General features: G+C 43.4%; 2 protein-coding genes across 5 annotated transcripts; both read left to right on the top strand.

The window, feature by feature from the left end:
* Positions 1-106123: 106123 nt before the first annotated feature.
* Positions 106124-252723, top strand: NECTIN1 (nectin cell adhesion molecule 1). Of its 4 annotated transcripts, none has more exons than XM_072155617.1 (10): positions 106124-106726; positions 162389-162739; positions 167470-167772; positions 169099-169216; positions 173906-174057; positions 229218-229365; positions 231813-231900; positions 232087-232197; positions 247082-247191; positions 252132-252323. In XM_072155617.1, exons 1-10 carry the CDS (start codon positions 106633-106635, stop codon positions 252178-252180), a joined length of 1524 nt encoding a protein of 507 aa, XP_072011718.1. In that variant the 5' UTR covers positions 106124-106632; the 3' UTR covers positions 252181-252323. The 4 variants fall into 4 exon arrangements, with proteins under 4 accessions (XP_072011718.1, XP_072011716.1, XP_072011717.1 ...); XM_072155618.1 differs by having other exon boundaries at positions 106125-106726; positions 247082-247260; positions 252132-252270; XM_072155615.1 differs by lacking the exon at positions 247082-247191 and having other exon boundaries at positions 252132-252723.
* A 20231-nt stretch (positions 252724-272954) lies between these two features.
* Positions 272955-284957, top strand: THY1 (Thy-1 cell surface antigen). Its single transcript, XM_072155614.1, has 4 exons — positions 272955-273089; positions 277438-277492; positions 278647-278994; positions 280395-284957. The coding sequence occupies exons 2-4, from the start codon at positions 277456-277458 to the stop codon at positions 280499-280501; spliced, it is 492 nt and encodes a 163-aa protein (XP_072011715.1). The 5' UTR covers positions 272955-273089; positions 277438-277455; the 3' UTR covers positions 280502-284957.
* The last annotated feature ends 3401 nt before the right edge of the window (positions 284958-288358 follow it).

The following is a 288358-nucleotide window of genomic DNA, read 5'->3' as shown; positions in this document are numbered from 1 at the left end:
AGAATAAAATAAAAGAAAGTATTTTGACTTCTAGTTTCAGCTTCACGCCCCACTTCAGGCAGGAGGAGGAGGGAGTCATGTTACTAATTACAGCCAATCAGTGCCAGGCTTGGACCACTTTTGGCCTCAATGGAAGTAACATCTTATGGTACGAAGAGGCCAAAGAAATGCCATAGTGGGTCAAGGACGGAGGTGCAGAAGACTGGAAGTACTAGGGTGGCGCAGAGCCAGAGAAAGGTAAGTGGACTTTCTTTTTCACAGGTAAGTGGACTTTCCTGGAAAATTCATTTAAGTATGACGACTTTAGCATAGACACCCGACTAATGTATGAGTGTAGAGGCCCACTGACTACCAAATTGTACATACCAAGAATTATCTTTCACATAGCCAGACACCTTTATTCCCCTCACCTCACTAAAAAGTGTTGAGGGTATATGGGGTATCAGAGAATTTGTATATTTACAGTAAAAGCCATTAAATTTTTTTTTTTTTTTTTTTTAGGAGAAAACGGATAGTCGGGGGATATTTCCTCCTTTATGGATACAGTGCTAATTAAAAACAGAAATTGGTCCAAAGAATAATGTGCCTCACATGAGTATCCAGTGCAGTATAACATTATATAATATCCGACCCCTCCGCTCTGATATTATCAGCACTCTCATCCATATGTCTTGTCTATTCCAGCTCTAGTTCACGCATTGCACTGACAATGAGTTGCAATTCCAGTGGATCCAATTAGGATCCACTCACTAAGAAGAGCCAGCTCTTCTGGCTCCTGAACGACTCCCTATTACATGTATAATAGGAAGCCGAAGTTCAGCCGGTCACCCCATTCCACATCACTTTTAACCCAATTGAATCAGGTTATAGGGACATAGTAAGTCGGTTAGGCGGGGTTAAGTGAGCCAGCTCTCAAAAATGAGCGACACATCACTACTACCTGTTGAATGACAGCAAGAAAAGATCTTGAAATCCGTAAAAAATTGATACAGAAATTATATTGGAGAATTGTATGGGGTGCCACAAGCTGTCAACCAGCTGCCTAAAGGATCTTAGTGACTGTTATTTTAATGAACAATCATGCAGTTTATGCTCAGGGTATTAAGTGTAGACAACTCGTAGCAAACTCTAGGAAAATAGAATAAGTATCAGGTCCCATCAGCAATAAAAAGAAATCTGTTCATACAGTCCATTAAAGCATAACTACACAACCGAGCTCATACACCACGTAACCAAGTAAGGGAAAATACATTACTTTATTGCTGGCCATTTAGCATTATTAAAAACTATAAACATGCAATCCCCCACGTATACATATTAAAGCTGATATTCACCTCGGGGGCCCCTTTATGGCTCGGAAGTCTAAACAATACTGGATGTATCATAGAAAATTAGGACCGTACATCTAGCTTCCAATTACTAACATACTGTACATACTGCTATAATGGCTACACACAGATTGGGTAGGGTTGTAATTCAGTGCTGTTCTTCTCCATATGGGGCTGAATAGATTGTGCTGAGATATCCACAGGGTGCTAATGAATATGGGTTATATCATTTCACATTAAGTTAAAGGGTTTTTCCAAGATTTTCCTACTTAGTTCCCTGTAGAGCCCCACCTTGACTTCAGGTTGTGTGTGGTATTGCAACCTAACTCCCTTCATTTCAAAAAAGTTCTACACAATACTACACAAAATACATGGACAGGTGTGAAGCAGCCATGAGTGTATCATTCTATATAATGCCTTTAAAGGGGTTGTTCAACTCAAATAAAGGGGAGCTTTCATGCAGCTTTTTGGAAACTAGGAACCCTTTAACTAACTTACCTGGTGTAATATCAAAGCCATCATTTCTTCTGAGCGCAGTATGTGACTGAGAAGGTGTTGGTTTGCTTCTATATTGGGACTATTGAACCACAACCAACTCGTCGACAACTCAGCTCAGTTAACTTGAGTGATGGCCGATCCTGTCAGCCGCTGGAGGCGGCGTCCAAGAACTATTTTTTATATTCTGCCCAGTTCTTGGGAAGAGACTCATACCCACCCGAATGCTGATACTCATAACCCTCCATTCAGCGTTCGGAGGGGTATGTGTAATGTCCATGCCTAAATGTCGCTCTATCCTCAGTTTGCAGAATATACGGCGTTAATTTGTGTGTGAACTGTGGCTTAGTTATTGTGTTTGGATTAACTGAGACACACCCTGCTCCTTGCATTTTAGTCCTGCCCAGCAAGGGTTACTAGCCTGATGGACAGTTCCCCCAGTGTGTTGCTGGAGGCGTGTCCAGGAACTGCCTTATATACCTGCCTATTCCCATCATACCTGGCTGGTTATTTTTAGTCTTGTCTTATCTGTGTATGTAGTTCAAGTCTTACCTGTGTATCTAGTGCCCTTGCTATCTTGTTTGCTATTCTGTGTTTTGTATCCGATTCTGTACCATCCAACCAGCCATTTTGGTTTTGACCCAGTTTGTTTGTCTCCGCTTGTCTGCCTGTATCTGAACCTGACCTGTATATTACCCATTTCATCGACCTGACCTGTATATAACCCCCTTGATCTTGACTTTACCTGTGTATATCCCGCCTGTGGTCCTGTGTTTTCCTGCTTTCCGTGTCGCAAACCTGTGTTAGTATTCTGTGCACCAGTGTGAACACTGGTCTATACCTGTATTCCGGTTACCTGTCCGTTCCACCATCCAGCACCTGCCAGAGGAAGTAAGCCTTCCTGTCATCTTGTAAGGTCACTCAGGGACTGTCAGTTAGGTTCCTGATAGTGGGTTCGCCCTTGTCAGGGCGGTTTATCTGTTTTAGGCAGGACCTTAGCGGGGTGAGTTCACCACCACTTACCTAGTCTGACAGCTAGCGCCAAGGCTTGTTGTGGTTGCACGGTTTGCTGGACAGGTACTGACAGTATGAGTCTCTTCCCAAGGTCAAGCTATGTGAGTGTGTCCATTCATGAACTTTGAATTACGCTAGATTACTAGCGATTTATTAAACTAACTATTTGGAATTCCTATACTCACATTGCATGTGATCAGACAATTAAGGAACATCCCTGAAATGGTAACACCCACTTGTCAACTTAAGTTATTTTAAGTTAGTTGGAATAACAGTGAAACGGCACAATGTAGAGTCTTAAGAAAAGAATCACGTACTGTATAACAGTTTTGATTCTTCAAACTTACGTCTCAGATTGTAGCAATAGCAAGGGATGATGGGGGCAAGAACTACACTAAAATGTGTTTCACTGCGCTTAGAGCTAGAATCCGGGAACATGAACTTGGCTCTGACCCTCGTCCTCTCCATTTCTTATTTACCAGGCCGAATAATGATGTCTAAACCTCCAGACCCACACACAACCATTATGAATTCTGGCATTCTGTCAGGTATATAAAAGTTTTGAAGATGGTCAGAAGGTGAGGAGATGGAGCCGTCCGAAGGAGTAACCGTTCGGTTTCTCGGTGCACATCTAGAAGCTCAGCAAGTTATGTTGTACTGTTCACAGAATCATTGATTGACACATTGGATATTGAACTGTGTGGGTTTTGAAGCAAACTTTATGTGAACCAAGACCACAGGGAACTGGTACCAGCATACCATTTGCATCTTGTTAAAATATCCAAGAGATGTCCATGTGCCTGAAGCCTTTCAGAATTTGTTTTTGAGTTATCTAAATTCTACATTTTCAAAGGTGAAAACCTCTTACACCAGCCAAAAAAATCTAAATGATGTGGACATTTTCATTGATGAGAATACCCTCTAATTTCCTTAAAGGGAACCTGCTAGCAGAAATTGACCAAATAAACCACTACCAGTATGTTGTCAAGCAGATTAATACCTTTTAGATCATGTTTCATGACCAGGGGTTGTGGCAACATTTGGAAAATAAACGTTAAAGTCACGGAGGCGGAGACATAATAACTGAAGTCAAGCTCTCTTAAGAAATTTAACGTGGAAGTAACCACATTCTATATAGATGAAGCATGGGCCCAGGCATCTGAACAAACCACAACTTCACCTAAAGGGAACTATAGCTCCTGTGTTTTGCCACTCTACTTCAAACTTTGGAAGGTTCCATACCTTTTTTTGCTCCCACATGTATTTGTCTTCAAACCAGATAACCTTCTTTCTTGGCCTGTTGATCCTGTTTTAGATTACTTTATTGCTTCTTCAATCCTTATTCTCCAATCATTAACTATTCTGGAGACTCAAACCTGGGGACCCTTTTAAAATTAAAAATCCTGTAACTTCATAGCCCTCTTCAAGACAGCACCAAACCACTTGTATCTCCACTCTTATGGTAAAAAATATAACACTGTGACTGTATTATGTCTTTGTTGTGCTAAAACCTTCATCATTTGTTGAATAAATGCAGTGGAGCACAACATTGGGGCTCATTTACTAAGGGCTCCGCGGGCGCACTTTCGATTGGGTTTTTCCATTTTGCGCCGAATTCCGCTGGGATTTGGGCGCACGCGATCGGATTTTGCCCAATCGCGCTGGCTTTCACCCGACGGAAATCGGGAGGGGGGGTGTTTCGGACAACCCGGCAGATTCGGAAAAACCAAGGAATTTAAAAAACGAAATGTGTCGCAAGATCAAGCACTTAAATGCACCAAGAAGAAGCAGGTGAACTCCGGCGGACCTCCGTGCAGCAGCGACACCTACTGGATATCGGGCGCACGACCTTAGTGAATCCCGGCAGAACCCGAATCCATGTCGGACAATGCGCCACGGGACCGCGACTGGACCGGGTAAGTAAATGTGCGCCATTGTCTATTATTCTATTTGTGAAGATGCTACCACAAAGCTGCTTACAAGTATTCCATACTGAGTATTGCGGATTCCAGTCCCCCAACCCAGACTTTAACCACAAGTTCAGGTTGGGTTTTTGGCTCAAATCCCTCTCCCACTTCCCCCTGCTGTTAACACTTGCCGACGGTGCTAAGATTTTCCGAGTGGAGGAGGTGAGCTTTCTGGCTTGGCTGATCCTGAACTTGAACTAGTCCACTCAAATCTACTTACAAGGATACATATACTAAAGGCATATGGCTTTAAAGGGCATCAACCACCAGGATGAAGGACTGTATGCAAATGAGCCCGAGGGACTCCAGGCTGCATAGGTGTTAATGGAGCCTGGAGCCCATCAGGCTCATTTGCATACAGTCTTTCATCCTGGTGGTAGATGTCCTTTAATTTGAAGGATTAAAAGTTGTCCATCATTTTCTGGTAAGTGTGGTGCTATTTTTAAAGGAATACAGCCATGTCTTTCTACTGGACTACCATGTGGACTATGCACATGGAACCCGCGATCCTGTGGTGTATTTCTTTTGGATTGATGCTTCAAAATGTTTCTAATTCTCGATGAAATATCATATAATAGACTAAAGCGCAAACAGCTAAAAACAGGTCTGTAAACATACTATAGTAATATATTCATATTTCCACAATGTATACCTATAAAATTTTATACATAATAAATCAATCAAACTCCATACATAAAATCAGATTACAAAGACAGCAAAACAGAGAACACTGGCCAATAAATATCCAGAAAATTGCTTACATCTCGCATGAGAATAAACAGAAATTAATAGAGCATAGAGAAACTAAATTATTCCCCTAAATTGTAAATCAATAATAAAGTGCTGCAGAGCTTCATCTATAACCTGGGAATCAATCCGCAATATAAAGCTTAGCATGGCGGAGGAAAGTTATCCGAAGGCAAAAGCCGGATGAGATGAAGGTGAAGGGAAGGATTGCCAAGTCCTATCCCAAGCTCGGAGGTGCTCTGCTTAGTTATAGTTATGATTAGCATAATATTTAATAGAAATTATGATTTATTTTTATATATTCTTATTGAGATACCTACCTACAGTAAATGTTTTCTTAGAAGCCTCGTGGTTGCCCTAAAAGAGTTGAATGTCCTTTTATTACTGAATAAATGTATCTCCCTCAGCTGTCAAGTAGTTAATAGCATTTATGCAGTATTACCCCTACAATCAGCCTTTTGAAGGGCAACCACAAAACTGAACATATTGTTAAATAACCAGAAACACCGTCAACACAAGTATTATGCCTCTATAATAGTCACCCTGCTTCCACATGGTAGCCAGAAGTCCCAGCACCCCCACAGGGTAGCCAGTATGAACAATACACCACATGGTTGCCAGTAGTCAAAGCACTCCCACGCAATAGCCAATATTCACAGCACCATCTCACAGTATTCAGTTGTCACAGCGCCCCCACATGGTATCCAGTAATCTAAGTGCCATCACAAGGTAGCTAGTAGCCACAGTGCCCCCACACGATAGCCAGTAGTCACAGCACTCTCACGCAATAGCCAGTAGTCACAGAGCCGCCACACAGTATTCAGTTGTCACGGTGCCCTGATATAGTATCCAGTAGTCATAGTGCCTGCACACGGTTGCCAGTAGACACAGCATTCCCACATGGTAACCAGTAGTCACAGTGCCCCCACAAAATAGCCAGTAGTCACCGTGCCCCCAAACCATAGCCAGTAGTGACAGTGCCCCCACATGGTAGCCGGTAATCTCAGTGCCCACACAAGGTAGCTAGTACCCATAGTGCCCCCACACGGTAGTCTGTGGCCACAGTACCTCCACACAATAGCCAGTAATTACAGGGCCATCACTGTCCCCCCTCCTGCCCCCCTTCCCTTATGCGTCAAGGAACCCTAGCTCCCCATGTTGCTCTTCCAACTATCGCAACTAAAGTCCGGATGACACAAGGTCACGAGTTGGATTTGACCTGAAAAGGTGCTTTAGCATTATAGGTTCTTAGCTTGACAGTTCCGCTGTGTGTACTTTGTTTCTGCCACTGGCTTTGTTATACAACTTGGAAATAATGATTATATTGATTTGATATTGATATTGATTTTATTACAGAGCAACTGGGAAAGTAGGAGGTGAGAGCCACAATATGGGGGGCAACAATGTGAGGTGGAGCTGGGGGCACGCTATCGGGGGGCCACAATATAAGGGTGAGCTTAGGGAGGCAGAATGTAAGGGGGTCACAGTGTAAGGGGCAGCAAGCAAAGCACAACATGGGAGGAAAATGTGGGCTTACTTTCCAAATCCTGAAAGTTTACTTTTTTGCCATCACCAACGTTCAGGAACCAAGGTTAGAAGATCCAAAGGAGCATTTGTGTTTCCTGAAATCCTCTTTCAAAGACACTTAGCTAAATAGAAGCTGAAAAATATATTCTGTGTCAGTGTCACTCATTTGTTCACAAAATATTGATGCATCCTTTAGAGCCGATGATATTTTTAGACATGATGTTTGAGGGAGCGGCGGCCTGACATCCCTGTCACTTTTAGTTGATTAATGTAAGTACTGAGTAGTTTCTGAACCATGGCTTTGTGCAGAAGGAAACTTTTAGCAAAGCTTTGGTGGTGAGAGATTACTAAAATATTCTGTATATATTCTAGTTTTGAACAGGGTTCATGTTGGAAGCCAAGACTTTTGCATAGACTTTCTGTACATGGAGGTCCTGGGGTAAGGTGCAGCCATGTTCTTCAATGAGGTGAAGAAAGAACAATGAAATTCAACATTCTTCCTTCTGTCACTGATGAGGCCACTAAACGGCCCAGGGGTCATGTGACCAGCACATCTGTAGGTGTCAACAATACACCAGACCTCCCAGTGGAAGGAACAGGGGCTGTGGGAGGTTTTTTCACCTCCCTATTTCTGACGCTCAGGCATTTTAGACCATGACCTGAGGAATTCATTGATGGAGCATAAACTTTAGGATTTTGGCCAAAACTTTTTCACTAAATATAGTCAAGACCAGCAGTGAAGGAGGAAAATTACAAAGGGGGCCATGTTGGTACATAAGCATGAGAGAGAAGCCATAATAAAAAAAAAAAAATCCATGATGGGTAACAGGAATGAGAGGAGGAGCTATGCTGGAGTCCTGGATTGAGATGAGAAGCCATGCTGGAGACCAGGAATAAGATAAGGATCCATGCTGAAGGACCAAAATTTAGAGCGATACTAACCTGGGAACCAGGAATAATGTAGGAAACCATGCTACAGACTAAAAACAAAGGGAAAGTCATGCTGAGGACCATCCTTCTGAACTAGGAACTCGACAGCTCAGAATGATGGCTAAGCAAGAGTAGTGTGTACTAAAACCCACATAACATACATTATTTAGGGCCTTTGGGGCTCAAATGTCAGCATTGTAATGCTGTATAAAACTATGCAACTGGACAAGGAAATACCATAGACTCTATATGGAGATGTCCAAGTGGGCCAGTTGGGTCGTGTACCACTTGGGTGTTCAGTGAGCCATAGACTCCATATGGAGACGTCCCAGTGAGCCACTCGTGATAAAAATTTACCCAAATTACCAATGTATTTATTCTGCTGTATTGAACACTTGTGACCAGAAAGAACAGAAGAAAAGAAGACACCACATCTAGGACTTTTATGACCTACATCCAACCTACCACAGCATACCAAGGAGGACACGGCTGGGACCATGTCACAGTGGTACATAGTCTACCATAGATTGGACCACTGTTTCCATTGACTCTCTGCAGTGGTACGAAATGGAATCTATTGAGTGTCAGGTCTACAACGATCACAAATATTCTGTGTGTACCACAAATATTAACTACAGGTTTTTTTACAGAAGAAAAAAATTAAGAAAATCGGAATCTGCCCAACATTTGCTGAACCTGACTGCTTCAGGGCCATGTAGACCTGCTTTTAATTCTCAATACATCCCATCATGTAACAAGGATATCATTCATTGGCACTTCAGAGATCTGTATCACAGGGATATGTAAAGAAAGAATAGAACAGCCCTACGTTGGGTCTTTTCATTACTGCACATGTTGATGTTTTTGTAACATCGCTTTCCCCATCTGCAGTCAGATCCTGGAGTCAGTCACATCCCATTGTATATTATGACTGGCATATTCATTGGTCTTTTTCCAGTGAAAGGGTAAAAGGCTCATGAAATCATCTAAGAATGCACTGAAAACATAGAACTTCTATCAATCATTCCACGGCTTCTCTGTGTGTAGGTGTAGAAAGCTCATTGAACTTATCAAAAGGAGAGCTCTTCTCTCTACTCCCTAAGAAACACTGGACTTAAAGAGAAAGTACCATCTGAATGTTTTACTTATCGAAATCAGATGCGGATGCAGGCATTTTTATTTTAATTTTTTTTAAATTGTTCCTTCTGCTTTAGTACAAAATTAGAGAGAACCTTTTGCCATCTAATTTCCCCAACTAAATTGATAGTGGGGCAGATTTACTTACCCGGTCCATTCGCGATCCAGCGGCGCGCTCTCTGCGGTGGATTCGGGTCTTCCGGCAGTTCCCCCGACGTCCACCAGGTGTCGCTGCTGCGCTGAAGTCCGACGAGGTCCGCCGGAGTTCACGATCCTACTCTTGGTGAAGGTAAGTGTGTGACCAGCGACACTTTTTATTTTAAAATGCGGTGGTTTTTCCGAATCCGTCGGGTTTTCGTTCGGCCACGTCCCCCGATTTCCGTCGCGTGCATGCCGGCGCCACAATCCGATCGTGTGCGCCAAAATCCCGGGGCAATACAGGGAAAATCGTCGCAAAACAGAAAAATTTGCGTAACCCGCCGGAAAACACAAATCGGGCCCTTAGTAAATGACCCTCAGTATCTCCCAATTCTGACATCAGGACTTACACTTCAATACTTGGGTGTAAGGTGTCTTTTTTGTGAGATAAGCTAACATTTTCATTGATACCTTTTTGATCACTTATTATTCAAATTTTTATGGCTGGAAAAGTGGTAAAAAAAATCAATGTTTTAGGCATTTTGTTCAATTACGCCAATCACATGGGACTCTTTTTTATGTTTTGTTAGATTGGGCATTGTGGGATTTAGCTATAGTTAACATTTTCATGAATTTATTAGTTCAATAATTGATATTATTCTAAGGAAATGTCGATTATTTACATTTTTGTGCTTTTTAATTTTTTTTTATTTTTTAAGCATTTTTGGATTTTTTTTCACTACTTTTTAGGCCCACTAGGATGTTTGAAACCCTGGGGGTCTGATTACTAATACAGTGGGGCTCATTTACTAAGGGTTCACGGTCCGCACTATGGTCGGAATACCCGACAATTTCCGATGTGGGCCGCATTTAGAAGAGGTTTTTGGTGCGCGCGATCAGATTTTGGCGCCAACGTTCATGCGACAGCCATGCACTCCCATACACCGGGAAGAAGATGGTGAACTCCGTCGGGCCTGAGCGTGGAAGCGACACATGCAGGAAATTGGACGCACGATCTTAGTGACTTGCGGCAGCTCCGAATCCTTGTCGGACAACGCACCTCGGGGATCGCTACGGGACGGGTAAGTAAATGTAACTGAATACAGGCAGTCCCTGGGTTACGTACAGGATAGGTTCTGTAGGTTTGTTCTTAAGTTGAATTTGTAAGTCGGATTATGTATATTTAATAAGTGTAAATCCAGACAAAATGTTTATTGGTCCCTGTGACAATTAGATTTAAAAAAATTGGGGGTAACAAGGGAGCAAGGATTAACAATAAAGCTTTGTTGCAGACACCGTGGATTCCAAATAACTTTTCCAAAAATTCCAAATGACTTTGCAGGGAGCCTTTAAGAAGCTCCTGGTAGTCGTTACAATTGATGATTGATGAATCGTTACAATAGGCACCTCCCTATGATGTCACGAGTCCGATCATGGCAACTAACAGGTTAACTACAGCAATTGATGCCAACCAGAGAAAGTTAACGGGCCGTTCATTTCCTCTATGATTCCTCTAGACAATTATGAATACATTAACAATTTTCTAGAACAAGGGAGGATGTGGATGGATCATGTCTGATGGGAAACGTTCAAAAAAATCAATGGTAACACCCCCTTGTCAAATTATTCATACATATTTTAGCGGAATCCAAGATCACAGTCATCAGAACACAGTTATAAGAAACCATGTTACCAAATACTGTAGTTATTTCATAACATGTCATTATAGGTGATAGATCCTCCTTATTGGGCGGTTCCTTGTAAGGTCCATGGATGTGTATTTGATGTACAAAATATATAAAGTCTAAAGTAGGAAAGCAGATTGGTGGGAGTCTGACGTCTTCCACCGTCACTTAGGATTCTTCTTATTCACCAGTAACATTGCTTAATTGCAGCAAGGGAATTGGGCGGCAATACCAAGCACAGCCACAATAAAATGTATGGCACTGTACTAGATGAGAAGTAAAGACTCGTCTGAAGGCTTCTGTCTATTGAAATAGCTGATCAATATTGGTACCAAGTGTCTGACCTCAACCAATCTGAATTTGAATTGGTCATCAATATCCATGTCCTGGAAAATCCCTTTAAACAATTTATATTATATGGATCTACGAGAAAGGGGAAAACAAACAGTGCAAGAAAATCTTAATATTTCATCTATCGATTGTGGTTTAGCTGAAGTATTGAGCAGCTTGTACTGTGTGCTGGTGACTCAGTATAATGTCTCTGTATTTTATCACTTATTGTATGGAGACTTGGCCGCTCTCCCTTAGGAGCGTATGGATGTTCCGTTTATCCTTTCCACACTGCGCTTCCATTTCCATTTCTCTCACAGGGAGATATATTCCTTTGAACATAATCAGGTTGGATATTGTCTTTGCTCGGCACCTGAGAGAAATGAAGCCTAATAGCAAAAATCAGTAACTAGGAGATGGCCACAAGTCAGTTATGAGGAAATATGAGGCAATATGACCCAAGCGACATCTCAGCTGCCGGGAGGACGTGAAGCTTCCGAGGAAATCAATGCACAATAATATCCATCTCTAACACAAAAGCTGTGTCCATGGAAGTTTGAAAACATGAGCATAGACAATTCTCCTGCATCTCCATATCAGCGAGGTACCAAATGTCAAACGGGGTTCACCATAGACCCAAAAGGCATTCAAATTTATAAAAAGGATGGCTACTGTGCCCAAAAATAGTGCCCTAATTTTAGAATTACACATTCATTTCTGTGCAGAAAATCATTTGTGTAAGGTCCCGTTCACATTTTGCTTTTTGGTAGCAGACTCTCTTTTGGCTACAAAGAGTTGGTCTCCCATTCATTTCAATGGGAAGCAGAGTGAGATAGCTAGTTTTTTTCCAAATTTGTTACTGCATTTTTCTAATGTCTTGTTGTGTCTTTAGGAGCATGAATTCTTATAAACCCTCCACCGCAATCACTTCAACAAACTAGGGAGGATCTATTAACACATTGGGGCTTATGATTGCACTTTCACTATGTTTTCGGGATTTGCTAGGCTTTGACAGGTATTTAACAGGTGTCTGCACTGGGATTGTGTTGCACGCGATTGGTTTTTGGCGCAGCTGCGCTGGCTTCCATGCAACACAAATTGGGGGGGGGGGGCGTTCGGTCGGACGATCCGTCTGGTTCGGACTGAGTGCTGGATTTAACATACAAAGACAATGCACTTACATGCACCAGGAAGAAGATGGTGAACTATGTCGAATCTGAGCGGGGAAGGGACACATGCAGGATATCAGGCGCACAATCTCGGACAATGCACTTTCTCCGCGGACCTTAGTAAATGTGCCCCATTGTCTGGTTTAATTTACTATTTTTTGAGATGTGTCTTGTGAGATGTGTCCTGAGACTGGGACAAATAATTCTCAAATGGAACAAATAAATCTCAACTGAGACAAATATTTATCATCTGGGACAAATATTTCTCAACTGGGACAACTAATATTCAAGTGGGACAAATACGTCTCATCTGGGACAAATATTTTTCAACCGCGACAAATATGTCTCAACTGGGATAAATATGTCTCAACTGGGACAAATATGTCTGAAGGAGGCTCCAGCCTCCTGATGAATCCCAGAGGGCAGCTGTGATGCACTGCTTTGGCAGGGCACTTCTATGCCAAGTCTGACCTGAGGTAAAATTGTGCCCTAGGGTCCACCGTCGGCTGCACCTCCCTTTACACTCTAGTGGGTGTTGAGGGGGCGTAAAGGGGGAAATAGGCATAATTTGTGGCTGTGCAGACCTGTTGAATTAAAACAGTTGTCCGGGTGGGTGCTGGCGGATGTTAAATGTTTAAATTCCACTGAGAATGATGTCATTGGGAAAGGATGATGCTCCCCAAAATAACAGCTTCCTGTGCCACCAGCATGTCGTTTCCCTTCATGAATCATTTAAATTCACATTCTCTTCTGTGCACTCTTATGGACCAATAAAGTGTTTTACATTCACATGTGAGGTGTCTCCATACTCGTAAGAAATGGCACAAAAAAAATCTAAAATGTGTTTTCTCTTTTTATCTGACACGAGAGTCTATATTTTAGAGCTAAATAAACATTTTATTGTCAAAATTTAAACATTCCCTATAGCACCTCCATTTTGTCTTTTTTCCATGTGAGATGATTAAAGGGTTAACTAGCTTACCAAAGGTTATTTTTGAATAGTCGTTGGGGCACAATTTTAAAATGGGGTCATTTGTTGGAAGGTTCTTATAACTAGAACTTTTAAAATTCCTTTAAATGTGTCCTCTAAAATAATTGAATCTGAAATTTCCTTGAAAATGTGAAGAATCGCTCTTCAATTTTTAAGCCTCTTAATGTCCTAATAAAAAAAATTTTTGTCAGCCTAAAGCAAACATATGGTGAATGTTAATCAGTAACCAATTAGGGTGGTTAGACTAATTGTTTGACAAGCAGAAGATTTTGAAATGAGAAAACTGCATTTTTATCAAAATGTTCAACACATTTCCATTTTTTATAAATAAGTGCAAAACTTTGTGCTCTTAGGAACCTTCAGTGCTGCAGAAAATGTTTTGTAACCTAGGCCAGATCTGTGCCTTGCCACAATTTTTTCTCTGGGCTCCCTGGGCAGTTTCTTAGACCTCATGATTCTTGCGTTCCCTGACATGCACTGTGAGGTCTTATATAGATAGGTGTATGCCTTTCCTAATCAAGTACAATCAGCTTAATTAAACACAAGGGAGCTCCAATGAAGGAGTAGAACCATCTCAAGGAGGATCAGAAAGAAATGGAAAGCATGTGACTTACCGGTAAATAGGAATGTCACATCAAAAGGGGCTAAATATTTTTGACCATGTAATCTTTTAGTTTTACTTGTTTAATAGATTAACAAAAATATCAGGTTTTTTTTTCTGCCATGATGTGATGCAGAGTGCACATTAATGAGCAAAAAAGATAACTTTTTTGATTTTACCAATCGGCTGCAATGAGACAAAGAGTGAAAAATTTAAAGTGGTCTTAATGCTTTCTGTACACACTGTACGTTCCACTGTAAACACACATTACAAAAACACATGAGGTAAAGTGGCCAACCCCTTTAAATAACCCACTTTTTAAGAATTTGAGTGGTACCAACCACTGAATCCCCCTCAGTGATGAAATAATATGTGGAAAACTATTCTTTGATCATTTCTGTGATTTATTCTCTCTTAAAGGTACAATGCAGAATTATTATTCAACTCTATTAAATTAGCCATTTTTCATATTACAAAGGGTGAAATCTCGTTTATTTACCAATTACATCTAAAAGAGAAATAACAATGTAGCTAAATGTTACTAGTTCACAAAACAAAACGTGGTGACACTATGAACAAATGTATCTAAATAGAACATTGAAAATTAAACAAAGAACCTAAAAGTAACAAAGTAGCATGAGAGCAGATGGGGAACCCTGGAGCATCAACTAATTATTAGGTGTGAAAAATATTTTGGATGCATCAATAGGAATATCTTTACATTTTCCTATAATTAGAGTCAGAACTAATGACGCCTTGTATTCACGGAGGGAGCAGATTTGTTCTATAATAATGTGGATGTTACAAGATGCGGAACCTTTGTTGTCCCCTCGCCGCTAATTATCCGTTGCCCTCCGCGTCTCTGTTCTTCAGCTATTTTCTGGCTTGTCACCATGTTTGTGTCTAGGAGGCTGCGCTCTCCTATGTAATCTTCACAATAAGCTGCGGCAGGCAGACACTGGTCATCACCAATCAGACTAGAGGACATTTATGTGCAGATATTTCCCCACAGGCAGACTCTATTATGTGATTAAGGCAGTTATTCATGCTCTATACGGCGCTTGCTGAGTGATGGAAAACTGGTCTGGCCCGGTACAGTATCATCCGAGAGCTACTTAAAGGTGTGGAAATAGAAACCTTTCTAATTGACTGAAAATTCGGTGTACTATGGATCTGTTGTGACTGGCCTCTCATCCCCGCGCTGAAATACATTTGGCAACCTGATTCCTTCTCGCGGTGCGATAATCATCTACTTCTGCTTACTTCCCTACCGCCGCGATCAGCACTGATTTAATTAACTAGAATTAGAGATATGTTTTCATATTAGCTAAACAGCACATCCTATGCCATTGGAGAAGGTAAACAGAAGCAAAAATGGTATCATTAACAAAGCCCACAGCCAGCCACGCACTTCTATTCTTTGTTAGAGATGAGCGGACCCGAACCCGGCCTTCGCGTCCACTCATCGCTATTTGATTGTCATCACATTGGGGGCATGTATAAAGACTAGACGTGAGTAGTGATGAGTAGACCCATCAGTATTCATGCCTTGTAGGTTTGTGGACCCAAATCCAAACAACCATGATCGGTGCTAACCATTAAAATGTGTAGGCTCACCCATGGGTAACACAAGCAATTGGTACCGATTGTGGGTTTTGTCCTTTACATGTGCAGCCTATGACACGTAATTGCCGGTAATCTTGTCGTTGCGCATGACGTCACGAAGAGCTAATATCCTCAGGAAAATGGTGCCACACAGGTACGGCTGCCAATTACAGGCTTTGCATGGGGTATGTAAAGGATAACATCAGTATCGGTGCCAACATCATTCACAGGTTTAATGGGTGGGAGGGTGAACCAAACCCCGACTTATGACTGAAGTCCGGGTTCAGGTTCTGCAGTCCCAATGTTCGGTACAATCCTGAATATTGTGGTTTAGGTCCACTCATCACTAGAGATGAGTCAATCATCCAAGATTCACTTCAACAAAGCTTCGACAAATTCTTGATTAACCGGCCCCACAAATCCTGAATCTGGTTCCCGCTGTAATCCTGTCCTGTGGTAATAAAAAGATGCTGAGTACTGAGAAGTGATCCTCACAGAACAGGAAGTATGATGACGTTAAGATGATCAATGGCAAGAGGTAAAGATTTCAGTTTCAAAAGTATAAACAGCAACAGCAACAATAACAAAATATTTACCATCATTTTTTTACCAAAAAAATCGATGCAAACAATTGGTCATTTTGTAATGTTACATTCCCAAACAAGACTGGTCTGTGGTTTATTTTCCATGGATTTTCCCGAATTCAACCATGGGAAATAAATTGCAAACATAGAATGGTTTTTACATTGGCTAAGCCTTAGACATGGTAAGAGGTAGACCTTCACAGCATAAGCTGATCCACGCTGGCTTGAAAACTGAAGAAAAGATCTCGGTTTGACCACATCTCATCTGTGGTACATTGCTGCACATTCAATGCCGCAGTGGCTAATCCATTACAGGAATGTGCCACAAGCACCTGGCCTAAGGTTATATCTGGTTGTCTTTTTATGGTGATTATGTTATGTATGGGACAAATTTTTCCAAGGTGCTGTGCACCAGTTATCTGTCGGACTTTGCACTTTCTTTTCCAGTGCAAACTGCTGGCACAGGTATTTAAGAAGTGTCCGCGCCACAATTTTGTTGCACGCGAACCCTTTTGTGGCGTGGCTGCACTGGGCATCATGCGACACACATTTCTGCACAGAAGGAGGCGTTCCAGTGCTCCATCAGACCTTGCGCTAGATTAAACATGCACGGTCCGACAGAAAAGTGTTGCACGCCCAATGTTAAAGATGACCCCAAAAAAGTGGTTCCCTCTGTTGGATCAGTGCACGGGGTGCCAGTTTCAGGAAGAACGGGAGCCAGAAATCCTGAATACGCAGTGCAGTTTGCACTGTTGTTAGCAGATGGGCCCCTATGTGTGTGATTTAACTCCAAAGACTCCGAAACAGGACACCCCTATAGTCATTTACCTGCTGCTATTAGTGTGTGGCTGCTCTATGATAACAGATACATTGGGGGTTATTTATCATTGTTATTTTGGCATACAAAAAGTCTCAAAAAAGTCGTATTGAGGTTTTTTGGGACTTTTCACTGAGAAAAAGTCTCACAGGGCTGTGAGACAGAACCACTGCTAGTGCAATGCCAGATTCATGACTTTTGCAACAGGTCTCATAAAAAGTCTCTTAGTCACTCTAGACCCCTGCTGATAGTTTTTATGCATTTTGAGACATTTTTGGGATTTTCTGAAAAAAAATCCCATACAGAAAGTAGACCGTAAGAACTTTTATTAAAAAGCCAAAGCCACTTGATGAGCAGCAGAGCTCCAAAACTAGACATAGAACTGTCCCAAGGAGCCGCCTAATGATAAATAACCCCCATTGTTTCTAAGTCGAATTAGGGCAGATAAAAGACGATGATTACTCCATCACTAGTCATTGCTCATAAATCCCACACATCAGTACGTCCAATCTCATCGTATGACATCTACATCTCGCTGATTTAAGGCGTCATAAATAAAGCAGCGATGCAACGGATGGTATAAAATCCGGTATTTCTATTCTTTCTTGTTTTAGAATGAAATCACATTCCAGAATTTGATTCTTTTCTGTTTGTTTTACGGTATTGAATTCCATCTCGGTCTCCGTGTGATTGGGTGCCCTCGCCAGTCTTTGTATGATATAGGAGGGCGCGCTCGTATATCTCTGACAGTCTTTGTTAAGTATACCTTGGCAAAGGTTCAGGTGAAATGAAGGAGAAAGGCATTATTTGCCTTCCCTATAAATATCAGCAGAGCCTTTAAAATATGACTCTGTGACATGTATTTTGTTACTTGCCGGAGTATCTGCAGCTTCCTTACGCCCCGCACTGTCAGCCCGGGATAACTTATTGTCTGCCTGCCATTTTACCCGCACTTCCCAATTATTCCTTCTGCTTTCTCCTTTCATTCATTTCTTTGGGTGATTTAGGGCCTGTGTGTTCCACTAAGCGAAGTGAAGAAAGTGGAGACTATAGGATAAAGCAAAAAAGGATCTGAACAGAGGGAACCTTGACATTGTGATTTATCTCTTCCCATAATGGCTTGGTAGTGGAGACATTGAGCAGGAGATACATGAATCACAAAGTGCAAACTCCCTCCCGGTCCCTCCTTTTCTTTTCGTTAAATGGGATTTTGCTCTTGCACTTTCTTTCATATCTTAAGATTTTCCTTTAGGTCCAAGGTTGATTTAATGGCGGTAATTTATGGCTAGTATACATTGTGCATTGTGAATGGCTGCTAAGCTTTACCTCTGTTGTTTTCCATGACCTTGCGATTGTCATGCTTTGGAGTGCCTTTAATTGTATGGCTATATATAGTGATGTCAACATATAGTCTACTGAAAACAATGGAAATGGATGTTACTTGGAATTGGGTCTTTGGCGTCTAATGGGGCACATTCATGTACCACGTAGACACCATTATTATCAATGATACATGTGAGGTTGTCCCGTTTGATTTGGTCAATAGCTTCTACTGCCCCTTTGTCAGGCAGTTTTTATTGTGTTTTCCAGGCTCCTTTAGCACCAACGACTTTAATATGAACATGATAGGCCATTGGTAGATATAAATGAGCCTATTTGGGTTGCAAATTCGGCTTTGGCTGCGTTACCCAGACATATTGCCGGAATGGTGGCAGAATAGCCAATCCGGCAAATTGACTTCCCTAACAACTAGCCGTGGCTATGTTTGGCCAAGGGGACAGCTTTCTCAACAATCACAGACATGATTAGTTGCTAGGGGTGTCAATTTTCCAGATTTGGCTGTTTGTTACCGAGTTACCAATATGCTGACATCAGGTGGCTGAACCTGAATGCCTAACACGACCATCAACTCATCTCAACGCAACTCATCTCTAGTCATTAGTTGTTGAATGATGGGTGTACGATACCCAGAAACTCACTGACCAGGAAGAGGATAGCATAATCCTAGTTAATTGGCTGGACACTGGATACTCTACAGATGTGGTCCGACCATAGTGTGTAACCAATGATATGCATGGTTGACAGGTGACAAGTCAACGACCCTTAAACTGCTAATGATCTATCCTAGGATTGGTCATAAGTGGTATAGGAGATGACCAAAGGTCCACTTTAAATCAGCACTGTTTAGTTGGATTTAGTTTTACTGGTTCTGATAATGAAGATCTATTGGGTGTTGGAAGTCCCACAAGCAATTCATCTTGTGGGGAAACTATGTAAAGAGCTCTCCTCTAGAATGTGGACTACCTAGACATCCCATCATGTTGAAGGAGAGCTGAATTGTAAACTACCCCTTTAAATGGTTTGACAATTCCAAAGTAAAAGGATTTCCATGTTTTACCACTGTTACCCCAATCATGAGACCTACATGTTCCTCACTTACCTGAACAACATCTTTTCTAATAACCGCTAGTCATAAAGTGGAGGTCACCTCAGGCAGTAGGAGACACATCCCAGTATTACATGCAGGAGGACACTCCATTATTGTATTACAATCCACTATAATGGACCATGACATGTACATCTTTGTGAATAGAAAAAGATGTCCCGAGAAAAATCAATAAATACTTTTTAGGCATTTTAACTTTATGAACATCCTCAGTATTTTGTAGCTCGTGACGTCAATGGTAAAACATCTCGCCTGCATATTCCTATTAGATTCTACTCTGACATGTATTATTGTGGTTAATGGATTTTCTAGACTTTTATTTATTTCCATTTTGGTAACAATAGTGTTCTGTTGTGCTTTTTGTAAGAGTACCTGGCTCCAAATTTCCACATTTTTCGAGTTTGGCTAAGGAACAGTACCAAACACAGAATCTGCTTTTATGGTCACTTATGGTGTTTGACATAGACCGTTTCTGTGGCCGCTGAGCTTGACAGACGTAGGGCTCCGGTAATTGAAGTTTGGGATAGAAGCCTATTTCTCATATTTCCCAAAATTATGTGTGATACAGACATTAGCTTTTATTTTTAGAAGAAAAGGCTGTTGGAGTAATGCAAGCGTTATTATGTTTCATATTGAGGAGTTGGAGTTGTAGCTCCCGGTGTTGCCCGGGATAGTAAGTAAAAAAAAAAATTATATGTATCTATCGCTCTCTGTGTCTGTGTCTCTTTATCTCCAACTGTCTCAGTGTGTGTGTGTCTCTCTCTCTGTCTCAGTGTGTGTGTCTCTCTCTCTGTCTGTGTGTATGTGACTCTCTAACTGTCTCTGAGTGTCTTTCACTATCTTTGATTGTCTCTGTGTGTGTGTCTCTCTCTCTGACAGTCCCTATGTGTGCCTCTCTCTGACAGTCTCAGTGTGTGTCTTTCTCTGACAGTCGCTGTGTCTCTCTCTCTGACTGTCTCTGTGTCTCTCTCTTACTGTCTCTGTGTGTTTTTCTCTCTCCGACAGTCTGTGTGTTTCTTTCTCTTACAGTCTCTGTGTGTCTCTCTCTGACAGTCTCTGTGTGTCTCTCTGTCTGACAGTCTGTGTGTGTGTGTGTGTGTCTCTCTCTCTGACAGTCTCTGTATGTCTCTATCTCTTACAGTCTCTGTATGTCTCTCTCTCTTACAGTCTGTGTGTGTGTCTCTCTGACAGTCTGTTTCTCTCTCTATCAGTCTCTATGTGTCTCTCTCTGACAGTCTTTATGTGTGTCTTTCTCTCTCTGACAGTCTCTGTGTGTGTGTCTCTCTCTAACTGTATCTGTGCCTCTCTCTGACTGTCTCTGTGTCTCTTTCTCTCTGACTATCACTATGTCTCTCTCTCTGACACTCTTTGTGTGTGTGTCTCTCTCTCTGACAGTCTCTGTGTCTATCGGAAGATTCTATCAGAAGTGTCTCAGAGCTAAACTGTTCTAGTTGCCCATGACCATTTGTAGAACAGCAACCAACCACGGCTCAGCTGCTAACTGTCACGTAAGCAGACAATGGCTCCTGTACACGGTGGGTGATAAGTGGATTTTGGAAAGCACTGGGTGAAAATCTCGTCTCAAAACCGGGTCTATGATGTTCCCTGAGTCACTGCGCCAGTTTTCTATCCGACTTTGCATGTTCTTTTCAGTGCAAACTGCTTGTACATGTATTTATGAAGTTTCTATGATACATTTGCACCGCAGCTGTACTGTACTGTACCCGACATGACACAAAATTCTACACTGAATGGGGCGTCCCGGTGCTCAGTCAGAAGGTGTGCCACATTTATCATGCAAAGTCCATGTTGAAGGTGCACCAAAAAAATGTTGGTGCACTTTTTTGGAGCAGTGCAGGGGGTGCCGGATTTATGCAGAATGGGCGCCACAATTCATGAATATGCTGCACCGTGCACACTACACAGGCAAACTGCACCTCGTACAGTTTGCACTTTTTTGATTTAATGTGGGGCATCATTTTCCACACATTGGCCCACATTTATCAAACACAGTGCAAACGGTACTAGGTGCAGTTTGTGTACAGTGCAACTGATTCATGAATTGCGGTGCACGGTCTTCCTTAAAGGACATCTACCACCAAGATGAAGGATTGTAAACCAAGCACACTGACATACTGGTGTGTGCCCCCTCTGGCAAGATCTGCTCTTCTTTTAACTTCTTATGCCCTGGTTTTTCCAAAAAAAGAGCTATTACACTTATGCAAATAAGCCTAAGGGGCTCCAGGCTTCATAGGAGTTAATGGAGTCTGGAGCCCCTCAGGCTCATTTGCGTAATTTTTAAAGCCCCCTTTTCTTAAAAACAAGGGCATAAGAAGTTAAAAGAAGAGCAGATCCTGCCAGAGGGGGCACACACCAGTATGTCAGTGTGCTTGGTTTACAATCCTTCATCTGCTGATAGATGTCCTTTAATCTGGCGCCCCCTGTACTGCTCTGGAAGTGCGCACCAATTTTGTTGGTCACTTTGTTCATGCTGTAGAATTGTTGTGCACGTCAGTAATAAATGTGACGCAAACTCCGACTAAGCACTAACTCTCCCCTTTAAGGTACACATTTTTTCTGTCTTGTCGGACACAGTGCAGCCACGACAGAAAATTGGCGCAGACACTTTATAAATACATGTTCTTTCTGCTGCAAAGTAAGACAGAAAAGTGGCACAAACGCTTTAATAAATGTGGCCCAATGGTGTCTCCCTTAAGGGGTTTTTTTTTGCCTTAAAAAAGTTACAAAAAATGAAGTGTGCAAAAAAAAGACACAAAGGAGTTGCAGGTATTCCATGATAAGGGTTAAGCCTAATACTGTATAATACTAACATCAGCAGTGGAAACGTGAAATTCCCTGAACAGTGAGAATAATTAAGAATCTCAATTATAAAGGGTCGTCATCATTTCTAATTTGGTCCCAACTGAGTCCTAGAATATTCCAGTGTATCGCTACTTGTTTCTTTATTATATAGTCAGTTCTTCCGGGGCCTTGCCGGCGAAACCCTGGGTCGGGCGGATAGAAAGCTAGCATCCCGTTATGTGAATTTGTATGTGTGAGTATGATGAATTGGAATAAATTTTAACCTTGTTGGAACGTACCACACCATCTGCCTACATATTTTCTTCCAGTTACAATACAATTAAAGGAGGAGAATGAGAGTGCGATGGTGCTAGTCTGAATGGTGACATACTTTCAGCAGGAGAAACTGAAGATTGGTGCTGTTCATCGAAGTTTTAAGATAGAATAAAAGGGAGAAGAAGAATTTTTGCAGCTCCGGTCATAGTGAAAATATTTTCTCTATTTCTGTGGACTTTTTCAAAGACTGTGTGGACCGGTCTTATACCGTGAGTAGCTCCTTAAGGGGCAAACTGTGCACCACAACTGTGTTTTTGTGCTACCTCTACACAGTGACTGAATGATACCGCCATACTGATCCTGCATAATACCGCCATACCATGACCTGCCGAAAATGACGTTTTGCGCCACAAAAATGTCTAAATTGCTTTCCGACAAATTTATGAAGGCTTTTGGTCCATTTTTTTTGCAGTTTTCTAACTTGGAAGTTAACTCATGCGCCAAAAAATCACAGAGGTTGCACCAAAATATGGCGCATAGTTTAGACCAGCTAAAAGCAGGTCTAAAAGTAGAACTCAACAATAATGGATCTGGTGGAGCACAAGACAAGTGGCGCCCAGCTCTGCACCATCCGAGCCAGAGACACATTGGGGGTCATTTACTAAGGGCCCGATTCGTGTTTTCCCGACATGTTACCCGAATATTTCCGATTGGCGCCGATTTTCCCTGTATTGGCCCGTGTTTTTGGCGCACGCGATCGGATTGTGGCGCATCGGTGCCGGCATGCACACGACGGAAATCGGGGGACGTGGCCGAACGATGACGGATTCAGAGAAACTGGAAAAACAGAGAGAAAAGCGATACACAATGCAGGCCAATATATGAAACAGCAGAATATAATCCAACAATAATATCTTTATTAATGAAAAAACGGACAAAAATACCATATACAAACGTCTAAAAACATTTAAAACACAAATATACAAAGAATGACCAATGTGGAATTCCCGGTCTGGATCATCCACAAGAAACCTCCAAGTCCAGACACTCAGTATGGTCTATAAACCTCTGCCCAGTAAAGATGAATGTGTGGTAAGTATAGCATACAATGCTCCTAAATAACTGGAGATGAATGGTGGGCAATGAACAGCCCCAAGGTAATACTAGAGTCAGAGTAAAACAACCTCTAAAGTGCAAGTGCTACCAATATGACAACTATATCTACCCTGCTGATGGATAGAAACATCTAGAAAAAGTGTGAACAGACTTATAAAAAGTGCTAAGTGCAAGTGCAATCAGGTAAAGTAGTCTTACAATAGGTAAGGTAGAGAAAGGCACTCCTAAGAAATGAGTGGAGCATTGGGAGCGAGGCAGGACTGGAGATGGATGGCTCCCCACGCGTATCGTCGTCCAAAGGACGACTTCCTCAGGGGTAGGTAACCATGGTCATACAGCGCTCATCTTAAATAAGCCCTCCACTAACCTGTCCAGGTGGCACCAGCACAGCATCAGTCAATCCACATGGAACCGGAAATGATGTATCAAAACCAGAAGTGGGACTAGCGACAAAGTAGTGCGCATGCGCATCCCGGCCGGGATATCAAATAAAGTAACCAAGGCAACCAAAAAACAAAAAAGAAGAAGTAAATGTAGCCGAATGGCTAATTGATCTAGGTTTGTTTTAGCGAGCCCCAATGATGAGCCACAGCATCCCCCACGGTATGTCCAAAAGAAGCGACGAAATGGTAGCACGCCCACAAGATGAACTATGTATCAAACTTATAGTGTCGTGGTCATATTGGCACTTGCCAATCGATGCATTAGGACAAACTACCTTGTAAATATTGTATATATTCTTATACTTGTGTTGTGAACTAAACGCTCATCTTTTCTTTTTTGCCCTCCACTGCTGTGTCCGGTGTGATAGTATATGACATAGTGGGTGCTATATCTGGTGTAATAGTATATGATTTAGCGGGTCAGTAACCAGTGACCCCTCATTATACTATCTACCTGTGCGCAGATCCGCATATACCTCACCTTTTATGCAACTCGTACACATTTGGAACACATAGGTTGTTATATACCAGACCAGGGACATGAGTTAGTTATTATTTTACCTTTTATCCAATACTCTTGCATTGCCTTGACTTTATATTCTTATACAGTATGTATTCGATATGGACTTATTTGCGCCGTGCCTCTGGTTGAGTGTTGCACTCTTCCTCCCCTGTATACGCCTGACAAACCAGATCATACTTTCTATGCGCCGACTAAGCCGTACTGTACTATACATGCGCCGTAAAATACTAGACCATAAGCTATATATGAGCCGAAAATATATGCGCCGAAAATTATATCACATGCACCGAATAAGTTAGATGATATTATATATGCGCCGATTAAGTTAGATCTTATTATAGCTTACTGGCCTATAGTAGACATAGAATCTTACCATACTTTTACAGTGCATGCCATTATATATACGTTGGTGTGTCAAGACACTTTTTATGTACTTTACTTCTATCATCACGCCGCATGGTTTTTACATGCCTGATGCTTAACGCCGTACGTCACGACACTATAAGTTTGATACATAGTTCATCTTGTGGGCGTGCTACCATTTCGTCGCTTCTTTTGGACATACCGTGGGGGATGCTGTGGCTCATCATTGGGGCTCGCTAAAACAAACCTAGATCAATTAGCCATTCGGCTACATTTACTTCTTCTTTTTTGTTTTTTGGTTGCCTTGGTTACTTTATTTGATATCCCGGCCGGGATGCGCATGCGCACTACTTTGTCGCTAGTCCCACTTCTGGTTTTGATACATCATTTCCGGTTCCATGTGGATTGACTGATGCTGTGCTGGTGCCACCTGGACAGGTTAGTGGAGGGCTTATTTAAGATGAGCGCTGTATGACCATGGTTACCTACCCCTGAGGAAGTCGTCCTTTGGACGACGATACGCGTGGGGAGCCATCCATCTCCAGTCCTGCCTCGCTCCCAATGCTCCACTCATTTCTTAGGAGTGCCTTTCTCTGCACTTGCACTTAGCACTTTTTATAAGTCTGTTCACACTTTTTCTAGATGTTTCTATCCATCAGCAGGGTAGATATAGTTGTCATATTGGTAGCACTTGCACTTTAGAGGTTGTTTTACTCTGACTCTAGTATTACCTTGGGGCTGTTCATTGCCCACCATTCATCTCCAGTTATTTAGGAGCATTGTATGCTATACTTACCACACATTCATCTTTACTGGGCAGAGGTTTATAGACCATACTGAGTGTCTGGACTTGGAGGTTTCTTGTGGATGATCCAGACCGGGAATTCCACATTGGTCATTCTTTGTATATTTGTGTTTTAAATGTTTTTAGACGTTTGTATATGGTATTTTTGTCCGTTTTTTCATTAATAAAGATATTATTGTTGGATTATATTCTGCTGTTTCATATATTGGCCTGCATTGTGTATCGCTTTTCTCTCTGTTTTTCCATGTCCATGCATGGTACACAAGGCCAGCTTTACATTGGATTTGGTTGTGCTAACCAGTTCTTTCTCTTCTGGGATTCAGAGAAACTGCCACATTTAAAAAAAAAAAAGTGGCACGGGACACGCGCTTACCTTAATCCAGGATGGTGAACTCCAGTGCGTTCCGATGCTCTTCAGCGCAGCAGCGACACCTAGTGGACGTCGGAGGAACTGCCTTAGTGAGTCGCCGGAAGACCCGAATCCACCGCAGAGAACGCGCCGCTGGATTGCAAATGAGCCGGGTAAGTATATCTGCCCCATTGATGAATCCCCCTCCATTGTGTTTGCATGGATATACCATTTCGAAAGGAGGATAGAGGCATCCATCCAAAATGTTCACAATAGAAAACAGTGTGAATGCCTGTTTACCAATAGACTTTGGTCTACCATGAGCTCTACACAGTGACTGATTAATACCAACAAGCCATAACTACCACCATTACCTCTACATAATGACTAAAAAATACCAACAATCCATAACTACTACCATTACTGCTGCATAATGACTGAATAATGCCGCCATACTAAAAAAATGAATACACATTTTAAAAAATGAAATTAAAGACTAATTCTGCCCTCACACTCTACAATTATATCTGATCACTTACATTTTGCTGTGTTTTTTAAATTTCTGCCCACATGATACTGTAACCTGTATAGCGCCCCCTCTAGTATGGCATCTCTAGAAGCATAGCAACGGTTCTTCTCCATCAGAGGACTCCTCCTACTGCAGAATTCACCACCAGATGTCTTTGGTTTTTGAAGTTCATCTCCACACTGCGTCCCTAAAGAAACCATAGTTACAGTATAATGTCACCCATATATATATATATATATATATATATATATATATATATATATATATATATATATATTTAGTATATATATATATATATATTTAGACAGAACCTACTATTAGAATAGAGGGCCTCTGCTATAGATTGCTGGTGCAAAAGTTTTCTATTGCCTTCCTAGTATGTCAAACATCCATAAAGCGGTGGTGATTTGCTGTAAAGCTGGTGGTGAAAGAATTAAAGGGTGCACCAGCACACATGACCACGTCATGTTTTCGGGAATACCTCTTTAAGGTACCGCATTGCACCCCAGAAGATTTCCTAGGGGCTCTTGTTTATTGGCTCAGAGTAATGATATTTTCATTCTTCCCCGGTGATAATACAGAGCGATGATCATCCGATTAATTTCACAAAGCAGCTGTGACATTTCCAAATGCCATTGCATTTAAATCTCATTTTAAAAAGTGGATTGGTATGTGGTAAGTCAAATATTCAAGATGTGCGCCCCCCCCCCCCCCTCGAAATTCACACGCCTGTCGGGTCAGGTGACATTTTACTTATTACGACCAGGGAACTATTGATACAGCATCAATCAGAGTTTACACAGTTATTAACCTTGCCGAGGGGGGAGGGGGGGTGCACTTGTGGCTGGTGCGCCTCCGGCTGGAGTATTGTTCTGTTTACATTACAAGTAAGTTGGGAGAATGACCTGTATTGAGCCGATACGCTGAATCCGAACAGCCGTGGCCGTTTTACCGCTAGGATATGTTACTAGAAAGGCCTTGCGCGGTTTCGATGTCATTTCAAGGTTAACATAGATTTGCAACAAGGCTGTACAGCCTATATATAGATGCAAAGGAAAACTGGATCACGCAGCGCTGAATTTTTATGAGTCACTGAGGACAAACTTATTGATTTGGAAAGTGGGGATGGTGGTCGGCATAGGAAGTAATTCCAGTATTGAATATTATACATATAGAGAGAGATACAACATTATAAAACATGGATCATCAGGTAAATGCTCATATAGTGCTAATACTGCCAAATAATACAGATTTTAATAAGGTAAAATTGAAGGGGGTTACAAAATGAAAAAAAAGGAAGCGCTTCCCACTTTCTGCACCGGATCCAGTTCAGCATGATTTCAAAGATGACCCGCCTCCTCTACTGATTGGTTGAGACATTGGACATTTTCAGCCATTTCCTGCAAGCTGCAGGAAGGGGAGGGCAGTGGGTTATAAGGCAGAAAATTAGACCAGGGATCAGTAGAGACTATGAGCTCATTTGTTTTGTTTAAAGGAAATCTACCGTTTGTTTTTATGCATTGTGAACCAAAACATACCTTGAGAATGCTGTGGTGACACTGATGCAGAAACATATCTTGTTTAATCCCCGAGCTGGGTGGTTTGGCTCAAAAAACTATTATGAAATTCAGGACCTTCGGAAAGCTGGATGCTTTGACTGCCATACATGAACAGAATACTTCCACATCCATAGGAACTGGCTGAACTGTCCAGACAAGACTAATCAACCTGAGCTGGATGACTCATACACAGCAGCTGGGGGGGGGTGCAGCGATTGATTACTTCTGCCTGTCAGAAACAACATGGGGAATATAGCGTTTCCTGGCGCAGTGCATAATTAGGTTAAGAGGAGAAATGCCGGGGCAGCCACAGGTGCGACAGAGCCTCATTATCATAATGTTATAATTATTTTTACAGCAAGACCACTCAGTTCAAGGATTAAACAAGATATGTTTTTGCATCAGTGCAGCTACAACATTCCCAAGGTATGTTTGCTTCATAATGCATAAAAGCAAATGGTAGATTTCCTTTAAGTTATCCTTTGGATTGTAAATTATTTAAGTGGGAAAGCAGGACCGGCTGTATTGGTTGTACAAAATCACAGCTGAAATTCCTTTAACTGGGTTTGCAGCCAGATCCTGTTGCAGTGAGCTCTGCAGATTTTTGTGGCAGATAACCTTTAAAAGAAGCATCACAAAAGCGAGTGTGTGAGCTTGGCGGCGAGTGTGCATTGATCTGAAGTGTGTGCACTGTCTTAAGTGTGACTTAGGTTTAAGGGACTTAAGTTTGAGGGGCTTTAACAAGTAACTGCTGTGTTTTGTGTTACTCTGACTGTAGATTCTTCTTTCTGTGCATATTTCTATTGTAATCCCCATTAGAACAATGGACTCCATAAGTGGCATTGCTACACAGTGTGCATCCTGTGCCATGTATGCTTTCCTTGAACAGCCGTTCGAGGGGGAATACTGCTGTGTGGGGTGTGTGAAAATTGCTCATCTGGAAGCCCAGATTCTGGATCTAAATGAGCAAGTTTCAAGGCTGCGGGCAATTGATAATATGGAACGAAGTTTGCTGCTCCTGGAGCACAAACTCTCTGGGGAAGATGGTTGTGGGGAGGGAAGTATGGAGGTGCAGAGTGAGGGGGCAGCTAGTTGGGTAACATGTAGAAGGCGGGGTAGAGGGAAGAGTTGCAGGGAGTCTAGTCCTGATCTGGTGCACCCCAATAAGTTTGCCAGGCTGGCGGATGAGGGGGATATCAGCTCTGGGGTAGCAATGCTGCAGCAAGACATGGCCGATAGCAACCAGGGGAATGTCTGCTCCAGTAAGAAGGGTAATGGGAGCACAGGCAAGATCAGACAGGTGCTGGTAGTGGGAGATTCGATTATTAGGGGAACACACAGGGCAATCTGTCACAAAGACCGTGCATACCGAACAGTGTGTTGTTTGCCGGGTGCTCGGGTTCGGCATGTTGCGGATCGGGTTGACGGATTACTGGGAGGGGCTGGTGAGGAACCAGCGGTCATGGTCCACATTGGCACTAATGACAAAGTAACAGGTAGGTGAAAGGTCCTTAAAAATGATTTCAGAGATTTAGGCCATAAGCTCAGGGCAAGGACCTCAAAGGTAATTTTCTCCGAAATACTGCCTGTACCACGTGCCACACCAGAAAGGCAGCGGGAGATCAAGGAGGTAAATAAGTGGCTCAAAAGTTGGTGTAGGAAGGAGGGTTTTGGGTTCATGGAGAACTTGACTAACTTTTCTGTCGGCTACAGGCTCTACAGTAGGGATGGGCTGCACCTCAATGGGGAGGGGGCCGCTGTTTTAGGGGAAAAAATGGCTAGAAGGTTGGAGGAGTGTTTAAACTAGAGACCTGGGGGGAGGGCAACTACACTTGTGCAGGGCAAATAGACAGTGTACATAGAGAGCTGGGAAGAGTCATAGTCCATGGGGGAGGAAGGGGGGCTGGAATGGGATTGGGGAATAAGAACAAAAGGAATACGGACAGGGAAAACCATATAAAGTGCATGTACACAAATGCCAGAAGCCTCACAAACAAAATGGAGGAACTGGAACTCTTGATGTTGGAGCGGAAATATGATATAGTGGGTATCAGCGAGACATGGCTGGACTGTTGCTATAGATGGTTATAGTCTTTTTAGAAAGGATCATATAAATAAAAAAGGGGGAGGGGTTTGTTTATATGTGAATTCTTGCCTCAAGCCCGTCCTGCGAGATGACATCAGTAACGCAAATGTGGAGTCCCTATGGGTGGAGATAAGAGGAGGGAAAAAGAATAATAAAATATTACTAGGGGTTTGTTATAAGGCTCCAAATATAATGGAGGCAGCAGAGGAAATGCTGATAAGTGAAATGGATGCGGCTTCAAAGCATGGTGAAGTACTTATCATGGGGGACTTCAATTACCCAGATATTGACTGGGGGGCAGAAACCTGCAGGTCCTTCAAAGGCAGCAGGTTCTTGTCAACAACAAAAGACAATTACCTGTCGCAACTAGTCCTGGAGCCAACAAGAGGGGGGGCACTGCTGGACCTTATCCTTACCAACAGACCTGATAGGGTATCAAAACTACAGGTTGGGGGGAACCTGGGGAATAGTGATCATAATATTATTGATTTTGTATTATTCTTTACTAAGAGCGTTAGTGAAGGGGCAACCAACACTCTAAACTTCAGGAGGGCAAATTTTCAGCAACTAAGGGAAGACCTTAAAGGCATAGACTGGGATAATGTTCTCAAAGACAAAAGTACACCCCAAAAATGGGACTTTTTCTTATATATTCTGAAAAAGTCCTGTGAGAAACACATACCTTATGGGAAAAAGCATAAAAGGAACAAGAAAAACCCTATGTGGCTAACTAGTCTTGTAAGGAAAGCAATAAGCGAGAAAGATAAAGCGTTTAAGGTGCTAAAACGTGAAGGTAGCGATGAGGCATTACAGGATTATAGAGAGAAAAATAAATCCTGTAAAAAGCAGATAAAGGCCGCAAAAATAGAGACTGAGAGAAATATTGCCAGGGAGAGCAAAAATAATCCCAAATTATTTTTCAAGTATATAAATGATAAGAAACTAAAAACAGAGAGTGTGGGTCCCCTTAGAAATAACATGGGGGTCATGGTGGAAGGAGATGAGGAAAGGGCCAATCTACTGAATGTCGCCTTCTCAACTGTCTTTACCCAGGAAAATCCCCTGGTGGAAGACACAATGAGGAATAATGTTAATTCTTTTTATAATGTCAACAGTTTAACCCAGGAAGAGGTACGGCGCCGCCTCGCAACCACTAAGATAGATAAATCACCTGGGCCAGATGGCATACACCCCCGGGTTCTGCATGAATTATGTACGGTGATAGACAAACCGTTATTTTTAATATTTGAAGATTCACTGAGGACTGGTTATGTTCCACAGGACTGGCGCATAGCAAATGTGGTACCAATATACAAAAAAGGATCAAATAGTGATCCTGGAAACTACAGACCCGTGAGTCTAACTGCTGTGGTGGGGAAAATATTTGAGGGGTTTATTAGAGATGCTATCCTGGAGTATCTCACTGTGCACAACCTTATAACCCAGCGTCAGCATGGGTTTATGACAGATCGCTCCTGTCAGACTAATCTGATTGGTTTCTACGAGGAGGTAAGTTCAAGACTGGATCTGGGGGACGCTGTGGATGTTGTATATCTGGACTTTTCAAAGGCATTTGACACCGTGCCACATAAAAGGTTGGTATATAAAATGAGACTGCTGGGAATAGGAGAAAATCTGTGTATTTGGGTAAGTAATTGGCTTAGTGATAGAAAACAGAGGGTGGTCATTAATGGCACATTCTCAGATTGGGTTGATGTTACCAGTGGAGTGCCACAGGGGTCAGTATTGGGGCCACTTCTTTTTAATATTTTTATTAATGACCTTGTAGTGGGTTTACACAGTCAAGTTTCAATATTTGCAGATGATACTAAGCTGTGTAAAGTAATTAATACTGAGGTCGATAGTTTAGCATTACAGAGGGATTTGTGGAAGCTTGAGGGATGGGCAGAGAAATGGTTGATGAGGTTTAATGTAGATAAATGTAAAATTATGCACTTGGGCCATGGAAACAAAAAGTATAATTATGTTCTAAACGGTCAATTACTTAGTAAAACTGAAGCTGAAAAGGACTTGGGGGTATTGGTGGATGGTAAACTTAATTTTAGTGACCAGAGCCAGGCGGCTGCTGCTAAAGCAAATAAAATAATGGGATGTATCAAGAGAGGAATAGATTCTCATGATAAAGACATAGTTTTGCCCTTATACAAATCCCTGGTCAGATCTCACATGGAATATTGTGGACAGTTTTGGGCACCAGTGTATAAAAAGGATATAGTAGAGCTGGAACGGGTGCAGAGGAGAGCAACCAGGATTATTAGGGGAATGGGGGAACTAGAATACACTGACAGATTTAAAAATTTGGGATTATTCAGTTTAGAAAAAAGACGACTGAGGGGAGACCTCATTACAATGTACAAATACCTGAACGGCCAGTACAAGGATCTCTCCAAAGATCTTTTTATACCTCGGCCTGTGACCAGGACAAGGCGGCATCCTCTACGCCTAGAGGAGAGGCGATTTTACCATCAACATAGACAAAGGTTCTTTACTGTAAGAGCAGTGAGACTGTGGAACTCTCTGCCGCAGGAGGTTGTTATGGCGGACTCTATGTACATGTTCAAGAGAGGCCTGGATGACTTTCTGGAGAGAAAAAATATCACGGGTTACGGGGATAAAACATTTATTTAATTCTTAAAGGTTGGACTTGATGGACTTGCGTCTCCTTCCAGCCTTATATACTATGACTATGACTAACCCCTTTCTCACTTGTTAGTGGGGTGTTTTTTTGTTTTTTTTTAAAAAGCCCCCATTCAGGAACTAAGAAGTTTTTTTATTACATTTTTATATATTATTAATACTACATCCAAAAACATTCTTTGTATTCCAGGTATAGCTCTTTATGCAGAGGTACTAAATATTTTTTTCATGCCCCTATCACTCTCATTGGGGCACATTTACTCACACGGTCCCTGCGTGATCCCCAATCAGGACTATCCAACGAGGATGAACTCTTCCGCGCTTCATGAAGATTGTGTGCCCGATTTCCTGCATGTGTCGCTTCCCTGCTCAGGTCCGACAGAGTTCACCTTCTTCTTCCCGGTGTATATAAGCGTTTGGCTTGCGACACAATTTTTAAGTTAAATCCCGCGGTTTGTCCGAATCCGTCGGATCGTCCAACAGCCCGCCCCCAATTTGTGTCACATGAAAGCCGGCGATATTGCGCAAAAACCTGATCGTGTGTGCCAAAAACCCCTGTTAAATCCCTATTCCAGCAGCACAAAACGGAAATCGTCGGGATGTCTGACGAAAGTGCCACGGGGCCCTTTGTAAATGAGCCCCACTGAGTAAGGTTGGATGCTTCACGATGCTTAAACCGAGATAGGTCAAAAGATAAAGGGTCTAGACTGGCTTCTCCTACTCTAGAGCAGTGATTTTCAACCTGTGTGCCGCGGCACACTAGTGTGCCGCGACACAAGGTTGAGTGTGCCGCGGGGGAAAGTTGCCCGAACTAGGCTGCCCCGGTGTCGAGCTGCCGCCGCGCCCCCGTCTTTCTGCCCCATACTTACCTCCAAGTCCCGCGTCGGCGGTCCGCCCGTCTTCTGTAGCTCCTGTACCGCGCGGCCCATGTCACGTGACTGACGCGACCTGACGTCAGGTCGCGTAAGTCACGTGACCAGAGGCGCGCGGTGCAGGAGCTACAGAAGGTGAGCGGATCGCCATTAGGAGTGAAGGTACGCAGAAGAAGACATCAAGGGTAAGTATATAAGGTTATTATTTGTATAAGGAAGGTAGCTAGGGGTTTTTTTTTTTATTAGTAAAGGTAGGCTGGGGCTTTTTATTTGTTAAGGGGGGCCTCTAGGGCCTTTTACTTAGTAAAGGGGGGCCTCTAGGGCCTTTTAATTAGTAAAGGGGGGCCTCTAGGGCCTTTTAATTAGTAAAGGGGGGCCTCTAGGGCCTTTTAATTAGTAAAGGGGGGCCTCTAGGGCCTTTTAATTAGTAAAGGGGGGCCTCTAGGGCCTTTTAATTAGTAAAGGGGGGGCTCTAGGGCCTTTTAATTAGTAAAGGGGGGCTCTAGGGCCTTTTAAATAGTAAAGGGGGGCCTCTAGGGCCTATTAATTAGTAAAGAGAGGCCGCTACGGGCTCTTAATTTGTAAAGGGAGGCCGCTACGGGCTCTTAATTTGTAATGGGAGACTGCTAGGGCCTTTTTATTAGTAAAGGGAGGCTGCTAGGGGCTCTTGATTAGTAAAGGGAGGCCGCCAGGGGCTTTTTATTAGTAAAGGGAGGCAGCTAGGGGCTTTTTATTAGTAAAGGGAGGCCGCCAGGGGCTTTTTATTAGTAAAGGGAGGCCACCAGGGGCTTTTTATTAGTAAAGGGAGGCAGCTAGGGCCTTTTTATTAGTAAAGGGAGGCTGCTAGGGCCTTTTTATTAGTAAAGGGAGGCCGCCAGGGGCTTTTTATTGGTAAAGGGAGGCAGCTAGGGCCTTTTTATTAGTAAAGGGAGGCAGCTAGGGGCTTTTTATTAGTAAAGGGAGGCAGCTAGGGGCTTTTTATTAGTAAAGGGAGGCAGCTAGGGGCTTTTTATTAGTAAAGGGAGGCCGCCAGGGGCTTTTTATTAGTAAAGGGAGGCCGCCAGGGGCTTTTTATTAGTAAAGGGAGGCCGCCAGGGGCTTTTTATTAGTAAAGGGAGGCAGCTAGGGGCTTTTTATTAGTAAAGGGAGGAAGCTAGGGCCTTTTTATTAGTAAAGGGAGGCAGCTAGGGCCTTTTTATTAGTAAAGGGAGGCAGCTAGGGCCTTTTTATTAGTAAAGGGAGGCATCTAGGGGCTTTTTATTAGTAAAGGGAGGCATCTAGGGGCTTTTTATTAGTAAAGGGAGGCATCTAGGGGCTTTTTATTAGTAAAGGGAGGCAGCTAGGGCCTTTTTATTAGTAAAGGGAGGCCGCCAGGGGCTTTTTATTAGTAAAGGGAGGCCGCCAGGGCCTTTTTATTAGTAAAGGGAGGCATCTAGGGGCTTTTTATTAGTAAAGGGAGGCAGCTAGGGGCTTTTTATTAGTAAAGGGAGGCAGCTAGGGGCTTTTTATTAGTAAAGGGAGGCCGCCAGGGGCTTTTTATTAGTAAAGGGAGGCAGCTAGGGCCTTTTTATTAGTAAAGGGAGGCATCTAGGGGCTTTTTATTAGTAAAGGGAGGCAGCCAGGGGCTTTTTATTAGTAAAGGGAGGCAGCCAGGGGCTTTTTATTAGTAAAGGGAGGCAGCTAGGGCCTTTTTATTAGTAAAGGGAGGCCGCCAGGGGCTTTTTATTAGTAAAGGGAGGCAGCCAGGGGCTTTTTATTAGTAAAGGGAGGCAGCTAGGGGCTTTTTATTAGTAAAGGGAGGCCGCCAGGGGCTTTTTATTAGTAAAGGGAGGCCGCCAGGGGCTTTTTATTAGTAAAGGGAGGCCGCCAGGGGCTTTTTTATTAGTAAAGGGAGGCAGCTAGGGCCTTTTTATTAGTAAAGGGAGGCAGCTAGGGCCTTTTTATTAGTAAAGGGAGGCAGCTAGGGCCTTTTTATTAGTAAAGGGAGGCATCTAGGGGCTTTTTATTAGTAAAGGGAGGCAGCTAGGGGCTTTTTATTAGTAAAGGGAGGCCGCCAGGGGCTTTTTATTAGTAAAGGGAGGCTGCCAGGGGCTTTTTATTAGTAAAGGGAGGCAGCCAGGGGCTTTTTATTAGTAAAGGGAGGCAGCCAGGGGCTTTTTATTAGTAAAGGGAGGCAGCTAGGGCCTTTTTATTAGTAAAGGGAGGCCGCCAGGAGCTTTTTATTAGTAAAGGGAGGCAGCCAGGGGCTTTTTATTAGTAAAGGGAGGCAGCTAGGGCCTTTTTATTAGTAAAGGGAGGCCTTTTATGACTGTTTTAGTGTCATTTTGTGCTATTTTGGTTGGTGGTGTGCCCCAGGATTTTCTAAGTATAAAAAGTGTGCCGCGGCTCAAAAAAGGTTGAAAATCACTGCTCTAGAGCATACTGCCTGCAGATAGGACACTATAGGGGAAATTCATAATATGGCTTATACCGTATAGATCTCCCTGTCCGGTCAGTTTCTGCTTGCAGATAGGACACTATGTACAATCCACTCAACTCCTCCTGCTCTATAACATGCTGCCTGCACATAGGAAACTATGTACAATCTACTCAGCTCATCCTGCTCTATAACATTCTGCCTACAGATAGGACACTATGTACTATCTGCTCATCTCCTCCTGCTCTATAACATGCTGCCTGCAGATAGGACATTATGTACAATCTGCTCAGCTCCTCCTGCTCTATAACGTGCCGCCTGCAGATAGGACACTATATACAATCTGCTCAGCTCCTGCTGCTCTATAACATGCTGCCTGCAGAAAGGACACTATGTACTATCTGCTCATCTCCTCCTGCTCTATAACATACTGACTGCGAATAGGACACCATGTACAATCTGCCCAGCTCCTCCTGCTCTATAACATGCTGCCTGCAGATAGGACCCTATGTACAATCTGCTCAGCTCCTCCTGCTCTATAACATGCTGCCTGCTGCTGTTTGAATCTGTGCAGCTCAATCTAAAGTTGCCAAAGTCTCGAAGCCACAACAAAGTTCTATTCCAATGTAAATTGCCTCTTTAATATGACAAAGATACAAGATAGAACAAGATTGACTGAACTATTCACTTGTGTCTTCATTCATCTCGCATTATCCTTCTGAACCCTGAATGCTTACAGGAGGATTGATCATGGTTTTATCATGAATGATTTGTTTCCATGGCTCTGGGGCATCATTAAAGGCTAATTACAGGTTGTGATGAGGCTCCTCTTCATCTCCGATAGGTGAACTTCTCCCTTCATGTAAATCTTTACCTTTTGTGAACTACAAGAATATATTATGGGATCTTGTTATTAGCAGAATTACTACCTTTACTACAAGAGTCTTTCAGGAAAAGCACTTTGCGGGGTTCTTCATAGTGAATATCATTGCCCATTGCCCTCTGAGACCATTAGAGAAGATTCCTTATTGTTCTAAAGACATTCAAGCAACTTATCATTTTTCATATCCGAACATCAAATTTTAGCTTATTGTTATATTATATTTTCACATAATATTCCATACCTCATATCAGTGGTGCTGGAGTCTTGCAAATTTCTCCAAATCCCCCATTAAAAAGATTTGACCCCTGGAAATGTATGTGAATTAGCCCAAACCAGGCAATGGGGTGGGGGGGGGGGGGTTAACCTTGTATTTTCCCTGGGGGTGTGTCTCTGTTGGCTCTTTGAAAAAAAAAGTCACCACCCTCTTGGCTTAGTTTGCATATAATTTGCATATAAACCTCCAGGGGAGATATAATTGAATGGGTATTAACCAAAACTTTTTTTTGTAAAAAGACTTAACTTTCTATTCAATTAAAGGGGGATTACATATTCCGGCTCCGTGACTCTTTTCCATAATTCTGTATGAGTGGGTAATTCCTGAGAACATTTTCATATGGCCTGATGATCAACCAAGCCATTTCTAGCAGTACCGGATGTACTATACAGGTATCACCTCAATGTTATGGTCAGGATCAGAAGTAACTTAATTCCTGACCATTAAAACCCCTTAGATGCCTTGACTAAGGCTGACTGGCAGCTAAGTGTTTGGATGAAGATAGAACGCTCCCCTCTCCTGTGACATGACTGGAGGACACAGATTTGTGTGGATGCCTCTGCCCACATGTAATTATAGGAAACTCTTTTCGGGAGATGACTCTGAATCATATGGGAAAGTGTTGTGGGCATGCTCTTTGACCTGTGCAACAGTTACTGTGCACGGAGGGGTAGGAAATGCTGTATTAAATATGGATCCTAAGAACGTTCACACAATGGGGCAGATATACTTACCCGGTCCTGTCGCGATCCCCACTGTGCGTTGTCCAATGAGGATTCGGGTCAGCCGCGATTCACTAAGGTCGTGCGTCCAATTTCCTGCATGTGTCGCATCCCCACTGAGGTCCCCGGAGTTCACCTTCTTCTTCCCGGTGCATGTGAGTGCTGATCTTGCGACACAATTTAGTTTTTAAATTCCGTGGTTTGTCCGAATCTGTGGGGTTGTCCGACGGCCACGGCCCCCAATTTCTGTCGCATGGAAGCCGGCGCCGATGCGCCACAATCTGATCGCGTGCCAAAAAACCCGGGGTAATTCATCGCAAAAATGAAATATTCGGGAAACCCGACAGAATCGAGGTCCGCAGACCCTTAGTAAATGTGCCCCATAGGGTTGAGTTGAGCCGAATCGCAAAGTTCAGCCCCTACCAAACTTCACAGCTTTCTGTTAGCAGGACTTGTCCAAGTTCTGCTCTACTACTGCACCATTAACGCCTGTGATTGGTAGTGGTGATCTGATGCTGCAGGGCGACGCCATTTCGAGGAGATGGCCACTCCCCATAAAGGTTGCCGTGCAACTTTGCCAACAGCATTAAAACAGTTAACACTCTCAATTGGTGCCAGCACCCATCAGGGGTGTTACTGGTAGTGGTTTGAACCTGAAATTTAAGGTTTACTCTTCACTATTCACACATATCAGTTGTGTACAGCCAGCAGTTTCTTACCGAAGCCAACTCACCTTATGACCTATTAAATTGCCCAATGCAACTATGGGGGACCTATGGAGAATATAGCTAGGTTTTAACAAGCTTCTGTATAAATTCCATGTATTTTGCCACTGGGGCCGGCGCCAGAACTGGGCATACCTGGGCAAGTGCCAGGGCCCAGAGCTGCTGGTGGGGGGACCACTTAAGGCTGTACATGAGGAATCCATGGTGGTGAGGGGGCTGTATCTAATAAATCCATAGAGTGTGAGGGGGCTTTTATAAAATAACCATGAGGGGGCTGTTTGGTATGATAAAATAGGGAACAGGAGTTTTGTAATACCAATTTGTAATGGTATCACACGGGTTCACTGCAAAAAGGTCTACTGAGGCTCTGTCGCCAAGGGGCCTACTGAAACCTGGAGATGACCCTGGCTGTCACTGTTGATGCAACAATATAGGCAACACTACTGATGCAGCTGATCTCATATACAGGAAACCTTCCAGGACCTTTTAAAGGTCCTATAAAGTTCCTTTTACTGTAGCAGGGAATTGGAGGGAAGCCAGAGGACCCATTTTTTCTCTATGAAGTACACTTGCTCCTGGTATCTGTCACAATCTCAGGGGAAATAGTCCCTTAGGACTAAGTAAGTGGACTCCCTGGACCACCGCGGGAGATAACAACCGTAGCCACACCCGGGAGCGGAGTCTAAGTGAACTCCTGGTCTTCGCCAGAGCCCGCCGCAAAGCGGGGTGGACTTGCTGCGGCGGGGAGTCACCAGGTCGCTCCACGGGTGCGACTAGGCCCACGGTGGCAGCCAAGGTAGGGACAAGGGGACCACGGATGGCAGGCAGGACCACGGGAAGGCAGGCAGGAAGGACCAGGGGAAGGCAGGCAGGCAGGACCACGGGAAGGCAGGCAGGACCACGGGAAGGCAGGCAGACAGGACCACGGGAAGGCAGGCAGGTAGGACCATGGGAAGGCAGGCAGGACCACGGGAAGGCAGGCAGGCAGGACCACGCGAAGGCAGGCAGGCAGGACCACGGGAAGGCAGGCAGGCAGGACCACGGGAAGGCAGGCAGGCAGGACCACGGGAAGGCAGGCAGGCAGGACCACGGGAAGGCAGGCAGGCAGGACCACAGGAAGGCAGGCAGGAGTACCGGAGTGCCACAGGATACCAGGACCGCCACAGGATGCCAGGACCGCCACAGGAACCACAGAACAGGGGAACAACACGGAACACAGGAAACCGGGAACACGGGAACTCAGAGGCGTCTGGAAACGCTCAAGAAGGCTTTCTCCTCAGAAGAATGAACTGAAGATCCGGCAGGGGATGCAGGGAGTCGCCAGGCTATATAGCCGAGCCTGGAATGCCAGAGCCAATAAGAAGGACGCTGGCCCTTTAAGGCTGGGAAAAGTCCGCGCGCGCTCCCTCTAGTGGCAGGAGCACGCGACTGCATGGAAGAAGCATGCGGCCTACACGCTGGGAGCAAGAGTGCAGGCCGGAGCCTGGAGAGGTAAGTGAGGGCTGGGGGAGCGGGGACCGCGGCAGCAGGCACGGGTACACCCTCAATCCGTACCGAGGATCGCGGGTGTAACCGTGACAGTACCCCCCCCCCCTTAGGGCCCCTCTTCTCTTCTTCTTCAGCCCGCTGTTCTTCTTTCTTCGCCTCCTCCAATTCTTCTTGGTGATGAGACACCTTAGGAGAAGAGAAGGCACCGGGAAGACTTGGGAAGCAGACTGGGTCGGCTCTAGGCACACCGGAGCAGCCTCAGGGGAGGCCAGAGCAGCCGTGGCAAGCTGCGGAGTCTCTGGAGCAGCCGTGGCAAGCTGCGGAGACTGGGGCGCCACTGGAGCAGCCGTGGCAAGCTGCGGAGACTGGGGCGCCACTGGAGCAGCCGTGGCAAGCTGCGGAGACTGGGGCGCCACTGGAGCAGCCGTGGCAAGCTGCGGAGTCTGGGGCGCCTCTGGAGCAGCATTGGCGAGCTGGAGAGTCTCTGGAGCAGCTGCGGGGAGCTGGAGAGTATCTGGAGCAGCTGCGGGGAGCTGCGGAGCCACTGGAGCAGCTGCGGGGAGCTGCGGAGCCACTGGAGCAGCTGCGGGGAGCTGCGGAGCCACTGGAGCAGCTGCGGGGAGCTGCGGAGCCACTGGAGCAGCTGCGGGGAGCTGCGGAGCCACTGGAGCAGCTGCGGGGAGCTGCGGAGCCACGGGACCAGCTGCGGGGAGCTGCGGAGCCACGGGAGCAGCTCTGGGAAGCTGCGGAGCCACGGGAGCAGCTCTGGGAAGCTGCGGAGCCACGGGAGCAGCTGTGGGGAGCTGCGGAGCCCTGGGAGCAGCTCTGGAAAGCTGCAGAGTCACGGGAGCAGCCCTGGGAAGCTGCAGAGTCACGGGAGCAGCTGCGGGGAGCTGCGGAGCCACGGGAGCAGCTCTGAGAAGCTGCGTAGTCACGGGAGCAGCCCTGGGAAGCTGCGGAGTCACGGGAGCAGCTGCGGGGAGCTGCGGAGCCACTGGAGCAGCTGCGGGGAGCTGCGGAGCCACTGGAGCAGCTGCGGGGAGCTGCAGAGCCACGGGAGCAGCTCTGGGAAGCTGCGGAGCCACGGGAGCAGCTCTGGGAAGCTGCGGAGTCACGGGAGCAGCTCTGGGAAGCTGCGGAGCCACGGGAGCAGCTCTGGGAAGCTGTGGAGCCACAGGAGCAGCTCTGGGAAGCTGCGGAGCCATGGGCGCCGCTGGAGCAGCTCTGGGAAGCTGCGGAGGCTTGGGCGCCGCTGGTGCAGCTCTGGGAAGCTGCGGAGGCTTGGGCGCCGCTGGAGCAGCTCTGGGCAGCTGCGGAAGCTTGGGCGCCGCTTGTGCAGCTCTGGGAAGCTCCGGAGACACTGGAGACCCTGGAACCATGCAGGACAGATGAGGTGATTCAAATCTGGACTGGATTTTTGCCAGGAACTTGGTATGAGTAACCATGTCCAGGTCACCACTATCCCATAGAGGAGTAGCCCAGTCCAGCGCCTCTCCAGTGAGCAAAGAAAAAACACATGCCAACTTAGTGCGTTCGGGGGTGGACTGGGAGGACGTCAGCTTGATGTATAACGAGCACTGGACGACAAAACTCCTGCAAAAATTGGGGTTGCCATCAAATTTGTTTGGCATCAAAAAATCTGATCCAGAGTTCGCTGCCGAAAAACATGGCTGTGGGACAGAAACAACAGGAGGAGTCACATGAGCCTGCTGCTGGGAGGTAATAAACCGCAGGGTGGCAGCGAGTTTATCCAAGAGTTCTTTTTGCGTAGCAATCTCTTGGGCCTGCTGGGCAATAGTGCTGGGAAAGTCACCCAGAAGCTGGTACGGATCCTCGACACAGTCCAAGGCTTTTGCAGGATACAAGACCTTGGTGGAGTCCATGGCCGGATCTTACTGTCACAATCTCAGGGGAAATAGTCTCTTAGGACTAAGTAAGTGGACTCCCTGGACCACCGCGGGAGATAACAACCGTAGCCACACCCGGGAGCGGAGTCTAAGTGAACTCCTGGTCTTCGCCAGAGCCCGCCGCAAAGCGGGATGGACTTGCTGCGGCGGGGAGTCACCAGGTCGCTCCACGGGTGCGACTAGGCCCACGGTGGCAGCCAAGGTAGGGACAAGGGGACCACGGATGGCAGGCAGGACCACGGGAAGGCAGGCAGGAAGGACCAGGGGAAGGCAGGCAGGCAGGACCACAGGAAGGCAGGCAGGACCACGGGAAGGCAGGCAGGCAGGACCACGGGAAGGCAGGCAGGCAGGACCACGGGAAGGCAGGCAGGACCACGGGAAGGCAGGCAGGCAGGACCACGGGAAGGCAGGCAGTCAGGACCACAGGCAGGCAGGAGTACCGGAGTGCCACAGGATACCAGGAACGCCACAGGATGCCAGGACCGCCACAGGAACCACAGAACAGGGGAACAACACGGAACACAGGAAACCGGGAACACGGGAACTCAGAGGCGTCTGGAAACGCTCAAGAAGGCTTTCTCCTCAGAAGAATGAACTGAAGATCCGGCAGGGGATGCAGGGAGTCGCCAGGCTATATAGCCGAGCCTGGAATGCCAGAGCCAATAAGAAGGACGCTGGCCCTTTAAGGCTGGGAAAAGTCCGCGCGCGCTCCCTCTAGTGGCAGGAGCACACGACTGCTTGTAAGAAGCATGCGGCCTACACACTGGGAGCAAGAGTGCAGGCCGGAGCCTGGAGAGGTAAGTGAGAGCTGGGGGAGCGGGGACCGCGGCAGCAGGCACGGGTACACCCTCAATCCGTACCGAGGATCGCGGGTGTAACCGTGACAGTATCCTGGTACTAGTGGGAACGAGGCACAATTTTCATGCTGCCCTGGACCTATTCTAGTCTTAGAAACTTGTTTCCTGCATTCACAGGATTTCCCAGAACAGACTTCTAATCATTGGACTGAACTGACTTGCTTTATCCAAGTGCACGGTGCAAGTGTCCGGACTCGCTCTTGAACAACTGGCCTTATTCTGCCCCTAGTTCTGGGATGGGTTTCCCTCTAGAATTTATCACCCACAACGAAGAGAATCTCAAACCAGGAACATACATATGTGAATGTACCCATACCTGTCATTGCAATCCTGCCTGTGATTATCATAAGATGACTGCTGAAAAGTGATCTCTACAGAACAGGAAGTGGCGAATTATCATTAGGGTAAATAAGTCATTACAACAAAAAGTGCAGGAGTTAATAGTTTGTTTGTTTTATTCTAAATAATGACACAGAAAATGTAAAAATAAATCTGCAATATACATTAAAAGCTTGGACATACCTTGACATAGATAATAGATTGCTTTCCCTTTAGAGAAAATGTCATTTATTTGGTGGGAGGTCATGATCATCAAGGATAAGGAAAGAGAAGGTTATCTGCTTATGTCCCCTAAAAAGAACTGGAAAGATAATGATATCATAGTATCTTTACCTTTATCCGCTATTATTCTTCAATCCACAAAGGATTTATAGCAACAAGCCGGAGTAATACAGCAGATCCGTGCAGAGATTCAGCCGTGTCCTTGGCACAGAACATGCAGGACGCTATTGACGGCTTCGCTTAAAGGCCTAAGGTATAAAAAGAATTCATAGTGCACATCACATAAATGTAAACCGAGCATTCACTTCCAAAGGAAACATTTATATCTAAATTCTTACCTAAAAGCACTTACCAACAACTAATATAGCACTTATTATGGTTTCCAGGCTTGGGGATGAATCACCATGTAGTTCATGATTATAAAAGTCCAAAAACGTCTAAAAAAAAAAATTAGAACAGGAACTTATGTATTCTGCGTCATCTTAAAGAGAACAGGTCAAATTACTGTATTAGTAGATACAGTATGTAATTGAGCATTGTGGTGCACCAGGAGGCATGGTCATAAGGTCCTGAAGTTACTGTCAATCAAGGCAAAGTATTTCTTCTTAAAGGGGTTTTCCAGGCTAAAATTATTGGTGACCCAACCAAGCATAGGTCATCAAGATCGGTGGAGATCCGACACCCAGCACCCCCATAGATCAGATGTTCTTAGCAGCCTGAGACTAAGAATGGAACAATAAGAAGACAACTCCACCGAAGGTTTAGCTTCCTACAGTCTCTACAGATTAGCTCCTATTTAAATGAATGAGAGCAAATCTACAGTAACCCAACTTGATCACTACGCAGGAAACGGTTTTGTCCGCTTCCTGTAAATAGATGGTTAGAGATGAAGCACCCTCAGGCCTGCTGGATTCACTATAGCAGAAAGCTCTGCAAGTTAAAGGAAATCTACCATTTGATTTGATGCATTATGAACAAAGCATACCTTGATAATGCTGTAGCTACACTGATGCAGAAACATATCTTGTTTAATCCCTGAGCTGAGTGGTTTTGCCGAAAAAACTATTATAAAATTATAGTAATGAAGCTATTGCACTCCTTTGCCTGGCTCAGCGCTTCTCCTCTTTCATTGGTTATGTACTGCACCAGAGAATTATGTAATCACTGTGTTATCCCTGAGAGGCAGTAGTAATCAATCGCTACACCATCCCCCAGCTGCTGTGTATGAGTGATCCCGCTCAGTTTGATTAGTCCTGTCTAGACTGTTCAGAAAGCTCTGTGTAATGTGTTTACCAATAGCAGGCTGAAACAATCCAGCTTCCCCAAGGTCCTAAATGTTATAATTGTTTTTTTCAGCAAAAGCACTCAGCACAGGCATTAAACAAGATATATTTCTGCATCAGTGTAGCTACAGCATTCTCAAGGTATGTTTAGTTCATAATGCATAAAATCAAATGGTAGATTATCTTTAAGACCTGGTCTTAGGTTTGACCTGGCAGAGATTGTACATGCGCTTCTTAGCTGGAGCTCCTTAGTAGATACAGGCACCAGAGCAACGGCAGTGGGAATTTTAAGACTGTGGTCTACAACTGCAATCTTAAGAATTTACCCCCAACTTGTCTAATGCTGGAGGAAGAAGCAAAAGCTTCACAATGGATCAAGACAGGACACCCTCAAAATAAAAACAAGCTCCGGAACATTGGAGCAGCAGAGACCTCTATAGTTTCCATCTGTATTTTTGTGTTATTTTATGTTAGCTCCTGTTTAAAGGATACTCAATAATACAAAGAAGTCTAAAGAAGTTAGGGGCTGACTTGCTGATCTGTGGGGGACTCCCATGCATCACAAAAATGGGGGGCCATTGCACTCCGAGATGCAGAGAGAAGCTAGTAGCACATGCACGGGCTGCTCCATTTATCTCTATGGCACTGACAGAGATAGCTGAGATACTTGTCAATCTCTGTCAGAACCATAGAGGCGAATAGAGAAGCCGGCACATGTGCAAACGCCTGCTCTCTGCATCTTGGCGTACAATGGACCCCCATTCTGGAGACCCATGGTAGTTCCATCACTGAGACCAAACACTTATCAGGTAGATTATTAGATCGGGTGCAAACTCCACCAGTTTGTACATAAGACCAGGTCTGAATAGTCTTCGCTTCATTCCCAAAAAACTGGAGAGAAGAGATGAATCCCCCCAATTATCTGTGGCTTGACTTGAAAACTGCTGTTCACAAACATTCTCCGACCAATCCGATTGAGCTAAAGCCATGCCGCAAGGAGGAATTGATAAAACTTCCAGACTCTAGATTGGTTAAACTGGTAGAGACTTCCCCCAATAGACTGCAATTATAGGTGGTCCTACATAGTTGTGACTCAGGTGCACACAACACTTTTCAGCATTTTAATTTGCACAAATTTGCAGAATAATCTATATATTTTTAATACTTTCGAAACCCACTGTATATGTGACCCGAGAGAAAACAGGTTCCCTTCAAAAAAATAAATAAATGATGGCTTCTTAAGGCAAAACCAACAATTTTATTGGTCCTTGAAGCCAACTATGGGGTTAAGAAGTGTAATTATTCTAATGGTATTTGCTGCTTCTCCTGTGTTAACATTTGATGTTTGATCTCTACGAGACATTGTTGGTGGTGGTTACGGTCAGATGAAAGAGACAACGGGCGACAAATGACTCTTACAGGGTTAATACGAAGACACAACTTGATGACACAAACCTGAGAAGACATAGAAGAAAACAAATTTACAATATTACAGGAGAGGTAATTAGACACTGAGGTAAATGAGAGATTAAAGCTCTCGGTGCTCACAAGTGCTGTCTGGTAGATGAATAAGTAGGGGAGATGTGTATATTACACGCACGCCGACCTGTACTTTAGAGACCACTGCTTCCAGAATATAAAAGTAATTAGAGACACGGGGGCAGAAGTGCTACTCGCTACTAATTCTACCCTGGACCTCACATGTAGCGCTATAGGAACACTTCAAAACCTTCCTTGATCCTTGGATGATGCTGGAGCAAGGTTCTGCAGATCGGACTCCTGACTGAGAACTACAAATGGCTGTATTTTCTTTGGAAGGCACAGAATATGTGTGCACATAATAATAATAATTCTTAATAATAATTCTTTATTTATATAGCGCACACAGATTACGCAGCGCTGCACAAGCATGTCAAATTGGTCGGGGCACATTTACTTACCCGGAGTTCCCGAAAGTGCATTGTATGTCTGGAATACACCCTACCCTTAGATCGTGCGCCCGATTTCCTTCATCTGTCGCTCCCCCTCTCAGGTTCACAGCAGTACACCTTCCTCCACTCGGTGCATGTAAGTGCTTGGCTTGCGACACAATTTTGAAGTTAAATCCAGCAGTTTGCCTGAATACGTCGGATTGTCCGCCTCCCCCCCCTGCCCCCATTTGTTTTGCAAGAAAGCCGGCGCGATTGAGCCAAAATCCGATCGCGTGTGCCAAAAACCCCTTTAAATCCCTGTCCCAGCGGCGCAAATCAGAAACCCAGACGAAAGTGCAGTCCGCGGGGCCCTTAGTAAATGAGCCCCATTTATGGCAGTTCTGGAGTGATGCACAGCTAGCTTCTGGAGTGATTCTGATCACTCTATACAGGGCACCCAGACCCTAGAGTCCCAGTATTCCCCCTGGATAACTTCTACCATGGTGGGTTCTCACCAGGAAGCACCCGGGTCCCAGTCTGGATCACACCTCTTCGTTTTAGCAGTGCAAAACGGGAGCCTTTAGCTTCTTACTTCACTGCTTTACATTCTGAAGGATTCACCAAGTACCATGAGGCCTATGGCCAGAGCTGTTCAGGAGCTGAGGACGCGTCATCACTCAGTGCCTGTGCTGCAGCTCTTTCATGCTACAGCGGAAGATGGTGGCAAGAAGAAAAGGTAGATTAAGATGAGTTTAAGTATGGGGATATTGTTACTATTGGGGGGAGGGAGTTATTTTAACAAAAGGTTTGACTTAACTACTAAGTGGGAGGGCTGTGAATTTGGCTACTATGGGGGCACTATGACTTGACTATTATGTTGGAGGAGCATTGTGACTTAGTGACTATCAATGTGACTTGACTGCTGTGGGGGCAACTGTGGTTTGGCTACTGTGAGGGATACTGTGACTTTTCTACTATGCGGGCAACTGTGACTTAACTTTTGCGAGGGGAATTGTTACTAGCGCCATAGTCTGTGCCAGAACACTGCACCTCCTCCTCCATGCCTAACTAGCGTAGTGGGGGGAAAGGGTGCAATTTCCAGCCTCTGTGCAGGAAATCACAGCTGTAATGCCTGTTTTCAGGTGAACAAGTTGTGATAAATGTGGCCCTATATGTTTTCACCATTGGGCCACAGCCACAATCTTCCTATGGACTTAAAGAGAACCTGGAGTTATCACTTAAGATATTATACTTCCAGTCTGTAGCAGTCCAGGTCTCTCGCTCTAACACTGTGTTGGCTGTCACCCCTGACAGGGTAGTGTAATGAAGGTGCCACCTGTATCTAGATGGCAGACATTGAAACTTTTTGGAACTGATATTTCTTCAGATTAAACAATCATCTCTTCTGGTGGTCTCACAATGGCCAGTTTTTTTGTTTAGTTGCAAAAAAAAAGCATCTTTGGAGCTTGCACATGTATTTATTAGGTGTTTGCACTACTATTGTGCTGTGGTTGCATTTTGTCCGACACCTTCGAAAACGGTGCTCCGAAGGGGCGAGGTAGTTTGTGCTCTTAGTGTGCACCACATTTATTACCGCACTTTGCATTAAAAAAAGCTGCAACTCTGTCACATCCTGAAAACTGACCAGAACGTGCAACACTATTAAATAATGTGCCGCAAAGTACACGTTAGCGAGACAAACTGCCTCACCAGTTTTCATATATCTGGGCCAATGTGTGTGCCATCATTTATCCAATAGTAAAAAGCCAATTCTATTGTTCATTGATCTGCTACATGACCTCATTCCCATTGGTAAAATTTGGCAGCGAGATTCCAACTTTCACCTAAAAGATAGACCCCCCTCACCCATTTGCTGGGGTATTCAGATAATTCATGTTACCCCTTGTCTCTGATTTTAAAGCAGGGTCAGTGTTAGGGGGCGTCAAACTAGGTATTTGCCAAGAGCCCCATGTCCTAAATGGGCCCCCAGCATGTGGGCAGAGGATGTATTGCTCTATTAATACCCCTTGGTTGAATGTCCTGGGGAAGATGCTTATCATCTATCTCCTGTTTATAAATCTATCATAGGGTGGCATGGTGGCTTAGTGGGTAGCACTTCTGCCTTGCAGCACTGGGGTCCTGGGTTCAAATCCCACCCAGGTCAACATCTGCAAAGAGTTTGTATGTTCTCTCTGTGTTTGCGTGGGTTTCCTCTGGGTCCTCCGGTTTCCTCCCACACTCCAAAACATACTGGTAGGTTGATTAGATGGTGAGCCCCATTGGGGACAGGGACCGATTTGACAAGATCTGTGCAGCACTGCGTAATCTGTGTGCGCTATATAAATAAAGAATTATTATCTGTCTAGTTATATATCTCCTATAATTTGTCTACTTTCCTTCTATATATCTGTTTATCTAACTTGAGAAAGGTGGTAATACACTAAAACGTTGCCAGTTTTGGAATAAACTCTTCTTCACTTTTACCTGCTTGGATTTGGAGTGCTGCTTCATTTTTTGGATTTCATTTATCTATCTATCTATCTATCTATCTATCTAATATCTATCTATCTATCTATCTATCTCATATCTATCTATCTATCTATTTATCTATCTATCTATCTATCTATCTATCTATCTATCTATCTATCTATCTATCTAATATCTATCTATCTATCTATCTATCTATCTATCTCATATCTATCTCCTATCTATCTATCTATCTATCTATCTGGATTTGGAGTGCTGCTTCATTTTTTGGATTTCATTTATCTATCTATCTATCTATCTATCTATCTATCTAATATCTATCTATCTATCTATCTCATATCTATCTATCTATCTATCTATCTATCTATCTATCTATCTAATATCTATCTATCTACCCATCTATCTATCTATCTCATATCTATCTATCTATCTATCTATCTATCTATCTATCTATCTCATATCTATCTCCTATCTATCTATCTATCTATCTATCTATCTATCTATCTATCTATCTATCTATCTAATATCTATCTATCTATCTATCTATCTATCTATCTATCTCATATCTATCTCCTATCTATCTATCTATCTATCTATCTATCTATCTATCTATCTATCTATCTCCTATCTATCTAATATCTATCTCCTATCTATCTCCTATCTATCTCCTATCTATCTATCTATCTATCTATCTATCTATCTATCTATCTATCTATCTATCTAATATCTATCTCCTATCTATCTCCTATCTATCTCCTATCTATCTATCTATCTATCTATCTATCTAATATCTATCTATCTATCTATCTATCTATCTCATATCTATCTATCTATCTATCTATCTATCTATCTATCTATCTATCTATCTATCTATCTCCTATCTACCTTCTATATTTATTATCTATCCATATATCTATCAATCAATCTTCTATATATCTTCTACTGTATCTCTCTCATATCTATCTATCTTCTATCATCTATCTGTATATAACTACTTTATATTTCTGCATCTATAAATCTCTATCATCTTTCATATTTATCTTCTATCCTCCCTCTCCCTATTATCTGTCTCTCCTATAACATTCCCCTGCCGTCCCATATGACAGATACTTACCTACTACTGTGTGTAACTACAAGGTGTTATTACTGTGCAGGGCTAAAGGAGCCTCTTACTGACTGTGACTGGTCATAACATAGTTTTATTTTGGGGCCCCACTTCTAGTTTTTCCCAGGGCCCCACTTTGTCTAAGACCGTCCCTGTATAAAAAGTCTTGAGATTGAATAGAGAGGATGGCAATAGATTCTGGCTTCTGAGAAATAAAGGAGACAAATCGGATATCGCATGGACTTCTGTGTAAATATTGAAATCAGCATTTTTTTGTTTATTGCAGTGAAGACATTTTTAATATGCCGCCTTGTTTTGGAGTGAAGAAAGTCACGGAAGAATAGATTTTATGCCCTGGGAAAATAGACCGTGAAATGGACATACAAGGTCACAAAAATTACAAGTTTAGTTTATAGTGAGTTCTGTGGGGGGAATTTATTAGGTGCAGTCTTTTTTTTTTTTGCAGTATTTTCTGGAGGTAATCCTTCATTTATTTGCAAAAAAATTACCAAAATATCACTTTTTTTTCTTACATTTTCAGCACCTTACTTAACTCAGTGACCTGAGGTAGCTTGATGCACCCAACATTGGCTGTGACACCCATTTAAGACATTTAACAACAGTCGCAACAGAATGAGTGCGCTGTCTCCGTTTTCCCATCAACACCTCCATGACTTGATCACAGAGGGTTAAAGGTTTTTTTTACGGCAGCTAGAGGCCTCATTAAAACACCCAGGCCTTCGATGATAGCTTTTTACTGGTAATTATATTACACTAAGTATCCCAAAGTTTATCAGTGATCAAATAATTGCTTTTTGATGTCCTATAGTGTGACTAATTCCAAAAAGTCTTTCACAAAAATATAGTATTCAAAAATTTTAAAGAAATGCAAATATGTATGGTAAAAAGAAATAAAAGTTAAAGGGAACCGATCACCAGTGATACCCCCCACAAACCACACACAGTGGGGGTCATTTACTAAGGGCCCGATTCGCGGTTTCCCGACGTGCTACCCGAATATTTCTGATTTGCGTCGATTTCCCCTGTATTGCCCCGGGAGTTTGGCGCACGCGATCGGATTGTGGCACATTGGCGCCGGCATGCGCGCAACAGAAATTGGGGGGCGTGGCCGAACGAAAACCCGACGTATTCGGAAAAAACCGCCGCATTTAAAAACCGAAAATGTGTTGCGAAGCTTGCGCTTACCTTCACTCAGCCGGCCTCGGTGAATTCTAGCGCGTTCAGATGCTTTTCAGCGCAGCAGCGCCACCTGGTGGACAGCGGAGGAACTACCTTCATAAATCTCGGCCGGACCCGAATCCAGCGCAGAGAACGCGCCGCTGGATCGCGAATGGGCCGGGTAAGTAAATCTGCCCCAGTATCTTATACATGTTTCACTGACGCATCTATCCATGGAATTTGAACCACCATTCTTTTAAAAAAAAGTATTATATTGATGGATCCAGTCATGGAGGAGGGCCGAGCTCCAGAATACAGTCAGATTACCCCACCTCCTAACTGACTCCGACACTGCTAACCCAGCAGGAATCAGGGAGGGGGATGAGGGAGTGGAGAGAGACATTGGATGTGTGTGACTCACTGATGAGAATTCCTGAGGGAGAGGTGAATGAGGGAGCTGATTGCTCTTCAGATACTCTTCAGCATCTCTCTCCCAACCCCTTCATTTACCTTTCCCTCTGGAATTCTCTTCATTAAGACACATACAGCCAATGTATCTCTCAATTATCTTTTTCCTAATGGGGGCTGGGTTGTCAGTATTAGCATCAGTTATGAGGTGGGGTAGCTTGTGCTCATGTATAAAAAGCATGAATAGAAACTCTAAAAGGTACTGTGTTTGGTTTGTGGGGGAAGGGGGTCACTGGTAAGAGTTTCGCTTTAAAGGAAAGCTATCATCTTATTAGGGGAATAAATACAGGGGTAAAAGCCAAACCAGCTGCTACAGAGCCTGCAGTGTTAGGGAGCCCGGCTTCCCCTGTGGTCTTCACTGGTATCCTGTGTTTGGGTCAATGCAAGCGCACATGAGCATTCCTCCGGTGAGGTCAGTAATGTGCGTTCCTTGGTTTGTGTTACCCCCCCCCCCCCATTGGCCCCGCTACATTGAAGGCTACCACCCAACCTTCCAGGTAGGGAGAATGGCTAATGGTGTCCTGGTTGGCGTATGGTCTTGGTCCTGGGTGTTACTACTAGAGCTATGACCGGCCCTCTGAGTCCGACATGCCCCCGGTACTCTGGTGTGATACCGATATGCCACAGTATCCTCAAAGCACGTGTCGCATTCAGGGACTGGAGTGGTGTGGTGTAAATCATGGAACCTATAGGGGACAATCAAAACTGGCAAATAGGGGGAAATGAGAGAGATGTACGGAGCCGAGGTACAGGCAGTTGCCTATCATGGCACCATCTTGAATGAAAATGACATGTTGCCGTGATGTATTGATACCACTGAGGTCACTTCTGTAGTCAGTGACTGGAGCAAGAACATCACATCAACGGAGCAGATTGGTAAAGAAAGGATCCATTTTTTATGTTATGCACTTTTTTTTAGTTTATTATTTGGATAGACAACCCCTTAATTATTTCAAGCAGGTCAAGATTAAAACGTCTCCCCGGTGAAAGCTTCTGCTCTGTTCTATGAAAAGACCTCCCAGACCCTCATTATTGGTAATCAGCATTGTCCTATTTATTGACACGTACTCTTTAAGGTCCTAACACTAGCAATTTTGTAATTATGATTTTGTCAGTTAAAATCATAACTAGAATGAACTGTGCAACTTTTCCATAAATATCCATAGTAACAGCCGGGTGGATGTCGTCCAATCCATTTTAATATAGTGAAAGTCACCGGCTGCTGCCAGGAGCGCGGTGCGAGGCCTCAACTCATTACAACAACTCAATAACAAAAGCCAATCAAATATTCTATCACAAAGGGACATTGACTACTATAATTATACAGAGATAAGGATGTCACCCGGCATTGAAATTAGCCCCTTTTACAACCGGTCTAATAACAGACAACTGACATCTTCTTAAAGAGGACTCGGCACTGTCATCTCTACTAAAAATTACTATTCAATGTAACATATAAAATTACAATCGTGTTGTTATTGAGCCTGTTCCATTCCCCTGTTATAATTTGACAGCTGAGGGTTACCATTCTATTAGTCAAAGAGGTGTTCCACCGCAAATGGTAACACCCAGGTAACAATTTTTAGGAGAAAAAAAATAACTAATGCTAGTTATACTTATGTCCCCCAATATATGTTGTCAGATAAGAATCGGGAGGGCTATACACGTTTGCGTATTTCCCAACTTTGTTGAATTTTCTAGAAAAATCCTAGCAAATTTCCCAGTAATTTCAGGTATATCTTTGTCTACAATGGAAGTGAGGCTTAGAAAAATCAAATCCGGAAAATGGTCAATCCCTCATAATTAGGGTTGAGAAAAATGGTAGGAGCGAGACTGCTTTTTAAGTTCGGATCCAGGGTTCGGGTGCGTCCTGCGTGACCCAGATATATTCCCAGATTGGAAGGTGTGTGGGACACACCTGATCCCCAGACCTGTACTTAAAGTTTGGGTCCGATCTCCTGCAACAAGGCTTCTTTATTATAAGAACTGTGAATGTGTGGAATAGCCGAGCTCATGAGCTGATCACAGCAGGGACAACAGAGAGCTGCAAAAACTGCACAAATACTTCATACAGCAAAAAAAAAAAAAATTGATGCTTAATAAATTATAGATAATTCTTACACCTCTTACTCTCAGCCTTGTCCCTTGTCTTCCTTACAAATGATAGACATATACCTTTCTTCAAAAGAACTATGTAAATGGTCAATGGAGGTGGCTCGAGGGATTGGATCTAGCAGATTGGATCTAGATGGTTTTGCTTTTATTTTAAAGTTATTTTGACTTGTCCTTCTCCCTTGAACCTCAATGTAATTTAACTACTCAGTGAGATTCTGTTGTTCTGCTAGCAAGTTGAAATTCAGAAGAGATTTCCAAGTAAAAGATAAGAGCCAAGTAAATGGAGAAAGAAGCACTTTCCATTATATTATAACGTTTTAGACATAAGAAATTATATAATGGATTTATGTAAAATTTGTTACAAAGTTATTGACAATTTAACAAAGTATTTATTATATGGCCTGCAAAAACCTGATAGGGATCTTATGTTTATGTCCAGCCTTCTAGTTACGATAAGAAGGAGACATACATCAGAATGATACATCATTGCAGATACCCTGGTTCTCAAATAGTCTCACAGGATATATAGTATGCATCATATGCACGTAGTGTAAAAGATCAGCAGAGCCTGTAGAGTATAATATTCATCCATTGATTGTGTGGATTAATCATCTCCCAGCACTAGTGGAAGGGACGCTGAATAACAAGAGATAAGTATACCGAGGCACAAATGAATTGATAGAAAATTGCATTCAGTAAATGGAATTCATAGAAAATGCCTAGGCAGCAATCGGCGAAGAAGGCGTCCGACCTGACCCTTCCCAGGTCCCTCCTTAGGCCAATGAAAAGCAAAGAATCCATCAAGTGATTGAGATCTATCTGAACTTCATGCAACTTTAACAGAGCGCCGGGGTGAGATTCCCATGACACATCCTTATCTCCGGGCCCAAGAACAGTTAACTCCGACTTTCACAAAGGAAGTTGACCTCTAAATTATACATAAAAAAAACATCCTGAAATTGCTAGCAGAACATCCAGATGTGACCCTGGAACAGCTGTCAGAGGGCAAACTAACCACTGTTACATGTCATTTATAGAAGATGAGCAATGTATAGCTGAGGGGAACACGTCTGGAACATGAGATTTTCCCAACTCTTAGTATAATACATAACGTGTTCTGAAATAAAGAATAGGATTTCCAAATTTTAAATGGTTTGACACACAAAATAATCAACTGTGATATGAGCTTCCCTGAACTAGTAGATAGACAAGATCCAAAACAATAAGGGGGGACCCGAGTGTGACTGTGATGTAACCACGAAAATCTTGACCTTCCGTCTCAATGTTAAATATTACAATTTTTGGTGCGCAAGTATTGTCATTCGCCAAATAAATTATGCCGGTGCGCCACATTTATCTATTATAGTGTAGGAGCCGGCAGCTAGTCGGAAACATCAGCCAAGACTAAGGGTAGTAAGACCTGAAACGCGTAGGAAGAGCCTTAGGGCTATTTTAAAAATGTATGAAAGTAATAAGAGTGTTATTTCATTTTGGATGGTGCTGTAAGTTTTTTTTTTTCTTTGGAAGCTACTCGGAAAGGCCAAAGTTGTATCCTACGACACAGTTAATAAATTCCCCTCAATATGTTTTTCCTGACCAGATTAACTAAAAAAGACTTCAGATTGACTACAAAAATCTAGACTCGGGACCACATCGCCTTCAAAGTTGAAGATCCGAGTTCTGACCCTTTGAAATATAAACTCCAGACCTCAAAAAAAGACAGATACTTGAATAAAATTGTTGCAAATACAGACCCAGGCAACAAAGAAAAAACTAAAAAATTTAGACTTCACCAGCCAAAAATATAGCCCTTCTAAAAATGGAGACTCCAGACTCACTAGTGATGCCAGAACATATCCAGTCCTGTTTGCAGACTCTAGTGAAGACCTCAAATTACACTGCTCAGGTGTTACACAGATCAGGTGTTCAACTCACCAAAAGGCGGTAAATGTAAATGTTCTTCTGGCACCAGGGACGGCTCAAATCAGTTGACTGCAGGGGCTGACAGATGTGGGTCCCCCTTGGATAGGTCTTCAAGTTGTTAAAAAAAAAAGAGCACCTGCACATTGGGACACATTTACTTACCCGATCCTGCGGAGTTCACGAAGTACGGAGTGTCCGACAATAATACTCTCTGGCGTGATTCATGAAGATTGTGCACCCGATATCCTGCATGTGTCACTTTCCCGCTCAGGTCCGCTGGAGTTCACCTTCCTCTTCTTGTCGCTTGATCTTGCGACACAATTTGAAAGTTAAATCCCGCGCTTAGTCCGAATCAGGCTGATCGTCCGACGGCCCACCCCCGGATTTCTGTTGCATGAAAGCCAGCAGAGCTGCGCCTCAATTCCATCAAATGTGGCCCAATCCCAGCGCAAACCCCTGTTAAATACCTGTCTTCGATGCGCAAATCCCGAAAGTCAGATCCGACGAAAGTGCGATCCGCAACCCTTAGTAAATAAGCCCCATTATCTTTACCTCTGTGGCTTTCCATGGCACAATTTACCATTGTAGTTAAACTTTTCTAAGTGAGTAGCCAGACTACTAGTCCCTGGCCCAAACAGCTGTTGAATCAAAAGCTCTTCACTAATAGGTAGTTCCCTCCATACACCCGTCCAATGAGCCGGTTATGCAGTTGCTCAAGAAGAGAAACAAACTGCCAATAGACACCTTTTTTGAGCAATCGATTGATCAAGTCCAACTTCAACATGTCCAATCCTTTTTACCACATATACATGGCCCTAAATTGATCGCTCCAATATGTATGGCCAACTTTTGTATCTAATTTGATATTGCCTTTTTTCCCCACCTTTCTCTTGCATAAAGTCCTTGGTTCTAAATATTGTTCTAGTAAACGTTTACTAGGAACATTCTATAAAATATCGGACGTCAGATAAATCCTTTATGCATTTACTTATAACATTAATGTACATGTATCTAGGTATTGATTCTTATATATGTTGATGCATCAGCGTCTACTGTAATAGCTATTGATGGATGATGCCCTACAGTTGTGTCCAGTGACCTTTGCATAGTTTTGTCACATCATGTTTGTTTTCTTCCTTGTTTCACGCAATTTTTTTTGCGTAAGTTTTTTAAAAATTTATTTTAAGATATTTGAAGTTAGCACCCATGTCATGAATCCGGGCAAAACCAGGAAACTATCTCCAAGGGCACTTGTGACCAGTCCAATTGCATGGACTCACGGATGTCGTCTTTAGAGCAACCAAAAAAAAGGACAACTCTCTAGCAAGACTGATAGCTTCATCATCTGAAGGAAACTAAGACAAAGCAGAATCATCATCAGGAACCAACTGGAACACAGTTGACCATCAGTGTTGCTGATGGACAGATGGAAACAATTTTGGTGGACCAACTAGACCAGTGATGGCGAACCTTTTAGAGACCGAGTGCCCAAACTGCAAACCAAAACCTAATTACTTATCGCAAAGTGCCAGTACGGCAATTTAACCTGAAAACTGACGGTTTAGTTTAGAATCAATAAAATGATACATTCCCAATCAGAGGTCGCTTCCCTCCCATTGCGTTTTATTTGCATTTCAAAACTCCTATACTTGTTTCATACATTGAGGAAGAGGCAGCAGTCCTATACACACGGAAACGCCACTTTTACACCATTTTACATCACATAAAATAGTAATAAAAAGTTATCAAAAGGTCACACAGTCTTCAAAATGGTAGCAATGAAAACAACGGCTCATTAAGCAAAAAATCACACCTCCCCAGCTCCGTGCACTAAAGTTATTAGCGTCACAAAGCGGCGAAACTATTTTCTTTTTCGTACACTGTTTTAATTATTGAAAAAGTATTAAAACACAATAAAACCTACAAATCTAGTATCACTGTGAGTTTACCGAACCAAAGAATAAAGGAGACAAATGATTTGGAGCGCACAGCGAAAGTATTAAAATCTAATCCCACAAGACAGCGATGCAAATGCTTTTTTCCGCCATTTTCTTTCCAGCTTCCTAGTACACAACATGGAATAATAAATAACGAAAAAATAAGCCCTCACACAGCTATATATAAATGCACATATAAATATACAATATGTATATACATAAATACATATATTACTTGCTCTTTGGTTGTCCAAGGCGGCAGCCGTGGCGGGCAAAAGTTCAGGTGTCTGGTGTTCTGGAGGGGGGGGGGGGGGGTAGGATAGATGAGCAGAGGGTGGTTGGCCAGAGTTAGGGCTGCGGGGGGGGAGGGGGGTGTTAATCCGGCATCTGGAGATCTGGGCAGTGGGTTTACGAGGCATGAGTTCCAGGGGAGGGGGTGATGGGGGGGGTGCAGTGACCGGAGTTGGAGTGGGTAGGGGGGGGGGGGGTCAGCGAGAGCGGGCGGAGTTCGGGCGGGCGAATTACAATAGTGGGCGGAGTCCAGGCGGGGGGGTGTCTTGCGGGCGGAATGCGGGCGGAGTCCGGGCGGGGGGGGCGTTTGGTAGCGCTCGGAGTCGGTTGCGGGGGAGGTTTGGGCCGAGGTGGGGTTTGTGGTAGCAGGCAGGGTGGTTCGCAATAGTGGGTTTGCGATAGCGGGCTGGGGTCCGGGCGGGGGGGAAGGGCTTGTGGTTGCAGGCGCAGTTTGTGCTGCTTGCAGGCGGAGTTTTAGAGGAGGGGTGGGAGCAAGCAGGAAATCATCCCTCCTGCTGGTATATTATGCCCTGAATAAAAAAAAATAAACTTACCTCAGACTCCGCGTTCCTCCGGCTTCTTCTGTTCTGTACACAGAGTAAGGTGCCCAGCGCTGGCAGCGTAATGACATCATTACGCTGCCAGCGCTGGGACGCTTACCATCCTGTGCGCTGCAGTAATCAGACAGAGCAGGCAGTGTCAGCTCCCTGATCTGTCATGGCTTTTAGCAGTATCGGAGCGTGGCTCCGATACTGCTTAAAGCTGAGTTAAATTCAAAGGACCCGCGTGCCAGAAGTGAGGGCTCTGCATGCCCTCTCTGGCACGCGTGCCATAGGTTCGCCACCGCTGAACTAGACCATACCCCCAATCTGATATGCATCTGTGCTATAAATGTTTTCATATGTTTCTTCACATTTGATGTAAAACCCCAAGTTTAAGTTTTGCTCAAATTGAGTTTTTGACCAAAACGGGACTGGGGCAGGGAAAATTTGACAACTTTCCTCCCAAGGAACGCACTATCATTGAGTCCTCTACAAGGTTCGCTCTTCTCCATAAAGTTGGTGAATGCTACAGAGTGGAAACGAGCTATCAAGGACGGCATGAAAAATGGTGGTCTTGATAAATACCTACCAGTGAACTTACCTCTATGGAGAACCCTGTTCCTGTGTCAATCAAATACCTTCATTCTTGCACGGGTTGGTACGGGACTTGCTTGTGGCAATCAGTTGCTAACTCATTACATGGGACTTTGCTTGTCACATAAGAGGAAGTGACCTCCAATGATTGAAAGAGGCCGCTAACTGGCTGTGACCCCAACTGGGCATAGTTGCCAAACACCAGAAGTCTTTTTTGGAATCCCTGCCCCTTTAGAATTTTCTAGAACATGTAGAAAACCCCTTTAAGCTTCACCTTTTCAGCTTCATCTTTTTAGCTTAGTGTGAACACTGGTCTAATTGCACAACGCTCTCAGTCCTCGTCCATCCATCACGATCCATAAACAGTACTCCGACCATACATATATTCAATACTCCTTTTATATAGCTCTATTCAAAGACATAACGGCATAAATACATCACCAAACTTCGGCTAGGTATGCCATAGTCCAGTGGCGGCCAACCTATGGCACGGGTGCCAAAAGCAGCACTCAGGACCCTTTCTGTGGGTACCCAGGCCATTGCCCCAGGACAGAGTTCACCAGACAGGACTCAAAAGATTTTCCTGTATACCAAGGAAACTAAAGAGATCCTGTTCCCAGCACTATTTAAAAGCGACACATGCTTGGCTGTTTGTGACTGCAGAAAGAGTAAGAAAGTGTGGGCAGAGCTGGGTTATCTCTGGAGGTCCTGCTTGGCCCCTTCCTTTACAAAGAGACCCTGGAGAAAAGCTAGAATGATTTGCCATCATTCTTTCAACTGTATTGGTGGTCTCAGGGGGGTGAAACTTTTGGAAGAACATGGAGCAATAAGTTACTGCTTAAATTGCAATATTGGTACTTTGTGATGATGAAGTGGGTTTTGATTTTAGTTTGGGCACTCAGTCTCTAAAAGGTTTGCCATCACTGCCATAGTCCAGAGTCCACACTAAACATCCATGGCTTCCACTGAGACGCTGAACGCCCGGTGTGTCCTGTGACGTTTCAGAGGAGGTTCCTCCTTCCTCGGACATGAACAGTAATGTTGCTAGTATGTAAACTACTCAGGATACTGCTAACGGGCGAGCTGTTGCCTCTTAGTTTTTGAGTGTTGTCATTTTTATAATGTGCCTTCCCTACTGTACCATCTCAAACCTCAAGCCCTTCACATTGGGCAGAAGCTTGTAGAAGCACAAGGATTCATAGAAAGTCTATGGTCCATGAACCTGGTCAGCAGTGAGTGTTATTAGTAGCTGAGATAAAATCGTTAGCCCTATGGATCCCGTAAACATCACAGGATTTACCGTTTTTGTATTTTCCATCATGAAACAGTTATTCAATTTGTTCCTAAAATATGAATATTTTTTTTTTCTATTTTAAACAAATTTGATCAATACAAAGAAGATTAAAAAGTATGAAAAAAAGTCTATTGATTGCTGGCATTAAATCTGGTCTTATCTTGGGATTTCTGTAGGAGATTAGGGATTGCTGTCAGCTAATCCCTGATATATATTGTATAAATATCAACATTTTCATGGGCTAAAACACAATGTTAGAGATACATGGCGTCCTAGCCATAAAAGCTTTTAACACCTTCCTATTTGTAGAGACATTTCTACACTTCAAAAACACTCAGGACCAAACCACAAAGACAAACTCAGCAGATTCCCAATTATCACATTACTGTACATAGAATATTATATTACAAAATACAGATATTAATCTACTACCGCCTGACCCTTGCACATCATAATCTGGGGGAGTGGAGCTGCCTATACACTTTAGATCGCTGTCAGCCTAATCCATGGATTTGGCAGGACTAGATGACAATGGTGGATTATATTATAGGTCCACAGCTCTGATGGGGGAAGGGGGTTTAGCTTCTCAAACTGCTTCTCAAAATTGATACTGCTCTTAAAGGGAACCTGTCAGCAGAAATTGACCTAATAATCCACTACTAGCATGATACCAAGCAGCTGAACACCTTCCAGATCGTGTTTCTTTCATCAAACATGAGTGTGGTGGCCTCATCCAGAAAATCTACTTAGAAGTGAGATGTATATAGTCAAGGAGGCAAAGATTTTAACACTGAAGTCAAGCTCTCTCTTCCTTAGAAAGCCACTGTAATTGATGGTCCTGCATCAAGAGACATCACTAACCAGATCTCCTAAAGTCGGCTGCATGATGTCAATCACAGAGGAGGAGGCGTTCAGAGTTCCTCACCTTGACTTCAGTGTTAAACTCTCCACCTCCATGACTTTACAACCAATTTACATCTCACTTCAAAGTTGATTTTCTGGATGATACCATTACACTGGACCATGAAAGAAACATAAGCTAGAAGGTGTTACACTGCCTGACAGAATACTAGTAGACTAGTAGGTTTATTAGGCCCCCTTTTTTGGCAGTGATAAACTGCCTCATAGTACAATAGGAACGCTGGACCAAGCTCACAGCAGTCCGGTGTATTCATGACGAGGCGGGACTAGGAGGCGATGACTGCAGAATGAAGCTCGGCAGTCACTGCCAGCCTTGGAGGTGCAGTCCGGGGGTAAGCAGAGCCCCGGACTGCCCCCTCATGAATACGCCGGAACACTGTGAGCTTGGTCCGGTGTTCCTATTGTGCAGCACCGCAGTGTCTACTAGCTTTATCAGAGGGTTCCGATAAAAAAATAACGTTAATATGTACGTTATCCCCCCAACAGGCGGAAATTATTCTGACTCTAGCTGCCCATGTGCTGAGGCATCATGGAATTGATAGCAGGCAATGCAGAGACATAGGGGGTCATTTACTAAGGGCCCGATTCGCGTTTTCCGATTTGCGCCAATTTTCCCTGAATTGTCCCGGGATTTTGGCGCACGCAATCGGATTTTAGCATGCATGCGATGGAAATGGGGGGCGTGGCCGAACGAAAACCCGACGGATTCGGAAAAACCGCTGCATTTAAAAAACAAAAAGTGTCGCGGAGCTTGCACTTACCTTCACCCGGAATAGGCCAGTGTACTTGAGTGCGTTCCGGTGCTCTACAGCGCAGCAGCGCACCCTGGTGGACGTTGGAGGAACTACCTTAGTGAATCCCGGCTAGACCCAAATTCACCGCAGAGAACGCGCCGCTGGATCGCGAATGGACCGGGTAAGGCCCCTTTCACACTTGCGTTTTTCACGCACGTTTTCTGAGCGTGCTTTTGACGCGCAGAACTTGCATTGCACTCTGACCCATTGTAACCAATGGGTTTTTTCAGACTTGCATTTTTTTTAACGCGCGTTTAAATCTCGACATACTCTACTTTTGCAAGTCACGCGCGTGAAAAACGCACCATACAAGTCTATGGAGATGCATCAAAAACGCATTGCACTCTGAGACACATGCAAGTGCAATGCGTTTTTCACGCATCAATTGCCATAGAAAAGATAGAGCTCAGTCCTGAGTCCATTTCACGTGCATTTTCTGCGTGTGAAAAATGCATTGAAATTGCATTAAAAACGTTTTTCACTGACCAAACCCTGATCGCACCCTGATCAAACTCTGACGTGATCTGCAACGCAAGTGTGGAAGGGGCCTTAGTAAATCTGCCCCATAGTCTAAACGGGGGCTGCAGGAAATTCTTCTGATATGTATATGTAAGGAGTAGAGTGGCTCTCTAAAGGAACACTCCAGTCCTAGTTGATTCATTGAATATTACATGATGTAGGGCCTAAAGGGAGGAGCAGGAATAATTTTCATTGTATTCCTAGAACCCGGAGTCCTGCTCCACCCTTCAGGCCCTGAACAAAGTATAATTCAATGAATCAGCTGTGACTGGACTGTTCCTTTAAGTCACATGATCTCCCCTGTTGTACCTTGTATTACTACACGTTCTCTGCATTTACGGGCAAAATAATAGAAACTAGGATATGTAGCTTCTCATACTTTGTAGGACAGGGGGTGCATGTCCTTGGCTGTCAGGGTCACTGCTATCTCCAGCCTCTATATTACATTTCCTTTAATAAAATTATCAGAAATCACATGAAGTGTTAAAAAAAACTGCATTGCAGGCACACGTCATCCGGCTTCTAGGAGCGTTACTGCAGGCAAAATGAATATTAGATTTTTCTAATTTAGGGTCTGCTCATTGCCGATACTTGTCATGTATGCCGGCAATGTTCTCTCGGTGAGTTTCTGTTACAGTGGGGCATGACTTTCACTATGGAAGGCAGGGTCACGGATGAAAAATGGGAGCTGTGGCAGGAAAAGAAGGGAGTTGAGGGATGCAGTGTGCTCCGGCTCTCGTACTATGTACTCCCATGAGTTATTACTCAGGTGTATAAATACCAGCCTCATATATTGTGCTTATTGCCAGTAAATCTGTCCTAGGGACACAAGGAACGTGCATGCTTTGCCAACACACAACCACCGGACACGTACAAGAAGATCGGAATATTGCTACGATGTGCCATCACTTAAAGGGGTTGTCCAGGATTTTAAAATATTTGGCAGGAAAGTTTCACCTGTGGCATCCTCTGCTGTATTATATTTCCTTGCTGGCCCTTGTCTACTTGCGTTGATGACATCACGTACATCCACATGACTGCAGCAGCCAATCGCTGACCTCGGCAGGCTGGTGTCCTATAAATCTACATACATTATCAAATCATAACCACTTAGGTCACTGATTGGCTGCAGTGGTCACATGAGGACCACCAGGTGACCAGACATTACAGAATAGGAAATTTCAAGTGTTTTTTTTTTCTACAACTCTACAACTTTTTAAAATTTTGTAAAACATCTCTAAGTAGGGCCACGGGGTCACAAAACCAGGTCCTGGTGGTGCCAGACTATGATGAGATAGTAAATTGTTTTTTCATGTCCTTGTCCCTAGACTGGCTTCCAGAAAACTCAGGAACATAAGTTCTCCAGGGATCCTGGGAATCCTTCTCCCTGCACCGCAGACCTACTGGACAGTTAGGATTGAGGGGCCCCAAAGGACCCCTATAAGACATTCTATCTATCTATCTATCTATCTATCTATCTATCTATCTATCTATCTATCTATCTATCTCATATCTATCTATCTCATATCTATCTATCTCATATCTATCTATCTCATATCTATCTATCTATCTATCTATCTATCTATCTATCTATCTATCTATCTATCTATCTCATATCTATCTATCTCATATCTATCTATCTATCTCATATCTATCTATCTCATATCTATCTATCTATCTCATATCTATCTATCTATCTATCTATCTCATATCTATCTATCTATCTATCTATCTATCTATCTCATATCTATCTATCTATCTATCTATCTATCTATTTAAATAAAATAAATAATTCTATATTTTTATTGATGCTCACAGATTCCGCAGCGCTGCACAGAGCTTGATCTATCAACTATCAATCCATTATCTATTTATCTTCCCATCTGCATGAGGGTTTCTTTTGCTTTTATCTATAGGACTTGACCTGCACATATTGTAGAAAGAGAACGGATGAAGTTTTAATGGGAAATGATTTACAGTGAAATATTCTACCCCAGTCATCTACTTACAGAAGATGAGAAAATATGTCCTACAATCCCGTCCTACAATGAAGAATGGATTGTTACAACACAGAGTTTTCGGCTGACAATATGTTATTCTGGAAATAGTGGTGGGACCCCCTCCCCGCAGTATTTTCCAGCATTCTGCTGCAGCGGCGGGATAATCTGCAGAGTCCTGCTGCTACCAGCATTCACTTTACATTTTTCTACTCGGCGAGATTCTCTGTAGAGCGATGAGGAGTAAGTCAATCCGCTTTTGTCAGCATTATTTACAGAGGAGACTGACAGAAGAGAAGACAGGACAATACTGAAGCAAACAATGGAGGCGGCCGGCTCCTGCCAGACAATGGGATGTCATATGATGTAATCACATCGATGAGAACCAGACTGGGTGAGCAAAAATTGTACAAAAGAGAAGAATATCTATGCATGAAAATACATAAAACAAAAAAAAAAAATTCTGATACTGACCTTCTGCCTCTCACATGTCTATGTTTTCCTGGATTCCTGGCAGATTTTGAGACAATTGTAGAAGAGAAAAGGAAAATGTTTTCCCTGGTGAAAAATGTAAATTTTCTAATTCAATCCATTAAAAATCCATATGCTCCACAGAATACATATTTATCCAATGCATTTTGGGCAAACAAAACTACACCAATAGTCTTAGCACCCTTAGCTCTTAGCGCTATGACTATTGGCTTAGTTTTGTTTACTCAAAATGCATCAGATAGATATGTATTCTACGGAGTGTGAATTCTTCGTTTTTTAACAGTTTTTAAGTGCCATCAATGTGATTGGCTGTAGTGGTCACATGTTGAAAAAACATGTGATTGAAGGAACAAAAAAAATTATTTTAACAGCTTTACAGAGGAAAAAATAATTGTAACTTACATCCCCCCCCCCCCACCAGTCACATGACTCCTCAGCCTGTCAGGCTGTCAGGGCAGCAGAGCCGGAGATGTCACTGTTAAATCTTACCCCTATTTGTTTGTGACCCCTAAAAAAACTGACTGGCCATAGTGAGGTGCATCACATCAAGCCCTTCCAGGCCAGAGTTATAGAGGGCCTGATAATGAACTTACAGTTCAATGAAAAACCTTGCTGATTTATTTGTATTATTTAAGGGGCATTACTACATCCGGGCACCATGACTGGGGTAATATCCTTATATTTGTTATCCATGTCCTACTTCCTTCTAAAATCAACTTTTAAAATTATGCTAATGAGCCAGAAGAGATCTTGGTTGCCCCTCAGGGCTGCAAATTTATAGTCTGTTACAATGATCTGAACATGTATCACCCAACCCCCTTCTCTCTCCCTCCTCCCTCGATCTGTGTAATTTAGCAGCAGCAGGAAGTGCAGGGTGAAAAGGAGACCTGTTCTGCTCATTGTAACCTCTGTAGCTACAGGGGCTCTGGTAACACCCTTGGAGCCATTCTGGCTTTTTAACATCATTTAATAAGTTGGAGAAAAAGGGAAGAGGGAAAAAGTGAAGGGAGGTCTTTTGGTTCCTGATATCCGTTCATATTATAGGACTTCCCAGATTAAGAATATACTGGGGCTTATTTACTAAGGGTCCGTGGATCGCACTTTCGTCAGATTTTCCGACGTTTGCAGGGAATGTGCCACTGTGACAGGTATTTAACTGAGGATTGTGTCGCAGGCTATCGGATTTTGGAGCAGCTGCATTGGCTTTCATGCTACATAAATTGGCTGGCGAGCCGTCGGCTGATCCGACTGATTCGGACTGACCGTGGGATTTAACTTTCATTTTGTGTCGCAAGAACTAGCACTTACATACAATAGGAAGAAAAAGGTGAACTCCGGCGGACCTGAGCGGGAACTCGACACATGCAGGATATCGGGCGCACGATCTTAGTGAATCGCGACACAGTGCATTCCGATCGGACAATGCACTTCTGGTGGAACTCAGCGGCCAGGTAAGTAATTGTGACCAACTGTGTTACATTGGAACAGATAGTAGAAAGTATGCAAAAAAGGATGAATATAAGAATTCCTGGATGTAATGTTCTTACAGTTTCGGAATCGGGCGTCTGTAAAAAAGATGCAGGAAAGTCTGTGTTGGCATTCATTGCATATGATACATGATATATGGGAAGAAATAATAAGAAGTTGGGGAATTAATGGGCCCTTAAGAAATACCCCACTTTGGGGGAAATAGAAAGTTAGAAGGTATAGATAAAATTCCTAATTAAAAACGCATACAAAGAGGCAAACTTTTGTTAAGTCATTTAGTTTAGTGAATGTAAAACCTTTGATGAATTGAAAAGAGAGTTTGATATCTTGGATACTATTCTATTCTCATATTAGACATCAGATAAAAGGCCTAATAAACCTGATATCAAAAATGAAAGAGGAGATTTTATAAAATGATGATGACATTAAAACCAGCGAAAATCCATCAATAGTGGACGTTATGGAGCAAGGATTAATTAGTGAATGTGATATCAAGCACTTCTACAAGCCCCTGTTAGATAAGAAACTAAGATCTATAGCAGTGATGGCGAACCTTTTAGAGCCCGAGTGCCCAAACTGCAACCCTTATCCACTTACTTATTTAAAAAGTGCCAACACAGCAATTCTGAGGACACCAATATTGTTGACAGAAGGAGGGAAAATTTGGATTGCCATTGGAGCTTCCCTTGGCAACCCACTGAACATGAAGAATTGTGGGGCCAAGAGCAGGAGCTTCAATGGCTCCAATGAAAATCTGGCCATGTCCACATCTATTCTTCCTGCAGTCTAACTTTAATATAACACTGAGTGTTTCACGTCATGGGCCTGCAGGAGGATCTCTTAAATCCTGTTTGATGAATTCTGTGCTGGGGCAACAGCCTGAGTGCCCACTGAGAGGGCTCAGAGTGCCACCTTTGGCACCCGTGCCATAGGTTCGCCACCACTGATCTATAGAATAAAACTGGCAGTAAAAAATGGGAGAGACAAGTTGGAATCTTGAACAGTAGCAAAAGAAAAGGTGTAATAAAGGACTTTATTATTTGCACCAAAAATAAAACAAAAAGAGTTATACAACATTATATAATGAACCGCCTGTACTATTCACCTAAAAAAAATTAGAAAACTTTCTGGGTTAAAGAAATAAGCTGTGTTTCATGATCAGTGGTAGTGGATGCTCTGGACCACCGCGGACAATGACGTAAACCGGGTGGGAGTCTAAGTGGCACCCGTTTTTTGGTAGAGCCCGTCGCAAAGCAGGTTGGACTTGCTGCAGCCATCGTTCCACAGGCACGACTTTGTCCGCGCTGGTGGCCAAGGCATAGTACAAAATCGTCAGACAAACTCGTGGCCGGGGACAGGCAGGAGGTCGAGACAGGCAGCACAGGATCGGAGTCCGGGACATAGTGGTAGGTCAGGACAGGCAGCACAGGATCGGAGTCCGGGACATAGCGGTAGGTCAGGACAGGCAGCACGGGATCAGTGTCAAAAAGGGAACCAGAGTCACATAGGGAATTCAGAAACAAGCAAAGTGCATGGAACAGCTTTCTCTGAGGCACTAGGCACAAAGATCCGTCAGGGGACAAAGGAAGGGGCAGGAATTTATCTTGGCAGGCGGCTAGCCAGAGCCATTCATCGGCGCGCTTGCCCTTTAAATCTTACAGACCGGCATACGCGCGCCCTAGGAGAGAGGAACGTGCACACCAGACCGCGGGGAGTGAGGAGGCCACCGCTTGAGCCGGGAGAGGTGAGGTAACGGGCAGGCAGGTGAAGTTAAAACTATTCTTTTAGGAATATGGGATGATAGTAAAATTGATAAACCATTAATGCAATAATTTTATGCCAGCATAGCAGTGGTGTATAAATGGATGGCAAAAGATCCTCCCAATCTTGTTTGCTGAGAAAGGTCTCCGCTGATATAGAAAGAGCGATAAATAAAGAATGGTCTAAGCAGAGAGAGTGGTGGGCCAGGACACTAGTGACTGTCTCTCTGCCGTCTCTAGCATCATGTCCTCTCTCTTCTTGTCTCTCTGCTGTCTCTAACATCATGTCCTCTCTTTTCTTGTCTCTCTGCTGTCTCTAACATCATGTCCTCCCTCTTCTTGTCTCTCTGCTGTCTCTAACATCATGTCCTCCCTCTTCTTCTCTCTCTGCTGTCTCTAACATCAGGTCCTCTCTCTTCTTGTCTCTCTGCTGTCTCTAACATCATGTCCTCTCTTTTCTTGTCTCATTGCTGTCTCTAACATCATGTCCTCTCTCTTCTTGTCTCTCTGCTGTCTCTAGCATCATGTCCTCTCTTTTCTTGTCTCTCTGCTGTCTCTAACATCATGTCCTCTCTCTTCTTGTCTCTCTGCTGTCTCTAACATCATGTCATCTCTCTTCTTGTCTCTCTGCTGTCTCTAACATCATGTCCTCTCTTTTCTTGTCTCATTGCTGTCTCTAACATCATGTCCTCTCTCTTCTTGTCTCTCTGCTGTCTCTAACATCATGTCCTCCCTCATCTTGAAACTTAATCTTTCTAAGACTGAACTTCTTGTCTTTCCACCATCTACTAACCGACCCAACCCTGACCTCTCCATCTTAATCATAACACCAATGCAGCAGGCCACTGTCTTGGGGTTGTGCTTGACTCTGACCTCTCCTTTGCACCAAATATTCAATCTCATATTCATTCTTGCCGTATGCATCACAGAAACATCTCCAGAATCCGACTATTTCTTACAATTGAAACCTCTAAAACACTTGTTGCTCAGATTCACTCTCGACAAGACTACTGTAACTCCCTACTTATCACTCTTCCACTCACTAAACTCTCTCCTCTTACAATCTATTCTCAATGCAACAGCCAGGTTCAAATTTCAAGCGCAACACAGATGCCTACAGTTTGTGCCAATCACTGCTCTGGTTGCCCGTCTTCTCCCGAATACATTTTAAAACAACCCTCATTCACAAAGCTCTCCACAGTGCTGCACCTCTGTACCTCTCTTCTTTCATCTCAGTTTATCGCCCAACCCATGCTCTTCGACCTAGCAGTATTATTATATTATTTTCTACCTTAATTGTAACCTCTCACATAAGTCTCCAGGACTTCTCCTGAGCTGCACCAATTCTCTGAAATTCACCTTCCCCGGACCATCAGATTAATACCCAATTTCCCAAGCTTCAAAACTGGTCCTAAACGCACGGTCCCACAGTCATGGAGCCTGGATCTATGAGTAAGTGTCCCTGGGTTATCGTGATGGATATCATGTTTATACATTTCCGATAACCCATGTATAGGCCTGTGGAATAAATTAAAAAAATAAAGAATATCTGATGATACATTTCCTTTAGTGAAGAAGCTCCAGATAAACAGACCACTATATCACTTACAATCTCTTAGTGTTGCTCAGTCTTCGGCTTCCAGTTATGACAAGTGATTCCAGATTATTTTGCATATTATTTTTTTTCTCGGCATTTGTGAAATTTTAGAAGCCGAAACACATAGATTTCACTGTACAGTTATTATTGTTTCAGAACTTTTGAAAGCCTGAAATTTTTAGTGGGGATTCTGTCTTCTCTATGTATAACAGCATCATAATAAGAGTCAAGTATAAGTAATGTAGAAGAATGCAGGGGCAGGAGCAATGACAGAGCAAAACATTCCCCTTATGGACATTTTATGTTTGCATTTTAAAGGGAAATGCTCTGAATTAGTAGACTCTCTAGTACTTAATTAAAGAGATCCCTGAAGTCAGGAGGAGCTGAGCAGATCATAAATAGTATTATATCTGCAGACAGCATGTTATAGAGCAGGAGGAGCTGAGAAGATTGTACATAGTGCCCTATCTGCAGACAGCATGTTATAGAGCAGGAGGAGCTGAGCAGATTGTACATAGTGCCCTATCTGCAGACAGCATGTTATAGAGCAGGAGGAGCTGAGCAGATCATAAATAGTATTATATCTGCAGACAGCATGTTATAGAGCAGGAGGAGCTGAGCAGATTGTACATAGTGCCCTATCTGCAGACAGCATGTTATAGAGCAGAAGGAGCTGAGCAGATTGTACAGTGTCCTATCTGCAGGCAGCATGTTATAGAGCAGGAGGAGCTGAGGAGATTGTAAATAGTGTTCTATCTGCAGGCAGTATGTTAAGGCATACGTTAACCCCTGTAAGTGAACGAGAAAGCTAAAAATATTATGAAATATTATTATTATATTATGATATGATTGTGTCTTCCATAATTGCATCTCTTTACCTAACTAAATGCTAATGTCTGTATCAGCTGGGAATAACTGTAAGTATTGTCTCTAAAACACAAATCCCAATTAATATTTGTTGAAGGATTTGCCTTTTAGATGACCCTCGCAATGTGCCGATATTATAAAGTGCTTTCCTTGGCGCACACTGACAGGAGTAATCCCTTAGACATGTACCTGCGCAGCCCTAGTTTACCAGCTTTCCACCCATGTCCAGCCTGTGGCAAAGGTTTTGCTACTCTGTGAAGTCAAAGATTTACACTAATAATTTGCAGCAACTTCAAAGACTAGAGACTCTGTCAAAGCAGACAGGTAATTGCTCCTTGTGAGGAGGAGACGCCCTCAGCCCTCCAAGACAGGTAATTAGGAGTAATGACGCTCACCTGCACCGTCCTCACCGACATCTCATCCGCGAGGACTCATCTGGAGATGCACATGAAATAATGGCTCAAGTCTCCTGGAAGAGAACTCACTTCAGTGGAAAGTGTGAATGAAAACCTTCTGAAATATTTAGCAGGGAGCAGAGGAGGAAAGATTGTAAGTCAATAATGGAGTTAGAGAAGACTGGAGGAAACATGGAGATGAAAAGCCGAGATTCTCCAGAAGAACGATGTTGCAGAGGATTGCCAAAAAAACCTTACGTGATACACTCTCAAAGTGCTGCATATTACTTAAGTGGCCTTCACATCGAGAGCGCTTCTACAATACTAGCAGATAATAGTAATAATAGTAGCAACAACAAGAAAAACAAAGAAAAGCGTCCGACGTAGGTCATCCGTCTGCTCCAAATGTGTAGCATTAAAACTCCATTTGCCATGCAAGGAGACGGAGTGTCCCGACATCAAGGCTAAAACTTCTTTTTTTTTTTTATCCATTAAAAGTACATGTCGACTTTACAGTATCTCCAGCTGACGCATTTCGGCGTTAGCACACCCTTATTCTTAGCATACTGAGGCATCTGTGTGATGGCAGTGGTCCGTGCTCACCAACACACCAACTCACCAATGGTAGGAACCTTCCATTGTGTCCCCAGCCAATCGCCAATGAACAATGAAGACCACCTGTCCACAGAAAGGTGTCTGAGCAATAAAGCTTCCTAACTTTTTAATTACTGTGATGGCATTCAGGATTTTGTGAACATTTGTTTCCACACTTCACTTTTCCTTGACCTGCCTGACTGTCTCTAAGACCCCTTTCTCACAAAAGTTGTGGGGACATATATCCAGCACACACCTGTATAACTGTACTGTCACTGGGGAAAAGATAGAGCATGCTCTATCTTTTTCCGGAAGAACGGGTGGGCACCAAGCATCCCTATAGAAAGGGGAGGGCAGTGCTCTTCCCACCGCCTCTCCAGTCAAATGTGTGCTACATCACGTTCCAAGCCTGGTGGCACACGTTGCCGCTTTGTCTGCGTTTGCCCCACCGGAATCGGCGTTAATTTAATGCAAAACATCGGCCGCTCGTTCCCAGTCGCAGGCATTTCCATAGAAACACCGATGCGATTGGGCCACGGCCCGCCCCGGTGGGTGCGGCTTTGTCTGCGTTTGCCGTTACAAAACGGCACGTGTGGCACCAGCCTAACTATGAATTGGTGCTGACTGTCCTGACCCACAGTCTGATTTTGTTCTGGGCAAGACATCCTTCTACACACTTGTACTTGGCTTCTCTTTTCCGTATCCATTTTTCAAGGGCCGGTTCCAGGTTTTAGTAGGCCCCTGGGAGACATAACTTTAGTGGGCCCCTTCAGGGGTCACCCTCCAGTAGCCACACTGCTCCCCCACCCTCTGAAGACACACTGCCCCCCCTCCCTCCACCCCTCCCCCTGTAGACACACTGCCCTCCTCCCCCTACCCCTCCCCCTGTAGACAAACTGCCTCCCCCTCTCTCCCCCAGGAAAGAAAAAACTCACCTTTCCTCATTCTCCCGAAGCAACACAGGAACAGACGCCTTCTTTCTTCGGCATGTGCCTGACGTACGAGCCGGCTCTGAAGCCGGCACACGTGTCATGATGTGCAATGGCTCTGGAGCGCCGCTTCGGGGTACACTTGATCCAGGGGCTCGAGTGGGTTAGTTCCTAGGTCTGCCATTAACCTTACTGGGTCTGCTTCAAGAGTTGGTGACCTGGTAACCCCTGTACAGAGAATTCCAGAACCCTGGAAAAAGTGAGAAAGAGTGAAATCCAAAGTCTAAGAAGGAAGGCACATGAATCTTCTCCCTCCCCCAATTTTCTGGGTTTTACGCCTCGCACGGCACTTTGGGCGTGTCTGGGCAGAAAGCAGGCAAATAGCTGGGCTGGAAGTCGGGCAGGGAACAGGAGGGGGCAGTGAGCAAAGCAGGTGGTAGGGGTACAGGGTGGAGACTAAAGCAAAAAAAGGAAACTGGTCTACAGGTCGGAACTGGTGGAGTTTGCACCCGTATACACGGAGGGGTCGGAGAGCCAGGAGCTGAATTTTAAGACTGGCATTCAAAACATCAGTCTTAATTTCCCTTAATGATAAATCTTCATAAATCCTTAACAATGAACAGTCTTCATAAATTAGTAGTGTAGTGTCAGAGGGTCAGTGTTCGATAGATTCATTGCCTGTGGAATATGGCGCTCTCCACAGATCGTTCAGTATTCATCACTGCGTCTCGCTGTATTTTCTTAGGGTTTCTATTGAACTGCGGGTTATATCACTCAGTGATCTAATTATCCGGTCATCACGTAGCACAAAGGACATTGTACAATGACATATTGAGCTCTGCTTCATCAGAAGAAGTGAGTTCAAATCCAATATATTTGTTGAGGATTTCCAATGCTAATTTTAAACCTCAGATTCACATATGATTATAGAAACAGGCATAAAACAGCAAAGATTTGTCCATTTAAATCCCACAGCTAAAATGCACAGTAAATCACAAACTATTTAAAAATAATATCTTATAATCAGGAGCATTGCCTCAGACCCCAGAGTACACATACCAAATTCTCAGTATCGGCCAATCCCCTACAGATACATGCGCCAAAATACAGCAGTGGTGTAACTTAAAGCTGATGGGCCCCAATGCAAATTCTGTGCCAGGTCTCCTACTATAATCTGTGGTTTATAGTACCTAAGCATCTTGGACCCATGGCTCCCATTAACTTCCATATGGGCCACATCTGCAATTACGCTTCTGACCATATAGAGAGAACAGATCCAACTGCTGGGCCTAAATGGAACTGATCAGGCATTGATGGCCTCTCCCAGTGTATTCTGGAGAGAGTAATGACGTACAGTATCCCAAATGAACCCTATAGTTGTGGCTCCCAAATTAGAGCGTCAGACAGTACGCAGGATACTGAGCTTTGTCTAATAGCTCTTTGCCCTGTATCATTGTTGGCCAAACAGCTGATGGGTGCAAGGGTTGGGTTTCAGCCCCCATGATGGCCTACTCTAAGCGTATATCATCAATGTTAATTATTGAAAAGCCTTTAAAAGCTTAGCATAGAACCTGTAATAGATCATTTAGTGCTATTCTTGTTACTGAAATACTCCATAAGAGAGCAATAAACAGCTCCTGTATACTACTAACGCGCCATTGCTCTCTCCAGCTCAATATATATCAATTGAATATTAATAATGATCACTCCGCTTCTTGTTTTCTGCATAAACTGATCATGCAAGTCAGTGCTGAGAAGGCATAGAGAGAACTGTGCAGGTGTAACTGAAAACTGCACAGTTCTCTCTGTGATCTGGCAGAACATCTCAGAAGCATCTCTGTTCTTCCACTAGGGTGGAGCTCAAGAGGGCTGTTTTGAAGCTTCATGGCCAAGCTACACTTCTGTAAGAATGCTAAAAATATACTTTTCCGACCTCAAATATTAATATTAATATTAAAGTAGTATTGCATAGTGCTACCCGTTAGTGGAATATTTTTCTCTGATTGTTTCATAAGCACATCCATGCCATTTTGCTTGTGTTCAACGACCTTGGTGTCTCACAACGAGATAGGAAAACTTGGCCAAGCTGATCAGCTAATCACTGGTAGAGGTGGGTCACTGAACCAATGTTGGACTAAAATCTCTCTCCTAATTTTTCTTCTTTGTTAGAAGCCACCCATAAGGTGGAGTACAGAGTGGAACAAGAAGTGGTAAGTAGAGCCCCTATAACAATTAATATTATTTTGTTATAATCCCTTTATGTCTTTGGGTTTTTTTGGCTTGCATGTTCCATTAATATATGACTTCTGTCACCATTATTAACATATTTGCTGCCATCTTCCCGATGGGTTTCATTTGATAGATGTGCCCCCGTGACTCGTGCCAGCTACAGCTCATTTTGATTCCATAACCTCTCATTTAATGAAACTGAACAAGATAATTGTATGATTTTCAATATTAGAGCCCTCCCGTTGAGACGTTTTTTGGACGGGATAATTTCTGCCAACTCGGAGAGTTCAGTTGAAGGCTAACTCTAGTTTTCAGCACGAGGGATTAGATATGTGAAAGTGGCCTTCTAACTGGATTTGGCACCTGGTCAAACGTTCCTCTTAACCTCCTTTGGTCGTGCTATTGTGTCTAATACGATGACATATTCATCTATACCAGGTGGTTTTCATTATTCATCTCCGTCTGCTGGCATTAGGTCTACTCATTACGTGGCTTGTCTTCAATGATGGGTAAATTTATTCAACGGCTTCTGTGATTTTTCCACCTGCTCATTCAGCAATTCGGCAGCTTTCAGTTCTGACTCCTTCCACTTACTACAATATTGGTATTTTTTATGTATGTGTACTCACATCAAGATAGAAGTTTATTGGAGATACTTGAACCTCCCTTGGGCCGGGTGCATAGGGCTTTGAATCACTGCCTCAAGCAGAATTACCAAAATTAGCAATGCTAAAGAAGGAAACCACAGCGCCTTGTAGACAAGCAACAGAATTTTTGCTACAAAAATGGTCCCACTTTGGCCAGTTTTTGTGGCATGTGCAATGTCTGACCCATATTTTGCTGCTGAAATGACCCATGTGTCCTTGGCCATAGACGGCCACACAGCACAGCAGAGCCTGTACATGAAGCTGTATGGAGATACTGGAATCCCTACCGCTTTGTACTACATAGCCTTAGGCACTTCACGTTATTGGCCTCAAAATTTGGCACAATGACACATTCTATTTTTGTACAAAAGATTTTAATTTTTCTAAAATCTACTACAACCTCCTTTGGGGGCGCAGAATGAAAGTTGTGAAAACAGAGCCCACAAAAAAAGCTGCAAATGTGTTGTTTTTGTCTGTTTTTTTCCCGCTTTCCAGTACATTGCATGAAATATTAAAAAGTACAATTTGTCTTGGAGATAACAAGCTCTTATACATCTGTGTCAATAGAAAAATAAAAATGTTATCGCTTTTTGAATGAGAGGAGTAAAATACAGAAATTCAAAAACAAAAAAGGAGCTAAATACATGGACAATCCCTTTCAGTTATATGCACATCATCAGAAATTGACCTAATGAACCACTAGCAGTATGGTGTCAAGTAGCTGAGCAGCTTCTAGATGAAGTTTCATTCATGGCCTAGTGTTGTGGCATCATCCAGAAAATCTACTTTGAAGTGAGATGTAAATTGGTTTTATGAAGTCAAGGAGGCGGAGAGTTTAACACTAAAGTCAAGCTTCCCTGTTTTAAAATGCCCCCCTTCATTGTAATTGATGGTCCTGAATCCAGGGATATCATTGATCAGATCTCCTGAAGTCCTGTGCATGATGTCACATACATGGGACGCGTGTTTAGAGGCGGGAAAGCTTGACTTTAGGGTTACAATCTCCGCCTCCCTGACTTTATACATCTAACTTACATCTCACTTCAAAGTTGATTTTCTGGTTGATGCCACCAAGCTGGGTCAGGAAATAAACATGATCTAAAAGCTGTTCAGCTGCTCGACAACATCCTGGTAGTGGTTTATTAGACCAATTTCTGATGACAGGTTCCCTTTATTTTATATGCAAGGGTTGATACAGGAATAAATTGTCATGTTGGGGATTTTAAATTTGTGGAGGAAATCATCGCCTTACATTCCGGAGAAGAATCCCCGTCCTGTGGAGAGCTGGGGGGTCCCATTCTCATGATTGGTGGGGGATGTTATTATTTGGGGTGTCAAACTTCTGCTATCAGAAAAGTGCTGCAGATTAAGTTGGCGCTAAACAAAGTTAACCCTAGTATAATAATTATTATTAATATTTAGTCAAAAAAAGATCCTTGCTCAGAAAATATAAGCTACGGGGACAAAAAAAACAACAAAACTGATAGAAATCAGACACGAGAAGAGACAATTAGGAAATGAGATGATAAGACATGAATGAAGAAGTGATAATCAGTCGGGGGAAGCATAGACGGGCAGGAATCCTGTTATTCACCCGCGCCGTGGCAGGCTGCCTTTGTTGCCGCACTGAGGTCTTGCCATGAGAATTATTGTATCACGACGACTACCAGGAAACCTGCCCACTGCAAATACAAACTAATTAAAGCGCAGAATACAAATGTCAGAAAGAAAACATCGGGAACTTGTATGGAAATGCTTCACAAAGGTTACAACTGGGAAGCAGCCGAGCTGAACCGGCACGTTGCATCTTTAATATCAGCTTTATCGGTTGCATCAAGTAATACCAAATTTACCATTACTGAAAGGTACAGTAATTTTAATTTTAACCTTTTGTGTACTGGCTAGACTAAGAACTAAGAATCTGATCAGCAGCTTATAAAAGAAGTCTCAATGTACCATGATTTAGGCCCGTTGATGTTGGACCGTTGGGCCAAGTAGGCAAAGGTCCGGTGGGCCAGTCAATCTGTGAGGCTGAAAGAAGACATAAAACAGGAACTGCACATATAATTCCATCTGTGCATTATCAGTCTGAAGGACCATTAATGATGTCATGTGGTCACATGACACTCAGGTCCATCAGCCATTGAGCTCTGCAGAATACCATTAGAAGTAAGCAGTTCCTGTGTCCGAGATAGGGAACTGACAAAATTATACAGCTAATATTCTGGGACGGGGGTAAAATGGGGTTACACAAGGATGCTAGAGGGGGAAGAGTGGGAAGGGTTTCGTTTTTCTGCCTGTGAAGGAGGGGTCATAAGGGGTTCAAGGTTCATGCCTATGTAGAAGTATGGTGCAGCGATGAAGTGCCCAAACTACAACCAAAACCAATGTATTTTTTGCAAAGTGCCAATGCCACAATTTAAGCAGTAACTTATTACTCCCTGCTCTGTCACAGGTTTAAATCGTATAGGCACCTAAGAACACCAATACAGTACAGTAGAAAGAAGAAGAAGTTCAGATTATCATTGTAGCTTTATTCCAGGATCCTGGGCTGCCGGGGACTGCTATAGGCCTTGAGTCCTGTTTGGCAAACTCTGCACTGGGGTGAAGGCCGGGTTCCCATAGAGAGGGCTCTGAGAGCCACCCGTGCTATAGATTCACCACCACTGGTATAGTGTTATAGCAACATAGTCGGCAGCTGCTCTGATAGCACCGAAACTAATCCTCACCTTATTACATGTTATTTCACAGTCTAATTTCCATTCATGAAAACACATATGGAATGAAATGTCAGATATCTCTAATAAAGTGACGAGTAGCCCTCCAGCAATAGGGTGATGGACTCAGCAAAGGGGCTTCCCATATCCTTCTCCTTACATAACTGTACCAGCCCATAGCTACAGGCATTACATGACATCATACATAATCATCCAATCATACATCATACTAATCATCTAATTTCTGGCGTTATGCAAAAATATACCTTAGGAAACAAAATTATTCTTGGTACTTGGTTTCATCCCGGTACTGGGATTTCTGCGGGTAAATGATATTTGTATTCTGTCATCAAAACTGTATTATATCTGTACTGTGATATCACTGTGTGTATTATCCCTGTACTGTGACATCACTGTGTGTATTATCCCTGTACTGTGCCATCACTGTATGTATTATCCCTGTACTGTGACATCACTGTGTATATTATCCTTGTACTGTGACATCACTGTGTGTATTATCCCCAAACTGTGATATCACTGTGTGTATTATTCCTGTACTGTGACATCACTGTGTGTATTATCCCTCTACTGTGACATCACTGTGTGTATTATCCCTGTGCTGGGACATCACTGTGTGTATTATCTCTGTACTGTGAAATCACTGTGTGTATTATCTCTGTACAGTGACATCACTGTGTGTATTATCCCTGTACTGTGACATCACTGTGTGTATTATCCCTGTACTGTGACATCACTGTGTGTATTATCTCCAAACTGTGATATCACTGTGTGTATTATTCCTGTACTGTGACATCACTGTGTGTATTATCCCTCTACTGTGACATCACTGTGTGTATTATCCCTCTACTGTGACATCACTGTGTGTATTATCCCTGTGCTGTGACATCACTGTGTGTATTATCCCCAAACTGTGATATCACTGTGTGTATTATTCCTGTACTGTGACATCACTGTGTGTATTATCCCTCTACTGTGACATCACTGTGTGTATTATCCCTGTGCTGGGACATCACTGTGTGTATTATCTCTGTACTGTGACATCACTGTGTGTATTATCTCTGTACAGTGACATCACTGTGTGTATTATCCCTGTACTGTGACATCACTGTGTGTATTATCCCTGTACTGTGACATCACTGTGTGTATTATCCCTGTACTGTGACATCACTGTGTGTATTATCTCCAAACTGTGATATCACTGTGTGTATTATTCCTGTACTGTGACATCACTGTGTGTATTATCCCTCTACTGTGACATCACTGTGTGTATTATCCCTCTACTGTGACATCACTGTGTGTATTATCCCTCTACTGTGACATCACTGTGTGTATTATCCCTGTGCTGTGACATCACTGTGTGTATTATCTCTGTACTGTGACATCACTGTGTGTATTATCTCTGTACAGTGACATCACTGTGTGTATTATCCCTGTACTGTGACATCACTGTGTGTATTATCCCCAAACTGTGATATCACTGTGTGTATTATTCCTGTACTGTGACATCACTGTGTGTATTATCCCTCTACTGTGACATCACTGTGTGTATTATCCCTGTGCTGTGACATCACTGTGTGTATTATCTCTGTACTGTGACATCACTGTGTGTATTATCTCTGTACAGTGACATCACTGTGTGTATTATCCCTGTACTGTGACATCACTGTGTGTATTATCCCTGTACTGTGACATCACTGTGTGTATTATCCCTGTACTGTGACATCACTGTGTGTATTATCTCCAAACTGTGATATCACTGTGTGTATTATTCCTGTACTGTGACATCACTGTGTGTATTATCCCTCTACTGTGACATCACTGTGTGTATTATCCCTCTACTGTGACATCACTGTGTGTATTATCCCTGTGCTGTGACATCACTGTGTGTATTATCTCTGTACTGTGACATCACTGTGTGTATTATCTTTGTACAGTGACATCACTGTGTGTATTATCCCTGAACTGTGACATCACTGTGTGTATTATCTCTGTACTGTGATATCACTGTGTGTATTATCTCTGTACTGTGACATCACTGTGTGTATTATTCCTGTACTGTGACATCACTGTGTGTATTATCCCTCTACTGTGACATCACTGTGTGTATTATCCCTGTGCTGTGACATCACTGTGTGTATTATCTCTGTACTGTGACATCGCTGTGTGTATTATCCCTGCACTGTGACATCACTGTGTGTATTATCCCTGTACTGTGACATCACTGTGTGTATTATCTCTGTACTGTGACATCACTGTGTATATTATCCCTGTACTGTGACATCACTGTGTGTATTATCCCTGTACTGTGACATCACTGTGTATATAATACCTGTACTGTGACATCACTGTGTGTATTATCTCCAAACTGTGATATCACTGTGTGTATTATTCCTGTACTGTGACATCACTGTGTGTATTATCCCTCTACTGTGACATCACTGTGTGTATTATCCCTCTACTGTGACATCACTGTGTGTATTATCCCTGTGCTGTGACATCACTGTGTGTATTATCTCTGTACTGTGACATCACTGTGTGTATTATCTCTGTACTGTGACATCACTGTGTATATTATCCCTGTACTGTGACGTTACTGTGTGTATTATCCCTGTACTGTGACATCACTGTGTGTATTATCTTTGTACAGTGACATCACTGTGTGTATTATCCCTGTACTGTGACATCACTGTGTGTATTATCTCTGTACTGTGATATCACTGTGTGTATTATCTCTGTACTGTGACATCACTGTGTGTATTATTCCTGTACTGTGACATCACTGTGTGTATTATCCCTCTACTGTGACATCACTGTGTGTATTATCCCTGTGCTGTGACATCACTGTGTGTATTATCTCTGTACTGTGACATCACTGTGTGTTATCTCTGTACAGTGACATCACTGTGTGTATTATCCCTGTACTGTGACATCACTGTGTGTATTATTCCTGTACTGTGACATCACTGTGTGTATTATCCCTCTACTGTGACATCACTGTGTGTATTATCCCTGTGCTGTGACATCACTGTGTGTATTATCTCTGTACTGTGACATCACTGTGTGTTATCTCTGTACAGTGACATCACTGTGTGTATTATCCCTGTACTGTGACATCACTGTGTGTATTATCCCTGTACTGTGACATCACTGTGTATATAATCCCTGTACTGTGACATCACTGTGTGTATTATCCCTGTACTGTGACATCACTGTGTCATGTCTATATTATGTAATGTTTCCCCATGTATCAGTGATACCTTTGTATTCCTTAGGTTTTCATTTCATCATGTGCTACAGGTGGTCTCGGTAATGTAAGATCCATTCCACATTTTGATATGTGGCCCCATAGTTATTATTCACCTTCTTAATGCAACATTCACATTGTGGAACTGCTGCCATTACAGGTTATCATAATGATAGTTATAGGGAATGTTAAAAGCTTTTGCTTAATAATGTGCCTTGATTTTTTGTTGTCCGCAGCCGAACATTACAATGTGCCAGTCATAATTCTGTGTATAAAACCCACATTAGAGCCATTAAGCACCCGTGTAAGGTGAGGGGATTCACACCTGGGGTAATGGTAAGGAGCAGCATTCACAGAGGGAAAGATCTGATAACGTCTGAACAATGGCTCTAAGAGAGCGCGCGGGTGACAATAGCGGCAATGTAACAGCCCTGAATGGAAGGTCTCGCGTCTAACGCTACGTCTATCCGTGGAGCCCGAGGAACAGGAGAACATTGAATCGTGACAATGGGAACAAGAAGAAAGAAGCCAAAGCCTCTTCTCTTCAATTTGCAGCAATCTATATTTTAAGATTATTACAAGCCTCATTGTTGTAGTGATCTACGAAAGGTTAAGTCACTCGATAAGTCCTCCACCTCTCCGTCACATGGCACCGGAGACCGAAGAGTCGAGAAGAATTACTTCTCGTCTTGGTAAAAGCTCCTGTATATGTGGTAATATGTCATTACGGAAGGGGCCAACTATTTATATAGTGAAATCCTATAGACCCCGCTCCCCGCACGCCCCCCTAATCCCCTCCGCTAATGACATAATGGTTGGATGATTTATAGTTTTCGTACGCTAAGTGGTTAATGTTCTCTGACTGCTCCCTATGGCGCCTCGCTCGCGAAATTGTTTCGAAAGGAGAACTACAGCATTGGCGCGTGTTAGCCTGACGCGTGGTGCTTCACGGATCACGAAATTACGTTTAACTCCTTCCAGATTTACGGTAGAGCATTCTACGGAGAGGGAATAGTATTACCTATATGGAGACGCATACTCAAAAAAGTAAAGGAAATCATCTATGCTAAATCAGGGCTTTACACAAAATACGGAACGTTAAAGTGGTTGGCCACTTGTTTTTGTAATGTGTGTGTAAAGTGTGGGGGAGCAAGATATTAGGTAATTTACCAATATACATCTATTAATATTTCTGCTCTGCTTTCTTGATATGTAAATTGAAGCCTCCTGTCTTTTACCTCATCAGCCGGACATTCCTCTCCATAAAATGGCCGCTGATGAAGGGTCATGTGACCTCTATCTGTCCCTAAACAATTGCCGTGCCGGGACCTTAATCTTATATTCATGAATACTATCATGAGGTCTTGGCAGGGCGATTGTTCATGGACAGGGAGATCTAAGGCTACATTCACACTGCACGGCGGGCAACGGCAACGCACGGGGAGAGGAGGAGGAGGTAAACGCAGCGCACCCCAGCCACTCTCCATAGGAACATATGGCACACGGTGCCGTACTACGGAGAAAGATAGGACATGTCCTATCTTTTTCCGGGGTACGAAGCGGTACGGTGCCGCACATGTGTTGCACCGTACCGTTCCCGTTGGGCGCTGTGCGCCCATTGCCGTCTATGGGGGACATATATTGGCCGTATATACACCGGCCATATATACGTCCCCCATACGACAGTGTGAATGTAGCCTTAGTGTTCCTGGTTTATCATGTTGGATTTTGATGGTAGATTTCCTTGAAGAGTGTTTAGTTGGTGGACATTGGGGTGTTAGCCCAAGATAAACCTGGTAGGAAGTTGAGATCTACTTAAGCTTAAGCGATGGGAAGTCAATGATCTGGCCATAACATTATTTAGTTGGGGTTGGAGAAAGATCCACTATAGAAGGTTTTCATGCAGTTGAAAATTCTCAAAAATTGAGTAGAATTCCGACTCCATGATGTCACATTTTGAGCTATGCCTCTTTCCATTTAAAGGAAATCTACCACCAGGATGAAGTGTTGTAGACCTGGCACACTGACATACGGATGTGTGCCCCTACGGCAGGCTCGGCTCTTCTTTTAGTTTCTTTTGCCCTTGTTTTTAATAAAAATGGCAAAAAATTCAAAAGTATGCAAATGAGTCTGAGGGGCTCTGGGCTCCATTGTCACCTATGGACCAGGGAGCCCCATCAGGGGCATTTGCAAAATTCTAATAAAACAGGACATAGGAAACTAAAAGGAGAGCAGATTCTACCAGAGGGGCACACACCAGTATGTCAGTGTGCTTGGTTTACAATCCTTCATCCTGGTGATAGATGTCCTTTAAGCCCCACCGCTGATATAAAAACCCTTGAAAAGTACCTGAGACAAGTAATACATTTGGTATAAGGAATGTATGCCCGGTCTTTGGTGTATATTAGTAAAACATCTCTACTCCAATGGGTCTAGGGCCAAGTCTCTTTGGTATCTATTTTTTGGTACATGGCTCCTTTAAATAGTTTAACACCAGTTTTTGGATGTGAGTACTAAGAATATTACTTTCCTGTGGAAAAAAAAAGTTTTCTCTTTTTTTAAAAATTTTTTACTGAGATAAATGACCTTTATGTTATGACTTCAGAAAATTATTTCATATAACTCTGGAAAATCCCAGCTCCCCGGCCCGCCTTCACCCTCAGAACTTTGCACCATTTTCGGCAGCCAGTTGAATAACATATTACGTTACTAAATATCCCGGGGGCCTATATCCTGTTTCTCTATTATGCCAATATTGGGGGTCATTTACTAAGGGCCCGATTCGCGTTTTCCCGACGTGTTACCCGAATATTTCCGTTTTGCGCCGATTGTACCTGAATTGCCCCGGGTTTTTGGCGCACGCGATCGGAATTTGGCGCATCAGCGCCGGTATGCACGCGACGGAAATCGGGGGGCGTGGCCGAACGAAAACCCGACGTATTCGGAAAAACCGCCGCATTTAAAAAAAAAATTGTGTCGCGAAAATTTCACTCACCTTCATCCTGGGTAGGCCGGTGTATTTCGAGGCATTCCAGCGGACTTCAGCGCAGCAGCGCCACCTGGTGGACGGCGGAGGAACTGCATTGATGAATCCCGGCCGGACCCGAATCCAGCGCAGAGAACGCGCCGCTGGATCGCGAACGGACCAGGTAAGTAAATGTGCCCCATTATCTTGGCTTCTCCACTAACACATTGGGGCACATTTACTTACCCGGTCCGTTCGCGATCCAGCGGCGCGTTCTCTGCGCTGGATTCGGGTCCGGCCGGGATTCATCAATGCAGTTCCTCCGCCGTCCACCAGGTGGCGCTGCTGCGCTGAAGTCCGCTGGAATGCCTCGAAATACACCGGCCTACCCAGGATGAAGGTGAGTGAAATTTTCGCGACACAATTTTTTTTTTAAATGCGGCGGTTTTTCCGAATACGTCGGGTTTTCGTTCGGCCACGCCCCCCGATTTCCGTCGCGCGCATCCCGGCGCCGATGCGCCAAATTCCGATCGCGTGCGCCAAAAACCCGGGGCAATTCAGGTACAATCGGCGCAAAACGGAAATATTCGGGTAACACGTCGGGAAAACGCGAATCGGGCCCTTAGTAAATGACCCCCATTAGGTTGAATTTGCATTTTTGGCAAACTTGTTTGTATCTCCCCCTGCAGTTCTCTCCCAGCACTCAGTACAGGACCAGTCCATTATTCATGTATGTATGTATGGATCTAACTTAACTCCTACTATTATAGTGTGTAAAAGGGTCATACAAGCCTTATGAATGCTCCTAGCTTACTGTAAGCTTATGGCAAATAAAATAGCTTGACGACTTCAGACGTAATAAAGGAGGAATTACTGTATATTGGGCACAGCAATGTATAGGGATATTCTCCACTGCACCTGGCCCATAAAACACTGAGTACTGAGATGTACTAACCCAACCAAGAACCACATCCAGGAAATAACTGGTACAATCGGGCTGAGCTGTCATAACCAGATACGGCCACTACACAATGTACAGAGCTGTTCTTGACTTGAGGGTAGGGTCATCTTCAAGTTTCAGTAGGCCCCTGGGTGACAGAGCCTCCGTGGGCCCCATTACAGTGATATCACGTGGCAGCATTAAAAATTCTGAAACTAGAACAGTCTCCTGTTCCCTAAAATATTCCCTAGTTTATCATCCTGATGGTTATCATAAATACAGCTCCCCTCACCCCGTACAGATTAATTATGTGGGCCGCCCCAGCAGCTCTGGGCCCCAGGCACTTGCCCGGGTATACCCAGTGGTGGTGCTGGCCCCGCTGGAGGGCCCCATGGCCGATCATCCACATCAGTGAAGGTGTCTGGAGTTGGACTTACATCTGATGGCTAAAATTTATCCTAAGCATAAATCCTCAATATTAATTCCAGGACAACTTGACCAGGAAACATCTCATAGGTGCTATTATTGGTGGATACAAGATGTCACTCCTAAGTTCTCCTTACATATTTGAGGACAATTGGCTAAATCTGACATCCTGTAGGTTTGGTCGAGAATCTAAAATGTACGACTCCTGACTTATCCCTGATGTCTTATATGGGGGGAGCTAACAATTAGAAAGATGGAAATCAACTTCCTGACATACTTTTTCCCTGTAGATAAGCAGAGCCGATCCTTTATGTGTATGAGGGAGTTGGAAGAGATACGGTAGAAGTCAGCTGAGCCGATCATGCATGTGTATGAGGGAGTTGGGAAAGAGAGCTATCACATGAGATAATATGATTGTGTATGAGGAAGGCGGGAGAGGTAGGTGTCATGCAACATGCTTGTGTATGAGTGAGTTAGGAGAGAGAGCTTAGCCAATCCTACATGTGTAAGAGGGAGTCATGAAAAAGAACTGTCCACCAAATCCATTATGAATGTGAAAGAGAGAGCGAGGAGAGATAGCTGTCACTTGAGCCGATCCCACATGTGTATGAGGGAGTGAGCAGAGAGCACTGTAAAACCAAGTGGACCTTACAAGGGTTGGTAGAAGTCCAAAGAGATACCGTAGATGTCAACTAAGCCGATCCTGCATGTGTATGAGGGAGTTGGGAAAGATAGCTGTCACCTGAGCCGATCATACATGTGTATGAGGCAGTAAGGAGAGATAGCTGTCATCTGAGCTGATCAGGCATGTGTATGAGGGAGTGAGGAGAGATAGCTGTCACCTGAGCTGATCAGGCATGTGTATGAGGGATGTGTCCCTGGCACCTATGACACCTATCTCTCCCAACTCCCTCATACACATGCCTGATCAGCTCAGATGACAGCTATCTCTCCCGACTCCCTCATACACATGCCTGATCAGCTCAGGTGACACCTATCTCTCTCGACTCCCTCATACACATGCCTGATCAGCTCAGGTGACAGCTATCTCTACCGACTCCCTCATACACATGCCTGATCAGCTCAGGTGACACCTATCTCTCTCGACTCCCTCATACACATGCCTGATCAGCTCAGGTGACAGCTATCTCTACCGACTCCCTCATACACATGCCTGATCAGCTCAGGTGACAGCTATCTCTCCCGACTCACTCATACACATGCCTGATCAGCTCAGGTGACAGCTATCTCTCCCGACTCCCTCATACACATGCCTGATCAGCTCAGGTGACAACTATCTCTCCCGACTCCCTCATACAAATGCCTGATCGTCTCAGGTGACACCTATGTCTCCTGACTCTCTCATACACATACAAAAAAAACTTAAGGAATTTAGAAAAATCACCACAGAACTAGACCATAAAAAAGTATTTACAGAAATGCACACACACATTCTCTCAAGTGACAGTCACAGCATTCTCACAGCTCACATCCTGAGGAAGAGCCAGCAACACACTCAGATGCCTCTGAACAGGGACACCTGAGCTGATCAGGCATGTGTATGAGGGAGTCTGGAGAGATAGGTGTCACCTGAGCTGATCAGGGATGTGTATGAGGGAGTGAGGAGAGATAGCTGTCACTGATCAGGGATGTGTATGAGGGAGTTGGGAGACATAGTTGTCCTCTGAGCTGATCACACATGTGTATGAGGGAAAGAGGAGAGATAGGTGTCACCTGAGCTGATCATGCATGTGGATGAGGGAGTGAGGAGAGAAAGGTGTCACCTGAGCTGATCAGGCATGTGGATGAGGGAGTGAGGAGAGATAGGTGTCACCTGAGCTGATCATGCATGTGTATGAGGGTGTCAGGAGAGATAGGTGTCACCTGAGACGATCAGGCATGTGTATGATGGAGTCGGGAGAGATAGTTGTCACCTGAGCTGATCAGGCATGTGTATGAGTATAAGGGAGTCGGTAGGGAGGGAGTCGGTAGAGATAGCTGTCACCTGAGCTGATCATGCATGTGTATGAGGGAGTAAGGAGAGATAGCTGTCACCTGAGCTGATCAGGCATGTGTATGAGGGAGTGAGGAGAGATAGCTCTCAGCTGAGCTGATCAGGCATGTGTATGAAGGAGTCGGTAGAGATAGGTGTCACCTGAGCTGATCAGGCATGTGTATGAGGGAGTTGGGAGACATATTTGTCACCTGAGCTGATCATACATGTGTATGAGGGAGTGAGGAGAGATAGGTGTCACCTAAGCTGATCATGCATGTGTATGAGGGAGTAAGGAGAGATAGGTGTCACCTGAGCTGAACAGGCATGTGTATGAGGGAGTCAGGAGAAATAGGTGTCACCTGAGACGATCAGGCATGTGTATGAGGGAGTCGGGAGAGATAGTTGTCACCTGAGCTGAATAGGCATGTGTATGAGGGAGTCGGTAGAGATAGCTGTCACCTGAGCTGATCAGGCATGTGTATGAGGTAGTCGAGAGAGATAGGTGTCACCTGAGCTGATCAGGCATGTGTATGAGGGAGTCGGGAGAGACAGGTGTCACCTGAGCTCATCAGGCATGTGTATGGGGGAGTGAGGAGAGATAGGTGTCACCTGAGCTGATCAGGCATGTGTATGGGGGAGTGAGGAGAGATAGCTGTCACCTGAGCTGATCATACATGTGTATGAGGCAGTCTGGAGAGATAGTTGTCACTGAGACGATCAGGCATGTGTATGAGGGTGTCTGGTGAGATAGGTGTCACCTGAGCTGATCAGGCATGTGTATGAGGGAGTCTGGTGAGAAAGGTGTCACCTGAGCTGAACAGATATGTGTATGAGGGAGTCGGGAGAGATAGGTGTCACCTGAGCTGATCAGGCATGTGTATGAGGGAGTCGGGAGAGATAGGTGTCACCTGAGCTGATCAGGCATGTGTATGAGGGAGTTGGGAGAGATAGGTGTCACCTGAGCTCATCAGGCATGTGTATGGGGGAGTGAGGAGAGATAGTTGTCACCTGAGCTCATCAGGCATGTGTATGGGGGAGTCTGGTGAGATAGCTGTCACCTGAGCTGATCAGGCATGTGTATGAGGGAGTCTGGTGAGATAGCTATCACCTGAGCTTATCATACATGTGTATGAGGGAGTCAGAGAGATAGGTGTCACCTGAGCTGATCAGGCATGTGTATGAGGGAGTCTGGAGACATAGGTGTCACCTGAGCTGATCAGGCATGTGTATGAGGGAGTCTGGTTAGATAGCTGTCACCTGAGCTGATCATACATGTGTATGAGGCAGTCGGGAGAGATAGTTGTCACGTGTGTCGATCAGGCTTGTGTATGAGGGGGTCTGGTGAGATAGCTGTCACCTGAGCTGATCATTCATGTGTATGAGGGAGTAAGGAGAGATAGCTGTCACCTGATCTGATCAGGCATGTGTATGAGGGAGTCTGGAGACATAGGTGTCACCTGAGCTGATCATATATGTGTATGAGGGAGTCTGGTTAGATAGCTGTCACCTGAGCTGATCATACATGTGTATGAGGCAGTCGGGAGAGATAGTTGTCATGTGTGTCGATCAGGCTTGTGTATGAGGGAGTCTGGTGAGATAGTTGTCACCTGAGCTTATCATACATGTATATGAGGGAGTCGGGAGAGATAGGTGTCACTTGAGCTGATCAGGCATGTGTATTAGGGAGTCTGGTGAGAAAGGGGTCACCTGAGCTGAACAGATATGTGTATGAGGGAGTCGGGATAGATAGGTGTCACCTGAGCTGATCAGGCATGTGTATGAGGGAGTCGGGTGAGATAGCGTTCACCTGAGCTGATCAGGCATGTGCATGAGGAAGTTGGGAGAGATAGGTGTCACCTGAGCTGATCAAACATGTGTATGGGGGAGTGAGGAGAGATAGTTGTCACCTGAGCTGATCAGGCATGTGTATGGGGGAGTCTGGTGAGATAGCTGTCACCTGAGCTGATCAGGCATGTGTATGAGGGAGTCTGGTGAGATAGCTGTCACCTGAGCTGATCATACATGTGTACGAGGGAGTCGGAGAGATAGGTGTCACCTGAGCTGATCAGGCATGTGTATGAGGGAGTCTGGTGAAATAGGTGTGACCTGAGCTGATCAAGTATGTGTATGAGGGAATCGGTAGAGATAGGTGTCACCTGAGCTGATCAGGCATGTGTATGAGGGAGTCTGGTTAGATAGCTTTCACCTGAGCTGATCATACATGTGTATGAGGCAGTCGGGAGAGATAGTTGTCACGTGTGTCGATCAGGCTTGTGTATCAGGGAGTCTGGTGAGATAGCTGTCACCTGAGCTGATCATTCATGTGTATGAGGGAGTCGGGAGAGATAGGTGTCACCTGAGCTGACCAGGCATGTGTATGAGGGAGTCAGGAGAGATAGCTGTCACCTGAGCTGATCAGGCATGTGTATGAGGGAGTCTGGAGAGATAGGAGTCACCTGAGCTGATCATACATGTGTATGAGGGAGTCTGGTTAGATAGCTGTCACCTGAGCTCATCATACATGTGTATGAGGCAGTCGGAAGAAATAGTTGTCACGTGTGTCGATCAGGCTTGTGTATGAGGGAGTCTGGTGAGATAGCTGTCACCTGAGCTGATCATTCATGTGTATGAGGGAGTCGGGAGAGATAGGAGTCACCTGAGCTGACCAGGCATGTGTATGAGGGAGTCGGGAGAGATAGCTGTCACCTGAGCTGATCAGGCATGTGTATGAGGGAGTCTGGAGAGATAGGTGTCACCTGAGCTGATCATACATGTGTATGAGGGAGTCTGGAGAGATAGGTGTCACCTGAGCTGAACAGATATGTGTATGAGGGAGTCGGGAGAGATAGGTGTCACCTGAGCTGATCAGGCATGTGTATGAGGGAGTCGGGAGAGATAGGTGTCACCTGAGCTGATCAGGCATGTGTATGAGGGAGTTGGGAGAGATAGGTGTCACCTGAGCTCATCAGGCATGTGTATGGGGGAGTGAGGAGAGATAGTTGTCACCTGAGCTCATCAGGCATGTGTATGGGGGAGTCTGGTGAGATAGCTGTCACCTGAGCTGATCAGGCATGTGTATGAGGGAGTCTGGTGAGATAGCTATCACCTGAGCTTATCATACATGTGTATGAGGGAGTCAGAGAGATAGGTGTCACCTGAGCTGATCAGGCATGTGTATGAGGGAGTCTGGTGAGATAGGTGTGACCTGAGCTGATCAGGTATGTGTATGAGGGAATCGGGAGAGATAGGTGTCACCTGAGCTGATCAGGCATGTGTATGAGGGAGTCTGGTTAGATAGCTGTCACCTGAGCTGATCATACATGTGTATGAGGCAGTCGGGAGAGACAGTTGTCACGTGTGTCGATCAGGCTTGTGTATGAGGGGGTCTGGTGAGATAGCTGTCACCTGAGCTCATCATACATGTGTATGAGGCAGTCGGAAGAAATAGTTGTCACGTGTGTCGATCAGGCTTGTGTATGAGGGAGTCTGGTGAGATAGCTGTCACCTGAGCTGATCATTCATGTGTATGAGGGAGTCGGGAGAGATAGGAGTCACCTGAGCTGACCAGGCATGTGTATGAGGGAGTCGGGAGAGATAGCTGTCACCTGAGCTGATCAGGCATGTGTATGAGGGAGTCTGGAGAGATAGGTGTCACCTGAGCTGATCATACATGTGTATGAGGGAGTCTGGAGAGATAGGTGTCACCTGAGCTGAACAGATATGTGTATGAGGGAGTCGGGAGAGATAGGTGTCACCTGAGCTGATCAGGCATGTGTATGAGGGAGTCGGGAGAGATAGGTGTCACCTGAGCTGATCAGGCATGTGTATGAGGGAGTTGGGAGAGATAGGTGTCACCTGAGCTCATCAGGCATGTGTATGGGGGAGTGAGGAGAGATAGTTGTCACCTGAGCTCATCAGGCATGTGTATGGGGGAGTCTGGTGAGATAGCTGTCACCTGAGCTGATCAGGCATGTGTATGAGGGAGTCTGGTGAGATAGCTATCACCTGAGCTTATCATACATGTGTATGAGGGAGTCAGAGAGATAGGTGTCACCTGAGCTGATCAGGCATGTGTATGAGGGAGTCTGGTGAGATAGGTGTGACCTGAGCTGATCAGGTATGTGTATGAGGGAATCGGGAGAGATAGGTGTCACCTGAGCTGATCAGGCATGTGTATGAGGGAGTCTGGTTAGATAGCTGTCACCTGAGCTGATCAGGCATGTGTATGAGGGAGTCTGGAGACATAGGTGTCACCTGAGCTGATCATATATGTGTATGAGGGAGTCTGGTTAGATAGCTGTCACCTGAGCTGATCATACATGTGTATGAGGCAGTCGGGAGAGATAGTTGTCATGTGTGTCGATCAGGCTTGTGTATGAGGGAGTCTGGTGAGATAGCTGTCACCTGAGCTTATCATACATGTATATGAGGGAGTCGGGAGAGATAGGTGTCACTTGAGCTGATCAGGCATGTGTATGAGGGAGTAAGGAGAGATAGCTGTCACCTGATCTGATCAGGCATGTGTATGAGGGAGTCTGGAGACATAGGTGTCACCTGAGCTGATCATATATGTGTATGAGGGAGTCTGGTTAGATAGCTGTCACCTGAGCTGATCATACATGTGTATGAGGCAGTCGGGAGAGATAGTTGTCATGTGTGTCGATCAGGCTTGTGTATGAGGGAGTCTGGTGAGATAGCTGTCACCTGAGCTTATCATACATGTATATGAGGGAGTCGGGAGAGATAGGTGTCACTTGAGCTGATCAGGCATGTGTATTAGGGAGTCTGGTGAGAAAGGGGTCACCTGAGCTGAACAGATATGTGTATGAGGGAGTCGGGATAGATAGGTTTCACCTGAGCTGATCAGGCATGTGTATGAGGGAGTCGGGTGAGATAGCGTTTACCTGAGCTGATCAGGCATGTGCATGAGGAAGTTGGGAGAGATAGGTGTCACCTGAGCTGATCAAACATGTGTATGGGGGAGTGAGGAGAGATAGTTGTCACCTGAGCTGATCAGGCATGTGTATGGGGGAGTCTGGTGAGATAGCTGTCACCTGAGCTGATCAGGCATGTGTATGAGGGAGTCTGGTGAGATAGCTGTCACCTGAGCTGATCATACATGTGTACGAGGGAGTCGGAGAGATAGGTGTCACCTGAGCTGATCAGGCATGTGTATGAGGGAGTCTGGTGAAATAGGTGTGACCTGAGCTGATCAAGTATGTGTATGAGGGAATCGGTAGAGATAGGTGTCACCTGAGCTGATCAGGCATGTGTATGAGGGAGTCTGGTTAGATAGCTTTCACCTGAGCTGATCATACATGTGTATGAGGCAGTCGGGAGAGATAGTTGTCACGTGTGTCGATCAGGCTTGTGTATCAGGGAGTCTGGTGAGATAGCTGTCACCTGAGCTGATCATTCATGTGTATGAGGGAGTCGGGAGAGATAGGTGTCACCTGAGCTGACCAGGCATGTGTATGAGGGAGTCAGGAGAGATAGCTGTCACCTGAGCTGATCAGGCATGTGTATGAGGGAGTCTGGAGAGATAGGAGTCACCTGAGCTGATCATACATGTGTATGAGGGAGTCTGGTTAGATAGCTGTCACCTGAGCTCATCATACATGTGTATGAGGCAGTCGGAAGAAATAGTTGTCACGTGTGTCGATCAGGCTTGTGTATGAGGGAGTCTGGTGAGATAGCTGTCACCTGAGCTGATCATTCATGTGTATGAGGGAGTCGGGAGAGATAGGAGTCACCTGAGCTGACCAGGCATGTGTATGAGGGAGTCGGGAGAGATAGCTGTCACCTGAGCTGATCAGGCATGTGTATGAGGGAGTCTGGAGAGATAGGTGTCACCTGAGCTGATCATACATGTGTATGAGGGAGTCTGGAGAGATAGGTGTCACCTGAGCTGATCGTACATGTGTATGAGGAAGTCGGGAGAGATAGCTGTCACCTGAGCTGATCAGGCATGTGTATGAGGGAGTCGAGTAGAGATAGGTGTCACGTGAGCTGATCAGGCATGTGTATGAGGGAGTCGGGAGATATAGCTGTCACCTGAGCTGATCAGGCATGTGTATGAGGGAGTCGGGAGATATAGCTGTCACCTCAGCTGATCATACATGTGCATGACGGAGTCGGGAGAGATAGGTGTCACCTGAGCTGATCAGGCATGTGTATGGGGGAGTGAGGAGAGATAGGTGTCACCTGAGCTGATCAGGCATGTGTATGGGGGAGTCTGGTGAGATAGCTGTCACCTGAGCTGATCATACATGTGTATGAGGCAGTCGGGAGAGATAGGTGTCACCTGAGCTGATCAGGCATGTGTATGGGGGAGTGAGGAGAGATAGGTGTCACCTGAGATGATCAGGCATGTGTATGGGGGAGTCTGGTGAGATAGCTGTCGCCTGAGCTGATCATACATGTGTATGAGGCAGTCGGGAGAAATAGTTGTCACCTGTGTCGATCAGGCTTGTGTATGAGGGAGTCTGGTGAGATAGCTATCACCTGAGCTGATCATACATGTGTATGAGGGAGTCGGGAGAGATAGGTGTCACCTGAGCTGACCAGGCATGTGTATGAGGGAGTCGGGAGAGATAGCTGTCACCTGAGCTGATCAGGCATGTGTATGAGGGAGTCTGGAAAGATAGATGTCACCTGAGCTGATCATACATGTAAATGAGGGAGTCGGGAGAGATAGCTGTCACCTGAGCTGATCAGGCATGTCTATAAGGGAGTCGGTAGAGATAGGTGTCACCTGAGCTGATCAGGCATGTGTATGAGGGAGTCGGGAGATATAGCTGTCACCTGAGCTGATCAGGCATGTGTATGAGGGAGTCGGGAGATATAGGTGTCACCTGAGCTGATCATACATGTGTATGAGGGAGTCGGGAGAGATAGGTGTCACCTGAGCTGATCAGGCATGTGTATGGGGGAGTGGGGAGAGATCGCTGTCACCTGAGCTTATCATACATGTGTATGAGGGAGTCGGGAGAGATAGTTGTCACCTGAGCTGATCAGGCATGTGTATGAGGGAGTCTGGTGAGATAGGTGTCACCTGAGCTGATCAGGTATGTATATGAGGTAGTCAGGAGAGATAGCTGTCACCTGAGCTGATCAGGCATGTGTATGAGGGAGTCGGTAGAGATAGGTGTCACCTGAGCTGATCAGGCATGTGTATGAGGGAGTCGGGAGATATAGCTGTCACCTGAGCTGATCAGGCATGTGTATGAGGGAGTCGGGAGATATAGCTGTCACCTGAGCTGATCATACATGTGCATGAGGGAGTCGGGAGAGATAGGTGTCACCTGAGCTGATCAGGCATGTGTATGGGGGAGTGAGGAGAGATAGGTGTCACCTGAGCTGATCATACATGTGTATGAGGGAGTCTGGTGAGATAGCTGTCACCTGAGCTGATCATTCATGTGTATGCGGGAGTCGGGAGAGATAGCTGTCACCTGAGCTGATCATACATGTGTATGAGGGAGTCGGGAGAGATAGGTGTCACCTGAGACGATCAGGCATGTGTATGGTGGAATCTGGTGAGATAGCTGTCACCTGAGCTGATCATACATGTGTATGAGGGAGTCGGGAGAGATAGCTGTCACCTGAGCTGATCCTACATGTGTATGAGGGAGTCGGGAGAGATAGGTGTCACCTGAGACGATCAGGCATGTGTATGGTGGAATCTGGTGAGATAGCTGTCATCTGAGGCGATCCTACATGTGTATGAGGGAGTCGGGAGAGATAGCTGTCACCTGAGCTGATCCTACATGTGTTTGAGAGAGTTGGGAGAGATAGCTGTAACCGGAGGCGATCGTACATGTGTATGAGGGAGTCGGGAGGGATGGGTGTCAACTGAGCCGATCATGATGTGTATGAGGTAGTTGGGAGGGATAGCCACTGGCTTAGGTGATTCTACATGTATAAGAAGAATGAGAAGAGAAAGTTTTCAGCTGAGCTGATCATGAATGCCTACGAGGAAGACAATACATTTATGGATGTATAAACTGGAGTTGGAAGAGACAGCGGAGCACATCCTGCACATGTATAAAGGAGTTGGATGTGCATGAGGGAAGTGACGGAGATATGTAGGATAGATATGAAGGAGACAGGTGTACACCAGGCCAGTCCTGCATGTACATGAGGGCGGTGGGAGACATAGTTGTTTGAAAAGTCATCCTGCAGGTGTCAGATGAGAGAGAACTATCAGTTCAACTAAATATGTATCTGTACAGCATGAAGGAGATAGCTGATCCTACATGTGTATGAGTGAGTGGGGAGAGAGCCGTCAGCTGAGTGTATGATTATTGATGTGTATGAGGAAGACGGATGATATAGGTGTAAGGTGAGCTGATCCTGCGTGTGTACGAGGAAGTCAGGAAAGATAGAAATCTGTCTCAACAATTCTGCCAGAAGAGGGCGCTGGCAATTGTAGGTGTTGGAGGAACAAACATTGGTCCCATAGCTCCCTGATGTGTATGGGGACCTTAACACCGGCCAATTATTGGGAGTACTAACTCCTAGGAAAAGTCATTCCTGCTAATTGGTCCATTAATTGCTTATGTTAAAAGGTCCTTTGAACTGAGATCTGTAGCTTATTATCTTCCACATATTGCTTATTATCTATTATGTGCTGCTCATTGGGAGGGCCGCATTGTCTCCCCACATGGACGACTGAGGGAGGGCTGAGAAATATCACTTTTTCAATTCTATTTTTCACTTGTCCAGAATTTGCGCCTTTGAAAGATAATGAATTTCTCCTAATTTGCAGCAGGGTACTGTTTGGAGTCCTGTCCTGCATACAATGGCTCTCCGTTGGTGTCAGCTTTGCTTTCTCCTTTATCTCTTATTATAACAGCGGGACTGGTCCTGCTCCCACTTATGTCTTTCATATTTCTCCTTCTCCGCCGCATACAGTGAGTGATGTTTTTGTGTTTCTCTCAGATTTGTATCAGCCTTGATGTCTGATCAATGCTTGAATTTTAATTTACAATCCGGAGGACAATAATCCAGAGCACAGAACCATGAAATACGCAGCCGGCTGCTAGTAAAAATACACCACAGCAGAAGGCACGTGCCCGGGCAGCACATCCAGACTTATCTTCTTTTATATCCGCTGTTCTGGAGTGCCATCAATTTATTCATTCCATATTGAGAGTCTTAAAGGGACCCAATGATCAAAGAGGACATTTTACCTCCTCACATGTGTGGGGTGCCCCTGCGATCCACATTTCGTTTCACAGCGCACCCGTGCCCTTCTCTGTGGCCGTGTCCCGGCCTGGGTTCACTTACCTCTCCATGTTCCTGTTCATGTCCCAGCTGTCCCAGCTGATTTGCGCTGGACACTTCCAGTATTCTTAAAAAGTCAACTTCTCCAAGAATTCCCCGGATCTGTTCTTGACTCTGCCAGCCCTGACCTCCTGATCTGTCCCTGACCTTGAACCATTGCCACCTGCCTTAACCATCTGCCTGTCCCCAACCACAAGATTGCCTGCCGATTCTGTACCTTGACCTTGGCTGCCACCACGGGCAAGTCGCAACTGTGGAACGACCTGGCGGCATCCCGCCGCTGCAAGGCCAACCTACTTTGCAGATCTGGTGAAGACCGGGTGATGTTGTTTAAGGAGCACGCTGAGGAACTACGTCTCGAGCATCCGCAAGCCCGGGTTCGGACCTTCAATCTCAATCGGATATGCAAGGGCGACGAATGGAAGACAGCCTTTAACACTTGTGAAGGACATTTTGAGTATTTCGACGACTCCTTTTAGGATTTGTTATGTTTGTAAAAAAAATGTTTTAAACACACATGATTCATTATGGAGGAAGGATCACCGAAAAGACGATTTGCATCCAAATTGTAAAAATCAAGCTGAAGTTTAACTATAAGAAGACGACAAGACAAATAATGCAAGGCATGACATAGGAACAACATAAAGGGGAGGAGGACGGACCGAAATGTTTTGTAAGAAAGATGGGTGAGACCGTCTGGGTGCTATTTTTGTAATTCTTATTTTTTCAGTGCAACTTCTGGAGGGAAATGACATTCAGTGTAATAAGAAATGTACCTGCTCGGTACAATGTAAAGGTGCTTTATCACCCAGAGCGATGTGTTAAGACTCCCCCTTCCAGTGACATAGTGATTACACTGCATAGTAATGCTGTGCCGCCTGCGTTTACCATCCTGCGTCTACTAAGTGCCACAAATCAATGGAACAGTCTCCGGAAAGGCGAATGTGTCCTGCTGGCTCAGTGTCAAACACAAGACTCGACGAGGCTTCACCTGCTGCAGAGCCCTGAGATTTTACTGGAGTTTAACCCATTCTTGTAGAAGCTACTGTAACTTTTACATGGCGTTACCCACATGATAGCAGCACAAGCTCGCGGCATGCATCTCCGGACAGCACAGGAGGGGTCTCCAGCAGTCTCTAGGACAGTATCCGGAGAAGGTCCTATAGTAACATTATAATAGGGAACCTATGAGGGATGATGCAGAGATTTCCAACCAGAAGTTTTACCATTTGTTGCATAATTAAATCTCCCAGCATAATGTTCAGAGGGTTTTGCTGGAGGTCTGCAGATATGAGTATAATAACTGGGACATATGGACAGGGCTACCAGCAGGTATGGAGACTGCAAATGACTCCCACCCAATGCCTATGGGATGTCCTGTGTGTAAGGGATAACTGTCAATTCTCTCCACTATGCCTGTGCTATGAAGAGACATGCAGTGGATTATCCCTGTACTGTGACATCACTGTGTGTATTATCCCTGTACTGTGACATCACTGAGTGTATTATTCCTGTACTGTGACATCACTGTGTGTATTATCCCTGTACTGTGACATCACTGTGTGTATTATCTCTGTACTGTGACATCACTATGTGTATTATTCCTGTACTGTGACATCACTGTGTGTATTATTCCTGTACTGTGACATCACTGTGTGTATTATTCCTGTACTGTGACATCACTGTGTGTATTATCCCTGTACAGTGACACCACTGTGTGTATTATCCCTGTAATGTGACATCACTGTGTGTATTATTCCTGTACTGTGACATCACTGTTTGTATTATCCCTGTACTGTGACATCACTGTGTGTATTATCTCTGTACTGTGACATCACTGTGTGTATTATCCCTGTACAGTGACATCACTGTGTGTATTATCTCTGTACTGTGACATCACTATGTGTATTATCTCTGTACTGTGACATCACTGTTTGTATTATCCCTGTACCGTGACATCACTGTGTGTATTATCCCTGTACTGTGACATCACTATGTATTATTCCTGTACTGTGACATCACTGTGTGTATTATCCTTGTACTGTGACATCACTGTTTGTATTATCCCTGTACTGTGACATCACTGTGTGTATTATCTCTGTACTGTGACATCACTGTGTGTATTATCCCTGTACAGTGACATCACTGTGTGTATTATCTCTGTACTGTGACATCACTATGTGTATTATCTCTGTACTGTGACATCACTGTTTGTATTATCCCTGTACCGTGACATCACTGTGTGTATTATCCCTGTACTGTGACATCACTATGTATTATTCCTGTACTGTGACATCACTGTGTGTATTATCATTGTACTGTGACATCACTGTTTGTATTATCCCTGTACTGTGACATCACTGTGTGTATTATCCCTGTACTGTGACATCACTGTTTGTATTATCCCTGTACTGTGACATCACTGTGCGTATTATCCTTGTACTGTGACATCACTATGTGTATTATCCCTGTACTGTGACATCACTGTGTGTATTATCCCTGTACTGTGACATCACTGTGTGTATTATTCCTGTACTGTGACATCACTGTGTATTATCCCTGTACTGTGACATTAATGTGTGTATTATCCCTGTACTGTGACATCACTGTGTGTATTATCCCTGTACTGTGACATCACTGTGTGTATTATCCCTGTACTGTAACATCACTGTGTGTATTATCCCTGTACTGTGACATCACTGTGTGTATTATCCCTGTACTGTAACATCACTGTGTGTATTATCCCTGTACTGTGACATCACTGTGTGTATTATCCCTGTACTGTGACATCACTGTGTGTATTATCCCTGTACTGTGACCTCACTGTGTGTATTATCCCTGTACTGTGACATCACTGTGTGTATTATTCCTGTACTGTGACATCACTGTGTGTATTATCCCTGTACTGTGACATCACTGTGTGTATTATCCCTGTACTGTGACATCACTGTGTGTATTATTCCTGTACTGTGACATCACTGTGTGTATTATCCCCGTACTGTGACATCACTGTGTGTATTATCTTTGTACTCTAATACTGTGTGTATTATCCCTGTACTGTGACATCCCTGTGTGTATTATCCCCGTACTGTGACATCACTGTGTGTATTATCCCTGTACTGTGACATCACTGTGTGCATTATCCATGTACTGTGACATCACTGTGTGTATTATCCCTGTACTGTGACATCACTGTGTGTATTATCCCTGTGCTGTGACATCGATGTGTGTATTATCCCTGTACTGTGACATCACTGTGTGAATTTCCTTGTACAGTGACATCACGGTGTGTACTATCTCTGTACTGTGGCATCACTGTATTATCCCTGTACTGTGACATCACTGTGTGTATTATCCCTGTACTGTGACATCACTGTGTGAATTTCCTTGTACAGTGACATCACGGTGTGTATTATCCCTGTACTGTGACATCACTGTGTGAATTTCCTTGTACAGTGACATCACGGTGTGTACTATCTCTGTACTGTGACATCACTGTGTGTATTATCCATGTACTGTGACATCACTGTGTGTATTATCCCTGTACTGTGACATCACTGTGTGAATTTCCTTGTACAGTGACATCACGGTGTGTATTATCCCTGTACTGTGACATCACTGTGTGTATTATCCCTGTACTGTGACATCACTGTGTGCATTTCCTTGTACAGTGACATCACAGTGTGTATTATCCCTGTACTGTGACATCACTGTGTGTATTATCCCTGTACTGTGACATCACTGTGTGAATTTCCTTGTACAGTGACATCACTGTGTGTACTATCTCTGTACTGTGACATCACCGTGTGTATTATCCCTGTACTGTGACATCACTGTGTGAATTTCCTTGTACAGTGACATCACTGTGTGTACTATCTCTGTACTGTGACATGTACTACGCTACCCATTGACTGTAATGGCCTCTGCTGAGCATGTACTTCGCTCAGCAGGAGGGAGCAGGATAGAAATGCATAGCTTCCTACATCCTTCTATTCTGTGTCTTCCACGGTATATATATACATACATTGCCCTGTGGCACTTCAAATCAGAACATTTTCTGAAAAAAAACTAGTGTCTTTGTGCAGCAGACATGGCTGTAGTAAGTGGTCAGACCTCTCTAGGTGACGCTGCGCCCCCGGGGTATTGGGTGTGACACACTGATTGGGGCTGTAGTGTTTACACTGAGCTTTGTCATTGTGTACACTGGCGTCAGTTACCGGTCATTAATGTAATGAATTCTACAGGATCATTATCTATCCATCAATCTAACCTAAACAGTCTGCAGGCATGGACATCCCCGGACCTGTCCATGCAGGTGCCTACAGCATATACAAAATGATCACATCTAGGATGGATGACCACAATATCTGCACCCTATACACCGTATAGTGACCCCACAATCATGGCCATGACATATCAGTCTGACCCCACATAAAACAGAATGGGGCACATTTACTTACCCATCCCATCGCGATCCCCGAGGTGCGTTGTCCGATGAGGATTCGGAGCTGCCGCGATTCACTAAGATCGTGCGTCCAATTTCCTGCATGTGTCGCTTCCCCGCTCAGGTCCGCCGGAGTTCACCTTCTTCTTCCTGTACATGTAAGTGCATGGCTTGCGACACAATTTTTAATGTTAAATCACGCACTTAGTCCGAATCAGTCGGGTTGTCCGATGGGCACGCCCCCGATTGCGCCAAAATCCGATCACGTGCGCCAATAACCCCAGTTAAATGCGGCACTAAATGGAAAAAGTCGGGAAACCTGATGAAAATGCGGTCTGTGGACCCTTAGTAAATGTGCCCCAGCATGGGAATCTGTTCTATTAGACAATGGAAATCCCAATCCATCATGGAGTCTGCCGACCCATCACCTCTACCAAAAACAAGCCCATTCAGGTCACCAAACCAGTGAGACCAATGTGACACTGATTGTCTATGGAGAAAATCAGATCATAAGGGTTAAACATTGTCTGGTCTGTTTTCCTTAAAAGCAAAAGTTGTGGGAGTGACTGCTGGATGCCGGGGACATGGGAGGTTGGAGAGAAGTCCCCATGTCTGTGGCCTAAGTAGTGGTGGAGGATCCTCTTATAATATGGATTGTAGAGGTTATAGCTGTGAGTGAGCAGAGAGATGAACACAGGTTAGTATTGAAGGGGTTTCCATTAGAAAAATAAAATTCTTTGTAAACAGCTCCGCCCCCGTGAAAGAAATTGAAAAATTCCTACTCATCCTTCGAAATTGACCAATTTCCACTATTACCCAGTCCCATATCGATCTAAGCCTTCTGCTCTTGCAATGACATCCAAACACAGGAGCTTGTTGTCACGGGGGCTCCCGCGATCCCTGTCACGGATCGCGGGCGCTTCCGTGCTCCTTCATGTGCCCCCGCTGCTGCCCGGTGTCTCTTACTTCTCCCGGCTCCTGCACTTCCTCGGACTGCCATGCGCGCGCGTCCCTGCCTCCTAGGGCGCGCGTGCGGCTCCGGCCGAAAATTTGAAGGGCCAGCGCACCGCTAATTGGTGCACTGGCTGAACACCTCACTTTTAAGAATCCTGCCTCTTCCTGTGTTCCTTGCCGGATCTTTGTGCCTCATAGCCTTAGAGAAAGCTTCCAAGCGAGTATTCCTGCGTTCCCGTGTATTCCTGCGTTCCCGTGTATTCCTGTGTATTCCTGTGTGTTCCCGCTCCTGAGTCCTGTGTTACCTGAGTTCCTCCGTGTTGCTGTGTTCCGTGTGCCTGTGTTCCCGTTCCCACCTGCCTGGACCTCCTGTTGCTGACCCCGGACTTGGACCTGACGTTGCATCTCTGCCGCCTGCCCTGACCCTGTGCCTGGACCTGTCTACGAGATTGTCATCCGCTAAGGTACCTCGACCTCGGCTGCCACCGTGGGCTAGTCACACCTGGGAACGACCTGCCGCAGCAAGTCCAACCCGCTTTGCGGCGGGCTCTGGTGAATACCAGGTGCCGCTAGGCTCCGGTTCCGGGTGTTGGCTAGTTACATCTCCCGCGGTGGTCCAGAGGATCCACTGATCCTAACACTTGTCATCGCCAGGGGCAGATTTGTTATGTCTAGGGGTCCCTCCCTAATTCTGTGAGTCTCATGCTGCTCCATGATCTTCCTTCTACATTAGAACATTGATTCTTTTATAATAACCACTGCATCCCACCAACAGGTTATATCCCCTGGATTGTTGAGACCTCAAGCAATTGCATGCTTGCTTTGTATTGTCCTTCCACTGTGACATCACTGTGTGTATTGTCCTTCCACTGTGACATTACTGTGTGCATTATCCCTGTACTGTGACATCACTGTGTGTATTATCCCTGTACTGTGACATTACTGTGTGTATTATCCCTGTACTGTGACATCACTGTGTGTATTATCCCTGTACTGTGACATCCCTGTGTGTATTATCCCTGTACTGTGACATCACTGTGTGCATTATCCCTGTACTGTGACATCACTGTGTGTATTATCCCTGTACTGTGACATTACTGTGTGTATTATCCCTGTACTGTGACATCACTGTGTGCATTATCCCTGTACTGTGACATCACTGTGTGCATTATCCCTGTACTGTGACATCACTGTGTGTATTATCCCTGTACTGTGATATCACTGTGTGTATTATCCGTGTACTGTGACATCACTGTATGTATTATCTCTGTACTGTGACATAACTGTGTATTATCCCTGTACTGTGACCTCACTGTGTGTATTATCCCTGTACTGTGGCATCACTGTGTGTATTATCCCTGTACTGTGACATCACTGTGTGTATTATCTCTGTACTGTGACATCACTGTGTGTATTATCCCTGTACTGTGACCTCACTGTGTGTATTATCCCTGTACTGTGACATCACAGTGTGTATTATCCCTGTACTGTGGCATCACTGTGTGTATTGTACCTGTACAGTGACATCACTGTGTGTATTATCCCTGTACTGTAACATCACTGTGTGTATTATCCCTGTACTGTGACATCACTGTGTGTATTATCTCTGTACTGTGACATCGCTGTGTGTATTATCCCTGTACTGTAACATCACTGTGTGTATTATCCCTGTACTGTGACATCACTGTGTGTATTATCTCTGTACTGTGACATCACTGTATGTATTATCCCTGTACTGTGACATCACTGTGTGTATTATCCCTGTACTGTGACATCACTTCATGTATAATTCCTGTACTGAGACATCCCTGTGTGTATGGCTGCTGAGGCTGGTCGGGGTGGATTTCAGCTTATTTCTGCTGTGCAATTTCTTATGAGAATATTCTTTTTTCCATAAGACCCTTATATATGTGAGGATGAGGACTTGTTCCTTGTACTCCTGGATATTGCATATTTTTAATCATTTAGGATGTATCGTCTTTGTGTAACAGTCATTGAACTGTTCTCTTCTAGTAGTGCAAAACATTTCAGTACTTGCATCTTGTAATCATTTCGTCCCTGCAGTATAATAGATTGCACCAATCTTTATCCAAAATTCCCCCATGTATTCCTAGCATTGTACAAAGTAGCACTACAGCCATGTGGTAGCTCCAATATCTTCTCCGCTTGTAATTGATGCATGACAGCATCTTGCCACGCAGCATTAGCAGCTCAATATATTCCAGTTGCATTGACTTGTGTCTATTGTTTCGCTCAATACATTCCTATAGAACCCAACTTTGAGATGAGTACAACATCCCACAGCTAAACCTGGAGTAAACAAACCAGTTATCCTTAAAAACTCTTCCACTATTATCTTTGAATCAAATACGTAAATCATAGTTTAACATTTTATGTTTCAGTCACATTAAAACTAAAAACTCCAAAAATTTAGTGGATGTTTTGTTAAGATTGAAATGGATACAACGTTGCAGAACAAAGAATTCTATTTTGATTAACATGTAACATTCTATTTATAAACATTGTTCTTTTGTTTTGTTTTAGTAAATCGAATAAGAAACAAATTTGTAACATTTTAAATTTCAAGTTCATTCAGTAGTTTTGACTTCTACAGAACAAGACATAGAAATTTGGAGATTATGTAACTAAGGCTTCTCCTAAAATAGTTTTTTCCCTCCACCTATAGGCCACACCAGGAAGAGAATCCGAAATTCAGGTCTCAATATGCACTAAAAAAGACAAGTCTGAACGGCAACAAGCATTCCCAGGGATTGTTCACTTAGGAAAGTGTATGGGAAGGGGGGGGGGGTGAGGGTTTAACTGTGTAACCGCCTCCCCACATGGTCCCTACAAAAGTCTACTTCTGGCTTCTATAGAGGTGACTGACAGCAGAGGGGGCCATGGAAATCCTCAGCATTGCTATGACAAAGCTCATTGCCAGAGGGATGGGCGACATTGTGTGTATTTTCCTACATGGACAGTAAAATAAAGTGTTAAAAGCTGTGAGAGATTGGCTCCCAAGCCCAGCCCTCTTGCTTTCCAATCACTGACATCATACAGAGAGGGGGAGGGAGAGAGAACTGCAAGAGTCACACAGGGGAAGGCAGGCAGGCAGGCAGGCAGGCAGGAGCACAAAGTGTAAAGTGTCCAAGGATCCTGGCTCTGCAGAAGGCGAAGCACTGGCTGCCCCTGAGAGTGCTCTGCAGGACTGGAGGACCACCAGTGCACCAGCAAGAGAGCAAGCAAGGCGCCCACTGATGGACCCTAAGACAGCATGAGCGAAAAAAGCTGAAAAACATTTGTTTTTAGAGGGAGAAAAGCTCTTGGGGGTGCAGGAAACTGGGAAAATTGCTGTGTACGGGAAGCAGTCTCCCTGAGGTGGAGAAGAAGGGGGATGTGTGGATGCATACCCCCTTGTCCCACTAGTTAGCTAAAAGGATCTCGCACATGCAAAGGGGATTTTTCCGTTCTGCATTGCTGTTACATGTCCCTGGAAGAGGATAAGAGGGTGGAGAGTGTCTCTTAAGTTGCTCCTGCTTTAGATCCGTGGATTTGATGCTTATCCAGTGGATTATGGCTCCAGATCGGAAAGGATCCTGCTTGTGGTGGCCACTGACAATCAGCTTCATCATAGCTTCAGTCTTCCAAGGTGAGACAAACTTTCATTTGCAGTAATAATTTTCCAGATAAAGTCTCTTCCCAAGGGATATGGAGAGGGTTTGTTGGGATGGGTGAAGGTGACACCATTCGTCGTATGTAGAAGAAGTGGAAAGGGGAATGGAATGAGTATAATAGTCAGTAGTCTGGTCTACCGGTACTGGAGCAGACTCCTGTGCCATACAAAGGAGGAAAGAGTCTAGGTGGACTCATGGGATGTGAGTCATGCAGATGCAACTGGATCGCATGGTTAGATGTATTAGATCAGACCCCTCTGGAATACATAAGGATAGACCTTAAAAAGTCAGTGAATATTGTTTGCTGTCATCTGTCGCAGTCGATCTGTCACTTATCATCAACCATCTGAAAGGGCACGGGATACAAGACAATGGCTCGTCTGCATGACATGAAGTAGACTGGCACGTTGGCTCCAGTTCTGGTGATGGAGGTGGCTCTGCCATCTCTAGGGACGAGCAGTCACACTTGTTGGAGATTTAATTCATGATGTCTATGTCAGTGGGCAACAGGTTGACTTGGTGCAGAACAATAGAAGTGCTCCTTCCACCTCATCCCATCATCCTTCATCATGCACATCGCTACTTCCCTACAAACCGGGCTACAGCCTATGGCACTTGTATGTAACTTTCTTATTCCCCTGGTATTGGGTTAGTACCACTGGGTAACTAGGAGACGTCGACTTGTGTCGCTCTGTGGACTGGAAAATCAAACTGGAGGCAAAATTTAAGCTCTTTGATATCTGTCCCCATTGGGGGGAGGGAGGGTATAATAGACATCTATGCCAGCCAATATGGAGAATGAATCATGCCCCCCCCCCCACTACAATAACATCAACATAGGGGAAGTGCTGCGAGGGGTTAGCTTACCTCTGACTCCAGGGCAGGAGATGGGGTTAATATTAGCTGAGTGATTATGCAGAAGATACAATTCGGGTGTACTACGCATTTTGGGACTCAAACATCTGGCGACTCTGCAGTAGCTCCAACCTTAAAGTTTTTTGGGCGATGATTTACAAAATTCAGACATCTAATTCTGAGTCAAATTTTTTTTTTTTTGAAACCTCGATTTCCTGGAAAAGTGTGGATGTGACAGTAGTCCTGCTTCTATATCGGGGCTGGAGTCACACATGCAGTTTAGGGTGGGAAGACTGATCCTCTTCTACAAAAACTGCATGTGTGATATTATTCTAAGCCAAATAAGAGCAGGGGCTCCCCCCTATAGTGGTATACAGCGGGGGCTCCCCCCTCTAGGGGTATACAGCAGGGGCTCCCCCCTCTAGGGGTATACAGCAGGGGCTCCCCCCTCTAGGGGTATACAGCAGGGGCTCCCCACTATAGTGGTATACAGCAAGGGCTCCCCCCTCTAGCGGCGTATGGCGGGGGCTCCCCCTCTAGCGGCGTATGGCGGGGGCTCCCCCTCTAGCGGGCGTATGGCGGGGGCTCCCCCTCTAGCGGGCGTATGGCGGGGGCTCCCCCTCTAGCGGGCGTATGGCGGGGACTCCCCCTCTAGCGGGCGTATGGCTTGGGCTCCCCCTCTAGCGGGCGTATGGCGGGGGCTCCCCCTTTAAGGGGCCTATGGCGGGGGCTCCCCCCTCTAGGGGTATATGGCAGAGGCTCCCCCTTCTAGGGGTATATAGCAGAGGCTCCCCCTTCTAGGGGTATATAGCAGAGGCTCCCCCCTCTAGGGGTATATAGCAGAGGCTCCCCCCTCTAGGGGTATATAGCAGAGGCTCCCCCCTCTAGGGGTATATGGCAGAGGCTCCCCCCTCTAGGGGTATATGGCAGAGGCTCCCCCCTCTAGGGGTATATGGCAGAGGCTCCCCCCTCTAGGGGTATATGGCAGAGGCTCCCCCCTCTAGGGGTATATGGCAGAGGCTCCCCCCTCTAGGGGTATATGGCAGAGGCTCCCCCCTCTAGGGGTATATGGCAGAGGCTCCCCCCTCTAGGGGTATATGGCAGAGGCTCCCCCCTCTAGGGGTATATGGCAGAGGCTCCCCCCTCTAGGGGTATATGGCAGAGGCTCCCCCCTCTAGGGGTATATGGCAGAGGCTCCCCCCTCTAGGGGTATATGGCAGAGGCTCCCCCCTCTAGGGGTATATGGCAGAGGCTCCCCCCTCTAGGGGTATATGGCAGAGGCTCCCCCCTCTAGGGGTATATGGCAGAGGCTCCCCCCTCTAGGGGTATATGGCAGAGGCTCCCCCCTCTAGGGGTATATGGCAGAGGCTCCCCCCTCTAGGGGTATATGGCAGAGGCTCCCCCCTCTAGGGGTATATGGCAGAGGCTCCCCCCTCTAGGGGTATATGGCAGAGGCTCCCCCCTCTAGGGGTATATGGCAGAGGCTCCCCCCTCTAGGGGTATATGGCAGAGGCTCCCCCCTCTAGGGGTATATGGCAGAGGCTCCCCCCTCTAGGGGTATATGGCAGAGGCTCCCCCCTCTAGGGGTATATGGCAGAGGCTCCCCCCTCTAGGGGTATATGGCAGAGGCTCCCCCCTCTAGGGGTATATGGCAGAGGCTCCCCCCTCTAGGGGTATATGGCAGAGGCTCCCCCCTCTAGGGGTATATGGCAGAGGCTCCCCCCTCTAGGGGTATATGGCAGAGGCTCCCCCCTCTAGGGGTATATGGCAGAGGCTCCCCCCTCTAGGGGTATATGGCAGAGGCTCCCCCTTCTAGGGGTATATGGCAGAGGCTCCCCCCTCTAGGGGTATATGGCAGAGGCTCCCCCCTCTAGGGGTATATGGCAGAGGCTCCCCCCTCTAGGGGTATATGGCAGAGGCTCCCCCCTCTAGGGGTATATGGCAGAGGCTCCCCCCTCTAGGGGTATATGGCAGAGGCTCCCCCCTCTAGGGGTATATGGCAGAGGCTCCCCCCTCTAGGGGTTTATGGCAGAGGCTCCCCCCTCTAGGGGTATATGGCAGAGGCTCCCCCTTCTAGGGGTATATGGCAGAGGCTCCCCCTTCTAGGGGTATATGGCAGAGGCTCCCCCTTCTAGGGGTATATGGCAGAGGCTCCCCCTTCTAGGGGTATATGGCAGAGGCTCCCCCTTCTAGGGGTATATGGCAGAGGCTCCCCCTTCTAGGGGTATATGGCAGAGGCTCCCCCTTCTAGGGGTATATGGCAGAGGCTCCCCCTTCTAGGGGTATATGGCAGAGGCTCCCCCTTCTAGGGGTATATGGCAGAGGCTCCCCCTTCTAGGGGTATATGGCAGAGGCTCCCCCTTCTAGGGGTATATGGCAGAGGCTCCCCCTTCTAGGGGTATATGGCAGAGGCTCCCCCTTCTAGGGGTATATGGCAGAGGCTCCCCCTTCTAGGGGTATATGGCAGAGGCTCCCCCTTCTAGGGGTATATGGCAGAGGCTCCCCCCTCTAGGGGTATATAGCAGAGGCTCCCCCCTCTAGGGGTATATAGCAGAGGCTCTCCCCTCTAGGGGTATATAGCAGAGGCTCTCCCCTCTAGGGGTATATAGCAGAGGCTCCCCCCTCTAGGGGTATATAGCAGAGGCTCCCCCCTCTAGGGGTATATAGCAGAGGCTCCCCCCTCTAGGGGTATATAGCACCAGTCATGGTAAGCTTTGCAGACTTGCCAGTGTGTTCGGAGCTCTGGGGGGACAGTGACAGCCACCAAACACGGCTTAAGCGCTATTCATACTTGCGTTGTTTCAGAAGGAGTCCTGGAACTAGAGTCAGAGCATTTCAATAGGATCATCACATTTCTTTCCTCTCGGACCTGGTTGGATGGGACGATTACAGATAATTGTATCTACAAGTAAAATTGTAGAATTACATTAATTGGGACAAAGCCATGAAATGTGTATTGGGGTCTCTGAATTGGACTGGTAGATTTGTCATGTTCCCAGGGGAGAAAAGCCACAAGCAGAAAGAACAGAGATGTCAAGTCTAATCCCTGTTCATGCACACTCAGCCAGACCGAGCCTAGCATGCATGTGTATGGGGGGTTGAGAGGAATAGCTGTCAACTAAATTCTCTTATGATCAATTTTAGCTTTTCCATCAGAATCCCATATACTTCAGTATGCGACCAGGGAAGCCGGGAATAGTTATATAGAGACTATACAGAACTAGTAGGTGCTGAGGCCATATGACTGGAGGTACGTAACATGCAGCTACGGATCACTACTAGGTACCGCGTTGTATATTTTGCCTACGCAGTATGGAGTAAATTACATTGGGATCGTCAAATATTCCAGGATTTTATTTTTCCTAGAAATGTCTTTCAATCCAAGTCAAGTGACGTTGACTCAGGATGAGAAGTGACATAAGGCGATAATCCATCTATTACAAGACATAGTCATGCACAATCCTCCGTCACACCACTGACTGGTTTGTTTAACTCCTCATTGACCAGATAGGACGACCCTAATCGCCATCCTATCAGACCCTCCCTGCCCTGGAGTTCAGACACTAATAATTTGGCAAATGAAGGGTTAAATGATATATGTCAAATATGTCAAATGAAGGGTTAAATGATATGTTCTCAGACGCCTCCTATCATTACCATAAATCCTGTTAATGAAATCTTCGCTGATTAGGAGAGGGGATCGGACAGTGATCCCACGCCTGAGGGTTTCGCCTGACTCTACAGGTGGTAGCGTCTAGTGGCAATCATGTAATTATTACATGTACGGTGCGTTATTAGGCGGCACGGCAGGACACAAAGGTCAGGGAAGCTTTCGGGGAGTAGAGAGGGTCATTGTAATGTCCAGAGTGACCACTAGGGGATGGGATTAGTCAGAGATCTGTGGGGCAGGTTTGTGGTTGCATCATATATGATGGCCTTCCTTTTTGAGGAGATCACTTTTCAGTGCAAACTTAGGTGGTCGCCTCTGCAGGATTGACTTCAGTTGTGCCAGAAGACAAAGTTGGCTCTGCTACATCCTCTGTGTCTTTATATAACAAGGCTAGATCCTCTGTGTCTGTACATAACGAGGCTACATCCTCTATAATGTATATGATGTGACAAGGCCACATGTGTCGGCGGGGCCATGAGGATACGCCACCTCTGCAGTTGTCATGGCACGCTCGTCCCATCAGGAATGGCAGGTAAACTCCCTCGTTTTATTCCCCTGACGCTGTAGCGACTCATCTCTCCTTCTCCACCTTCCTCCCAGCACAAGACGCTCTGTGTCTCTACTGCAGATCTCTGCTGCGACCCAGTGTCTGGTGCTGAGGCTGAGACCACAAAGCAGCCAACACAAACCGCAGGAGAAGCGTCTTCTCCACACACCAGTTACCAGGCCAAAAAGCCCCACACTTGGATTTAGGAATCTGTAACATACGTATAATAAGTGACTATTACAACAGAAGTGCATTCACTCATCTTATAGTTAGTGTATGAGTTTTCTGATGCTGTGACTGGATGCGCAATGTTTGGGTCAGAACAGAATTTGCAAACCGGCTTCAGAGATAATAGAGGAAAGAAGAGCTGAGCAGATTGTACATAGTGTCCTATCTGCAGGAAGCATGTTATAGAGCAGGAGGAGCTGAGCAGATTGTACATAGTGTCCTATCTGCAGGCAGCATGTTATAGAGCAGGAGGAGCTGAGCAGATTGTATATAGTGTCCTATCTGCAGGCAGCATGTTATAGAGCAGGAGGAGCTGAGCAGATTGTATATAGTGTCCTATCTGCAGGCAGCATGTTATAGAGCAGGAGGAGCTGAGCAGATTGTATATAGTGTCCTATCTGCAGGCAGCATGTTATAGAGCAGGAGAGGCTGAGCAGGTTGTACACAGTATCCTATCTGCAGGCAGCATGTTATAGAGCAGGAGAGGCTGAGCAGGTTGTACACAGTATCCTATCTGCAGGCAGCATGTTATAGAGCAGGAGAAGCTGAGCAGATTGTATATAGTGTCCTATCTGCAGGCAGCATGTTATAGAGCAGGAGGGGCTGAGCAGGTTGTACACAGTATCCTATCTGCAGGCAGCATGTTATAGAGCAGGAGAAGCTGAGCAGATTGTATATAGTGTCCTATCTGCAGGCAGCATGTTATAGAGCAGGAGGTGCTGAGCAGATTGTATATAGTGTCCTATCTGCAGGCAGCATGTTATAGAGCATAGAGAAGGAGGAGCAGAGCAGATTGTACATAGTGTCATATCTGCAGGCAGCATGTTATAGAGCAGGAGGAGCAGAGCAGATTGTATATAGTGTTGTATCTGCAGGCAGCATGTTATAGAGCAGGAGTAGCTGAGCGGATTGTACATAGTGTCCTATCTGCAGGCAGCATGTTATAGAGCAGGAGGAGCAGAGCAGATTGTATATAGTGTTGTATCTGCAGGCAGCATGTTATAGAGCAGGAGTAGCTGAGTGGATTGTACATAGTGTCCTATCTACAGGCATCATGTTATGGAGCAGGAGGAGCAGAGCAGATTGTACATAGTGTCCTATCTGCAGGCATCATGTTATAGAGCAGGAGGAGCAGAGCAGATTGTGCATAGTGTCCTATCTGCAGGCAGTATGTTATACAGCAGGAGGATCTGAGCAGATTGTATATAGTGTCGTATCTGCAGGCAGCATGTTATAGAGCAGGAGTAGCTGAGCAGATTGTACATAGTGTCCTATCTGCAGGAAGCATGTTATAGAGCAGGAGGAGCAGAGAAGATTATATATCGTGTCCTATCTGCAGGCAGTATGTTGTAGACCAGGAGGGGCTTAGCAGATTGTACTTGGCGTCCTATATTCAGGCAGCATGTAGTAGTAGCATTGTCAGGCCGATTGTCCTATCTGTAGTCCCCATTGCTCTATAAAATTCTAGTAAACGATAGGACAATATGTACAAACCAAACAGCTTTCCATGTTAAGATACAACCAGCTCAGGTCTTCTTGCTCTATAACAGGCTGTCTGCTACTTGTACATTGTGTCCTATTGGCAGGAAGCATGTTATAGAGCAGGAGGAGGTGAGCAGATAGAGATCTATTTATAATCTCCTCAGCTCCTCCTGTTCTATAACATGCTGCCTACAGATGGGATACTATGTACAATCTCCTCAGCTCCACCTGCTCTATAACATGCTTCCTGCAGATAGGACACTATGTGCAATCTGCTCAGCTCCTCCTGCTCTATAACATGCTGTCTGCAGATAGGTCACTACGTACAATCTGCTCAGCTCCTCCTGCTCTATAACATGATTCTTGCAGATAGGACACTATGTAATTTCATGGTTGCCTTTGATATCCGTGTTCAGCCATGCAGCTTCTGAATCGAGTAGAGTAAAGCCAACAATAACATTGTGTGACACTTTCCCAGCGTCGCTGCCACTTGGTTCTGGTGATCGGAGGAGATAATAATAATCTCTCCCCTGTTGATACATTGATATTGGCAAAAAGCCTTTATTGTCTTTAAATGAGAAAACCCTTTCAGCACGTTTCCATTGATGCTGTGATTTTTGTGCTGCAGTTTAGCTCTCGTTTTATGTAGGTAAAAAACTTGTATACTGGCAGCTTCCAATAACAGGGAATGGAGATGGAAGTACAGCCTAGTGGCGGAACCCTGGTACTGCAGCTCAGGTCCTTATTGCAGTGTCCAGTCCCGGCCACTACAGCCTGGTGTGCTATATCCTCATCAGGTGTGACCGAACCTTCAGCTGAGACTCCAGTGCATGTGTGAACAGAGCCCAAGTTACAGCAGAGTATTGATGGAAATTGAATCCAGTCCTTTAGATACAGTTCAGCGTTATCGTAATGAGATGCGGGCGAGAAGTCCTGAGCCTGTGCACTAAACTCTATCGATTTGCAATGTACAGCGAGGAGTCCTGCAACCTCCAGACTAATACATCAGGTCAGGCAATTACTTCACACGTCGCTAATTTAGACTGACATGTAAAGTATCGAAAGAGAGCGCGGCGCGCATGCACAAACCGTATTTTATCCAGGTGCCTGCACTAGGAGGAGGACACAACAATAGCCGGTCCAGGGACACACGGACAATCCAGGGGGTGACACACATGCCAGGATTAGACAGATGGAGGCTGAGATGCCGGCCACGCCAGGGATTAGAGCGCTGGAGGATAACGGCTTCGCTATAATGAACTAGTCACTATAGACAGATGGGGCAGGGCCCGAGGTTTTCACTACGATATCAAACTGTGTCAAGTTGGTTTATGTCGTCCTAAATGACAAAGATTGTCCTAAGTTTAAAACTTATGACATAACCCAGACATTTCAGGGGAGATTTATCAAGCTGAGTAAGAATGTGCATTGTAGCCCATGGCGACCAATTACAGCTCGGCTTTCATTTTACCAGTGCTCATGAATATTTTAAAAGCTGAGTTGTAATTGGTTGCCATGAGCAACTAAGCACATTCTTACTCTTAGGCAGCTTGATAAATCTTCCCCATTAAGTCCAAGTTTAAGTTCCTGGACCAAAAACGGAGCAAGGACTCGCAGTATCGTAGTCATGTACTCTGGGGAGGTAGTGACTGACAGCTTCATAAGTAACTATAGACGACTATGACCCTGGGAGGGAAGGTCACTGCAGTGGGTTCAGTCTGGAAAATATAGCCGACATACTGTCTGTATTACAGGTACTAAATAAAGCTGTAGGGTCTGTCTTGTCTTGTAGGGTAGGGGAATTTTTGTACAAAGTCTCAATTTTATTTACAAAAAAAAAGACAATTCTTGATTTTAATCTTAATTTTCCTACTTATGCTCCATCTATCTATGCCCCAAATTGCTCTGTTTTATCTCCTGATGCCTCCTTATGCCCCCACTTACCTTTTTATATCCTCCTTCTCACTAGACCCCCCATTTCTGCTCCCCACCCATCTCACTTTGTTAACCCCTGCTTATCTCTCTATACCCCCATCCTTCTATGGTGCCCCCACTTATCTTTTTATACCCCCCTTCTCACAAGACTCTTTCTGCTTCTCCCCATTTCTCTTTATTGCCCCTCTAGGCTCCATCTCACTTTGTTTTCTGCATCCCATCCATCTATGTTGTTCCCATTTCTTTTTATACCCTCTTCTCCCTATATCCCCATCTCTGCTCCCCACCTATCTCACTTTGTTAACCCCTACTTATCTCCCTATGCCCCATCCTTCTGTGTTGCCACCATTTATCTTTAAGGCCTCCTCCTTTCTGAACCCTCATATCTCCCCAATTTCTCTTTGCCCCCCTTCCATTGGTCTCCATGCTCCCATCTCACTTTGTTGCCCCCTTCTAATCTCTTTGTTGCCCCCCTTCCATTGGTATCTGTGCCCCCATAGAGCTCCCATTGCCCCCTTACTAATCTCTTTGTTGCCCTCCATAACTTTCAATGCCTCCTTCTCTCTAAACCCACATATCTATATCTCCCCCCAATGCTTTCTGTTGCGACCCATTGTTTTGTGGGCTCAATCTCGCTTTTCCCCACCTATTCTTTCTATGTTGCCCCCTACGTCATAGCTTCCATGATTGGGAGAGATAAGCTTTCAGCTCCAATGTTAGCTCTGCCTCTATTCCACCAGGGACAAGGCTAACATTGCTAGTCCCACATCTCCGGAGGCCATTGAGGGAAGAAAAGCCACTAATGGGAGCTGGAACCATGAGCTCCCTGTTCCAATGTTTGCTCCATTCCCAGGGACCAAGCTGATATTGTTTTCACAGTCCAGTAAACAATCAGAATTGTGCTTCTTCAAATTGACAAATTAATCAAGTTAATCCAATTAATCGCCAGACCTAATGTATTGATTGCTGGTCGTCTTACTAATCCCAGCAATAAGGGCCACCATGTCCCCTATTTCAGTGAAGCAGAAGACAAACCTGCATGCTGCCGATCCTCAACGGCATGTGACCATTGCAGCCAGTCAGAGGTCTGCGTCATCCCAGCAGGGGTCAGATGTCACCCCCTCCCCCTTATGTCCCACCCATTGTAGCACTAGGGAGAGAATCGGGTCACTGTGCTTAATTATGTTATTGTAACATAAAAAAAAGTTCAGCTGTGTTCCATATATATACATCCAGAGAACTAATCCCATCCTGATGGGCGAATCTCTAGACTCAATACAACAAAGGGCCAATCTCTTGTATATTTGGGATTACATGTCTGTCATTTTATTTTTCTATAAAGAAGTTTAGTAAGTAAAATATTCTTGGAATGGAATAGCCTCTGAGATTTTCAATAACCGTTTAACAATGATTCTGCACCATCAGCGCTCGCCGGCTCATGTGCACCAAGCAATTAAATTCCTGTGAATTATCCGAAAGCCTGGCAACCCTAAAATATGACCTATAGCAGCATAGAACTAGACATAAAAACACTGACTGTATTATACGCATCACAACATTATCCATCTTATTGGAGCTGCAGGCTCTGAAATTACAGAAGATTTAATGGGGATGTCTAGTTTAGGAAAGAAATTGTTATTAGAGGGTGTCCATGTCAAATTACAACCTTCACTTGCAATCCAAAAGCAGGGGGATGACTACACAGAGCAGTCCTTTTCTTGGGGGTGGGGTGTATATAATAAACAGCAGGCTATCGTGTAATGCCATATGTCTCCTGCGGAGGCACTGCAGAGGAATTGAACACATGTTCCACCACTGATCAATGGAGATCACTGGAGTAACAGCAGCAGGGCACCTTGTGATCAGGGGATCTGTCTATAGAAAAGTGCTTGCCTGAGGTAGTTAACCCGATCATTTAGTGTAATTGATTTGCATTATATAAGCAGGGATAATTTGCATAATAGTGAATGTCGTTAGTAGGAACTTGGCATTTGAAACAGGTTGTTTTCTCCTACCGACCAGACAATAAAGAATATTGTTAATTGAGGTCTAACTGTAGAGAAAACAAACTAAGGGACATGCAAACAAGCTGGTAAGTGCCCAGTGGGCGGTTCTGAGTCTGGCATGTGCTCAGCGTGTTCACCATAATCCCTGCTCTATGCATTTCTTTGGAGTGGATTGATGAGAATCATGTTTCAAACTTTACAGGGGCTAGTCAGAGCACTTTCCTGGCTGGGGACCACCCACTTGACACTCAAATTCTTATTTGCATATATGTTCATTCTAAAGACAATAATGCCAGCAGAGGCCACAATTTGTTTCCACATCTGTTTAAGCCCCTGAACCAGCAATGTTATTGGTTTCATGGATGAAAAAAACCTTCCAAAGAAGAAAACTCCCACAACATATTTATTCTAGTAAATAATCACGTTCCACATGAAATAACAATTCTCAAGCATCTTGACTTCTAGTTTTGAGTAGTGTCGTTCTTGTGTTATTCCTCCCAGACATTTAGGCATTACCATTGTTCTTGTCGAAGGGGTGTGTCTGGCACAGTGTCAGGGCCACACCCCCATCTAGACAGTGACACTCCCCCAACTGCTTAACACCCTGTTGTTTTGTGAGTTTTCAATAATCTAGAATAGTTATATAATCCCTCTTTTATGAAGTCACTGAAAACAGATTCTAAGAATTTCATTGCATTTGGGGAAAAACAAAAATCTATCCAAAAGCTTCTCCAAACCAGAATTTTTTTTTGTAGATCATCGTTCCAGAGAGTTTTTCCTGGCATGACGGAGCAGATTTCACCATCATTCACCCCTTACAGATGGGAGATGTTGTGAAACTGTTGCATCACTTTTTGGGCAGGAGCAGATATCCAAAAATGTACAAAGCTCCTGAAAAAACAATGTGATGTAATGGGTCTATGACTCGAGTTTGTGGAGAATACAGGTGCTTGTTATTACAATAGTCGTTTTGGGGGAAGGGGGGGTTGTTTCAAAGCCAAAAGCATTTCCTTTATACCACCTGACATATACTAGTTGCATGGGGAGGAGACAGGGAGATCGTAGCCTCGCTTGTCCGTGAGGCAAATATAAAAAGTTGCCCCCTTGGTCATGCAGTGCCTCCTGTCTATGCAGACGACATCAGTTAATCGGCTAAGAGATCCTTTCTCTGTTTAGTAAGTATTTTAAGTGGCCTTTCTTGCTTTGTAGTGGCTTACTGTGCTCCAGATGCTTCCCCCCCCCCCCCTGCCGCCTGAGGCGAGAGGCTCAACTCATGAAGAACTTCATGTTTAGGCTATATTCATTCAAAATACCTAGTTTTGGCTTGGTTCTTTTTGCACATTGTTTAAGGGGCCACCGGCTTCTTCTTTTTTTTTTTCCGCTAGCATTACCCATCACCTGATGATTGGAGGAGGGGTCTGGACCCTGAGACCTCCACAATATTAAAAATTGGACTTTGCTATAAGTTCCAAATTAGGTAGTAACCCTCTTAAGTTTGGATAATAATATTAATTCTTGTAGCTCAGGTTGCCCAAAAGTCCCAAAGCGGTAAAGGGGTTGCAATGATGGTCTCTTCTTGTTTAGAAAGACTTCCAATCTTCACAGATCATAAAGTTATGGAATATTCCGTATTCATGGGATTGGAATGGGTCACAGAACCCCCAAGAATCCATTTGAAAAAAACGGGATTACTGTGTAGGAAAAAGTAATAAAGAATACACTACTGTGGTTCCTTTACAATCAAGATAGATGATGGTCCAAGATTTGGAATTCTTGAGGATAATTAACTGACGGCATGTTGTTTCACATTGTATTATGATCCCTTTAAGGACCGATTTTTTACAAAACTATGATATAGCAATTCAATATTCTAGATTAATGTGCAAAACTCCATCCTGGTCATGTGTTTCCTTATTAAAAATAATCATCCATAGACTAAATAGTATCAAATAAAATAATCAAAATAAAAGTATCAAAATGTGTCTAGAAAGATCTCAAGATACAATACAAAACATTGTCCTTGTACCGTAACGGATATGATTTACAGTGATGAAAGGTCCCGGGCACAATGTTATACTGTATAACACAGAGCTGTTATGATGGCCTTGTACAGAGCTCCAGGTTATGGAATCACTAGAGCCAGGCTTTGTTACGGATTTCATCAGATTGGACGGAAAAATAAAGAATGGTCACAGTGCTGTAAATAGCAGAAGCATCACCCACCAGTGGTGGTCAATTATATGATCTGTATTCTGTATATATCTAAACTTTTGTCTTCTGCAGAGTCTTTTATTCTCAATTGTCCCTGAATTCAGTGGAGGACCATCTGTTATGATATCTCCAATACACACATAGATATTACATGATCTCTCTGTAGGATACAATCAGAAGCATTGGCAGCATGGAGGAACTTATACAGCAGTAGTGAGCAATAGTACTAAGAATCAAGCCCACTGGTGCAAAAGGATGTGCTGTATCAGTTCCATGACTCTAAGAAGTGTGGACATTGTATGGGGCTTGTTATTACAATAGTCGGGGTGAGGTTGGTGTAAGATTTCCTTTATACCACCTGACATACTAATGGCATGGTACAAAGAACTTCACGTTCAGGCTATACTCATCAAATATTACTAGTACATAACTATAGCCATCAACTGCATCTTTGTGGATTGGTGGTTCACTCTAAATCAGCAGTTTCTTCCTCCTCTATTGTTACCTCCCCAAAGACTTATATGGGAAGCATGTAACCTGCTCCTTCATCTATCTAGACTCATTGATTTTCGCAGGAATGGACAACTCTCTATCGGTAGATGTGCTGATAGACTTCGAAAAATGAAATAGGTAGTCTTATAGACGATTAGGATCACACTAATATCCTATTTAGAGATGAACAGACCCAACGATCAAGTTCAGGTTTGGCTGCCTGACCCGGACAATGGTTTGTTTTCTTAAGTTGAATGGCTTCTCTTGGCTACCAGTCTAGAATAAAGTTCTTGATTATTTTTTTTTTCCAATAAATCTTAGTGGTCTTCAATCTGTCCGCATTATTAGCATTTCTCTATGTGTATAGGGCAGTGGTGGCGAACCTATGGCACTGGTGTCAGAGGCGGCACTCGGAGGCCTCTCTGTGGGCACCCAGGCCATCACCCCATCATGAAGTTCACCAGACAGGACTCAAAGACTCTTCCTACCGAATCTTCCTACAATGATAGGCGAATTTGCCCTCCTCCTTTCAACTGCGTTGGTGTCCTTGATTGAAAGTTGTCAAAGAACAAGGAGAAATAAATCGCTGCTTAAATTGCTGTGCTGGCACTTTGCAATAAGTAAGTGGCTTTTGGTTAAAGTTTGGGCACTCAGGCTCTAAAAGGTTCGCCATCACTGGTATAGGGTGTACAATCTAATTTCTCTTTCTAGGGCATCCATGCTGGCGAAAAGGCCATAGGAAGCCAAGACCATCAATAAAAGATGGGCAAACAAGTCAAGTGTTAGACACCTGTAAAACCCATCAGCTTTATAGTATGGTTTGTTCTAGCTCTTCATCAGGAATGTGAAGAAATATTTTGCATCTAAAGTACATGAAAAATTTACTGTAGTTTTGAGCTTTTGCTATGTACCATGCCTAGATCTCCTACTCTCATATGTTCTTCTAGAGGGTGGCAGATGAGTGCGCTGTGTCGCTGGTATGCTTGCCCTTGGTAATTTGTCGTAACTGAAAAAAAAAAATTGGAACAACGAACAAAAGACTTCCTCATTGCTGTAAATGTAGGACATGTTGTCACAATAACAAGCGGAACTGTTCCTTCTGTAACCGTCCTTGTAAATCTGAGGTTGTCTAGGAGGGTGGACAATAGATACAAACTGTAGATAGTAATTATCTGTTGATATGTAAAGTTTACACAACCAAATAATCTGGTCAAATTGTGAGAACTGGTGTAACCTGTGTGAATCCAAGCCAAAATCTGCCTATTTATAGGGGCCAAAGGGTGCCTGAATATATACAGTTTTGGCCACATGAAGTTTCCCATGAAGTTTTCCCAACATGTCCACATTATTTATTTATTGGGTTGTCGGAGAAAAAATGAGATCTCGTCAAAGATGAGTGAGCATACACGCTCCATGAAGATGTTGGTCCTTGGTCATATTTTCCACCAAGAGATTGTACTTGCCTCAAAGCCACTCCAAGATAAGTGTAAACGTGGCATTAGATTGGAGATGAACGTTTGGGAGTAATATCTATGAATGCACACCGGGGTCAAAGTGAAAGGAATAAGTCATAGCCAAACAACTTTGATGACAACCTTAACGAAAATCAACCTTCAAAATCCATCATGATAAACCAGGGACACTTACTCATAGATGAAGGCACCATGACAATGTATGCCTCCTTATTCTAAATTCAACATTTAAAATTATGCTAATGACCCAGAAGAGCTGTGGGGACCTAACCAGAGCCCTCTGTGCTATGCAGCCACATAGTAGGTCCGGCCAAAATTATTAGGTTCAGTCAACCCAAGTCTACACAAACAAATACCAGAGACACCATGAAACTTGACGTCTTTGGGGCATGATGTAATAAAAAATGAATAAAATGTCATAAGAAATGATAAATATATTTAAATATTAGACAATCCTGTTGCCTAGAGACTTAGTGCGTGGCTATAATCTGCCACCCAAGTAGAATATTTTTGGTCTGTGTTGTTGAGCTCCGGTAAGGAGATGAGAGTTTGGAATCCTTTTCACAATTAATATTTCAGTCATGCGGAAAGGCTAGTCCTTTTCCATTCCAGTTCATTAAGCCGTGGATTTCTATTAAACGGGCACCTTTACGGCTGGGAATCATTTTAATTTTCGCAGCTGATGTTTTTGTCGACTAAACAGAATCACATGATGAAGCTGAGACTTTATCTGCCGCCATTACAATTAAAAACTTACAAGAAAGGGGAAAAACATGGTGACAAAGCTCTCTGAAATGTGGATGTATAATGTATGTTAAATGGGCCATATACCGGGGAGGGCAATATATTTTTTTTATGTTTTCATCACTTAAAATAAAATAACGACACCAAAGAAATTAGAGAGCAATGACACAATGAGTACAGTAACTACCGGATAAAAAAATTCTATTGAAGAAAAATGTAACTTCTACTCTATAAATTTGTTTTTAGATCCAAATAAGGGTCAGCGGTAGGTCCATAGTGACCTATTGCCCTTTCTTCTAGTTATAAAAATGGTTGGCGTCCAAACAGCAAAACTGGAAAATGAACATTAACTGCTACTAGCAATGGCTATGATTGGCCAAGGGAACTCACCTGGACTCATCAAGTCCGCTCATCTTTGCTGGCCATACATGTAGAATAGCCGAACGGTCTACACCAGCCTGTTTTAACAGCGTATTATGCTCCTTAAGAAAAAAAGATCATCTTGATAACGTCTTCTGTCATTGAGGCACACATCACCATACACATTGCATACTCTGATAGACTCAAGACAATTGGTGAGCTCTGCCATCTTTTATCCAAAATGTATGGTCATCCAAACAGTAGACCTTCTTCATTCTAGTATTTACACTAGACAGCATGCTCCCGTAGTACCCAAAACAGTTCCCTGTCATGGTTGCTCAATTATTTTTAAAAAATGGGACCAGTGAAGATACTGGAACTGTGGGAGATATAATGGTTCAGTAGTGCAAATATGTGACCACCATTCTGTCTCAGACCAACAAATGAATAGACCAGTAGGTCAGGCATGCAACGTTCCATCAATTTGTAGGTACTGCAAAGAGAGATCCAAGCCTAGTACTCAGATATCTCCAGTTGGCCCATAGGTGATGAATGGGGTGGTCAGGGCAAAATCATGACTTACTACTCTATTCTGATGGGTGACGAGAAACCTCTTCTCCCCCTCTCCAGAGGGCATATATCCATTTTTCAGCTTGGGCCATGACTGGTTGAGGTCACCACTCGGAGTGTTTGTACAGTGTGTGCCTGAGCACAGTGCCCTACACTGATAAGGCTTATCATCTGGAAGGTTTACTTACCTGCTACTTGTATAAACACCCCTTTATGCATCTGCATAGTAGTAAGAATGTATCGTAACAATGATGGGTTATTTTCGTTGATTTTGTAGGGTTTCAAAAAATGTGAGAGCTATGAAATGGTGATAATATGTGGAGTGCCGGAAATGTTTGACTAGTGTGACTCCATTATGTATATGAGCTCACCTTGACTCCTATTATATTGGAATAGAGACAGAAAAATATTTACATATATTTATTAAGGGAAACTCTGAGTTAAATACATAGATGTCTGGTGCCACATAAAGACTCTGTAGAGAGGATTTCTAATATTTTTTCTAATAATTGTTTATTATTATCTTTGTTATTATAAAATTATTTTATATTATATTTAGTATTGCTGCCCAGTTACAATTTTAAGATATCTTATGTGCATAGGTGTATGTGAAATTGAGATGGATAAATGAACTCCTGGATTAATGAATGGATAGATGGTTGTGTGTATGGGTATTGTAGATATAAGCATGCATCTCCAGATATCGGATATAGACGGATAGATAGAAGTTTAAATGGATGTTGTAGATACATGGAGGCATCTTTAGATACTTTGGATATAGATGGATAAATAGAAGCATGATTGGGTGTTGTAGATAGATGGATGCCTCTAAGGACATATAGGTGGACGTATGGGTGGGTACTGTAGATGGGTGGGTCTTGTAGAAATATTAAGACATGTATAGATACTTTGGATATTGGCTATAGGTGGATAAATAGAAGCATGATTGGGTGTTGTAGATAGATGGATGCCTCTATGGACTTATTGATGGACTTATGGGTGGATACAGTAGATGGATGGGTCTTGTAGATACATGAAGACATCTAAAGTCACTTTGTATATTGGATATAGATGGATAAATAGAAGCATGATTTGGTGTTGTAGATGGATGGATGCGTCTAATGACATATAGATGGATGTATGGGTGGATACTGTAGATGGTTGGGCCTTGTAGATATATGAATGCATCTATAGACACGTTAGATATTGGAGATAGCTAGACGCATAGATGCATGTTGTAGATAGATGGATGCCTCTGCAAAGACTTTAGATTGATACTGCATATATGTATAGATTGATGCTTGGATGCATAAACATATAGGTGGATGGATAGATTATAAGTGTCAAACTGAATTACAAGCTGCATCCAAAAGCTTGTGGTTCACATCAAATGAGGTGGCAGGTCAGATTTTGCCCATGGGCCTTGTGTATGATATGTGTGCATTAGATAGATGCCGGAATGGATAGATACTAGAGATGTATAGATCGTGTAGAAAGATGGATGGTTGATTAAATCCTAAAGATGGACGCAAACATGGATAAATGGGTGGACACATGGACTGAAACAGATGGATGCATATGTAGTGAGGGGGTACATATTGAAGTTTTAGGAGAAAATAATTCAATAAGTGAATACATTGATATTTTGGTTACAGTGAACTCGGAGAAGGACTTAATAAGTATTATAGGTTTGACATTTATCTTCTTAATAAGTTCCCTCTTCTCCCACATACAAATGAACAGTCTTGTGCCCTCTCTGCAGATAATATTCAGAAAGTGATCAGCGCTATCCCCTCTGGAAATGTAATTGTTAATGAAGTTATATATCTCTGTCCAGATTCCCCACTTAAGAGCATGATGAAGTTGGGTTAATCAGGATCCATGAATATTGCTGGTCAATCACTGTCACCCTGGAGTGGCCTCTATTACGGGTTGTAGTTAAAGGCATCACTTACTAGGGAGTGGTAGAGATAATTGGAGCTGAACAGAGACAGCTTCAAGCAAAGAAAATAAGTGGTGAGGCCGGGACGCGGAAGAAGAGATTAATTTATATATACGAAAGGGATGGAAAAGAAAGCATAGGGTTGTGCTGTGCGAATTTATGGCACCCACTTGTGGGAGTCGTAGAGGAGAAAGGCAGCGTCTAAACTCCAAACGCGTGAGGTGACTCACATCTCATTCATTTAGGTAGATTAGAGGCACCAGAAGAGACGAAATGGAATCTATCAATTCCTGCCACACACTGAGTATCTGATGCAATGTGCACCTGAGCCCAACGAGTCTACTCCTTACGAGGCACAATACAGATCTATACGTTTTAATTTATCCTCCGTAACATAAAATCACACTCTAATAAATCCAGCTAATAGTCAGTGCCGCCCGGCCGCTACCACCCAGAAGTTATTAGGCCTGTATCTTCTCCTACAGGATTATTAGCTGCGCTGTGTGCACAGGACGAGCGGCTTCTGAATTGTTTCTTATATTTTATAATTACTTCTAATTAATACAATTACATTCAGGTTTTAGAGGAACTTTTGAAGAAACGAGATGAAGGCTTGAAGGCATTTTCTAAAGAGAACATTAATAAGAGTGAAAATTACAAGATGCTTTGTGCCTTCATAACCTTCTCTATCCCCATTTAGCCATTTCGGATGAGTGGCGGTGGCTAGTTGTGCCGATTTTGATGAAACCTGACCACTATGAACTGAGGGGCTTCTGACTCCCGATGGAAGATGATGGCATGAAGGATTGGCACAGAACTTTGGTTTTAATATGTACAACCTTTTTTTCTCAGTTGAGATGTGCATCAAAGTATTCAGACTTTTCCCTAATTACAGAAGTCCAAAGTCAGAAGTGGGGATGCAGGGATTATTGAATTGGGGAAAGAATTGTATTTTTTGAATATGCAGCTTTTGTTTCCAGAAAAGAGGCTGCTGTCGGAGGTGTCTAGCCAGAGTTTCATTTCCATTTTTCCATTTCAAGCTTGGACGATGGGACCATGGGGACATGTATTTGGAGAAATAGTTGTTGGCCAAACAAGTGACCAATGCATATAGAGAGTCAGAATGGCAAGGAAATTAAAATGTATTCAAATGATCTTTTCTCATTTTTTATGCCATTCATAGGCAGTCAAGACTGACCCATAAAAGAGCCTTGAACCAAGACTATAACTATTACCCAACTAAATACTCATGTATAGACAACTGTTGGGGTCCACAAAGAACAGGGTATTGGTGGCCTCGATGAGATTCCTTTGACGGAGCTTTGGTGGGACACGTACTGTTTGAAGACACTGGATGGGTGGAACATTGACTTACCGAGTAGTTATCTATAGGGGGCACAAGAGTAATTTTCTATCTTCTAAAGGAGAGCTCATTTACATAGTTGAATGCTTTGTGTTGCTAGGACACTGTTCCATCCTTTGTTGGTCTGTAGCTTTCAGGTTTGTTTGTTTTTTGCCAAATTTTCAAGCCTGTCATGTGAGCTTCTCTCCACGGTTACATAATCCCAGGAGCAGACAGGTCACTGCCGCCCACAAATCTGCTCTTGTAAACATTTCTGTGGATCCATTTTACTCCATTCCGCTCTAATGCACTGAAGCTTTTATGTTAAAATTTCAATATGAAAGTTAAAATCTCATCTGTTGCATCTAGTTTCTGGAGCGGGCACTTTATGCTCTGCAAACCGTGTGCAGTCATGTTGTGGTCAGACTATGTAATCTAATCTGTCTCAATGAAATCTGTGTGGACTGGAGGACGTTTCATGTGCCGTGCATTATCTCATCCTGACTCACCTGTACACTCCCTTTCCTTGGCTATTGAACACATTATCTCACCGCTTCCCCGTCTTGCCAAGTTGGTACATCAGCTTCAGCTAGCCGTGACCTCGTGGAAGAGTGAAGGGCAAAAGCAGAGAACAAATCGGGAAACCTTCCATTCACTCCTCCTCTCTCCAGCTCTAATTGTGTTTTCAGTACTCGGTCTGGCATATATTTCGATCTGACACATAAAACACAGATAAATATAGCCGTCCCTTTCTGCTAATTGCTAAAAGTGTGAACAGAATTTATAGCCGATTCTTGTCTTTTTCTAAAGGTACAAAGTTGCAAGCTAAAAGTTTTCTTTGTTTTACAGCTTATCTGCTCGATATGATCCCTGGTGTTGGCCATTTACATTCTATTAGCTTTGCCTAAATTTGCCAATTTCGGCAACACAAGATAAATATCTGACGTTAGTAGAAATTGGGCAAAAGAAGGATCAAAATGAAGGATTACAACATGGCAAATCGTTTTTTTTTTCAAAGCCTGGCAGTGGCTTGTTGCTCCACTATATCCATTCAGAACATGGCAGAGTACACTTGTGCGTGAGGGTTAGGAGTGGTAGTTGAGTACCTGACCGTCAATTATCTAATTTATATAGAATAATATCCATTAAAATCAGTGCTTACGCGTGGGAGTTCATGGTCATTTAGAGCAGGAGGTGTTCTTAGTAGCCAGATAATGAATGAGTGTTCTCAAAGAGGTTGAAATCCATCCATAAATTCCTGAAAAGTCTGTAAAAATGTAATAAAAAAAATTCCACTGAGAAGACTGGTGGTGGCTGATAATTGTAAAATAATGAAATTTAAAGATCTCCCAAAGATCTCTCTGCGTCTCGCAAAATCACAGAAGACACCAAGGAAGGTCATTCAGCCAATGGGTGATGGAGACAAACTACAATCAGAGATTGGCTGAGAAACCTGTTTCCTGTGGTATCGGAAGATACACAGGAAATGGAATGTAGCATGAATCGGTAGTGGTGCTACCAGAGTGGGAATAGTAAGAACGGTTTTATTATGGATCTGGCCCTCAGCAGACCAGTTTTGAGTAGATTTTTCTCGAACTGGAAAACCTCATATAAGCCATCATGCCGCCACCCCACCCCCCAAAATAAAAAATACTAAGAAATGATCTTAAGATTTTAGATCTTTTTCCTCTGAACATGATATGGCTTGGTATTGAAATAGATCAGAAAGATATCTCACTGTACAACCAGGAACATCTGAGGTTTGGTGTACGGGGGCTGTGGTAGCGGTAAGGACATTACTTTCTGGTAGGCACTTTTTGTAAAAACAGAACAGAATTTTTAATATCTGACAAAAGAGAATTGAAGGAATGATATTTACGGAGTCGCAGTAGGAGAGAAAGCTCACAAGTCGCAGAGGAACATACTTCACTGATAGAGGAATCTGTCCTGCCGTGACTGATTCTTTTTAATATCTAGCGTGACACAGGTCTAACATAGCAAATAAAATCTAGAAGAAATGGCAATGGCTACAATAGAAAACATTACTGTTCCAGTATATTCCATCAGTCATGTAATGATGCCCAGAGCTTTCTGCTGACCTCTGTGCTATACAAGGCACCTTATATTAACCTGCTGTGTATAGAATATAGAGAGTATTCCAATTACTATTTTATAAGGCAGATTGAATCCAATAATGGTCCGGCGGCTCAGTGGTTAGCAAAGGGGTCCTAGGTTCAAATCCAACCAAGGACAACATATGTTTGAAGGTTGTATGTTGTCTGCTATATGTATGGTTGTTTTGGTTTCCTCTTAGACCCACAAAATATTCTTAACAGTATTCTCCATACTAACGCATTTCAGACTTGTACAGTCAAACATACAGGTATGAAACGCGTTGGGTTGTAGAATTATTACTCCATTGCTCATCATTAAATCCATGATTTTATTATAGCATTAATTAAGACATTTTAATTGCTGGATTACATTATTTTCTTTAACTACTTTCTCACCTTCTCAACCTACCAAATTAATCCATCTCCTTTCATGTGAAATCCTGGTTGCTGTCCTCAGGCCCAAGAGGTCTTGTACGCTGGCCACATGGGTTGGTTGCAGTTGAGTCCCACATAAGAAAGTGGGACTACACTGTTATACTCACAGATGAACCTGAATGATCTGCTGCCTGAGGCGAGCTGTAGAATGGTGCCTTCTCCACCGCATACAGTTGTGTTGCATCAGGTTATTTTTTAGCCCGCGGGTTCTCCATGCAGTGTTTCACACTTGGTTTTAGGGAACACTTTTTTAAAGAGTCAAATTCTGCTTTGTAGTAGGTTACTGCAACCCTGATGCAGCCCTTCATCTTTTTGCAAATGGTGCTGCCTGGGGCAAGCGGCTCAACTCGCCTCATGGATGGTGCATACCATGCACAGCACTATACAATGTAGGGCGCTGTGCTTGGTAAGCAGTAATGAGTAGAATACATTGATCTCTTCAATCAGCTGATTGGATATTGATCACCTTTCCTAAGGACAGTGCATCGTAAAAACAAAAAAACAGAATATCTCTGTACCTAGTCAATTACTTGTAGTTGAAGACAGGGGAGCCACATACTTGTGAGCAGTTGGTTTCTCATGCAATCTGATTTTTTTATTTTTTTTAAAATCAGCTTAATTAGTCATCAGCAAAATACCATGGCAAATCTCTGCCGTACATCTCGTCAGAACATGACTCTGCTATTTACAATGTGATCTGATTGCAGGGCATTGCAGCCTGTCTTTGATATAAAGTGCGTCCAACATCAGTTACCAAGCGATTATTCTGACAACCTGGCAATTTGCCGGAAAATATATAATTTTGATAGGTCAAAATATTACAGATTTCAACTGACAAATGTTGCAAATTGAAGTATCCGACGCAGAAAACCCATGCCCTTTAATTAGTGAACCATCCATCAAATCCGCCTTGGTGCTGCCCTTTGAGACATAATTGATTGTATATTGTAGTATTTTCGCTTCGGTTTAATCTGTTTCAATGACAACTGGAGGCACCATAATTCATATCTGGAGCGATGGTGGAGGCCTTCAGTTGAGTCATGTCCATACAGCGTTGCCCTCCTCAATAAGGATCATTCGGAAGTTGAACAGGTCAAAGTTTAAAGTTCGACATCAAATTTATTTATCATCATGAAGGCAAAATGATAAAGCCTGACCTTTTGTGTAAATCTGGATCGGTGCTGTTTAAGCAGAACCTATCTGACATGTCTCTTTAAAGGAAATCTACCATCAAAATCCATCAGGATAAACCAGAGACATTACTCATAGATCCAGGCACCGTGACTGGGGTAATCTTATATTTGTTATCCATGGCCTCCCACTTTCTGAAATCAACTTTTACAATGATGCAAATGAGCCTTTGGCTCATTAGCATAATTATTTGGTTTTGGTAGATTTTCAAAATCTGATTCGGTGGCCTAACTGTGTTCTCAATAAAGAAACCTTGAAAAAAAGGGTTTGCACAAAATTATAATAATATGGCTACGTCGTTGTGTTGCAGGTGCCGATGGGTTGTGTCTGGTATTGCTGCTCAGTTTCATTAAGATGAATATGGTCTGAGGTGCAATATGAATGAAGGTGGCACCTATTGCAGATATTCACAGAAATTTTGTGCGTAAGGGCAACTCAGGTGGCCATGAAAAATACAGGTCATGAAAAAATTTCATGGACCAACCATGGCTCTACTGAACTAAACCCTGTACCTCCACAGTGACTTATACTGCTGTAGAAAAAGAGGACCTTTCACCACCTCCACAAACTCTAACTTTCTGAATCTTTCAATAGTTTTAACTCCACGGATTCCGAAACAGTTGGAATTTTTTCTCCAGCCCAATCCAGAGTAGTCATTACTGTTAGTTTTTCCATTCAATATGTTCATTGGTCTCCCTACTGTCAAGAGGGCTGGAGCAGACAGCCTTGTACCGCCCACCTAATAGTGGGGGCACTAAACATAAGAACACTAGTTCTTCAGGAATGCTGGGGGCTAGAAAAAAAAAATTCAACTACACCGGAATCGGCGGAGCACCACCAATTAATGGAGGTAAAAAAGTTGGCTCCTCTTAAACTTTATACCCAGATGTTTATCTCTTCTTTAGGGTAACTTGTGAGGAAGAAAGATAGAGAAATCTAATATTTAAGCTCTAGGCTCCATTATAGTCCTGGTTATATTATGTTTACCCCAAATCTACAATGGTAGAAGTTATCGTAATCAAAACCGCAACCATATGATTAAATGTCTACGTCCACCTTCGAAGATGCAATTTCGACCTACAGCGCAAAAGGAAGCCGTTTCCGAAACTGCCGGCTAAGGAATTTTTTTTTCTGGCTACAAAGGGGTTATTATGTATAATGTCCATTTAAATGTATGGTTTATGCAAATTTTTGGTATCCCTATGTATAATGTATAAATAAGCATAATAACCTCCAGAAACATTATTAATATTACATCCTAGCTCCGAATCTATTTCCAGCTCTCATATGTAACCATAATTAAATGTATAAATCCGTTTGAAAAGAATAATCCTAAAATATGTATGCGACCTGCCATAATTCCATAATTTTCCTGATGCCAATAACGCGTTCAGTTGCCGGAGGCTCAAAAATTTTAGCAATCATTTGAATGAAATTAGCATTTTCTGCTAAATTATTGTGCTGGGTTATAAACTGTAAGGAACGTGTATTACATCTCGTCTGTCTTTCGCGACAAAGGGGTGACATTTTATAGGGTTGTGGTTGGGTCGTTGGTTTCAGTGAAACCTCTGATAGCGTGTGGAGATGCAACTCTGTACTGTAAGGGAAAGTGAAAGATGGATCGGATTACCTTATGTTACCAAATACAACGGTGTATGGATGAGTTAATTCATTGCCGTAAGGTTTAGGATACAGGTGGCAGTTTCTATCTTCTGGCGCTATCTCCTGCTATTCATAGAATGAGATCCATTACAGTCATAATCCTCACTCTTCCAGCTAACTTATGTATATAAAGAAGTTCCAAATGCTAAGATATCTATCATTTCAGTGCACTGTAATCAGTTGTGAAGAAAGGGGCACTATCCCCCCCCCATTTGAATGGATTTAAGGTAGTGCATCAATGCACAATCCCACTCTATTCACTTTCTGTGGCAGCGATGGTGAACCTTTCAGTGGCCGAGTGCCCAAACTACTGCCAAAATCCCAGATTTATCACAAGGTGCCAAAATGGTAATTTAATGAGCAACTCTGCCACAGCTTTCAATCGTATTGGCGCCTTGAGGGCATAATCCAAATTTCCCTTCCTTCTTTCAACAGTACTTATCATTGTAGCTTCCTTCCAGGGTCCCCTTGGACAAGAAGAAGGGTAGGAGCTCCAGTGATAATCCAGCTGTGTCCACATCTTCTTGATTCCCATGCAGTCCCATGATTACCCAGGACTGCAGGAGGAGGCCTTTAGTCACTCAACCTGTCTGGTAAACTGTGTCCTTGGTTGACTGCCCGGGTGTCCACAGAGAGGGCTCTGACTACCACAGTTGTATGTGATTAACAGATTTGGCCAAGTTGAGCTCCTAGCTATATTCCTCCATCATATACAGTAGGCTGGGATTGTAGTGACAGTATAGAGAACTCCATATTCCTGATAAATGGGGTCAGACATTTGATTTTGTTTTTTTGCTTGTTGTTCATTGTTGTGCAGTAGAAGGTGCTAAGACCTGCACTGGAAATATATCATATTCTATGTCTTATATAGAGGACACCAATATCGGCCAACATGCTCTAGTAAGGTCTACCCCGTCAGACAGCCCCTCTCGAGGTTGGCCGACCTAACTCCTTGACATTTCATAGATTTCCATCCTAACCCCTTGAGCCCTAATGTTCAACTTCTACGATGAGATATTTTTGGCAGCCATTACTACTTCTAGGGTTTTCAACTGGCTTAAATCTTTAGCATAAACTATTTGTCATAAGTTTTGTATCTTTTAGGGTCTGTTTTTACCTTTCCACAAGAATATTTTCAGATACATTTTATTCGATTTTTAGTCTTTTTCTTGAAGTTGTTAATCCCCTTCTAACCTTGGCTTGGGTAACAATTTACCGAAAATCTCACATTTCCTCGTTGCCCGTGTGTCATCCTTCCTCTTACAGAAGCAATCTCACAAAAATGTTTTGCGTATCCAATCCACCATGACACCCTTTATTTTCTCTGTGTGCTGTCTGTGTTGAGAAAAGCAAGAACCGTGAAGCTAAAATGTATCCCTCGGGAGAAGCTCTTGGCAGGTGGCAGATTGTCACTGTTTTTACACACAGTTTTACTTTGACATTGTTAGTGCTATCATCACATCATGCTAGATGAAATCTCCAACTTTCTGCTTATTTTTCTTACACAGGTAGGAAGAAAAAAATAAAAAATAAGGAAAGTGCTATGTCTGGTCTAAAAGGCAGCTAAGGTGGATTAACCTTAGATGAACCCACCAAGTCGTGGGAGACCTTCTCTTACCAAATAATATTGGGGAAAAGAAATATTGGACATATTAAATTGCACATGCCCGATCCTCAAGGGATCGGCAACAGTGAACTTCCCTCTCCCATGCTCAACGTGTGTATAGAAGGGGGAACAGCTGTTGGCTGTCAGCCGAATGAGCAGTCAACCGACCTCTATGGAGGAAATGTAGGCGCTGGGGTATACGATTGGCTCCCTGTTGTTGGTAATACACATTATCTTCTTTATATTTATTGGAAAATGTAGGCATATAAAAATAGTGCTTAAAATTTTTTTGGGAGATTTTTATACGCTGGCACTCGTGAGGCTTAGGCCTCCTGATGCCAGTGGCCAATACTCCTAAATACCATGCAAGGTTAAGGTTCGTAAGGCCTCGGTAGTGCCCATGTGCAGGGCAGTAGCGCCCTTCACTTGTGTGACATCACATGACCAAGGACCGGTGTTTATCTACAGGAAGTAAACATAGAAGCTTCCTATAGAAAGACAGCAAGCAGCGATCTAGTAAACTGGAAGAAAGTTATTCAGAAACTATATCAGAAAATGAAATAACTTTTCATAACAAAAACAATATTAATTATTTGCAAGAATGTGCTTAAAGGACATCCACCATTCGGATGAAGAACTGTACACTAAGCACACTAACATACTGGTGTCAGTCCCATCTGGCAGAATCTGCCAAAAATTATGCTAATTAGCTCAAGGAGCTCCAGGCTCAATTAACACCTATGGAGCTGGGAGCCTCTCAGGCTAATTTGCATAATTTTAAAAGCCTTTTTTTGTTAAAACCAGGGCATAAAAAGCTAAGAGAGGAGTGGGTCCTGCCAGAGGGGGCACACACCAGTATGTCAGTGTGCTTGGTGTACAATCCTTCATCCTGGTGGTAGATGTCCTTTGAAGTGGGCAACCCCTTTAAGCTTATAACAAATATTCATGTAATTAAAAGCGCCAGCACAGGAGATGAGAAGCCTTGGAGATTTTTCATCGAGGAGGAACCAATGGGTCACATTTACTTATAAAATGTGCCAAAATTCTGGCCTGGGAAAGGCTCCCGATTTGAACGTTTCCCAATATGTGGGTGGGGCTGAAGTGAAAAGGGGTGGGGTTTAGCAGAAAAGGGTGTGGGGATTGAGATGAGTCCCTATGTAGCATAAAAAAGGTGGCAAAATTTACCTAGAAAAGACAGTTTAACAAAACACCAATACACTTTTTTTTTTGTATCCAGAATTGGCCGCAGTAACACTGCCACAACACAATATACATGAACATGGGAGAAAAAAAGAAAAAAAAGACTCTTCGTCATAATATTCCATGTGATTTCTGACTAGGGATTTCTAAAAGGGCAGAACTATCCACTAAGATTTTTTTTAACACATCCTATCTCAATGTTATTGGGCTTTGCCAGCAGCTGCCTGGCATTGATAACCAGAGACAACTATATAAACCCTAACAAAACCCTTTCTCTCCACTAATATCCCTTTGTTTTATTCAGACTCAGGGTTCTCACATTAAGTAAATGATTCCTTTATTCCCGGGGCTGAGCGCATAACCTTACATTATCCACATTAACCTTCATTTGCCATTCCTCCTCGTTCTTTTTAAATCTCTATATTTTTCGTTAACTCTATTATCTTTAGGTAAGTAGTTTCCCAGTCGGGATGATATGTAAATCTCTCCGGTTCCTAAAGCTCCTTTTAATGTGTTTCTAGCTGAGAGCCTTTTGCTTGCCTTTAACCCCGTTCACCCCATGACCCTTTGAGTTCTCTTTTGTTTACCTGGACATCTATTCATCTAGGTCCTTGTGCAGTTTGGGGGTCATCTCCATAAAGACAGCGAGGGCTTTCTCATAAAATGTGATTTAGTTGGCAGAGCTTACCCTGTATAACCTCTCACCCTGATGCAATGGTGGGCAGTGGTCGGATCTTCACCATCTGTTTATTAGGGCATTGTCCTTTAGGCGCACACATTAGTCGTATCTTCTGTATTGATACAATTACTAAGGCTTATCACGGCTGCGTTCCCACGGATGAAGCGATATTATGAAGCCCTGCCCAGTCTGTTGGCTTCGCTTCAGCTTTTTCCGCTAAGTGTACCATGGAGAGCTTGAGAACAAACCATTTACAGTCTGGTTTGTTAACATGTAATTTAGTGTACGGTATAAAAGTGGACAATAAAATTGCGCATTTTTCACATCCTACCTGGCAATTTGAAACGACTTTACAGTCAGAGGTCTGACGGATGTCTTTAACCGTAGCCACAGGCTTTATCATTGCTAACACGGCTCCACTCACACATCTCTTCTAAGGAACGTGGCTGAGATTTATGAAAGAGGTTTTTTTTTTTTTTTTTAGTTTTTTTGAATTTGCCCTCCTACATGTACAGCTATTACCAGTCCATTTTTTTTTGTCACCCACTGCAATGGCAATTTTTTTTTTTTCCAAGATGCCTAGTAGTCATGAAGTAAAGCCCATAACATTTGTGCATGGTGGTCAGGACTGTCATCCTTAGCTAGAGATGAGCTGATTTGGCATTTGTGATTGGCTACGCAAACCGGCGAACAGCTAGTCCGGACAAATTGATGCCCCTAGCTCGAAAACCGAACACATTAATGTTAGTTCCGCTCATCTCTATCTCTGTCTTTTAGGTGGCCATATTTGGACTGTGTGATGACCGTAAGCTGATCACTGTGATTAGTTATCTATGATGTTTTAAGTCACGGCCACCCATCAAGACCTCTGTCCAATACTTTAATCGTAATTTCAGCACAGGAGAGTAGTGAAGGAAACGGCAAGGAGAAGGGGGGTGTACCATGTGCTGTCAAATGGTGTGTCCTGGAATAAAAGTACAATATATTCTGTGCCAGTTCCTGGAATGCCCCATGCTGCCCATGCCTCTTCATGCCCACTTGGCGTAGAGGTGGCATACGAGGGGTGATTGGTTTGATTCCTATTCATGTGCCTATTTCCGAGCTTGTATGCCAGTAAAGCGGTCTGATAAATCTCCCCAGTGTCTCTCGGTAGTTTGTGACTATGTTGCAGAGAGTACAGGTCCCTGCACAATGTTATATCAAGTAAACACAGAATCGTGGGTCTATATTACACAGATTGAAACCCACCTAACAAGCCGAGAGATACTGGGATATCGGGTCAGGGGGAGTGGAATTGGCAAAAATGATTGATTTAGCATCAAAATATTACTCCATAATGAGATCTGTAATTGTACATTACTCTTATGGCATCCACTGTGGAGTACGATAAAGTAGGAAACTTGTTCTCAGTGCTCTATTTTATCAGATCAGCTCCTTAGGTGCTGTAACCAATGCTGAACAATGTATCTTGGTTGAGGCCCAGAGATTGTCATGAAGCTGCAGGACCGACAATGGCCTCCAGGCTGTCATGTATGAATAGTAGACAATATTGAATTGTACTATGCAGGCAATAAAACAATCACATGCTGAAGTTCCCCCCCGAGGGACTGAAACAAATAGAAAACAAAAAGAAAGTGGTAACACGTAAATACATTTTTTGGAAACTATCAAACATTGAAAAAGAAATTCTACAGTCTCTTGCACACACTGGGGCTCATTTACTAAGGGTCCGCGATTCCGTCGGGTTTCATGAATATTTCCGATGTGTGCCAAATTGCCACGGGTTTTTGGCGCCCGCGATTGGATTGTGGCGCATCTGTGTCGGCATGCATGCAACAGAAATCAGGGTTCGCGGCCGTTGGACAACCCGATGGATTCGGACAAACCGCATAATTTAAAAAAAGAATTGCGTCGCAAGACACGCACTCACATGAACCAGGAAGAAGGTGAACTCCGGCGGACCTTGGCGCAGAAGCGACGGATGCAGGTACTCGGGCCCACAGGCTTAGTAAATCACGGCAGACCCGACCTCTCGTCGGACAATGCACCGCAGGATTGCGACTGGACCGGATAAGTAAATATGCCCCACTGTGCACTTCACTGGATTCATAATCTAGCCGAAGCACTTAGATAGGTGGAGAGGGGGGCAATCCTCGATTTCCCCCACCCCCCACCCCACATCTCCATTGGAGATGTGCATCTGAACATCCGCAATCCAGGAACAAATACGACCTACAGTACTCTATCTTTAGCGCCGTGTCCATAACCAGGTGTAATAGACACCTAAGGGGGCCATGATCTGGCCCTAATGTGCATCCATATCACCGCCCCCATTCTGTGTCCATACAGCTCCGAAATTCTGTGTCACTTTTTTGTAAGAATTTTTGGACAACGCAACGCTCCCCCCCCCCTTCCATGAGATCAAAAATTCATAGCTCCACCTCCCGAATGGTACCTTTTAAAAACTGCAGCCTGTCGTACGAAAAACAAGACCAAAGTGATAAATAGAATATGTTTTATAGTCTCTGCAAAAAGATAAAAGCTAAACAAAATATTTTGTGCTCAAAAATTGGTCCTAAAAAGACCATAATTTTAATGGGTTTAATAAAACATAAACATTTTTTTTTTAGTTTTTTTTTTATGTCCCTTTTGAAAATGTGTATTTTTACATTTCTTCTGCTGGAATTATACTTAGGAAAGTGAGAGAATCTTGTAAATATCACATCAAACCCGAGGAGCTGTCTGCATGCGTCTTCCATCTCCTGATAGCTCCTCCATTTGTGTCCTGCTTTGAAGTTGCTGTTGACTTAACGGCATCAGTAGAAGTTTAAAGCAGCAGGAGATGTGAGCTCATCCTGTGGCTAGCGGTGACCTGTCCACTCATGTCATTATGTCACTGACTAGATGGATGTGGTGACTCTCATTCTCATAAACTGAGGGGAACAATGGAGGCAGCAGAGAAAAAGCCATAAACTGTGTGAATGAGCAGCCTCCAGCCTTGACCTATATGTGTACTGAATAGGCAAACAGGAAGTGACCTAACATTACCTTTTTATAGTTTAAAGGAAAAACAAAATATAAAAAAAAAAATTCTCTTTTTCTTTTATTTACAATGTGTAACAATTTCTGAATCTGGAGAAACACAACACGGCATTTCTGTATGGATACATTGCTAACTGCAGGGGAGTAACTTCAGGGGTAGCAGCCAGAGCAGCTGCTATGGGGCCCGCAGTGTAAGGGGGCCCCGGCATTTGGGGTATTGGATGTGAATATACTGTGTGTGTATATTTGTGATGTGCATATGCTCTAAATGTGTATCCATAAGTAATTTGTATATACTGTATGTCTCAGTATATGATGCATGGGTGTATATGGTATTTGTGTATATGTGAAATTATATATATTATACACTTAAGGGGCAAGTGGCACCTCATTCAGAAGTTTGCTATGGGGTCCTGCCTTAATAATAATAATAATAATAATAATAATAATCATCATAATCTTTATTAGCGCTATCAAATTCCTTTCCTAAATACGCTACTCCCCAACTGGGTGTTACTAGGACAACCCGATGGATTCGGACTACGCGCAGGATTTAACATTTCAAATTGTGCTGCAAGACATGCACTCACATACACCGAAAAGAAGGTGAACTCCGGCGGGGAAGCGACGGATGCAGGAACTCGCGCGCACAAGCTTCATGAATAGCGCCAGACTTCATCTTCGTCGGACCATCCGACCGGGGATCGCAACAGGACCAGGTAAGTAAATTTGCCCCAATGACTCTTACTGTTCAATGACAGCAAGCAGAGATTTAGAAAACAGCAACAAATTGATACAGAGAGAGTAATGTAAAATTGTCTAACATCAATTTTCAAACAATACCAGTTATTTGCTGAAAGTGGACAACCCCTTTAACTATTCTAAGTATTTTTTTTTAATTTTCCTGGAAAACCCCTTTAAGACAATGGGCACATAAACAATTCTTGCTCATCAGAATTGTAATTGAGCAGATGCTCAATCATTGGTTGGACATCTTAAAGAAAATCTGCATCGATAAACCAGGGATACTTACTCATAGAACCAGGCATTGTGACTGTGTTGATGTGTTATGTTTGGCATCCTTCCTTCTAAACTCAACTAAACCCTTCCTTCTAAAATTATGCTAATATGCCAGAAAGCCCCTCTGTGCTGCAGATTCACGCCCATAGCCCTTCAAGCTCATTTACATATTTAAAAAGTTGATTTTAGAAGGAAGGAGGCCATGGATAACCACAGTCATGGTGCCTGGATCTATGAGCAAGCGTCCCTGGTTTATCACGATCTTATTTGATAGGAGATTTCCTTTACTTTGCCAACAAAATCCTCCTCTACCGGTTTTGTTGTCAATCCGGTAAATGTTGTTTATTACCTTTTTGTCTTGTGTAAAGCATATTCCATAAAATCTCTCATTCCCTCCGTAATTTCCTTTGTATTCCTTGAGTGCCGGCGAGGACAAAACACTTTTTGTGAATCAATTTTCCGACATGGATTCAATTACCATCCTGAATACATGAATACCACACCTTCTATGAAACCCTCCTTTGATAGCGCAGCGGCGCTGCATACATTACCATTTTCTTCAGGTACCAATTAATCTGAACAGTGTCTTGTAATTAATGTTTTTCCTCCTCCGTCTCCTCAGCTAACATTGGCAGCTTAATTACTAAAACAACGCTCCGTTCATGGAACTGTGGAAACAAGCGGACTACTTGCAAATCCAACACCCAAGATCCAGTTGTAAGGAAGCTTTGCATGTGTAATGAGGGAATTTATATGCCAGGGGTATGGAGTAAATATTTACCTTGCCGTGATACATTACATTAGGGTGATGATGACTGGGAGCTGAGCTGGAGATGAGCTTCTAATAGGTCCTCGAAATATTCTGGTTTCAATGATATCTGAGATCGCTTCATATGCCACAATTTAGGATCGTCCCAATTAGAACAAGTTGCAATTGTCAGGATATGCCCATGCAATCCATATCATCTTCTCTAAATGACCCCCAAAATGTGATATGGTCTACCATTTGCAAAAGGCCTTATGGGAGCTAAGCCCTTAAAAACCTATACACCCCTCATGGATCCCTTGCTACTCCTCAGCTAGATCCCTCTCATATCCTACTTTCTGGATCAGGGATTATGTCCTGATCCCAGGGGTTTCATGACTGTGGCCAATCACTGACCATAATGCAGACCTACTATGGTCTATGATTGGATGCAATAATGGAAACCTTTGACGTCGTCACTGGAACAGGAAGTATGGAGCTGTGGTGATCCGAGCAAGCAAATAGACGAACAGAAGGAGGTCCATGGTCCATTAAATGAGGATATTTTTTGATTTTTATCAATGGTTTACTTAAATGATGCTTAGGTTCTGCACCGCTTTCTACTTCCCAATCCCTCCTGAGAGACAGGAAATGGGTTCTCAGCCAATCACTAACCACAGAGGTGGCTCTCCTTAAGTAATAGGATTGTAGCTTGATAGATCAGCCTTAAAACTTGACTGGGATGTTGACTTTAAGTGAACATCCTCAAAATCGGTCATGAATCTGTGATCGAATCCCTACGTGGTGCATTTGCTCTTTCTGCTCTTTGTTATGACATTGTTATTGAAGCTTCTCACAGTTTCCAAACATAAAAGATTTAACTAAGGTGTGAGAGTCTGGATTTTCACACTTCCATAATGTGCGAGATGCTTATGCTGTAGGAGCTAAATTAAGACTGCATATGGCAGGTACACCGACGGCATGTGACAAGCCATCCACTGCCATGATGAAAATATTGTGACTGGTTCACTATAATGCGGGTCGAAAGTTTATTACCTTACAGTAATCGTAACCACTTTATTTTCCCCTCTAACACTCATAGTTACTGTGTTTTATCTATAAATTGGGGGGGTGGGGGTGGAGAAAGGTTTCAAGCAGCCAACCATCTAAACCCAACTTGCTCTTTACCCCAGATAAAATACAGAAAAGGTCTACCAAAACCCACACGTTAGAGTAAACATGAATGAGAGTTAGGGTAATATGTAAGGAGCACTGCTATCACATCCTTTGGATTATACAATATTTCTCCCCCCTACAGCAAATCGCTCCCCCATGCACATTAGATGGTGCACCAGTCACAATGGAAATGGGACGTGGGGGAGGGAGTTGTGGTTTAGTCTGAGTCATATATAAATCCAACATGTCTTATTCCTTTGCTCCCCAACATCTACTTTTGAGTAAGCGTTAAGTCACTCCATGACTTCCAGTTTTAGAACTACCTGCACCCAGCTGACCAGTGGATCATGATTCCAACTTCAGCCAATGAATGGCTTCGCAAACCTTGGAATATCACTTCCATTTTCAGGGGAGCTTAATTTTTCTTGTCCCCTGGCCCATGGAGGTCATTAGTTCAAGTAGGTTTCTCAATCCCTGAATCATCCAGCCAGGCACAGGTCATAAACTGGTATTGGAGTGACACAGAAAACGGGAGGCAGGTAGAGGGGTAAGTATGGAAAATCCTTTTATTTGCCTGATAAAGCACCTCCCGATACAGTGCTTTGTCAGTCCTGTGGCATCTTAGCCAATCGAAATACTAGTAACGGATGATATCTGTGATTTGCCTAAAGTTCACATGGACAATGGACATGTCACTTCCTGTCTAATTTGAGGTCCTTCTTCAGGTTTATTGTCTATTTGCTCACATTCTGTCCCTTTAATGAGAGCGAAATGCTGGTAAATTTGTATTTCTTGAAGCGGGTGACGGCAATAGCCTTTGGGTTCTAGCATCACACACTACACATTTACATTCTTATGGATTATACATGAGCCAGTTGCGGCTAATTTGATAGATAAAAAGATGATGAGTGAATTTCCTTCTATGTTTTATTTCATTGAGGAAACTTGTGCGACTTTCCGGGGTTATTTAAAGCCGCGGTGTAACGTCAGCGCCAACACAGCCTTTCCTTCCTGATACAAATGATTGTTCCAGCCTCATATATCCATAACACCGCGGGGGTCGGGAATAGAAGCAAGTGCAGATGCCTATGGCAACCAATTAGATGCTCAATTTTATTTTTAACATTCTCTCACCAAGACAAAATAAGAATGTTTGCTAAGGGCCAGAATTCTGTTCTTATTAGCATTTTATTTGTAGTGAAAGCCCATAGCATGTGCCTACTTTACCAATATTTTACAATGTGATTTTTATTATAGATTTATTTAAAGGGACTGTCCAATGAGAATCTAAAATCAAAAAAACAACATATATATTTATCTCATCACCAGCAACCAGGGAAAATGATCTATTAGTTTTCCTCGGTGCCTGTACCCATCATCAATGCGTAATTATAATGGAAGTATGATGTAGTCTGAGACACGCCTACTCTCTTGTCATTGGTGCTGGCTGCTTCTCACTCCTTCCTCTGATTGGTCTATCAGCATGCAGAGCTCATTTCTAGTAAAGCATGGGAAAAATGAGTATAATGTAGAGACTACTAATGTTTTGGTGAAGTAGAGATGATCACATGAGGTTATTGCTATACCTATCCTGGATTGGCTGATCACTTTAAAGGGGTTTCCCATGATGTTTTATCCTCTGGATAGGCTATCAATACCTGTTCAATTTCTGTCACCACCCCTCAGAACACGATGGCCTGGGTTGGAAACAAATGTCTCCTTCTGCTGTGCAGTGGTCTTTCTGAGGTATTGCAGATATGAACCCCTCAATACTATATGGGGGCTGAACCTGCAGTACATTGTAACAGCCACTACAGGCAATTTCCTTGAGGGCAGGTCCCAAACAGCTAAACAGTGCAGGGATTGGTAAACTAACCGTCACCAATTGGAAGTTAAAGGATAATTCTGAAATTGAAAACTCCTTTTAAAGGGAACTATATAGTGGTGAATACAAAGTAACAGCCAGTTCGGATTGAGGAGAGACTGACCTTAGTGTTTTAGTGGTCTTAGTGGATTAGTGGTCACTACATCATCACTACATACTCTCTTCACTCTCCACAAACCTTAAAGGAAATCTACCATTAAAATCCATCATGATAAACCAGTGACACTTACTCATAGATCCAGGGACCGTGACTGTGGTATCTTCTTATATGTGTTATCCATGGCCTCCTTCCTTCTAAAATCAACTTTTAAAATTATGCTAATAAGCATGAGGGGCTATCCTTCCCCCTATGTGATCTGACTTTACAGGGTATAACACTGTGTCCGCCTCCACCCCTACTCCCTCAACACTTGTACAGTGATCACTTCTTGCTGTATTCTCAGTGCTGAGGAAGCAGGTGGAAAGGTAAGACAGTGTAAAGCCAGATCATAAAGGGGTGAGGGTAGCCCCTCTGGCTCATTGACTTAATTTTAAACATTGATTTTAGAAGGAAGGAGGCCATGGATAACAAATATAAGAAGATACCACCATCACGGTGCCTGGATCTATGAGTAAGTGTCCCTGGTTTATCATGATTTATTTTAATGGTAGATTACTTTGAAGATGCATAAGTGTGAATGATGTTCACAAGTTATTTTATAAACTCTACTTTGACAAGCTGCGGCCCTATACTATCTACTGTATTATGGATATACCCGCTGTGTGCAAAACCCATACATGTAAGTTCTGGCTGTAGGAGTTTTCCATAGTGCAAGCTCAGACATATCTTGGTTCCTCCTTTCTCACTCTTCTCCTCCAGTAAGACGGGATCCTGAGGACATGTCACAGCTTGGAGCTCTGCAGGTCTGACAGAAGAGAGATGGAGTGTCAGACATACCTGCTTGTTTTCCCATTCGATGGTCACACCTCAGGAAAAGTACACAAATACATCTGTGTAGCTGAGGATCCGGTGGTTTATTGTGAGACACTTTGAGTAATGTGAGAATCTGAGGTATTTTGATGTCGAGAAACGTATTCAAGTCGGGGCAACTCCACTCAAACATGAATTAAAGGGACATCACAAAACAATTTCAGGGTCAATAATTTTGGGCAAACATGCTTGAAATATCCATATTACTGTTTCCTCTGCTGAGGTTGTGTTCCTCAAAGATCGCAGTCTACTTTTGTTCTTGTCATACTGAGGTCCATCTACAAAGGGGTGGAATTACTTGCGTGAAACAATCCAGAACTTTACTTTGTATCTCCTTGTTAGCAATATATTATGTATGTACCTAACAGGGAAGCTAGCTTAGTAACTAATAGAGGGGGTTCAACATCAAGGGGGCCTAAAACCTCTCAGACACAAGGGACAGTAAGTTATGAATGTAAACTATGGAAGGGGTTGTTAAAAACTATGACTTATGGAAAAATCCCTGGGGGTTGGGGAAAAGAAAAGGAAAACTACTTGTCCTGCTCCGGTTCCTGTGTCGCTCTGGCACTGGTTTTGGGCCCAACCGGAAGTGGTCATGGGACCTGCTTCATCCAATGATTAACCTCTTTGGGCAAGAGACATCACTTACATTTTCCAAGGGACTTCCTGTATTGTTGCCAGGTCCAAGGAGGCCCCTTGTTGGATGAAGCAGGTCCCGTAACCCCTCAGAAAATCCGGTCTGGACCCTACCAGAGTGACACAGGAATCAGGAGCCCAGGGTTGGTAAAAGATTGTGTAAGAGTTGGGTATTCTGGTTTACTTTGGTGGGGTTGAGCTGCAATAACACACTACCTGTGATCAGGTGTGTCTCTATTTCAAGTATAAAGTATGCTTTCCTTGTTCCTTCAGTGATGGGGCCTGTATACAGGGTCAGTATTCTGTGGTTTAGTTGTCAATGAGCAGTAAATTTCATTGACATGATTCCTACTTCAAACAGAGAGTGATCAGTCTTTGATTCATCTGTTTTCCTGTAGCCCAGAACCTACAGCGCATTATTTTACAAAATCCTTAGCCTGTTATATATAGTCAGAGCCTAAGGCAAAACCAGACTTCTGAAAATAGAACTTTTTTTTTTCTTAATAAAAAAAAACCTTTGAGCAAACAGACGGCATCAGCGGTGTATACTGCTCGGAGAAAGTAAGTATTAAAAATGTATCTGGGAACGTATAACCTGTGAACCTCCAATAGATGTTCCTACGATTTGTTCTTCAAATGGAGTTCACAAGGTTTCTTTCACTGTTATTGTGTTGGGTGTTTTAAGTGTAGATTCTAATTGTAACATTGGATTTTTATAGCATTTTAAAGTTTTTTTTGGCATTTAAAAAAAAAATATTTTAAATAGCTTTTTCGGCTGTTTCATATTTGGGAAGAGGCGTTTTCAAATAACATTAGAAGTAAATAACATCTGAAACCCAAGGGGAAGACGTAACAAAATAGCCTAAAAGTTGGTGTACCTGCCATGGTGCCATGGTTGGGCCACAAACAATGCATACGTGATATGTTGTTTGTGGCCCATGTGTCATCTGCATCTAAAGATCTCTCTAGGCTGATGACTACATGGAGAATAAAAACATTAACGTGCATTTAGGCCAGTACAGTGCACAGCTGGACTGGGGTTGCATAGTAAGAGCTCCTCTTATGGAGACTTAACAGTTAAGGCCGCCTTGCAGGTGTGTGAAGACTTACAGCCATTGATGCTCTATTGGGGGATTCTAGGAAATCCATGCCTTTTTGGCTACCTTGTAAGGCAGCCCCTTTAACATCAAGTATGACTTTCAAGAATTCTAATGACATGATAAAAAAAGACATTGAAACAGCATTGGACTAGACAATCTTATAGTGCTTGATGATAAATATGGCACAGTATGAGACTGCCTAGTCATACTTTGCAATACCATTTAGGTTGCTTAGTTTCCGTCCGAAACATGTGCCAAACTTTTGGAGCATTTGCATAATTTTTGATCACCTTTCGATCAAGAAATCACATCCCCTTTTTTGAGGCCAGGCACTTTTGTTGTACAAGTCGTAAAGGTGAAATAAGCCCTTGATGAATGGTGGCAATTTTTTGTTCAAATTACGACACAAGCAGAATAAATCTTCCCAATTAATTTTATCACCAAATCCTTCAGTAATTTTAAAAAAGCAAGAGGAACAAAAACATCAAACAAACAAAAAAATGTACATATATATTTGGTGTCATGTGTCCTACATTTGCAGGACAACCGTGACTTCTGTTTTCTGAACTTCACTTTTTGGTTTACGGCTGAGGTGACCATGTTCAGTGCATTGCAATGTCTCATCATATTAGCTATGAAGGTTCAGATTAATTTCTCTTTAAACGTAGTTTTGCCTGGTGACTACCAAATCTGGGATTAAAACAGAAAGCAATGGGTCCAGTTCTAGAACCGTGTAGGTGAGCTTGCGGTAAGATGTTCCCACACATCCGTCAACAAATATACATTGGATTTGTACATAAAATCCACCATAAATGAAGTATTTTGCCTTTTTGGAAGTTGCGTCTAGATCACAAGAGAATATCTTTGTGTTTACCCACATTTATGAAATTTGTGGGGGGTTTGGATGACCTATAAATCAAGAAGATTTAGAAAATTCTATCTCTAAAAGTGCAGGAGATTAAGGTCCTGTACTAGCGGGAAGGGAGCTCATGGCATCATATATGATATGTGACATTTTTAAGTTCAATTCTTTGACATAGTGAGACCATTGCTGCTTCATATATCCCATATGTAAGATTCACATTGTGAGATGTTGGCTTTTGTCGTTCTATACATTTTTCACAACATATACAGTCGTCGGCGTTCTCTAGTAACGTGATCTATAGTGTGGTCATGGATGCAAATTTCCATTGCACATATTGGATTCATGCTACACAAATAATCCTATACTTGTCATCTTTAGTGTCTTTTGTGTCTGCTGCAGTAACAACCATATACATGCACACTTAGCATGGCCGCACATGTGTGTGTCCTCCATGGGGTGAAAGGGCATTAGTTGCTGCCAGATACCTCTGGAGGCAACTTATCTCCCCTGTGAATGGAATGATCAGACTTGTTGGAATTCACCCAGTCCGGATTTATCTTACCTGGCTTTGGTCTAATATGCATAAATAAAAAATATTCAGCTGATTTCCTTGACAGATGTTGAGGGGGAAAGATTGTGCATGTTGGTATTTAACATGCCCAGTCACAAGTATTCAGAGAAGGTAAGCCACTATCAGAGATGGTTTACTTTCTTATTCAAATCAAAAATACATTGATATAAACCCAGTAGCTTACCCAGTACCCAGATTACTGGTGATGGTGTCCTAATTACAGTGCTTGTTCGGTCTAGGGGATGGGAGGACTGTTCTTTAGATGTTTTTATGGAACTTTATTAACGAAATATTAACTTTGTAAAAGTGTCGGAGGTGCTCAGGCTGACACCGCCCGAGAGCCTCTCGGCTTCTCCGGCTTTTAACTTATGCACGCCCCAGCTGCAAGCTTTCTCCTGCTCCCAGTCGGGAATCACGATCGACCTTTGACGTCAGAGCCAGGGCGTGGTGAGAGCGGGACGTGTGCTCTACTAGTTCGTAGCTGGGTTCAGGACAAGGCTTGCAATGAGTACATGCATAAATTAAAAGCCGGGGAAGCCAAGAGGCTCTGGCACTTTTTACAAAATTTATATTTCATTAATAAAGTTCCATAAAAATGTCTAAAAATACAGCCTCCCTTCCCCTAAAGCAAACGGGCAGTATAATTATAATATATAATTATAATTACAGTAAAATATTTGGATGTAAATCCGGTCATACAAACTACTAGATCCATTCTCCCCTTGTCTATCACCATATTTAATCATCTACATACACGCTTTTCTTTAGACCTCATTTCTATTCTGGTAAGTCACAAATCCCTGTTCTTTCTGTGTTCTAGTACATCGAGAGGAGCCTCGTACTGGCAACTGTCCGTTCTGTCAGTAAATTGCTCCATATTCTTACGAGACATCTCTGTAATTGAATCGGATGTTAGTCAAAAACAATGCGGGTGCATTACATGGCTTTCCTGTGGAGTCTACAATGAGAAAAATGTGCCTTAAATATAAATGAAGGTACACTGTCAGGAAGACTCTGAAATACGTCAACGCCTTCTGTAAATCTGAAAAGTCTACTGACCGTTTCTGTCTTCCAACCTCCGAGGGGAAATCGGCAAATGAACAGCATCGCTCCAATTTTAACGTTTTATTACTCTGTCGGCAGCATCTTTTGTGATCCTCCCTGAGAATTGTTTTATCTTTTATAACCTACCTTAACCTGACCTGCATACCGTCAGTTTATAGACCTTGCCAACCGTCCTACATGAAGAGGTAGGAACCTCCATCTCTTCTAATATGTGTTTCTGTCTTGGACTGACCAAACACAATAGATAAGTCGGCCGAATGCTCATTCGAGCAACAGATGTTCCTTATGACTTCCACTGCCCCCATGCAAATGTACTTGGGCTTAAAATACACGTTGAGGTGAGTGACACCTCTGATGATATACCTAGAAGGAGGACCCCTTTATACTTTGGATAGCAACCCAGTCCGGATAAAATCAGTGGTTTGAGTTTCTACCACCCACAACTAGATTTATTGGGGCACCTTTACTTACCCGGTCCAGTCGCGATCCAGCGGCGCGTTCTCTGCTCTGGATTCGGGTCCGGCCGGGATTTATGAATGTAGTTCTTCCGCCGTCCACCAGGTGGCGCTGCTGCGCTGAAAGTCATCTCATCGCGCCGGAATGCACCACCTCGGACCAGGTGAAGGTAAGCGCTCCCCAAGCGACACTTTTTCGGGTTTTAAATGCGGCGGTTTTTCCGAATACGTCGGGTTTTCGTTCGGCCACGCCCCCCGATTTCCGTCGCGCGCATCCCGGCGCCGATGCGCCACAATCCGATCGCCTGCGCCACAATCCCGGGGCAATTCAGGTACAATCGGCGCAAATCGGAAATATTCGGGTAACACGTCGGGAAAACGCGAATCGGGCCCTTAGTAAATGACCCCCATTATGTCTTGCCCTGGGGGCAATTCAAAGGTCTAGAGTACAAGACTAAATGCACCCAAGAATTTCCAATTTAGCCCGCCATTGACATAAAATGACATAAAATGAAACATTAACTCAATGGACAATGGTGGAATCTTATCTAGTACAAAAATTACAACCGGTCATTAGGGATCCAAGGAATTGACCACTTTCTGGTTAATCCTAAATTTTTGTTCAACCTTCAGCTTTGACCTTTTTATTTATTTTTTTTACAGATTATGAGGTTGTACATTTGGATTTGTTTCCGCTACATTGGTTTTGACTTCCAGTTCTATAAATTTGTGCACACGTTGGAATATGTTTTATTTTCTGCATTGTGTCTTCCTGCCAAGTTTTTTTTTTTTTTTTTAATTCATTTCTAGGTATTGTTTTTTGAACAATGTGGTGATTATGTATTATTCCTCTGTAAACTTTATATGAGCCACGTCCCTGTCTGAATTAACCTCACATCTATTTTGCATAATATACAAACAAACCTCTGGGCTTCTGGATGGTGTGCCTGGGTTTGGAGTCGTTTAGAAAATCTTCTTGATTCTTTTAGGTTTAGCATCATGAGTGGTCACGCACAACCTCGACACAGAATGATTGATGGATAAAGATTTACTTTCTATAAACTAATACCATGTTCTGACAAGTCCACATCAACCACAACTGAAGCGTGAAATTCTAGGAAGCAGTGGGAATTTATCTGTCAAATTGCCTCCTGGTTCCCAGATGTTTGACAAAGGGCTTGAGTGTAACATCTACCACCCATGGATGTCATCTTTCAATTTTATATTAATAATGGTTGGAATTGAAAGGGTAAGCCATCATCCAGGTCTACGGTAAAGCATGTTACCCACTTATTGGGAAGTCCACTTCATGGAACTAAGTTTTTGTATTGTAGGAAGTGCGGGGAATACAACAGGTGCCTCTCCGACCTCCTCTCAATTTCATTTACAAAGTAATTTGCATTGGTTGAAAAAAATACATAATTTACAATGGGAAAATAATATTTTTTTTTTCATTCATGCTCATAATTTCCCAGACAGAGCAAATGGAATCAAAAGAGGCCAAAGTTTAAGTTCTGTATCATTGGAAAATCATATCATCTGGAAAAAAAAGCTATTACCGAATATACTCGATTATAAGCTGACCCAAGTTTAAGCCGAGGCTCCTAATTTTACCACAAAAACCTGGAAAAACCTATTGACTCGAATATAAGCCGAGGGTGGGAAATGCATTGGTCACAGCCTCCCCAGTATATAGCCTGCTGGACCCTGCCCTATAGTATATAGCCAGCACCTGCCCCCCAGTATATAGCCTGCCAGCCCATATCCCCCAGCATATAGCCAGTCCCCTGCCCCAGTATATAGCCAGCCCCCTGCTCGAGTATAAGCCGAGTTTTGGTTTTTCAGCACATTTTTTTGTGCTGAAAAACTAGGCTTATACTCGAGTATATATAACTTTTCATGTAGTAAAATACAACAAACATTACAACTGGGAAAACATTTTTAAGGGTGTGAAGTTTTCCATCTACCAGTTAAACTTCGAGAAGTCATGGATAAATACATTTCTCAATCTGATGCCCAATAAGTCCAGTGAACCTTATTGATGGTCCATTAGTTTCTACACTAAATTATAGAAGTTCAATGACAAAAAATGAGAAGTTGTAACATGGTAAAAAAAATGTGCCTAAATCCCACTGGTCTCTGAGTTACAGCAAGCTGACATGTGACTTCTGCTACTAATTGGTGGCCTCATTGATCATGGCTCCAATGATTGATCTACCTGTGTGCCTTCAGGGGCCGATTTGGGATTTCTGGGACCGCAAGCAAAGTTATGTTGGTGGAGCATTGTAATAACCAATTTTGTTAAAAATGGTCTTCCGTAGCTGTAAACTATTTTGGCATTGTGGACGGTAAGAAGCATGCAGAAAGGAGGTAAGCCTCCCACTCATTGTAGTAACTGCTATGGGAGAATTGGCTATTCTCTGGGACCCCAAGAAAATGGTTGGGCTACTTGATTGGTAAATCCGTTCCTGTGTGTCCTTTCATTTTGGGCCCCCATGCTTATATAGCATCTTAATATTCTCAGGCAGGTCAGCCATCATTCAAATCATAGTCTTGGCCCTTCACGTGTTTATTATCTGGAAGTTATATAATGTGATATGCAATTATTTTGGCATTTGAAGCCCCCTTTCCCCCTAAGACTAGTCATTATTTAACATCTACTTGGTTCGATGTATTATGCAAACAAGAATGCTGTATTTATATGGATCCTTCTCAGGCAGGGAAACAGGGATTTAATCTGTGAATGTATAAGTCTGTCCCGCGGCAAGATATGATCAAGACACAACACATCGCCAAACCACCATCCTGTTTCCCTGTTTGAAGAATGCACATTGCAGCAAGTTTCACTGTGTGCGTACGTGAAGTTCTCACAACGTGTTACAACCCGCTTGGTGGCCCTGCCCTGAATTTACAAGCGTTCCCTGGCCTCCTGGTTCCCTGGAGGCACCAGTCTACATCTCTATCCCACACCCTGGGGAGTGATGTAAAAGAACTCCTATTGTGCTCCTATGTACCATCAAGTCTTCTGGTAGAGCTACTGATTATGACTAATTTTGAGTGCATGTAGTTATTTACATATCGTATAGGAAGTGTATATATTCCATGGTCAAGTGCAGGAGAAAATTTACATATAGGTTTTCATGAAAAAAAAAATCTCATGATGTGATGCAAAGGATAAATCGGGCCATGTAGAAGGAGTTGGGACAGACTTTTTGATATTTCTTAACTGGACATTGTGCAAGAAATGTAAATGGCATATGGTGCTTGCAACTGAGCCCTCTGAGTCAGTCCGAAGTTTTGGGAGAGGTGGAGGGATAATATCAGACTATGGGCTGTTTCACACAACTGTCCATGTAGGGTCCTGTTTCAAGGACCAACCATTGTCCAAGATGAAACTTACGAGTGACGTATGATTGCAGAAGTCTGTGTTTCTATGCTCAATAGTGACGGAAAAATGCTAACCCTCTTTCATTTTGGATGATCGGTTGGTTCCACTGAAATCTGTAGCTTGTAGCAAGACACCCCTGACACATGGTAGTCAAATGATTCAACCAAGATCGCCAGCATTAATCTGGTACCAATGGGCATGTAAAATTTGATTATGACTAGGTACTAGGTTATTCCCTTGGCTGAGGATGTCTACTCCAGAAACGGCTATTCACCAAAAAAACATTTTTCGAGAATCCATGACACTACAACATGATTTTGAGGCTTCTGGATTCTCAGCAAAGCTTGAATGAATCATTTTCGCACATGACGTACTATGCTGTGCATCCTAATTGACACTTTAGGGAACCATTTAGTTGCGTGATTACATGTGAACATCTTTTAGGATGCTTTTCCAAAGTAAAGGTCTGCCTGTAAAGAAATTTTCCACAGCCAAGACGACGCAAGGCATCCTTAGACAAATCAAGATGTCAACACGTTTGACTTGGCAGTTTTGTAAATGTAGCAAGAAAAGCAGATGGATAAAATAAAAAAAATCTAAAAAAAAAAAATGTTTTGCGCTATTAAAGCACATGTTTACACTACAACACATACTGCTAGATTTGTGGTGTTGTTAATAACAAGGCCAAAAACCTGAAATCAAAACTAGAAGATGATTAATATATTTCCCCTTTGAAATGTTCTGTATATTTATTTTACTAAAACTACTCTTCGAGGCAGATTGGCCATTGAGTCTAAAGGGAGTGCTGTCTATGGGATGGTTAGACATAAGGTCGAGAAGATTAGTTAGGATATTCCGAGGGTCACAAGAGATGTTATGTGATGGACCCATTCACCATTGTACTGATTCTGCTGTCCGTAGTACTTATGACCTGAAAGTTCAGAAGATAAGATGTTAGCAGGTATCGGCAACCGAAACGACCTACAACCAAAATTACAACATAAGAGACATGGAAAGAAATGGCTGATACCATATAATACTTAGTGGTATAAAGTCCACCAAATCGAGGGCCGCTCTCTGCAGTGGTTATCAAATCGTATGACCGGTCAATCATAAATATATCTCCTACCTCTCTGCCAATATTCAATATGTACCAGCAATTATGGCAATTTTTGACCCCAGAGTTTTTGGTTTTGCCTCCTACCAACTGTTCCTAAATACAACATAGGTCAGTTTCAATCTTTTTATTTAAAAAAAAAAATGTGTTTAAAGGACATCTACCACCAGGATGGTATGCAAATGAGCCTGAGGGACTCCAGGCTCCATAGGTGTTAATGGAGCCTGGAGCCCCTCATGCTCATTTGCATACAGTTTTTCATCCTGGTTGTAGATGTCCTTTAATAGGAGAAACTGTGGGGGCTGGGGTAGGCATGGCAAAAAAAATTTTATGTACTTGCCCCACTTCTGGCCTTTGCCTGCGGAGCCCAGAAGTGAAGGGCCTCCAAGGCACATCTCTGACTCTGGCTCCTCTGACCATGATCACTTCCTTTGTTATCCCCAAATTGGAGGAGGCCTCTTATTGGATGAAGTGAGTCCTGTGAACACCTGGAACTTGCAAAAAGTGGGATGAAATCAGAAAATACCGGAAAGATTTGAAAACCGGTAGACACTGTAGGGTAAATAGGCTTTCTGTTTTTTTGCCCCCCCCCCCGCCCCAGTCTTAGTTTCCAGTCCACTTTCTGCTCTTAGACCTAAATATCGCAAAAGTCTTTTGTACATTTCTTCTACTAGAGCTTTACTGTGAGAATGTGTCCTTTTAGTGCACTTTACAAACCATAGAATAAGTAAACTTGTTTTTTTTTTTTAAATGGGAAAAATGAATCATAAATGTCTTAACATAATTACGTAGCCGCTTTTTGTTTGCGTCGCACATGACTGCCAGTTTTGACTTGTGTTATGCACTTAGATGCCGGAAACTTCATTCAGTTCCTATAAATTAGGAGGCATTTCAGCAGATGGCTGCTACACACCTACAGCCTAACACCTGCTCACATCCTGCTCATTGTATGCCTTTTTGGTCACCTATTATATCGCCCACTCGCTTTATAGTAAGTTGCACGGCAGCACCTGCAGAATTAATGGAGTAACCCGTAGAAGGTCCTTCTGGCCTCCTCGAGAAAACTCTGTAAAATGTGGATAATCCGTCCCTTGTGTCCCTTTTATCACAGCTCCAGACATCAGTCAACGTGTCTGCAGCATCTTCTATCTCTTGCTACTACCTTACTCCGGTGCTGCTCTCCCACCCCTCCCCCATCTCACCAGTCTTCGCATCAGAGGTAGAACTGGATTATCCAGTCTTCTCTTGTTTGACTGAACTTAAAACATAAATAAAAGTGTGAATAATTTTTGTCTGTGATCTGCAAACACAACAGAAACTCCCAGGACTTCTCCTCTTAACTTTTACATCAATTTTTAGATTTAAAGGTAATTTATTTTGATGTAAAAGCCAATATTTTTACCATCTTATTTCCCCAGCAAGATTGCTTTTGCCACGGAGTGAAAAAAACATCTATGTTGCAATTGAAAAACAAATAACCGATGTTAGATTTCATTTTTTTTAAGGAAAGTTTGCGGTCCCGCCCTAGGGTGGTAGCACATAGGACTGAACTTCTCAATTAGATTTATGTCATCCGATTTGAAGTGATTCCAGAACTGTTTCATGTCTTTCATCTAACAAGAGATTAAGATTTAAAAAAGTGAAAATTATGACGGAAATTTTAGAAGGAAAGTCCATTCAGACAAATTATTCTTTTGAAGTTTTCTTATGTTACATTTTACCGGTCTGCCCTAGCACAGAAACCGCACCGGCCAGGGGCTGTGGCTACCAATAATGCATCTCGTGCTACTATGTGGGTCCTTGGAGATGAGGAAAGAACCTAAAATCTGTGACTTTTAAAGACCTATTTAGGAGGGTGTCTTCCTGGTACTCTCACCAACTATAGAGATACATCCCCAACTGGCAACACCCAAATGTCAATGTATGCCTAAGTTTTTATGAAGAATAAGGCTAATTGTCTTTGAGCAAGCTAATTATTTGACGCATATTTTAATGGTCTATTTGCATTAATTTAGGATCTATATTGGATCAGTATGTGTGTTAATGGACAAGTTGCATCCCTCTGGCGTCCACTTTTTTTCACGTCCATTTAAATGTCGGATAAATATCCTAGCAACCACCTGTTTTGTAATATTCCGAATGCCAGCCAAGTGCCATGTGAACCGTTTTCACTCCAATGTGTGCGACAAAAACCAATGGGATGGGAGAAAAGAACAACATTCTAAGACATGCTCTACTTTATAACCGGACAGACACGCGGCATGAGCCCTAACATAGAATGGCTTACTTCTCACAACTACGGATTGTGTGTTTTTATGAAATTATCTTTCATAAGTGATTGAAGGATAAGTTCAGCTTTCGTTTACTGAATAAATATTCAGGAGGAAAGGTACAATGAAGAATGTGCAGATTTCGATGTAAAATTTTAAGTTTAGGAATGTCGACACTTCCCCTCTAAACTGTATGTTTTATATCTAGATACAATGTAGCAATTGGAAACCTATTATGTGTAATTACGATCTATCCATTTCTGCATATCGGTAATTTACTTAAGTAGATAACAAGTTCTCCTTCGTAAACTTGTTTGCGCTCTCTGTCACAATATACACGGCACCTGCTGGCTATGAGATGAAGCAAACAATAGTTGCAGGGTAGGAGCCATAGCCGAGCTCTGGCACTTGTCGCAGTAGATGGCATTGAATGATGTAGTGCTGATGCCGGTGTGGAGAGCACTCGGAGCCTGGATGGGGGTGTCCGCCTGTCACTGCAGATGAGGCATCACACGGCGCTTTGTTCTCTAATGTTGTGTATTTACTGTGCACGCTAACACAGCTTTGTTCTCTCTTTAATGCCGGTTGTATATTCGGGGAATGTGCTTTTACAGGGCTGTGATCTCTAGTGCTTTATGTACGGGGTGGAGACTCTCGTCCATGTGTTCTCCCTTTGTTCTCGGGCTGTGTGCTCTTTCAGGTTGTGGTTGCAGCACATGTCTACCGATGAGGTAGTGGTAGGAACTACGGCCAAGAAGTGCCAAGTCTTAATGTAGAAAATGGATTGATCTGGTAATTGCTAGTTCTGATAAAACAAGTTACCATCTTATCTACATGTTAACAAATGAATGCAAGCTTCGACTGGCCCACAGGGGAACGCGTGGAATCACTGGTGTGCTCCTAGGCCTTGCATGACAGGGGACCCTGTCTGGATTTTATCCAGATATTCAATATACACCATTTCAACTATTCTGTGGAGTAATATAAACCTACAAATAGATTACATTACAACCGATGTATGCAGCTCTACATTAGTGGGCCCCAATAACTTATTTTACTGGTGCGCCCTGGTCATCTTGGTCAGACACCATGGGGCACATTTACTTACCTGTCCCGTCGAGATCCCCGCTGTGCCTTGACCGATGAGGATTTGGATCTTCCACTATTTACATAGTTTGTGCGCCCGATTTCCTGCATCTGTCGCTTCCCCCGCTGAGGTCCGCCGGAGTTAACTTTCTTCTTCCCGGTGCATGTGAGTGCTGATCTTGCAATACAATTTCGTTTTTAAATTCCACGGTTCATCCGAATCGGTCATCCGAATTGTCCAACGTCCACGTGATGTGTTTCGCATGCAAGCCGGCACCGATGCGCCACAATCCGATCGCGTGCGCCGAAAACCCGGGGCAATTCAGGGCAAAACGGTAAAAAGTCCGGAAACCCAACGAAAATGCGCTTTTCGGACCCTTAGTAAATGTGCCCCCATATGCGTTAACATGTTCCTGTTTTGATGCAGTTTTTGAATCTAAAACTAGTAATGAATAGTAATGAAAGCACCATAAAGCGAGCACCAAAGTGTATTCAGTCTGTGAAATATGGACCATTTGTTAGCCCAAACACATAGGGACTTGGATTCACAACTGTATAGTCATCTACTGTATAGTCATCTACTGTATAGTCCTCTACTGTATAGTCATCTACGATGATTTGAGTCACTGTCTTCCGGGTAGACTATGGTCAGTAGATGACCCTACAGAGATTTGGGGCAGCAAAATTTGGCCACTGTCAGGTCTGCATTGCGTGTGTGGCCAAACATAGTAATATGATGAGAAATTCCACTTGATCTCTGTAAGGCTACCTGCACAGGAGCATTGTTTTCGTCCGTGTGATAACTCCTTTTTTTTGTGGATGTCTACTGAAACGTTATTTTTTAAATGGACCTATGCACATGATGAGTTATCATCACTGATAAATGGGTAGGATGTAGAAAACTCAAAGCAGATCCTGTTCCTGCCCGTATTTGCTATCCTTGCCTTCCCATCTATCTGAACGGAAATAATGCACATCCATGTAAGATCCATATTTGTGGATCAGTTACTATTCAACATGATCATGTGACCCTTTAAGGTATTAGGGCAAGGTAGTGACATTATTTGCCAGCAGAACCGCAAAACGGATGAAAAATAGCTTATACGCAGGACGTTTTTCCGAACATATGGCTCATAACAAATAACATATACTTGGTTCCATGGTCCATTGGTCCATGTGTCATCATTGTACGTAGTTGCTACTTACAATGATGACACATGGACCAAGTATCTGTTATTAGCGGGTCACTTGTAGGGAGCCTAATTTCCAATTCCTTCGGGTGAAGTTACGGGTAAAGATGATCAGGTTTTCTATCCTCCCATAATCCAATAGACTCCATTTATCTCCTATACATACTTTTCCACTGATTTAGCCTCAGTTCCGTGTTTGAGTTTTGCAAAATAAGTTAGAATCGATGCAGGAATTTTGTTCTGACTTAAAACTTTTCGGCCCGATCCAAAATCTGTTATAAGTACCCTTCTTATCATATGCCACCAACTATATGTTATCTCAGGGAGCAAGGACCACACTTGGCCCCCTCAGGCACCAAGGCCTGGGCGTGAGTGTTACTTTAGTTCTCCCTATGGGGACACCACTGCAAATTCCGTTGCCATTAGTAGTTGTTCTCTGTAATTCCAGGGACAGAAGACTCCAGTCACACTATAGAGCTGCTCCGGGACATATGCTAGTTGTGTATTTGTTTTGCACTTGCGCAGGACTCTATGTAAATTACCCCCGTACTGTGATCATTCAGCTTTGGGATACAAAGCCATGTTAATGCATGACCCTATGAGTAATACCGGATTATTCATTTCCTTTGTGTAACAGCATATTTGCTCTGTTAGTCATTGTATGAGGAGACCTTGATGAATATTTTTGATGGACTTTTATTCATTTAGTGCATTTTCTGTAAATAGCTGGATATGATTATGTTGTACTCAGAAGGGGTTAAACTAGCAGATCCCACTGTTCTATCTAATGGTCAAGCTAAGGGATAAATGGGCTGATGGCTGCACGCTGCATTACCGCCTGTTACAGGATGGCCACATGCATGGCACCACAGGGCACAGTTTCTTCATACCCGGTAATAACCATCTCACATTATATACACAGTGATGTAGCCAGGGGAAAAAAAAGCTTCAAAGAGCAAGAAAATGTAACGTTTTTTGAGTCACTGTTTTTACAGAAAACAATCCTAAACTTAAAACCAATGGCAAGTCTCCTGTTTACATGGTCGATATGGTTTCAGTGATGGGCGTCCTATGATGACTCTCCATTTAGGCTCATTGAGATATATCCATAGCCAGTAGCCCACTCGAGGACGGCCATATCCGTTAATAGGGCATCAGATGTAATCAAGCTTTTAACCCATTAGTGACCTAATCTTATAGGGAATACTGACTCATGAGAATGATTGGGAGTGGCAAAACCACTGATCATGGTCCTACAATACAACTTTGAACCCATCACTGACATCACTGGTTATGGTCCCTTCATCACTCGGCCACATCATCTTAATGAGTTGCCAAGGAATCTCAGGCCTAGCATAGACCCTCAGGCCTATTATGGACATGAACTGATGACAAAGCCTAAAAGTATGGCCTACACCTACAGTTATAATACACTAAAAAGTGTAGTATTAGAAGTAGAATGTAAGGGTTCAAACAGTCACGTGTTGTGAGGCCAATACAAGTTGTAAGGAGAGTTTTAAAAAAGTGTTCTACAAAAAAAATAAAAAACCACTTTGGAAAGATTTATGAAATGGGACACTCCATGTTCCCGGACAAAAATATGAGCATCTAGATTGTATACGGTACTGTGTATAAGACTGAGTTTCTGATTTGGCACGTATAACATGCGCATATTATTAGTTATTTGGTGTTACTTTGACTTTTCGAAAGAACCAGGTCTTACTCTTTATGAATCTTTCATTAAATATGAGGCGTGAGATGCCAATCCTTCCCTTAGTGAATTGTTGTGGAATTTAGCTAGAGGTTTTTTCACTTAAGTGTGTAGTGTAGTATAAGGATGGCCGAGCTAGGAGTGCTGCGTGGTGATGCTCAAACGGAAGTCTCTACTCACACTAATTACCATTAGCTGAGGTATTTATGTGTATTTTATGCCAGAATATCTATATTAGGATCACTGACCATACTTACAACTTTTACTCATCTGGCTTTCCTAACTTAGGGTATGTGTGAACATTTATAAGGCCATTGCTCTTTGACTTTTTTAAGAGGTATTCTAATAGGAAAAAAACAGGGGACAGATTTTGACTACAAATCCAAAAAAACCCTACTTATGTGTCAGGAGGGTCCTCTGCAACCCCAGCTGCAGCTCTCTTATCACCACTGCTTATACTCCCATCATGCACATTGGAAACATAACTATGAGCCAATACCTTGCCTCAGTGGTCACATCTGAATGAGCGTCACATGAACATTTAGCGGTCTCGTGTACAATGACCATGACGTGAAGCGTTGGAGACAGTGGGGGTCATTTACTAAGGGCTCCGTGGCCGCACTTTCGTCGGGTTTCCCGAATTTTTCCGTTTCGCAACGAATTCCACAGGGATTTTGGTGCACACGATCGGATTTTGGCGCAATCGCGCTGGTTTTCACTCGACAAAAATGGGGCCGTGGTCTTCGGACAACCCGATGGATTCGGAAAAACCGTGGAATTTAAAAAACAAAATGTGTTACAAGATCAGCACTCACATGCACCGAGAAGAAGCAGGTGAACTCCGGCGGCAGCAGCGACACCTACTGGATATCAGGCGCACGACCTTAGTGAATCCCAGCAGAACCCGAATCCATGTCGGACAATGCACCGCGGGATTGCAACAGGACCGGGTAAGTAAATGTGCCCCAGAGAGTCGCTACTGGAGATGTGAATGAACCCTGTTCCTTGAAAGGGGTTTTCAATTTTTGGCTTTAACAACCTAGCTAAGGAGTTTAAAAAGATAAAGGGTTAAGCTTATAAGGAAACACAAGACTGACGAGCCGTATATGAGAAATTTTAATGATTTATTATTTGGGTGTGCTCTAGCAATTATATTTTCATAGAGCGAGACGGCTGTGGTAGCGAGACATAGCGACGCAGAAAGTATGGCAGTCATTAATTTTAGATGAATGTCATCTGAATCTATCTAGTTTAGCAGAACTGTCCAAGTAGTATCATATAAATGGAGGTATAGGTTGAGGTGGGCGGCCATATTGAATGTAAACCTGCCTATTTCTTTTCTTGTTCCCACGGTGAAGTGATTGGCAGAAGCTTATTCCCCCTTCCTGTTGAGAACATGTACACACTTGGCCGAGCTGAGCGTGCACATGCCTGGAGAGCAGTTAAGAGGAGTAGCTATTCACTGAACAAGCATTGAGTTCACAGACATGGAAAGTGTATGAGCAGCTTTCCAGACAATGCAGAAGAGGTTCAGTCCAACAACAGATTTGATCAGGGATTTATTTGTCCTCATTGTTGAGCTCTATGGCATCTGGCGTGCTACAAAGACACAGTTCATATATTCAGCTTATTAGATTCAGAAATGGCAGTCTGAGTACAGGAACAATACTGTAGAATCAGTGTGCGAGGAATAATAATGTTCTGTGAAATGTCATTGCCATATCTGAAGATGAGCTTTTACAAATGCAAAGGAACAGATGCGGGAGCAAACTCCGTCCGGATATGATTAATGTATCGTAGGATGGCAGGCTTCTGTTTATGGCACGGATTTCGGGTGACATTGTCTTTGGCCGTTCATCAGAATGGTATAAAATGTTCATTAGTTACAACACATAACATGTATTCTCCTCCTATAGTATCTCAATGCTAAGAACTCATATTATAGTGACCAAAGTCCTGGGGGAACCACCATGATCAACCACAAATTCTGTACTGTCTAGGTGTTAATCTTCCATGGAAGACTTTTTCCATTTATTAAAAATGAACTTTGCATGATATTGTCTTAAAAATTATTCTAGGCTACCACTTACCACTATAATTTAAATAGTTTGTGATCTAATTTACATGTTGATTTACATAGCCTAGAAATGATCATCCTGTTAGGGAAACTGCTAATCGTTGTGGTTGGCCATCATTGCTTGATGTACTTGCAGAACAGTCGTCATGTCTCTTCAACGTCATGATAATGGGTGGAACCACCTTGAGGACCCAAACCCATCCCTAGAACAGAGGTTTCCAATCCATTATCACTCTTTGCTTTACTCTAGTATCCTTTGAGCATTGAAGACTTCTTTTCCATAAACATAGTTGAACCACTGTGTTCAGGAAGTAAGGTGGGACTTGAAACCTTAATTTGATGGATAAGGCCACTAGCAGTCAACCATTTTCAACTTGTGGCAGGTTCATGGATGTCCATGGCCGAACAAAAACCTTTAAATATTACCAACGAAACTATGTGAAGATATGTTTACTGCTTTTTATATATTTTGTTATGGATTTAGGACATTTTGGTCTAAAATATGTTTTTTCTCTCTCTCTTCAGGTGCTCATTCTCAAATAGTACTCGTAAATGAAACAGCATCGGGATATGTTGGCACAGATGTTGTACTTCACTGTAGCTTCAACAATCCTCAGCCTAGCGTAAAGATCACTCAGGTTACATGGCAAAAATCAACAAATGGCTCAAAGCAAAACGTGGCTATTTTCAACCCTGCCATGGGCGTCTCTGTCCTCCCTCCATACAAAGAGCGTGTGATCTTCCAGAATCCGTCAATCAGTGATGGCACCATTCAAATCAGTCGTCTACAGTTGCAAGATGAAGGGGCGTACATCTGCGAATTTGCAACTTTTCCGACAGGAAACCGTGAGAATCAACTCAACCTTACTGTACTTGGTAAGAGTTTACCTAATTACTTAAAGAGAGAAAGTAGAAGATCCTGTGAACTGGGTCTAAAGGCGTCCAAACGTTTTGGTTAATAAGCAGACTTAACGCTATTTTATGTGTGTAGCGGCCTCCTGATTCTCTCCAAAAAGAAGTTTCGGGCATGTTAAATGTGGCATGCCTCAAACTTTTGTTCTTGGAGGAGAAAAAGAAGAACTTGCTCAGTTCCTTCCATTTGAAATGTGCATGCATGGTCTGCTTTTTCTGCCTTCTCCCATTTCAAATGTTGAGATTGCTGTCCTTGAACTTTATTTTAGCATTTTGGGGGTTCCATATATTAAACTCTGCCCCTTTGTGTGACGTTGCACCAGTTTTCTCCTCTTACTTTTGGTATAGTTTCTTGACCTCCAGCTAAACCGATGGGAAGTGCTGCATGTCAAGGGGCGGAGAAAGAGGATGCAGGTCTTTGACCCACTCCTCTGTGGTTCCCCGAACCAGCAGTTTTTTATTTTTTTAATCGGTGGACTATTGAAATTGCATTCCATAAATGCGTTGGGGCTCCCTGGTCTCAGGTGTCCATTCCTGGTACCCCCAACCCCGCTACTACAGTTGTGCTCAAAAATGTACATACCCCTTCTGAATTTTTGATTTATTCTGCATTTTTGAAGAGAATATGAATAATAACACAACTTTTTTTTCCCCACTCATGGTTAGTGGTTGGGTGTAGCCATTTATTGTCAAACTACAGTTTTTTTTCTCTTTCCAAATCCCAATGACAACCAAAAACATCCAAATGACCCTGAAAAGGCAATGAAAGCAGGGGTATGTAAACTTTTGAACACAACTGTATATCCGTGATCTACCTTCAATACAGACGTCAAGAGAGGGAGATCTCATTCACACATACAGAAAGGATAACGTTAAAACTGCTGAAACCATCGCTTGGAGTAAACATGTTCCTGTTTCTATGTATTTAGGAATGTGGTTTCCAATGTACAAAAACAGATCATACTTCTAGATGTCATAATAACTATAATACAGTATCTCAACACATTTAATCTCCACTGAAAATCACAACCGCACCCTACAGACTCTCCTTAAAAAGATGGTCATTGTCAAGAAATAAACAAAGTCTTTAGAACTCATCATTCGTTGATGGTTTCCCTCCTTGTGTAAGTCCTACAGAGGTTGCCTCCTTGTGACAGCCTTAAAGAGGTTGTACTAAGTTCTATTGCTAACCCCGATCCGGTGGAAAATATGACTGGGGGGGGGGGGTCCAATCACGTCAAAAACGAGAATAGTTGATCCAGTTCTCAGTAATTAAATGAAGTGTCAGGTCAACTATGCGTCCTGCCACTTTGTTAAACTCTAAGGTAACTTCAGAAATTGTAGATGACAATGGACTGTTCTCTACAACACTCTCATAAACTTTGGGTAAGGATAACAACGAAACTTGAAGATGGCCATACATCTTCAATGGTTCACAGCCGATTGCTTGCTTGGCCGACAGTCATTCCCCCCCAACCTCAACATATGCATGCAATCTGAGTCCAAGTTTCTAAATTTGAGTAAAAAATTACCAATGGATAGGCGATTGATAAAACATTCCTCTTAAAGGGAGTTGTCTAGAATCTTATAAATTACCAGGTGATCCCTTTTAGGCTACACGAAGCTAGATCCAAATGGGACCTGTGAAAAGCAAAGGTTAAAAGCAGCTGAAGACCCTGGACATTTCTGCTTGGGTAGAGTCAAATATACACCCACAAACATGATGGAAATGATGAGATCAATCCAACATGTAATACCTTACACAGATTTGGGTGGTTCCTGATGTTTGACTCACCATCTGTATATCCAACTCCTCATATACAGGTTCTGATGTTCTCACACGGCGACTTTAAGTAGTTTTATGGGTTGCAGTAGAAAATGGTTTTGATTGCATAGTTAATTGTAGTTTTTATGTCTGGCACAGGTGTGACAGTGATAAGTCAATGGGATTTTATAAAAAGCTTTAAAACGAGAGAAAATCTCAAAAGAAACACATTTTCAATTAAAGGAATATGAATCTGTAAAATTTCCGTGTTGGGTAGAAGCCCTGAAGACCCTTATTTGTCTCTATAAATAAATCACTTGATGATGGGCGTTTCTCAAAGTGCACTGAGGTCGTGACCTAACACTGCTGTGCTCTTAAGTTACTGTGTGAGGACACGCCCCCAGTGCACTTGAAGAGGCTATAATCTTGGAATAGAAATCCAATATTGCTACTTCTATACAAAGGTATCATTACCTAAATGGCCTATACCGAACAATGCCTAAAATGGTGCCCCAGACCCCAATCCTTCATCAAAGAAATATCAAAGAATCAAAAAAAATCAGAAAAAATCAGATTTGTGGCAAAAATTTCCACCACTGTGGAATTTAATTAGAAACTAATTTAGACAAACTGAACTGAATTCCAGTCACCAAAATTTGTGTTTTGACCCCTATTTATTACTGTAGCTTCCTTCCTGAAAAACCTCCAGCTTCCAACCTCCATTGTAGCAGAGCCAGAATATCAGGTTGTACATATAGTATCCAAGTGCACCACCAATCTTCAGAGATGTAATGCAATTCAACAATATGGGTACAGAAGCACTTATAGAAATCTGCCCATAGACGGCAATAAGTGCCGTGGACGGTATAAGTGCTCACTGTACCATGCCAGGGGTCGTAAAAAGATAGACTGTTCTATATTTGGCCATAAGAACAGCCATGCAGCATTATTTTGTATGGAGAGAGGAGGGGAGAGCAGCGCTTAGCCCTCCTTCTCTCAAGCGTACCTGCCGTATGCCGAATGCCTTAGGCTGCATTCACACGAAGGTATGAAAATGACCGTATACACGGGTAGCATATGCCCCAAATCATTTCAATGGCCAAAAATGACATCCATTTGCATCACTGCGCATGGCTGTACACCGTATACATGCAGTATCCAGAAACAGTGGGATGGGCATTCTGTCAGCCAGTCATAGTCATCCATCCATCTTCTGTCAGTCCACCATATTGTATACAGATACAGTGACAAAAGTGCACGTACAGATGAAAGTCATCATGTAGGCAACTCATATATGAAATGTTGGGGAAAAGGGAGGGGACAGCAGAACAACAGAACAAACAAACATGTATAGGGGATACATGTTTCTAAGGGATAGGGGGAAGCCATTCAAAAGTCTGCTATGCCCCTGTCTACACTATAGAGGGGGCAGCGCTGTCTACAGTTGGAAATCCCGTGCCTTCTGGAATAGATATAGTGGTTTGGCTTTAATGCCTTATCATGTCCTTAGGCTGCCTGAAAGCCTCTCCATAAGGAGAGTTCTTACTTCCCTACCCCAGTCTCAAGCATAATGTGAATATACATGGTATTTCTATATAAAATACGAAATGTATGACATCACTTTCTCCTGTGCTAGCTATATTAATGAATTTAACAACGACACATTAAAGGGGTTGTCCAACAGCATAATAAAACCTGTTGGTGGCCAGGAGCGGGCTGGTTAAAAAAAAAAGAAACATTTACTCGGTCCCTCCCAGCATCCCTCGGTTACATCTTTCTGGTCATTGTCCATGTAAACGAACAGGGGCACAGAAGCCGCACTGCGTTCAGCTTCGGCCCAGCCGAGGTGACTGGCCACGCCCATCCGTCCTGTATAATACAACGCTGGGAATCGGGACGGGTGGCCATAGGCGGCCACCTCGGCTGACAAGAGGCTGAACACAACACAGCTTAGGTGCCCCTGTTTGTTTTCAATTTAACCATAAATTATCATAAATTTCTCAAAAAAAGGTCAAGTTGGATGGATTTGCATAAACCACCTAAATTTCACGCTACAACACTAGCGTACAACAGTACTTTCAGTGTAATACCAACCTAAATGTTCAGTCATTATAGAGATGTACCTACCATTGTTAAATATAATGGGGCAGATTTACTTACCCGGTCCATTTGCGATCCAGCGGCGCGTTCTCTGCGCTGGATTTGGGTCCGGCCGGGATTTAATAAGGTAGTTCCTCCGCCGTCCACCAGGTGGCGCTGCTGCGCTGAAAAGCATCTGAACGCGCTTGAGTTCACCGGCTCAGGCTGAGTGAAGGTAAGCGCGTCCCGAGCGACACATTTTCCGTTCTTAAATGCGGCAGTTCTTCCGAATCCGTCGGGTTTTCATTCGGCCACGCTCCCCGATTTCCGTCGTGCGCATGCCGGCGCCGATGTGCCACAATCCGATCGCGTGCGCCAAAATCCCAGGGCAATTCAGGTACAATCGGCGCAAATCGGAAATATTCGGGTAACACGTCGGGAAAACGCGAATCGTGCCCTTAGTAAATGACCCCCAATGTGTTACTTATATTTTGTTTATGCCAACCATTAGATTACCATTCCAACCTATAGTTACCAAATTACCATTGGAAAGTGCCTGGTTGTCATGGGCAGCATCATTGGTCTTCGTTATTAACACGATAGGATGCTCTTTGAGCCTCAATTTGCTCCTCAAAGGTGGAAAACTCAGATTTCAGCAGTTACATTATTTATAAGATTATTAATATTTGATGGTTGTAACGTTCCAAGAATGTTAGCGAAATGTACATTTTGTTCTTTTATCAACAAGGTCTCTTATATTTTTTTCAATGTGTTACACCATGTCTTATCTATATATTTTTTCTTATCAGAAAACTTTGACTGAATGTCTTTCTCATTGCTTATTTTATAGCCAAACCAACCAATAAAATGGAAGAAACTCTAAGACTGTTGGTGGCAAATCCAAGGTCAAAAGAGAAGGTTGTTGTTGCCACCTGCATTTCGGCCAATGGAAAACCACCAAGTACCATAACGTGGGAAACCAAGTTGAAAGGGGAAGCGGAGTATCAGGAAATTAAGAATGATAATGGAACGGTGACAGTCATCAGTCGTTACCGGCTTGTGCCAACTCGAGAGGCTCACAGACAGTCCCTTACCTGCGTCATAAATTACCAAACGGAAAGAGTGACGAGAAACACCACACTGAGCGTACAATGTAAGTATGGGCTAATGTGGGAGGGGGTCGGGCAGAGTTATGTTTCTATAAATCTGTTCCATACAATCTATGATGTTTCATCTTCTGTGGTTTGGGTCTATGACCATGGTCTCCTTTTTGTATTACCTTCTTATATTGAGAATTTGTAAATGCACTTTTCCTTTAAAAGCAAACTACACTTTGAATTCAAAAATTTCAACACTTTACCTTATACAAGTTATTGGTGAGAGTAATGGTCCTGGTTCCACTCCTACAGAAATAGTTTAGTTGGCCTTGCAGGACAAAAAAAGATTCTCCACATGGGAAATCTGCAAATCTTAAAGCATTTGTACCCCTTTATCATTACAAATTTCCACCAAACATTTTAGAAGAACCACCCTAAAATGATCCATTCATGTGCACATATGGTCATACACTCATCAGACTCGGCATTGAAACTTACTTTGATGTACTGAAAGTAGGAACATGGAGAAGTGTAAGGATCTGAATATGTTTGAGAAGGCCGTATAATGATGATGAGATGACTTGGTCATTGATTCTCCAAAATGGCAGATTTCATGTGATGTTCCTGGTATGTAGTGGTTACTACCAAGATAGGCCGTTCCCAGCACGGTAATGAGTTCCCAAGGCTTAACCTATCTAGTTTGGTCACAAAAATTCCCCAGACGACCCGGTGTGGCAGCTTACTGTGTAGTTAAAAACCAAAGTAAACCTTATCCTTCACTGCAAGAGCTAATTATGGACATGTCAGCATCAGAAACGGACCATGGACCAATAAAAGAATGGGGCCCTGGTTTCTTGAACAACATGTTGATTGATGGGGCGATGTACCTCATTTGTCTTGGTTAATGAATATTCCCAGAATGCACAATGGAAGACGAGATGCCAGAAGCAAGGAGAATTTTTCTTGCCAAACTAAAATATTTGTCCAGGAATGGTTTGAGGAACTTAAAAAGTTTGAGGTGGCAACATGGCTAAAGTTTATATTGGAATTGACCCCACTTCACAGGACTTCAGAGGTCTTGAGGTCAGAGGTCTTGTAAACTTCATGCCCATCAGGACAAAAATATTGTGGGCAACAAAAAGGAAACCTACAGAGAATTACGCAGATGGTTTCATTGTTATGGTGCTATGGCTGATAGATGTCAGCTGGTGACTTCAATATAGACCTTATATATGTGGTCAACTCCCCAGCTGGAGTTTGAACAGCACCAAACGAGTATTCTGTTGTGGACAATAAGGAAATGACCATAAAATGTTCAACAAATCATTTTATTGTTTTACTTTTCTTGCATTTTGACTCTGATTCTTCTATTTTTCTTCCAGATGAACCCCAAGTCTCAATCGAAGGTTTTGACGGTAACTGGTATGTGAAACGTCTTGAGGTCCAACTAATATGCAGAGCAGATGCCAACCCACCAGCCCACTCATATACATGGCGAACGTAAGTATTACTCCGATTCCTGTGTTTATGCTAAATGGAAATATACCATCAAAATCCATCAGGATAAACTAGGGGCACTTACTCATAGATCCAGGCACCGTGACTGTGGTAATCTTCTTGTATTAGTTATCCATGTCTTCATTCCTCCTAAAATCAACTTTATGCTAATGATCCAGTAGGACTCTCTGGGACTTTACTTGAGCCCCACCGTGCTGGAGCTTCACAGGCTGTTACACTGGGCAAAAGCATGCCCCCCCCCCTACGTTGTGAGATTACTTCAGGCAGGGGGAAGGGGTAAGTGCCAAGGAGAGCATGGAGGGGCACTGGTAACATCTCTAGAGCCCTTCTGGTTTATTAGCATAATTTTAAAAGTCGCTTTTTAAAGAAGGAGGCCATGGATAAAATAAAAGAATGATAACCACAGTCACGGATCTGAGTTGGGGTCCTTTGATTATCATTCTGGATTTTGATGATAGATTACCCTTAATTTTATGATTCTGGATATTGTTCAAATTGGACATCCTAATTTTGGCCTAGGACATAGATGATGGTTCCATAATGACACCGATGCGATAACACTATGTCTTACACGTTTCCGAAATATTACATTTTAGAGTAATCTTTAGATATTATCTGATTTTTGGCTTCCGCGTTTCAGATAATTAACAACTTAATAAAAATGAGACTGCCTTAAAAGATTGGCCTGTCTTATTTGTTGCAATCCATTGTCACCGCTTCTTATCTCCGCAGACTTCCGCGCGGAGCATTATCGCCTTCAGTCTTTGCCAAAGTACAATAGCAGCGTGATTGTAAATAATTTGACTGTTATTAAAATGTCTGCTTATATGTGAGTCTAAGGAGGCGGCCGCTACAGCCAATTATGTCTCGCAGCCGAGCTTTCCAGAGAAAGGCAGAACAAAGACGTCTGCAGATAAGAAATATCCAAGCAAACAGGGGTTTTGATCAGTTTTACTTTTGAAGAGCGAAAGAAAAAAAAAACAATCTGCAGTATTTTTCATTTAGCGTTTGGGTTGTGCTGCCTAATGTTTTCTAATTAGGCCCTAATTAATCAAATTTTACAAAACATTTATGGAAATGCATATCTTAGGGAAGCTACAGACAGTATAGATACATCTTGGCTCTGGTACCAGGAAGGGCCACCTCGGTCCACCGAAAAAGATTGGCCATGTTAATATCCAGCAACCTGATCAGCCATCAGGGAAAAGTCAGGACGTTCACATTTTGGGTTGTTTTGGACTAGGCCTGTTTTGGGTTGTTTTGGATGGTCTTCTGGCCTAGTCTTCGGGACTATAATGTGACCATAAGGATTTTTTACAACAGCAAGTGTTGGGAGAAGAAGGATCAAAACATCTTCTTCAGATGTGCCCAATCCTTCTGTTCTTATGGCGGATCATTTTCCAGAAGATGTGCTTGGCAAGTAATTCCTTTCCCCGAACATTAGAGATTTCATTGGTCGATTCGGTGCATAGAGTCGTAGATCCAGCAGTGATTCGGAAACTTTTCTCATTAGTTTTGGGCGAAATTTTTAAGTTAAAAGCTAGCCACTGCTATCATTCATTCCAGAACTTAGGAATGGGGGGATGGGCGAGGGAGAATGAAAAAATAAAAACGGGAGAGGTCTAGAGGAGGTTATATACTCAATTCCTGGACAATTTGAGAGACATTGGTCCAAACCAAATACACTCACATCCATTGGAAACCCCAAATCATTGGAAAAATTAGAAAAAGCTTCTACTTATCAAATTATTGATGATTCGTTTATCTCTAATGAACAATCCTGGTGATTTGATGTTGGGGAAGGCGGAAAAACTCCTAAAACCAGTATTTGGCCAACATCTACGGTATTTCTGGCTATAAATAGCTCTTGGGGGTTTTGGGACTCTCTGTTACAGATGCAGTGTTATTACTATGATAAAATGATAGAAATCTATGATGAGTTCCTATTCCTTGACCTCAATGCTGACACTTCTGTGCTTTTAGACCAGTCTCTGACAACACACCACATCATCGCTAGAGACCACATTACAGACACTAGTGGCAAATCAATAGGTCACGGGCCCGAGAACTACTTCTTTAATGCATTATGTGTTGTACTGGTCTCTCCGTATGGCCTAAAATTAGAAGACCCTTAAAATTGAACCTGTCACCAGGAATGTAATTTTTTGCTGGTGACAGGTTCCAATAGTCTATGCTATGCTAAATTTTAAAAATGCCTTTGTTAGCATTCTAAATCATTTCAGTACTTTATAAAACTTTATTTCACACTACTGACTCCCTGCCAGCAGAGTGTGGTGGGTCCTGTGGTTGGGCGTGGGGGTCAGCTGCAGCAGCCTGTGTCTCTGTCTCCTCTTTGCTAACTCCACACCATTCCAGTTCCTCTCTCCCTGCCTGCTCAATGCACAGGACAGTGTGGATGAGTGTGGAGGAAAAGACTGAGACACAGGCTTCTGCAAGGACCTCTAAGGCTTTTGGTGCAATTACTTCTTCTGCTCTCCCAGAAGTTACGTTCCTTCCTGCCCATATACAGTAAGCTTACCCCGTAGCTCTGGCCTCCTATTGTTAGTGCTATGTCTAATGGCTATGGCAATTACCAGCACACATCTGTGAGTCTAGTTAGTAGAAAGGAGCAGAAGTGATTAATTTGAGCTGGAAATTTTTGCACACATTGCCGCAGCCCCCATCTGCCGGCTTTACATTACACTACATTCCGTTGACAAGAAGGTTCAACCAGCTTTATCAATTATCAACTCGGCAGATCAATAAGTGACTGTGACAAATGATCTTAAAGCACCAACATCAATTTTAACAAATGTCAGTGCCCAGTTCCCGCATTCATGACATGTGCTGTAACTCGCTTTGTTACACTGCTTTTCGAGAGACTCTTGGGTTCAGCTTTCGGTGTCTAAAATATTGAGCTTGAACTTTTTTTTCGAGATCGTCCTTGGATCACTATAATGACGGAACATCTGCAGTAATTAACAGCAATAAAAATCATTCCGCAATGACGTGTCAGAAGGTAATTAGATGCTCCTCTACTCCATCGGGAGAAGCCGATCTCCCCTCCTCCTGCCATGTTTACTTCTAGCATCACTCCCAATTCTACCAGAAGTAAATCCAATCATCATATTAGGGAATTGTTAAAACAAGCCAACTCATCACCAGATATTCACCTTAAAGGGGACCTGTCAACACTTCTGAATTCTTAACTTTTCATTGCAATGTTCCTATCTTATCCCTCCTAGAATTCTATGAAACAAAATAGACAACTGGGTGTTACCAGTCGGGTATGTTCCAATCAGCGTTGTGTATTTTTGGGATACACCCATTTGACAAGGGGATGGTAATGCCCGGTCGTTAATTTATTAGTAAATTCTTAGGGACAACAAAATGTGGAGTAATGAGAAACAAGGCTCCAGATTTTTTTGTTAATGGGAAAGTATTTACGTAATGTACACATCAGAAAGGTGACAGGTCCTAAATTTGCCTATAACCTACAAAATTCACATTTTATAATAGAATTTTTACACTATATTTATAATATGTTTTCTACTGGGTCCTCCGGTTTCCAACCACACTCCAAAAAAACATACTGGTAGGCTGATTAGATTGTGAGCCCCATGGGGACAGGGAGTGATTTGGCAAAAACTCATTGTAGCGGTGCATAAAATCTGTAAGCTAAATGAATAAAGTAGTAAGGAAGGAACTTCTGACAACCGGTTCTGTCACCTATGTCCATTTTTTAAAATATATTTGATAAATACTGTACTGGATTTTATGGATTCCAGACCAAGAACCCTGTGCCGCCATACCAATTTATTTAGCCTGATACAGGTAACCACCCAATCCATAGGAAAACAGGATACCAGTGGACAACTTCTAACCTGCCTGCTTCTATGTTGTGTATATCCTTATAGGAAATCAACCACATGTAAAAACATTAAGGCTACATTCACACTAACGTATGGGGGACGTATATACGGCCGACGTATATACGGCCGATATATGTCCCCCATAGGCAGCAATGGGCGCAAGGCACCCTATGGGAGCGGTACGGTGCCGCACACGTGCATTTTTGGGATACACCCATTTGACAAGGGGATGGTAATGCCCGGTCGTTAATTTATTAGTAAATTCTTAGGGACAACAATTACGGGAAAAGATAGGACAGGTCCTATCTTTTTCCCGGGTACGGAACGGTACAGTGTGCGCTCACCTCCTCTCCCCGTACACTGCCGTTGCCCGCTACGGTACGGGCGGGCAACGTCAGTGTGAATATAGCCTAAGTAAAAAACCTTTAAATACTCACCTCCGCTCTTCTCCATCTCTATCCCGACGTTGTCCGTCGCTAGTCTTTTCAGTGATTGGTTTCCTTTAAACGTACATGTTCACCCCTAAAGGGATTGTTCAGGATTTTGAAAAACATTTCCAAAAACACTTGACCTTGTGCTGGTATTACTAGTATTTTTTTCTTCTCATGCATGATCTAGAAATATGTCAAACCAAGAAGAAAGGTATAGGAGGACATGTCCGTAATGCACAGAATTGCAAGAAAGAGTCTGTATGACATTAACTAAACCAGATTTCTCAGAATTATGTTGAAAAATACTTTTTTCCTTTGCAAACAATATCACCAATTTTCCTTAAAATTTGAAAATTTTCTTTACACAGGGCTAATGGGACTCTCCCAGACAGCGCGGAAGTAAAAAATAACACACTGTTTTTCCGGGGACCGGTAACTTACAGTATCTCGGGAACCTATATCTGTGAGGCTACAAACGCCATTGGAAGCCAAACCGGTCAAGTGGAGGTCAATATTACAGGTAAATGAATAGGGTTATAGATGGAGACTTACATTCTGCATGTAAATGTTTTTGTGTGGTGAGACTGATCCATCTCTGTAATTGGCACCAAAGTTCTTGGATGGTATCTACTGCACTGTCCACTTACTAATCTGAAACAATCACTGGTTAAGACCTGACAAATATTGCTTTGGAAAAAACCTACTTTGCTAAGATATAAATATTTAAGCCCCACCCCGTGGATGGTTCTTGGTTCTTGGGTGTCCCAAACTAGACCGGTTTCTTACTTTGAGCCAAACTCTGCCCCTTTCCCGGGCCAGGAAAAGCCAATGTTTCCCAAGTCCCTGGGTAGTTGACTAAGATGATATCACGCTCACAACTTAGATAGAAAGACAACATTTTAGCAAATCTAAAAAAAAAAGTGCTAAAGAAGCCCTAATGATAGTGTTTATTCATAAACATGTTAGCAGAGAATTCTTTTTCTGCTCATGGTGTCAGGAATCCAGGGAAAGCGACTTATTATAGCTGCGGTATCTGCGGGAGGGCTAAATGGATGTACAGTCTTGGAATTGTTCTTTTATGCAAATGAGGTTTCTAAACATTGTTGTCGGCACAGACGAAAAAGGAGAACTGCAGCTCGAGATGAACGAGGGAAAAAAAATAAGACATCTAGTTGGCTTCAGTGTTTGTCGGTCTGCAGCAATTTCTATATGATCTCAAAGCAGTCTTGTAGAAATCCTTCTGAAATTAAAGCCTTACCGATCTGCTCCATTTTCCATGCTGAGAATAGTTACTGGGCGACTTATCTCTTATCCTAAATATAGGAGATGTGTTAGATCGCTTGAGACTCAACCAATGAGACCCTAAGGGCTCCATTTATCATAGCTTGTACACCTGATAACAGGTTACAAGTCTTGGTATAGTCGCAATTCCTGGCGCAGAAACCGAGAATTGTGACCTCTCACCCCCTTTAGAGGGGAGGTCCCCAGCCATGCAGTGGGGTGGAGGGGGACAATGCTGCTCCATGCCTGTGCACTGGCTATAGCGTAGCAGGCTATGGTGCAATTCTACAACAAGTCAGACCTGCTGGCCTCTGTGATTTATTTGGAGGCCAAAGCCGCAGATAGATCTGGTGAGTGTTGGTGGCAGCATCATTTACCCCCAGCCTATTTCTGGAAATCCCTACTGCTCTATTCACTGCTATAGGATTGCATGAAAGCACCATCCTGCCAGCCCCCTTCAAGCAGGGGTCCCCCATGGGCATTGGTGCTTCTGTCACAGGAAAAACTTGGATGGGCTCTCGGTGCCTCATTTTCCAAATTGGTGAGACCCATATTGAGCATACACTTATCCTCTATCTTGTGGATTTGTGGACACATTTGCTGCAGCCAGTGAGGAGGGGAGGCTCCTGCTGCAACCGGAGAGGAAAGGGGAGGTGCCTTCCACAATCGGTAAAGAGGGGGGAAGCTCCTACTGAAGCCAGTTATCGTACAGAAATATGCACGTATAAAGCTTTTAATTTTTGCATATCCAAAGAGAAAAGTACAGCAGCAGAATTGTAGAACTTTCTTCCTGTCTGCATTTTAGCAACTTATGTGCTGCCTACATGCCACAACCTCTCACACCTACAAGGATGCCAGATCAAACAATAGAAAGGGCTTACTGTATTCTCTTAGGGCGGGAACAGAAATCTATCCCAGAGTATAGAGAGAATTCCAGGTACAGCAAATAGCTCAGGAAGTGTCTGCAGGCCCACACATGTCTCCCAACAAAGATCTCACACATAGGAATTACAGGGAGAATCGTGCTGCCAATGGCTGAACCAACACCTTGTAGGGACAACTTCAGCATTTCCTCTCTTCTTTCAACACCCATCCCTGTACACATTCTTCTATTACCACTGATTATAAAAATATCACAATGCTGCAGTTAATTAAAAAAACAAAAAATTAAACCGACTGGAAAAACACAATTGCTCCCAAATTTGTGAAACTCTATTCCCTGAGGGCATCAAAACTAACGATTATGAAATCTGGTAAAATAATTGTTCAACTGTAAAATAAATGTAACAATTCCATAATTACAAATGTAGAATCGAGTTAAACTAAGTAAAATAAAATCCTAAAATAATAGGTTTAATCAAACTGATTAAGGAGACTGAACCGCAATGTACCATGGGAATACAAGTATGTAAATTGGCTCTCCTTTAGAACTGCCTCGTTAGTGCCACCTATTGGAAATAGCTACAACCGATAATAGATCACTGCAATAAGAAAATTCCTAAAAAGAGAAAAGTTTGGTGCTTTAACTTTCTGGAACATTTAGCTACCCTGTAAAACACCATCCAAGCCTTACAACATGACAAGCCAGGTTGCTACTTTTTAGAGGTAATAAAAGAAAATTCATAATTTTTATACTGAATCTATCTAAAAATTTCTGTAAACCCTTGAATATCACAGCCAAACTATCAGAAATGTGTTTGGGTTCTGATCACATCTTCAGTTATTGGATTATTAATGGGCAACACGCTGAGCGTCGGCAGAAGAAAGGAGAGAACCTAAAAATCCTCTCCTGCTGACCGTCACCCTCATAGAAGTGAGCATCAAGTCAAGGCCCCCGCTGATGAACAGACAGAGCTAGGCTTCTTAGATCTTTCTTCTATTGGTGCTGGATATTGAGTATAGCTTTAGTTTTGAGTCGATTCTTGCATATTGCACAATGTATCAACTTTTGATAATTATAATCTGGGTCCAATACGAGATTAGATAAACCATCAGGAGCAGGGATACCCGTAGCAGTGATGAGGAGTGGTATTATTCATTGCAAAACTGACCCAACATCCGACAACCTTTCATGCTCATTCAACCAATCACCTGAATACTCTATAGACAAGCAATAGTGGATTACAATATAGGCGGTTTGGGTGGAAGTCCATGGCCACCCAAACCACTCACCAAATCTTATACTGAGAAGAACCTTCACCCACAAAATCTTTGTACATCTGTTCCTGCTTTCCATATACATGTACACAAGAGCCATTTCATGACCTTTGCAGGTTTCAAAGGTCCTGAAAACACAGATAGAAAGCAGGCAGAAGGGACGCATCCTTCATTACCATACTTAGAAAGTGATTTCCAGACTTGTAAAGGGTAAAACATTCACACTTCCCAGGACCAACAGTCTTTATCCACCTTTGTAGACATCTTGTTGCCAATGTTCCGAACCACAATCGGGTAGAAAGCTATGACTTGGGGTGATGTCACACATGGCGTTTTTAGTCCGTTTTTAAGCATGCGTTTACAGTCCATTTAAAAACTCTTGCTTTTTTAAAACGTTTTTGACCGTTTTTTGGTACATTTCCTAATTATCTTAATAGATAAACAGGTTGTAAGCAGCCAAACGCATGGTAAACGGCCAAAAACTGATGTGTTTTTAAACGGACTGAAAATGCATGCTTAAAAACGTACCAAAAACGCCATGTGTGGCATCATCCTTATCTAACCAAGAACTAAAGTTGAAATCCCACTGTCCAATCTTTTTCCATCACAGGACAATCAGGAGACCACTTATACATTAGATGGTTGGTCAGACCCAAATCTGAAGGTTCACCAAAAATACATCCAATAGCCAGTTTTGGTCTTCCTTTAGTATGTCGGACTAGGCTATGATGGATGGATCTTGACCATCCATAAAATCCCTATGTTGGATGTACCGTTAATTTAATTTAAGAATTTTTAGAATGTTTGAAATATCCTATAAAGAAATAGACCGAAGTGTCAAGTGATTGCCCCATTTCCTTCCGAAAAGGTTTGTCATCTGTTGGATCTTTGGCCCCATTATAAAGTGTTACAACTTGGGCCTGCTAGAGATTTTTCTGGTACCCTGGTGGGCAAGTCCAAGCTTGGGTGAATACCCTAATACTGGACATGTCACAATTTTACAAACCACATACCAACTATAATGGAATAGCTTATAATCGGGTAGGGTGGATGCAGTAGTTGTCTTGCTATACTCTATCTTTGGCTTCTACTCGTCTTTATTTCTTTCTCGGTATAACCTACTGCTCTCTCTAAACATTTCAGGGCCTCATTGTTATTTCATTGTGTGACTTCAACTTACACCTTTAATAGCTTGTATTTATGAGTGTGCGATGTTTGTCATACGGAGCGGTTCTGTTGATTGGGTCTAATTATTTTGGTTTGTTGATCACAAGAGACACATTTTGCTTGTTATTCTCCTTAATTGGCAGCAGAGTCTATGTATCTTTCTTCTCATTATTCACTGATTTGCAGAGTTCATATAAGACCCCATACACCTTTCCCCTCCCATCCTTTCCTTAAAACCTGAATTTTCCCGATTTTTCCTTTCCCTACTTCCTCCACCCTAGCAGGGACGCAATAACGGATAACTGAAAGATGGTGATGGGATGTTACATATTGGAAGGAACTAGTTTTAGACAGTTATTAACAATGAAGATGATATTTTATGTTCTTTATTTTTACAAATTGATTTCTATTGAATTGTCCTTGAAAATTCATGACTTTTTTTTTATTTTTATTTTTATGTTTTTATGATTTAAACGGACCTATCACATCGAAAACACATTTAAATCTGAAGGCAACTTGTTTTAAAGCAGGAGTGGACGATATCATTGATAGTTTTGTGGGTAAAGATTCAGTATAACGTATCATTTACAAGTCTAAATCCCTGTAAAATCTTGGCCAAGGTGTCCAATGGGCGGTTCTACTGAAGGGAAGGCTGTCTATGTGTAAGACTGCCCCCTGGATCAAGTAATATGCAACATTGTCCCATAAATCTATCAATCGGCTCATCTACTTCTGCTCTATAACATGCCGCCTTCAGATTGGACAGCCTTTTCAATGTGACAAATCCGCTTTACAGAACGGTATTATAGAAATGTGTTTAACCTACACGAGTCCATGTTTTATAGATTTTTTTTATATTTTTTTATAGCATATTGGACCTTCAAAACTTGTAGGCAGAAAAAAGGTTAATGTTTAGTGTGCTGGTATATGTGGTCCAATTGATATCAATAAATAGGTGGAAATAGCAGATACTATTACTCACAATTTGCGTCTCTGCCTATGGGTTTTAGCATGAATCCAAAGCCTGATTTTGTCCCTTTCCTTGTCTTTCCTACCCAGAATTCCCTTTCACCCCGACTCCTACAGGACAGACGTACGGGAGCGACTCCTCCATGTTCTCAGCGACGATCATTGGAGGGGCAGTAGGCGGAGCAGTTCTAGTAATAGCTGTTTCGGTAATCTTGTTTGTACTGCTTCGAAAAAGACATCACACCTTCAAGGGAGACTACAACACGAAGAAGCACGTCTATGGAAATGGCTACAGCAAAGCTGGCGTAGCGCAACACCCACCAATGGCACAAAGTTTGCAATACCCTGAGGATTCTGATGACGAAAAGAAACCAGGTCCTGTGGGAAGCATCAGCTACGAAGAGGAAGAAGACGACGAAGGTATCGACGGGCGCAAATTGAGCACAAAGTACGACGATGAATCCAAGCGTCCGTATTTCACAGTGGAAGAGGGGGATCGTTGTGGTTATGGTGAGGACAGAACTCTAGGGTTCCAATATGAGCCAGAAGATCTCCCCGATAGTCTTGTGCCCCAGAATGATGGTTCCTTCATCTCAAAGAAGGAGTGGTACGTGTGAGAGTGATGTACAGACTAAACTGACCTTTGTGGCTGGACACATGCGCACGCCCTGGCCCTTGTGATGGGGAAATGTCTAAGGCTGTCAGGCGCAATGATTACGTGATCAGAGCATTGTCTTGTTTCTTGATATATAACTATAAAGTTTTTTTTATGCCTCACAACTGCAGGGTCTTTGCGACCTGAAAAAAAAAAAAGAACCCCCATACCTAACCGTTATACATTCAGCCTCATGTAACGCTGTCATAAGATGACGTAAAACCTTACAAACAGGGTCGGTGTCCCATCGTGTTTACGTTCATATCCACAAGGTGACGCACCATCTTGGCATGCTGTTTTTTGTTTTTTTTTTGTACACCGTAGATGTTGTGCGAAACGCACATTTACTTGATGTTGCCATCAGTATGGTTTTTGAGGAACCATGACCTGATCCCGTCACTGATGCCGATGAGCAGAGCATACTACTGAAAAGGCACTGAGCACATTCATAGGTTCGGTAATACAAAAACTTATCCCTTACAAAAAAACTTTTATATGTATATATCAAATATGCAACCTTCCAGTCCTGCCTGGAGATTGACACATTGCCACCATATGGAGTTCATTGCATCCTTCCATCCCTCGCTGTAAACACTGGAATCTACTGCTGGGTTCTTTGTAGAATTTTTGGAATTTGTTTTATCTGATTTGGTTATTTCTTTGTCTACTGTCGGGAGGTTTTTATTTTATTTTTTTCTAGGTACAGGCTGCTACGCCGCCACCGATCTGGTCCTCTTTTGCAAGGGGATTGTATGTAAGAAGAAGGGGTGGCCTCGGAGTTCTGTGAGAATTTTGTGTGTTTTTCATTTCTGTCTGGACAGATCACAGTGGACATTTCCGACAAAAAGTCACGTACTGACATATCGATATCGATTACATGTTATTGCACCCGTCCTCCTAGCTGCCACCCACATATAAAACTGCCAAAGTGGTCAAAGCAATTGTAAACTGCTGCTCTGTGGTAACTAAAGAATGACTGGATATTGAAAAGAGGTGACATTTTTCTTTTTGTATTCCAGACAAGTATTGCAATTGTGTAATGTAATGCAATGTTAGTTTACATGTTATGGCGGTACTTTAAGAGCGGTAACAATAATGATGTCATGTGAGTACGGCTCCGAGCTCTTTTTGTTTTTTGATTTTTTTGATTTTTTTATGGATAAAACAGAAATGCAACGTTTTGGTATTGTTCATCATCACATTGTGGATGCCAATAATTCATAAAAGCATTGTAACGGTCTGTGTTGTATTGTTTTAGCATCAGGGGATATGGCAGCTTGACTGAAGGGCCTTTAGCACTTTAAAAAGAGGGTTTTTTGTAAGTTTTTTTTACCAATATTATGGCTTGGAGCAATGTTTGAGTTGTATGGAGCTGTATTATGGCCCCTATACAAGTATATGGGCCTGTACTAGACCTCTACTTGCGTTGTGTTGGATGACGGAGGTATTCTCTTCCATAAATCTTATTTATCGAGGAGAATATTTCCTTACGTATCACACCTGGAAGACTCTGTAAAGACTTTTTGTATGACCTTTTGCTCTGCACCAGCCATAAAGGGGACCATAGACATTAGACAAAGTTGGGCTCAAAGTGTTGGAGTCGTTTATCATCTAATGGGTATTTGATGTTTGACCAACGTTCATTGGTCAGGAAAATTTCAGCATTCCCAATTCCACATGCTTATGTGTAATAACGGTTGGCCAGAAGAGAATTTAGCTGACATCTGTTGAATGAGTATGGCCACCTTTTAGAGGTGCTTAGTATAGACCATTGGACCAATTTCCATTTTGTTATCTGATTTGGACGTGTGTGCCTCACACTAGTCATATAACTACGTACATGCTCTATAATAGTTAATGTAAATTCTTGCCCACTATATGTGTGTTCATGCCCCTAGACTAGTCTAGAAGGGACATTATGCTACTTTTCTGGTGTCTTTATGTTCTTTGATTATAGATTATTTGAGATGGAGATTATATGGGGTTACATGGAACAGCCTAATAATCGGCACAAACTTGAAATCACTTCTTAGAGGGCACTAGTTCTTATTAAGGAGATCCCAGCTAAGGTATGAAGTTTTACAGGCAATGCATTGTGGGAAAAAGTATGCAAATTAAGGAGAAAGTTGTTTATCTGGGTAGATAACCTGTAAACCAATGTTCAACCCAGAAACGAGCCTTGGTGCACGAATTACATGTTTGAAAAATATACTGGAAAGGAACATTAAAGGGGTTGTAACAAGTGAGCAATTAGTCTCCCATCTACAAGATATGGGTTAACTTTCTTATCGGTGAGAGTTTGACTGTAGGGACCGATCACAAGCACAGGACTCTTAGCAACCCGGAGAATAAGGGACTCGTTCTCACAAATGGGTGAAGCAGCAAGAGGTGCATGTGTCCTGCCCCTCCCCATTGGCTATTGCCAAGTACAGAACTCCGATTCACTGTGAGTGTTGTTTTGTAGCATTCTCACACCATTGAAGGACCTCCCAATCCACTCATTAGCGAGAACAGGACCACCAGCTCTTCGGAAAATGGGGTCTCAGTAGTCAGACTACCACTGATCAGTGTCCCTACTATGTGGTAAAGCAACTTTAGTAGAATGTACACGGTGTTCTTTTTGTAGGAAGTTTGTTATAGAGCAGGAGGAGCTGAGCAGATTAAACACAGTGTCCTATCTGTGTATCATAAAACAACAGGAACTGAACAGGCTGAAATGTGGTCTTTTTGGACAAGCTTTGGCTAAAAAGTCCTTTGGGGGTTCCTACATAATGATCGACAGATATTTTTTGCATGTAGAAGGAAGGTGTTCAGTAGCTGGACTGTTGAGCATGTAAATGAATAAAACACAAGTATTCTATGAAACGATAAAGTACCAAACTACTCAGCTCTTCCTGCTCTATAACATTCTACCTCTCTAGAAGTCCTGTTATGTGCCATATCAATGTTATCGCTCTACTTTAAGGTTCCTTGGGGCAAAACTATAAACAATTTGATCTTCTAGTGACGACACCAGGCTGCTGACATTTTTACCAGAACCTGAGCACCACATACATATCCAGTCTATCATAGAAATCCTAAATAACTTCTAATGACTTTGAGTGACTTGAATTTCTGATGAATCTAAAAAAAAAAAAAAAAGACAAAAAAAAACTGCATTCCTTGTCATGAAGTTGTCCCCCAATTCTAGTGATTGTGTGGGTCCTATTTTTCTACAGATGATTGGGATGGGGATTCTTGGGACACTGACAACTGCTATGAATAGAATCCTAAGCCCCCCCCCCCCCATTCCATGGGTCTTTGATGCACAGGAACATGGGCTCATAAAGTCCTATGGACCAGACCCTTCTGATCAGATGACAAAATAAGAAAAAAAAATTAATATTTTTTGAAATTTTTGAAAGGTCTAACGGTATAAAATTCCAAAATTTTAGGATGTGCCGATATGTACTAGGGATACTAGCAGCTTGGTGAGACTTGATGCAGTGCAGCCCGTCCCCATGACACCTCTTGATGTTCAGTTGTGTAGACATTTCCAAGACATTTTATATATTTGGTGTGAAGCCACCGAGCATCTGCAGGCATAAAGAACCTCACAACATCCTCATCTGTTATGACATTTAGAACAACTGTTAATTAAGAAGAAAAGTCTCCTCGTCCCGCTACACTAATCCTCATATGACATTCGTTTATGCATTTTATTAAATACATTTAATGGGATTTAGGTAATTTCAGTTTGGATGGATATCTACAGAGAGGGTTCAGGAAGGCCGGGGTGTAGCCTCCGGGATTAGACCGTAATATTACTGGGACAGGAACCAAGAAGAGAAAGTGATTTTTTTTTTTTCTGAAGTCTTAATGTCATACAATTACTTGAACTCTACTTAAAGCAACACTTCACTCAGATGCTCAAAATTATCTACAAGGGGAAAACTATCAGATTTTCTATCCTCAAACCTTGATATTAGGGCAGAGCTGTGACTACATTGTAGCTACAGTGCCTACAGGAAGTCTGAGAAAAGCTAAGACACTCCCCCTGTTTCATCATTGGCTCAGGCTGCTGCTTTTCCCTCCCCCGTTGTAGTACTACATGCACCTTAAGGGCCTCCTACGGCCCTAAGCCTGCACCCACTTAAGTTACACCCCCTCCCCCATAACCATTAGATCATTCCCTATTAATTATATTAATGTTACACAGGTCCACCATTGTCCCTCCCATGCTTTGACCTTCATTTGGCTGAACCCGATTCCTTCAGACTTCATCAAACATACATGTGTTTTCAGTGGGTAGCCCTAAACCTCTTCCAGAAATCAGATGTAGCGTTTGATCTGCACTAAATACAAATTATTTCAAATGTTGAACTCCAACCTACATATCTGATGCTTCTTTCTACAAACATCTAATCTCGAAGATGTTTGTAGATGTTGGGCGAATCGAGACACATCTGGTGGCTGCTTTCTTGCTGATATCAGTGGTTTTTGGCAGATCTAAATAATATATATCCTGGACAATACAACTGGCGATTCACATAACATGACTGTCCACTAAATCCACCACCAGGATTGGTTGACCTCTTGGCTGTCTTCAAGGCAGATGCTATGGGAGATAAGCATCTGGCCAAGCTGAGTATACATGTATATCAAGGTGTCAAGAAAGATAACATTCAGTGGTATGAAATTTATGGCTGGCTTTAACACTTGGGATACATTTCTAGATAAACAGTCACCAGTCCATTTATAATATCCTAGGGCAACACATTGTCACCTTCTCTACTGTTCCGATCTTATCTCGGGTAGAATCATAAACACGAGCTTTTTTTTTAAAGCTTCTAGGCCGAAGCTTATGGTTGTAAAAACCTATTTCTTGGGAACCAACCCTTTCTATATTTCCCATAGTCCTAATCTATTTACTGTAGGTAAACTGAAGGTGGTGAGGTGTCCAAGATGCTGGAGATGATAAAAAAATTACATTCTGGAAGTCCCTGCCCTGAAATACTACAGTTCTTAGTCCAGAAACAACCTATTATATTATGAGGCCTGTCAACTGTTTCCCGATAGTCGATTTCATGAGAAAGAGGGACGAGGAGTCTCTGATGTTCTAATGAAGGCATGATAGACCTTTTACATAATGTGGTGGTCTACGGAGAAGACCATCAGTCTATGCGGAAGGGCCAAGTCTCTAATGAGGTAGACATCTACTAAGAACAATTTGCATTCCTTGACGTACATTTCAAAATAATCAAAGTATTTTTTAGAGAAATTAAACCGTAACCTTACCGCGTTTCATGATTTTTTTTGGGGCCGCTTTTAGTACATCCACCATACAACATATAATTATATTTAGATTCACACAAATGTATAAAAGCATTTCCTTTTTGAATTGACATTTAGAAAATAAGCCAAAATTTTGTGAAGCGTTTTTAAAAAAGTGACAATGTAGTTGTAAGCTCCCGAGAAGCATAATTTGGGTTGAGAATATTATTTGCAAGTAAATTTGTGTCAAGTTCTGGCAGAAATCTATAAGTCTCGAAATATCCGCCGGCACCCGTGACACTGGCCACTTATTGTGAATCATTGTTCAGTTTCGAATAATTGCTGCTCGCCTCCTATGAAATATTATAAAGTAATAATAATCATATGAAACCAGAATATATGAGAGTTTACTAAAATGTATTTTTTGCTAAATTATATGTTATAATAAGACCTGTAGAAGCAACGTTTTAGGGCTGAATCCATTGTAAACAACAGGGCTGTGGAGTTGGTAAGACAACATTTCGACTACAACTATTTTTTTCCCATCCTTCCCCTGGTTAGAGGAAGTGCCCTCCCCTGGTCAGAGGAAGTGCCCTCCCCTGGTCAGAGGAAGTGCCCTCCCCTGGTCAGAGGAGGCGCCAGGGGCGGACTGGGAATTTAAAATGGCCCTGGAAAAAACTGTAAAAGTGGCCCCATTTTATGGGCGGAGTCAAAACAAGTGGGTGTGGTCAGATAATGTGGGTGGGGTTATAACAGACAAATTGTTGGTAGATGGCCTTAACGCAAAACAAGAACATCTTTTACTAGTAAGTGAATCTGATGTGCAAAGAATGTGACCTGTCGATCAGTAAATGATGCAAACACACGACCCGGTAAGCCTTATATACCTTTCCCCTATGTACAGGAATATAACTACTATAATACTGCCCCCTATGTACAAGAATATAACTACTATAATACTGCCCCCTATGTACAAGAATATAACTACTATAATACTGCCCCCTATGTACAAGAATATAACTACTATAATACTGCCCCCCCTATGTACAGGAATATAACTACTATAATACTGCCCCCTATGTACAAGTATATAACTACTATAATACTGCCCCCTATGTACAAGAATATAATAACTACTATAATACTGCCCCTATGTACAAGAATATAACTACTATAATACTGCCCCCTATGTACAAGAATATAACTACTATAATACTGTCCCCTATGTACAAGAATATAACTACTATAATACTGCCCCCCCTATGTACAGGAATATAACTACTATAATACTGCCCCCTATGTACAAGTATATAACTACTATAATACTGCCCCCTATGTACAAGAATATAATAACTACTATAATACTGCCCCTATGTACAAGAATATAACTACTATAATACTGCCCCCTATGTACAAGAATATAACTACTATAATACTGCCCCCTATGTACAAGAATATAACTACTATAATACTGCCCCCTATGTACAAGAATAGAACTACTATAATACTGCCCCCTGTGTACAAGAATATAACTACTATAATACTGCCCCCTGTGTACAAGAATATAACTACTATAATACTGCCCCCTATGTACAAGAATATAACTACTATAATACTACCCCCTATGTACAGGAATATAACTACTATAATACTACATATATACACAGAAGCGAACATGCAAAAAATCAGTATTTATCATATACAGCTACAGAAAACACATGAGATCCTCACCTATTGCATCCAGTGACATCAGGTGACGTCTCCTCGGATTGTACTCGTTCCTCATCTTTTCCATTAGTTCCACCATCACCTTGTCTCTTCCTCCAGGTACACAGCTTTCCTGCAGAGTTTACCACACAGATGTCTTATGTTCTGCACTTTCCCATTGTCCCTTCTTCTGCTACCACCAATACTGTAATAGAGCCCCCTACAATATTAGTACCACACAAATAGTGCCCCATAATGTAAGGATAATGTATTTCTTCTTTCTCACCTTTAACCTCCTTAACCCCCCACTTCCACCCCACTATTGATAGAGCTCCGACTATGACCCAGGTGTAATAATAATGGCCCCGGCCTACCCCAGTCATAAAATTAATGCCCCCAGCCTGCCCCAGACACAGAATCAATGCCACAGACTGCCCCAGACATAAATTGAATGGCCCCAGCCTTCCCCAGTCATAAAATTAATGCCCCCAGCCTACCCCAGACACAGAATTTATGCCCCCAGCCCGCCCCAGACATATAATTAATGGCCCCAGCCTACCCCAGACATAGAATTAATGGCCCCAGCCTACCCCAGACATAGAATATATGCCCCCAACCTACCCCAGACATAGAATATATGCCCCCAACCTACCCCAGACATAGAATTAATGGCCCCAGCCTGCCCCAGACATAGAATTAATGGCCCCAGCCTGCCCCAGAAATAGAACTAATGGCCCCAGCCTGCCCCAGACATAGAATTAATGGCCCCAGCCTGCCCCAGACATAGAATTAATGGCCCCAGCCTACCCCAGACATAGAATTAATGGCCCCAGCCTACCCCAGACATAGAATTAATGGCCCCAGCCTATCCCAGACATAGAACTAATGGCCCCAACCTGCCCCAGACATAGAATAATGCCCCCCCCCCACCCCAGACATATAATTAATGCCCCCGCCAGCCCAAGATATACAATAATGCCCCCACCATATAATTGATGCCCCTTGCCAGCCCCAGATGTAGAATTAATGCCCCCTGCTAGTCCTAGATATACAATAATGCCCCCCCCCCGCCCCAGACATATCATTTATGCCCCTGCCCCAGACATATAATTTATGCCCCTTGCCAGCCCTAGATATACAATAATGCCCCCCGCCCCAGACATATAATTTATGCCCCCTAACAGCCCCAGATATAGAATAATGCCCCCCCCCCGCCCCAGACATATAATGTATGCCCCCTGCCAGCCCTAGATATACAATAATGCCCCCTGCCCCAGACATATAATTAATGCCCCCCCCCCCGCCCCAGACATATAATTTATGCCCCCTACCAGCCCCAGATATAGAATAATGCCCTCCCCCCGCCCCAGACATATGTCTGCCCCCTGCCAGCCCTAGATATACAATAATGCCCCCTGCCCCAGACATTTAATTAATGCCCCCCCCCCGCCCCAGACATATAATTTATGCCCCCTACCAGCCCCAGATATAGAATAATGCCCTCCCCCCCGCCCCAGACATATAATTTATGAACCCTGCCAGCCCTCAGGCGCCCCCCCCCCCTGCCCCAGACCTATAATTTATGCCCCCTGCCAGCCTTAATGCACCCCCCTCCCGCCCCAGAAATAATTATTGTCCCCATTCTATCATTAAAAACAAAACAAAACATCATACTCACCCTTTTAAGCACAGGTTTCTTCCCTCGGTCTTCTGTGGCTTGGTGTAGAGGCGCGGGATAGTGACGTCACTGCTCCGCGCCTCCACACCAAGCCGCGGAGCTGCAGGGAGGGCCGGACAGCTGACATGGTAAGTGCCAGCCTCCTCCACGCTACACAGGTCGCGCAATTACGTCAATTGCGCGACCTGTGTAGCTGCCCGTTATACACAGACGCAGAAGCAGCGGTGCTGCGCTGCGTCTGTGTACTAATCAATAGTACCTGCATCGAACGATGCAGATACTGTAGATTAGATGAAAAGTTGTAGGGAGGGAGTGCGGACCGGCCCCGCACCAGCTCCGGACCGGCCCCACACCGGCCCAGGACCGACCGGCCCACCGGGAAAATTCCCGGTGGGTTCAATGGCCAGTCCGCCCCTGGGAGGCGCCCTCCCCTGGTCAGAGGAGGCGCCCTCCCCTGGTTAGAGGAAGTGCCCTCCCCTGGTCAGAGGAAGTGCCCTCCCCTGGTCAGAGGAAGTGCCCTCCCCTGGTCAGAGGAAGTGCCCTCCCCTGGTCAGAGGAAGTGCCCTCCCCTGGTCAGAGGAAGTGCCCTCCCCTGGTCAGAGGAAGTGCCCTCCCCTGGTCAGAGGAAGTGCCCTCCCCTGGTCAGAGGAAGTGACCTCCCTTGGTCAGAGGAAGTGACCTCCCTTGGTCAGAGGAAGTGACCTCCTGTGTTCAGAGCTAATGATGTCCTCTGTTCAGAGGAAGTGTCCTGCCCTGGTCGGAGAAAGTGTCCTGCCCTGGTCGGAGGAAGTGTCCTGCCCTGGTCGGAGGAAGTGACCTTCCCTAGTCAGAGGAAGTGACCTTCCCTAGTCAGAGGAAGTGACCTCCCCTGATGAGCATAAGAGACGTCCCATGGTCAGAAGATATGTGGTCTAAAGATTTTATAAAGGGTTTCCTATAATATATTTTGTTGACCAATGCTCAGGACATCAATATAAGATAATTTAGGAGGATTGAATACTTTGGACCCCCTTTGATTAGATGACTCCCACTATGTCACCAAATGAAACAAAGATGCATGATGAAAAACACCTTTAATAAGTCTACTCTGTAGCCAGCCTAGAATCAATAAATTTCTACTGACTTAAATTCTGTCAAAACCCAAAACTAACAATGTCTCCGATTCCACAGCCCTGATGTATGATCCCCCTAATGCTACCGGTGAAAATCCATAAACTATTATATAGGTAAATACAATCTGAAAGTCTTATTTAAAGCACAAGATCAATCATCATAGGCTTCATAGTCTAACCTCCTGACGATATGGCCTGCACAGAGGCTGGAGGTACCTCGCCATCCGGAGGCGTTTCTTCCCAACTGTTACTTTAATTGTTTTTCCACAATACTATAAGGATACAAGCCCTTAGGCACACACTGGACTGTACATGAGGATGTGTGATTCTTGTGGACGGATTGTCAGGTTTAGCTTTGGAAGTTACATATTGATTTTTCCATGTTCCCTCATCATGAGGTGATAAGACTCATTAAGGCCAGATCTCCTGGGCCTATGAGGTTAACTGCAGCCTACGCCTGGTGCCTTTAAATGAGACCTGTCATTATAGGGTTGTCAGGCTGTGGGATTGCATACCGAAGACGGGGGTGTTTCTGGTGAACCTGTAAATGCAGATAAATCCGATCTTTTTATGTTATTTTTGCCTTTGCTTTACATATAATGAGTTCCACTTCCTGAAAATTACTTTTATGCGATTATGTGACTTATTTTATACCTTCATATCATTAGATATCATCATGAAACGACAAATTTGGAGTATTTGTACTATACTATCCTGCTGTTTTTTTTATCCTGGAAATAATTGACAACTGGGTGGCTCCATTCCCTAAATGGCAACACCCAGTTGTCTATTTATTTTGAAAAAAAATAGGAATAACAGAGGATCGGTACAATCCTTTTTTTCTAAGAAACCATACTCCAGAATGATTGCTAGAAATAAAATTATTTTACCAGATTTATATTTCAACAGACTGGGGTCTACTATAAGGTGAATATTTATTTTTGCATGGAAGTGTATTTTAGTTTTACAAGCTCCGGCTCCATAGTCTAAATACCGTAGTTTAGTACTAAATTTTGCCTGTTTTTTGGCACCACTAGAGGGAGCTCACGCTGTATGATTAATTTAACTCTATGTTAATGCACTAAGCTTTATATCTCCCTCTAGTGGTGGTTGTCGATCATAGTATTTTTTTTTTCTCATAACTCTTCCAGGAGATTTGGAGCTTTGCATCAACATTTTAATCTATGTAAATGAATCCAGAGGAAGTGCAAACTACTGAGTGATGTAAGCCTCAGAGTTGTTGATATGTAGTCTGTTTACTGCCTGCTGCTAGAGCTTTTATTAGGAAATAAATCAAGTGCTTTGAGATATTGAACCGATTTGCATTTTATGCCAGTTTCCAGATATTACAGAGTTTTAAAAACATCTCAACTTTCTATATTGGAGGATTATTTTTATTCAAAGGTTCTGTCGAAGTTAATATTAGCAAAGTTTAGAGATTTTCATCTTCACATTTAGAATTTCGGTATAATCAGAAAACGAATCTTTATGTCCCGGTTCTCCACGGCTTCTCTTTCCACACTGCCGGTGCCCTCTGCTCCTCGATGATGTGCAGGAAACATCCTTCGTTGAGTTCAATCGCTGAGTGAGGTGTGTCCAGCTTAACACACAGGAAATGCCTCCTCAGCCAATCACTGACAGCGGTAGCCCATCACAGACAGTGATTGGCTCAGTAAGTATTTCCTGTGTGTTAGTGTGACCTGGAAATAGAGACCAGTTTAGACCCACTAAGTGTTGGAATGAGAGCAGGGCGGGATTGGTGATGAGTGTGCTGCTTTATCTTTTAACTTATTTAATATATATCTAAAGAAATTCTAAAAATCCCCCTTGGGGCGATGACTGAGGTGATAAACAAAAATTGTACTTACCTTTCTCCAACTTAAAGGGGTTCTCCCACCAATCGAGTTACTTGCTGATCGGTGGGGGTTTTTAGACCACAAGAACAGAGGGTCCCTGGTAGCAGACCCGGAGATGAATGGAGCAGACGGCCGCAGATGTCCGTTCTGCTCCATTCATCTCTTTGAAGCTCACTGAGATCCCCACTTATGAGAGGGCCTAACTTGATTGGTTGGTTGGTTGAAAACCACCTTTAAGTGTTTCTCCCCTGCATGGGGCTGGTGGTTGGAGGACAGGTTGAGAAGACCTGTTTTGGCCAATATGGGACCTCCTCACGGAGAACTTTTAAAGGCTAATCATTGGCCAAAGAGGGTCCAGAAATTCCAGGCAGGTCCCTGGATGAACACCAGAGACATCCAGTAACGTGTGGGTGGAACAAGGCCAGTACACTTTTTTGTCACCATGATCTGTTTTTCCCAGAATTCCTAGAACCTCATTGGGTTCAGTCTTGTTGTGCCTGCCTGTGATAATATATCTTTATATCTCCTTCCAATTCATCATTGTTTCACCATCAGCCAAGGCTTATTTCATACAAATTATTTCCCATTATTCTGACAATTGGATCCCCCCACAAACAGACCTTTCCTCTAGACTCAACATATCATGAGACGACCGACTTTGATAAAACCCCCGATTGAGCGATAGTTGTTTACGTCATATCTGTCTCTATGTAGCCACCCAGTGGTTGGGGTGTGAATGACATCCTGTCCAATAATATAACAAATGTCTATTTGTAGAACGGTGGATAAATCTATATTCTCCTATTTTCTCAATATGTAATAGTTCTATTTTTGCAGCTCCCTGTGTGATTATTTCACAGCCTTCCCTCTACATCATTACACCTGTCTCTCTGTATTATAGTTGTCAGCATCAATGTAAAAAGATGATCCATCAAGCGGATCCAGGCTTTGTGTTCTGTGGTTGTGTGCTCACCTTTGTCATGTAAATATACAGGTTTATATAATGGTTGCCCTGTTTTTGGTAATTGGGGTCATGGTTTTGCAGATACGGATGTAGCAGAGTTGGATTTGTGGGGTCGTATTCTTATATACACTGTGACAACTTGCTAATTTGTCTGCAACCCCAAGCAAAACCATATAGATATCACATGTGATCAGGAACAAACTCAGCTCTGCTATATCTGAATACATAGTGGCAACGTCAAGGGAAATGGTCACGATTGACCGATCTTAGTCTACTCATTCCGATCCAGCCCTGTTTGTATATACTAATGGTTACACAGCACTGTATTGAGCAAGTCTTACATGTAACATCTACATACCTGTATAAGTGTACACATGTACTGCTTCTCCGGCTATTCCTTACATTGAGATCTTCTCCCACCCAGTTTTTAGGGTGAGGGGAGGACAGAGCTACTCGACATCTTAGTGAATTTTGTGCTGTATTTTGTATCGGTACCTTCATCTGATCTCTGTAAATTTTTTTGTTTTACGGATATATTTTTTTTCCTGTAATGTATTCTAGGTTGAGGGTGGGTCTCCCAATGTTGGACATGGGGAAAGTCAAAGTTTTTGGTCTTGTAAAAAAAAAAAAAAAATTTAAGTGGATAACACAAATGTGATGTACATTTTATAAAATAAAGATTTATAAAATAATCCCATCGGTAGTAGCGGTCAAAATCTGTGGAGAATCCTCGACCTTGCGTCTGTCTATGATTTAATATTTTCAAAAATGATGTTTTTATGTGTGTTTTCTCTTTGAAGTGTTCAAAAAGTCCTGAATCCCCATACACATCCACACGGATCATCAAGTAAATCAGCAGATTCAGGATCTAATGGAATAAATTTATTAAAAAGTGGCCAACCACTTTAAGAGGTCAACAAAGCAGTTTAAAAATATATATAAATATTTAGTATTGGAGCACAACATCTTAAAAGTCATCTACCACCAGGATGAAGGATTGTAAACCAAGCACACTTGGTTTACAATCCATCATCCTGGTGGTAGATTTCCTTTAAGATGCACCTCTGTGGCTAAGAATTGATGTGTTCTTGAGCATGGATAAGGTTGGCTTAGCTCCTCTGAACAAAACATTTCAATGCCTGAAACTTGGGATGCCGATGTTTCACTAAAGGATTCTGCAGTAAACTGTCTTAGGCTATATTCACACTGCTACTGCCACGCGGTGGCGCTGGGGAGAGGAGGAGGGGGTGAGCGCCGCTCACCCCCACCCCTCTCCATAGGAATATATGGTGCATGGCGCCGTATTCCGGAGAAAGATAGCAATGTCCTGTCTTTCTACGGGCTATGGAATGGTACGGTGCCGCATGTGTGCTGCACCGTACCGCTCCCGTACGGCACCGTGAGGACATTGCGATGTATGGGGGACGTATATACACCGTATATACGCCCCCCATAAGTTTGTGTGAATATAGCCTTAAGCTTATTTTCGGGGAAGGGTGTGGTTTCACCCTGGCCCAAGAGCCTTCAGTGCCCCATAAGAAGGGGCATTTTTTTAAAATTTCTGCCTCCCCAAGCTAAAGTTTTGTCTGGAGAACCCTTGATAGAAGGCTCTGCTCCAAATGGAAAATCAGGGAGCTGACTACTTCCTGCTCTGCCATATCTCCAAACTGTTTACAACCTGAAGGGGGGTGTGGGGCAGTATCCAAATTTTCCCCTTTTCTTTCACCAAGCAGTTTTTGTAGAACTGGTCCGGGAGGCTCACAATCTAACCCTATCAGGACATGGATACAAGGGGTGGCCAACTAAGTTCTTCTGCTGGTCTTGAGTCTGTTAAGGATTGCTACAAATTGAGGGTTGGGAATACAACCCTTGCATGGGAATTTGGCTAATTTCTTTCATGGTCGGAATCGCTGTAGAATATCTGTTGCGAATCCAACCCATATTTTGCAGTATATTTCAAGTCCGTGTGAAGAAATCCCAGAGGAATTCATGCAGATGTTGTTCTTGGTTGGATTCAGAAACAGGACTCCGGAGCTGACTCACTGTGCTTCCTCGTGCTCCGGTACTATAACAGATGGGAGAACGGTATTCCTATAGGGACCCTTTACAAAAATTCTACACTCCATTGCTTCTAATATTTCAACTTTCTGCTTGTCTCTTATTAATAGAGAAGGAGGATATCTCAAACCCAAAGTAAGACAACTTCTGGCTTCTGTATATATATTCTGAAACCTTTTTTGGGCAGACCAGGGTATGGTCTAATCATAGGGTGCAGCTTCCATAGCGTAGAATGGCAGAAATAAATTGATTGCTCATAGAAAAATCAGTCGTTTAGGGAGAGGGGTCTTTTCCAAGGTTGGTCTCCTGGAGAGGTTTCAATGTACTTCTCTACATTGCAAAAAGCATGCATTCTTGATGATGTGCATTGATGGTGAAATTGGATAATGAAGGGGCAGATTTACTTACCCGATCCCGTTGCGATCCCGCAGTGCGTTGTCCGACGAGGATTCGGGTCCGGCGCGATTCACTAACATCATGCGTCCGAGTTCCTGCATGTGTCGCTGCTGCGCCGAAGTCCGCCGGAGTTGACCTGCTTCTTCCTGGTACATGTGAGTGCTTTATCTTGCGACACAATTTCTTTTTTAAATTGCGCGGTTTGTCCGAATCCGTTGGGTTGTCCAACCGCCCGCCCCCCCCCCATTTCTGTCGCGTGCAAGCCGGCACCGATGCGCCAAAATCCGATTGCATGCGCCAAAATCCCAGGGTAATTCGCCGCAAAACGGAAATATTCGGGAAACCCAACGAAAGTGCGGTGTTCAGACTCTTAGGAAATGAGCCCCAATGTATCAGATAGATCATAAGCCTGACCAGCTTCATGGCGAAGAATTTTTTATTACGATCTTTATCACATTACATTGACTGTTCTGATAAAGATGTAAATCCCACGTACCTATCCAGACTAACCGCTCCTGACCCAGGTCAATACTCCTGACTCAGAGGTTATTATTCAGGATAATAATCCAGTTATAAAAAGATATCAGGTTTATTAAAAACTCGTTAAAATCCTATAAAACTCAAGATCACCCCTGACGTGTTTCCAGCACCAAAGCTCATGTCCCTAGAATGTAGTATCCACTATCCAAGCCTGTTTCGGGAAAAAATATTTTTATTTGTTGAGGGAAAAACGTAAGGATATCTTAATTATATTGGTTCCTATGAGAATTTTCCTGTTTCCTTTTACAATTGTAGACCTAAATCTGAAGCCCAAACACAATAGTAATGCTAGTCAGATTAATTAGGGAACAAAAGGTAATTGCTGTGAACCGTGAAAGTTGGCAGATCCTTGGAGACAAAGGAGTGGTGCACTACCCGGCAAGCATCGTAATCCGAGCCGAAGTATCCATGAAATGCAACTATCTACAGAAACATCACCGGTGGAGGGCTGTGTAACACCGATACAGGTGATGGTATTGTTCTTACTCTCGATGCACCCAAGTCTGACTCTAAAGACGAGCTGTCATCTGTGTTTATTTTGCACAAGGCACCTAAAACTACTAAAAATACCAAAAATAAACATATGCATTGTTAGATACAAAAGAGAATTGCTAAGACTCAATTGACCTGGCTCAAAGCCAATCCCCTCCCACCTAACATTCCCTGAAGATTTTGGCTACCTTTCCTTATTTCTATGTCTGCAAGGCAAGTGCTACTTCTCTTAACATCTAAAATGTTTTAGTGCATATTTACTATAGTTACAAAGAATACCATTAAGAAAATTTATCTAAATAATGAATGAATATAGACAAGTGGATGGTGAAAGAGACAAAGGGATTAATGTTCTTTGTGACATCTGTGCCTACTTCAGCACCATTGTCTCTCTATAAATTACAGCAGAAGATGCGCTGCTGACTATGATTTTGTGCTTAGTTTGCATACTGCCCTGCACTAGTCTGAACACTGCCTTAATTCCCTCCAGGCTTTCTTAATTCATTTCCACCACACCTGCTGTCTTGTGTACATGCAGTTAAGCTAGCAGTGATGGATAGATGCCTCCTCCACTCACATTACTGCCCTGCTAGTCTGGTTTGTCTGGATATCAGGGGACTGGTCCAAACATTTTCTGGACCAGGGCTCTTATATTTCATAAGAGGATTCCTAGTGCATGACTTATTTGAAGCTTGCTAGCATCTTCTGGACTTCCATACTCTTTTTGATATTTTGACCCTTGCTTTTCTTCAGATGGTCTGTTTGTCTTTTGATTCTGTAGAGAATTGTCCTTTTGGTTTTGACTCTTATTTGTATGACCATTCTTCTGTGTGTGTCCTGTTTTTTGTTTCCATGTATTCACTTTTGCGCAGGAAGTGAACATAGACCAGTTGTCACCTACCATCTGGGGTAGAATAGGCAAGTAGGTAGGGTTAGCCGGGTGGATCTGTCTTTAGGGCTCACTGTCTGTTACTGTCCTTTCTTTTCCCATCTTGTCTGTTCCCAAACAGCAACGTTATAATATTTTTAGCTTTCAGCTTGGGGTATTTGATCAAAAGGGTGATCTATAGATGTATTTGGGGACTTTTATGATAATCAGACTTTAGGATAGATTACCAGTATCAGAAGGATTGGATCTTTAACACTGCACTGCCAGTTTTTGAAGCAGTTACGGTGCTATGGTTAGTGCTAGTTACCATGTCATGTCCTTCACATTAATGCCTACTTGACCAGTACAGTGATGTGATTGGTCAACTACATACAAATTTGATATTCATCATAAAGGGATTTCCAGGGCTTTAAATGTTCTAACCTATTAGCAGGGGATGTTAAAAAAATACTATAATAACTTGTATTTACCTCTCTACGTTCCTTAGGTTCAGCACCGAACCTTCAGTCACCCCCAGTGTCTGCCGGGGCCTAAGGTTTCTTTGAGGTCCATAATAATAATTCTTTATTTATATAGCGCCTACAGATTACGCAGTGCTGCATAAAGCATTTCAAATTGGTCTCTGTCCCCATGGGGCTCACACAGTGGCGTAACTAGGGTCCTCTGGGCCCCCGGGCAAAATTCCCAACAAGGCCCCCCCCCACCCGGTATGCATAAAAACATTGAACACCATCCACCAGTAGCCCTAATTAATGCCCCCCCCCACCAGTAGCCATAATTAATGTCATGCCCCCCCAGTAGCTATAATTAATCTCCTGCCCCCTCAGTAGCTATAATTACTGTCCTGCCCCCAGTAGCCCTAATTAATGCCCCCCAGTAGCTATAATTAGTGTCCTGCCCCCCCCAGTAGCCATAATTAATGTCCTGCCCCCCCCCCAGTAGCTATAATTAATGTCCTGCCCCCCCAATAGCTATAATTAATGCCCTGCCCCCCCAGTAGCTATAATTATTGTCCTGCCCCCCCCCCGAACAGCTATAATTACTGTCCTGCCCCCCCCGAGTAGCCCTAATTAATGCCCCCCCCAGTAGCTATAATTACTGTCCTCCCCCTCCCCCAGTAGCCATAAATAATGTCCTGCACCCCCAGTAGCCATAAATAATGTCCCCCACCACCAAACAGGGCCCCATATATTTAAGCAAAATAAAAAACATAATTCTTACCTTATCCCGCTCCTCTTCGTGCTGCCTCTCATCAGGGGATCCGGCGCAGGCGACGGCTGATGACGCGTCTGCAGGTCAGGTGCCAGGTCATCGACCTCAGCAGACCCGGCGCAGGCAGACGCGTCACATAGCCTGCGTCAGCGAAAGTGATGGGTGTCGACGGCGGGTAAGTAGTGTGAGGAGGGTGGGATGGGGGCGGATCAAGGGCCCGTTCTAATTTTGAAAGCTCCGGGCCCCTCTGATCCAGCGCACTGACCAGATGCAGAACAGTCTGTGCGCTGTAACAGGCAGGCCCGCGGCTGTCACAATTCAAAACATCTGCCCACTGTGCTGCGCCGAGTTATCAGCGCAGGGGTCAGGTGCGGGCCTCTGACTGACCATGGGCCCGGTCTCAGTTGCGACCCCTGTGACCGCGATCGTTACGCCACTGGGCTCACAATCTAAACAACCTAACAGTATGTTTTTTTGGAGGACCCTGAAAGAAACCCACACAAACATGAAGAGAACATACAAACTCTTTGCCGATGTTGACCTGGGTGGGATTCGAACCCGGGACCCCAGCGCTGCAAGGCAGAAGTGCTACCCACTCAGCCACCGTGCCGCCCAATAGTCACCAAAAACGACTACTCAAATTCATACAAACACTGTAAATATAAAAATGGGAAGGGCCTCTAGCCCTGAACTACTCATACATCTGTGTTGACTCCTGAGAAATATGTATACGGTGGTGACGTTGTGTCGATGGCACTCACCTGCCGTATTCTAATACTGGGTTGAACATCAATGAGGCCAGCGATAGGTTGCAGTGGTCACTTACCATTACAAATAGGCTCCAGCCAATGTGCGATGTCAACAAGACTTCACTGCTGCAGCCTCTGTAGACCAACAGAGCCTTATGGTTGGTCTACATGCAGAGTCATGCCGGGCCCAAACGGAAGAGAGGAATGAGTCTGGGTTTTTTTTTAAACAAACCTGATAATATTGTATAATCCTGAAAAACGTGAAGAAAAGATGATCCATAACAAAATCTATCTTCATGAAAATAAATGGGAGGGAGGCTCCTGGCTGTAGATACATCGTTGATACATGGTTGATTTCCGGGGCACTCAGGAAAGATTTCTCTACTTGGTTCTAAGATTTATCGTACTTGCCTTGTGACGCAAAATAGGATTAAGTAAACAGAGAAGATGTGGAGCGGAAGTACAGGGGTGCGTTTTGTGCATTTGCTATGTTTATACTGCTATTTTTTATGTTGATGTGCATTGAGATGTGATGAGTGCTCTCTGCAATCTGTAGACTCCCCTCCGCCTACCATTGCTCCCTTACAGCACAGACTGAGGCAGAGAGTCTCTAAAATTATTCCCCTCCAGACTATAACCCATTTATTATATATTTTATTGTTCTTTTTTCACTTTACATATTTTTCAACAAGCCTTTTTGCAATATTTGCTGCGGTAATTCCATGATTTGATCACGTCATGGATGTCTATGTGGAGACCTCGGCTTCCTCATGCATGGTCACACATTATTGATGACCACCTCATCAGGTACAGAGCACGACTTGTAGAGTACATTGTATTTCTTCGAGTATGAAGCACATTTCCCTCTTATTTGCACTTCACACGGAGCAGAATTACTCCTTGAAATGAATCGTACGTGAATGATCAAAGGTTCTGCTCAGCGCACACTGTGGCGGCTGTGATTTACTGCGTCCTATATTTCACATCTACCTTCTTTACATGCCACACACACGGTTTTCGTCTTTTTGTATGCTGCTTGTTTTTGCATGTTCTAGGCTCTGCATCGTTGTAACATAACATAACCATTATAAATCTCCCATATGTTACTTTGCTATACATCCCATTTATGATGTAACTTTTACTTTACTATCTATTTGCTTTATACTTTATATATTCCTTTAGAGGCATCGTAACATCTACATCTCTTCGGCTTCCGTTTTCTGGTCATTGTAAGTGTTTCTATTTACCTAATAGAGGATAGATGTATTCTGTAAATAAGATCTGATTTGGGCAGGATGGTAGCTTTTGCTTTTTCAATATACCATATATACTCGAGTATAAGCCTAGTTTTTCAGCACAAAAAATGTGCTGAAACCCCAAACTCGGCTTATACTCAAGTTTAAAAAAAATATTGGTTTTACCAGGTTTTTGTGGTAAAATTAGGGGCCTCGGCTTATACTTGGATGGGCTTATACTCAAGTATATTCGGTATATGTAATTTGTGGATTACAACTAACTATTGTCTCAAAGGGGTTGTCCTAACTTATGAAGTTAGCCCCAATCCTCAGGATGGGGGTAAGCTTAAAAATCGTGAGGATCCAACAGCCGGAACCCCCGACCATCATGTCAACGGGACCCCCCCCCAGCAATTAGGTGAGGTGGGATCCAATTCTCAGTTCTAAGGGATAGGCTGGTGATAGCCAAGTGCGCCCCCACTTATGAGCTCCCATATTGGTGTCCACCCTCCCTACACTTCTAATATCCCCTTTTAAAAGCTCCTGACTTAGAATTCGAAATTTAGTTTAGCCCACAATTATCATCCCTCCTAATGTGCACCACTAACTGATATTACCCCTTTTTCTCCTCCTCCACAGCAGCTTAGCTTACTTCTATGCCATTGCTTTGTGTAGGTCTGGGGCAATTAGGTGCAATGATATCATAAAGCCTCAATGAGCCACAGCAGTGGAGAATGGTGGAGCAGAGAGCTGCTGGCTTCCCGCTGCACCATTCCAGGTTACAATAGTTTGGAGTCGAATGTAATGGTGCAGTGGGAAGCTGACGGCTTTTCGCTCCACCATTCTGCCCAGCTGTGACTCAGAGCAGCTCTGATGATAAAGTTGATATCCAGGACATACCGCATACCTCCCAGGACAGCAGATAGAACCCCAAATCCAGGACTTTATTCCTTTTTTTATTATAATCTGAACACCTTAAATTTCCAATCTTCTCTTTTATTGTCATTTATTCTATTAGAAATAAATTATGTGTTAAGAACATTGAAAGACGCAAGAACAAAAAGCAATGTTAAAGGAAATCTACCATTTGTTTTTATGCATTATGAACCAAACATACCTTGAGAATGCTGTAGCTACACTGATGCAGAAATATATCTTGTTAAATCCCTGATCCAAGAGGTTTTTCTGAAAAATAAATTATAAACTTATGATAATGAGGTTCTGTTGCTCCTGTGGCTGCCCCGGCACTTCTCCTCTTACCCTATTTATGTACTCCTTCATAAAATGCGTTATTCACTGTGTTGCCTCTGACAGGCAGAAGTAATCAATCACAGCACCAACCCCCAGCTGCTATGTATGAGTCATCCAGCTCAGGTTGATTAGTCCTGTCTGGACAGTTCAGGCAGCTCTTTTATGTACAGCAGCCAGCCTGCACCCAGCTTTTCTAAGGTCCTGAATTTTATAATTGTTTTTGAACAAAACCACTCGGTAAACAAGATATGTTTCTACATCAGTGTAGCTACAGCATTCTCAAGGTATGTTTTATCCACAATGCATAAAATCAAATGGTAGATTTGCTTTAAACCTTTGAATTTTTCTAGCTCTCGACAATTTCTCATATCCAGTTTAGGTCAATAGTTCTTTCATCTCTGTGTAATAATCTTAAGATTCAGATCTCAAGTACCTTTGGGCAGTCAGATGTCCCTTGTGGTGGAATAATAACTTCAGGGAAGACGCAGCTTAAGATGTCGACTCAGATGATGGTCCCAACTGTGACATCTGGAGACTATGGCCTCATTAATGTGCAATAGTTTGTGCAACCATATGCAAATTTTATGTCATTTAGTTGACAAGAAATTATAAGGAACTATAGTCAATATCAAAGAGCCAAAGACTTGCATTGGGTTGTAGATCGGTATGGATTGTGCATGTGAGAAATATATGAAATAATCAATGACTAATCCACCCAATATGAACATGGATCATACAATCCTGATCTTAGCTGGTTCCTAAGTCTCGGAGATATTCCAGAACAATGTACAATACAGACTAGTTACTGAGGTATAATACCGAGGAACTGAAACAACACCGCAGGTTGAGAAGTCTCTGCCCAAACAAGCTTACGGCGGATAAAGGAGACGTGTGACATAAGAACCAAGAGAAAAGAAGTTTCAGGGAGGATAAAATTAGAAAGGAGCAGACGTTCCCTTTTCACATAGTAATGAGGAAACGTCTCCAAAGACCATGAGGAAAGCTAATTAAAGGGATCACAGGTAAGAGGAGACTTTACCCTTTACAGACCAGACTGCTGATTCACATTCCTGTTCAGCCTCTTGGAAATAATTTGGAATAAGACAATAACAATCCTTCGATTGTTAAGATGGGAATGTTACATCCAACGGGGGTACAACCGGATTCATTATGAGGAGATATTTTTTGTTATCCCTATTATATTTCCTATGGAGAATTGCCTTAAATAAGGTTTAAAAAATCCTCTGGGTCTCTTTAATGAATATTTGATTAAAGGGGTGTTCTCATTTCAGCAAATTAATGTTAATGTTTTTATGATAAAAAGTCATACAATTTTCCAATATACTTTCTGTATCGATTCTTCATGGTTTTCTAGATCTCTGCTTGCTGCCCTGCTATAGAAGCTTCTATGTTACTTCCAGTAGATAGAAATCTGACCATGGTCACACAGGTGCACGGCTCGTCATATCATAGGGAGTAATCAGCGCTGTGTGTTATAACGAGCCGTGCTCCTGTGTGACCATGGACAGATCTCTATCCACTGGAAATAAACAGAGAAGCTTTCAATATAATGACAGCAAGCAGAGATCTAGAAAACCATAAGGAATTGATACAGAAAGTATATTGGAAAATTGTATAACTTTTTATAATACAAACAATACCATTAATTTGTTGAAACGGAAATACCCCTTTAATGTGACGTCTATCAAAATGGACCATGTCCAACAATATTTGAGACCCTTCCTTACCCCTCACTCCTTTTGTTCCATATGACTGTTTGGGCTCTGTCATGTTTTATTTTACTTGTATATGTCCCCTATGATGCGCTATATAAATAAAGATTATTATTATACCCCCCCAAAAAAAAAAATATATATAACACAGTCAATTAAAACGTTTGTATCCTGTTGGCCTATGCCTCACACGACTGAGTTTCAGCTATTAAATTGAGTAGGTCACATGTTTTTCACACTGGTTTCGATACACCATTAAAGAAAATCTACTGAAATAATAATAATTCTTTATTTATATAGTGCACACAGATTACGCAGCGCTGCACAGAGCTTGTTACATCAGTTCCTGTCCACAATGGGGCTCACAATCTAATCAACCTACCAGTATGTTTTGGAGTGTGGGAGGAAAGCGGAGGACCCGGAGGAATTCCATGCAAACACGGAGAGAATATACAAACTCTTTGCAGATGTTGACCTGGATGAGACATGTACCCAGGACCACAGCGCTGCAAGTCTGTAGTGCTAACCACTGAGCCCCATGCTGCACATTAAAATCAATCATGATAAACCAGGGATATTTACTGATAGATCTAGGCACCCTGACTGTGGTAATCCATTCCCTCCTTCCTTTCTTTTAAAATCAACATTTACAATTATGCTAATGAGCCTGAAGGGCTCTGGGGGCATTACTAGAGCTCCCCCCCAGTGCTGTAGATTCACAGGCTGTTACAATCAGCACAACATGTATCATCCTCCCCCTGCTCTCTCCCTCCTCTATGTGTTTGTGCCATCTAGCAGCAGGAGGAAGTGCGGGGGGAGGGCAGACATCGCTCAGCTCATTGTAACAGCCTATGAAGATACAGCACTGAGGAATCAACCCCAGAGCCCCTCAGGCTCATTATAATAATATACTGTAAAAGTTGTTTTTAGAAGGAAGGAAGTTGTGGATAACTAATATAAGAAGATTACCACAGTCATGATAAGTGTCCCTGGTTCATCATACACATCATTGGCAAGCCCAGCATCAATCTACTCCGGCAGAAGAATGAAACCCCTTGTAGCATGTTTTCACAGTGATTTTGTGGTGGAGGCTGATGGCCCCACCTATCAGACCCAACCCCCACCCACTTTTTGGAAAGTAGCAAGGTCAGCAAAAAAACTGTGATTTTTACCTTTTACATGCCAAAATGGCATTGATACATTCCACCTTCCATATCATTGTGATACCGATCAACCGATAAGCCATTGGGAGCCAGGCTGTAGTTTCAGCTTCCGATTTAGTCTCCGATACATGGAACCAACTATTTTTGTTCACCGCACATAGGCCATAAATATATGATTGTAGGAGGCCGATTCCCAGCCTTGGCACCGAGCAGCTGTGTGGCATAGCATGGAGCCATAAGCTGTTGGCTCGATTTCTCTGTAGCAGCCAAAAGCCTGCAATGGTCAATGAAAGTAAATGGGTGTACTTAAAGCTTCCACCACTGGACCTGGAAACATGGAGCCAACTGTTTCTGGTGCCGTGTTTACCGCCTGTGGATAGGCTATCCATATATGATTGTACAAGGTCGATACCTAGCCATGGCACCAACCAGCTGTTTGGCCTGACATGTCACCATGTTGCTATAAGTTGTTGGCCCTCTTTTCCTATAACAGCTATAAAGCTGTCACTACAGTCGTCAAAGTAAATGCTTGTACTTACAGCTTCCCCCATCGGGACTAGAGACATGGAGCCAACTGTTTCTGGTGCTGGGTTTACAACCTGTGTTTACGCCAACAAAATAAATTCTTGGCCAACCCAAATATTAAAGACCTGGACCATATTATGGATCTCTACTTGGGGCAGATGAAGTCTGGCAGTGGCCCTGGGCTGTATGAATATAATAACCCCTACCGGTCTGGGATTCACTTCCTACATATGATACCAGAATGAAGCTTCCTGGAGAATGGAGGATACGGCCCTTCTGTCTACTTTCAATCTGCGGTTGCAGAATCTTTGCAGGACCTTCAAAGGTCCCGAAATCGCTTTTGTTTACATCTGTATTGAGAGCAGGAACAGATGTACAGGGATTTCATGGGTGAAAGCCCTTCTCATTACAAAATTTAGCAGATAGCTTGGGTGTCCATGGGCCACCTAGAAGGCTTGGACCCAAACCGCCTATATTATAGTCCAGTACTGATCTCTACAAGACATGCTGCCATCGACCTGTGTACAACAGCAGTTCTTTGTGCATTAAATACACTTATCATTCATTATTGTTTCTAAAAATCCATATTTTTAATATTTATACAATATTTATATGTATATTATATGTGTGCACAGAATTGTTTCCTTCAAAGGAAAAATAATATTATTAGAACGATTGGTCATGGTGATTTCTCCCCTCGATGTCGGACTGTTGTCCTTGGCAGAGTTAAGATTTGTCATTGCGAGGGATTTTTTTTCTTTAATATGCTATGAAAGCCGTCACAGCAGATATAAAATGCAGCATGCCTCGTCAGCAAGTGCTTGTCAAAATTGTCAATTTAGTATGGATCTGGTCTTCCATGTTCTGTCCGGTCTGCCGCAGCAATTATTAATGGGGTCATTTCGGATGTCCCCGAAAACCACACAACTACACAGAGTAATTGCCAGGGGATAGATATGTAGAAAAGTGTCATTTGCTGCAAGATTTTTCTGTGTGGTCAGGTCTCCAGCACACATGGATAACACACACGACAGATATCAATGCACTGCTGGGACTTTGTTACCTTGGAATAGTATGAGATCCTTACAAATCATTGGAGTGACACGATGCAAATATTGGATAGGTCAGGCGGCCGCGTTGATGGGGCCGTGATAAGATTAGAAGATATTAGCTTTATAGAGACATCAATCATCCTAACGATTTCTTCTCATATTAAAAATGCTAAATTTGATCTAAATTCAAGTTATATAGAAAAGTATAATAATATACCACAAGTACTTGTAAATCTTCTAGTAATGACGTAATGTACGTTATATACAGGGTAGAGAGAGGTTGGGGGCCGGCTGGATGTATTATACATCTTCCCAATTATTAGTGGAAAAGTGAAGCAGAGAATCGCCCAGAATTAGTTTCCGGGGCTTTATGAAAGGGCAATGCTCTATAAACATGTCCCCACCTACTATAAGAGCCGTGACAGTGACAGATGGGAGATTTTCTAGGATTTATATATTCACTGTCTGTGACTGACTCACGCACATTTCTATAATCCCTAAAAGGCTGAGGCTACAGTCATAAATGGGTCAATAGTGGTGGATAAAAAAACGCACGGCTAACGCATGAATGGAGAGGACACAGCGACCAGAGATGGTTTACTCTATGAGTAAGACTTCACATGCACTGCGGAGTATGGCAGGGTCCAGAATATACATGGTCTGTGTAGCATCTACAAAGTCTTTAAGGAAATCAACCAGTTAAATTTTTTTTTTAAAACCTACAAATACTCCCCTCCGCTTCTCATCATCTTGATCCCAGCGCTGTCCGTTGCTAAGTTTGACATGCCGGTTATATACAAGATGTCCAGCGCTCCGGGCTGTTACTTATGCACGCCCTTGCCACCTCCCTCTCCCGTGAATTCACGCCTCTCGCATGATGTTACCTCCATATCCCATGCTCCCACCCTGGGAGACAAAGGTGCGGGGGCGTGCATAATTAGCCGCCCGGAGTGCCGGGCATCATGGGGAAGATCCGGCGCGATTCACATACCTCGTGCACCCGATTTCCTGCATCCGTTCCTTCCCTGCTGAGGTCCACCGGAGTTCACCTTCTTCTTCCTGGTGCTTGTAAGTGCGTGTCTTGCAACGCAATTTCCGATGTTATATCCTGCGCGTTGTCCTAATCCGTTAGATTGTCCAACGGCCCGCCCCCCGATTTGTGTCGCGCTAAAATCCAATTGCGTTCGCCAAAACCCTCTGTCAAATGCATCGCAACTCAGAAATCGAAGAAAATTTGCTTCGCGGACCCTTTGTAAATGAGCCCCCATGTATACAGCCGGACAACAATGACTTCCTTTTCTAGGTGATCCCGGCATGTCAAGACTACTGACAGACAGCACTGGTATCAACAGTGCCTTTGTCAAGGGGATATTGCTGGCCCCTGTTATTGTGTACAGAGGCTCAAGTTGTTGGATGACCCCAGCCATCATACACTGATACTCATGGAAAACGGAAGTTGAGGTGGTTGGCGTACAGGAGTGGTAGAAGAAGGGTCACATCAACAGCGTGATAATTTGAAGGTTTTTATTCATTGGAAATATCTCAAAAGCACAACACGTTTCGGGGTCTACTCTATGAGCACTTTGTCCCCTCTTCCCCTGCCTTTCAGAAAACTTATACTCATAGGTCGGGGTTAGGTATGTATGGTGGATGACCCCAGCCATCATACACTGATACTCGTGGAAAACAGAAGTTGAGGTGGTTGGCGTACAGGAGTGGTAGAAGAAGGGTCACATCAACAGCGTGATAATTTGAAGGTTTTTATTCGTTGGAAATGTCTCAAACGTGTTTCGGGGTCTACTCTATGAGCACTTTGTCCCCTCTCCCCCTGCCTTTCAGAAAACTTATACTCTTAGGTCGGGGGTTAGGTATGTATGGTGAGAAAACCTTTTCGAAGATACACAGATGTATCTGACAGTGGCTTTCCATTAGTAACACATGAACAAAGGTCGGAACAGAGCTTGAACAGTTCTACACAAGGAATCAGGAGGAAGAACCGGTAGGCCTTAAGGAACCCCATAGTCCAGTGATGGGCGCCTCTGTAATGCCCTGTATTACCAGGATGAGCCCCTTAAATGACCACTAGAAGTCAATTTATTACTACAATCATTGTAACCAGAAACAGATCTGTGATGTATATTATCTCTGCTGCCCCCCAGCTGTGTGTCATCATGAACTAGGGGGAGGGGGACACTGTGTATTTTGGGAAGGACTGTTACAATATCCCTTATTTTCGGTGACAGCTGCAGTCACAGTACAGCTGGTAACCACTGGAGGGTCTTGACAATCTTGATGACAGACACATAATCCAATGTTTCTTCCTTCACTGTATCCCGGGGGGAGGGGGGGGGGGGCTTTATCCTAATGTTGATTTTTTTTTGTGAAGAGACAACAATTTCTGTATTGCTATTCACTAATGAAAGCCATATGTAGACACTGAACCATGACTAATGGATCATTTATACAATAAATAGTACATATGTGGTCAAAGGGGCGTGTCCATATACAATTTGGTATTTATTGATAAAACTCAGATGTCAATTTTTACATATATTTCTAATAAGGGACAGAGGAATGGAACAATTATGAGAGACAATGCTGGGAATATAAACAGAATATATGTATTGGCTACAAACAGATGGGGCGTATGACAAATCCTCTTTAGGGGTTAAGTAATGCCTCCAAATGTAAATCTTGATACAAAAGGGGAACGGTTTTAAAAACTCAGCATGTTGCCAGAAATGTGCTATTTGAGACTGGCTGAGCTCATAGGGTAGGGCCATAAACACACAAGCAACAGGGCAGGATAATAAAAGTCACATATTAGGAGAGAAAGGAGCTGGGCACGAGGGCAGGGCAGAGGAGAACCCATGTGCCCCAATCCCTCTACCCCCCCTACTATAGGGTCTTAGTTGTGACCAGATTTTAATCTATTTCCAGACAGCTTTGTAAAAATCACTAAGCCGGTGATTAACTTGTTTGTGCCTAAGTAGCAATATCCCTAAAATCTGTTTAGGATCATGGAGGCAGTAAGATGAAAAGCCAAACTGTGATTTATTCATTTATACATATAACAGCAAGATAAATATCCCAAGTAGAGAAGATCGATTATAATTGGCTCCTGCTGTTACCTGTGCATATGCTTTACTACCCCTATATAGTGTACTATGATGTACTACCCCTATATGCTATACTACCCCTATATAGTGTACTACCCCTGTGTGATGTACTATCCCTATATAGTGTACTATGATGTACTACCCCTATATAGTGTACTACCCCTATCTGATGTAATATCTCTATCTGATGTACTAGCCTATATGATGTAATACCCCTATATGCGATACTACCCCTATATGATGTACTACCCCTATATGCTATACTATACCTTTATGATGTACTACCCCTATTTGCTATACTACCCTATATGATGTACTAGCCCTATATGCTATACTACCCTATATGATGTACTAGTCCTATATGCTATACTACCCAATATAATGTACTAGTCCTATATGCTATACTACCCTATATGATGTACTAGTCCTATATGCTCTACTACACCTATATGATGCACTACCCCTATATGTTATACTACCCTATATGATGTACTACCCCTATATGCTATACTACCCTATATGATGGACTAGTCCTATATGCTATACTACACCTATATGATGTACTAGTCCTATATGCTATACTACCTCTATATGATGCACTAGTCCTATGTGCTATACTACCCTATATGATGCACTAGTCCTATGTGCTATACTACCCTATATGATGCACTAGTCCTATGTGCTATACTACCCTATATGATGCACTAGTCCTATGTGCTATACTACCCTATATGATGCACTAGTCCTATGTGCTATACTACCCTATATGATGCACTAGTCCTATGTGCTATACTACCCTATATGATGCACTAGTCCTATGTGCTATACTACACCTATACGATGTAATACTCTATATGTTATACTAACTTATATAATGTACTAGCCCTATATGCTGTGCTCCCCTATATACCATAGTACCCCAATGTGGTATTCTACCTAAATATTGCAATCATATCCATACAATAGCTCCTCAACATCAGATTAGTGAGAGTCTAACACTCAGCTGTGGCAAGTGGAGAATAGGAGACAGGTTAGTTCTCTGCGTAGTGATCAGACAATGTTACAGCAGTCCAGTTCCATTTATTTTAATGGGAGCTAAGCTGCAGTTACCGGGTTCAGCCACTGCAAAGAGAACGGCGCTGTCTGCTTCCTGTTTCATTCTCTACTTCGCTGACAGCTGGCCGCTGGACATTTTATAAATGAGGGGAATCTGTGGAACATTTCATTAATGGGGGGAGGCTGCCAGACATTTCATGAATGAGGGGAATCTGTGGTACATTTCATTAATGGGGGGAGGCTGCTGGACATTTCATGAATGAGAGCAGGTTTATGTGCTGCTGGACAGTATATATAAATATGGTATATGTGTATGATGCTGTGTGTGTCTGTGTAGCATTATGAGTTTCGGTATATGGGGCCTTGACTAAATGCACCAAGGCCCATTGGTTCCTTGTTACGCCACTGTTCCTATTGTATACCGGCAGAGGATTGTTTGAGATATATTTATGTTAGACGGAGATCCCACAATCATTAAACTTTATTTTATTTAACCACTGTAGAGGACCAATGTGAAGAGTTGTTTGGTCTCTGGTAGACTATGTTCTACCAATAATATCAGGTCTCAGCCATGTCTTCAGCGGTATGATGTGGTCTGGTTTGTCCAGGGCTACTACCTTCTGGTGCCTCTTCTAGTAGTCCTGATCACAAGATAAAGAATTTGGTTACCGGTGGCCACTACTTATCCCCACTGGACACTACTAATCCCCATTGGCCACTACTAATCCCCACTGGCCACTACTTATCCCCACTGGCCACTACTTATCCCCACTGGACACTACTAATCCCCATTGGCCACTACTAATCCCCACTGGCCACTACTTATCCCCACTGGACACTACTAATCCCCATTGGCCACTACTAATCCCCACTGGCCACTTCTTATCCCCACTGGACACTACTAATCCCCATTGGCCACTACTAATCCCCACTGGCCACTTCTTATCCCCACTGGACACTACTAATCCCCATTGGCCACTACTAATCCCCACTGGCCACTTCTTATCCCCACTGGACACTACTAATCCCCACTGGCTTTCTTGCCCCATGACTGACCATCCTTCCAGGATTTTTCCCAGTAGAATCAACGACCACTCCACCTCTGTCCAAGACCATCTTCCCAAAGGACACTATTGCCTCCTCCGTAATCCCAACGCTCAGACACAAAGCTCGGACACCATTTACAACGACGACATTGATAAATCTGCCTCCATGTTTCCGCCATAGCCTTAATGCAAATGAGAAATCCACTAGAAGCCTTTTGCTGAGATGGGAAACATTTTACTGATGGTATAATAAATTGCAGGATTTTTATGTCTGCCGGAGATAAATGACTGCAGATCTCCCATGCTCTGTAATGTATGACATTTAATACAGGTCCAAAGTACCACGCACACCCCCTTCCCCCATCCCCTGCACCAAGTCAGTGCAGAATACATGCATTTACATGCTCTAACAGTTCCCATTCCCCTCCGAACAATGGCAGGGCTTTATATTTCTTCTCTGAGATACACAATCCAAGGTCAGAGGAGTGACTGGGGGTTTGTAGGAAGGGGAGTGGGTTACATCTGGTCCCAGATGTCCCCAGCTGCATCTCATCCAAGGAATGCCAACAGCTGTTGGTACATTAAACCCTGTAAAGTCTCCTGGCAGCGACGAGAGCGAAATAAAAGTTCCCTCCTCCTGACCCCCTCCCCTATGCATCGCATCCGTCTATACACAAGAGCTCTGGGGGATTAAAGGAGGTATTTACAGGGAGGCTGGACAGGGGGGAGTCGGGTTTTATATGTGCTCCTATACATAATTACAGAAAAGTAACGCAACCAGAGTTCAGAGTCCGAAGATGGCGTCAAGGTGACAGAATGATTGGCGCATGGACACGACAGGAAAATCTGGTATTTTTAGTGCTCCTGCTGATTCATAGTCCATTATTAGAATTAGACGCAATTTTATAACCTGTGACATCACAGGTTCAAAGATGCTGGAAAGAATGGCAGGAAATGAGCGGTTACGCAAGGGGTATTAGCGGGGTTACCTGCTCCGTACTGCGATGACAGGAGGTGAACAATTCCGGGCATATAATTGGGTAATCCTACATGTAAAAGAAAAAAATTATCCTATAATGCACAAATAACAATGAGAATATACAGGACTATGCGAGCGCAATGTCACCTCCTCATAACTAGAGGGCACTGCAGGTCATGTGCTATTTGCATTGTATTTTCTATCATTTCATTCTATCATTTTTCCACATTGCATTTGTAGCAGTTGGTATATTTCATCTGTCCTGATATATCTGATTTCCTTACATCCTCCTACTATATATTATAACGTCCCTATGTTATTCCTCCAACACAAGAATAATTGACATCTGGGTGTGAGCATTTCTCTTGCCAAAGGTGTATGTCCCCACAAAGTCTGATAAAATCAACACCGGCTGGATAGTAGGTACGGTGGCTTAGTGGTTAGCATTACAGCCTTGCAGTGGTGGGGACCTGGGTTCATGTCCCAGGGTCAACATCTGGAAAGAGTTTGTATGTTCTCTACGTGTTTGTGTGTGTTTCCTCTGGGTCCTCTGATTTCATCCCACACTCCAAAACATACTGGTAGGATGCTTAGATTGTGAGCCCCATTGGAGACAGGGACTGATTTGGCAAGCTCTGTGCAGCACTGAGTAATCTGTATGCGCTATATAAATAAAGGAATTATTATTATTATAGTATCAGACTGTGTAGGGATACACAGAATAACAGAAGAACAGAGAGAGGTTCCGAAAAATAGTGAAGAATACACTACTGGGGTTCCACTATTGGCCTATATGAGTATAGTGATGGAGTGCATGCTAGACCAATGATCCTTATACTGTATGGGATTAGAAGACAGCAATCTCCTGCATCCTATCGAGATGAAAGTGGAGTATTGATGGGCAGGTCTAAGGTACCTGGTTACAGTGTGCTGAACACACAATGGGGCACAATTACTTATCCGTCTGCTGGAGTTCATCGAAAATGCAGTGTCCGACAATAATGCACTGTGCCACGATTCGCTAACATAGTCCTGCATGTGTCGCTTCCGCGCTCAGGTCCAACAGAGTTCATCATCAATTTGCTGGTGCATGTAAGTGCTTGGGCTTGCAACACAATTTGAAAGTTAAATCCCACACTCAGTCCAAATCAGGCGGATCGTCCAACGGCATGCACCCTAACGCGTGTCGCCAAAAAACGATTGTGTGAAGGGCTGAGCAGGAAATAGATACTCTGGTTTCCCACATAAAACATGTATCTCACCACTTCATGAAGGAGCACGGCCTGTGCAATCTGTCTACCCAGTGTGTAATTTCTTCTTTCAATGTCCAATCTACCAAGAAGACAACAAGAGATAAACGGATTCAATGGTAAGGTGCGGGTGCAGTGTTTGGGTTCGGCCACCTGACATATGCAAATTTAGGACTCCGGCAAATTTAGGATTCTAACAACTAGCGATGGCTATCATTGGCCAGGAGGAAAATCATAACCATGGCTAGTTACAAGGGGCAGAAATTTGCCGGTTTAGCTGTTTGACCACCAATCTGACAATATGGCGTCCGAATCCAAACACTGAACCCTACCATCGATCTGTTAATTTCTAATCTCTATAGACAACCCCTTTAATTCAGTATGGTCACTGTTATCTCAGATTACCAAGGAACGTGCAGTTTTTACAAAAACATTCTGATCTCTAAACATTTTTTTTATGCTCAAGGAAGACTTTTCAGACCTTGCCCCTCCCAAGTTGAAAAGATTGTGGATTCTGGCAGCCATTCATCCTTAGTAGATGTATAAAAGCGAGACAGGTAGAGGCAAATACTTTTAATAAATGTGAATTGGATGTGTCACTCAGTGGCGGATGTATTGTGCTGGAATGAGCAGACAGCTAGGGCACGGGCATCAGATTAGGTATACAGAGGAGAATGGTGAGTAATTTAAAGCAGCCTTATCAACACCAGATCCGGCACAGTTAAGTGTTGTGAAATTACTGGAAAGGAAGCAGAGGTGGCTTAATCCACCCCACAGCCCGGGGCGAGGTGACTGTGCCAAACAATTATCATTTTCTCTGTATTTCATATAAAACAGTTCTATAAAATGAAAAACAAAAAGAAAACATCTCGTATAAAATATAAATGCAAATAGAGGAGTAAAGTGAAGAAAAAAAAAACGTTAATAAATACAGGATATGATGTAATATAAATATTTGCTTATTATCTCAGTATATTCTGGAAAAGATTCTACAATAAAATTGTCAAATTAATAATATCGAGAGATGTAAAATTATATTAAGACAAAAAATTTGAGAAAGCTGTTAAAATATTTCAGAAATTATAGTAACCTCAACAATCTCCTGCATGTTTTGTTATTATGCTTTCCGAGTTTTCCACCGGTTTCTACTTCCTGGTCAGTCATGACACACAGGAAATGACTGCTCAGCCAATCACTGTTGAGGAAGGCCAGCACTTCCAGTATTATGAGAGACAAGGGCTGGTGGAGGAACTAGGAGGCATCAGGACTTTTTAAGGCCTCAAATAATTCATAAATAATTCATAAAAATAATAATAATTTTAGGAGTGTTGTCGGAGTAAATACTTTTGTAATGAGAGTTCCTCTCCATGCTCCAGGGCAGAACATGTCTCTGTGATCCCTAAGTAGTAGATAGACACCTACCTAATGTGAATATTGTTTAACTGAAGTAACATCATTCATATGGAACAATAGTTCCCCCCACATGTGTTATGAGACTTAACAAACCCCTTCTTCAAACTATTGCTTGTAGGCAATAAGATACATCATCTAGAACTACTGGTCCAGATTAGGAGTTTGTAAAGTTCAGCCTGCCACCAAACTTACAAAATGTTTGAGACCCGAAATCAGCTTTCCTTCTGAGCCTGAACCATCCTCAAAAAAACATCAAAAATAGGCAACTTTTCTTTACTAGAGGCTAAGATTAACTCCATACAGGTTAGAAAGTCAACAGATGAACCATTGTTTGGCCAACAACTATTCATTTTCAACTCCCTCATACATATGGACACATGACTTGGCCAAACATGGACGTAACAGAGAAGACACCTCGGCAGAGAGTACAGAATGGGGTACATTGAAATTCTGTATCCCCAACCACACCATTAGGGGACAATCTGGACATTACTATACAAATCCCATGGATGGTGATCTAAAATCTTTGGGGGTGGACAACATGCAAAGTGTACTGGCATCTTAAGACTGGACACCCATAGAGTATTTTGATGTTGAGAGCCATTTTCGGGGCTAAAAACATAGCAATCAAATATAACTTTAGTCTTATTTACTAAAATGTTTGTTATAGATGCTATGAATAATGCGAAAAAATGCCAAAAAATCTTGAAAAAGTAGAATGTGTGTGAAATAGGCCAAACCGTGACATCAAATTATGAGCATAGTGAAACCCTCAGGACACCTTAGCCATCCTCAGCATAACAATATTTACCATAGGATACATTGGCAGAAATCTCATTGCTGTATTTTTGTTGTATTTTCTCAGACCGGCTGAAATATAGATTTGTATGAACATGGAATAAGTAACGGGTGCGACTGCCTTTTTTTTCACAGTTTGAGCAAGTGAAATGCACTCAGGACTCCTCCATAGAATGAAAAATACACAATTTAGGAAATTCCTATACATCATATAGAGATTTATTCCATAAAAAGGCAGGGAACCCAAGGGAAGCCTCGTAAGGTCCTCAACCTGCCTCAAAAGGACATAGATGGTGGCATCAAGTAAGCTTTTCTTAGGAAGATTGAATCCCATGTGTTAAAGTAACACCCCTTGTTGTAATATAATATACTTAAATTAACTCTAAAAGGGTAAGTATAACACCCGCATAGGGTCACCAGTACTATACTTATCCTGTTCATGTTTCACTTAACCCTCAGAGAGTCATGGGACACATGACCCCCAGGCAGAACGACAGGGGACTTTCTGTGGCATCCTGGGTTCTGCTTGCTCACAGTGGATGAAGGGGGCATGCAAAGAAAAATGACTCCCTCTATCATAACTCCTCCCATATTAGTGGTGGGAAGGGAATACCAAGGACATCCACTCCACAAGCCCCTTTAACCACTGATATGGCAGTGTTATGAGAGTTGTCCTGCTGGCTCCTGCTGGATGACATTGCAGGAAGTTACCTTATCCAATCCCTTCCTTTCCTTGGTTGAACTTGATGGACATGTGTCTCTTTTCAACCGTATGAACTATGTAACATGACCCGCGGCTCCTGGCGGTGAATGGGAAACGTTTTCAGGGTAAGTATAATATGTGTGACCATATTAGGGTCTTACTTACCCTGTTAAATTTTCCTCGAAGTAGCCAACCACATTAACATTTTGTAATTAAGTTACTAGTGGAGGATATAATAAAAATATAAAAATATAAAACTTTATTATGTACATTCATTACATAAAGTATTTTCTATGTCACATGTTTTGCTTCTTTTTTTCTCCTGCAGTGAGCAGTGTTTATGAAATCAATCTCAAGTCCTTAGAGCAGATAGATTATCTAAAAATTAACTGTATTTATACCTAGAGAATTTTTCACTTGACTTTTCAGCCCTATCCAGTGGCGGTCTCTATGGAGCTAGGTTATTAGAAACTTTAGATGTTAGTGTGAGTATAGGAAAGAAAACTGAGAATATGTGGATAAGGCAGTGTTCTTGCATGTGTGGCTGCTGAGGTTATAGATTGACCAAAGTGATCATGAGAGACTTCATACTGCAGGATGAAGGGAATGGAGACATTAGGTATGCATTTTATTTTTAGTTTAACACCTCCTCCAGGCAGCAGTTTTATATTTAATTCCCATGTAAACCCCTGTCATGGAAAATCTTCTTGACTTGGGGCTTATGTGGGAACAAGCTAAGGGGCCCTTGTTAACACTGGGCCCTCCCAGTGATCAGACATGTAGGCTTTATATTATGGGCTAAGTTACTCTTTGTTTTCACAGTCTACTTAAAACTCCAACCACCAGCAATAGTCATCTACAGTGACCAATTTTCTCCATGCACCTCTGTGGTTGGCATGGACCTTGACTTCTACTCGAAAGTCAGATATTTTCTTCCATTTTCTCAACTTCTATTCCATTGTCTCAACTTTTCTTTTTTTTAAATTCTATGGTGGCTACAACTGGAATTTTTATTCAACAAAATACTGTATTAGCCCTCATTAAGGTGCCCATTTTTGCTGGCTCAACTGCCATAACACAGCGTTCTTGGTGCCAAAGAAATATTAGGTGTCAAGTTTTTGCTATTCATAGGTTTAAGGGTACATTGGACAGTCTCAAACTATCCAACTACTCCTTCAAAATCAGTTTAGCTTATCTCCACCAGTTTTTTTGTGGGTTAACATGTCGATGACCTTTAGACCATGTATTTTAAAAGCGATGGGGGACAACTTTGCAGTATCAACGATACTGCAAAGCAGTCACAGGGAATTGTGTCGTTGTCTATGTAGTGGGCAGACTGGGTAACTGCAGCTGGGTTTCATGGACTGACCATAGTACAGAGTACAGTACTCTGAGTATCATAGTGATATATGATACAAGTGGTCCCTTGTACCCATGGAACATCAGTGCCAAACTGTTATCATGATAGCAGTGGGGAAGAAGGGACTCTTTGTAATATATTTTACTATGATGATAAGATTCCCATCCTCTGTACTGTGTTTTTTTGGGCTTTGTTCTACCATCATCATAGACAGGGGCATCCTCTACACCTAGAGGAGAGGTGGTTCTACCATCATCATAGACAGGGGCATCCTCTACACCAAGAGAGGAGGTTCTACCATCACCATAGACAGGGGGCATCCTCTACACCTAGAGGAGAGGAGATTCTACCATCACCATAGACAGGGGACATCCTCTACACCTAGAGGAGAGGCGGTTCTACCATCACCATAGACAGGAAACATCCTCTACACCTAGAGGAGAGGAGGCTCTACCATCACCATAGACAGGGGGCATCCTCTACACCTAGAGGAGAGGAGGTTCTACCATGGCCATAGACAGGGGGCATCCTCTAAACCTAAAGCAGAGGAGGTTCTACCATCACCATAGACAGGGGACATCCTCTACACCTAGAAGAGAGGAGATTCTACCATCATCATAGACAGGGGCATCCTCTACACCTAGAGGAGAGGAGATTCTACCATCATCATAGACAGGGGCATCCTCTACACCTAGAGGAGAGGCGGTTCTACCATCACCATAGACAGGGGACATCCTCTACACCAAGAGGAGAGGTGGTTTTACCATCACCATAGACAGGGGACATCCTCTACACCTAGAGGAGAGGCGGTTCTACCATCACCATAGACAGGGGACATCCTCTACACCTAGAGGAGAGGCGGTTCTACCATCACCATTGACAGGGGACATCCTCTACACCTAGAGGAGAGGAGATTCTACCATCACCATAGACAGGGGCCATCCTCTACACCTAGAGGAGAGGAGGTTCTACCATCACCATAGACAGGGAGCATCCTCTACACCTAGAGGAGAGGTGATTCTACCATCACCATAGACAGGGAGCATCCTCTACACCTAGAGGAGAGGTGATTCTACCATCACCATAGACAGGGGGCATCCTCTACACCTAGAGGAGAGGAGGTTCTACCATCACCATAGACAGGGGGCATCCTCTATACCTAGAGGAGAGCCGCTTCTACCATTACCATAGACAGGGGGCATCCTCTACACCTAGAGGAGAGGTGCTTCTACCATCACCATAGACAGGGGACATCCTCTACTCCTAGAGGAGAGGAGATTCTACCATCACCATAGACAGGGGGCATCCTCTACACCTAAAGCAGAGGAGGTTCTACCATCACCATAGACAGGGGGCATCCTCTACACCTAAAGCAGAGGAGGTTCTACCATGGCCATAGACAGGGGACATCCTCTACACTTAGAGGAGAGGCGATTCTGCCACCACCAAAGACAGGGGACATCTTCTACTACAGTACAGGATTGAAATTGGACCAAACTCCGACCAACAATGTTTAAAAATTTGACACTTCATTGACGGTTCATGCAAAACTGGCCTTAGACCCAAGAACCTTGTGTGTCTACCACCATAAGCAGCTGTGTGGATTCACTTTTGATGCTCTATTTTTTAAAATTTTTCAGACCAATATGACCATTTCAACTTTACTTTGATAGAATCATATTGATAAAGTCCAAACATTTTAACTGTGAAATAAATATATTGTCAAATTCTCCCCAAAAAAATGAGTGAAAAAGTGAGTTGCATGAGTTGCAGTAATATGCCTTTAAGAATATTTATAGTTGAGGTTTCCTAAATACAAAGCTAAACCCTGCACAAAATATCACACTACAGATATCCTCTCATTTGTGTCCCAGAAGAGAAAGGGTTAATTGTCTCCTGTACCAGATTTTCCGCAGCTGCTGTTTGGGTGATGAGGAGGTGGCCGGCCTCTTACATGGAGGCATGAAGTAGGACTTCTTCACAGTGAATTCTGAGTGTGCAATGTGAAGCAGCTGCTTAGGCGAGTCCTCCTGAGACAAGATTCACGGTTTCGGTGGCATTTTTGCACAATAAGTTGAGCTCCTGACTACAAATGAAAAGTGCATTAATAATACACATTTTCCATTTTTATAACACAATCCGTCAGCTTGATGCAGCACACCAATCGTCTTCCTTGTCTCTAGTCAGTGATGGTAGGGAGCGCAGAGACTACAATAGAAACATGACCCCTATGACAACTAGAGAGCCCAAAGACCTTCCATATGGTAAAACCTAAGAAGCTTCTCTAGTTTTGGCAATTTCATTTCATCACCCGATTAGGACGTATCTGTGTAATAAAATGGCTCATTGACTCTTCAAACCTACTTGTCTGAAACCCCACTCTGTTATACGGAGAGAGGGATCCGCAGGAAAGATATTGATTTCAAAGGATGTCACGTAAGGCTTCATTGCATGGGAAAAATTACCACTTGCTGGCCCTTAACCTTACCCTCCACAACTCACGACCAGCTTGGTGGTAACATTTAAGAGAACTTTGTTACATAGATTGGGCTTATGAAAAACAGACTGCTCAAAATATTTTCTTTTTGATAAAATATACATAAATGAGCTAGACCATTTATAAATGAGGCCACTGATTGGCTGTGTGGGCACTTCCTGTGTGTCGGGCTAAGGAGATCACCTCAATCTGTGATTGGCTGAGCAGGCATCTTCTGCACCCAGGCAGTATCTGAAATTGAGCAAGAGATCTTAGTAAAGACAACTACACCAACAAAAGCTTATAGCCAAATTCTCAACTAGTCAACGACCACAGGCAGTCCCCGGGTTACGTACAAGATAGGGATCAATAAAGCTTCATTACAGACACCTTACAGCTAATTATTGCAGTCTGGGACTATAATAAAGCATTCAGAGAGCTTCACCAGAGGTCAGAGGGGTCTGTCTGTAACTATGGGTTGTCTGTAAGTCGGGTGTCCTTAAGTAGGGGACTGCCTGTATTCATCATGATCCCATAAACCTGTATGCTTGGCCAAGCGTGCTTGTGTTTTTAACTAGAATTAAGAATGTAAGCTATAGATGGATAGGTCTTTTAGTATAAAGTATCAGTAAGGTAAAAAATCCAATATATCTTTGGGGAGCCAAGTCACCCGCATACTCAGAAGACAGTCATGAGATAGTCATTAGTAGGGGCATCTTCGATGTTGCCCAGGTTGATCTATTTTTGCATTGTACCATGACAATGGACACCCTAAAAACACCATATATCAACGATTCTTAAAGGAAAATTTGATGCAACGGTTGACATCTATCAACAATTGGTCACAAAGCCTGTGCCAATCTGTAACTATCTATTCCTTGGTCGTCTGATGTCTGCTGTAGTAATGACATGTGATTGGCTGGGATGGTGACCCTAGGTATGTTGACTCGTCACTGATAACTCCAATGAGTGGCTACGGTGGTCATAGGTCCCATCAACGATTCATCACTGGAGCAGGTAGAGACCGGATGGATTGGGATAATCACTGGAATGGAGGGTAATAGTAAAAATTAGTAACAATATTTCCAGTTTTTTTATTAGTAAATAAAAGTCTGGCCAAGCAATTCTAGGCAGGTTTCTAGGTGTTTTAAGATGTTTTTAAGTTTTTTTTCTTTTTTTCCCACAGTAATGCAACATGCCCACATCATTCAATGGGACCAAATGATCATTATGTTGAGGTACACAAGACTGCTCAAAAATATACCATTCATTCACACCAGTATTCGTTTCTGCTTCTACTTGAACCTTTAAATAGAAATGAATAGACCATCCTGGCTGCCAAATTTCTGGCTTTATTCGATTTAAAGGGGGTGGCCAGCCACATCATGTTTTTACTTATTCACAGGATATTGATTGCTAATGAGGGGGCCCCATTGGTGTCATTGCCATGGAACACTGAAAAATGAGGGTCAATTGTGGCATGACTGAATGGAGCGGCTGCTCAGATTTGTGTGCTGCTGCTCCATTCACTGATGGAAGTAGAAGAATTCTGCTCTAAGCTATCTCTATCACCGCTTCAAACATGGATAGAGCAGCAGGTTCATGTGCAGGCAGCGAATCTGTTCATTTGTCTGACAATCGACCCCCGTTCTCGTGATCTGTTGGAGTCCCACCACTGGGCCCTCCACCAGTCAGTGAGTGATGCCCTATACTGTGGGAATACATGATGTTGCACTTTACCCTCTTTAATAAATTAAAACACTTCTGAAAGTGAAATTCCATCTGCAACACATAGTTGGCTATATAGGTAATATCCAATACTCACCATTTCAAACAAGATAAGGGCCCTAACGATAAGGAACAAAAGTCAAAAGTTAGCTCTTATTAGCCAGGAAGGTGGTCACCTTTAATGTTTATACAGCATACAGAGCAAAGAGGAAATAAAAGGTTACCACCCACTTGTCTAGTAAGATCTAATTCACGCAGAAACTTCAAGGAGCTGTAACATTTAAAGGAAGAAACATATCTTGTTTAATCCCTGAACTGAGGGGTCTTGAAAAAAAAACAAATATAAAATTCAGGACTTTGGGAAAGCTGGGTGCAGGTTGTCTGCTGCACATAAAAGAGTTTCCTGAACTGTCCGGACAGGACTAATCAACCTGAGCTGGATGACTCATACAAGGCAACAATTGATTACTTCTGCCTGTCAGGGACAACACAATGATGATGTATCGGCTTATGCTGTGCGGGACAAGGCTGGAACAGTGCATAATTAGGGTGAGGAGAAGCACTGGGTCGGCCACAGGAGCAACAGAACCTCATTATCATTATTATATAATTGTTTTTTCAGCAAAACCACTCAGTTCAGGGATTAAACAAAATATGCATCAGTGTAGCTGCAGCATTCTCAAGGTATGTTTGCTTCATAATGCATCAAATCAAATGGTAGGTTTCCTTTAAAGGGCACCTACCACCACATATCTACCTATAAAGGTAGATCGGGTGGTAGGTGGATCTATAGGACGTCAGGATAGCCCTTTTAAGGGCTAATCCTCACGTCCCCTGTATCTTTTGATAACTTTTATTTGGGAAATATGTAAATTTTCTAAAGAGGCTACTGGGGCGTGGAGTAGCCAGAGCTGAGGCTACAAGGTGCGGCTACTCCCCGCCCCGGTAGCCTCTTTGTTCCTTCTTCCAGAAATGTTCGGCGCGCAGTACATGCGCAGAACAGCAGGCTTGTGGCTGTGTTGTCACTGCAGTTGTCACTGCATGCGCAGACGGCAGGTTTCTCGGACAAGCATTTCTGGTAGGAGGAACAAAGAGGCTACTGGGGCGTGGAGTAGCCGCTCCATGTAGCCTCAGCTCCGGCTGCTCCACGTCCCAGTAGCAGCTTTAGAAAATTTACATATTCGCCAAATAAAGGTTATCACAAGATACAGGGGACATTACGATTAGCCCTTAAAAGGGCTATCCTCACATCCTATAGATCCACCTATCACCCTTTCTACCTTTATAGGTAGATATGTGGTGGTAGGTTCCCTTTAAGGGGTGGACTAATTTTCTGATTCGAAAACATACACCAGTTTGATCAGGAATTTAAGAGAAATAAAAAGAAAAATTGAATTTGGAAAAAGGTTTTCTTTGAGATAAATTTTATTTTTTTATAATAAATCGAAGCGTTACTAGCTCCGCAGCTAAACATCTGGCATACGATTTAAGAAACGTGATCACCTGTTTGGTGTTTAAACGGTTCTTAGCGTTCCCACAATCCTTCAGTGCGCTCCCTGTTATGTGTTACACGCTCGGTTACTCACACTGCAAAGCAGCTTGTCACGGAGTCAGGAAGGGTTCTGTAAGCCGGGATGACACCTTCATTGGATATGCACAGCTCTGATCTTTGTCCCTGCTCAATTCATCACTAGTGTCACAAGAGGCCCGAGAACAAAGGGTTAAAACCGCCAGGAACAGCTTAAGATGCCAGAAACATAATATCCTGCCTGATGAGCGCCGCACGGTTATTATAATAAATTGTAGCGCTATCCAGGCGGATTCTTCATTATGTGCAGTGCATAGTGAGACGTGGGAGAACGAGACTCATAAGTAATAGTTTACTTTAAGATAATATTCAGAAATTCAGCTTTTTTTTAAATTTTACATCCAGATTCCGCTCTGAAAAAAAAAAAAAATAATGAAAAATTGATCTGAAATAAAATAAATAAGTCCGGTCCGCGGGCCACCGTCCCACCTGCTCAGGCGCATTTCTGTGTAGATTGCTCCGAGAGAGAATACGCAACATCAAAAGAGCCCGGTATTTAAGGGACTATTATAACCGTCAAATCTTCATGAAATATGCATCAGTCGGCATAAAATTCTACAATATGAACTGAGAAAAATGCCTTCGCTTTGATTACTTTGACTGCATTACGCACACATGAATGAAATCACAAAGGAAGTTACGGACACGGACTGACAGAATAGGGAAATTGCCTAAAGGACAAATCCCACCCTCCCTCTCCATCGTGTATTGTTTAAGAGGCTGCCTGTCCCCAATACACAGGCTGTAGAGTTACTTTATATACACATCCTTCATTGTGTTTTCTAGAATTAAAACTTATCATCCAAGGACAGAGCTTAACCCCTTAACGACCTGGCCCTTTTTTTGTTTTTTCTTTTCTATTTTTCACTCTCCGCCTTCAAAAATCTATCTTACTTTTTAATTTTTACACGTAAAGAGCTCTGTGAGGGCTTGTTTTCTGCATAACAAATTGCACTTCATAGTAACAGCATTTATTATTCATAACCAATCGAATTTGGCGCAACCTGAGAGTTAGAAATAAGTGATATTTAGTGTCTTAGATGTTGCTGGTAACAGAAGTGCTGACCTGCACCCCAACTTCAGTACGGATCATGAATAGAACCACTAAAAACAAACAAAAGCCACAGTACCTGCGCCAACATCAAATGTCAATAACTAAAATAAAACAAATCTACCGACAAAAACCCTCTTTTAGGCTGCATTCACACTGCCGTATGGGGACATACTGTATTTATGGGCGATACGTCCCCCATAGAAGGCAATGGGCACACATGCGGCACCGTACCGCTCCGTACCCCGTAGAAAGATAGGACATGTCCTATCTTTTCCCGTGTTACGGCGCCGTGCGCCATATGTTCCTGTGGAGAAGGGCGGGTGTGAGCTGGCACCTCCTCCTCCTCTCCCCGCACGCCGCCGTTGACCGCAGTGCTACGGTACGGCGGACAATGGCTGTCTGAATGTAGCCTTACACATACAGTACCTACAGTATGACAATACTCAGTTTGTACGAAAATGGTGGATACACAAATAAACTATATATCGTACTGAGTGTGTAGGTATGTAGACAGTGGGGCAGATTTACTTACCCGGCCCATTCGCGATCCAGCGGCGCGTTCTCTGCGCTGGATTCGGGTCCAGCCTGGATTTATTAAGGCAGTTCCTCCGACATCCACCAGGTGGCGCTGCTGCGCTGAAGAGCATCGGAACGCACTGGAATACACTGAGCCGGCTGAGTGAAGGTAAGTGCAATTTTCGCGGCCCTTTTTTTTTTTTTTAAATGCGGCGGTTTTTCCGAATCCATCGGGTTTTCGTTCGGCCACGCCCCCGATTTCTGTTGCGTGCATGCCAGCGCTGATGGGCCACAATCTGATTGCGTGCGCCAAAATCCCGGGGCAATTCAGGGGAAATCAGCGCAAATCGGAAATATCCGGGTAACACGTCGGGAAAACGCGAATCGGGCCCTAAGTAAATGACCGCCAGTGTGTTATTATGTGGATACCTGGAAGGAGAGGGTAATGGACTTGCTTATTTGGTATAAGGCTGGTCTTCCTGAATCCGGGAATGTTACATTCTGATAAGTCCACGGGAAAGATTCTCCAAATGCAGTTTCCAGAAGTAATCCACTGTAACTTTCCAAAGCTTGGGGATCGCTCTTGCATGTGGAGTAAAGCCCCGGCCGTGTGGTGACGTCACCAAGTATGGCAAGTCCAGAAAGACAAACTTTTTCCTACGCGGTTCGAAGACTGCTGCCTTCTTCCTCAGGGAATTGTGTCAATGTGCAGAAGGTGTGCTTTATAGTGATAGCCAGTCTAGGTGAGTGCATTAAATCCAGATATTTTGTGCTTATAAAATGTGTATTTCTGAATATTTTCGTGCACGTGTTACATATTGGCGCCAATGCTCTGCCATCTTTTTGAAGTCACCAGCAGCTTTGCCGGCAGCGATCTGCGGGATGACGCCCGCAATTGATGTTAACACAGGTAAGTCTTAGCTGCAATATGCAGCCCATGAGCCCTCTCCATGTACCGCACCCAACTATTACAGTGGGGGGCTAAAGGAAATCTACCAATTGTTTTCATGCATTGTGAACCTCATTATCATAATTGTTTTTACAGCAAAACCACTCAGTTCAGGGATTAAACAAGATATGTTTCTGCATCCGTGTAGCTACAGCATTATCAAGGTATGTTTGCTTCATAATGCACAATAGCAAATGGTAGATTTCCTAGATTTCCTTTAAAGGAAATCTAATACCAAAATCCATCATGATAAACCATCCGTACCAAACCCTTATAAAATACGGTGGGCAGCAAAATGATGGCTGGCTGGCTATTGGCTGGCCGTATCCCACTGGTTCTGGATACTGCACACACATACGGCAGCATATGGTGCACAAACCTATGAAGCATGTGTGCACACTGTATTTTATACGTTCCCGTAGACTTCTATGGGGCATATGGAATGGAAATACTTGAGAAAATAGGACATGCTCTAGATTTTCATACGGCGTGCTTACAGTACGGTGGGCAATACGGCCATGTAAATGGATGGCCTTATTGCCCATTGAAATGAATGGGATGTATGCTATCTGTATATACGGCCATTTTCATACATTCATGTGAATGAAGCCTTACTCATAGATCCAGGCATCGTGACTGTGATAATTGTCTTATATTTATTATCCATTGCCTCCGTTCTACCCCTCCTTCCTACCCTCGCCTACCCCCCTGATTGCACAACCCATAGTCCTTGCGTTGCCCAGATTTAATGGTCTAAACCGGATTCTCATAAACCCCCTGATTCAAGCCTGTTATATCTCATCAAAACTTGCAACTTACAGTGTATGTCAGTTATTGCTGCGCCATTTTCAACCTTTATAATACAATGGTTGAAAGCCTAATGATGGATCGCAGGAAAACTTTCTGGTTTTCTGACTCAAGGACTGGACCAGTTTGGCAATTTTTATCCAAAAAATTTTGCCATTTGTAGTCCACAGCAGAATATCATATAAATCCTACCTTAAAGTGAAGACATTGGGGGAAATCATTGAGACCAACATTTCTACAGTGATTTTGAGATTCACTGCACTGCTACAGGATTAATTATGAGAAGAAAACTGTGTGGCACATTTATCATGCGCCACCATAAGATGTTGCCCCTGCCCCTGGCAGCCACCGGATTCATCAGGAGAATCCATTATGCTGATAAATCCATGAGGTGGCTGTGCCAGTAGATCTAATGGGGGGTGAGGGGGGTAGTTTTACAGCAGGTGTGGCCTGGCATAGAATTGTGCCACAGCCTGTTCCTGAGCGGTCCACTCATTTTTGGTTCTTTTTAAAAATTGTTTGTGGTAACATTTTTGATCAAAAGGAGTTTAGAAACTTTTGTATAAGTTTGTAACTTTTTGTAGGCCAGTTTTCTAGTAATTGTTCCCATTATTTGGAAACAAATGCGCATTCTAGAAAATTAGACCACACCCCATATCCCCACCACAATCGGCCACAGTGCCCTATAGGATTCAACAATAGAAAGTCCAGGTCCTTTTATAGTCCAAGTGATCTGGAGCTTATAGATACAAAGCCCATTATTACCAGGACCAGGTGTATGAGCCGTGTGCCAACTGCTCAATAGCATTGGCACTGGATAACAATAACTCGCAGGTGCAGGTGCTGCCATTCAGACAGGTGGTAACAAAGGAAAGCTCTGCGTTTCTAACTCTTTCCCTGCTGGAGCCTATAACGGTATGTATTTGTAAAACCTAAGGATTATCAGACGTATTAGATATTGTTAAAGGGGGCCCATCTATTGGGATATCCTTAATTCTTCAACATTACGAAAAGGAAAAATTGGGAAAACACAATAATTGATGCAAAAACTATCTGAAACAACACAAATGAGCAATAAACCAAAAGTAAGGAGTAGGATGGAAACTTTCATGCATCAGGGTAATATCTATAGTCAATATCCAATTTATTGTCTAAACCATTGAAAACAAATTACAATCCATCCAGCTTAAAAAAATCCATGTAGGGTTTATAACATTCATACAGTATAGCGCCACCTAGTGTAGAAAATGTACAACATTGTAAAAATTCACCTTGTGAGTGCTGGTGGACGCACATGCTCAGTTCACGCTCTGCCTGCTTAGAAGGGACAGAGGAAGGCTCTTGAGCAGCGTGGCAGTATGAGTGAGATGAGGCTTCAGTGATGGCAATGAGACTGATTTAAAGGAAACCTACCATTTGATTTGATGCATTATGAAGCAAACATACCTTGCGGCTGCTGTAGCTACACTGATGCAGGATCATATCTTGGTTATTCCCTGAGCTGAGTGGTTTTGCTGAAAAACAATTATAACATTCAGGACCTTGGGAAAGCTGGGTCAGGCTGGCTGACATAAACACATTACACAAGGGAGATTGTAATTACAAATGGAGGTTAGTCAAGATATGAGTAATCAACCTGAGCTGGATCACTCATACACAGCAGCTGGGGGATGGTGCAGCAATTGATTATTTTGTCTGGCAGCGAGAACAGTAATTGTATCATCTTCACCTGTAGAGAAAAACTCAAATGCTAGGACAAGTGCTGAACTAAGCGCTGAAGGCGCCATACAAGCAACAGAGCTTCATTATCATACTGTAATATCTTTTTTATCGGCAAAACCACTCAGCTCAGGGATTTACCAAGATATGATCCTGCATCAGTGTAGCTATAGCATTCTCAAGGTATGTTTGGTTCATAATGCACCAAATCAAATGGTAGGTTTCCTTTAAAGAGGTTGTCCTGAGATTAAAAAACATGAATGCTTTTTTCCAAAAACAGCGTCACAACTGACCAATGTTTGTGCCGGAATTGCAGCACAGTTGTATAGTAATGAATGGAGCATCGTTGCAATTCCATGCACTACCTATAGCCAGGAAACGGCGCTGTTTCTGAAAGATCAAAGCCATCTTTTTCAACCTCTAGGTGACCCATTTAACATTTTATATTACATGCAGTCCCCGGGTTACGTACAAGATAGGTTCCATAGGTTTGTTCTTAAATAAAATTTGTATGAAAGTCAAAACTGTATATTTTATAATTGTAGATCCAGAAAAAAATGTTTTTGTCCCAGTGACAATTGTAGTTTCAAAATTTTTTGCTGTAATGGGACCAAGGATTATCAATAAAGCTTCATTACAGACACCTTACAGCTGATCATTGCCGCCTGGGACTATAGTAACATCCAGAGAACTTCACCAGAGGTCACAGGGGGCAGAGGGGTCTGTCTTTAACTAGGGATCGTCTGTAAGTTGGGTGTCATTAAGTACGGGACTGCCTGTATATGAATTTATGGAGCTACATCCGATAATGCCATTTTCATGATGGTCAAATATGGGGTGGATCTGAGTCAAAAAACTTGGAGGCAATAGATCTATGGCCATCAGTCCATAGCACCCAGTGAAGCCTCTGTGTTTGCTCTGTGTTCTCCTTTCACAATGACAGATGATGTGAGCAATTTTATTAAATCCACCAATGAAGTAGTCTGAATGTGAAATTTAATCATACTCAATGCTGCTTGTTGCAGATAAGCCTCTACCAATGGGCCTGTCCGGTAGTCTGCTCGGGATCCTCGGGGGCGTGGTGGCTGCTCTGCTCATTATCACTGCGGCAGTGAGCGCATTTCTGGTGAGAAGGAAAAAGCAGAAACAGCGATCGGACACAGACAGTGATATGTAAGTGGAAAACCCTACAACTTTACATAAGTCATCCTTTACGTGAACAAATCATAGATGGTATCGGTCATAGGTCTTGTACACGACCGTTTGCGCAATATAGGGGCAAACAAGGAAAACTGTTCCCCAAATTTTGTCTCTTTTTGGCTGGGTGGACATCATCCAGGCTTACACTACAACTACCAAGCGTGCAGCCAGTTCCGATTGTAGTACTTTACCCCTTAGAAGACCGTAGCATCTATATGCTGCCTATCAGTTCATTACTGACAGGCTATAGTAGCTTCTGTTTGTAGCACTTCCCAGGACAAGATGGTGAACAGTAAGTCATCTCTCATGGGGCATATTTCCTTAGGTCTCTTACAGTACAAAATCTTAGCGTTATCCTATCACATATAATCTGACATTGCACTACTCCGTACAAACTCTGCCATATGTAAACGCAATGAAATTTACCAGGCTGGCGGGTGTCAGGCCGTCACACAGAGACATTTATTGAAATAGCTCGGCGCCATTATATTACCCAACCTCCGCGATGCTGCGGGAAGTCAGTAATAACCTGCAATCAACATAAATACCGGTAGATGATATATAAACCACATATAGAGAATGGGAATGGAAAACATTAAATAAGGCATCTTCTGTTTACAAAAAATAATAATAAAAAAATTATGTATAAAGAATAATAATATAAAAGTAATAAAAATTTATAGTAAAAGTGGTCATAATAAATAATAGTAAAAATAGTAATAAAAAATAATAATACTAGAAAAAATGATCTCCATATGGATTAATTGATTCGATAGAAGGATAATGCGGTAGATATATGATAGTCATGACATAGATAGATAGAGGATAGTTATTACATGCCATGTAAGTAGATACAGCTGGCATGGAAAGACCACTTCGATTTTTTCACTCTTTGTTTCATTGCAGCCAATTGAGAAGCTCAAAAAAGTTATTTGCTAAGTAATGAAAGTAAGGGAAAAAAAAAACTGAAGTGTAGATATAATTGCAAATTTATTAAACATGAAAAACTGAAATATCACCTGGTTCTGGAAGAGGTTTCATTGGGGCTCTGTACTTGGCTGCATTCAACTTTCCTTCAATTATAACCGGTGGTCCTGTCCCTGCCCCCATAGCATGATTCTGCCCCCACCATGTGACACTGCCGGGACTGTATTTGTCCGGTTGATGAGCCAGCGCCTGGTAGAACCATCTCAAGGAGGGATCAGAAGGGAATGGACAGCATGCGAGTTATGTATGAGTGTCACAGCAAAGGGGCTGAATACTTATTACCGTGTGATATATTTTTTTTTTGTTTAATAAAACAGCAGAAATATCTATATTTCTGTTTTATTTTTGTCAAGATGTGGACAGAGTGCACATCACTGAGCGAAAAAAAAGAACTTTTTTGATCTTGCCAATTGGCTGCAGTGAAACAAAGGGTGAAAAATGTAAAGGGGTCTGAATACTTTCCATACCCACTATAGATGTGTATATATATATATATGATATAGGGGTAAATATATCACATTTTAGGTGCAGTTATATTGTTAGTTTAGTCTCTGTTTTGCACCTGCATTAGCAGCTATAATAAATTCCTTCATTCGCTCAGCATGATTTTGCGGCACAAATTTGCCACAAATCCTACTACACTACTGTTGGGCTGGAGTATTTTTGGGCCAAAAATAGCATCTAAATCAAATGTCACAGTTAATGGATTAGCCTTAGGTGCTGGTACTGGAGACAGGAGCCTCCTGATAAATCCGGCACATGCCAGAGAGCGGGGACATATGCGGACACACCTAGCACCAGTGTATGATAAATGCTCCCCCTTATGTTTAGTGCTATACATGTGAGACAGTCAGGACTATATCAGGACTGGAATTAGACCATCAGGACTTGTATTGGACAGTCCAGACTTTAAAGGAAACCTACCACTTGTAGTGGCAGGTTTCCGATGGCAATATCGGGCACCAGCTCAGGGTGAGCTGGTGCCGGAGCTTATTTTAGTTAGTGTTTTAAACCGCGGTATCGCGGTTTAAAACACTTTTTAAACGTTGTAGCCGGCGCAGGCAGGTACGCGCTCGGTGCTTACCACGCGCGCGGCTCTCATTCACTTCCTATGTAGCCGCGTGCACGGTAAGTGCCGAGCGCGTACCTGCCTGCGCCGGCTACAACGTTTAAAAAGTGTTTTAAACCGCAATACCGCGGTTTAAAACACTAACTAAAATAAGCTCCGGCACCAGCTCACCCTGAGCTGGTGCTCGGTATTGCCATCGGAAACCTGCCACTACAAGTGGTAGGTTTCCTTTAAGCAGACAGTCAGGGCTGGCATTTCCTCAGTGGCTTTGAGTTACATTTGCACCTAGTAGTAAATCCACCCAACATTCAGAATATTTGTGGATATCATTTCCATCAGTAATGTGTCCCACTGTTACTTTTAGGGTAGATCTCCCTCCATCCCATAAACCGGCTCCTCCACCAAAGAAGAAGTCAGAGATGAAGACCCATCTCACCGCTCACGATATTCAGGTATTATATTATTATTTTTCTGTGTGTTTTGGGTAGAGAGGGGTTAACAAACAATCTTGTTGAAGAAAGAACCACCTGCTAAAATGTGATGAAATGATAAAAGATAATTCAGGCATCAAAATGATAATCTAGATGTAACATAACAAAGCTATGAACACGTGTTACTATATGTCATTCCCCCTCCAGGTTGTGCACTTGGACCCTGTGAAAGCAGAAGAGGAGATAATAACCCTGCCAATACAAACGCCATATTATGATATGTCAGCATCAGACAACGCCCCCTACTGTGACCAAAGGGTAAGACGTGACTGTGAGCATGATTACACACGTATAATAATTCACCTCTGTCTTCTGACAGAAGATCAATGATGTTTTATACCAGAAATATTTCTAATGTGCCCCCCCTGGGTCGATGCTGGGGGACTACTGTTACTATAATTTTAGATAATAGTCACATGCAGCAGGATTTTCGGCTATCTATAGGTAAGTTCTGCTCATCTGAATGGAGTTGTTCCTGCAGCATGTGCACGGTTTTCTGCAAGCTCCATTCAGAGGAAAGGAACGGTCACTGAAATTTTTGCTACATGTCCCCAAATTTATATGTACCATTTGTCCCAAATTTGCCAGATGGTCCTTTACAGAGAGAGAGAGTCCTGGCAAACATAGACATGTTCTGCTCCAAAACGGGTGTAGGGTTACACGATATGTAGCAGGGGCGTAACAAGGCTCTAATGGGCCCTCGTGCGAACTTTGGATCAGGGCCCCCATATACCTAAACTCTGACTACCGCCCCTGTCCCGCACATTACACTTGAGAATACACATATATGTGACACAGAATTATACTCCTAGAACCTCCTTATACACCTTATATGTAGTGTCCAGCAGCCTCCCTTATTCCAGCAGCTCTTGTTAAAGAAATGCTCACAGCAGAGACCCTCGTAATGAAATATCAGCAGAGACCCCCGTAATGAAATGTCAGCAGAGGCCCCCATAGAAAATGACAGCAGAGACCCCCTTAATGAAATGTCAGCAGAGACCCCCTTAAGAAATGTCAGCCTAGGCCCCCATAGAAAATGGCAGCAGAGACCCCCTTAATGAAATGTCAACAGAGGCCCCCATAGAAAATGGTAGCAGAGACCCCCTTAAGAAATGGCAGCAGAGGCCCCCTTAAGAAATGTCAGTCTAGGCCACCATAGAAAATGGTAGTAGAGACCCCCTTAAGAAATGTCAGCAAAGGTCTCATTAAGAAATGGCAGCAGAGGCCCCCTTAAGAAATGGCAGCAGAGGTCCCGTTAAGAAATGGCAGCAGAGAACCCCATAGAAAATGTCAGCAGAGGCCCCCTTAGGAAATGTCAGCAGAGGCCCCCTTAGGAAATGTCAGTAGAGACCCTCTTAAGAAATGGCAGCAGAGACCCCCTTTAAGAAATGGCAGCAGAGCCCCCCTTAAGAAATGGCAGCAGAGCCCCCCTTAAGAAATGGCAGCAGAGCCCCCCTTAAGAAATGGCAGCAGAGAACCCCTTAAGAAATGGCAGCCAGTTGAACATTGGTGGGTAAGCGCTGATGATTTCCCATAGGAAATGAGTGGCTGCAGCACAAATTGGGGCAGGAATAGGACCAGTGTCTCACTGCACCATGACTGTTCTCAAGAGAGGGAGCGATGATGGGAGCCATGAATTAGCTGCTGTTTTTGTAACTAGCTCATTTCCCCCATTTATGGTGGTAAACATGAAGCCTAACACAGAGCACAGTAAGAGGATGTAGCAGGAGTGCTGCGCAACGTCACAGCCAAGCCTATGTATACCAATGGAGACGGCAGAGGTGGTGTCACGCTGTAGACTGAGCTAAATATAACTTTTATTTACATTTTTACACCCTCTGGAGCTAATAGTAAAAAAAATAATGAACCTGGACAAATATCACTATTCAGAGACGAATGTACCCAAACTTGGCCGGAACTGCAAAATGGGGGATGAGGCAACGGATTTAAGATATAGGTGAAAAGGGGACAATAGACTCCAACCTCTGCGATAAACAATCAAGAGGTACATCAAGAGGCGGTGTTTGGGCAAATTCACCTCAAAGTAGGTGGCTTATGGGTAATTTGGTGCATTATTAGCACACTTGAATGTCCCAAAACTTGTTGACATCTAAAAAATGTAGGACTCATACCAGGATAAAGTACCATACAAGGTGTTTTGGACTATTCCGCGTAGGGTCTGGACGGCTCAATCACAAGACTCAGCCCTCCCATACCTTTCCTACAGAACAGACCTACTGACCAAAGAGTCAAAATCTCTACCTCCTAGATAACCGGGTCCAGTCAAATTACAGGTTCTCCGAAGCGATAAAAAACTAAGGAATATATACTAAGGAAAATATTTTGCCCACAGATGTTTTTTCAAATCCGGCCCCAAACAGCATCTTTATCTGTGTGGATGTGTCATTCTCTTGTGTCACCTGGAGGCTGTGTCAGTGTTTGCCAGTGTGTAATCTCTTTCATGGAGTGAGTGACGCGTATTATCAGTGTGACAGCCGATAAATCCGTGTTTTTCCAGATGAATTCATATCTGATTCTGCAGAAATTACTGTACATCATCGCTCGCTCTCATGGATCTGCCCGGCCCCTGTCAATGCTCTGTGCAGGGAAATTAAGATTTTCTGCAATGTATATCGGATGGTCCAGTTACAGAACAATACTGTATGTAATACTGTAATTGTGCTACCTTCTCCACTTACTTTGACTCTTTTATAATCCTCTCACCTTCACCTTTGCTGGTTCGTAGCAGCTAGGTCTCCTCACCAGTCAAAGTCGCTAGGTCTTCACCCCCAGTCACAGCAGCTAGGTCTCCACCCCTCAGTCACAGTAGCAAGGTCACCACCACAGTCACAGCAACTAGGTCTCCACACCCCAGTCACATCAGCTAGGTCTCCCTTAGTCAGAGCAGCCAGGTCTCCTCCCCAGTCACAGCAGATTGGTCTCTATCCCCCAGTCACAACAGCTAGGTCTCCACCGCCAGTCACCGCAGCTAGGTCTCCACCGCCAGTCACCGCAGCTAGGTCTCCACCCACCAGTCATATTAACTAGGTCTCCATCCACTAGTCACAGCAACTAGGTCTCCACCCACCAGTCACAGCAGCTAGGTCTCCACCCCCAGTCACTGCAGCTAGGTCTCCACCCCCAGTCACTGCAGCTAGGTCTCCATCCACCAGTCACAGCAGCTAGGTCTCCACCCCCAGTCACAGCAGCTAGGTCTCCATCCAATAGTCACAGCAACTAGGTCTCCACCCACCAGTCACAGCAGCTAGGTCTCCTCACCAGTCACAGCAGCTAGGTCTTCACCCCCAGTCACAGCAGCTAGGTCTTCACCCCCAGCCACAGCAGCTAGGTCTCAACCCCTCAGTCACAGTAGCAAGGTCACCACCACAGTCACAGCAACTAGGTCTCCACACCCCAGTCACATCAGCTAGGTCTCCCTCAGTCAGAGCAGACAGGTCTCCTCCCCAGTCACAGCAGATTGGTCTCCATCCCCCAGTCACAACAGCTAGGTCTCCACCGCCAGTCACCGCAGCTAGGTCTCCACCCACCAGTCATATTAACTTGGTCTCCATCCACTAGTCACAGCAACTAGGTCTCCACCACCAGTCACAGCAGCTAGGTCTCATCCCCAGTCACAGCAGCTAGGTCTCATCCCCAGTCACAGCAGCTAGGTCTTCTCCACCCGATCACAACAGCTAGGTCTCCACCGCCAGTCACAGCAGCTAGGTCTCCACCCACCAGTCATATTAACTAGGTCTCTATCCACTAGTCACAGCAACTAGGTCTCCACCCACCAGTCACAGCAGCTAGGTCTCCACCCCCCAGTAACCGCAGCTAGGTCTCCATCCACCAGTCACAGCAGCTAGGTCTCCCTCAGTCAGAGCAGCTAGGTCTCCTCCCCAGTCACAGCAGATTGGTCTCCATCCCCCAGTCACAACAGCTAGGTCTCCACCGCCAGTCAACGCAGCTAGGTCTCCACCCACCAGTCAAATTAACTAGGTCTCCATCCACTAGTCACAGCAACTAGGTCTCCACCCCCCAGTCACCGCAGCTAGGTCTCCATCCACCAGTCACAGCAGCTAGGTATCCACCCCCAGTCACAGCAGCTAGGTCTCATCCCCAGTCACAGCAGCTAGGTCTCATCCCCAGTCACAGCAGCTAGGTCTCTTCCACCCGATCACAGCAGCTAGGTGACCACCATCGAGCAGCTAGGACTCATCCCCACTCACAGCAACTAGGTCTCCCTCAGTGAAGCAGCTTGGTCTCCTCCCCAGTCACAGCAGCTAGGTCTCCATCCCCCAGTCACAACAGCTAGGTCTCCACTGCCAGTCACCGCGTTTAAGTGTCCACCCAGCAATCATAGCAGCTAGGTCTCTTCCCCAACTTATCACAGCTAGGTCTCCACCGCCCAGTCATGGCAGCTAGGTTTCCACCCGCCAGTCACCGCAGCTAGGTGTCCACCCCCCAGTCACAGCAGCTAGATGTCCTACCCCCAGTAACAGCAGATAGGTCCCCACCCCCCAGTCACAGCAGCAAGGTCTCCACCCCCAGTCACATCAGCTAGGACTACACCCACCAGTCATAGCAGCTAGGTCTCCGCACCAGTCACAGCAGCTAGGTCTTCACCACTAGTCACAGCAGCTAGGTCTCCGCACCAGTCACAGCAGCTAGTTCTCATCCCCCAGTCACAGCAGCTAGGTCACTAACCCCCAGTCACAGCAGCTAGGTCACCAATCCCCAGTCAAAGCAGCTGGGTCTCCTCCCCAGTCACAGCAGCTAGGTCTCCTCCCCCAGTCACAGCAGCTGGGTCTCCTCCCCAGTCACAGCAGCTAGGTCTCCTCCCCCAGTCACAGCAGCTAGGTCTCATTCCCAGTCACAGCAGCTAGGTCACCTCCCCCAGTCACAGCAGCTAGGTAACCACCATCGAGTCACGGCAGCTAGGTCTCCACCCCCCATCACAGTAGCTGGGTCACCACCACCCCAGTCACAGAAGCTAGGTCCACACCTCCAGTCATCACAGTTAGGTTTCCACCCGCCAGACATAGCAACTAGGTCTCCACCTTCCAGTTACAGCAGCTAGGTCTACAACCCCCAGTCACAGCAGCTAGGTCGACACCCCCCCCCCCAGTGACAGCTGCTAGGTTTACACCCCCATTCATAACAGCTAGATCTCTCCCCAGTCACCGCAGCTAGGTCTCCACTACCAGTCACAGCAGCTTGGCCTCCACCCGCCGGTCACAGCAGCTAGGTCTACCCTCAAGTCACAGGAGCTATGTCTCCACCTCCACCATCACAGCAGCTAGGTCTCCACCTCCCATTCATAGCAGCTAGGTCTCTCCCCAGTCACAGCAGCTAGGTCTCCATCCCCCCAGACGCAGCAGTTGGGGCTCTCCCCAGTCACAGCAGCTAGGTCTCCACCCCCCCAGTCACTGCAGCTAGGTCTCCACTGCCAGTCACAGCAGCTAGGTCTCAACCTGCCAGTCACAGCAGCTAAGTCTACCCCCCAGTCACAGGAGCTATGTCTCCACCTACCCCGTCACAGCAGCTAGGTCTCAACTGCCAGTCACAGCAGCTAGTTCTCCACCCGACAGTCAAAGCAACTAGGTCTCCACACGACAGTCAAAGCAACTAGGTCTCTACCCGACAGTCACAGCAACTAGGTTTCCACCCCCAGACACAGTAGCTAGTTTTCCAGCCCTCCTCACAGAAGCTAGGTCTCCACCCCCCAGTCACAGAAGCTAGGTATCTACCTCCAGTCATTGCATTTAGGTCTCTACCCGCCAGTTATAGCAGCTAGGTCTCCACCCCCCAGTCACAGCAGCAAGGTCTCCACCTCCCAGTCACAGCAGCTAGGTTTCCACCCCCCAGTGACAGCAGCTAGGTCTCCACCCCCGAGTGACAGCAGCTAGGTCTCCACCCCCCATTCACAGCAGCTAGAGCTCTCCCCAGTCACAGCAGCTAGGTCTCCACCCACCAGTCAATGCAGCTAGGTCTCCACTGCCACTCACAGCAGCTAGGTCTCCACCCGCAAGTCACAGCAGCTAGGTCTACCCTGTCACAGGAGCTATGTCTCTACCTCCCCCGTCACAGCACCTAGGTCTCAGCTGCCAGTCACAGCAGCTAGGTCTCCACCCAACAGTCACAGCAGCTAGGTCTCCACCCCCCATTCACAGCAGCCAGGTCTCTCCCCAGTCACAGCAGTTAGGTCTCCACCCCAGTCACAGCAGCTAGGTCTCCAACCCCCGGTCACAGCAGCTAGGTCCATCACCTCCTAGTTACCGCAGTTAGATCTCCACCTCCCCACTCACTGCAGCTAGGTCCCCACTGCCAGCCATAGCAGCTAGGTCTCCACCCGCCAGTCACAGCAGCTTGGTCTCCACCCGCCAGTCACAGCAGATAGATCTGCACCCGCCATTCACAGCAGCTAGGTCTCAACCTCCAGTCAAAGAAGCTAGGTCTCCACCCACCAGTCACAGCAGCTAGGTCTCCACCCCCAGTCACAGCAGCTAGATCTCCACCCCCAGTCACAGCAGCTAGGTCTCCACCGCCCAGTAACAGCAGCTAGGTCTCCACAGGCCAGTCACAGCAGTTAGGTTTCCAGCCCACTTAACACAGCTAGGTCTCCACCCCCCCAGTCACCACAGCTAGGTCTCCATCTCCTAGTCACCACAGCTAGGTCTCCACCCCCCAGTCACAGCAGCTCGGTCTCCATCCCAGTCACTGAAGCTAGGTCTCCACCCCCCAATCACAGCAGCACGGTCTCTCCCCAGTCACAGCAGCTAGGTCTCCACCCACCAGTCACTGCAGCTAGGTCTCCACTGCCACTCACAGCAGCTAGGTCTCCACCCGCAAGTCACAGCAGCTAGGTCTACCCAGTCACAGGAGCTATATCTCTACCTCCCCCGTCACAGCACCTAGGTCTCAGCTGCCAGTCACAGCAGCTAGGTCTCCACCCAACAGTCACAGCAGCTAGGTCTCCACCCCCCATTCACAGCAGCCAGGTCCCTCCCCAGTCACAGCAGTTAGGTCTCCACCCCCAGTCACAGCAGCTAGGTCTCCACCCCCCGGTCACAGCAGCTAGGTCCATCACCTCCTAGTTACCGCAGCTAGATCTCCACCTCCCCACTCACTGCAGCTAGGTCCCCACTGCCAGCCATAGCAGCTAGGTCTCCACCCGCCAGTCACAGCAGCTTGGTCTCCACCCGCCAGTCACAGCAGATAGATCTGCGCCTGCCATTCACAGCAGCTAGGTCTCAACCTCCAGTCAAAGAAGCTAGGTCTCCACCCCCAGTCACAGCAGCTAGGTCTCCACCCCCAGTCAGAGCAGCTAGGTCTCCACCCCCAGTTACAGCATCTAGGTCTCCACCGCCCAGTAATAGCAGCTAGGTCTCCACAGGCCAGTCACAGCAGTTAGGTTTCCAGCCCACTTAACACAGCTAGGTCTCCACCCCCCCAGTCACCACAGCTAGGTCTCCACCTCCTAGTCACCACAGCTAGGTCTCCACCTCCCAGTCACAGCAGCTCGGTCTCCATCCCAGTCACCGCAGCTAGGTCTCCACCTGCCAGTCACAGCAGCTAGGTTTCCACCCCAGTTACCACAGATAGGTCTTTAGCCCCCAGTCACAGGAGCTAGGTCTCCACCCCCCAATCACAGCAGCTAAGTCTTCACCCCCCAGTCACAGCAGCTAGGTGTCCACATCCCCCGTCACAGAAGCTAGGTCCACCACCACCTCCCAGTCACAGGAGCTATGTCTCTACCTCCCCTGTCACAGCAGCTAGGTCTCTACTGCCAGTCACAGCAGCTAGATCTCCACCCTACAGTCACAGCAGCTAGGTCTCCACCCGACAGTCACAGCAGCAAGGTCTCCACCCCCCAATCACAGCAGCCAGGTCTCTCCCCAGTCACAGGAGCTATGTCTCTACCTCCCCTGTCACAGCAGCTAGGTCTCTACTGCCAGTCACAGCAGCTAGGTCTCCACCCGACAGTCACAGCAGCTAGTTCTCCACGTGACAGTCACAGCAGCTAGGTCTCCACCCCCCAGTCACAGCAGCTAGGTCCCCACCTCCCAGTCACAGCAGCTAGGTCTATCACCCCCTAGTCACCGCAGCTAGATTTCCACCTCCCCAGTCACTGCAGCTAGGTCCCCACTGCCAGTCACAGCAGCTAGGTCTCCACCCGCCAGTCACAGCAGCTTTGTCTCCACCTGCCAATCACAGCAGCTAAGTCTCCACCCTCCAGTCATAGCAGCTAGGTTTCCCCCCGCCAGTCACAGCAGCTAGGTCTCCACCCTCCAGTAACAGAAGCTAGGACTCCACCCCCCCAGTCACAGCAGTTAGGTCTCCTCCCCAGTCACAGCGGCTATGTCTTCACCTCCCCCGTCACAGCAGCTCGTCTCCACTGCCAGTCACAGCAGCGTTAATGGACGCCCGAATCGCCCACTTTAGAGCGGCAAATTTCGCCGCCCTTTACAGGGACCCACATTCTGCCGCCTGAGGCGAGATTTTCATCTCGCCTCATGGCAGATGCGGCCCTGGGTGCACGGCTCATTATATCCCTGGTCATGTGATGTCTCACAGGTGCACAGCTCATTATATCCCTGGTCATGTGATGTCACATAGGTGCACGGCTCATTATATCCCTGGTCATGTGATATCACACAGGGGCACAGCTCATTATATCCCTGGTCATGTGATGTCTCACAGATGCACAGCTCATTATATACCTGGTCATGTGATGTCACATAGGCGCACAGCTCATTATATCCCTGGTCATGTGATGTCACACAGGTCTATACCTACAGTTGACCACTGAATAGAGGTGAAGCTAATAACGTATTTACCCAAGTATGTGGTCTGGTCAGTAAAACAGTAGCTTCTAGAGTCATATAGAACAACAAAGCCTATGGCTGTGAATAATAATTATAAACCTATATAATTCTTATATAGTTAGATAATGCTTTATTAAATTCAACATACAATGGAAATAAAGATGTAAGAATAAATATAAATGATACTAGTTAAAAATGTACAGCCACAGTTGGTGATGCGCAGATAAGGGAGTAACACCACTTGGACACAAAGGGAAAACCATGCGTATTATATTATCTAAAACTCAGGCAATCTTAAGGGGATATATACCACTTCTATCGTAAGGTACTGTTAATGCATGTATATAATTATATTGCACTTGCCCTGAGTGTTAAGGTAAACAGCTTCTCTTACCCTCCAGCCCCGACGCGCGTTTCAGCTCAAATGAGACGAAGGCATCACGTGCATTATGTAACTAAATAAGAATCATGTGTTTTATGCCCTGGGCCCGTCCGCCCCTTGTGTGGACAACATAGGTTTATGATGTCACACAGGTGCATGGCTCATTATCTCCCTGGTCATGTGATGTCACACAGGTGCAAGGCTCATATTCCTGGTCATGTGATGTCACCCAGGTTATTATTACACGGCTCTGATTACTCTCTGTGATAATATCGGCTTGTGCACCTCTGTGTCCATTACATGACCATTGACAGATTTCTATCCGCTGCAAGTAAACACAGAAGCTTTCTATAGCTAGAAAACTGTGTGGAATCGATACAGAAAGTAAATTAAAACATTTAATCACTTTTCATTACACAACCAATATATTATTTTCTGAAAGTGGGCGATCCCTTTAACATACCCAATCTTTTTTTTCTCTGGGAAAATCAGCAAATGTCATGTACACGTTTGGGCATACCAAATATGCATATGTATAGAGGGGTTATGTAGTCTAAACTTACTATTCATGCTGAAAAATACACAGAAAATGCACCAGACATAAGGCAAGTTGAGCCTTTTGCCTCAGGCAGCACCAACTGCAGCAAGATAGGTGCAGCATTAGGGGTGCAGTTACCTGCTAAAAGCAGGACTTGACACTGGCCTGTGTAGTGTTCAGGGGGCACCAGACTCATGATTTGTGGCGCCCCTTCTTCACAAATCTGGCACCAACTTTTTTAGGTGCATCTTTAACATGGGTGTGCAACACAATTCTGTTGGTCACTGCATGATAAATTTGCTGCACGGTCTGACTGTGCACTGGACTGCCCATTGCTGTGCAGAATCTTGTGTCGTGCTGGGTATACTTGAGCCGTGACACAAATGTGTCTCAGAATGTGCAAAGTCCAACAGAAAACTGGTGCAGGGGTTCTAATAAATGAGGCCCTATGTGCGGGCACATGTCAGCACGACACAACATGGAGAACTAACTAACTAGAAAATGAACTGATACATTACTACTGGATGGGGAAGAGGAGGCGCCATTCTATTGCTCGTCTCAAGCAGCAGAAAGTTTGGGTGCAGCCCTGGCTGTAGGACAACTGGCTGTAAGACAACTGGCTGTAAGACAACTGGCTGTAGGACAACTGGCTGTAGGACAACTGGCTGTAAGACAACTGGCTGTAGGACAACTGGCTGTAAGACAACTGGCTGTAGGACAACTGGCTGTAGGACAACTGGCTGTAGGACAACTGGCTGCAAGACAACTGGCTGTAAGACAACTGGCTGTAGGACAACTGGCTGCAAGACAACTGGCTGTAAGACAACTGGCTGTAGGACAACTGGCTGCAAGACAACTGGCTGCAAGACAACTGGCTGCAAGACAACTGGCTGTAGGACAACTGGCTTTAAGACAACTGGCTTTAAAGGAAACCTACCACTTGTAGTGGCAGGTTTCCGATGGCAATATCGGGCACCAGCTCAGGGTGAGCTGGTGCCGGAGCTTATTTTAGTTAGTGTTTTAAACTGCAGTATCGCGGTTTAAAACACTTTTTAAACGTTGTAGCCGGCGCAGGCAAGTACGCGCTCGGTGCTTACCGTGCACCGGGCTACATAGGAAGTGAATGAGAGCCGCGTGCACGGTAAGCGCCGAGCGCGTACCTGCCTGCGCCGGCTACAACGTTTAAAAAGTGTTTTAAACCGCGATACTGCGGTTTAAAACACTAACTAAAATAAGCTCCGGCACCAGCTCACCCTGAGCTGGTGCCCGATATTGCCATCGGAAACCTGCCACTACAAGTGGTAGGTTTCCTTTAAGACAACTGGCTTTAAGACAACTGGCTGTAAGACAACTGGCTGTAGGACAACTGGCTGTAGGACTACTGGCTGTAAGACAACTGGCTGTAGGACTACTGGCTGTAGGACAACTGGCTGTAAGACAACTGGCTGTAGGACTACTGGCTGTAGGACTACTGGCTGTAGGACAACTGGCTGTAAGACAACTGGCTGCATTCATAAGAGACAGTGATGAATCCCACCCTTTGGTTTCTTGCCAGGTAGAAATGCAAGCGATGAAAGGAGGACTATCATATGTTTTATACAGAATTTAAGGGAGAAAGGTCAGGAGGTGACAGATGTCAGGTCCTCCTTAAATGGGTATGCAAGTTTTAATGGACCGCTTGGGTAGCCGGGATAAAAATAAAATACAAATCACATCCACCCAGCTCCGGTTCTTCATTCAAGCAGCGGGTCCAACATCCTCTTTGTTTAAATTCACATCCAGAGCAGAAGTGTCAGGGGTCAGGTGATCTCTGGGGCTAATCAGCAGCTTACTTCTTATAAAGGCGGTCTCCTACTTAAGAACACCGACTTACAGACGACCCCTAGTTACAAACGGACCTCTGGATGTTGGTAATTTACTGTACTTTAGCCTTAGGCTTCAATAATCAGCTATAACAGTTATCACAGGTGTCTGTTATGAAGCTTTAGTGTTAATCCTGGTTCTTATGAGAATCCAACATTCTTAAAATCTAATTGTCACAAAAAATTTGCCTGGGGTTACAATTATAAAATACACAGTTCTGTCTAACATACAAAATTAACTTAAGAACAAACCTACAGAACCGATCCTGTACGTAACCCGGGGACTGCCTGTATATGAGAATTGGATTCAACTTTTAGCTGGTTAAATAAAATAATCACCCTCCCAGTCTTAGAAAATTTGACCCAATTTGGAATTTTTTAATAAAGCTAGATTTCAGAATAGACAGGCAGAGGTTGTAGAGGTTGGAACCGTCTTATAAGATACTATTCACTTATTCAAGACGTATTTGAATGGCGACGACACAGCTTGAAGGAATCGTTAGCTTATCCGTCCCTCATCATTCTTTATGTAATGTGTAGTCATATGATAGAAAAGGAACCGATTTATATATTATGAATGGATCTGGATTTTCTTAGTCTATTATATGGATAAGAGAGGTGCAGCAGAGGCAGAAATACAACATACGTTACAGAAATCGCTCCCTTATTAGACTTCAGTGGGAAGAAAAGTCTAAGATTTAGTCTAAATCAATATTAAAAAGAACATGTTTTCTAAGTGAAATTAAGCTAAAGCAGACAAATGGTGATCAGGTAGAGTAAATCTAGTCTGTAATATCAGCAGCAGGCGCTGCCCCAGAGTTATGTACACTGGGAATCGAGATAGAAACGTGTGAAGCCCCCCCCCTCCACCCAACCATTTTAAATAATGGATGATGGCAAAGTCAAATAAGGATACTAGATTCAGGCTGTACTATGTATAAGGCTGTTCTTGAAAACATGACTTAAAGGGATTTTCGGTTTAGACCCCCACAGATCACGTTGGACCCCTCGTCACTCCGTCTGACTAATGGAGCAGATGGCAACGCATTATCGTTCTGCTTCATTAATGTCTATGGAGCTGACAGAAATTGCCAAGCGCCCGCTCACCGGTCTCCGAGGTATGAGGGACCCCATCGGACCCCTCATTTTTGTGATCTATGGGGGTTGTAGGGCTGTATTGTGAACATTTAAAGTGGTGCTATGCCGTGGACTTTTCATTAAAGGGGGGCTCTGCTGTGGACATTTCATTAAAGGGGGGCTCTGCTGTGGACATTTCTGTAAAGATGGTCTGCTTGTAGAGATTTCTGTAAAGGGGGGCTCTGCTGTGGACATTTCTGTAAAGGGAGCTCTGCTGTGGACATTTGTGTAAAGGGAGCTCTGCTGTGGACATTTCTGTAAAGGGTGGCTCTGCTGTGGACATTTCTGTAAAGGGTGGCTCTGCTGTGGACATTTCAGTAAAGGGAGCTCTGCTGTGGACATGGGACACTTAATCCGCCATTGGAAACATACTATTATCTCTAGAAGCCCATTTCTGAACCTGTATCTCTACTCTCTCAGTCAGATCCAGCTCACTCATCCCCCCTCTTCTCTTCATAGACATCTTCTTGTGAGCTGTAGTACCTTCCATTCTAGAGGGAATGATTTTTAGAGTAAATGTCAGTTTATCGGGGAGGCAGGAGGAGGAGGAAAAAAGCTTCATACATGGAGAAAGAAGTATTTTCCTCTGACAACAATTTTTGTATTCACTCGATTTATGTACAATTTGTGGAAAATCGAATGACCATTTAAGGGCACAGTTTAGTTCAAATATTTTAAATTCTGAGATAGGATAAGTTACCCATTCAAGATTGTCATTAGGCAACAGTGGAGAACTAACAAACATTTGCCCTACCCTTCTATACACTTGTAACCCATTGATATAAGTGAAACTGAACTGAAATGTAATACTTGCAGGCTGCATGCAAAACAGATCACTTTGGGTCCCTGAAAAGGGTCACTTTGAACTTGTACAATCCACTGCTCTTACAGTAAAGAATCATAGTGAAACAATCTTTCCTCTAGTCATAGAGCCCATCAGTAGTTTGCATTATAGACCTAGGGGTAGTATTGAGAAGTTCAGGGCCAGGTCCAATATCCCCTCCATTAACACCCATGATTGGTGCATTGATCACGGGCACTAACTCTTTAAATATAAATCTCTGTGGCCCTGCTCCCCCGGCACTAGCATGATGGTAGTACAGGGCACTGCCATTTTGGAGAGGATCATAGCTCCCCCATAATCGGGAGTGACAATCCCCTCCAAAATGGCATCACACAACGCCAGCGCAAACATGGCCGCAATAATTTAAGCATAATTTAAAAATTTATGTTTCTTAAAAACTGATCAGATGGCTATGAGGGTAGTGAAATCATCTTTCCTCTAGTCCTAGAGGCCTCCAGTCGTTATTTCTTAGAAACCTATAAGTTAAATCATCATTAGGTTTCAAAAAATAGATTTCAAAGACATGAGTTTTTTGAGTTAGGTCTTTGGTGGAGAATCGGTAATGTGCCAAAATATGTTCTGCTTTGAGCAGTATAAACAGGGGGTTGCAGCCTTCCAAACACCTCAGAGCCCCTAAGAGTTGGACTCAATGCAGTAATGATGGTACATCAATTTTGAAAAACCAGAAGGGGCCTTCACCACCTTCACCGGCTCCAACAGCTTCCACCCTTTATTAGGCATTGCTCCACTAATTCCGACACAACTGGCCTATTTTCTTGACTCCGCCTTCCCTTCAATAGTAACATTAGTGTTCACAAATATTATGCTAATTAGACAGGTGGAGCAGACTGTCTGGCACTGCCCATTTGATGGTAAAGAACTTTATTATGGTATTTGGTGCTATTCCTTAATATTTGGCAATGATTCTTCGGAATGGTGGTGGTTGGAGAAAGAATTCCAAAAGACTCAGAATGTGTGCAAACAGTTCACGCTCTCGAATAAAATATTTATCAACCATTAAACAGCTTTAAATAGTTCTGACAAATTGCATGGAGACAATGTAGTTGAGCGGGATCTTAATCTTTTCTTTATTTTTACTCTCTTTCTGTTGTGTTATATAATATTGTATTATTCATCAAATTTTACAGTGAAAACCGAGCCACACTGAGTTTTCAATTAACTTTGATTTTTTTTTCCCCAGTGAGAATGAAGCAGCGGATCAGTTTGTTTGTTATTTCTTTCATTCAGCTTTCTTTTTTTATTACTCTGAAAAGATAAAAATAAAAGTTTTTATGTCAAACAAGTAATAAAGACGTCACTTAGACCTTGGTTATCTGCTGCTGATAATATTTCTGTTGTGTTATTTTTTTCTGCATTTATTTCTTTTCTGTTTTCTTTTATTTCCTTCTTCTTTTGACCCTACCCCCCCTACCCCTTCTCACCCCGTTTCTAACTTGTGCACAGTTCCTTTCCTTCCTCTCCTCCGACCTTTTCCTAACACTTGACCTTTACTAGGCCCATTTTCTCACTTTCTGGTGCTCTGATCTGCAGAGTTCTGGTCACACGGACATAGATGTCCAGTATGCTGAGCTGGACACTTCTGCCCTGGCGTCACCTCCCAACCCCGGGAGCTCCATCCACGCCAGCGGAGACCTTGTCGAGTATGCAACTATCCAGCCTCACTTACGCTAAAGCATGCAACCTAGCCTTTCCCTCAGCCTGGCCTCAAGGTATTCTGTTCCCAATGCTCCTCATCAAAGGGTATTGATCAGCACATCACTGTGACACCTCATCGTTACCACCTTATCCTGTTTATCTCTACAACCCCTCCAGCATTTTTCCCTTCACCTCCTAAATGTGTCCTGCATGCCGCAACCTACACGCATGTAACTTTGTAAGCATGACCTCCGTAGCATTTTAATTACTTTTAGTTAGTACTAGTTTTAGACCATTAGTGGCATTTCTGTAATTATTTAGTAACTGAAGGTTGTTGAATTGAGAAGATTATATGGTTATTATAATGAACATACAAGATTTACATGGACATCATTATTGTTAGGTGTCTCCGCACTCCTAAGAATTAACTTACCTCTCACCAATCTCAAGCTGATGGGTATAAGCAGTCCAGCTTCAAGCGAAAATGTTATCCAGAATAAGTATCTGTGTATTTTCCATCACTTCTAGATCTTTTTGACTTTCTCCTTCCAACATACAAGAGAGCACATAGTACTATACCCTATATTTCCATATATTAAATGGGTACTTAACCAGTCATAGTAATTAAATCTACTTTATGGGTGATAAATAGCCATTGGGACACCAAACCAGTGGTAGGAAGGGTTTGAACAGAGCAGCAGCCCAGAGAGAGATTTTCCAGAACTACTAGATTGATGATATGTTGAGTTTGGAGTTGTGGTCAAACATTTACCTGACTATGGACTCCTAGGGGGACATGTATCATAGTTTTTTTTTTCCTTTGGTGAATTTTTGAGACATTTGGCATTTGAGACATTTTTGCTCCACATGTATGATTGTGCATTGTGTGTATGATTGTACTTTTGTTGCAAATGTCTCAAATGCACATGGACACAAGCCATGTAAGGAGGTTATATGCAGGCGAGGGAGATGACGACATATGTATGAGGCTGCGGTCACTCGTGGTGTTAAGGGTGAGGTCACACGTTGCGTTTTGAAACCTATTACTACAGCTGAGGAAAGGTGATTTGCCTAATTACATTTCTGTTAACATTTGAGTTTACAAAACATGTTAACACATGCATTTATGTCGCATTTATATTGCGTTTTTTAAACAGTAATGTAATTTGGCAAATCACCTCTCCTCAGCTGTTGTAATAGGTTTCAAAATGCAATTAAAACGCTACGTGTGACCTCACCCTTAAAAGTAACCAATAAATTATAAATAAATGTAAATGCAAACATTTACTGTGCAAAATTGAAAACATTTAAAGCATGTGGAATAATTCCAATTTACATGTTAAAACAGGGGTTATGAAAAAAATCCTTCCTTGGACCAGGTGCAGATTTGCACCTGAATAATCGCATAAATAAGCAAAGAAAGTGATACATAAGTGAAACAAACATCTGTAAAAAAAAGATACATAAGGCACAAGGTGTACTTGGAAAACGACAGCAAAAGTTTAAGTGAAAAGTCGCAAAAAAGTCACAAAAAACGACAAAAGATGAGACAATTTGACTAGCAGAAATAATGATACATGTCTCCCATTGTCTACAGTCTCTGGATTTCACCTAGGAGGAACTTGAATTAAAAAATAATAATTATCAAAGGACATAAATATACAAATAATGACTGGAGCTATCATACGCCCGCACTTACCAGGCAATGCCAGGTACCGCCGCCCGGTCTATGCCATTTCCTACCAAGCATAGAAATATATATGCAGAATTCAAATAATGTAACACCACAAATTGCAGGACGGGACAGGAACGCCCTGCTCCAGCTCACTCCCATGCCCCCCATCATGCCCCTCCATGTCCCCTTGGTTGGAGATGGTTTGAACGGGTAAAAAATCGTGTTCGCTGGTGGTCTTCTAGCAATTGCAATTGTTTCAGGGCTTCTATGTGAGGAAAATGATTTGGAAGCCATAATAAATGTCTCCCATAGACTTTGGATTAGACATCTCCTAGTTGAGGTTTAGTGATTGGATGAATGGGGTCCCACATCCTAGCAATCGATTGGAATCAACATAAAAATGTAAAAAAAAAAAATTCTAGGGGATATTTATTATAAGTGTTTGAGAGAAAAAGTGTTCTAGTTGCTCACGGAAACCAATCAGAACTCAGCTTTCATTTTATAAATTGCTGTGGGAAACAGAAAGCTAAACTCTGATTGGTTGTCGAGAGAAACTAGAACAGTTTTGCTCTTAGACACTTTTGATGAATCTTCCCCACTGTGTCTCGGAAAGTGTTTTTTTTTTCACTTTGCCAAAGTAGTAAAACAAAATTATAGATATTGGTATCGACACATTCATACTGACCCATATAATAAAGATAAGAAATTATTTTTGTGGAGCTATAAACAGTTAAAAACAATGACCAATATATTTTCTAAGCGTTTTCTCTACAAAAAATATAACAAAAGCTTATTAATAAATAATATTTACTGTAATTATTATCATTATATAATACAAAGTGCCCTGCCAAAAAAAAGCCCTCTCACAGCTAGGAAAATGGAGAAAATTATGGCAATAATCACTCTTGTTGTTAACAATTTCAAATAAATTAAAACTTTTCAAGATATTGTTTTCTCAAAGATGTCAACACTTTCTGATTTAACTTTCAACTTTACATTGTTCTTCACATTTTGGAAGGTGTTAGTATTCAAATTCTGTAGAGTGATTGGTGTTTATACCAAACATTTGTTAAGTATTATAATTTTCACAACATTCTTTTGGATTAAATTTTTATGAAAATATTTCAAGTTTCTAAATGCCACCAATTAAGTATTTTAGTTTTTACTGGACTTACCATATGTACTTGAGTATAAGCCGATCAGAGTATAAGCCGATGCACCTAATTTTACCACCAAAAACTGGAAAAACCTATTGACTCGAGTATAAGCCTAGGGTGGGAAATGCATTGATCACATACTCTCAGGTATTTAGCCAGCCAGCCCCCAGTAGTATATAGTCAGCTAGCCCCCAGTTGTATATAGTCCGCCAGCCCCCAGTAGTATACAGCCAGCCAACCAGCCCCCAGCAGTATGTAGCCAGCCAGGCCCAAGTAGTATATACCTAGTCTTCTGTAGTACATAGCCAGCCCCCAGTAGTATATAGTCAGGCAGCCCCCAGTAGTATATTGTCAGCCAGCCCCCAGTAGTGTACAGCCAGCCAACCAGCCCCCAGCAGTATATAGCCAGCCAGGCCCCAGTAGTATATACCTAGTCTTCTGTAGTACATAGCCAGCCCCCTGTAGTATATAGTCAGGCAGCCCCCAGTAGTATATAGTCAGGCAGGCCCCAGTAGTATATAGTCTGCCAGCCCCCAGTAGTATACAGCCAGCCAACCAGCCCCCAGCAGTATATAGCCAGCCAGGCCCCAGTAGTATATACCTAGTCTTCTGTAGTACATACAGTAGCCAGCCCCCTGTAGTATATAGCCAGCCAACCCCCTACAGTATATAGCCAGACCCCTGTTGTATATATGCAGCCCCCTGTAATATATAGCCAGCCCCCTTTAGTATACAGCCAGCCAGCCCTTTGTAGAATATACAGTAGCCTGCTATCCCTCAGTATGCCAAGAACATTAAAAAAATAAACTCACCATTTTGACCACCCCGGGAAGCTCCTCTCTTGTCTTCATGTGCACCAGCTTCAGGTCAGTGCAAATGGACAGCACACAAACTATGATGTCAGCACAGTTTTTTCGCTGGCCGGGCCGTCACTGACCTGGAGCCGCCACTCATGAAGAAGAGGAGCTTCCCAAGGTGGTCAAAATGGTGAGTACTCAATTTATTTATTTTTTATATACCTGAGTATAAGCCTGTGGGGAATTTACAGCACATAAATGCTGCTGAAAATCTTGGCTTATACTCAAGTGTATACGGAACTTTACATTTTACTTGTATGGCATATACAAAAAGCTAAAAATATATCAGTGGACTCTTTAATTCAGAATTAACAGAGATTTACACAATCAATTGAATAAATTTTGGAGCCCAAATATCTACCACTATTTTCTAGTTTAATTAGTTTCCTCTATGAGTTCTATCAAATTTTCTATCAAAAAATTCTGTTGACATAGACTCAACAAGGGGCTGTAGCTGCTTGTTTCCCCCCAAAGCTCCAAATAATTGCTGCTTCTCTGTTATACCTTACTCTCCAGACACGACATGCCTTCTCAGCCAATTGCTGGTTATACTCATATGCTGGTTGTACCCATATGCTGGTTTGACCCATATGTTGGTTTGACCCATCTTAGCCAGTAATTGGCCAATCGAATCTCTATTAGTGTTCCCTGCAGCCATAACAGAGTAGCAGAGGAGCTGGGAGTGGTGAGTAACCTTTATTATTTTACTAGCCCCTGTTAGCCCCTGAACCTTGTGAGAGCTTAAGCAGGGGTAGTACAGGTCCCACAATGCTATAGTGCTTCCAGTCTTGGGTGCTCATTCTTGGTTTAAAATGTATGGGTTCACAGTAAACCACTATGGCTAATTTTTGTCCTCCTTGGACCACTGAATATAATTTCCTCTGTGGTCCGAGGAGGCCACCTATTGTATTGAAAGATATGGGCCCTGAAATTAGGGTGTGGGAGCAGGAGAAGGGTAAGTATGCTTTCTTATATTTTGCCCCTGTCCAGGCAACCAATGTAAGAAAAAAACCTTGTTTCCGCTAGTTTAACCCAAATTATAGCTATTAACAAGATCTAAGTATCTAATATATATGATTAAATGTAGGAGTAGATGTGAATATACAATATATTATAAAGCCACAGAAGCCATAGATATACACCATCTATCAATTCATCATCCATTAAAGACTATTTCATCGGAGATTTATCCTGTACCAAGGTAAGAGACGAAGTTCCTTCCATCTAAACCAACATATGACTTCTTTCTCCTACAGATGTTTAGAGAGCGTTGTCCAGAAATACCTGAATCCCGTGACTTCCTAAACAGCCGATGTGCCCATGGGGAGGACTACTTCTTAGACCAATTACATCCTGGCTATGTGCCCCTCTCATTCTTCTTACAGGACTCGAGAAAAGCACCGGAATCGACCTTCTGCTACCCTCCAGCTGGTTCAAGGGCCCCATACGTCTGCCCTAAAGAGCAGTATGTTTGAGAGTGCTCACTAGCAGGGCCCTGCACGACATTCCCGATGACCCAGTACAACTAAAGTTAACTCCATTCCCTAAATGCTACTACGTCTTACAGCCTGCCCCCCCTTCACATGCCACTCGGTTGTGGTAAACTGCCAGAGGCGGGCTTGCCTTTTTATTTTTATGGAGTATGTCTGCGATTGAACTTATGTATTCTCACCGGAGGTAATAACCAAGGTGTGGATGTAGGACTTCTTTCCATTAGGGTCTACATTAGAGGTACACGTGATCCTCCAGTATTTCTGTCGATCATGACAAAACACATCTCACAAAAATGTTGAAAATGGTCTTGGTACTTACCTCACATTCACTTTTGGCAATGTAACACTTCAAGAACTTGTGTAGGGAAAAAATAGCCAATGACATCACATCTCTAGAATGACACCAAGAGCCATCAGGGCAAATTTATCAATGGGTCGAAGATTTCATGTTATAGGAGACAAATTATAGCCAAAAATCAGTGTTTTTTCATATTTTTCATTTTTTTGGTTGACCTTTTTTCTTTCTTAACAATCGAATTTGTCAGAAATGTTTTGTATTTCTTTTTCCGTTAGCTAGCTATGATTTGATGGTTATGGTATCGGCAAGATATCGTAGGGAACTTATGTTTTTTTATGTCCTTTGGTTTTCATCTTTGTGAATGTTTTAATTGTTATTGTTTGTAATGCGGTATAATTCATGGGCATCTGAGGGCTACAACCTAAAAAATTTCACTGGTGATTTGTACTGTTGTACAGTCAGAATTTTTTCTTTAGTCCCTACAGTTTCCGAGCGATCCATGTGATTAGCTTTACCACCCAATGGGGCACATTTACTTACCCGTCCCGTTGACGCCGCCGATCCGGAATGTCCGACGAGGATTCTGAGCTGCCGCGATACACTAAGATCGTGCGTCCAATTTCCTACATGTGTCTCTTCCCTGCTGAGGTCCGCCGGAGTTCAGCTTCTTCTTCCCGGTGCACGTGAGTGCTGATCTCGCGACACTATTTCATTTTTTAAATTCCACGGTTTGTCCGAATCAGTTGCCCGATTTGTGTTGCATGAAATCCGTCGCAAAACAGAAAAATTCGGGAAACCCGACGGAAATGCGTCCGACGGGCCCTTAGTAAATGTGTCCCAATATGTCAATGAAGCTCTTTATTGTCAGATGGGCTACCGTCTTTGGTTTAAGACTACCCACTTGAGATTAGACAGGTGAAGTGTATTGATTACTCAGGAGCATTGAAGACTAAAGAAAAAAAAATAAAGAATCTACAATAATCCTATGGAGTAAGAGTTGGAGGTGGTGAAAGCTCGTTGGGCAGATATACAAAAAAAACTTATATTGGGTATGGTGTACAGAGTCAGAGGCTTTTCTCATTAGTGTGAAAAAGTCTCCGACAAATCCTGAAATGGTTACAGTATTGATAAATCTGTCCTGAGTTTACAAGTAAAGGTGGCCATATACTTTCAGTCAAACCTGCCAAATTTAGTTAGAGCAGCCAACCATCTAATGTGTATGGTGGTGTCCTGACATCTCCCGGTGGTAAATGTCAAGGGAAGTTATGGTTGGACAAGTTGAATTATACTCTTTAGTTTTCATGGGAGATACACCAACGACAGCGGAATCAGTCACAACTTACCGTAGAATTTATTCAGCCCCCCCCCAAAATCATGTATGGATAAAGTGGATAAAGTAGGCCCCTTTACGAATAAGCAACCATATGAGTAAGAGTTCATTCGAGGCAAGATACATAGTGCATGCGTTGACTACATTTCCCAACCACGGTGGCTCAACCGGACAAACTGCATCATATGATTCTATGAGTTCAAGAAATACCACCGTTCTTGGTAGTGTCCTCGACTCAAGGCATCATTTAAGTAAGGGACAGTACAGAAACAGTCGATATGGAACTCGGAACAGATAATACATCTCTATGATGCTCTGAGTTGAGTTTATTAAAGCCATGGCATGGCTAGGGAAAGTAGCCTTCACATGTGTCATGTTTCTAGGCTAAATAGGACTTTCCATAGGTCTTTATGGGCCCTATCGAAAAATAATACTGTAATAGTCAACACCTTTCGGGTGATCAATGTATTAAAAAGTGACAATGAATCATAACTAAGCCAAATTGACTTTGATTCACAAAGGCAAATATATAGTTTTCCACATATATTTCTTAAAAAAGGATGGTTTTTACAATGGATATAAAAGTATTAGACAAAACTGATGTATACACTGACATGTATTTCTAAATGCTGAGTGCATGGTGACTACTGTATATCAGTTCAATGCTGTTTATTTATATACCGTATATATATATATATATGTTGTCTCAGAATAAACATGGTTTTATCATACAGAAGGCTATGGAACATAAATGTAATAAAACAAGTGGAGGACATCCCCAAAAGATCACGTTGGGAGGTCCGAGCCAGTACTACAGCAAATTTTATTGGTCAATATGTGCTACACAATTGGTTTTATCTATTACCACTTATTATGGTCTAGACTCTCTAGATGCTGTTGAAACTGATAAGAAGACCTACAATTAGAAATATCTGGAAGGTGGATACATAAAAATGGTGAAAACTCAAAAAATAATACAATTCAATTATATACTAGGTCTCTGATCCAAGGAAACATCCTTACAATCTCCAGGAAAAACCTACATATTTCCATGAGCCTGTCCACTTGGACCCAAAGTTTGTAGTAGCAAGACATGTCTGAGGGACATTCTGTGGATAGACATCACCATCAATAGTTATTGGCTTAAAGGACATCTACCACCAGGATGAAGGATTGTAAACCAAGCACACTGACATACTGGTGAGTACCCCCTCTGGCAGGATCTGCTCTTCTTTTAACTTCTTATGCCCTGGTTTACAAAAAAAAAGACTTTTAAAATTATGCAAATGAGACAGAGGGGCTCCATGCTCAATAGGTGTTAATAGAGCCTTGAGCCCTACAGGCTTATTAGCATAATTTTAAAGCCTTTCTTAAAAACAAGGATATAGGAAGCTTAAAGAAGAGCAGATCCTGCCAGAGGGGGGCACACACCAGTATGTCAGTGTGCTTGGTTTACAGTCCTGCATCCTGGTGGTAGATGTCTTTTAAAGCGATCCTCACCTTTCAATATAGTGTGTCTATATGCAGGGTCTTAAAAAGATTAGGGGGGAGAAAGACATCAGGTAAATAAATTAAGAGGTGCTTTTCTCTTACAAAGTTTCTTGAGTTACTATTTGTAGATGCAAAGTATGTTGAAAACTATTAAAAACTGGTCAAACACTAAGGATAAATAAATAAATAAAAAATAATTTTTATTTATATAGCGCCATCATATTCTGAAGGAATTTACAGATCATGCATCATGTATAAAAGATGGTATAATTGGCCGGCCATTCTTTATAAGGGAGTCCAAGGTGAATAGGACTGGAGAGAAACCTGTAGCTTGGCATTTAGAGCTTGCAGGATAACAGACAGATGGCTGATAAATTAAAGAGTATGGGTCCAGAAGCCCAATGTGGGGGCTGAGAGCTGAGGAGTGAGCAGCACAGACAAGTCACATAGTGTTTTTTTTTAAATTCATCCAAACCGAAGCCCAACCCCTGGGACAACACAGAGGATTCTGTCAGGGTGCAAGGTAAGTTATAACACACAATTATATAAAGGCAGATTAGCACTGCAGGTGTGATGGACTTCTGTAACCTGTGTATAGTGACAATGAGGTCCATGGTGACAGGTTCCCTTTAAAACTGAATTTAAGCAAAAGCAATGTAACTGTGGTTAACACAATACAATTAGGCAAATCTCCTCTCCACAGCTGTTGAATTGTGTTTCAAAACGGCATGGATATTCACCGAGTGATGACAAAAAGAGGAGCATCAGGACTTATTAACAACAAAACATGAAAAGAGGGTGATTTTAGAAGGACTGACAAACAAAGGTGCAGTCAGAGGGATCAGTAAATTAGAGAAAATTTAGGATCGTAAATATTAGTAAGACAAAGTATAAGTCAAAATCAAAGGTACCATATTTTTCGGACTATAAGGCGCACAAAAAATCCTTTGATTTTCTCAAAAATCAAAGGTGCGCCTCATATATGAACCCTACTGACAGACAACAGCTGCCTTGAACTGTGCACAGGTCTGCCACCTGCTGGTCATTCATCCTTATAATCAGGTGCGCCTTATACTCCGGTGCGCCCTATATATGAACCTAGCAGGCATTTATTGATGGTGCGCCTTATATATGAACCATAGTTACAGACAACAGCTGCCTTGAACTGTGCACAGATCTGACACCTGCTGGTCATTCATCCTTATAATCAGGTGCGCTTTATATATGAACCTAGGTGTGCGAAAAATACGGTATATACCAGCTGAACACAGATGAGCAGATGATTTGCAGGGTTCAAACATGTGGATAATAGAGACAAATGAAAGCAAGCAGGTGTGGTGAATAACTATAGATATACACTCACTGGCCACTTTATTAGGTACACCTGTCCAACTGCTCGTTAACACTTAATTTCTAATCAGCCAATCACATGGCGGCAACTCAGCAGTTCAAACCGAGCATCAGTATGGGGAAGAAAGGTGATTTGAGGCCTTTGAACGTGGCATGGTTGTTGGTGCCAGAAGGGCTGGTCTGAGTATTTCAGAAACTGCTGATCTACTGGGATTTTCACGCACAACCATCTCTAGGGTTTACAGAGAATGGTCCGAAAAAAAAAAACATCCAGTGAGCGGCAGTTCTGTGGGCGGAAATGCCTTGTTGATGCCAGAGGTCAGAGGAGAATGGGCAGACTGGTTCGAGCTGATAGAAAGGCAACAGTGACTCAAATCGCCACCCGTTACAACCAAGGTAGGCAGAAGAGCATCTCTGAACGCACAGTATATCGAACTTTGAGGCAGATGGGCTACAGCAGCAGAAGACCACACCGGGTGCCACTCCTTTCAGCTAAGAACAGGAAACTGAGGCTACAATTTGCACAAGCTCATCGAAATTGGACAGTAGAAGATTGGAAAAACGTTGCCTGGTCTGATGAGTCTCGATTTCTGCTGCAACATTCGGATGGTAGGGTCAGAATTTGGCGTCAACAACATGTAAGCATGGATCCATCCTGCCTTGTATCAGCGGTTCAGGCTGGTGGTGGTGTCATGGTGTGGGGAATATTTTCTTGGCACTCTTTGTGCCCCTTGGTACCAATTGAGCATCGTTGCAACGCCACAGCCTACCTGAGTATTGTTGCTGACCATGTCCATCCCTTTATGACCACAATGTACCCTGTAACATCTGATAGCTACTTTCAGCAGGATAATGCACCATGTCATAAAGCTGGAATCATCTCAGACTGGTTTCTTGAACATGACAATGAGGTCACTGTACTCAAATAGCCTCCACAGTCACCAGATCTCAATCCAATAGAGCATCTTTGGGATGTGGTGGAACGGGAGATTCGCATCATGGATGTGCAGCTGACAAATCTGTGGCAACTGTGTGATGCCATCATGTCAATATGGACCAAAATCTCTGAGGATCTTCCAGCATCTTGTTGTATCTATGCCACGAAGAATTGAGGCAGTTCTGAAGGCAAAAGGGGGTCCAACCCGTTACTAGCATGGTGTACCTAATAAAGTGGCTGGTGAGTGTATATATGAGGAGGAAGAAGAAGAGCTGAAAGTTATAATTCATTACATTGCCATTTTTATAATATTGCATAGCACTGAAACATTAGACTTAAAAAAATCCTATTGATAGCTATTGATTAATGGAGTGTGGGAGGAAACCGGAGGACCCGGAAGAAACCCACGCAAACAAGAAGAAAACATACAAGCTCTTTGCAGATGTTGACCTGGATGGGACTTGGGCACATGACCCCAGCACTGCACGGCTGTAGTGCTAACCACTGAGCCACCGTGCTGCCCTTATTGATTATGTACTTATTTGACTGCTCCCTACCCAAACACATGCACCCTCTGCTTGGCCGCAGGTGCGTGTGTGCTCAGGTGGAAGAGAGGAGTGAGCTCCTTCCATAGGATGGTTTGCTCTCAGAAAAAGTATCGGAAGGGAAATCCAACAACATCCTTATCTCCCAAACTTATGTGGTCGGGGGACAGCGTACACAATAGACATGTAAGATTACATTTGAGTCAGAGAATTCGGATGAGATGCATATATAATGGGGCTCATTTACTTACCCGGTCCAGTCGCAATCCAGCGGCGCGTTCTCCGACGCTGATTCGGGTTCTGCCGGGATTCACTAAGGTCGTGCGCCCGATGTCCACTAGGTGTCGCTGCTGCGCTGAAGTCCGCCGTAATTCACCTCCTCCGTCTCGGTATATGTGAGTGCTATTTTTGCGACACAAATTTTTTTTTTTAATTCAGCAGCTTTTCCGAATCCGACGGTTTTTCCAACGGCCACGTCCCCCGATTTCTGTCGCGTGAAAGCCGGCGTGGATGCGCCACAATCCGATCACATGCGCCAAAATCCCAGGGCAATTCGGCGCAAATGGGAAAAATTCGGGAAATCCGGTGGAAAAACGCGTTTCGGACCCTTAGTAAATGTGCTCCATTATGTTGGTCAGCTTGACCCTCCTGTCAGTGACTTGTCTTCCATCGTATATATTGTACACCAACACAAGACCAGTGCTGTAGCTTTTAAATATCAAGTGATTGTTCAATGGATTTCAAGTCACGACCTTGACCCGGTCTCTCCTAAACCGCAATTCACTTTACCCTGCGCCAATCACAGATGGATTTGCCATTGTATCTCTGAATGTCACCTCTGTATTACACCGCTTTACCTAAGAACCAATTTTCTCTTTCAGCATTAGGCACACGTCAATTTTTTGCTGTTTCTTTTTGGTGTGTTCTAAAAAAAAAAATAAAGCCATAAATTGCGCAAAGTGTTTTTTTATTTTGTTTTTCTAAGTGTTTCTTCTTTCCATTGAATACATTTATAACCGGCATTTTCTCAGGGGTTTTTTTTTAGGTGCTTTTTGAAAAGCCTATAGGATAAAGGAAAATAATGCATTATTTGTTAGCTTTTAAAAAATTCTGCATGTTTTTTTTCACAAGCTTCAAAAATTGTGTTTTAATGGAGACTTTAGCCAGGATAACCCTTTCTCTTATTACAGAGAAAATGAATTTTTGTTTGTAAAAAGGAAACAGGCCATAACAATCGGATCTATGATTCAAGAGATTGGTGGGAGTAGATCACATGAAAGGGATTAGATCACATGAATTTAGATATTAAAGGGGTTGTCCAGTGACAACAATTAGCCCTTATCCACAGGATAGGGCAGTGGTGGTGAAGCTATGGCACCATCTCCCCTGCCTTCTCTATATTCATCATCGGAGCCAGAGTCAGCTCCAGGTTCCAGTAGGCCCCTTGGCGACAGAGCCTCAGTGGGCCCCTTTGCAGCGAACTCACATGGCAGCATTAAAAATTCAGAAACTAAAACACTCTCCTGTTCCCTAGAATATTCCCTAGTTTATCGTCCCAAACAGCTCCCTAATGGATATTTTATATACAGCCCCCCTCAAAGACCTCTTGTGGTTATTTTTTATAAGCCCCCCTCATGTGGATTAATTACAGCCTCCCTCACCCCCCTGGATTCCTTATGTACCGCCTTAGGTGGGCCCCTCATCAGCTCTGGGCCCCCAGCACTTGTCCAGGTATGCCCAGTGCTGGCGCCAACCCTGACTGGAACTCCGGCGAGACAGGAAGTGCTGCCACTCGCCAAGAGCTCCGAGTTCTATCACACTGTAGGCCGCATCTGTCCTGCTCTGTTCTTACTAGTTTTGCCCTATAGAAACAGCAGCAGGTTAGTGCCCACCCTTCTACTCCCACGCACTCCTCCTCTGCACCCCTGGAAGATAGGCAGACAGAGGAGAGTGAGGTAGACCGCCCGGAAGTGTACCACAGCAGCGTGCCCAGAATGTAGTCACTCAGTAACAGGGAGGAGATAAGATGATGCTCTCTGTGTGTTTCACAGGCAGCAGTTCAGTGTTGAGTGTTCAAAGTTGTAAATTCTTAAAGAGGCTGTGTCAGGTGGCTTGGGGACACTAAACCAACTATAGATCCTTATAAGACAGCTATCCATGGCCACATATATGCTGCCCTTGGCCCGGATCTCTTGTCGCTGTGCCATGCTGCCAGTGAAGCCAGGGTGCACTACACTGCCCTTACTAAACAACCAATGCCAATGCCAACTCATTCCAGAGGGAGGGGGGAATGAGGGAGCTGAAGGAGACATAAGAGAAGAGAGACAATGGGGCTCATTTACTAAGGGTCCGCAGAGCGCATTTTCGTCGGGTTTCCCGACGATTTCCGTTTTGCACCGATTTAAGAGGGGATTTTGGCACACACGATCGGATTTTGCCGCTTCGCACGCAACACAAATCGGGGGGCGGGCCGCGGACAACCCAACGGATTCGGACTACGCTTGGGATTTAACATTTCGAATTGTGTTGCAAGACACCCAGTTACAAGCACTGGGAAGAAGAAGGTGAACTCCGGTGGACCTCGGCTAGGAATCGACGGATGCAGGAAATTGTGCGCACGAGCTATGTGAATCACGCCGGACTTCATCTTCGTTGGACCGTCCGAATCGGGGATCGCGTAATGACCAGGTAAGTAAATTTGCCCCAATCAGAAGACTTCTGTGGGAACCTCTCATTAGGTCTTTTTGGTGAAAATATGATGACAGGTTCCCTTTAAGAATAACCAATATACATAAGACACGAAAAACAAACTTTCCGTTCTGTGGGTCACAGATGAGACTGGCACCAATATATTTTTGGAATGGATGGTTGGTAGTGGCAAGTATGATGGATTAGCAAATTTAAAAAATTTCCATTTTTATAGTTCAGTGTAAAATTCCTGAGCTTTAATGTTGGCAAGTCATAGGGAGGATTTAGTATGCCACATATAGCGCTGTATGCGACGCTGATGTGCAGTCAGCCAACTGAAAGGTCACTGGAAGGAGATCTGGCAAGTACTTTGAAAGAGGAAGGAACATTTGGAAAGTTCACTCGTTATAAATATGATAATTATTGCTGATGCTATATTAATCATCAATGAGACACTTTCTGTAAATATGCGGCAAAATTTAAAGTCATAGAAACTGTTGAGCCATTCTTAGGATTGGCCATCAAAATCAGATCGTTGAGGGTCTAACAACCTTTTCGAATCCCTTGCTAGTTCCATTTTGATACTTGGTTTTGATACTAGTTCATTCAGCTCCGGTGATGATATGTGGACATGACATGTGACCTTTAAGATGAGATAACGAGATTTCAAAAAGACACAACTGGCCGCGGCAGTGATCTCTGTGAAGTGGAAACTTGACTGCTACAGCCAGTGATTGTCTAAGGTAGTCATGTACCAACAGAACAGAACATTGATGGGAATCAGAGATCATGTTCAGACCATGGAAACGTAGTGGTGGAAGTAGAAGGTGATGAAGTAGAGATGAGCTGATCTGATCTGAAATGTTCGGGTTCGTACAGAACATTGTGCAACACCCCTGTCGATGCAAGGCAGAGGGGTTGTTGCGAATGCGCCCCACCATGTAGCTTGCAGCCTGTGTAGGGTCAGATCAGCCCCACAGCATGTCACTACATCACACAGGGGAACACTGCAGCGGTAAAGTCTGGGATGCGATTGGAGGAGGAACCACCACCTGACCAGTGGGAGTAATAAAACCCCTGGTAAGGAAAGTTCTAGAGAGAAGTCTAGTCTAGTTAGACAGGAAGCCAGACTAGAGCAGGAGAGCTCAGCTCCCTGCCTGACCAGCTCTGCAGGCAGGGACCAGTCTGGTCCCTGCTACTACGGCTGTCACCATCACGGGCACCCTATCCACTACACAGGGACTCATACTCCAGACCTCAAAGGGTTGCCCCAGGGAGAACCGCTATAGCAGCCTCTCCCTCATCATTTCTTTCCAACACCACCCTGCTGGAGACCTGCCAGGCAGTAGGACAGCCCTCCGGTCCCCATACCAAGCACCGTGACACTAGCGTGCTAAGGCCGCAACCGCCAGCCACTCAGGTACTGCGGGCCCCGGCTGTCTCCAGGCCCCAAGAAAAGGCTAGGCCCCGGTGGGGGATGTTGCAATTGTAGATTCTGTTCTGCAAAACACGCACAAACCTGGACTTCAATCAGGAGTCTGGGTTTGGTTCACCCCCGCATCGGTAACACCATCAATCAGTGCTGGGGTGTAATTTTTGGCATTACCGGTGAGCTCACCCTTTTTCAGGGTTTTTTGATTGGAGTCGGGTTTGGCTAAAACCCGTCACACCCGTATACTGATGGTTCTGCTCATCACTGTGGATAAACTTACTATACACATCACTTCTGATAATCTTGTAGGCCATCTTTAAAAAATTTCATGTGTCCAGAAATGACAGCTTGGGGCCTATTTACTAAGGGCCCGCGGATCACACTTTTGTTGGATTTTTGAACTTTTTGGCTTTCGCACCACTGTGACATGTATTTAACTGGGGATTGTGTCGCATGTGATCCGATTGTGACGCAGCTGCACTTGTTTTCATGCAACAGAAATCGGAGGGGGAGGGGAGAGCCGTCGGACAATCTGACAGATTCGGACTGAGCGCGGGATTAATGATTTAATTTAAATTGTGTCACAAGACATGCACTTAAATGCACCGGAATGAAGAAGGTGAACTCCGGCGAACCTGAGCGGGGAAGCGACACGTGCAGGATATCGGGCGCACGATCTTAGTGAATCACGGCACAGTGCATTGTTGTCGGACACTCCGTACTTCATGAACTCCTCCGGACGGGTAAGTGAATGAGCCCCAATATAACAAAATATATAAGTAATGTACATGGGGTACATAAGTAGGGTCTGGAAGGATTAGGGAAAATTTTGGTAAATATGTCTTTATGACCTTTTCTTGAACTCACTTGTTATATATACTTGCTACTTGTTATATAACTAGGAAGACCCTTATAATGACAATGGGGCAGATTTAATTACCCGGTCCAGTCGCGATCCAGCGGTGCGTTCTCCGACGCTGATTCGGGTTCTGCCGCGATTCACTAAGGCTGTGCGCCCGATGTCCACTAGGTGTTGCTGAAGTCCGCCGGAATTTTAAATTCCGCAGCTTTTCCGAATCCGTCTGGTTTTCTGATGGCCACGCCCCCCTCCATTTCTGTCGCGTGAAAGCCGGGGCCTATGCGCCACAATCCAATCACGTGCGCCAAAATCCCGGGGCAATTCAGAAAAATTCGGGAAACCCGGCGGAAAAACGTGATTCGGACCCTTAGTAAATGTGCCCCAATGTGTTAATGAAAGCTACAAATAATCGTCTTTTCTTTTCCCATTCCATTTCTATGTAATAGAACACAGGCTTTGATAATGTGGATTGAAGGACACATAATGAACCCGAGCCCAGGCGTAGCGGCAGAAGATACCAGATTGACGTGTTCCCTACAAGCCAGATACATTGACTCAAGTGTTAACGTGACAGCTGGACAAGAAAGCGTTGTTATCACCTCCAGCACATGCCCACGTCTTACACAACGCACCTCTTACCATCTTAGAAAGGCAGACTATCACACCAAGGAACTAACCCAGGGAAGGGAATTGATGAAACAGATGACTTGATAAGGATTTTAATAAAACTTCCATCCTGCTGGTAAATTGTAGTGCGGCCTGTGCCGCAGAGAGGTAGAGGTCCTTTAATATGTACACGCTAAAGTGAGAAGTGAAATGGAAAGATAAAATGTGTGGTAATTGCAAAAAAATTATTTGGGATTTATTCAAATAATGAATGGTATTTCGTTCTCATAGCAACGAATCAATTAAAATTGCTCTGGTAAAATTAAAGCTGTGCTGTGATTGGTTATTATTAGAGATGAATCATTCAAGATCGGATGCGCTAAATCTTTGCTGAATTATACAAAAGATTTGGTTCAGCTCCAAATCAAAATAGCTCTGTTATCACATATGAATTCTGCTCACTTCTTAGTGTGCTTTAATTTAAGTTACCCTTACTTTTGGCTTATGTTTAGACTATTCTACTGTTTTGTAATTTTGTACTTTGTTTGCTCTCTCTATTTGTATCTGTTTGTATTGCTGTATTTCATCTCCATGTTTTGCACTTTGGTGTAGGAAGAGATCATGCCCAAGTTGTTCCTTACTACTAGGGTTTGTGAGGAAATCAGGTAGGGAAGTCTCTGTAGTAGGCTAAGCATTAGGGCCCACTGTCTTTGTCTACTTTCCTTGTCTATTCCCAGAGAGTGCATTACACCCCCTCCTGGTTTGGTATTAAAAACTGAAGTAGCCAAGGGTTACACATCAACACTTGGAATTGTAATCATCTACAACCAAATCCGCTAATGGTAATATAATCACTTCCAAAAAATATTAAACATAAAAATTCAATAAAAAATATTTTTATATATATAACAAGAGAGACTACAAGAGGCACAACTGCATAATTAACTTATTTAGTTCCAATCTGGGCAAAACCTAAAAGTGGGTAGGGTCGTACCCAACATTTCAGGGATTGGGGCTTCAACGCTCTAGATTTACCAATATGAAGTTACTACATATGACAGCAAGGCTTTTAACCAGCCATAATTTCCTAGGTTATGACCCAGTTTGCAATAGCTGTAAATTTTTTTTGCCCCATTAGCTTCTCCTGACAACCTAGGGCTAGTAGACACCATGTACAGAAGCAGTAGGTAATGTCATGTCATAAAAATGAAGCCCAAAGATGAAATTTACAAAAATCTCCTAAAAGATATAAAAAGATAACGAGATTTCAAATTGACACTCAGTTCTGTACAAAGCCTAATCACAAAATAGGAAATGATGAGCGATATTAACATTAAGACACGGTCAGGTAGACCTAGAAGGCTTCAGACAACGGGAAAATTTATTAGAAGCAAAGAAAAAAGAACTGGAAAGCAACATGTCCTGAAATAAGTACAAGTGTGCGGAGGGGTCAAAATGACCTGTGGAGAGAAGCCCTACAGTGGCGGATCATGAGCTTTGTGGGTGTGTGTCAGAGCACAAAGGCTCCTGTTCAATAAAGCTTCAAAATCCAAAAATGCCAAATTAAGAATAATATTAATAATAATCATTATGATAATAAAAATTTGGGGATTTATTTATTTTTCAATAATTCAAAAGTCATTTTTAGAGTAAAAATTTTGTCTATGACATAAGGTCATCCTGCAAGCAAAGGATCCCTCAAAAAACTACATGTTTATCAAATACATAGGGGGTACTTATCGGGGCTTCTGCACCACTCCAGCAGCGTAGAAGCCCTGAAATAATCGCGAATGCTACCTCATTGCTTGCACTTGCGATTATCTCCCCTTTCTGCCATCTCCACCTTCTTGCCAGGTGGACGTCTAGTTTCGTGGAGGGGGGTGAATACGGCCGGCGGGGAGTAGCCCGGTGTGGGGCATTCCTGTACCTGTTCCTGCACACTTCCTGCAGCTGGCAAATTTTCATACTTGAAAATTCACCGACTGAATTTATTTCTATGCCAGTTAGGGCCTGCTGTAGAAATAACCAGGCCCCACCGGATACATCAAGAGGGTTACGGCGTATAATAAATAACCCCCATAAAGTGTATTCCCCTATTTTTATCTTAAAGGTTTCAAAGCAGCAAAGTGCAAATTAGGCTGAAAAATGTGGTTGTCTGGTGTTATTTTTGTAGAAATGTATTAAAATGTCCTTTTTTATGGTACCTGTTATGTTTCTCATTGGCTAGCCTCTTGGGTCAACATCCGTCAAGAGACAACACCGTGGCTCATGACCATGCCATTATATTCCATGGTAAAAAAGAAGTGGTCAGAGACTCTAAAAATCTGCATAAAAGTGGGGGTGGAAGTGTCTGTAGGTGTTCCAGAGCGGGCCTTAAAGGGAACCTGTCTGCTCAATGACCTCATTTAAACAAAACATAGGGCCCTGCAAGAAGCACGATACAAATTTGTGTTCTTAAAGCAGAGAAATCTGGCTCAGGCTAATCACATCGACGTATGCCCACCCACAGTTGAGTGGGCATGCAGCGGCATGCTGGAGAGGAGAAGGGGGAACCCCTCCCCATAGAAAATAATACCGCATGGCCGCTCTCACGGCTTAAGATAAAGAATGTTCTATCTTTTTTTGGTGGAAACGGCTCAGTATGGTGAGCACTCGTTGTGCCCACTGTACCGAGTCTGGGCACCCTTGCGTCTATGGGGGACGTATATCGGATACACATTGTCCCAAAGGTCACGTGAATGACCCTAAGGTTTCATTACTCACAATAGACTCCCCTATACCCCTGATTTATTTTTTCAGAACACCCTACAAGCTTGTAGCCTAGCTCTCTGTTCTCCTCAAGTGGTTTCACATCAACACTAAGGGCATTTAATAACACAGGATCAGATTTGTTTCCACTAAAATTTTCTGAACCTAGCTTATTCCTGCACCCCTAAGCAGTTCCCAACAGGCTTGGGGTTTGGTAAAGTTAAGGTTCTGCCCATTCAACAGAATTCATGGCTTGACTAGGTATTTAGCATGTTGTCACAATGGCCACCTCATACAGATCTGGTCTTCGTCTTCACTGGTTCTTGTGCCCAAGTGAAAATCTTTTACAGAATCGCTCAGAACCTACCTAAATTATGTTTATGTAAGCCCCCGAGCTCCAGTCCAGAGCTTTGTCAACTAATTCCAGTCCACCATGTGTTTAGGGACCACTCATCTTCCAAAAGATTACAGTCTTTAAGGTCTGCAAAACGTTCTTATTAATGTTATCCAGGTGAATGTTAGCTCTTTCATGAGCTCCTAGGGTGATCTTTGAAGCTCTCAACCCAAAAGGTGCATCTGGATACACGTCCATTCTTTTGGTGAAGATCAAGTCCAGTGCCCTGGTTATATTACCTAACCCGAAGGGTTCCTGGTGTATCTGGCAATGTGTCCTGATGGGATTGCTTTGCCTTTTGTTTTGGTTGTACGTTCAGATACCACCTTCTGGAAAGATGACGGAGCCAGGAGCAATGAGAAATGGTGGTAGAAGAGGTCAGAGAAGGGGGGAGCACGGCGTGAGATGTACCATGTGTAATATGGGTGAGCAGACTCAAAGTTAGGAGAAGCCGTGTGGGTGGGCATTTTTTACGGGTCTGGGTGCAGATGTTGAGAAAACTCTGCAGTTGAAGAACGAAGTTGGTTTGTTTGTTTTTGTTCTTTTTGTTGGATCTGATATAAAATAAAATAGAGAATCCAGTTCAGAATAATAATAATAATAATAAATCTTTATTTATATAGCTCCACCATATTCTGCAGCTTTTTAGAGATCATGAGCAACATATACAAACATAAGACGACATTACAGAGTAATACCATGGTCACATCAAAGAAAAGGAGTGAGGGCCCTGCTCCCCAGAGCTTACAGTCTATGATGCTTCTCCAATCAGACTTAGGCCGCATTCACACGACCATCATAGGTGGGCGTATGTGCTGTCACATATGTCCCCCATAGACCACCAATAGCTACACAGAGCGATATGGTACTGCTCCTTACACAGGGAAAAGATAGGGCATGCGGGCATAGCCGTGCAGGCATACTACAGGCATACATCAGTGTGAATTTGGCCTTAGAGTGAATCAAAGGTGTAATTGTATGGTGCTGGACACAAGTAATGGAATCTCAGTCCGATGCTGTATCCAATGATCAGTGGCGGAACTTGAAGCTACCGGGCCCCAGTGCAGAATGTGTGCCAGGCCCCCAAATATAATGTATTCTTTTTAGTCCTAGTCTTCTCATATAGGAAAGGTACACCATATGGGCCCCCTACACTTCTTGGGCCTGGTTGCGACTGCAACCTCTGCATCCCCTTAAGTTACGCCCCTGCCAATGATGCTTATCTATGCTGAGGATTAGATTTTCATTGAAAAAATTATTTATTTGAAAACATACAAAAATAAAGAAGCCACTACCCAGGTCCCTGCTGGCCCCTTGCTTACTGGCCACACTGACTATTCTATGGCTCCTTTAGGACTCCCCCAGACTCTCCTGGCCAAACTTCTCCTGTGTCCTGAAGATTGCAGGACATTGGGGGACATGTTTCATTATTTCTGCTAGTCAAATTGTCGTTTTTGCCATTTTTTTTCCAACTTTTCACTGCAACTTTTTCTGTCGTTTTTCAAGTACACCTTGGTCTGCACCATGTGCCTTTGTTTTCCAGATGTTCCGTGCTTATGTTTCACTTTATTTTGCAAATTTTCAGGCGCAAATCTGCACCTGGTCCAGGGCAGGTGGAAAGGAAGGATTTTTTTCATGGACCCTGTTTTAACATGTAAATTGTAATTATTTCACATGCTTTAAATGTTTTCAATTTTGCACACTAACCAGTTTTTTGAAAATTAAGAAATTTTTGCATTTACATTTTTTATTTGTTGGTTACTTCTAAGGATGCGATCAAATGTAGCATTTTAATTGCGTTTTAATTGCATTTTGAAGCCTATTAGAACAGCTGAGGAGAGCTGATTTGCCTAATTACATTACTGTTAACATTTGCATTTACAAAACACAATATAAACACAATGTTAACATATATATTAACATAGCACTTACTATGTTATTTGTAAATGCAAATGGTAACAGTAATGTAATTAGGAAAATCACCTCTCCTCAGCTGTTTCATAACACAATAAAAAAGCAAATGTGTGACCTCACACCTAACACCACATGTGACCACAGCCTCATGTGTCTTCATCTCTCTGGGGTGTGACTGCAGTGCTTAAAAATGCAGGATATAGCCTCAAATCCAAAATTTACAGTAGTGTCCACTCCTCCATATAACCCCCTCACATGGCTTGTATCCTCTCCCGTAAATAACCCCTCACATGGCTTGTGTCCTCTCCTGTATATAACCCCCTCACGTGGCTTGTGTCCTCTCCTGTATATAACCCCTCACATGGCTTGTATCCTCTCCTGTATATAACCCCTCACATGGCTTGTGTCCTCTCCTGTATATAACCCCTCACATGGCTTGTGTCCTCTCCTGCATATAACCCCTCACATGGCTTGTATTCTCTCCTGTATATAACCCCTCACATGGCTTGTATCCTCTCCTGCATATAACCCTCTCACATGGCTTGTGTCCTCTCCTGTATATAACCCCTCACATGGCTTGTGTCCTCTCCTGTATATACCACCCTCACATGTCTTGTGTCCTCTCCTGTATATAACCCCTCACATGGCTTGTGTCCTCTCCTGTATATAACCCCCTCACGTGGCTTGTGTCCTCTCCTGTATATAACACCTCACATGGCTTGTATCCTCTCCTGTATATAACCCCCTCACATGGCTTGTATCCTCTCCTGTATATAACCCCCTCACATGTCTTGTGTCCTCTCCTGTATATAACCCCTCACATGGCTTGTATCCTCTCCTGTATATAACCCCTCACATGGCTTGTGTCCTCTCCTGTATATAACCCCCTCACATGTCTTGTGTCCTCTCCTGTATATAACCCCCTCACATGGCTTGTGTCCTCTCCTGTATATAACCACCTCACATGGCTTGTGTCCTCTCCTGTATATAACCCCCTCACATGGCTTGTGTCCTCTCCTGTATATAACCACCTCACATGGCTTGTGTCCTCTCCTCTATATAACTCACTCCCATGGCTTGTATCCTCTCCTGTATATAACCCCTCACATGACTTGTGTCCATGTGGATTTGAGACATTTGCAACAAAAAGTAACAAAAAGAAGCCAAAATTTGCGCCTACCAGGATAGGAAAAGCTGAACTTGTTCACAAGTTAAAAGACATGATCATACATAAGGAGCATAAAAGAGCTGCCAAATGTCTAAAAATTCACCACAGAAAGAAATAACTCTGATACATGTCCCCCATTGTGTCCTGCTGCCGCCACGGTTCATTCCAGACACTAACACCTGGTATCAGAAAAGCTATGATGAAGGGGTGCCAATGACATCACAGGCAGCCCACGGGTCCTCTGAGGCACCCTCTGGTTGTCTGTAGTATTTTTCTATTATGCCAATTAGGTCACTAACTGACATGATAATGCACTGCACTATCTAAGTTAATTTCAGTGCTATTGTGGTGCAAAGTAATAAAAAAAAGTAAGAAAAGTATGACAAAAAAATAAATTGCCCTTCCCTTTGAAAATATGTATAATCACAATTATTTTGTAATTCCACACCGTAATGCCAGGCTAAAAATCTATAAAAAATATTTATCCTGTAAAACAAAAAACTTAAAAAAAAACGAAGGTCTTTAAACAAAATATAAGCCCTCCCACAGCTTCATCGACAAAGAATTCCAAACGTTATGTTATGTCGCTTGGAAAGCAACAATGGAAAACAATGTTTTTGTTCCCCAAAATAATATTTCAATATACAAATGAAGGTCAGTTAAAGAAATATATATATATAAATTTGTTATTGTTGATGGTATTGGAAATTGGAAAAGGGGTGTGGAGATAAGGGGTTAGATCAGGGTGACATTTTGCTGTTTTAGTATCAAACATTTCCATATATAAAAAAAAATCGAAGCATTTAACACCATATGGAGCGAAATCACTGCAGATTTGTGTACAGTAACAGAATGGATGTTTAGCTGAAGCAGAGACGTGAGTGACAGACAGCAAACAACATAATAACGCAAGTCACGGCTATTGAGTGCTGTGCCGCATAATCACCACTAGGTGGCAGGAGAGCACCACCATACAGACATATGCTGGGGCTTATTTACTAAGGGTCACGGATCATACTTTCGTCGGACTGTTTGGCGGTTTCGGGATTTGTGCGGCTTTGAGAGGTATTTAACAGTGGTTTGTGCTGGGATTGTGCCGCACGCTACGGATTGCTGCACTGCTGCGCCGGCTTTCATGTGACATAAATTGGGGGACGTGCCATTGGACGATCCGACTGACTTGGACTGAGCGCGGGATTTAACTTTAACAAGACAATGCACTTACATGCAGTAGGAAGAAGAAGGTGAACTCCGTCGGACCTGAGCAACACATGCAAGATACCGGGCGCACGATTTTAGTGAATCGCAGCACAGTGCATGATCATGACTTTAGGTGAACTCCAGCGGACCGGGTGGTGGTGTCACTCATACACTCACTATTATGTATGTGTTGTGTTGTTACCTTATCTGTAATCCAGGTGACATATTACCTGCAGGCCTGCAGTACACTGAAGCACCTCCACAGTATATAGGTATCTCCAGCACATTGCACCCACCCCCACAATACATAGCTCACTGCAGCACCCCCTCCCACAGTATATAGGTATCCCTAGTAGACTGCAGTCCCTCCCAAAGTACATAGAGAGCAGGCCAACTGTTGCACCCCCTTCCACAGTATACAGGTAGCCCAAGCACACTGCAGCCTTCCTCACAGTATATAGGGATCCAGCACATGGCAGACCCCCTCCTCACAATATATAAGGATCCAGTATACTGCAGCACCCCTCCCACAGTATATAAGTAGCTCCAGTACATTGCAGCCCCCCACAGTATATAGATTGCCAGCCCACTGCAGCACCCCTACCACAGTATATAGGTAGCCCCAGCACAATGCAGCCTTCCTCACAGTATATAGGTAGCCCCAGCACACTGCAGCACCCCTAACAGTATATAGGGAGCCAGCACACTGCAGCCCCCCTCACAGTATATAGGGAGCCAGCACACTGCAGCCTTCCTCAAAGTATATAGGTAGCACCAGAACACTGCGAGCCAGCACACTACAGCCCTCCTCACAGTATATAGGCAGCCCCTGCACACTACAGCCCCCCTCATAGTATATAGGTAGCCCCAGCGCACTGCAGCCCCTCTTACAGTATATAGGTAGGCCCAGCACACGGCAGCCCCCCTCACAGTATGATTTAAAGCTCAGTCAGACCAGGTAAGAATCAGCTACTGCTTAAATTCCCATTTTGGCACTTAATTAGATAAATAAGTGGCTGCTGATTGTAGTTTGGGCGCTCAGCTTCACCATCACTGGTATATACGAAACAGTGGGGCAGATTTACTTACCCGGTCCCTTCGTGATCCAGCGACGCTTTCTCTGCGGTGGATTCGGGTCCGGCCGGGATTCACTAAGGCAGTTCCTCCGACGTCCACCAGGTGTCGCTGCTGCGCTGAAGACCATCGGAATGCACTGAAGCCACGCCCCCCGATTTCCGTCGCATGCATGCTGGCGCCGATGTGCCACAATCCGATCGCGTGCGCCAAAAACCGAGGGCAAATCGGCGCAAATCGGAAATATTCGGGTAACACGTCGGGAAAACGCGTATCGGGCCCTTAGTAAATGACCCCCAGTATGTGGTATCTTTGTGATATATCGATGTGGGAGGCGGGCCCCACAATGGCTGCCGAGCAGGGGGTCCCCATCCTAAATGTGGTGCTCCATACCGCTGGGACCCTGCATATTATCGGTTTGCTTACAGAGTTTTTAACTTTTGTATAATTGCCCCAGTATAAAACATGTAAGTGATATGTTCAGGCGATGACGTTGTAAGATGGATCTGAGCCTTTATGTTAATGCAGAAAGTTCTGGTGCATTCGGGGCACCCTACCTCCTCCCCTCCTGTCTGGATGTGGTCCAGCTATCCCTCCCCTTACTGCAGTAAGAAGCTGCACATTGCGGCAGAGGGAGGCAGCTGTCTGACTACTGCAGAGAACCTGTGAGCAGACTCAGGGAGGAAGGTAAAGCATCCATCTACACGCACTATATATATCACATAGGGGACTCATAGGACCAAGCACACAGGGTCACATACCGGGGGATTACAGCCTATATGTACTTTTACATACAAGATGATGACACAAGACACAATAAAATACCATTATATATATATATATATATATATATATATATATATACTGTTAATGGCTTCACACAGGACAGGAGTCCTACAAAGTCCCTCAGACTCGTGCACAGGGGACAGAACATCCCTCTATACATGTCGTATGGTCACCATCAGTCATGGCTTACGACGGGACAGCAGGAAAACTGATGACATCCCCACTCTACACAAAGGGTTAAACAACAAATTCAGCTCTGCTATATCTCTGTCTGTATATGAGTAGGGGACACCGTATATATATATAACGTGTATGAGACGTAGAGAATAGCCTGACCTTCACAATGTCAATTTTTTATGCGAATAGTTAACTCCTTCTCGTCAAGAGAGAGAGACACCAACACAGTAAAAATATAATCGTGGCTTTCAGGGGATGGAGAAAGTGCAATCTATTAACCCCTTCAAAATGTATTTTTAATTTTTTCTACTTTTATGTTGTGGCATTCTAAAAACTTCTGTGTAGTCGGATTTGTCATCTTTATATCCTTTTTTGATTGCATAATTTTGCCCATTGACCTTAATGATTTTCTTTTATAACTCTTTCTGGGTAAAGGTGAAAAAGTGACAATTCAGGCAATTTTTTTTTGTGTGTGTAAACTATTCGTCATTCACCATTAAACACATCAGTTTGATAGCTGAAGGTATTTTTAAAAGTTTTCTTTTAAAAGAAAAAAAAGTTTTCAATACTCATCCTTTCAATGTCATAACTTTTCCATCAATAGAATCTGCCAGCTCTTATTGTGACCCCTTCATCTCCACCTATATATTGTGGCCTCTCAGCCCCCCTCCCCATATTGTAGCCCCAAATCTCCTCCTAGTATTGTGCCCCCTCATCTCTCATGTTTTACCTCGTATTGTGGCCCCTCATCTCCCCCTTATACATTGTGCCCCCTTTCATCCCCCCTTCATATTGTGCCTCCTCATCTACCTATCAAATTGTGGTACCTCATCTCCCCCTCATATTGTCCCTCGTCTCTTCCTCATATTGTGCCCCCCATATCTCCCTCACACTGTGGCCCTCATCCCCTCATATTGTGGCCCCCTCATTTCCTCCTCATATTGTGGGTTCCCATCACCTCCTCATATTGTGGCCCCGTTATCTCCTGCTCATATTGCATCCTCTTACCTCCTCCTCATATTGTGGCCTCTCATCTCTCCCTCATACTGTGGGCCCCTCATCTTCTCCTCATATCGTGGCTCTTCATCTCCCCTTCATATTGTGGGCCCCTCATCTCCTCTTCATATTGTGGCCCCTCATCTTCTCCTCATATCGTGGCTCTTCATCTCCCCTTCATATTGTGGCCCCTCATCTCCTCCTCATATCGTGGCCCCTCATCTTCTCCTCATATCGTGGCTCTTCATCTCCCCTTCATATTGTGGGCCCCTCATCTCCTCCTCATATCGTGGCTCCTCATCTCCCCTTCATATTGTGGGCCCCTCATCTTCTCCTCATATCGTGGCTCTTCATCTCCCCTTCATATTGTGGGCCCCTCATCTCCCCTTCATATTGTGGGCCCCTCATCTCCTCCTCATATCGTGGCTCCTCATCTCCCCTTCATATTGTGGGCCCCTCATCTTCTCCTCATATCGTGGCTCTTCATCTCCCCTTCATATTGTGGGCCCCTCATCTCCTCTTCATATCGTGGCCCCTCATCTTCTCCTCATATCGTGGCTCTTCATCTCCCCGTCATATTGTGGGCCCCTCATCTCCTCCTCATATCGTGGCTCCTCATCTCCCCCTCATCTTGTGCTTGTTCATCTTCCCATCATGTTATGGCCTCTTACCTTTCCCTCATATTGTGGCCTCTCATAACCCGCTCATATTGTGGTCCCCCATCTCCCCCTCATATTGTGGCCCCTCATATCCCCATCATATTGTGGTCCCTCATCTCCCGCTCATATTGTGGCCCCTCATCTCCCGCTCATATTGTGGTCCCCCATCTCCCCCTCATATTGTGATCTCTCATCTATCCCATATAATGTTTCCTCTATTCTCATAGTGTGGCCCCTCACCTTCTCTCATATTGTGACCCCTCATCTCCCCCTCATATTGTGGTCCCTCATCTCCCGCTCATATTGTGGACACATCATCTCTCCCTCATATTGTGATCTCTCATCTACCCCATATAATGTTACCTCTATTCTCATAGTGTGGCCTCTCACCTTCTCTCATATTGTCGCCCCTCATGTTTTAGGCTTCCTCCTCCTCCCATTTTCTTATGGCCTCTCATGTTCATTTCATCCTCTTGATAAAAAATTTATAATAATAATTCCTTTATTTATATAGCGCCTACAGATTACTCAGCGCTGCACAGAGCTTGTCAAATCAGTCCCTGTCCCCAATGGGGCTCACAATCTAATCAACCTACCAGTATGTTTTGGAGTGTGGGAGGAAACCGGCGGAACTGGAGGAAACCCACACAAACACAGAGAGAACATACAAACTCTTTGCAGATGTTGACCTGGATGGGACTTGAAACGAGGACCCCAGCGCTGCAAGGCTGAAATGCCCTCTTTCATTAAGGCCTCCCTTTCACACACCCTCATATTGTGACCCCCTCAGATACCCCTTATCCTGTGAGCCCCCCTCAACTTATTCTCTACTGGGTAGGGGGCAGTGTGGCTACTGGGGAGGACAGTGTGGCTACTGAGAGGAACAGTATGGCTTATGGGGGTGAGGACAGTGTGGCTACTGGGGATTGGGGAGCAGTGTGGCTGCAGGGGGGCAGTGTGGCTACAGGGGGGCAGTGTGGTTACTGCGGGGACAGTGTAGCTACAAGGGAGTGGGGCAGTGTGGCTACTGGGGGGAGGCAGTTTGGTGCTAGGACGGAAGTTTACTAAGCCTCTCTTAAGTAGGCCCACTAAGGCTCTGTCGCTCAGAGGCCTACTTAAGATGGCCTGATTAAGATGGGTTGGTTCTTATTTTGTTTACTAGGGGTAATGTCACTTCAGAAGCCTCGATCTTTGATTCTACAACACCAAAAACATTTAATTTTTTTGTGTCATATTAAATATAAGGATCTCATCTTTCAGATCACATTAGGCTTATGGTTCTGTGAGCTACAAACTAGAGATAGCTAAAGACAGTGGGGCTCATTTACTAAGGGCTCCATGGCCGCACTTTCGTCGGGTTTACCAACTTTTTCCGTTTTTGCACCAAATTCCGACGGCTTTCACGCGGCACAAATCGGGGGGCGTGGTCGTTTGAAAACCTGATGGATTCGGAAAAACCACAGAATTTTAAAAACAAATTGTGTCGCAAAATCAAGCACTTACATGCACCGGGGAGAAGATGGTGAACTCCGGCGGACCTCGGCGCAGCAGCGACATTAGTGAATCGCCGGAAGACCCGAATCCTCGCCGGAGAAAGCGCCACTGGGTCGCGACAGGACCGGGTAAGTAAATGAGCCCCATAGTTGGAAATGTAAAATACACTACCCCTGCAACCACTAAACATGACCCGTTTCATGTGAAAACACGTTGAGAACAGTCATATTTTCCTGACTTTGGTGGAGATATTTCTGTAGTAAAACATGAACTTTCAGGCCACAAGGGGTTTTATGAACTTCCCTTGGAAGGTGGCAAGTTCTCTATCCAACCAGAACCTTTGTTATAATATAAGATTAACAATAAGAACAAACATGTGTCGTCCAGGCAGATCTGGGACTGCTGCAATTACCAATTATAGACAGTAGATGGCACACAGAGGTGATCCTAATATCCAATAGGAGTAATACTACGTAACGGGCGGGCCATGACATATACATCATTATTAAAATTCTAGGCAATTAATCCCAACCAGCTCCGAGAAACTAGACCAAACCAAAATAAGTATTTGGTTACAACCTGCTTTGAACTGGTACTTTTACGCCTTGTCATTTGTTAAAGGGATTGTCCCAAAGTTGGAAGAAAGCAGCCATGTTTTTCATCCGAAGCACAAATTCTTTAAAGGGGTTGGATTAATTCTAAATTGTATTACATATTGACTTATTGATTAGTGAGGATCTGACCACTGGGATGGAGAATATTCCCCTTTTTCGGGCCAAACTCCCGTTAAGGGACATGAGACTCTAGTTCTCCTGATTGATGATGGAGTCCAACCACTTTCAGTTCCCATCTTTAGCTAAAATTGACTGAAAACTGGATACAACTAAATAACTCTATAATGCTCTGATTTGTTTTTTGCTTAGGTGCCATAAAGAAGAAACATGAAGTTCCTACTGCCAATGTTGTTAATAGTTGCATGTAAGTATCTCAAAAATTACAGAAACTATGAGAGTTATACAGGAACATATAATTATTTTTGCTTTATTGGTTTTTTTGTCTTCTTCTGGATCAACTCCAGGATTATAGTTAGCAAAGGATGGGCCCCAGTCATTGATAGTCTCTTCCTGGGGCATCATATCACCAACTAACTGGGCCAGTATGGGTTTCCTGCTGTATAATATCAGGCATTAGATAAGGATTCTATGCAAAGGATTCTATATACTATATATATATAAGCCGACCCGAATATAAGTCGAGGCTCCTACTTTTACCACAAAAAATGGGAAAACTTATTGACTCGGGTATGAGCCTAGGGTTGGAAATACATTGGTCACAGCCTCCCCACAGTATATAGCTTTTCAGCCCCTTGCCCACAATATATAGCCAGCCCCATTATATAATGAGCCCTCTGCCCCTGCATATAGCCTGCCCCTGTATATAGCCAGCCCACTGCCCCTGCATATAGCCTGCCCCTGTATATAGCCAGCCTCCTGCCCCATTATATAGCCAGGCACCTGCCCCATTACATAGCCAGACCCCTGCCCCATTATACAGCCAGTCCGCTGCCCCATTATATAGCCAGTCCGCTGCCCCATTATATAGCCAGACCCCTGCCCCATTATACAGCCAGCCCCCTGCCCCATTAAAAGCCAGTCCGCTGCCCCAATATATAGCCAGTTCGCTTCCCCATTATATAGCCAGTCCGCTTCCCCATTATATAGCCAGTCTGCTTCCCCATTATATAGCCAGTCTGCTTCCCCATTATATAGCCAGGCACCTGCCCCATTATATAGCCAGGCACCTGCCCTTTTATATAGCCAGACCCCTGCCCCATTATATAGCCAGTCCGCTGCCCCATTATATAGCCAGTCTGCTTCCCCATTATATAGCCAGGCACCTGCCCCATTATATAGCCAGACCCCTGCCCCATTATATAGCCAGTCCGCTGCCCCATTATATAGCCAGTCCGCTGCCCCATTATAGGGGGAAAGGTGAGTTTTTACTTTCTGTTTTTTTTACTTGAGTATAACCTGAGTTTGTTTTTTTAGCACATTTTTTGTGCTGAAAAACTCTGCATAAAATACTGGAGTATATACGGTAATTTATATTTATTGTTTGTTTATATTTTACAGTACTACAAGTATCCTGGGCTCAGAAAATCACAAGATTCACTGCTTGCTTGATGGGTCGTGGTCCAACACTCCGGTTAGACTGTCGATATAGGAACATCACCGACAATCCATTGCGTTATGAATTCAAGTTGACCCGTAGGAAAGAACCTGAGATCATCCTCAGTACCATCAACGTTAACCACTTTAATGACAAATATCATAACCGTGCCAGCGTGTACATGGAACAAGGCCTAGTTCAGCTGCACATCCAGCGCTACAATACCTCCGACTTAGGCCAGTATACATGCACTTTAAACATTCCTCAAGATCTCACCATCAACCAAACGGTGTCCATCAATGTCAGTAAAGGTAAGATGAGAGGGACGGGCAGACAAGTGTAATTATATGTTTGCCTTGGTCTACGGGGTTTACGTCACAAGGAGCTTCTAAGTAGATGCTCTCATTTCATCATAAGTATGCCAAGACTATATATTAGACACATAATTACTGTGATTAAATATGGGAAAATATACGGATACAATCCGGAATGCTTTATGGAAAAATAAACTGTCCAGACCAACAACTATGCCTCTCTTCGCCCTACAAATGCATGTAATGTCAGACACCCCTGGTGGGGTATCTGAGGGGGATATTCCCTTGAGAACAAGTAATTGGAGGTGTTGATATTCCGTTTTTTTCTCCTACATCATATACCGGGGAAAGATAACACACCATATATACATAAAAAATTTGGCCAGTCCGACCAAGATCCATGGACTATCTAAATTTACTCTTCAATGTTTATGAGCAGCTTTACTAAAATGAGTTATCAAGGTCAATGGAGATGTGATCTATATACTACAGATGTGTTATTCCTAGCCACTTTACAGCTGAAACCACCTTATTAGCCCAAGTACATAATAAAGTGCACAAGGGTGCAAACTAACGTAGACCATCTCCAACAAAATAGGTCCCCAACAAACCCAACCACTGCAAGCCATAAGACCCCATAAGGTTCAGTGACTTTTTTCCTTTCCATTCTCTAAATTTGGGAGTACACATCCAAGGAACCATCTAGAAGCTGCATACTCCAAAGAGGAGGTTGAGGTTTCGAAGGGACCTCATGGCCAGACACATTATTCCAACTCTCAGGGGGCCTAATGAAGAAGTTCCTGCCCTTGCGGGGCCTTCTGGCTCTGAGGGTTAGGGAAGGTTTTCATAAGACCCATCCCTTTTAAGAGTGGGCTTTGGACCACCACATCCCTGTGTATTTTTCCTGTGACACACTGGACTGTTTTGAGCAGTTTTGTGAGTGAGTGCTTTTTACAACTATTATGGAGATCCCATTATGCACCTAATATTCTGTAAATCTAGTAACCCTTTATATGTGATAAAAATGATTACAAGATTTACAAAAATGTTTTACTTTGTGCCACCTATAGGCAGGGGTGCACCAGCCATAAGGCGAGTTGAGCCTCTTGCCTTAGGCAGCACCAACTGCACCAAGAGTGGGGGCAGCATCAGGGGTGCAATTATCTGCAACAAAGCAGGACCTGCCACTTAAAATGGTTTCTCTTCATACCTGATTTCAGCATCGGTGACCCTGAATGAAGAACCCACTTACTAAAAAATAACATGATACTAGAAGGCTATCTTAGTCATTATAAGTCAATATCCTACCCATTAGAGCAGCTCAGTATTTAATATCATGACCTAGTACAGTAACATTGAGTATGTATTTATCACAGATTTCCTTCTTTTCCCTATAGAGAGGCTGGAGAGATGCGCTGGAGTCAGTATCCTCGCCCTAAATACATCATGGCCACTCATCTTGCTCCTGTTCCTGCCTGTTCTTCAAGCTGGTGGCTTTTTCTAGAAGCTGGTGAACATCGTGAGAAATTATTTCTGTATGTCTCATTGTAGACAAGATGTGAATGGATCCAGTGTCTTAACCAGACTTGTATTCTCTAGTCTTATCCGTCTTGAGATCGATACATTAAAAACAAATCAGGTTATTGTTCATAAGTATATACAAAAGTGTGAGCCTCTATGAGTTACAGAATGGGTCTCACCAGGTAATAAGTGTAGGACAGGTATGTATCTCACCCCTTAGACCCCCTGTGATTACAAGAACAGGGTCATTTTTCAATTATTTAAAGGGGACCTGTCAGTTAAATGAACCTACAAGAACTAAACATATCTTTGAAAAATGCTATTATACATCAGTACAACTATCCCTATATTGTTCCTCCCCATGCCTGTAAAGTTCCACAGTCTGTTTGTAAAGTTACACTTGACATGTGAGGAATCATCATTCCTTTGAGCTAAGGCTGGCATGTTCACGTCTTTCCTGCTCAGCTGCACCTCCAGCTCATTCCACCCCCTCCCTCAAAGAAATAGACATTGGCCAATGACCAATGTCATTCAACCATCCCTCAGGGATCCTGTTCAGCAAGTCACACTCAGCAACTTCTCTCTAATTCCTGAAGGACGGGGGAATGATCTGCAGGCGGCTGAGCAGGAAGGACATGAATAATAATAGATGATGAGTCATCTTTACAAATGGACTGTGAAACTTCACAGTTATACAGAGGAACAATATAGGGATAGTTGTACTGCTCTAAAATAACAGTTTTCCTTGATATGTTTAGAAAGTGAGGGTTGGTTTAACTTACTGGTTCACTTTAAGAAAAGAAGGAGTTGTCCATGCTCATTGTTTATCTATCCTATGTCTTCTAGATGGAATAGAGAATAGGGGACTTGCGTGCACCGATCTCCCACACCCATCAAAAATGTTGGGGTCCAAGCAGCGGTATCCCTAGCTTTCAGACACTTATCTCCTGACCTATAGATAGACAACTTATTCTCCTAGGACACCAATGAAATGTTCTAGGTATTTGTCTTTTTCAATGTTACTTTAGGGCTAAAAAAGCTTTTAGATTTACAGGCCGAAGCCTGAGGTTGCACTACTGCCTGGTTATGATGTCACAGAGACCTTGTGTGGGTTCACATCACCATCCACATTGATATCTACTGTCTAGCTGACTGTTATAATGTCAAATGTATGTGTACCTTGAAAAAAAACTGCTGTGAAAACCTTATAGAAAATAAAAATAGCAATGGCCTAAAGCAAAAGTATCAATTACATGGGAGAAAAATGATATCTACTATAGACTACTATATCCAGCTTTCAGTGGTCAATGATTTACTATGAAGACGATGTGTAAGTCTTAAAGGTGTTCTCCAGAATTGACATACTAATGACCTATCCTTAGGTCTTGAATAATTGATTGGTGGGGGTCCGACACATGATACCACCACCGATCACCTGATATTGGGAGCCATGGAGTCATAAGTAACACAAGGTACAGAGCCAGAAGCCAACAGTGCCATACAGTGTGCAGTGGCAATGCTGAGTTATTGCAGCTTAGTTATCAATCACTAGAATGGAAACTAAGCTGCAGTTACCAGGCATGGCCACTACACAGTGTATAGCTGCTTCTGGTAAGATTCCTACACAATTATAGTATACCGTATAAGTAGTGAGCAGCTGAGAACAAGTCACCGAGTATTTAATAGGTTTGACGTTTTTGTTTCAGAATCTACAATTTCTGATTCTATTTTAAAGACATCATATTAGAACAGTTTAAATAATTTGGTAACCATATATATTTAAATGAAGGGAAAAATATGGAAAAATGTTTTTTTTGCATTTTATTTGCATAACTGTCCGTTATGTCCCGTTTTTATGTGCGATTTTGAATCTTTAAAGTTAGAGTTATAATTGTAGTTTAATTCCTGTTTTTATTCATTATTACTTTACTGTATATTTCTTTATATCATTTATATTGTTATTTTGACAACTAAATGCAGACCAGCTAGAAGTTTTTATCCTTGGTTTGCAAAGGGTTAATTAAAAACCTAAAAAAAATAAAAAAAAATTTAAATGGAGAGGGGTAGGGGGGATAACTTCACAAACTGTTGCCGATATTCTGTCATGTAAAAAAAAATTTCTTAAATGAAACAAAAACCTACAAAGAACTGAGGGCCTGCTGAAGATTGTTTGCAACCCGTACAGATTGAAAAACAGTAGATAGAAAATATGTGAGTTTTGATTCAGTAGATTCCTAAAAAACACCACCATCTTTTTCAGAGTCACATATTAAAGCCCATTTATGATAGAAAACATTTTGATTTTCTGGAATTTTTTTAAAAAAAGTCAGGGGTCAGAAAGAGTAAAAAAAAACTATTGATATATTTACCTTTCCGAGGCCCTCTGTTCCAACACCAGCTCCCAGTGATTGGTTTACCCCATACCAGAGCACCAGTGCTGGAACTGAGGGTCCCGGTGGGGTAAGTATAACTTTTTTCTATGTTTTTTTGTGCAACTTTTTAGTGCCCCCTATATTACTTTTTGGAAAATATTCACCCCTTTAAATGGTTTAAGAACAGTACTACCCCACATACTATCTACAGGAATGTCAGAATATACAACTTTCATCCAACACGAGTCACAATGTATTAGGTCCGGTTTGTTTGTCTGTTTTATGTTTTATGAAATCTACAACGTGTTTATTATACAAGTCAATGTTTTAATCCTCTTTTATACAACACCAATGTGTGGAAATACAAAAAAAAACATTATTTCTTTCAATTTTTTTATAAAAATATTTTAAATATTTAAAAAAAAAACCTTCACAAATGAAGGTTTATGATTTTCCTGTCGTTTTGTACTTTGAACCAACACCTTAACTATCCCACCTGCGAACACACCTTACTAGTGCATGCATGATCCTGCCATGCTCCATGGGGCGTCATATTATGGAGTTGTGTTCCCCTAAGAAAGTTGTAGTAGTAAATTCCTGTTCACTCCATCAACGCCGGTTTGGCAGTGATGATGTCCGGTACGTCTTGCACATGACTACTGCAGCCAATCAATGGCCTCGGTAGTGATCCTAGCCTGTGATTGGCTGCAGTAATCATATCAATGATGTACTGTATATGATGTTATCATTTTAGACTATTAGACTGGTGTTTTTTTTGTTTTGTTTTATGCTATTATTTTTTATTTTATGCTATTACCTGTATAATAATTTGGTTGACCTTTCATGACCCCTCCCCAATCTGCTTATTTTGTCTTCCTTCCAAAAGAACAACTCTGTCCTCCTTCTAGTGGCTGAGTTGTGTTACTGCATCTCAGCTTCTAATCAGACCTGAAGTTGCAGTTACCCAGTCCAGCCACTACTCAGAAGAAGGAACTGTTCTCCCAGGCCTAAATTCCAGGCCCTCACTGATCTATCCTATGGATAGGTCAACAATATCTCCAAAGTGGACCACCCCTTTAACATGAGCTCCATTATACAGAATCGCACCATGGCTCCAAAGCTTTATTTAAAAAGAGAACACAAAGTTTACACACAGTGGTTGGTTAATTAGAAATTGAATAAAGGGCATAAGAATATAGTAAAATAGACAAAAGTTAGCTTATATGTTAAAGAAGCATAACCCAAGCTTTACTAAACCAGTATGAAGGATTGTATAGAACTGATAAGTGTTATATTTTGCATGGATACCCCAAAGAAGGACCATAGAAACAATGCTACAGTATTGTATATTATATATACTGTCTCTGAGATGTTGTGCTTTGTAAATTTAGTATGTAGTCAATGTTTACACATGCCACAGACTGTAGGAGTGTCCATGTCTAGCTCTACCTCTCAATGACAATGGCCATGGACTATAGATAAGCACTCGATATATATATATACATTCCACTGGACAGTTTTTTAAGGGAATCTATCAAGTCCAAAATTCCTCTATGACCTATAATATTTTTGTGTATGGGCTTTTATTAGGAGCCAAAATAGATCCTTTGTGGTCACAGTAAGAATCTTATTTAGCTAGAGATCTAAATCAGCTTGCAAGGGCTCTGGGGGTGGGGCATATCTACCACTCTAGGCCTCAGATATGGATAGAAATTGTAAATCCCAGTTAGACTGTGACTTTAAAGAAGAATACGTGTATATGTTTCCATGTGCAGGAAAATCAGTAAATTAGACCCACCCCCTGTGCACTTTCACAGGGGGTGGGTCCACAAAAATGATTATCGCTTCATTGGTTTGATGACATGATGACATATACTTTGTATGGTATCAAAGCCCTCTACACATCACCGTCATTACTGGTTTAGACCTGAGAGATTCCCTTTCACTCCACAAGGAGAGGTATGGAACGTCATTGGTTACACATGGTGTTCGCGTATTCCGCATGCTTCCAATACATTGTCATTTGTTTTCTAGTGTAACTTGTGACAAATAAACATGTTACCAGAAGATTGTGTGATCATTGATTGACATTTGAGGTCTTTAAATACCTACATGACTCCTTACACCTCTCATTGGATCATCTGCAATACTTTCAGTGTTGCAATAGAGATCTTGGGGCCCACCAGAGAAAATTATTCTAGGGGTCCAATCCACCATCAACCCCTCACACTAAACTAATGTACTCTTCAAAGAGTGTTGGATTTTGCTGGATTTCTGGGGCCCAATATATTTATGGGCCTAACAGAGGATCCTCTAATAATCTGGTAGGCTAGACCAACCCTTAAAAAGGTTGGGCACTTTATTCTTCTATTACCAGAAGATTGTGTGATCACTGATTGACACCTAAGGTCTTCTACATCAAATATATACATGACTCCTTACACGTCCCATTGGATCATCTGCAATACTTTCAGTGTGGGAATGGGGCTCTAAGGGTCCACCAGAAAAAATTATTCTAGTGGTCCAAACCACCATTAACCCCTCACATTAAACTAATGTACTCTTCAAAGAGTGTTGGATTTAGCTGGAGTTTTGGGACCCAATATATTTATGGGCCTAACAGAGGTGCCTCTAGTACTCTGGTGGGCTAGTCCAACCCTTAAAAGGGTTGGGCACTTTAACCAACTTTTTTTGTAACGTGTGTCTAATTGTGGGGGGAAGGGATATTAGGTAATTTACCAATATACATCTAGTAAAGGTTCTGAGATGGTTTTGAGATGTAAAGTGAAGCTTCCTGTCTTTTACATCATCAGCCGGAGATTCCTGTCCATAGAATGGCTGCAGATGGAGGGTCATGTGATCTCTATCTGTCCATGGCTAATCTCTTTTCCAGCACCTTATGATATTATTCATGAATACAAGCTTAAGGTCCTGGAAGGTAGATTGGTTATGGACAGTTAGGACCACAAGACCCTCCATCTTCCGCCATGTTATATACAGGAAAGTCTGTCTGATGGGGTAAAGGACATTTCTTAAGTAGGGAACATTACTTTTAAAACACAGAACTTTTAATAGATGTACTTTAGTTACTTACCTAAGATCCCTCCCCGCACACACACATCGCAAAAAACAGAAGTGGCCAACCCCTTTAATTTAGAAATGTGTCAATGTTTTCTCCCTATAAACACATTTATCATCTATTTTAGAAAATGGCAGGCCCACAAGCACAGCGTTATTGAGTCCCCAGTGTGAATGGATCAGTATTCTGAATGAGGGACAACAGCTACACTCTATACAGCAGTGATGGCAAACCTGGAGTGCCCAAACTACAACCAAAACCCACATATGTTTCGCAAAGTGCCAATGCAACAATTTAAGCAGTAACTTATTACTCCATGCTCTTTCACAGGATTAAATTGTATAGGCACCTGAGGACAGCAATACAGTAGAAAGAAGAAAAAGAAGTTTAGATTATCATTGTAGTTTCCTTCTAGGGTCCTGGGCTGCCTGGGACTGCAAGAGGCCTTGAGTCCTGTCTGGGGAACTCTGCCCAGGGGTGATAGCCGGAGTGCCCATATAGAGAGCTCCGAGTGCCACCTCTGGCAGCAGTGCCATAGGTTCGCCACCACTGCTATACAGGGTCCAATTCCCTGTCAGCCCTGAGGCATTGGACCCTAACGGCTCATCCATTTAGCATCTATACGGTGTTATTTTTAATACTCTTTTAAGATCTTAGAAAATTAAAAAAATTATTGAAACAAGTAAAAGAGGTGTTGTCTTCTCACACATTTATCTCATACCCAGAGAATTACATATATGTACAGGGTGTCCTACCAACTCATACTCTTTGCCTCCTTTAATAGTTGTTTATTCCAGGACAGTTGAAAATTTTTGTGGATGTGGACCCCATTATCTAATTACGCTCTCTACCGTCAAATCAGCAGTCCTGTATAGGGATCCACAGAGAGTGGCAGATTAAGTGCCCCTTGGGCCCTGGGCTGGTCACACGACTAGGGCCCTTCCTGCATCCAAACCAACCTTGTGCCTCGAAGCCTAATCGCCTCTGCCCAACAGCACCACTGCAGCCCGTACTGGCCCCCTTTTAAAATAATGTCCACAGCAGAGCCCCCCTTTAATGAAATGGCCACAGCAGAGCCCTCCTTTAATGAAATGTCTACAGAAGAGTCCCCATTTAATGAAATGTCTACAGCAGTGTCCTCTTTTACAGAAATGTCATTGCAGAACCCCCCTTTAATGAAATGTTTACAGCAGCATCTCCCTTTACAGAAATGTTCACAGTAGAGGCCTCCTTTAACCCCTTCCCGCACCCTGACGTGATTCTACGTCATAGGATGCGGGTAGTTCCCGCACCTTGACGTAGAATCACGTCATGGCGATCGCCCGGGCTCAGAAGCTGAGCCCTTGCGATCGCCGCAGGATCCCAGCGGTACGCGGTAGCTGGGATCCCGCAGTAACAGCCGGGATCGCGACTATCGCGATCCCGACTGTTTAACCCTATAGACGCCGCGGTCATAGTGTCTATGGTGTATCGGCGCGACGATCGGCACCCTCTGTGCAGGGCACGGAGGTGCCGATCGTTGCCATGGCAACCCAGAGGCACGATCAGGTCCCCTGGGCTGCCTATGGCAGCTGCCTGCTAGGATCGTGCACTGTGCACGATCTAACAGTGCAGCTGTCAGCCTATGCAGACTGCATAGGCTGACTATGTAATATGCTGCAATACATTAGTATTGCAGCATATTACAATGAACAAGTGATCAAATGATCACTTGTTCATGTCCCACCCTGGGACAAAATAAAACAGTAAAAAAAAAGTTTAAAAAAAAGGTGCAACTAAAAAAAACTTATTTAAAAAGAATAAAAGTCCCCTTAAGTCCCGTCCCATGCAGTAATCATATAAAACCTAAAAAAAGTGAAAATCACCAAAAAACCCACAACATATTGGGTATCACAATGTCCGTAACAACCCGTACAATAAAATAAAATGGTCACTGAACCCGTGCGGTGAACGCCGTAAAAAAAAAACACAAAAAACCTCACAAAAATTATTACATTTTCACATCTGACCGCATAAAAAGTGCATAAAAAGTGATCAAAAAGTAAAATGTACCCCAACATTATACCAAGAAAACGTACAGCTTGTCCCGCAAAAAATAAGCTCTAAACCAGCGCTGTAAACAAAAAAATATAAATGTTCTGCCCATTGTTACATGGCGATACAAAAACAAGTAAATGTCTCACAAAATGAGTTCTATATTCTGCAAAACAAGTTAACCATAAAAAAGCCATACAAATGGGGTATCGCCGTAATCGTGATGACCCGTAGAATAAAGATAACACATTATTTTTATGGTACGGTGAACGTCCGAGGAAAAAAATGCTAAAAACCATAAACAAGAATTAATGATTTTTTTAATCACCACCAAGAAAGAGTTAATAAAATCTGA

This window comes from Engystomops pustulosus, chromosome 6, assembly GCF_040894005.1.
Source record: "Engystomops pustulosus chromosome 6, aEngPut4.maternal, whole genome shotgun sequence".
Classification (NCBI taxonomy): Eukaryota; Metazoa; Chordata; class Amphibia; order Anura; family Leptodactylidae; genus Engystomops; species Engystomops pustulosus.
The sequence above is the reverse complement of the archived record's forward strand: the minus strand, read 5'-3'. Positions and strand labels throughout refer to the sequence as shown.

Excerpts from the sequence above, each read along its gene's own strand:
- THY1 (XM_072155614.1), top strand. The coding sequence starts at position 277,456 with ATGAAGTTCCTACTGCCAATGTTGTTAATAGTTGCAT. Across the intron at positions 277,493-278,646 it reads AATGTTGTTAATAGTTGCAT|TACTACAAGTATCCTGGGCT; the intron begins GTAAGTATCTCA and ends TATATTTTACAG. Across the intron at positions 278,995-280,394 it reads GTCCATCAATGTCAGTAAAG|AGAGGCTGGAGAGATGCGCT; the intron begins GTAAGATGAGAG and ends TTTTCCCTATAG.
- NECTIN1 (XM_072155615.1), top strand. The coding sequence starts at position 106,633 with ATGCTTATCCAGTGGATTATGGCTCCAGATCGGAAAGGATCCTGCTTG. Across the intron at positions 106,727-162,388 it reads CATAGCTTCAGTCTTCCAAG|GTGCTCATTCTCAAATAGTA; the intron begins GTGAGACAAACT and ends CTCTCTCTTCAG. Across the intron at positions 162,740-167,469 it reads ACTCAACCTTACTGTACTTG|CCAAACCAACCAATAAAATG; the intron begins GTAAGAGTTTAC and ends CTTATTTTATAG.